Source organism: Ips typographus, linkage group LG3, assembly GCF_016097725.1.
Source record: "Ips typographus isolate SLU linkage group LG3, UJ_Ityp_2.0, whole genome shotgun sequence".
Taxonomy (NCBI): domain Eukaryota; kingdom Metazoa; phylum Arthropoda; class Insecta; order Coleoptera; family Curculionidae; genus Ips; species Ips typographus.
The window spans coordinates 7,171,572-7,403,860 of NC_138424.1; the positions used below are offsets into that span (position 1 = coordinate 7,171,572).

General features: G+C 33.3%; 10 protein-coding genes and 2 long non-coding RNA genes across 27 annotated transcripts; 5 read left to right on the forward strand and 7 right to left on the reverse strand.

Annotated features, from left to right (window-relative positions):
* Positions 1-7,124: 7,124 nt before the first annotated feature.
* Positions 7,125-7,744, reverse strand: LOC145727102 (uncharacterized). The gene is made up of 2 exons (XR_014177779.1): positions 7,503-7,744; positions 7,125-7,398 (listed from the first exon to the last, which is right to left on the reverse strand). It is a non-coding gene; the product is annotated as an uncharacterized LOC145727102 (long non-coding RNA).
* A 5,120-nt stretch (positions 7,745-12,864) lies between these two features.
* On the reverse strand, positions 12,865-25,734 carry MFS17 (Major Facilitator Superfamily Transporter 17). Of its 4 annotated transcripts, XM_081975499.1 has the most exons (11): positions 25,525-25,734; positions 24,957-25,024; positions 21,790-21,930; positions 20,453-20,634; positions 20,154-20,393; positions 19,473-19,557; positions 17,984-18,203; positions 17,771-17,921; positions 15,506-15,638; positions 15,113-15,450; positions 12,865-15,056 (listed from the first exon to the last, which is right to left on the reverse strand). In XM_081975499.1, the coding sequence occupies exons 3-11, from the start codon at positions 21,863-21,865 to the stop codon at positions 14,934-14,936; spliced, it is 1,548 nt and encodes a 515-aa protein (XP_081831625.1). In that variant the 5' UTR covers positions 21,866-21,930; positions 24,957-25,024; positions 25,525-25,734; the 3' UTR covers positions 12,865-14,933. The 4 variants fall into 4 exon arrangements, with proteins under 4 accessions (XP_081831625.1, XP_081831624.1, XP_081831626.1 ...); XM_081975498.1 differs by lacking the exon at positions 24,957-25,024; XM_081975500.1 differs by lacking the exons at positions 24,957-25,024; positions 25,525-25,734 and adding an exon at positions 23,032-23,179.
* Positions 25,735-26,020: 286 nt separating this feature from the next.
* Positions 26,021-28,575, reverse strand: LOC145726442 (testicular acid phosphatase homolog). Of its 3 annotated transcripts, none has more exons than XM_081975506.1 (8): positions 28,381-28,575; positions 27,552-27,686; positions 27,393-27,491; positions 27,102-27,338; positions 26,856-27,041; positions 26,641-26,764; positions 26,369-26,583; positions 26,021-26,307 (listed from the first exon to the last, which is right to left on the reverse strand). In XM_081975506.1, the coding sequence occupies exons 1-8, from the start codon at positions 28,438-28,440 to the stop codon at positions 26,131-26,133; spliced, it is 1,233 nt and encodes a 410-aa protein (XP_081831632.1). In that variant the 5' UTR covers positions 28,441-28,575; the 3' UTR covers positions 26,021-26,130. The 3 variants fall into 3 exon arrangements, with proteins under 3 accessions (XP_081831632.1, XP_081831633.1, XP_081831631.1); XM_081975507.1 differs by having other exon boundaries at positions 27,552-27,625; positions 28,381-28,535; XM_081975505.1 differs by lacking the exon at positions 28,381-28,575 and adding an exon at positions 27,734-28,242.
* An 839-nt stretch (positions 28,576-29,414) lies between these two features.
* fest (wurstfest) lies at positions 29,415-31,176 on the forward strand. Its single transcript, XM_081975508.1, has 5 exons — positions 29,415-29,567; positions 29,642-29,841; positions 29,896-30,155; positions 30,403-30,717; positions 30,782-31,176. The coding sequence occupies exons 1-5, from the start codon at positions 29,531-29,533 to the stop codon at positions 31,005-31,007; spliced, it is 1,038 nt and encodes a 345-aa protein (XP_081831634.1). The 5' UTR covers positions 29,415-29,530; the 3' UTR covers positions 31,008-31,176.
* A 433-nt stretch (positions 31,177-31,609) lies between these two features.
* LOC145726437 (FAST kinase domain-containing protein 5, mitochondrial) lies at positions 31,610-34,671 on the reverse strand. 2 transcript variants are annotated; one of them, XM_081975495.1, is made up of 7 exons: positions 34,528-34,671; positions 33,578-33,864; positions 33,370-33,524; positions 32,469-32,749; positions 32,142-32,411; positions 31,844-32,076; positions 31,610-31,782 (listed from the first exon to the last, which is right to left on the reverse strand). In XM_081975495.1, exons 2-7 carry the CDS (start codon positions 33,776-33,778, stop codon positions 31,711-31,713), a joined length of 1,212 nt encoding a protein of 403 aa, XP_081831621.1. In that variant the 5' UTR covers positions 33,779-33,864; positions 34,528-34,671; the 3' UTR covers positions 31,610-31,710. The 2 variants fall into 2 exon arrangements, with proteins under 2 accessions (XP_081831621.1, XP_081831620.1); XM_081975494.1 differs by having other exon boundaries at positions 33,578-34,662.
* A 1,563-nt stretch (positions 34,672-36,234) lies between these two features.
* On the forward strand, positions 36,235-38,730 carry Sgt1 (suppressor of G2 allele of skp1). Of its 2 annotated transcripts, none has more exons than XM_081975509.1 (5): positions 36,235-36,452; positions 37,798-38,019; positions 38,081-38,171; positions 38,230-38,426; positions 38,482-38,730. In XM_081975509.1, exons 1-5 carry the CDS (start codon positions 36,426-36,428, stop codon positions 38,587-38,589), a joined length of 645 nt encoding a protein of 214 aa, XP_081831635.1. In that variant the 5' UTR covers positions 36,235-36,425; the 3' UTR covers positions 38,590-38,730. The 2 variants fall into 2 exon arrangements, with proteins under 2 accessions (XP_081831635.1, XP_081831636.1); XM_081975510.1 differs by lacking the exon at positions 36,235-36,452 and adding an exon at positions 36,575-36,599.
* Positions 38,731-39,906: 1,176 nt separating this feature from the next.
* Positions 39,907-88,541, reverse strand: LOC145726436 (uncharacterized). Of its 3 annotated transcripts, XM_081975490.1 has the most exons (7): positions 87,952-88,541; positions 70,388-70,591; positions 62,783-62,941; positions 62,649-62,720; positions 58,592-58,686; positions 46,598-46,763; positions 39,907-44,156 (listed from the first exon to the last, which is right to left on the reverse strand). In XM_081975490.1, the coding sequence occupies exons 1-7, from the start codon at positions 87,998-88,000 to the stop codon at positions 41,407-41,409; spliced, it is 3,495 nt and encodes a 1,164-aa protein (XP_081831616.1). In that variant the 5' UTR covers positions 88,001-88,541; the 3' UTR covers positions 39,907-41,406. The 3 variants fall into 3 exon arrangements, with proteins under 3 accessions (XP_081831616.1, XP_081831617.1, XP_081831619.1); XM_081975491.1 differs by lacking the exons at positions 70,388-70,591; positions 87,952-88,541 and adding an exon at positions 66,031-66,052; XM_081975493.1 differs by lacking the exons at positions 58,592-58,686; positions 62,649-62,720; positions 62,783-62,941; positions 70,388-70,591; positions 87,952-88,541 and adding an exon at positions 46,895-47,044.
* Positions 88,542-89,966: 1,425 nt separating this feature from the next.
* Wwox (WW domain-containing oxidoreductase) lies at positions 89,967-94,601 on the forward strand. 2 transcript variants are annotated; one of them, XM_081975503.1, is made up of 8 exons: positions 89,967-90,079; positions 90,138-90,320; positions 91,279-91,397; positions 91,451-91,601; positions 91,658-91,889; positions 91,941-92,157; positions 93,963-94,127; positions 94,182-94,601. In XM_081975503.1, exons 2-8 carry the CDS (start codon positions 90,267-90,269, stop codon positions 94,561-94,563), a joined length of 1,320 nt encoding a protein of 439 aa, XP_081831629.1. In that variant the 5' UTR covers positions 89,967-90,079; positions 90,138-90,266; the 3' UTR covers positions 94,564-94,601. The 2 variants fall into 2 exon arrangements, with proteins under 2 accessions (XP_081831629.1, XP_081831630.1); XM_081975504.1 differs by having other exon boundaries at positions 90,035-90,320.
* A 7-nt stretch (positions 94,602-94,608) lies between these two features.
* Wee1 (Wee1 kinase) lies at positions 94,609-103,051 on the reverse strand. Its single transcript, XM_081975496.1, has 8 exons — positions 102,747-103,051; positions 102,375-102,616; positions 101,984-102,316; positions 100,287-100,528; positions 100,106-100,234; positions 99,830-100,047; positions 99,613-99,769; positions 94,609-95,794 (listed from the first exon to the last, which is right to left on the reverse strand). Exons 1-8 carry the CDS (start codon positions 102,902-102,904, stop codon positions 95,708-95,710), a joined length of 1,566 nt encoding a protein of 521 aa, XP_081831622.1. The 5' UTR covers positions 102,905-103,051; the 3' UTR covers positions 94,609-95,707.
* Positions 103,052-103,611: 560 nt separating this feature from the next.
* LOC145726445 (prenylated Rab acceptor protein 1) lies at positions 103,612-104,578 on the forward strand. Its single transcript, XM_081975512.1, has 4 exons — positions 103,612-103,838; positions 103,898-104,107; positions 104,163-104,362; positions 104,422-104,578. The coding sequence occupies exons 1-4, from the start codon at positions 103,762-103,764 to the stop codon at positions 104,520-104,522; spliced, it is 588 nt and encodes a 195-aa protein (XP_081831638.1). The 5' UTR covers positions 103,612-103,761; the 3' UTR covers positions 104,523-104,578.
* A 377-nt stretch (positions 104,579-104,955) lies between these two features.
* AdamTS-A (ADAM metallopeptidase with thrombospondin type 1 motif A) lies at positions 104,956-231,603 on the reverse strand. Of its 6 annotated transcripts, XM_081975484.1 has the most exons (36): positions 231,235-231,598; positions 211,973-212,147; positions 207,414-207,632; positions 146,002-146,112; positions 142,037-142,188; positions 141,846-141,974; positions 125,151-125,313; positions 119,318-119,577; positions 119,153-119,264; positions 119,018-119,096; positions 117,656-117,805; positions 117,452-117,598; positions 116,573-116,732; positions 114,688-114,785; positions 114,554-114,634; positions 114,338-114,499; positions 114,202-114,290; positions 113,870-114,058; positions 113,357-113,524; positions 112,973-113,222; positions 112,826-112,861; positions 110,742-110,975; positions 110,523-110,688; positions 110,302-110,466; positions 109,551-109,759; positions 109,374-109,479; positions 109,204-109,317; positions 108,935-109,154; positions 108,712-108,878; positions 108,221-108,394; positions 107,944-108,159; positions 107,748-107,889; positions 107,508-107,691; positions 107,207-107,343; positions 106,950-107,146; positions 104,956-106,893 (listed from the first exon to the last, which is right to left on the reverse strand). In XM_081975484.1, exons 3-36 carry the CDS (start codon positions 207,625-207,627, stop codon positions 106,804-106,806), a joined length of 5,271 nt encoding a protein of 1,756 aa, XP_081831610.1. In that variant the 5' UTR covers positions 207,628-207,632; positions 211,973-212,147; positions 231,235-231,598; the 3' UTR covers positions 104,956-106,803. The 6 variants fall into 6 exon arrangements, with proteins under 6 accessions (XP_081831610.1, XP_081831613.1, XP_081831612.1 ...); XM_081975487.1 differs by lacking the exon at positions 108,221-108,394 and having other exon boundaries at positions 231,235-231,603; XM_081975486.1 differs by lacking the exon at positions 112,826-112,861 and having other exon boundaries at positions 231,235-231,597.
* On the forward strand, positions 133,360-135,004 carry LOC145726832 (uncharacterized). Its single transcript, XR_014177694.1, has 3 exons — positions 133,360-134,176; positions 134,387-134,841; positions 134,905-135,004. It is a non-coding gene; the product is annotated as an uncharacterized LOC145726832 (long non-coding RNA).
* Positions 231,604-232,289: the final 686 nt, after the last annotated feature.

Below are 232,289 nucleotides of genomic sequence, written 5' to 3' on the forward strand. Positions count from 1 at the left end.
TAGTTCAATTGGAACCTTACCAGAATCTTACTTATGACAAGTACTTGTAGGCCCTTGACAAGTTTTTAGAGGCTTCTGGCACCTCTAAAAGCTTCTGGCGATTTTAGAAAGTGCTTGGAAGTTTTAACGCACCTATACAGATCTCTGGCATTTTTTGGAAAAGCTTCAGTAGTATTTAAAAATCTTGGGCAGTTCTAAAATGACTCTGACATTTTTGTAAAATTCATGAAAAGTTTGAAGCACTTGTAGAATTCTCTGTCACTTTTTAGAAGAGTTTCAGTATTTAAATTGGTATTTTCAAAATAATTCTAAGAAATGATAGCATTTTTAGATAAATCTTGGAAAGTTTAAGACACTTGTATAGTTTTCTGTCAGCTTTTGGAAGAGATTCAGTAGTATTTAAAAGTATTGGGCAGTCCTTTGGCATTTTTGGAAAATTCTTAGAAACTCATTTGATAATTTGAATATGTAGGTTTTTAGCTAAACGCATTTTTGTGATATACCTTGTGTTATTTAAAAATAAGTAAAATGATGGAAATTTGGCTAGAAATAAAAATGTCGTTTGTGATCATGAATAAGTAATAATAATGTATGAAACAAGTCGAAAAATACGTTGCTTAAACGATAAGTACCAAATTGTAAATCAAATTTTTGGTTACGATACAGGAAAAATATTTGAAATCGATAGGACCATTCAAAAATACCGAAGTGACCGAAAGATAAAAATATTTTAAAAATATAGCAAGCATGGAATTTGTCTTACTTCTAAAATTTTAAATTTCTATAAATATTTGATCCTGATACAATTTTAATGAACGATTTGGGTGGTAAACCCTGTATTCTATTATTGCTATACTGTGTTTGAAGAAACAACTTTTTCACTCACTCACTACATTACTACTTTACAAATTTCATCTAAAAAAAAAACATTGCATAACTGTTATGACTGTTATGTGAAAAGAATTGTGGAATTTAGAACCATAATCTGGACTTTCAATTTCAAGCTGAAATTAACAAAATAAGACCTTACACCCTAAAAAACAGCTTTAATAAAATTTTGAAACAATTTTGGAAACAAACTTGTAGTAGATCTCTCAGCTCCCACTGCTTGCATGCTGTTAAATGAGCAGAAAGAGAGTTAACTTGATTGTCCACTAGTCTTAACCTATCATACCCCCAGGAACTGTATATAATAGTAGTAAACGATAAGTACCAAAAAAAAAAAAATAAAAAAAATTAAATAATAACATAAATTGTTCCATTTACATTTCTCATATACATTTTGTATATAATAGTAGTTTTCCTATTCAGTGTGCAAAGTTATGTTTTCCCACACGCGAAAGCAGTTAGACGAACGACGCGAAGTAGGAGTTCGGATAAGCGTCAAGTGCGGGAAAACTACTTTGCACACGTGTTAGGAACAATATTTTTTCTACGAATGAAATATCTACACATTTTGTTTTTAATTTTTATTGATATTAAAAATAACAACTTATAACTATTTATTGTTATTAACAACATTAATGTTAAATGTACAGTTGGTCGCGTTTTTTAAATTGATCGCAGATTGAGCAACTGAAGGTAAAATACTGGTACTTGGAACTGCTTCACTTTCTTTAGGATTGAATGTCAGAATTTTGTTACTTAATCCTTTTTTATAACTTGTGGATTCATCAATGTATTCTTCAGCTACCGTAGTCGATTTCCAACCCCCCAAGCGTTTTATGTCAGTGATTCCTTCTCCAGAATCGGCCAGGAACGTTGCCGATGATCGACGATAACTGTGCCCTGTGTAGAGTTCTGGATTTGGCAACTTCAAAAAAATAGCTATTTCAGAAGGCATTTTTCCAAAACTGTTTACTCCAACACTTTGCGAAAAACATTTACCCTTTCTGTAAACTAGGAAAAAACGATTGTTTGACTTTTTTGGACGTAGGCCGGTGTATCTTCTGTACAGTTGCAGGTAGGTTCCGTTATGAACTTCTTCTGATATTATAAAGTTTCTTGCTGTATGATTTTTGGAATCCCTAATTTTAACAATTATGAGGTTTCCTTTGTCTTCAATATCTGTAGTGGTTAAATTGGCTAGCTCTTCCCTTCGACATGCACCAGCAAGTCCGAATATAGTGGCAACTTTAATTAACAGGTAAATTTCATCTGGTGCGGAGTTCATAAAACTGAATATTTCTTCTTTTGTAAAAATTTTCGCCTTTTTAGGTTTAAAACCAACATTCTGCCTTTTCAGAAATGCAGTGAGCTTATAAAATTCACCGATATCGATGTCTCTTTTTATTTTTATTACATTTTTGAGCATTGAATACTTTGACCACATTGTGTTAGGTTTGAATTCTTTGCTTAAAGTAACAAAATACGCTAAAAGTACCTCTTCCTTTAAGGTTTTTATCCCCTTTTGTTCGCACCATTGGGTAAACAACTCGTACTGTTTCTCGTATTTTTCTCGCGATTTGAGAGGCAGGAATTGCAAACTAGCCATGTTGGCGGCTTTTAGAACATCTTCCGGAAGTTCATCTTCAGTGATATCCATTATTAAAATAGTTTTTTTAACTTAAATAAGTAAGAATAAACACTGTTGTAGACTTTAAAAATTGCATATAAATGCGTTGTTTGACAATGAGCTTTGGTTTCTAAGGAAACAAGCCTCATTTTCAAAGACAGAGACAAGGTGGTTTATTTACCTAAACTGTACGGAAGAATAATGTGAAAAAAGTCGTGTTTTTTATATGAAACCCCTGAATATTATTACATTTTTGAATTCTACGCAAAATTCTAAGCAGATTTTATGTATAATAGTCAATATAAAACCACTGTTGCAAGGTATAATCAGCATTTTAAATAGTGTGCGGGAAAGTGCCACTTTGCACACACTTTTACGTATGCAAAGTAGCTTATTTGCAAACATTCGTAGAAAAAACGTATTATACCCTAAAATCAGCGTTCTGCAAAAGAAAAGCACATTTTCTTTAAAAATAATAAATGAACAATCACGTTCCAAACTTTCCTTTGATGGTGATTAATGTTTTTATGAAGGTGGATTTTATTTTCCGGCTGGTGCAGAAGGGCACATTACCGCCTACCCCTCTGGGGTAAATCGCAGCCCAAGTCAAGACCTTAATCTCATTGACGGCATTCTTTTCTAGGACATTAAACAAGTATTTCATTTGGACAGGGGTCCTTGTGACAAATGTAGCGACAAAAGCCGCCCGATTTAGGGTATGTACAGGTTTATGAACCAGGCCCTATGCGAGAGGTCGAGGGCTACGTAATTATATGCGTAAAGTACGCATTACGGTCATGTGCAAGATCGGAGGGTGAAAAAAGTGCAAAGTACGCCACTGGTCATTGTAAACAACAAAATTTCCATATGACCGTTCTCGCTATAATTGCGAAATCTCGACGGCGACACAGCGACGTGCGAGAAACCCCTAATTAACACTAAAGTGCATGTTTATTATCCTTCCTTCCGTTTCGTTCTTATTCCAGGGGCAGACTTGCCCCTTTTTGGTCCCTTGGCGGTGCATTCGGGCCCCCTCGGCTCCGATCGGCCCGCGCTATGCATTTAAATTGCCTCATTATCGGCCCTTTCGGCCACCTGTGATCTTCGGTGGCCGGGAACTGGGGACAAACTGGGAATTTTCCGGGACTTTTTTTGCCACAATTGCGTGTAGGATCAACGTTGGAGGACTTAATAAGAGAAAAAGTGGCAAACTATGAAATTTTATAAAAATTTTAAACCAATTATCCTGCGCAAACAATGCTCCATGAACGCGAGAGAGAGTGTAATAAAGTCCACCCAGGTGCGTATTCTTGAAACCAGGACATGTGACCGAAATCCGTATTTGTCAGCTTTTTCTATCACATTCTATTAACACTTGTCTTGAGAATTACCTTTTCCTGCTTTTAGGAATTAGGGCCCAGATAAGTAAATAATATAGAGTGTTTGTTATTGCAGATGATATAGCCGATAGCAAAGTGAGGTAAGTCAGCAGGATGCGAATTAAGAAGAAGGGAGTTATCAAGAGAAAAATCTGTAGAATGTAACACACATTATAACACCTCTATTGAGAATTCCGTTTCCTGCTTTCAAGAATTAGGCTCCAGGACGGTTATCTACTTTACCTACAAGCTTTTATACATTATTACGTTTATTTTTATTATAACTTATACTGTCCGAACCGTGCTACTCGATCTTTGTCTCTTTTCCTTTTTTTATGATATCCATTTCGTCACCTTAGTAATTCTCTGATCACTGATCTCTCTCTTCTTCTCTATGTGTCCATACCATGTCAGTTACCTTCTTTGAATCTCATCTATTACTCTTTATTGTAATTATTTTCTTTACTCTTCAGGTTCTCCGAAAAGTCATTAATTCTAGATGTCTATTCTCTAACTTTCGAAGATAAACCTTGTTGCACGCCTTTGTGAAGTCATCGAAAAAAAGTTAACATACCTATTTGTAGCAGTTGCACAGGATTAAACCGATCCTGCCTGTTCTTTTATTTCATTAGAATCCTGTTATACAGGTTGTTCCTAAATTGGTGTCACAAACTATAAGCAGAAAAAGTTCCTAGAGACATGCCCTCTGAAATACCCCTTCTTCGAGCTATACAGGGTGGTCCAGTTTTAAATGTCAATAATTCACCAATCCATAGCCAATTAAAAAATTTCATTATGTCATTTAAAAAATAAGACAGTCATTATGTCATTTTCCTGAAAAGTGCTTCCTAAGGAAAATACAGTCCTTCAAATTTCTGTTTAAAAAATCGTTTTTTTTTTTCTCATAACTGTCAGACCGTTGGAGCAATATTGATCAAATTTGGAACAAGCACTTTATTACACGTTATTACGGTCAAAGACCCAAAACTAACCTAACCCAACTTAAAAATTTTCTTGGAAACGGAAAATTCACTTCAGAAGTTTAAAAAATATTATTGTAGCCAGTTTTCATAGTTTCCAGACAAACTAAAAAACTTTAGTTTTTAAAATTGAATTAGAAAAGATAAAAATTTCAGAAGCTTAAAAGTTGTGTTTGTAACCAGTTTTCATGCAAATCGAGAGACTTTAATACTAAAAATTGACTTGTAGACATAAAAACTACCTTTTCAAGAATTTGTTACTACAAATTCATACATTTAAGCCTTAAAAATTGACTTGAACCCCAAAATGTGACTGAACTAATGAAAAGTGACATCAGAAGCACATATCAGAAGCTTAAAATTTGCATTTGAAGTAAGTTTTCATAATTTGAAGACAAATTTCAATATTTTAGTCTTAGATACAGGACATTGACATTAGATTCATGAAAATTGTCTTGAAAACGAACTTTGCGTGCTTTTTACTTTGCTTTTAATTTTCTTCGAATTCTGGACTATTTTTAGTGCTTCAAAACTGCTTTCAGCTTGGAAAATCGAGTTTCAAGACTATCTTCACCAAGTTATTGACATAGCAAACTTAAAAAACAATTTTTACCTTCTTCATAGACTTAAAATGGCATTCCAAGCTTTGTCACTATTAAATCGACTTCTAGACACCTCAGTGCTAAAAATTCGGGTATTTCTTAATAAACTAGACTGTTTTTAGTGTTTTAAGGCTGTTTTCAGTGCCTCAAATCGAGTTTCAAGACTATCTTTACAAAGTTTTTGATTTATCAGGCCTAAAAGCCAGTGTGTCCACTGACCATAGTCTTGAAAATGTTATTTGAAGCTTCTTCACTATTAAATTGACTTCTACACTCACTGTTTTTAATGCTTTTTAAGACTGAAAAATCGATCGATCTATTTCCAAAACTCAAGTTTCTTCAGTAATAAAAGTAAAAAATTTTGGTACCAAATGCTACAATAATAGTCTTGAGAACTAATTTTTAGAAATAAAATGTCCGAAAATTTAATTTACTTCTAGACTTGTTGTCCAGTCCAGAAAATTGAGTTGTACACCAATTAAAGTCTTGAAAATATACTTTTGGACTCTCTTTAGTCCTAGTAAAGTCAGTTCTAGCATTAAAAGTCAACTTTTATACTATTTTTAGTAGTAAAAAATGAGTTTCATGCACAATACAATCTTGGTCTTGATTTCCGGACTTTTTTTAGTTCTTGAATGCCAGTTTCAGACACTCAACCAGGATGGCAGTCTGAGAAAGCGAATCATAAGACCATTTCTAGTAGTAAAAAGCAAGTTTTTAGACTATTGAGTACAAATTTGTACTTTCACAAGTCTTGAATGTTCAGTTTTAAACTATAAAACGATTTTTTAAATGGAAGTTTGGAGGACTGTATCTTCCTTAGGAAACGTTTTTCAGAAAAATGGCACAATGCAAGTCAACTTATTTTTTGATCGGCTATCAAATGGTGAATTATTGACACTGAAAAACTGGACCACCCTGAGTGTCAAAGTAGAAAAAATAATATTATTTTTTTGTAAATATCTCCGGAATCGATAGTTGTTGTGCAACATATCTGGTGACATCTGTACTATCTCCAAATCTTGGAACAGCACCATTACTGTCACATCATTCGATAAACACCGATATGATTGGTTAAAAATGGAACTGTTCTCGAACTGATTTGGGCCATCTGTGAGTTTTTTTTTCTTACCTGTATCATAATAAAACTACTTTTTTTTAGAAAACAGGAAAAGATATACCAATTTGGGAACCAGAGGTATCAGTTTGTAATACATTTCTTTAAATCTTCCCCATTTAACAGACTCGGTATCTTTAAAAATAAAGAAAATCCCCATACATGCATCACCAATTTGACTCACTCTGTATAGCAGTTCTACCTTTTTAAATATAACCACCTTGATGGTACTGGAAAACGCTTTACTAATGTTTTGCTAAAAAAGGTTTAGTACGGATCTGCTGTACCTACTGCAGCATAAAGTAAAAAGGATTCTACTGGATCTGGGTTTTGATAAATTCCACTGTCGATGTCGCATAGATGAGTTTTTTTTAAGAATCATGTTTTGTAATGGTTCTTAGCCATGTTAATGGTAACATTGGCTACTGCCTTTATAGAAACCATCAACCGGAGTGAAATATACAAGTACTCGCGGCAGTACCGGAGGATAACAATCTCTCATTCGACGGGTAATTACGTGTCGAATAAATCTCGACTTCCGAACGAATTTTAATCATCACATCGCATATTTAGCCTCTAATGGAGAATATACGATTTCAAAACGGCTTAGGCCATCATCAGGCACAGTAGCGGGCAGGACCGTACCCGCTCCGAGGGCTGCCACCGCATAATAACAGTTTGCCGGGCGACGTAATTGCTTCGTGTTTTTGCACGCCCACTTCGTAATTATGTTTTCGAACACCCCGAGGAGATCTTTCTTCTTCTTCTTCTTCTACTCCATCGACTATAGAGCACGGGCGGAAGCCTGTAATTTAATAAGCGGTTGTTAACGCTTGCTCTAGGTTTCCTAATAGTCAAGCAATTTTGTTATTTTGCTTAGTCCCGATAATGCTGAAATGTCGTTTATACCTGCAGGAACAATGTTATTTCTTAATCGCCCAGTTCCAGTGGTCTGATCTCAAATAAGGGTTGATGGCGTGACTGAATCATTCCTGGTTTTAATTTAACCCCTCAATCAGGAAGAGAACGAACTTGTTTGAGTGACAGGTGTCAGCAGGTTCATGTTTAATGCAGAACGTGCGGTCTACAGTTGAACATGCAATAGCTCTAACTAGCGGTTGTCTAAAATAATTTTGCATTTTATCAATTGAAAGGAAGAACTGTCAATTTGTTTATCAATTCCAGGTTGTGAGTATTTTTTTAATTTATTTCAAACACTCTAATGTAAGGCTTATTTATGTTTTAAACTTCTTTCAGCTTTAAAACTGAAAAACTATAGCGCCTTAATGTGTTTCTTATTTACAGAAACCACCAAAATCGACTCCCATAAATTAACGCTATTTTTCTCTATAAAATACGGGCATTTTTAGATAGTATTCAATGTAATAAGCATTAAGAATAATTATGGCCGATAGATCTAAATAATTTGTAAATATAAGGAGATCGTTCAATGGAGTCAGACTCCACGCAAGTCAATCTCATCAATCAAGCTTGGCTTTTTGCCTCTTTGGCAAATTGCTAATGTTGATAAGGTTTATAAAAAGTAAAAAATAAATATATCACTCCAAGAAAAAAATTAGACTTCTTACCAAAAAACGAAAGATGTGACTCTTAAAGTTGGTCTTAAACCCAATAATGTTGTGGAAATGAGTATTAAACACTAACAGAAAAAATATTAATTATTTTTCGAAATATTCAACATTTTATAAAACTTGATATTTAAATAATCTGGAGTTGTTATTACGTGGTACTAGGTATCTGTTGGGTCTAATGGTAGTCCCTACCACTACTGTCATAATTTCATATTAATTAAATTCCAATGTGTTCAAATGACGGTCAATTTACAATTATTGTAATCGTCTTTTATAGTTTTCCATAATATCTAATAAAGTTTGTTTGAAAATTGTATTAAACCCAATCAAGGTGCGTCATATAATTTGATTTGATTATCTGCTATGATGTTTGCCTAATTCAAATTTCTAATTATGACTGACAGTAGTCGAAAAGACTATCATTGGACACATCAGATACCTAGTACCGGGTAATAGAAACTTCCTATTATTTAAATATCAAGTTTTGTAAAATGTTGAATACCATAGTCCGAAAAATTATATTAAAATATTGCAAATTTAATGTTCTTTTTAAATATGCAATAAAATATACAGTTAAAAAAACTTTATATTACGTGGTACCTCAATAATGAGTCACCCTGTATAACAGTTTGGTGTTGCAACATATAGAACATATGCACACCTAGAATAATTATTTAATTTTTTTTCAAATTCTTTTCTTGTTTAGGAAATAACAAAGGGGTGTCGCTTCCCAGACTCACCCTGTATATATTTTATAACAAGTGTTGTAAGAAGCATCTTACGCACGAATGGGTGAGTTATGCCGCAGTAAAGCTATATCTTGCTCATATTCATAACCAAAGTCCGGATATCTAGAAATTTTGCTTTTTTGTAAATAATAAAAGTAACCAAATTTTGACATCTAATATGAACGATTTAGGCAAAAACACGTTATTTGACAGATTTTCATGCTTTTTTTGCTTTTTTCTTCTTTTTGTGCATAATTTAGTTTCTGGTGCTTATTTGCTGCCATTTTTTTTGTATGCATGGTTTTATATTGTACCTATAGGTTAATTTACAATTGCAATAGCCATATTGAGATATTGAAGGCTTCTGAGAGACAAAAACATACCAATTATCTGTTGTAAAATGGGTATCAATTTACTTAAACTGACCAAATAATTTCCTTAATTTAAGTAGTCTAAAAAAATGTAAAAACATTTCAAAACACTATAGAAGCTCCAAAATGCCTTGCAAAAGCTTACAAAACAGCCTAGAAGCTTCCAAAAGCTTTTCAACATATCCATAGAAGCTCGCAAAAGATTTCAAGACGTTTCGAGTCTAAATGCTTCCGTATGCTTCTAGAGCAGTTTAACAGCTTCCAAAAGAAAATCGTCTACAAGGTTTCAAAAGCCTTAAAAGCAGTCTCTAGAATCTTCAATGCTTTTTAAACTCTCCAGAAACCTTCCAAATGCTTCTAAAGTAGTCAAAAAAAGATATCAAAATACTTCAGAAACTCCAAAATGCTACTAAAGCAGTCGAAAGCCTTCCAAAAGCTTTTAAAACAGTATAGAAGCTGTCAAAATATTTTAAGACGAGTCTAAATGTTTCAGTATGTTTTTGGAACCGTTTAAAAGCTTTCAAAAGTTTTTAGAACCGTCTACAAGGTTTCAAATGCCTTAAAAGCAATCCAAAACCTTCAATGCTCCTAAAGTAGTCTAAAAAGATTTCAAAACACTACAGGAACTCCAAAATGTTTCTAAAACAGTCGGCAACTTTTCAAAATCTAAAAGAGCTTTTAGAACAGCCTAAAAGATTCCAAATGGTTTTTAACTAGTCTAGAAGCTTCCAAAAAATTTTAGAATCGTCTAAGAATTTCCAAATGCCTCTAAAAACCAAAAACTGTTCAAAAACCTTCCAAATACACCTCAAGTAGTTTAAACGTTTAAAACTCTACGGGAACTCCAAAATGCTTCCCAATCAGTCGAAAGACTTCCAAAACGGTCTAAAAGATTCCAAATGCACTTCAACTAGCTCCCAAAAGGTATCAAAACAGTCTAGGAGCTTTAAAAGAATTCCAAAACTGTCTAAGAATTTCCAAATAGCTCTAAAGCATTCCAGAACCTTCAATATGCTCTTTAAACTGTCCAAAAACCGTCCAAATACACCTCAAGTAGTTTAAAAAGGTTTTAAAACACTACGGGAACTCCAAAATGCTTCCCAAGCAGTCGAAAGACTTCCAAAACGGTCTAAAAGATTCCAAATGCACTTCAACTAGCCCCAAAAAGGTATCAAAACAAAACCAAAAAATCCCAGAACTGTCTAAGAATTTCCAAATAGCTCTAAAGCATTCCAGAACCTTCAATATGCTCTTTAAACTGTCCAAAAACCGTCCAAATACACCTCAAGTAGTTTAAAAAGGTTTTAAAACACTTCGGGAACTCCAAAATGCTTCCCAAGCAGTCGAAAGACTTCCAAAACGATCTAAAAGTTTCCAAATGCACTTCAACTAGCTCCAAAGAGGTATCAAAACCAAACCAAAAAATTCCAGAACTGTCTAAGAATTTCCAAATGCCTCTAAAGCATTCCAGAACCTTTAATATGCTCTTTAAACTGTCCAAAAACCTTCCAAATGCTCCTCTCTTTCTTGACTCAAAAAAAGTAAAAAATTTGCATCTCTGAAAGAGTTTTGTTCTTTTTTTAAAGCTTTTTTACAGATATTAATGCTTTTTTGAGGAAAATAGTTTCGCTTCTTAGGCGCTTTTTTTCACGATTTTAGTGCTTTTTAATCCGAACTCTATTCATAGCTCTTAGTTAACTGCAAAACATGAAAATTTTTATAAAATATAGTTCAATGACTAAACAATCCAAGAGCATTTTTCCAGTAAAGTTAATACAAACAACAAAATTTCCGATTTGCGGGTAGATATAAAAATAATCCCGATGGGTCGAAGACCTACACGACCCCAACTAGCCACTGTATATTACGAAACATAAAAATGCAACCTCCATAAACCCTTAAACATCCGGGCGTCCCAGGGGATCGATCGGGATTCGCTATCGCTCAACGTCAGCAGCGGAGAACATTCGGTCAACTGGACCTTAGGGACCCCATATGGGGGCGTCGCGACGCCCCCCGGTATACAAGCTCGATGACGGGTTTTGCGCCCTCCTATGTTGATTTATGCCTTACTTTATGTTGTAAAACGTAAAGTTTGATTCAGCAGTTCTGATGTAGAACAAATCTCTGCTTTAGTTTTGTCAATAGTTATTTACTTAGTTTGTTTAATCTTTTTATGCAGAACTATTTTTTATTTTCGTTTTGTTACATTACTAAGCTAGAAAATACCTGTTATACTCAAAAGGTAATTAAGAAGTCAAGAAGTAATCTTAAATATCCGATAGCGGAATAACAGAAAAAAAAACAGAAATTGGTATTGATTGAACAAGTGATTCACTTGAAAATCATCAGTAAAAAATCAACTAAAAAATACACTATACACCTGAGGGAGTGAAAGACAGATTCACAAAATGTAGTACTTTACACATATTTGCTTTTTAAACTTCTCTTTTAGGGAGTAGAGCTTAAGACAACAGGTGATCAAAATTTGGGAATTTTATCTTCTATATCAAACATCAATAACATACATAAAGTATACAAGCTATACTTATATTACCAATTCACCAAACGAGTCACAATCAAGACAAAAAATAAATTACAATAAAAGCAACATACAATTTGAAAATGTTTATGTTTGCTTCAAATTGCTTGAACCATTATTAATAAAAGTGAAACTGGTATACATTTTTCAGTGTAGGCAAATTACTGTTTACTGTATAGAATGCTTAACTCTTCCTAAATACAAAAGTTACTTAGCTTTCACGGCAAAAATGTCGTAATTCAAAGAAAATTACTGACATTCTGTGAATGTTGCATAATACGATCAGTATGCAATTTGTACTTTTAAATCACTAAGAAGCAGATAAACTAGATTTTCTCTCTCATTTAAACTGGATTAATACCGAGTCTATAACATAATATGAAAGCCTAAAATTATCCACCTACGTGAATCCAATGACGATGACGTCGGCGTCGGTGCATTGACGCGTGAGCGTCCCTGTTACTGACGGGCGTCCTCTGGTTTGGACGTGCACGCGTGCTACCAAACGCGTATATGTGCCCTGTGCGAACTGGACCGTGCAAATCAGTTTTTGACGATCTATTTTAAAATAACCCTCCTTTGAAATCACCATATAATTTTTGTAGCAATATGCGGACAAAATTTCCGGAACGGGACACGTTCTCAACCGGGGAAGACGTGCGTGAAGAATCGTCCGCTACCAGGCGTAGAATCACTCTAGGTCCTGGGGCACCACTTGGAGTCGGTAGCCGTACCGTGTCATTAAGTCCGTGTACAGTGACCACGGAGAAGACGTGCAGGTATTCGTGTAATGACAGCTCTCGACGTGTTGGGCAATTGTGTTCCGCTGGAATTAGCGTAATAGTTCCTCCTGGCGAAATTGGTCCCATAATATGGTACCGGAGAGTATTGTATAGCGTTAAATTGTTAATATTTTTCCTGTTCCTTGTTTCACTTGCTTATTGGTACAATTAGTAAATTGAGCAGTATTTCCTCTATCATCCAGATAGAGAAAACCATTTCTGTTGTATTGAACATTTTAGGAAATAAAACGCACTATTTGCTAAATAAAAAAATAAATTTAATGGCTAATAGACTTGATATAGACTATATGTTATTTACATTGTACTCTTAGAAAACTTGAAATCAACGATAATAGAAGTAATAAACCGCCTACTTAGTCTACTATAAATCTTTAAGTAGATACAATATAAACTGTAACAAACGTCATACTTCTTAGTTGTTGTTTTTGAAAAAATTCGAGGACAACATTAAACTATTAATAATTAGAAATGCTCTCGCTCCTATTTGGCTCTAAGTACCTATTTTAATAAACTTACTATTTAATAAGTTAACGTAAACATTTATGTAAGGCTGTACCATAAACGTTTCGTGCGTTTCAATTAATTTTTCTTAACTAAAAAAAGTTGATAGAAAGTGTGCTTTGTTATTGTATTTTCTGGTGCTAAATATAAATAATTATCTTTTAAAGTAATTTGATTTAAGAATTTGTATTTGGGGTGATTGTCATTTCTGGCCAGAAAAAAATCTATTTTTTGACTCTTTTATACGAATTTACCCCACAGAGTTGCTCCTATTTATGTTATCACATTATGAATGAGGAATAGTGGACTGACTGGTCCTAAAAATACTATTACTATGTAAAGGAAATATCAAACCGTGGAACTGGTGTCAGTACTTAAAACTAAAAAAATTATAGTACTTATGCTCAGAAGTAAAATAACTGTACAAGGTGACTTTGAAGTATAAAAGTTGGGAAACTTTTTTACAATAACTCTAAAGGAATTTTAGGAATATTCACAAAAATATACTTGTTAAGACGTTTTGAATTGAATGTCCAAATTTGAATTCTTTTAAAAATTTTACTCCAACAAACCAAGTTTTTTTTACTGTAGAATGTTGATACTTATCTCTAGGACAACCCGTAATGCTAATTATCCAGGGGGTAAGTTACGAAGTTTATGTAAAAAAAAATAAAAAACACGGAACTTTATTAAAACGACGAGCTGAATAAGAAGGTAAGAAAAGGTGACAATCAAGAAAATATCTTAATTGCAATTGTGCTCTATACAAGATTGTATACAATTGGAATGAAAATTGCATCCATTAATTCTGCTGTTTTTTTTTACAGTTTGGAATGTGTCCTGGCCATGTGACAGACAAGAATGGAAACTTTAATTCAAGTTTGAAATTAAACTTAAATCACTAAATTATTGAATTCAATCAACTTCCTAGTTGTTCATTTTGATTGGGTTGACACAAGGTTTGTGTCCTGTTATGTTGTGTTACGTCAATCTGTACAGTTTTGGGATAAGAATTGAGTATTTTATCTTTCGCTACCGTAAAACCTAAAGCTTTTGTTCAATGTACCGTTTATATACACGAGACCAAATAAAGTAAATTATTAAATACACTAACTGAAACAGTGTGTAACAATGTACTAAAGTCAAACGATATTGTTGTTTACGAGGAAGTACTAAGAAGGAAAGATAAAATAATTTATTTACTTATATAATTTTTTCCATAATATTTGTTCTACGTTGTCCATATAAGTTTTATGTGTCTTTACAAATATTTACTTCTTACCGCAATAAATTGTATTAAAAACTCTGAGCTTGACACCTGACAATCTCAAGCAAGCAATTCTGTCCTATTCCAGTGCAAAAACTATTGAAACTGACCAAAAAATTTCAAAACTTTGGCTTGTAAATTACGAATATGTCTCACAAACATAAAATAACTTCTTTTGAAAAAATTAAGACATAATAGATTTTTGTACCTTGTAATTTTGTACCCATGTTTTTTTCAAAATTAACAAGTCCTCGTTACGGCAATCTTCAATAACTAGTGCAGTTTCAGAAAGTTAAAAAATAACACTATTTATATCGGAAATGTCTAATAATTATTACCAGCAAATCTCTGATTGGTTTCCCTAACTATAAACCATTCTGATGGTGTTTTCTTGTATATTCGGTACAACTAAAACATTTAATACAATCTCACAAGCACCTTTACAATAAATTGTAGCTGTAAATGTCCTACCTACCTGGAAATGTAAACAGTATAACCAAAATCAAAAAGAACGTATCTTAAAGTTTCCTAAAAAATTACGTTACAACAACATCATTCCCACCTACAATTTTCCCATTTTTGTCACGTTTATTCATCAGTTCTTCGCTTTCTTTGGGCTCTCCTTCCTCATCAGGAATAGGGTAGTTCCAGGGTTGGATCTGAAACTTCCCAAACTCGCAAAAACAAGTCGCTAATCCAAATCCAAAACACTTACGTCACCAGTGCCCCAAAACTGATACGCCACATATGTGACGCATGCTACAAAACAGCACACGTAAAAAACAGTCCGCCAAGCGGACATCAGATGTTCTTTCTCGTCCAACATGTGGAAATTAGCTAAAGGACTGAGAAAACTGGCTGTCATGTGAATGGTTTGAGCGAATGCTAATACTGGACCGGCAAAATTCGGAGCAATGTCCACAATGTTGGCCATAGCGCCCGCGTACGAAGCTGTTATAAGGGTAACGGCAATAAACCACACCACTAATACCAGCTCGATATCGCAGCCTAAATAACTGACTAGAGGCACCAGTAGTCCGGGAACTACTTGAGCTGGAACCAGTCGTTTGACATACCAATGATAGTTAGTGCGGTTATGGTTACTTACAGAGAGCAGTCATAACTTTCCTTAAGTTGGTTAGCGACAAGTAATTGCCTGTGAGCAGTTTATCGGCAATGAAACAGAAAAACACTGAAGCGACGTAACTACATATAAAAGGAGCTCCATTGAGAAGTCCATTCTGTAATAAAGAACACAACAGTTCAATTGTAATAGTATTTTCTCTATAAAGTATTTAGAGACATTCAACAACAATTACCAAGCATTATTTCAAAAATAAACTAAAATCAGCTTTGTCCAAAGTAAATAGCAGAGACATTGCTTCCTTGATAGTAAATATAAGATCGGTTATCTGTATTTTTTACAGTTTTTTACAGAGTCCTAATAAACTAATTATTGATTTTATTTTACTCTATACAGTGTGATTCATGCTGATGGTATATTAGAAGTATCTAGAGAACGACACAATATTTTTCTTTTTCTCTAAAATATTTTGAACTTATGATATTTTATTTTGAACCTTGCCAGATCAGTCGGAAAGAACACCAACTTTTGATTTTCAAATGGAACACCCTGTTTCTAATCTCATTTTTAAATTCCTCGCGGCTAGTAATTAACTTTAATACTTCTCTATACCTATCTTGCACCGTTTCTTAGATATTTCATAAAAATAGTGAATTTATCAGCAAAACGGTAGTCTAAACATTAATTAGATTGACAAGTTTTGAAAGGTTTGCTTATGTGACCTTTTGTTTTCAGTTAGACAATACCACATGGTTGAAAAGTTCAAAGACTGAAAATGAAAAAACCTACAGGGTGGGCAATATTTTCCTTTAAGTCGGATAGATAGAAAAACTGCCAGAAGTTTGTTTTTTTTAATGCAACCACCAATGTATTATGGTTTGTAATAAAAGAACATTAAATTTAGAACAATTCTATGTACTCTTCCTATACCTAACCGTTCCTAACTTATCAACAGTTTTTCTTTAAAGTGCGTATCAAATCGTACTCCATACTAATCTGAATTCTGACACCTGCTTGTAATAAGTTTGAACCAGTGTTGAATTCGACAAATATCTGTCACATGTAGTTATAGAATCGACTAGTCATTATGACCAAGCAGGTGTCCGTATTCAGATTAGTATGGAAAAACTGTTATAATAAGTCAGAAACGGTTGAAGTTAGGTATAGGAAATGTATACATGGATTTGTTCTAAATTTAATGTTATTTTATTACAAACCAGAAAACACTGATGGATCTATTTAAAATAACGGACTTTTTGCAGTTTTTTATCTGTCCGACTAAAAGGTAAATATTGACCAATCTGTAGGTTTTTTTCATTTTCTGTCTCTGGGCTTTTCAACTATGTAGTATTGTCTAACTGAAGACAAAAGGTCACATCACAGCAAACCTTTCAGGACTTGAGAATTGAATTAAAGTTTAGACCACCGTTTTGCTGACAAATTCACCATTTTTATAAAATATCTAAGAAACGGTGCAAGATAGGTATAGGGAAGTATTATATAAAATTAATTACTAGCCTTCTTGCGAGGGATTCAAAAATAAAATTAAAAAACAGGGTGTTCCATTTAAAAATCAAAAGTTGGTGTTCTTTCCGACTGATCTGACAACACCGTTAAGTCCAAAAGATTTTGGAAAGAGAGTTTGGACTCAATCTAGGCTACACTCCAAATTTCAGTGAAAATATTGAGTTGTTCTCTATATACCTCTAATATACCATCACCCTGTATAAATTTAGCTGGTTGACCAAAAATTATACTTTATTTAATCTATTCATATACCTATTTTAATCTATTTATTTAATCTATTATTATACTTCAACTAATTTATTTGTGTAAACCCGCCAACGTTTTGAATCGATGAGATAAACGAAACAAAAAATAGCATTGATTTTTTATAAAAACAATGTGAATATGACGTGACAAACAAATTACGACCCTGAAAAACCGAATTACCCATATTTGCACTAATTATCTTTATATTAGGAAAATTACCTTTTTCCTACTTCAACGGTTATTAAAATTGTTACAAATTTATGCATTTTACACTCGAAGTAAGAAATTACGATTTTGTACGTATAGATTAGAAAATACGTGACAACTGAAACACTCAATGATAAGTGAAATTCAACTTTCGCATAAAAATAGCATCATAATTTAAATTAAAGCAAGGCCGTCAGGTGTAGTCATTGAATTGGTACTTCAACACTTTAATGTATAATTAAAACACTCAAACGTCAGCAAAAATAATGAATATAATCGACTACGTCATAAATTTACACATTTACTCACCTTTTCAATGCTGAAACCCAAAATTCGCTTCATATATGTCGGTCCTGAGATAATAAAAGTATAGTGGACCCATATTCTACCAAACGTGGTAATCCCGATAGACCAGGCGGCTTTGGACGTTAAAATTGATCTCCAAGGCACCTGCTGCTGCCTGCAGAACCATCACAAATTATTACTTAAGCCAGTTTCAAATTTCAACGCCACAAATCCTACCTAGAGTTCTCATAAGTATTCACAGTGTTTTCTCTAATGTACTTTTGTTCCCGCAAACTAATTCGAGGATGAGTTTCTGGACTATCAAAGGCCAGCAAGTACCAAATTACGCACCAAGACACTCCAATAGACCCTGTGGTGTAAAATACTGAACGCCAACCCAAGTGCGCTATGAGAAATCCGCACAAAGGATAAGTAATCCCAATTCCAATGCTAAAACCTAAAGTGAAAGAGTTTTGGATAAGAAAATTAAAAACGAGAAAAAAAGAAGAATACGTAAAAGTAAAAAAGCGCTAATTTCAACGATTTGTTCACACAAAACATCAAAAATTCCATTTCGTTACTGACTTCCTATGAATCGTACTTAAGTTTCCTGGATTTGTACATTTTTTCCAGCGCTATCACAAAAACAAAAAGCTAAATACCAATTATTGTACACTAGGATAAACAACATATGGTTACACCCTAAAAAATAATAATTACATATTACTCAATTATCAAATGATAAGGTTCATATTGCTATCACTTTTTTGTTGATTTATCGCTTTCAAGATTTCTTGTTTAAATTATTTAGCCTTAGAAACCAATTTTAAATAATATCCTAAAACGACAATCAAATTTAACTAATCCAGTTGAAATTAAGATTCCTTACGTGATTAAACTTAATCCGTCTGCTCAAGAATCTGAGAAAACTGTAGTGAAAAACCAACATATTGTCCTGCCAATCAAATATGTACAAGTCACGTCACGTACGTAGCCAACAGCAATTTGTCAAAGTCAACACTTATTATAAAATAAATCATTATATCAAGAGATTTAAATTCACGTTAATCAATATTATCATTTTTCTCTTAACTTAAAAATCACACAAATAAATAGACAACTGGTTGAAATATACCAAAAATTAACTAAAAAGGAAACAAAACTGCATGTCTTAACTAAATTAAATATACAAAAACTCAACTCAAGAATTATATTGAAAATGCCAGGAACTTCTACAAGTGTCTTAAACCTTCCAAAAATTGTTTTAAACTGTCAGAAGTCTCTAGAACTACTGTGAAAGTGTTAGAGTTCACTAAGTACTATTGTAAACCTTGTTATAATTGCCACAGGCTTCTACAAGTGTCCTAAACCTTTCAAGAATTGTTCTAAACTGCCCATTACACTACCTCTAGAACTACTGTGAAAGTGGCCAAAGGTCTGTAAATACTACTGAAAACTTCCTATCAGATGACAGAAATTTCCACAAGTGTCCTAAACCTTCCAAGAATGATTGACCTAAAACGTATTCTGTTCTTAATGCAGTTGTATAGAGAAATGTTATTGAGCTAGATTCAAATGACTTACGAACTTTAATGCTTTACGATACCTACAATGGTTCTCTTAGATAGCGCTGGAAAACTGAACAAATTGTGTGTTCATTCAGGACTTTTGCTTAACTTTTCGGTAATAGACAACTGATTCAAAAGCTAGAAATGTGTTTCATTACCTTGAAAACTGGACATAAATCGGCTGCGTTCGGGCACCGGAATCCAGTGTCCCACCAAAGCGTACATAGCAGGCCATGTCAGACCCTAAAATAGGTACGTTAATTGATTACTACGCCCCAGTCGGCCGGGATCGGCCCATGTGTTCTTGCTTCAGCTCACTAAACGATGTTTAAACACTCAACTCTTCGTTTCTTTTTTTAATAACGTCTAACACTGACTACGCTTGTTCCTACCAAGGACACAATCGAGCACGGCAAAGAATAATGTTAGTTATTAAAAATATTAGTAAAAAAGTCTAAAAATGTGAAAAGAGAGTAAATGGAGTCGTTCAAGTGAAGTTCAATTCAACCCAACCAAATTAACCCTCTGCCTTAACCTGTTAAAGCAGAAATTGTCAGAATAACTCAGTTTCTTGATCTTTCATAAAAAAGTCTGACAACACAGCAATATTTTAGAAAATCACCCAAAACATCAAATAATCAATAGCAGTATTTTTTCCTTAAATCATTCAAATTGGTGCTGCTTATTTTACACTGAAGCTAGTTTAAAGACTCATGGCTTTTATGATATTCCAAGCAAGTCTTCAACTGTATATGAATTGGCTTGAAGCAACAACGTAGACAACCTTTCACAGTAACGCCATTTGGCAGGAACAAGTTCAAAAAAAAACAAAAACTTACCGAAGCAAAACCTTGAATAGATCTCAAGGCAATCACCAAACCATAATGAGTTTCTGCAGCTATTGGAATGCATAAACTGGACAAAGCGGTAGCTAGCTGAGCATAGCCGAACACTTTTTTGGTCCCTAATTTTTGGGTGGCTAACCCGCCCACCACTTGGGATACTATGTAAGCCCAGTAGAAGGAGGCCAGCACGTAGGATTGAATTGGTCCGGACCAGTCAAGTGTTCCTCCATAGTCCTGTCAATTGGAATTGAATTCTAAATTCTTCTTTTTGATAGCACATGCAAGAAACCTACCACAGGTGAAGAATTGTTATTCTCCTGGACTACAAAGCAGTACTCGGCGCTCGAATTGGCCGCGTGAGGAGGTTCGGTCACCATAGCCACTATGGCCAAATTGATGTCGTTCCTCATCATGAAAGACACTAAGAAGCCCGACCATGATAAGAGGTAGAGTACTAGTCTAGCTGGCACTTGACCTAGAAAAATACAGTAGAACTAGCTTAAAATGCAACAAAAATAAGTTTACTCTTTTTTCGCATTAAACAGAGAAAAGGAAGAGAAAAAATGTAAGTTTGCCGAGTTTTACAACAAAGTACTGCAATTTAAGGTGTGTGATGATGTTGATTACTCTCATGAATTATGATTACTCGGTTGGCCCTTACCTGTATCATACTCAATACCTATATTATAATAAGATATGACATATTATGTCAAAAGTATCATAAGAACAGTGACACATTTTGTCTTTATATTTAGTGTCCGTGTTTTATTCAGTAACTTAGTAAGTGATATTTCAATATTAAAAATTTTTTGAGAGTTCTGTTCAAAAATATTCCATTATAATTTGGCATCACTTTTTACTAGGCTACATGCAAAAGTATGTTCCTAAAATAAGCCTGTCTGTTCAAAATAGGTCACCATTTTTTTACTTTAGGAGATGTTCAGATATTTTGCTCTAATTTAAAAAAAATAAAAACACAAATTGCCAACAAAATAGCAATTATTACAAATCCTACTGTATAATTATCTATAAAGTTGTAAATTCTGAATCTGAATCATTCATTTAGTGTCACTATGTAGACAAATTTATCAATAACACGTGTGTTTCTAATAAGTTTATCTAGAGGATAGTCTAAACCTAAGTACTTAATTAATAATTAAATTGGAATCATTTATAAACTTTAAACTATACAAGATTGGAATTGAAATAAATTTTATATCTGAAGTTACAGGATTGACCTAAATAAGTGCAATTGCCTGGCTCTCTGATAAGTGTAGTCTAAGAATTAATAAACAATCGAGATGGTCAATAACCCCCACAAGAAATGTAATTGACACCATCTGTGTCTAATTACTTAGTCATAGAACCAATAGTTTTATCGGTTCATTACTCGAGTTCAATGTTTAGAAAAGTACTGCGATTTTACTATTGATACCATAAATAAATGTTCTAATTATGCTGACCTTAAAACCAGGCAGATTAAATCACTGACGTTAATAAAACAAATCGCTGTGAACAATGCTACTTGAAAAACGTGTCACCAGCCTAACTAATAAGCATTTTTGTTATTATTTTCTATTTGTATGTAAAAACAGTCTGGTGCGTAGATAAACTATTTCAATAGACTTACCAAATATTCTGTACAGTAGGCACTTTTTTGCTTCTTTAGGATAAGACAGGTCACTGCTATAAACTCGTTCCTCCATTCTCACAGGATTTTCTTGGACAACTTCATCAACACATATTTCTCCAAGCTGAGTGTCAGGTCACACTAAAATAGTTATTAATTAATTTTTTTAGACTTCCTTGGTTTGAATATTACAAAAACTACAGTAACCAATATTTATTATTTAATTACGCAAATGCAGTCCATGATAAGCTTTAACAGTATTTTAGGCAAGTTAATTTAGTTTGTTAACTTGGTAAAGTTCAATGTCAGGGTTCTTAAAAGGAAAAATAAAACCACATAAAAATAACAATTTTACCTTATGTTAACAAAATTACACTTCCAAACTTGTAGCACAGTAAACTAGATCACAATATATACCAACTGATAGTGTCACAACAAGTCAGGCAAAATTTAACCAATGTGACTCAGCATAAACTTTGCAAAGCTACTATTGGTTACCAACCAGACGGTACAGACACTTCCTCAATGTAGTACTGACTGTTGACGACTAAAGGTCGATCCTAACTATGTTAAGGTCTCAGTAGCCTTGTCAAATCTTGTACAGATAGCATCAAGTGATTTCAGAAAACTGGTTTACGACGATTGGTACTTACAAGCAGTTTAATCTAAGTTTTGGTATTATCGATTTGGCTTAGCACTGAGATAAATAATTATATAAAGTTTTCTACGTAGAAAGAATGAGTTGTATAATAAAAACCAAAATCACTCAAACGTTATAGTTTCAATTACATACACTTCAATAAATAATTAGGCTAAAAACTGATTTATCTACTATTATAAAAATACGAATATCAACTTAATGATGGTTGAATTGTCTGGTGACCCAAACAAATCATTTAAATTGCTTGTAATTAGTTTGAACACGCATGTGACCACTGCTGTTAATACACATCCAACAAAAATATAATTACTGGAGAGAGTGAATTTTTGAACATTATAACTTAGAGAGAGCTTAAAATTTTAAGTACAGATAATCCCCTAAAAATTATTATTAGTCTAGCTAAAAAAGATGTGAATTAAATTCGCTTAAAACTGCTAAATTTATTTAACAAAATTTTTATAAATAATGGCAATTTCTAAGATCAGTAAGTCAAAGATTATGTAAAAATATTACAAAAACTGTCAGAGAAGTGATTGTTATTCTTGAAACCAGGAAATTATTTAAATAATAATTGCTATTACCATGATTTGACCTAGTCACGAACAATAAGTAACAGGAAACACACCAGTAATTATTATTTACCAAACAAACTAACAAATATTCAACATGATAATTTCCAGAAATTTACATTTAGAGTATTCTTAGCAACATGGGAGTCCACTATGATTATTACTACCGCCACTGAAGGAATAACAATTATGCAGTCAAAATAGTGTTTTATATCACTCACATTTACAAAAATGTATTTATCTGCATATGGTGGGTGGTGGATAATTATTTATCAAGCAAACTATATTATTACAAAGTATTTTCCTCATCACAACTAACAAAACTGATTGGTATGCCAATTTGCTACTACGTACTGAGTATAATATGCAAATTTTCCACTGTGTAATATATCGTTGGTAATTATTAGATTAAGAAAAAACAATGAAAACCTACGAAATGTTTTTAAATACCTTATTTTGTTCTTAATTAGTTACTCTAATATTTGGTCGATTTGGTAGTAAAAACAGTACACAACGTAAAAACAAACAGTGTAAACTATTTTGATGTATTTTTAATATTACACTGGTATTAATTTATTAATCACACTTTTACTACTAAAACCACCCAAACTACAGAAAGCAGATAACAACTGTTAACTTTGATAAAAACATTCCTTGTTTTCCTGTAACTAACTAGTTAAATTGTGAACCTTTATCACCATAAAGGTTAGTTTTACTTAAAATCCAATTAGGTAGTGGGTAAAACAAAACAAAAAAAACATAATTAATCACCTGTGTACGTCATTTATCTTTTAATTTTCATATTATGCAAATTTTGTTGATAAAAAAGATTCACTTGAAATATGTAATATTCAAATAACCATCTCAATATAGAAATTGTCCAAGTGGTATTTTTATTCACCTAGTTACTGACATTTACATGAGACACTCTGTATGTGTGCATTAATTTATGGGTTTACAAGTAAGGAACTATATTAAATGAGAGCAAATATTTTCTAGGAAAATTTATAAATGCTCTATCAAAATAATAAACAGATATAAAACTAAGACAGACAATAGAATGTTGTGTGTCTTTAGTCTACTATAGAATTAAAAAATTTTCCCTAAATGTTATCACTTCATTAAAGTTAAGCTTCATTAATGTCAAAGAAAATAAAAAATTCTTCATTTTTAAAATAATCTACATGATGATTAAGCCAGGATAACTTTCATATTTAAGCGATGTTTATACTGTTTACCAAAATTGGGTATGAATAGGTACCTTGTTGTGAAATATTTAAAATAAACAAGTTTCAGCAACTGTATAATTTAGACAACTGCTTTGCACACAACTGGGATATTTGGCAAATATTTGTCACTTGTCAATACTTGCCCTGTGAGCAGTTTGCTTGTGCAATTATTTGTCACTGGTGCAGGTTGGCTTATTTACAAAAATTACAGGAGTCAAAAGTATGACAATTATTTAGGTACACTTAAAAAGAAAAAAACAAGGTCTAATAGCAACCTTCTGACCTTTATAAAAAATTAAAGCCAGCATATATTATTCAGCCCAGCAATAATACATATCCAAATTACATTTATTATGGTCATTCATTAGCAAATCTTATTCTTTGTTTAACGTTGCTGTGCAATAATTCAAAAATTGATTATATTCCAATAAATCTTCACTTATTTTAATAAATATAAAAATAATCTGTTTGAAACACTCATCATTGCCAAATCCTGACTGTTCTTTACATCTTGTCTTGTGCATTAAATAGGGTAATTTGAGAGATATATGGAAATTACAAGAAGAAGTACAACTACTTCCATTCTTCATGGTAAAGCAGGACCAGGAGAGGCTTTTTTATGTTTGGAACAAGGTTTGGAACTAAAGAGATTCAATTATAACAGTCATTACAGTGTTTTTGATATAATAATAATAATGAAATAATCACCTAGGAATTGTTCCTCCAAATAATCTCTGGAATTGTTTAGGAAAAGCTTCAGCGTAGATAGTAGAGTTCTAGAAAATTTCCAAAAAAAAATCTGTACTGCTTAAGGTCAAAAATTAAAGAACTATTCCTCCCTCCTAGCAATGTATGTATTAATAAAATATACTGGTAAGTAAAAAATATCAAATATGCATCAATCAGATCAGTATATGATCTTATACTTAATAGAGAAAATGTCAGATACACAACACAGTAAACAGTAAAGGCAAGAAAATAGTAGGTACTGGAAATGAAATGAATAAAGTGAATCAACCTTGTTTCTGTTGTTATCAGTCTAAATTAAATATTGGAAATATTTACTTTTCAGTAATAAAACAGAAAATGTAACATTTTTTTGCATTTCACTAGCAGCATACAATAAAACTGTAAAACATCACAATTTCAGTATAAACAAAACCCTAAAAAACCAACTAAAGCAACCTGTGACCCAGCTTAGATACACAATAAAGAAACTAAAAGTACATTGAATATTTAAAGGGCTTTTGTTCCCTTTTAAATTACTTCCACTAACCTCAAAACTAGAAGGAAGACGGCGGAATCGTTGTCAGCGTAATGTACAGCATCCCTGTGAAGCTGATCACTACAGATTCGAGTGGGCCGTCTTTGATACGAGCATTGGACCCATAATTAGGTGCTTCCGCCCTTCAACAGAGCCCTAAAAAGATCGATTTTCCGAGACTTTTAAACGGACTTCTATCATCTGACATTTTTCTTTTATTCAAAGATTGACGTATTGATTATTTAATTAATACTGTCAAATGTCACATGTCAAAATATGACAGAAGAATGTCTGCACGTCTGCCTTTCACGCAATGATATAGTGACATTTCATGGATAGCTCACGACAGTATAACGAAATCGAGTCCAAAAAGTTTTCGTTTTTTTCGAAAATAAAATATGTACATACTGATTTTCTTGAAATCTTATTTTACCCTTAGTAATTGTGATTTTATTTTAAAAAGTTATCACCTTATTATTTTATTTTGGCTCCATAGTTCACAAACACATTATTGTATATTTACAATATTTATTGCCAAAAAAATTGAGTATAAATACTGACCATGTAACATACTATGAAAACTTGTATAAATTGCTTCACCGAGATTTACTAAACTATTTAAGGTCCACCTGGTTCTGGAACATCATAACTGTCATCATCACCGCACTCTTCTTCCCAATCGTCCGGGACTACGTCTCTGGTTAATTCTACGAGTTGCGTTAAAGGACAAAAGCTTTCACAGCCAGGAACGGTCAATTTGTAGGGAGGAACCAGGGTGGAATTCCTCAAAAACACCTTAAAAATGTACTCTCTTGAGTCAATGTACCATAATAGTAAAAATCGTTGTAAAAAGCACCTCTACTCCATGAACACCAGTTATGTCCTCAGAAAACTCAAGTAGAATAGTTATTCCATAATCTGGGTATTGGCTGTCCCAAACTTTTAACGTCCTCATAAAGTTAACTATGGTGGAATCATGTCCAACGTAAGAAAAGGCTTTTTTAGACTGTTGGGCTAAAGTTCCGTTCAGTTTAGTTTCCCAGTCATTTATGATTTTCTTCAACAGTAAACCTATAAATATACAGTTAAAGGGTGAAATAAATACCACCAAATGTGTGGCAAGCATACCGCCTTTAAGACGATTCATTTTATCGTTCCACGCATTCAGAATGAAGCTAAATATCGTGGGTTCTAACATTTGGTCAGGATAGAACTCCTTAGTCCATTCTGGTAAAGTTAAGTTAAATTCTTCCTAAAAAACATCCACCAAATAATATTCTGCATTGCTGTTTACAAAATACCAGAGATGTTAAACATGATCTAAATAGAAATCTAGCACTTACTTCCGCTTTAAGAGTACTGAAAACGTCCTGCACGTCATCAAAGTCTTCCACGGTATTTCCTGTATATTCAGTCAAACTGTCAAACAGGGGTTGATAGTCACTAAGCAGTTGCTGAATCTCCTGAGAAGCTATCACTAAGTCCCTTTCTATGTGGTAGGCGGCGCAAGGCTTCCGTACGAGCAACAGCTACTGAAACTTCAAACTTCCAAGGCATCGTCCCGACCAAAGACCCCCCAAATCTCCCACCATATCCTGGTTCAAAGGCTCAGCGTACACCGGAATAGGCTGCCAATCCAAATTGCCCCACACTTGTATCGTTTTAGGGGGCCACAACCCAGCGTTTAACAGCAAAGAACTGGCTTTGGTTCGATCGACGTCGGTGCTCTGGGCGTAATACTCATCAGGGGAGTAATAGTCCCCTAAGAAATTCTGATAGCGATTTCGAAGAAACCTCCCAATTTCGTAGACTTCCATTTTTCCTTTCTGTTTTTACGTTAGAGATGTTGATTTATAAAGAAGATTAGAAAAAAAACTTACATTTGTCAGCTGTCCCCAACCCACTGGATAGAGTGAGTCATTAATATGCGGATCAGTAGGATAAGTATCAGCAGGAGTACGGCTACCATGTCTCAAAATCTTCCACAAAAAAAAACAAAAAAAAAATATAGTGGTAATCATACAAATTTTTCTACTTACAATATGCACCATTTTCAAAGTCTTTTCTTCATTATTGGAGGATGTATTCAGGCCCACCACAATGCCAATAGAAACTAGAACCACAACAACACCGAGTGCCATCAAAACGATTTTACTACTTCTTGACAGTCCTTTCTATAAGTAAATGTTGGAAATCGTGCTTCAAAATCCGTATGGTTTACCTGTTTTCTGCGGTTTCTTATTATATACTCTCCGTTACTCATTATTATACAATACCAGGTATCACATGCCCTTACATTCATTAACGAATCATAAATTTTAATTAGTTTCGGTTAAGGTAAACCAGAACAACCCTCATAATCTCATTTTTGGTAGGATTTTGAAACTTACATACCGCAAGCAAGTAGTTTTTTTGGTCGTACCACACCGTGTATGACTTGATCGATTGAAATCAATTAACTGCTATTTAGCATCGATATGAACGCTTACTAGGCAAATTATGGTATGAGTGGACGAGTAAATATAATCAGAGATATTGAAGCAATTAAATGCGGTTACAGGTAGTTTAGTAACGGCATTTACAACCTAAATTACATGGGTATCTGAAGTATTTTTAATTTGCAAGGCCAAGGATAGGCAATTATTGTGAATTACATATATGGAAAATGTATTTTTTTCTTATAGCATAACAAAAATTGGAAAAACAGATATTGTTAATAATAAATTAAAAATAACTATCAGTCAGTTTTCATTTACCCTTGAAAATCAAACACTCTACTAAGTTTAAATAATAATTATTATATAATTAAGCTGCTTTTGTTAATAACTAATAATTATTATAATGTAGTTAAAATAAGATTAAACTCACCATTTTATTGGCTCTTAGCAACGACCTTTTCTCGTTTTTCGATTTAATAAAAATAAACATTCCCCTTTTCTCTCCCTATTTTAGGTCAGTTAGTGATTTCATGTCTTTTTAGTTCAACTTAAACAATATAGATTTCCTTTACTTTGTTTCTGGTGCTGGTTTCGCGATCGACTGGTGGATGATATCTTTATCTTTGTTGTAAAAAATAATGACTATGTAAATTAGATAACCACAATTATTATTACTTTAATGCCATATAAATCTACGTTTGATGTAAACAAAAACGCACGATGCTAAGTTATATATTCAGATAAGAATTTCAGTGTAAACTGGAAAATGTTTACTTTTTCTATTACTATCATATTTCTGCACATTCATACTTAGTTTAGCAAATAATTTCGATTTTTTAATTTTCTAAAATTTTTATGTACAACTTTAATCAAATTCAGATAAGATGTTGAATTATTTTTATAATTTAAACAATGGCAATAAAACCTAAACCTAAAAATTCTATGTTGTGTCAATAATATTTTGTTATGCATCTAACAACTTATATTTTTACGGATCCCATAAATTTGCACAATTATAACAAAAAGTTTACTAGTGTTTTGTTTAATAAATGCAAAGAAAACCATCAAAATACTTTCTTAATTTGAAGACCAAATTTAAACAAAATATCCCAGAATAACAAGAAATTTTCTAGAAATATTTTTTGGTTTACGATTCTCAGTTGAATAGCTGGATGTATGATTTTTCTACAAGTTTATCTCCCTCTGTACATCTCTCGGGTAAATAAACTCTCAAATATACGTAGCTAATAGCAATAATTTATAACATTTAGAGCAAAGTTAAAAAAAAAATATGGCTAGAAATCGAGTTTCTGTATTTTTGAAATCCAATATGTTTCATTATTTTTCCTTTGTCACCCATTTTCCCATATGGAGGAACCTCAAGATACTATAAGAACCCTTCTCTTTGTTTAATCTTAACAACACTCAAACGCTTTAAAAAGCTAGAAAGTGTACACAACAATACAGCCACTGTTTGTAAAATACGCCAAGAGGGCTATTGTTTGACACCAGTCACATTAAACTTGTAAACCAAAATCATTTTAATTCGTATCATTTTTTCTTGTCAAAAATCTTTTAAAATGAATAAAAACCCTGATAAAGTGATTTCACGTAAAGGTGGGTGCAATTCCTAGTGGTTCCCCGAGTTTTTTCTCAGTTTGAGTCAAACATTTACTAACTGTTGATTCCAGATAGTAATTGCAGAATAAGTAAAAATGATCAGGGAAGAAAAGACGTCTCCCGACCTAGAAGTAGGAGTGTTTTTACCAGTTCCAACGTGGGAGATGAGGCGCCCGCGAAGGATTTAATGAAATTTGAGGGCCCCCCTAGCTGGCCTCCTTACGTACCTCAGCCTATCACTGTGAAAAATTACTTTACAGAGGACTTTAATGTGAGTACCACACTTTCAAACCCTACAGTTTTACTTTAGTACATTAAATGTTAGAATTACTACGACAATGATCCTTGTCAGTTAAGTGGTACTGTGATTTCACCCCATGGAGTGATCACTCTTCGTTTGAACGAACGAATTCGTGTGGATATATCACCAGAAAAGGCAGTTAGAGTAGCCAATGCTAAAAATGGAATAGTACTAGCTTTAAGTGCAAGCGGATCGTCTTCCGGGTTGATTCACCCCAATGGACGAGTGTACCAATACGGTTCCAGAGTGGAAATTATGGCCAATGATAGTCAAGGAAATCACAAGTAAGTTCAACTTTTGACTTGTCTTATAAAAGGTACTTTTTGCGATAATGTACCTACCGATTTAAAATTTTGAACTACTGCTTAATCATGACATGTTTATCTCAAATAAGCTGCTTAAAAGGTCTCATCCTGTATAATGCGCTAAGACCACAATTCTTATATTAGTCAACTGAATTTTATAAAGTATCAACCTCTTCTCTACAACATTCAACTCTTCTTGTGCTTAATTAGTATTATTTTTTCAAAGGTTTGCCAAAATGTGGTATAAAGGAGTAAGCTTCAGCAGTATGCAATGCGCTTTGGTGTACTTGGTGGATTCGGCCGGTACCAGAACTACCACGGACTCTTTCAATGATCTATCACTGCATGATTTCACCCTCAACATTTTCTACGAAGATTCGCCTCATTTGGATCAAAATCCATCTCCTACAACTACCACTCAGCTGGTCAATGATGCGGTCAGTGTTCTACAAGCTACCAATTACTGGTATACAGAAGATGGCACTGAAAATTGGATCATCAACAACGTTCGAATTTCGCAAACTGCTGATGGCCTAGTTAGGTAAGTGTCCTTTTGGTAGTAACCTTAAGTTAAAATCAATGTTCTTATGATTATCACAATTTAGAGTGGGAAGAAACGGTAACAAATTCTCTTTGCGTACTTCTCCGACCAACGGTTCAGCATCAATTTCGTCACCCTACATGCACTGTACCGGTTCGATGGGACAGACAAGACATTTGTTTGTGCGAAGAGGTGAAAGGCGCATGCACTATGACGGTTCCACGTTCATTGTGCGTAACGCGGGACATTCGGCCGGTTTCGACGATAAACATCAACTAAAAGTGTACTAAAAATGGCTCGGGCGGGTCAAAACGTCGTTATAGAGTGTATACATAACAGAACTTAACTAAAATGTATTTTCGTGCGATTTTGGTTTACATTGCGTGAATTGTTCCTTATTTGTGACCTGTTCCTCCTAGGGTGAGGTAAATATTAAAGGTCATTAAATTGTTTGTTTTTGATTGTCTTTTTATTTGTCAATAAAGCTTTTTTGCTTTTTAAACCACATTTATTGTAAACTGTCTTTATTTGTTTTTAAGACAACCTTCTGAAGAAGTATCACAAATAAGAATTGGCGTGATTCATCAAAAAAATCCGATTATTTGACATTTTACAGTTTCACGGGACTGTTTACTGAGTTTTGACAGCTCTCAATGTGGCTATATTTTGTTTGTCATTAAACGTCATAGCTAGATCATTTCGTCAAAGTAGTCCACGTTTTTCCAACTACACAAATTAAAAGCTTACTTCTTTTCGACGTTGCCAAAATGACTAATCAAGAGTTTTGGCTTTGGCAACGTTGAAGAGAAAAAATAAAGGTACATTCAAAATTCTGAGAACATTTGTAAAAAAAAAAATTCTCGATAATTACTAAACTTAACTTAGAAATAACTTTTGTTTTGTTAAATCAAATTTATTTACAAAAGTAAGACAACTTTGGCCTTACCACTGACATAAAAATACAACTTCTATCACTTTCAGATCCTTTGGAAACTACCTCAGCTTATCCAAAATGTTTTGTTGTTTTTCTTCAAGTGAGAGGGTTGCAAATTGATGCAAGATTATCTACAATTTAAACCGAAAGGTTACCAGAACCATACCAAAATCATTGGTATATTAAACTTACAGGAACTGGAACATATCCAATAGCTTCAAGTTGTCTAATTTTCATGGCAGTGTGTCCCAAATGAGCGTCCGTGCCGCGAACTACATTATTCCAAGTGAGAACCATAATTGAATACCATTTTTTATTTTCGTTATTTGACTTAACTTTCATCACATCCCCTAGTTGGTATTGGCTTAATTCGGGGGTAGGATTTACGAAAGTTTGAGTATTTAAGTCTTTGCAAACTACTATATCTGTAAAAATAGGCAAAAATCAAAGCAAAATGGGATTTACTACTATATGGGATAGATGTAAATACCTGCTGTAGAAAAGTGAGGCAATAGGTGTTGAACTGATGTACAGTCTTCAGGAAGGATTTTCTTCAACAATTCTATGATATCCAGAAAAAATAAGTCTTTTGTAGATAATTTTTTGTATTGGTCCAGTGAAGGTGGCCAAATCGTGAGCCATTTAACTGCTTTATACCTTACTAAGGGAGGTAATCGATTACCATTGTAATCCGGACATTCAACGTCTATACACGAGTCCAAAGAAAATATTTGTATTGGCAACGCCTTTATGCCTTTACCTTTATGAGAAAATAAATTTATGAATGTTACACACCTTAATGAAATGTAGAAATTACCGTAAGTACTAGTAATAAAGTCCATGTCCAATATCCGGTTCATAAGTTCATAAGAATATTTATTTCTTATACTGAAATAATGCAACGCTGCTGGAAGACATTTTGGATACTGGACCATTTCAGGTATCCTCTCACCTTTGTGAATTTCTTGAAATGCCACTTCAAAAATATCAGGTACGGTTTTTGGATCAAATGTAAACATTGTCAACACATTTAATGATCTTTCTATGTCTTTTAGGCGAAGATTGGGAAAGTTTGCTACCAAATTTTGAGAACATTTTCTAAAAGAACACCCAAAAGAAATTGCTATAATAGCTATAACATAAAAATATAGATTCTGTCTATCATAATAGTCTCTTGAATTTGTACTATTGTTTCTGAAACACCGTGTAGAAGATTGAAAATAGAAAATGAATGAAGTTGAGGGAACAAAGGGTTGCAATGATACTTTCAGCTTGGCCTGCTTACCATATTTAAATTATTTTATACAAAACAGCCTCAATTTATGTATTTTTTTTAATCAATATCCTAAATCATTAGGTAGCACCTGTTTGTTCATTGAGTTTTCCCTTTTATTGTCAAAACAATACTCCAAATGAAATACCTACAATATTTCATTATGTGTCAACATAAAAAAAAAAATAGGTATGCACTAACTTGCAATTATTAGATTTACAATTTTCACTATTTTCAGTGTATAGCTCCCCCTCCCAATTATAAAGTTACCTCAAAACCACCTTGTCTGTCTTAAGAAAATGTACTACTACTAAATGTACTCACTTTTGCCATATTCTAGCAAATACTTCAAATGAAATTTAAACGCTTTTGTAGATAAAAATTTAAGTTATTTCAACACTTGTCATTGGTTTATCTCAATAATGTCAATTTTTCAGTTATTCACCTTAAAACTGCAGGATGAAATGACTGTATACCTGTAGCAACTAAGGCTACATGTAAAATAGCCAACTCTGAAAATCTGTCTAGTTCTGGAAGCAAAGCATCCAACATTTCATTAACTTCATTGGCAAATTTTACTGGGCAAGTGAGACGTAATGCCTGAAAGCTGTAAAATGACTCTATTTCTTTTTTTTTGTTTAACTTATACAAACCTTCATTATAGCTCCTAAAGATATTTCATGAATACCCATAGCATTTGTGGTGACACCATCAATCATTGCTTTTATAATTGCAACTAATTTGATTGTTGAGGTAGTTTTAAAATAGCCCATAGCCACTACTGCTAACTCATCCACATTCATTTCCCAAACTTTATATTGCAATGCATGTTCAAACTCAAAAGGTACACTCATTCGCCTGCATACATTCAACAAAAAAAATACATGAACTAGTTGATCTTTGGTAAGTGTTTCAGCTTTTCTTGTAAGTCTGTCAAGTGCTGAAAAAATATAATCTGCGTTTTTTCCGAGTTGAAGCAGAAAAAAAACATTACTAAATGCTAAAATAGTGTCAATATTCCAATTATGCATTTTCCAGCAACATATATCATCTAGGCAGCTCCATATATCATGAAAGTTATTTGCTTTGAGTCCAAATGATTTTGGATATTCTGACAAGTCCTTTATTAAGTTATATAGCTGTCTGTCAGTCAGCTTCTCACAGTGGTCCATCAGACCATCAGTCAACTTATCAAATCTTTGATCAGAGAGAGCAATGTTGTTTTCAATACAAAACTGCTTTACAGTGGAAAATGTCTGAGAAATTTCAGTAGCACTGCTTTCCCTCCAATTTCTATCTAAGTAACTAGTAAATGAGCCTTCATCATTAATCTCTGTAGAAATAACCAGTTGATTTGTACTGTTAATGCCAATTTTAGACACAATTTGAAAAGCATACAAGTTTTCATGTTGCACAAACTGTCTGCTGTTATTATTTTTCTGAGGACTGATTAGGTGATCAGGTTGAGCCCCTAAAGTTGAATGGTTGGCCTGTATTGAACTGTACAGTTGTTTTCTAAGAAGTTGTGTTCGACTCACTACTGTACACTTACGAATCAATTGGCGCAAAAGCATTTTAACTTAGCTAATGTTATTGGACTTACTCTTGAATATAGAAGGTTTTAGTAACACAGAAGTTCAATTTGTTTATCATAGGTTTTCTTCTAAATGTTTTCAAATTTAAAAAACAACACATAATAAACTTTTTCAATGTGAAAATGTTTGGTTATGTTATGATAAACATCAAAACATCAAAAAAAGGTGCCGTTTTCGTTCGGATAGTGATTTCAGAACCAAACGCGTTATGATTCAAAAGTCACGTGACCTTAATGTGATTTTATAACTATGTTGTCATGTGATTTTGAGATCATAAAGCGTTTGGATCCAAAAAGAAGAGAGATACATTTTCCACAATTTTGACAGTGACAGTTGGTCAGCGTTGCCACAGCTCGCTCGATCGAGCGAGATCTCGCTCGTTTCACACGTAAAAAACTCTCACGCTCCTCTTTGTAAAATCTCGCTCGTTTTCATAATTCTTCCAAATTTTTTGTTTTTTCTACCTAGTTTTCTACTTTGAGCTATCAGGAAAAGAAAAATTCTATTAAAGTCTCAGTCAAAACAAAATTTGTGTTTTTGTCTAGCTCACCGTGTTTCAGACTAATCGACCGTATGACGAAAATTAAAAATTGAAGAAAAGAAGATCATAAAATTTGCTATTTATCTTAACCTCAAATCGAAAAAATTTTATTTTTTGTTTTATTTTATAACAGACTTTTAGTTAGGAAAAAACTACTTTTTGTTGAATTTGTACATTACATTACAATGTAGATGTATGATTCGTTGACATTTGATCTCTCTATCACTGTTTAGAGTATATTTTAATTTATGTTTTGTCTAATTAAAATCAAGTAAAGTAACTGATTTTTTGTTTAATGTTTGTTGTTTTTTATTTTTTGTAACATTTTAACTTACGAGCAGTCCAGCAACGAGCAAACTATTGGCGATATTGGCGTTTGAGGATAAGAAATACGCCCTCTGGTGGTCAAGTTTGAAAAAAATTTTGGGCATCCTAGATTTTTTTCAAAATTGACCATCAGATGGCGTATCGAAACGCCAATTTATCACTGCTGACGCTGACACGCTGTCAGAAGTGTCAGAACAGAACAAACAGACAGGGTTGCCAACCTAGGGTTTTAGACCCTAGATTTAGGGATAAATTTGGAGTCTAGGGGCAAATCTACGGTTCATCATGTTTTAGGGGTTTTTTTAGGGTCTTTTATTTTTGCTTTAATCTAAAATATACCATGGCATAAACATAAACCTTCTTAAAACGATTATAATCTGTGGACACTAATCATTCACCTCCGAAACCACATCAAAGCAATGCATTATTGAACACCCGTTAGCTTGACAAATTTACCTCACAGATCAGCCCGAGCACTACAAATGAGTCAAATAGCTACTGTCACTAACGTCACAATTTCCTATCTAGGGTTTTCTATGGTTATTTGAAAATATTTTAGGGTACTAGAATTTCTGGAGTTGGCAACCCTGCAAACAGAAGAACTGAAAACAGTGGGACAGTATTGTATGAATTAGTTGAATCATCAATTCATGATCTTATCCTTAAAATTTATTTAATTACAACTCTGATTACTGTATAAATATTTTTTAAATTGTTTCAACTTAAATTCGCTAAATTTGACCGATTTATTCTAAAAAAAAATCTCGCTCACTATTTTAAAATCTCGCTCGTTTTCAACAGGAAAACTCGCTCGAAAATATATCAGCTTGTGGCAACACTGCAGTTGGTTCTTTGTTTACGGGGTTTATTTCTATTTTGAGTTTTCTATTTCTGGTTCTGGCATTCTAGCATGGTCTAGCATTCTACCTGGATTTGTTTTTTACAAGGGAATAAGGTCGTTTTGCTCTGCACGCCTTTGGGTTTACTATTCCAAAGGAAAAGAGTGTACATTAGAATTCTTGAGTCTGGTGGAGAAACATGGCAGAAGAAAAGTCACAAACAAAGGTAAATAATAAATTGTGTACACTACAGGCTATTTTCAGTGGGTTTGGGTACTATTTATACCTGGTAATCGTACAGTAGGAACCTTTATTTTTTTGTTAAGCATTATAATAGAACACTTGGTGAAAGAGATACAGTTTCAGAATAATGGTAGGTATGGCAGAAACAAGGTAACTAATCTAGTGGTAGTACTGATGGGGCTACTTTTTGACAATAAAATTTTCTAGAAATGATTATTAAGGTTGCCACATGTTCAACCAAGAATTTACCACATGTTGCCTGGAAGCAGGAAGCATGCTACTTTGGTGTAAAATTATACTTAAACTGCATCTTATTTGCTAAAATGTTAAAGCAAGTCACTTTTATTTTGATAAAAGCATGTACTTGACTTGTAACTTGATCTTTTAGATTTCTGTTATTATTGGATAGTTTCATGAAATGTAGATCTTTAAAGTTGCCTCAGATTCAGATGATAAGGTGATAAGTTTCATTAAACAGTTTACTCTGCTATGTTCTTTGTTCTGAATTGTTCTCAACCATACTTCATACTATTTGATATCTTCCTGCTGTGTTTTTCTCAATTTTTTTTTTGGTTTGAGACACTAGTTTTACCTACTTGCAAGTAATTTTACTACCATAAGGGATGGGCTATAGTTCTGTTTATCTAAAGTGTTGCTAAGTACATCAAGAATTTACCCTTTATGTTCTAGTAATTCAAACAGTCCTTTTTCTTCAATTATAATTTAACCTTAATCTTCCTCATGTATTGGGGTCTGAATTAAAATAATATTAGATTTTTGTTTGTAAATTTTTGTTGTACTTAATATTCAGGGTAATGTGTGGAAAAATGTTGTTTGCTTAATGCTTGTTTTGAAAATGATTTTAAATTTCCACTCTATTGAGTTATTTCTTTGTGTTTGTGCTGAAAAAAACAGCGAAAGTTTTTGAATTTATTATGGATGTCGTTTTCATGCATAGACTGCCATGAGTTACTTTAATTTATAGTAAAACAAACTGTTTTGCAAGGCTATAGCTTTACATACTATTGGTAGAATCCACAATATGAACCAAAGATTGATGTGTGATAGTACTGAAATTATGATACAAACAACTTTATAGTCTACTGGACACTATATCTCAAATTTTTGTCAATGTATTTCCTTTTTCAATGAATTTGGTTATTGGAACAACATTTCTGTGCTTTATAAGCATTTTGGATGGCTTAGTTTTAATATTTAATATGAACAAAACCTAAACAGTTGAAGCATTTTGCTAGAAAGAACTACCAACATTTCCTGTGTCCTCTCTTTTGTTCCAAACTGTTTTGTCACTCATTCTACTATTTTAGCCAATTCTTCCTACAAAACATGACTGGTACCAAACAGACTCAGCTGTTGTAATTACAGTGCTGGTAAAAAACATTAAAGATGATCAGCTAAAAGTATCATTTGCTGAATCAGAAGTTAGTCTACAAATTAATGTGCCTGAGTATGAAGAATGCCATTTGGCTTTTAAACTGGCCCATAAAATTGTACCAGAGCAGTGTGGATACAAACTGTCCCCTACAAAGGTAAAAGCACTGAATTGACATTTATTGTACTTAGATGTACTAGGCTGATTGTGCATTCTAGATTGAAGTTAAATTGAAGAAGACTGAAGGTATTAGATGGGAAAAGTTGGAAGGTGCAGGCACTGAAGAGAAGATTAAAGTAATACCACAAAGTAAGTTTTCCTTTCCTGTTGTTAATGACATAATTGATGCTAATTAAATTGGTTTTAGCTGTTGACATGCCACTTGACCGTCCTCCTTCTTACCCCACCTCAAAGAAGGGGAAAGATTGGAATCAAGTGGAGAAGGAAATCAAAAAACAGGAAGAAGAAGAAAAACCTGAAGGTGAAGAAGCTTTAAACAAACTATTCCAAGATATTTATGGCAGGGGAAGTGATGAGGTCAGGAAAGCAATGAATAAAAGTTATGTAAGTAATAACATACATTTCTTCTAGAGAGTTACTGATTTATGAGGGTTTTTAGCTTGAAAGCGGCGGTACAGTTTTGAGTACCAACTGGAATGAGGTAGCCAAGAAGAAGGTTGATGTGAAACCTCCAGATGGCATGGAATTCAAAAAATGGGATAGTTAATAATGCTGTTTGTGAAGTGAGTGTATGATGATATTATTTGTATTTTATTATAAAAGATATTGTAGAAACTGTGTACATGAGTAGTAGTGTAATTTTATGAAGCCCAATACAAGTGCTGAATTTATAAAAAATTAAAATAAATGTGTTTTTAATATAATTCAAATTATAGCAGGCAGTAATACAATTTTACTGTTAGTGATGGGTCAAAGTAGGTGAATTACCAATTTTACTTCTGTATAGTAGTTGAATTACTCTAATCAATTTAACTACACACAAATCGATTAACTAGGTACTTCAAAATAAGTTAAATAATGTACTACATAATTAGTTATTGGCAATCTTGTCTTAGTTTTGAAAAATAACCATTCTGAAGCCGTCGAGGGCAAAATGTCCCTCTTTTCAGCGCAAAATGTTCCGGTTTTCGTAGAACATTAAATTCCCTACAATTTTTGCGCCCTAACATTTTTCTGAATTTTGCTATGTGGCCGAGTTACTGGGGTTTGAAGTTACGTAAGTAGACATTCGGAAACTCTGCGCTCACTAAACTTTCATAAGCAAATATCTCCCTTCTGATGCTCTTAAGGACAAAATGTCACTCTAAGCTTTTGGTAGAAAATTAAGCTACAATTGTTGCTGAATTCTGACAAGGCAAAAAAATACAGAAGGTTGAAATTGTTTTTCAGAGACTCGCAGATCTTGTTTCACTTTTCGGAAAATAACTCTTCTGACGTCCGTAAGGGCAAATGTCCCTCTTAGGTTTTCGTAGAACATTAAATTCCCTACAATTTTTGGCCCCTAACATTTTCCTGAATTTTGCCATGTTGCCGAGTTTTGGAGGTTTGAAGTTTTGTAAGTTAGACATTCAGATACTTTACGCTCACTAAACATTCCTAAGCAAATATCTCCTTTCTGAGGCTCTTAAGGACTAATTGTTTTTCTAAGGTTTTAGTAGAGAACTAAACTAGCTATAATTTTTCCCTATAGACTTTTTCTTAATTCTGTCAAGGCAAAAAAGGACAGTAGATTGAAACTGTTTTTTAGGGACTCACAGGTCTTGTTCCCTACAATTGATAGAAATATAATAAAAATAATTTAGAGCACAAGAAACTTAATTAGAGCAAAAACAAATCGTATTTCTTTCAGTTAAAACAAAGTAGTTCAATTAATCTGAGAGCAATTATTTAATTAATTACTTCAAATACTGAAAAAACTGTAACATCAATTACCAAGTGCAACTACTTTTGTTTAGTAATTGAAAAAACATTTACAATTATTGTTTTTGAAAAGTGGAAATGGACTAAAAAAAGTAACATCATGCAGATTTTTGCAATTTTTTATTTATTTTACAAATATTGCGAAGGCACAAATCTCAAAAAATAACAATATAACAATAGATTAATTAGGTGTACCAATGTTAAAAGGTATTAATTATACACGAAACAAAAGGGAAAAGCAGCCCTTACGTTCTTTACTTCAAAATCCCTTAAAGTAAAACATATAACATAAAATCAATTAAACCTAAGAGCGTTTTCAAAACGCATGCACACGTGACTTCATACAAACTTTTGATGGATAACAATTTATGACGTTAAACTGGTAATAATTAAAACACGAAAGCCTAGTTACGATATTGTCTTCATGTATGTGTTTTTTCTTTATTTTCAAGCAAATTGATATAATGCAGCAACTCTATATAGTAACTTTCTAAAGTCTAAAATTTACCCCTACACTTAATCAGTTCATACTGCTACAAAAAAAAATCAACAAAACTGTTGGTAGCAAATTTTAGCGGAGTAGTTCTAGTCAAAAGCTCTCTAATTCGAAATGCCCCCACAATTTTCATGAAATTTAATTTTTATAGTAAGCGGCCTCAATAAACGTAAGAATTTCTAAAAATCCCTAAAATTATGCATGCATTTTTCAACCGTTAAACTGATGAGCTTATATTACCACGCAAACGTGTATGTTTATATGGCTGAACGTTGTACCTAAGATAATAATAATAATAAGTAATAATAAAATTTTATAGTTTTTTGGTTTGATAATCGTTTTTCACTTTTCACCAGTCATAAAGTGATGGTTATGCTGGTTATATCCTGCATTAAAATACGAAGGCAGGTGGGTACTTCATTAAATAGAGTGTTTCAGTTTCCACTATTTCTGGTTAAGAAAAAACATCTTGCACTACATTCTGAAACACTCTGTATAAAGTGTAACAATTTTACGAGCAACTTAAGGAGTGACTGGAAATCAACAACATAAATTCCAAAACCTATTATTACATCTTAAAGTTAAGATTTAATTAATATAATGAAACCGTTTGCGCTGACATGGTAAAATCTTGCGCAACTTTAAATAGAAATTCAGTTACTTAAATATAAAGTGAATTTTGTAATTGTTACAATAATATGTTTTTATTAAGTGTGTTTATGGAGACTTTTATTGCGTTTACAAAGTCTTTTACTTGATGTGTGTATTTTTTCACTACGTAGAGCAGTTTTAGAGAAAATCACTAACATAGTGAAAGAGATATTGGCGCGTAGAAATTTTATTTTATCAACAATTTTATATACACTTTACCTGAGTATAAAGTGATATAAAATTAAAGTTTCATTGGAACACTATTCGGCAACAACGCAATCACAATCGTACGACCGTAGACGAGGTCGGTTTTAGTTTTTTTTTTTTGTTAATTATTTAGGCTTGCTACCTTAACACACTATTCAAAGGTGTAGGCGCTGACAATTGCACTATAAAGTAGTTATAACAGAAACTTCAACAATAAATATACATCAATAACCGCAACAATTATTATCATCACTGTAAGCTGCAGCAAACAGCTCTGTGAGGCAGACGAGGACCTTCGTTCTTTTTTTCGTTGTCCTGCATACGCAAAAAGTTCTCACTCTGCCCATACTTACTCTCATACACTTCAATTTCTTCGTCGCCTTGTTTTATGCTATCAGTCCTACATTTATCACAACATTTACCGTCAGCGCATACTTTATCGCCGTAACCATTAATGTCTTTCGATAAATCACAGTCTTTTGAGACAACGATTGACACGTCATTGTCCCAATACTCCAGCAGATCCTCCTCGACCTCGTTCAGAGTCTCGTCCGAAGCGAACAGAGTCACTTCTTCGTCCTCATCATCGGAGCAGTCGATTGGATAAAACTCCTTCTGGATGTCCGAAGGACTTTTGAGAATATCCACATCCGGAGTGGTTTCCCTAGTCCGGCACATCCATTCTTTGACCGCCTCGGTGATTGGATATAGTGTCTTATCGGCCTGAGGAGGAGCGTCGTCGTCTGCTGGAGTTTCGGGACCAAATGCAACAACATTTTCTAGAACATGTCCAGAGGACGGATCGGCAGCGTCTGCGGCAGAAGAACATGTTTTAATATTGTTATCGGCGACCCCCATATCTGTACTATGCTGATGTTCTACACTTACCATGTTCGGTTTGAGAAACTGCCTCGTGCTCTGGAATATTCGGTTAAAGTCGGGCGCCTTCATCACCGGAGCTGGTTTTGCCCCTACCCCCATCGTCTTAAAGAACGCGTCCATGTCCGGCTCCACGTTTATGGTTTTGATTTTCTCCTGGAGCGAGCTGTACATCCCCTTCTGGATTAGCTGGTCCAGTTCCAGGGAAATTTCGTCGTTTGTTTTTTCGAGCGTTAATTCTTCATTTATAAGTAGGTATGAGGTGTCTTCTTTGGTTGTTTGATCGCTGCTGGAGTTGGTTTTGCTGCTTTTACTTTTATTCTTCTTTCTTTTAGGTTTTTTGTCTTGTGGTTCTGATTCAGGCTCGGGTGTAACCTCTTTCTCGACTGTAACTTTAGTATTTTCGATAGGAGCAGCGACGGTTTTCTTTGTGGGGGCTTCAATGACAGGCGTTTCCGGTTCCTTAAATATGTCAGTTATGATCACTTTTTTGAGCAATGGTTTTTGAGTTCCTTTTTTAGATTTTTTGATTTGTGGAGTTTTAGTGTTAACGATTTGCGGTTCTTTTGTTTCGGTTGGTTCCACCTCCTCCACCACCTTATCGAGCAAGGTTCTTTCAATTTCACGCACTTCGGGTATGACAATGTCTAAAGGTTTGGAAACTTCTGCTTGAGGTGCCATACTAATTAAAATTTCTTCTATCGTTTTGTCATCCTCTTTTAAGGGTGGTACCACATCAACTAGCTGATTAACATCGTAAGTTTCAAAAAGGTCACTAGACTCATCACATGTAGGTGCCTCGTGGTCGTCATTGTCAATTTCACCATCCATACTTTTGTTTTTCTTTTTCTTTCTACTAGACACTGAAATCCACTGACTGTTTGGTTTTAGTTTGGTAGTTTCAGTTTTAGGTTGCTCGACCACCGGAACAGGTTTGCTTTCTTCAGGTTTCTTATTTTGTCCATTGAGTAGAAAAGATTTGCGGAAAGGTTGGACATTGTTTCTTACTGGAGTGGGAGTTTTTTCAGGTGATCTTTGGTACATGGGGTTGTTATATCTTTTGATCGGGCTTTCGTGGTTTTTCCAACTCCTCACCTTTTGCTGTCGTTCTGTGATGTTCTGTTCAGGCTTTACCTGATGAGATGAGTTTGTAGTTTCAACGTTCTGGACACTGCGAGCTGGAGATAGTCGAAAATGCTGAGGACTACCAGCGTCCCCAGGAGTTGCATCTCCGCTTCTTACAGGAGAGTTGCGGAACTTGTTGTTGTTATAGTAGTGCTTCTTAAAGGTAGGTGGTTTGCTCCCCAATCTGGGAGCGTTTCTGAAAGGTTTGCTTTCGTTAATAACCGCCTTGGTTGCATCTCCGTGTCTTTCTAGTTTAACAGCTTCCAGTTTAGAGACGACCGTGGCTATGTCGATGGTTTTGCTGTGAACTTGTAGAGTTTTACCGTCATCTACTGTAGGAGTGTGTGAGGGCGTTGCCGTGCTTTCTCTTTCAGTATCTTGTGGCGCTACTTCGTTCAAACTTTCGGTGGCTTGCTCGGGAACTACCGGAGGTGGATAAGGGACAAAGTTGGGAGTGGGAGGGAACATTTTCTGTCCCATTGGTTGCGGAATGAAATTAATGGGGAAGCCTGGGGGAATAAATGCGGCTGGGTGAGGCGCTCCTAGTGGAACTAAAGGTATCGGCATAAAGTTTGGAGGGAGTATTTTAAGGTTAGGAGGTGGTGCTAAAGGTTGGAAACCGCGTGGGATAAATTCTTCGGCGTCCGCTTTTAGGGTGGATGATGTTTTAAGATCTTGAGCTTGGTCGTCAGTCTTTTGGGCATGGTCGTTATGGTTTACGATGATACTATTAGAATTCTCGTTTACAGTCTTTAGAGGTACATCGCTGACGCGCTCAACGTCGTTTGGTTGAGTTGGCACCGAGCGTTCCGCACAATTCTCTTTTTGTTTGATGTCCTGTGGGACGTTCAATAACGTTTCGGTTCGTTCGTTGTCCGAGTTTTCGTCCGTGTACTCAGACGAATCACCCGGAATAGTTTTCGAAGATTTCCTTTCCTTCCGTTTCCTCAGCTTTTTTACCGGCTCGCCTGTGTAGTGATGCCCGTTCGCGTTATCTGAAATCACAGAAAATTCAAATTAAGATTGTTTAAATGCGGTTTATTATTAGAACATACACATAAAATAGGTTGCTATGCTATATGCTATACACGGTAATGTAGCGTGAAAGAAAACATTCCGCCGGTTTATTTATACAGTGAAGTGACAAAGGAAGGAGGAGGCCCGAAACGTGGCACACTAGTACATAGATCCCAAAAAAAAATTGCTAATAATAGTGATCTAAAGGTGTCGCTATTTACTTAGCGACGATTAGCGGTCTAGTCACGTGCACGGGAAAACTCTGAATGTTTCCATAGCCGAACAGTTGGCCAACTTTCAAAATACCTCTCGAGCCGGGTCCATTACACCTTTTTTCAACAGGAAACGGGGACGGGTATAACGTAAACTAGACGAAATTATCACACTCCAGAACATTTTTATTATTATTCTTAGAACATATTTGTGGTTTTTCGAGTAAAACTATCAATTTGGCTAGAACCTTGAAAATATTGTACATTTCAAAATAAATCTTAACAAACCAATAAGAAGAGAGAACAAATCAATGGGATAGACGAACATGGACGAGACTTTGCAAGTGACACTTTACTGATGTGGATTTGATTTAATTCGACACTAGGTCACAAAATATCATTCAAATTTTCTAATGAGTCAGGTGACCAACTGTTAAGTGACGTCAAATCTAACAAAGTTTCTCCTTCTTTGTCTTGTCCACTCTGAATGATTCTCTCGTCTTATCATCGATTCTCTATGGATTGTTTTGAAATTTCCATATCTAGTCCTACTGAGCATCATATAACATTGAAACAGCATTTATACATATCACCAGAACTACAAAATGATTAGTTTGAGATTGGCTACTGCTACGTTATTTGTTACAAGGAGTTGTGGATTACATGAATGAACAAAAATTAAATTTGATATTTGAAGGGGAAGTATAGCTCATCACTATCACTTGACATTTTGTGAAAACGTATCGATTGGACACAATCACATTACTTTTCCCATGCAACCAGTGGCCACTGGTTGGTAATTCCAGTTGCTCACCAGTTCTAGGTTTCTTGGAGTAGCTACGTAAGGGGAAGTCTTAAATATGCCTCCTAACAACTTGAACTTCTATATTGTCGACCATCCTGGCTATGATGACCTTGTTGACTGCTGCTTTAAACAGTTCTGTGGTTGTTTTTGAATACCATGTCCTTAGGTTCTTGAGCCATAATATCCTTCTTCTTCCGGGCCCTCTCTTTCCAAACACTTTTGCTGGATGGATTTTAAGAGTTTGTATTTGTTGTCATTTCTCATTATATGTCCGAGATATTCCAGTTTCCTTCTCTTAACCGTTTTCATCACCTTTTTTCCTTCCCCATTATTTCCAGTATTATTTCGTTGGTCACTCTATCTACCCATGATATTCTAAAGATCCTTCAGTAGTTTTGTGTAGCTTCGGTCAATGTCCAGGATTCCTTGCCATAGTACAATATGGAGAACACATAGCAGCGCAGGAGTTTTACTTTGATATCTAATTTGAGGTTATGGCTTTTGAAGAGCTTAGACATTTTGATGAAGGCATCTCTTGCTTTTTCTATTCTACATCTGACCTCTTGTGAGTGGTCCAACTGTTCGTTTATTAAGGTCCCAGGTGTTCATTAGCTGTTGTAGACCTTCTATACTATCTGCAAATATGACGGTATCATCTGCATATCGGATATTATTCACTGAGCAGTTCACCGTTTACAAGAATTCCATTATCATCGTTTTCCAGAGCCTCTCTAAATACAGATTGAATATCAGAGAGGAGATGATACACCCTTGTCGTACGCCCCGCAAAATGTTAACTGCCTCTGTTGTTTCATCTCCAGCGTTGATTTTTATGGTGGCTGTCTGGTTCCAGTACAGGTTTTGTATAATTCTGAGGTCTTTATCATCCATTCCGGTGCCTTTCAGCAGTATCATCTTCTGGTGTTGGACTTGTCAAACGCCTTTTGGTGGTCCACAAAGCAGGTATAAATGACGCAATTTGCAGTCGCAAATTTGAACTAGAGGCTGAAATTCTTAATAGTGTAAGAGAGTTGGAAACATGGTTAACTTGAAAGTTTCATTGAAAACCCTCAAAACAATGACCTCTCCGCTACCTAAAAATGATTTTCGATAAATTTAGAATTTGAGCTGGCAGGGGTTATTCAACCTAGAAAAATATCCAATACGTTACAATTTTAGATACGATTTTCTGTAGTATGTACTATTTATACAAAAAAATACACTTTAATAGGAAAAAGTCACCGGGAAGAGGTCCTCACAGAACCGTATAATGATTTAGCTTCTTTCAACATGATGGGATGGTAAAGGTGTGTTTTGAGTTTTTAAACTATAATTCAATTTTAATTGTCTGAATCACTAATGGAGGAAGTGTAGGAAATAGAACAAACATTTTTGTACTCACCGGTGGGCGGGCAGACATCGTTCACATAATACCCGGTGTAAACCATATTGAAAACAGGTGGAGCCCCGTTATTGTAGTCGGATACTCCACCGTTAGAGGCTTCGCCCCCACTTTGGCTATAATCCTGGCTGGTGACTTCTTCGTTATTGGGGCTCATAGATTCGCTCTGCAAACAAAATTACAATCATCAAAATGAAGGATGGAAATTTGCTGTCTACATTGAATCTATCACCATTAATCTAAAACCCACGGTGCAACATTGTAACGTTATGAAAAAAATTAAAATAATTGGCTTACAAAGTATCAAGGGATGTTTGCCAAAAATTGAAATATCAACCTAAAATAATGTGTCTTGACGGTTTCTTTAACTGGGTGATTAGTCAGTAATACCCCTGGAGCAGAAAATAGAATGACATTAAAACTGCAGTGGTGTTTATTAATAATTAAATTTCTAGAGTTAGTTTCCAAATTATGACACAATGAAGATATCACCGTTCTTGCTTAAGGGTCATGATGTGTTAGATCGTTTCTACTGTTTGATTAAAGCTCAACACTATACTAGATAGCGTGTATATAAACACACTATCAAAATCTCAAATAAAATAATAATATGTAATAATTCAAATGAGATAGCATTCTGTTTGTGTTCTAAAAGATTTAATACACAATTGAGATAGTCATCAACATGGTTCCTGTACAAATTTTTGTTTGACCTTTATGATACTCTACGAGTTGTAGTTAAAATAACGTAACATTCGAGAAGGAAACACTAATTACCACACACGCGTCCCCTGAACTTTTTTGTTATTTTTAAACTTACGTTTCCAGACTGGCATCCATTTAGACATATCTTAATTACAAAGTTGTAACACACACTACTAAAAATATAACACTTCGAGGCTTTAGAGAACTGAAAGACCAACACTAAACTAAATCCTGAAAACTTCTGTACAACTAATAATACGGATTGTCGCCAAAAAAATCACATGACGTCAAACTAAGAGTAATTGAACTCCACCAAATTCCAAGCAATCATGTTTTTTCAGTTTATGTAATACGAGTTGTAGAAAAATGTGGAACATTTTTGCGCTCACCGATCTTAGTGTAAATAACACCAAACTGATGAGGTTATATCTTCAATTGGATTCCGCGAAATAAAAAGAAATTCCTTCGACCTTTGCTCGTGATGCAATAATGTGTAAATTAATGATAATTTTAAGTTTTATCTAAAAATTAAACGCGGGGTAATCTTAAAACACGCGAATGACTACAAACAATCCATCCTGATTAATTACTATAGCCTTCCTAGAGTTCCTAGTCTAATTCTACAGGGTGATGATCATTAAATTAACGTACTAAACCTGAAATAAAAAGTTCAGGAAATACCTGCTTGTGTCTCTCTCTGTCTTCATTTATTAGTATTTTAAAATTGCTTTAGTTATTCAATATTGTTTTTGACTGTAACTTGTTTTGTTACAGGTAGAGTGTTAAAAATATCAAAGCCAAAATATTAGTTTTATCATGGAGCTTGGTAGTTTAGCAAAAATTACAAAAAGTCCTGTCCTGAACACTTCAACTCTAGAAGTGTCCAGGACAGGACATTTTTAGGGTCAAGCTGATTGCCTTACAAGCTATTTTATAAGAATTTATATAAAAATTCTTAATTCATCATTTTTCAGTGCCACATAGGTGCGTTTTAAATGGAGATTAGAAATTTTGAAAAAAGATGCTTGTTGAGGTGCGAGAGAAGTGGCAACACCGCGGACCGACAGAGCATCTACAAGTCTTATAAGGTGGACACGAGCCTCCCCTTTGCTCCGTATATTTCAGTTGAAATAAAGTGTAAATCAAAGAAATAAATACAGTCCATTATTATCAACGTTAACATTGGTCCATCGACCGGATTTTGGTGAAGTTTGGAGAAGAATAAACCAAAAACAGTGCCCATATTAGTGAAACTAAAGGCCACATCGACGAAGTTATTAACGCGGTGCAGTCGTGCACTTGACGCCACTTGAAGGAAAACGCAATTTCAAGAAATTTGCGCCACGGGTCAGACGGCAAGTAGAGTTTATTTATTATTTTGTAAAATATACCTTCGACTGTGTCATAAATGGCTAACATTACGGAATTGAAAGCCAAAAGGGGTGCTGTAAAATCCAAGCTAACTCGTTTGAGAACTTATTTACAGGAAAATGTTATAGGAAAAATTAATGTTCCTGATAGTGTATACAATCAGTTACAAGTTAGGTTGGAAAAAACAGAACCTCTTTTCGAAGAGTTTGAAACACTACAGTCAGATATAGAGTTGCTAGATGATTCCGACGCAGGCGAAAATGAAAGAACTTTGTTTGAAAATATATATTTTGAGTTGATTGGCGAGGTTAAGGCTATTTTAAAGGTTCGCTTTGAGAGTTTAATTGCAGTGGATCGGTTGAGTGCGGTTCATGCTGAATCAGTGGTTGGTTCAACGTCTAACGATCAGGTTCGCTCTATGGTAAAATTACCTCCAATATCAATACCAACCTTTGATGGTGATTACAATCATTGGTTAGAGTTTAAGGACATTTTTACAGCACTGGTTCATGATAATGAAACACTCACAAATATACAGAAGTTTTATTACCTTAGAGCTTCTTTAGTGAAGGAGGCTGCTCAAAGTATTAAGTCGTTGCAAGTATCCTCTGATAATTATGCTGTTGCCTGGCAAAGTTTGTCAGATCGTTTTGAAAACAAAAATATGATTATTCACAGTCACATTCGAGATATTTTTGAACATCCTAAGATTGTTAAAGAGTCACACGTTGAGTTAAGAAATTTATTTGACACATACACAAAACATTTGCGGGCTCTTAAAGCATTAGGAGAAGAAACTGAATCTTGGGATCGTTTAATTATATACATTATGTGTAATAAATTTGATGCAGTTACTAGACGCGATTGGGAAAGTTTTAAAATTACAGGCGACTTACCAACGATGAATGATATAAATACATTTTTAAAACAAAAATGCGATATTCTGGAAAAGTTGGAAAGCTGCAAACTTAATAAACCCTCAGGTGAAAGTCAAGTTAGCAAGAAAACTCGAGGCTACGGGTTTTCGGCTATTGAAAAAATGAAATGTTACTTCTGTCATGAAGAACATAGTGTATTTAATTGCAGTAAATTTTTGGGTTTGTCGGTAGCTGGGCGCATTTCCGAAGTAAAGAGATTAAAATTGTGCTCTATTTGCCTTAGAGACACACATCCATTTTGGAAATGCAAAATGAGAAAATGTTTCAAATGTCATAAGGCACACAACACAGTTTTACATTTTGACCGAGAAATTCCTAACAATCAACCAAATGTGCCAACCGCTGGCGCTCAAGAAAACGTTATAGAATCACCCGAGAATTCGACCGCCGCCATTGCACGCGTTGGGACCGGGGCCGATCGAAATATAATCGAATCGCAATGCGACGTTGCGCGATTGGGCGGACCGTCCCAAGTTTTGTTATCGACTGCGATGGTTTTACTAATGGGAGATAATGGTAAAATAATAAAGGCACGCGCTTTACTGGACGGGGGTTCACAATCAAATTTTTTATCTGAAAGGTTATGCGACAGTTTAGGATTAATATCGACTCCAATTGAGCATATAGTAAAAGGCATTGGTCAAACAGTTACAAATGTAAATAAATTAGCAAGTTTAACTATTCAATCGTGTAATGGTGATTTTCAGCAAAAAATAAAATGTCTTGTTTTACCTAATATAATATGCAAATTACCAACTGTCAGTTTTAATAAACAGATAATTAAAATTCCAACTTGGATGAAATTGGCAGATCCTACATTTAACGAGGTAAGTGACATAGATTTACTGTTGGGTTCTGATATTGTTTGGAGAATTTTAATTCCTGGCTACGAGACATTAGGAAAACATTTGCCTGTATTAAAAAATACATTATTTGGTTGGGTGATTGCAGGAGAAGTAGGAATGTCTGGCAGTTCACAAATTTCACAAGTTAATTATTGCAATTTGGTGATAAATTCAGACGCACTAACAGATAATATTATTGTTAAGTTTTGGGAATTGGAAGAATTAAGTAAGACTAAAATATTATCTGAGAGTGAGAAAATTTGTGAAGATTATTTTACAAAGACTGTCAAAAGAGATGAGTCAGGAAGGTTTGTTGTTAAAATACCGTTTAAGCCCAATCTAAAAATGTTAGGGAGTTCCCAAGAAATTGCCAAGCGAAGATTTGAGCTGCTTGAACGAAAATTAATTAAAAACTCAGAACTTAGAGTAGAGTATAACGATTTTATGAGAGAATATTGCGAACTTAAACATATGTCAGAATGTGATGAAGAAAGTAGTGAAGGTTTTTTCCTACCACATCATGCGGTCTTGAAAACGACTAGTCTAACTACTAAGTGCAGGGTAGTCTTCGATTCTTCTTGCAAAACTGACACAGGATTATCCCTCAATGATGTCCAGTATGTAGGGCCGACCTTACAACAAGATATTTTTTCTATATTGACTAGATTTCGAACTCATTTATATGTCATGACAGCCGACATTTCAAAAATGTATCGGCAAATACTGGTGGATACAGATGAGCGAAAATATCAAAGGATATTTTGGCGTTTTTCAGAAACCGATGAACTTAAGATTTATGCTCTGAATACCGTGACTTACGGCAATGCTTCATCGCCTTATCTAGCAGTAAAATGTTTATTTTACTTGGCTGAAGAAGTAGAAAGCGAGCATCCATATACTAGTAAAATAATAAAAAGGGATTTTTATATGGATGATCTGCTTACAGGATCGAACAGTCAAGAAGAAATATTAGAACTCCAAAAAAGCGTAACTTCAGTTCTCAGATCAGCCGGGTTTTCGCTACGGAAATGGTTATGTAATGATGATGACATCTTGAAAAGGTTTGAGCTGGATGAAAGTTTAGATGTCAGCATGATACACATTGGCCAAGGAGAACAAAATAAAACTCTTGGAATATACTGGGATTCCAACAATGATTTAATCTGTTATAAAATCAATGTTCCTAATATGTTAAATGTTGAGTGTCTTAGTAAAAGAGCAATATTATCAATAATTTGTCAGATATTTGATCCTTTAGGGCTTTTAGGTCCTCTGATAATCAGGGCAAAGATAGTCATTCAAGATTTATGGAAACACAAGGTAGGTTGGGATGAGCAAATACCACAGCAAGTACTGGAGTCCTGGAGTGAGTTTCATCGAGATCTGGACAATATTGGTAGCATTAGGATCCCAAGACATGCCATGATAAATGGGTATGTTGCTTTTGAGATACATGGATTTTGCGACGCGTCAAACAAAGCTTATGGAGCTTGCGTGTATCTTCGTTGCCAGTTGCCCTCGATGGAGTGGGTTGCAAATTTATTATGTGGAAAGTCTAGGGTAGCTCCGTTGAAACAAATAAATATACCACGGCTAGAGTTATGCGGAGCTGTTCTGTTGAGTAATTTAGTAAAAAAGGTAGCCGAGTCGTTGGAAATAAAGCCCAGTAAGCAGTACCTTTGGACGGATTCAACAATTGTACTAGCGTGGATCAGAGGTACCCCAACCAGATGGAAAACTTTCGTAGCAAACAGGGTAAGTGAGATACAAACGTTGTCCAACGCCAATGACTGGGGACATGTGAATTCAGGCGACATTCCCGCTGACTTATTGTCAAGAGGTGCTTTAGCAACAGATTTAAGTCAGAGTAAGTTGTGGTGGTTTGGACCCAAATGGCTCAAGCTCAATTTTTCTGAATGGAATTTACCAACGGAAGTTTTGCCAGAAATTATACCAGAACAGTGCAATTCCCTGACTTGCACGTTATTAACAAAAGAAAACGATGTTATAACAGAGTTAACAAATAGATTTTCGTCTCTACCGAAAATTGTAAGAATCCTTGCGTACGTTTTAAGGTTTACTAAAAATATTAAAGAAAATCAGAGACAATTAGGAGCACTTTTACCTTTAGAAATTGACAAAGCTTTAAAATGTTTAATTATTGCCGTTCAAAAACAATGTTTTTCACTCGAATACGACCTTCTTTCTCGAAATAAACCCATTAATAAAAAAAGTAAATTGTTAACCTTATATCCATTCATTGATGATGGCTTAATTCGGGTAGGAGGAAGATTAAGGAACGCGAGTCAATCGTTTGACAAAAAACACCCGATAATTCTCCCTAGTAAACATCGGTTAACTAAATTAATAATAACGCAAGAACATGAACGACTATTACATTGCGGTGTCCAGACGCTTCTTTGCTCAATCAGAGAGCGTTTTTGGCCGATATCGGGACGAGGTGTTTGCAAAAATATTGTTCGCAATTGCGTGGTGTGCTTTAAGGCGAACCCAAAACCGTTAGAGTATTTGATGGGGGATTTACCTGCCTGTCGAGTAAACAGTTCACCACCGTTTGCAAATGTTGGTACTGATTACGGAGGTCCTTTCTATATCAAGGATAGAAAAACTCGGGGAGCAAAGATTACAAAGGCTTATATGTGCTTATTTGTCTGTATGTCCGTCAAGGCAGTTCATATAGAGCTCGTCACTGAACTAACCACTGAGGCTTTCATGGCTGCATTTAGACGATTTATTAGTCGCCGAGGTAGACCAGTAAATATTTATTCCGATAACGGGACCAACTATGTAGGCGCGAATAATGAAATTAAAGCTGTTTATGAATTTTTAAAACAAAAGTCTGAAATTATTGCCAATCAACTCTCAAACGAACTAATTCAATGGCATTTCATCCCAGCAAAATCGCCTAGCTTCGGAGGCATTTGGGAAGCCGGTATTAAAAGTTCAAAATCGCATATTAAACGTGTAATTGGTAATAAGACTTTAACGTTCGAGGAACTTGCGACCATTTTGACACAAATCGAGGGTATATTAAATTCGCGTCCATTATGTCCGATGACGTCTGACCCTGAAGATTGTTCAGCTTTAACTCCTGCGCATTTCCTGATTGGCAAATCCTTAACAGCTCTTCCAGAAAGAGATTTAACTCAAGTGCCAGAAAACCGTTTAAAACACTGGCAGAATCTCCAAGTAATGGGTCAACACTATTGGTCTAGGTGGCATAAAGAATATTTATGTGAACTACAGACCAGAGTCAAGTGGAAACAGAAGTTTTCAGATTTGCTCCAAATTGGATCGCTAGTGATTTTGAAAGAGGATCATGCACCACCCTGCAACTGGCCGCTAGGACGAGTAACCGAACTAATGCCTGGAGCGGACGGTGTGGTACGTGTTGTGAAAGTGCGCGTAAGAAATAACAACGTAACGAGAGGTGTAAACAAGCTTTGTGTTTTGCCAAATGATGATTGGACTCAGAAGACCGATCATAATTAAGATATTAAGGATATGTAAAAGGCCTGTTGGCTTGTTTTTTCGCTACTGTTAGGTTTATTTAAATGACAATAATGTAAGTTTTAAGGAAACAGTAGTACATAATATTAGATTAAGTTAGTTATAAGCAAGTTGTTCAAGTTTCTTGTAGCATTGGACTTAAAGCGTAAATTTATATATTAGTTGTTAGTTAAATAGTTTCGAAAGTACCGGAGTACTTCCAAGGCGGGCGGAATGTTGAGGTGCGAGAGAAGTGGCAACACCGCGGACCGACAGAGCATCTACAAGTCTTATAAGGTGGACACGAGCCTCCCCTTTGCTCCGTATATTTCAGTTGAAATAAAGTGTAAATCAAAGAAATAAATACAGTCCATTATTATCAACGTTAACAATGCTATTCAGAGTTGTTAAATTGGAAAAAAACACCCTTTTTTGGAAACTAGCTGGATTAGCTCTTTTACTATGTCTTTCCTAAAGTTTACAAGATGTTTCAAAAATATCCCGACAAATTACCAGGATTGCAAGAAAACTCCAACCAGATTTTGTCTCTGACTCTCCTTTAAAACTGTGCTCCTTGAAACTTTAACATCACTTTTCTCCCTGACCGTACTCGATTTTGTTGTATTTTTTAGTTATTAGATAGGAAATTTAATGAGGATTCCAAAAATATACTTAAAACAGTCATTTTCTCACTCCAATTAGGTATTACAAGCGATTTTGTCATTGACTGTCCTTTAAAACTGTGTTCCTGGCAGTTAATATTTTGACACCATTTTTCTCCCTGACTTTACCCGATTTGTAATGTTTTTTTCAGGTTATTGAATAGGAAATTTAATAAGGATTCCAAAATTGTGCTTAAAACTGAATTTTTCTCAATCCAAGTGGTATTTACTGGTGATTTTGTCACTGACTGTCCTTTAAAACTGTGTTCCTTGAAACTAGCACCATTTTTCTCCCTGACTGTACTCGATTTTGTTGTATTTTTTTAAGTTATTAGACAGAAAATTTCATAAGGATTCCAAAAATATACTTAAAACTGTCATTTTCTCACTCCAACTAGGATTACAAGCGATTTTGTCATTGACTGTCCTTTACAACTGTATTCCTAGCAGTTAAAATTTTGACATTATTTTTCTCCCTGACTTTACCCGATTTGTAATGTTTTTTCAGGTTATTGAATAGGAAATTTAATAAGGATTCCAAAATTGTGCTTAAAACTGTAATTTTCTCAATCCAAGTGGAATTTACTGGTGATTTTGTCACTGATTGTCCTTTAAAACTTTGTTCCTTGAAGCTTTAACACCATTTTTCTCCCTGACCGTACTCGATTTTGTTGTATTTTTTAAAGTTATTAGATAGGAAATTTAATGAGGATTCCAAAAATATACTTAAAACTGTCATTTTCTCACTCCAACTAGGTATTACAAGCGATTTTGTCATTGACTGTCCTTTAAAACTGTGTTCATGGCAGTTAAAATTTTGACACCATTTTTCTCCCTGACTTTACCCGATTTGTAATGTTTTTTTCAGGTTATTGAATAGGAAATTTAATAAGAATTCCAAAATTGTGCTTAAAACTGAAATTTTCTCAATCCAAGTGGTATTTACTGGTGATTTTGTCACTGACTGTCCTTTAAAACTGTGTTCCTTGAAACTAACAACATTTTTCTCCCTGACTGTACTCAATTTTGTTGTATTTTTTTAAGTTATTAGATAGGAAATTTAATGAGGATTCCAAAAATATACTTAAAACAGTCATTTTCTCACTCCAATTAGGTATTACAAGCGATTTTGTCATTGACTGTCCTTTAAAACTGTGTTCCTGGCAGTTAATATTTTGACACCATTTTTCTCCCTGACTTTACCCGATTTGTAATGTTTTTTTCAGGTTATTGAATAGGAAATTTAATAAGAATTCCAAAATTGTGCTTGAAACTGAAATTTTCTCAATCCAAGTGGTATTTACTGGTGATTTTGTCACTGACTGTCCTTTAAAACTGTGTTCCTTGAAACTAACACCATTTTTCTCCCTGACTGTACTCGATTTTGTTGTATTTTTTTAAGTTATTAGACAGAAAATTTCATAAGGATTCCAAAAATATACTTAAAACTGTCATTTTCTCACTCCAACTAGGTATTACAAGCGATTTTGTCATTGACTGTCCTTTACAACTGTATTCCTAGCAGTTAAAATTTTGACATTATTTTTCTCCCTGACTTTAACCGATTTGTAATGTTTTTTCAGGTTATTGAATAGGAAATTTAATAAGGATTCCAAAATTGTGCTTAAAACTGTAATTTTCTCAATCCAAGTGGAATTTACTGGTGATTTTGTCACTGACTGTCCTTTAAAACTTTGTTCCTTGAAGCTTTAACACCATTTTTCTCCCTGACCGTACTCGATTTTGTTGTATTTTTTAAAGTTATTAGATAGGAAATTTAATGAGGATTCCAAAAATATACTTAAAGCTGTCATTTTGTCACTCCAACTAGGTATTACAAGCGATTTTGTCATTGACTGTCCTTTACAACTGTATTCCTGGCAGTTAAAATTTTGACATTATTTTTCTCCCTGACTTTACCCGATTTGTAATGTTTTTTTTCATGTTATTGAATAGGAAATTTAATAAGAATTCCAAAATTGAGCTTAAAACTGTAATTTTCTCAATCCAAGTGGTATTTATTGGTGATTTTGTCACTGACTGTCCTTTAAAACTGTGTTCCTTGGAACTTTAACACCATTTATCTCCCTGACCGTACTCGGTTTTGTTGTTTTTTAAAGCTATTAGATAGGAAATTTAATGAGGATTCCAAAAATATACTTAAAACTGTCATTTTCCCACTCCAACTAGGTATTACAAGCGATTTTGTCATTGACTGCCTTTTACAACTGTATTCCTAGCAGTTAAAATTTTGAAATTATTTTTCTCCCTGACTTTACCAGATTTGTAATGTTTTTTGAGGTTATTGAATAGGAAATTTAATAAGGATTCCAAAATTGTGCTTAAAACTGTCATTTTCTCACTCCAAGTGGGATTTACTGGTGATTTTGTCACTGACTGTCCTTTAAAACTGTGTTCCTGGTTGAAATTTTGACACCACCTTTCTCCCTGACTGTACCAGTTTTGGAGTGTTTTTTCATGTTATTGAATAGGAAATTTAGTGAAGATTCCCAAAATGTGCTTAAAACTGTCATTTTCTCATTCCAATTAGGTTTTACAAGCGATTTTGTCCTGACTGTTCCCGAATTGTGGTGTTTTTTTTCGGATTTTCGAATAGGCTTTATACCCATTTGTCCTCAGGAGTTTATTTTTTGAGTTACAGAGTGTTAAAGTGATTCAGTGGGTTTTATCAAAATTTCGTTTTTTCCATGTATTGGAGATATTTTCTGGATATATTACAGTGCTTGCAGAATATTCTAGGAAGACTATTCCTGTTGTTAACAGCAAAGATACCTAAAACACCTGATGTTCTTCTGGTAGTTTTTCTATGAATACTTTAGGAATGTTTGATTAATCGTTTGATTGAGTAAATTTTAGTTCAGAACCTAAGCAATCTCTTATTAAAGCTATCTGCTTTAAGAGCATAGATGCCATTTTAGTTATTTCAGAAAAAAAGATAAGGTTTTTAAATACACATATCACTTTTATGCTAAGCAACATTGTAATTATAAGGTTTTCAACTAATTCCTTACTTTGTCACGAATTTTCTATTGTGTGTAAGGATTACTATCGTCATCCATCAATTTTCGATAATTTTATATGTACGCGAACCGTGCTATTTACACGACGTCAATCTTCAAACATAAATTGCATAACAGCATTAGCTGTTTGCTAATTCTAATGTGCACCGAACCGGCTTGGTTTGCCAATATTGGGTAATAAATCGAAACGTATTTTATTTGGGATGATTAGAACCGAATTTAAACGGTTCGACGGTTTGTTTACTATTCTTCTTTTTCTATATTCAGTGCATAATAACGCCAAAAGAATAACAGGATATCGGGTGCTCTTTGGAATAGATATTTTGTGGTCCTAGTCAAAGGTTTCTAGATTGTCTTATCGTCCCATAGGTTTTTACTATGATAGATTGTTTAATGAAAATCATTTTTATCTAACTACCTAAATATCTGACAGAAAGTTCTAGTTTGAGACTCTTGTGTCATTACATTTACATTAAGTCCTTTTTTCCTCATACATACAAAAACAAAAACTCAAATTATCCGAAAAATCTATTGCTGTTATAATAAAATAACATTGGAATACCATAAGATTAAATAGTATTATTTGAGTTCAACGGTAAGTAAAAAAATTCGACTGATAGTACTCTCGATGTCTGATCGTTTTCAGGTCGTCTTAATCCGATCCTGTGACACTGTGACGACATGATACACCTACCATATTTAACATGGATAAACTAGTCCATAAATAAGTCACCTCAGAGTAGCACAATAACGAATTTATAGCATTTTGCTCTCTTACAGTTTGATAAGACGTATGGAAACGAGATAAAATAAGTGTATGGGCTCGACCAAACGTGTACAGGAAAATTACATCATAAATGTGTAATTTTTGATGATTCTCATTGTGGTTTTTTTACGGTTAAAACCACAAAATGCTACTTACCAAAGATCCAGTGCTGTATCTCTTGCTTTTGCTATTCGTAAACTCTTGATAATATGTTGGGGGATTGAACAACATCAAAGGATATGGCTCGTAACCTGGAAATTAAGAAAGCAATAGTTTCATAATAAATTAATAAAACAAAAATAATTTCAAATTAATTTGAGAACATGTGACAGACTTTAAAAAAATACCTTTCAACTTGTCTAGTGTTTGCGATTATTGCAAACTGTTCCTAGATTAAACAGGAATAAAAACAAACAAATCACTTGAACTGATGATTAGTTAAAATAGTTTGAGTTGACAAGTTTTCGGGTTGGTTAACTCGTTTAAATTAGAATTTATTAGCAGTTCCTGGTTGGAAACTTGCCAATATTCCACACCTCATGCTAAAAGTCTACATGTGCAGCATTATTGTAATTGGTCAAAAAAAGGTGTTTTTTTTTTGACTAAACAATGCTGAATGAAAAATATAGTTATAGATTTTAGGGGCTTGAACTGTAGATAAGGCCATATATTTATCTTAATCTGTGTAACGTTTCTCTAAGCCAAAAATCAATGAGATTAAGTAATATCTTTAAAACCTGTTTAACAGTGATTGTATCACTGAATTTAAACCGGCTTAAGTGATCAGCAAACACGTGTGTTAAATACTGCCACACTTTGGTAAAACTCTCTTAATTCCATTGAACGAATTCATTAAAGAATACTTCTGTATTGACCTACATACGCGTAATTAGATCCCATAAAATGCTAAAGGCTACCACTCGGGGTATTCCAAGTATCAATGTCAATGTCGTGTTGAATTCCTTCAAGTGCATTTGCGTATCCCAACAAGGATGAACTTGCACTTTCAATGAGGAAGAATTTATTTATTACGTCAAGGAGGCTAAATTTACATTAAGGAAATGTACGAGTACACTTTCTTTACATAGTTACAAACCTATTCTTATACGGGAATTTGTTTTTCAATGTGCGAACTCTAAAAACATAATAATAGGATTTATAATAATTGTGACTGAAATAGCTATTTTTGTTATATTTTTAGACTCTAGGTTGGTAAGTAATGAACTGTCCTTGTTAATTACTTGTCAGTAAAAAGGCAGTTTTAGATCAGAAAAAAAGTGTCATGGTTCCTTGTTAAGACAGTCAAACTATCAAATTTTAGCAACAGAAATAGCAACTTTTGCTTGTGATCATTGGTTGCTAGCATAAAACAATGACAGTTTTGACATTTGACAAGTAAAATTACAAATTAAAACTGTCAAAATTATTTGACATTTTCGAGAATAAAATTGTGTCCATTTAAAAACAATAAAAGGCATTTCTTACAGTGAAGGCATTTTAGCACTAAATTTAAAAACTTCATAATTTAACTAAAACATTTAAAAAAGACAATAATTGATTATTTATACTCTGTTCAATGACTGTTGTTATGAGAATATGTGTCTTATAACATGACAATACCAGTTGTTCTCAGTTTGACGTTTAAAAATTAATGTCAAGTTATTTTGACGGTTTTATCTGTTTCGTAAATAAGAAAAATTTGTGTCCAAATGCCTTTCTTTCATATGAAAAGGAACAAATTCTCTAATTTGAAGGTGCCAAAGACCTCTAAATGATACTGAGAACTTTCTGAAATTCTTCAAAGCCTTCTACTACTGTCTTAAACATTCCCAGAACAGTTTTAAATTGTCTGAGGCCTCTAGGACCATTTTGAAAGTGCCATAGATCTTTAAATGTTATTGAGAACCTTATCAAAAGCCCTCTACTACTGTCTTAAACTTTCCCAGAACTATTTTCAATTGCCAAAGACCTCTAGAAACATTTTTAAAATTTCATAGACCTCTAAATGCTATTGAGAAGCTTTTAAAAAGTACCAGAGGCCTCTACAAGAGTGTTAAACTTTCCCAGAACTGTTTAAAATTGTCTGAGGCCTCTAGGATTATTTTGAAAGTGCCATAGATCTTTAAATGGCATTGAGAACCTTATCAAAAGTGTCAGAGCCCTCTACTACTGTCTTAAACTTTGCCAGAACTGTTTTCAACTGTCAGAGGCCTCTAGAAACATTTTGAAAGTTTCATAGACCTCTAAATGCTATTGAAAACCTTTTAAAAAGAGCCAGAGGTCTCTACAAGAGTTTTAAACTTTGCCAGAACTGTTTTCAATTTGCCAAAGGCCTGTAAAAACATTTTGAAAGTTTCATAGACCTCTAAATGCTATTGAGAAGCTTTTAAAAAGTGCCAGAGGCCTCTACAAGAGTGTTAAACTTTCCCAGAACTGTTTAAAATTGTCTGAGGCCTCTAGGATCATTTTGAAAGTGCCATAGATCTTTAAATGGCATTGAGAACCTTATCAAAAGTGTCAGAGCCCTCTACTACTGTCTTAAACTTTCCCATAACTATTTTCAATTGGCAAAGACCTCTAGAAATATTTTTAAAATTTCATAGACCTCTAAATGCTATTGAGAAGCTTTTAAAAAGTGCCAGAGGCCTCTACAAGAGTGTTAAACTTTTCCAGAACTGTTTTAAATTGTCTGAGGCCTCTAGGATCATTTTGAAAGTGCCATAAATCTTTAAATGGCATTGAGAACCTTATCAAAAGTGTCAGAGCCCTCTACTACTGTCTTAAACTTTGCCAGAACTGTTTTCAACTGTCAGAGGCCTCTAGAAACATTTTGAAAGTTTCATAGACCTCTAAATGCTATTGAGAACCTTTTAAAAAGAGCCAGAGGCCTCTACAAGAGTTTTAAACTTTGCCAGAACTGTTTTTAATTGCCAGAGGCCTGTAGAAACATTTTGAAAGTTTCATAGACCTCTAAATGCTATTGAGAACCTTTTAAAAAGCACCAGAGGCCTCTACAAAAGTCTTAAACTTTCCCAGAACTGTTTTAACTTGTCTGAGGCCTCTAGGATCATTTTGAAAGTTTTATAGATCTTTAAATGCTATTGAGAACCTTTTAAAAAGAGCCAGAATCCTCTACAAGAGTCTTAAACTTTGCAAGAACTGTTTTCAATTGCAGAAACATTTTGAAAGTTTCATAGACCTCTAAATGCTATTGAGAACCTTTTAAAAAGAGCCAGAGGCCTCTACAAGAGTCTTAAACTTTCCCAGAACTGTTTTAAATTGTCTGAGGTCTCTAGGATCATTTTGAAAGTTCTATAGATCTTTAAATGGTATTGAGAACTTTACCAAAAGTGTCAGAGCCCTCTACAAGTGTCTTAAACCTTTCCAGAATTGTTTTAAATTCCAGAAGCCTCTAGAATCGATTGGAGTGTCAAACCCCTCTAAATGCTACTGGGAACCGTCTAAAAACTGCCAGAGGCTTCTAAATACGCCTGTAGGAGTTTTTAAAATTTTAAAACAAATCCTTGCAAAGAAAAAGCATCAAACATTAGTTCACTTTGACATAACAATTAGTTTTAATTATGCTTGCAATGCAGTCATTTCCTAAACATTTATACCTGATTTCACCATAAACAATTAATTTGAAATGTTACTGAAAGTGAAAAATGATCAATTACTTTTTGACTACAATGACTTTAACCACATGATTAATTGTCAAAAAATTCAAATAGATTGTCATCGACTGCTTAAATTCACTTAATGCATGTTTATTCATGATCTCCTTAAGGTCATTCGCTTTGGGTTAATAAATAAAACGTTCCACCACCTACAGGATTTTTAAAATATATTTCAATGAAACAAATGTCAAACGCCTACTTTTTAGTTTTTTTTTTAAATTACGAGAGAATCCTTAGTTAATTAATTGTGTTTTGAAAATTCTGATTTACATCCAGATTTGAGAGGTCAAAGGCTACTAAAAATAGAGTTTAAAATCTAGGTCAAATGTAAAATTTAAGATATTAAACGTTAATCAATTCCAGGTTTACAAAAAAAGTATTATAGGGATTTACAGGGTAGTCCCATATCAAAGATGATTTTACGGTTAGTAGCATCAAACTCTAACAATTTTCATTACATTAAGGCAAAATACATTAATTTAGACTACACTTTTAATCACACTGTATATTTGGTTTTTAAAAATCATAATACTTACTGTTAACGTAGTAGATTCCGTTTTGGTCGACAAAACCATTGGGAAACACAAATTGAGATTCGTATTCTAAATCTGAAACAATAATATCAACTTTGTTGAGTTTTCAAAGTTTTTCGGATATCATCAGGACTTACCAGCTGACTGATGATCGGGCGTGCCATTTTCCGTTGAGTTTCCCGTCGAAATAGTCGAGTTTCCCGTGGAAGTTTGATTGTGATAGGTTTTCGGTTTATTTAAGTAGCCCTTTTTAAATAGAACGTCCTGTCTCGGTGTAGTTATCCTTGTATATTCATCTGAAAACAAACAATTTTTAATTACATTCATCTAGGCTAAACAGAGGTATAGAATTTTTATATGTGACGGGAAAATTGAGGATTGTCAAGGCTGACTTTCGTCAAGCAGTTTTTCTTTTGACGAGCAACGTTTATACCTACTTTTAAGCAAGTTTGATAGTAATTACTCGGTTATTTGAAATGTGCTATTATCTATTGGTTTTTGTTATGGGAAACGTTAATTAACTGGATTTAAATTACCGTTTTTTAGTCTCAATGCAACTTTTTTTCCAATAGCGTGAGTAAAATTTAATTTGACCAACTAATGCATTTTAAATGCATAGGCATGATAATAATCACTGACTGTAAAAAGGAGAAAAACTGCAAATATAAAATATAGTACAAATATTTGTAGAGTGCAAAATAATTTAAAATCACTATTACAAAACACTATGCTCTAAGACAAATTTGCTCTAAAAGCAAAGAAAAACCCTTTTAATCAACTGTTTCTCGTAAAACCCCATTTTTGTCTGTTTGACTAAAGCTTTCTTCGTTTTTTAAATTAGAAAACCAGGCTGTATATATAAATCTTCAAATTTGTACAATGGACGATAAATATTGTTCTCAGTTACAAAAATATTCAACAAAAAGTTATTATTCTCTAGAACCAGCTAAAGAGGCTCTATACCCTATAAGAGGGAGAGACAAAATTCCCCATTCTAGGTTAAACTCAAATTTAAGTAAATCTGGCGCTGTTCACTATTGGAAGGAGAGTATTAGATGTTCAGTAAATCTAATAAATATGCGAATAATGCCCACTAGTTTCTTGTAATGCCCAGTAATCCCCAATAACGATACTTACTAATTTTCTCAAAAACTTTTTTTAATAAAATAACTGCTGCTTTTTCTAAATGGGACACCTTGAATATTTTTTGTATTTTCGGATTCTACGTCAAATTCTAGACATATTTTGTGTATGAATATATTCGTTACTGATATTTACCATTTTATGTAAAATTTGATATTTTCAATCTCTAAAACAGTTTTAATTTACACGAATCAGATTTCTTGTTTTTTGTTGTGTTAAATAAGGTTTGTTCTAAGAGTGGTGCAAGAAAGACGTCAAAATTTATGATACAGGGTGGTCAAAATATCGGCTCAAAAATAAGTTCTAAAAAAGAACAGAAAGTCTAGTTTTTCAAATGGAACACTCTTTATTTTGTCTGATTCTCTGTTCAAAATTAAGGTAAGTTTGTATTAGGTCATTTATTGAAAAAGTTTATTCTTTTAATTGAATCCACAATGTAACTTGTTAAAATAACCGAGTTATTAGTAGCTGTCAAAACTGTCTTTATCGTTAAAAAACTCCCTGTAAAGTGTAAATAACTCGCTTATCTGCAACACTTTGTATAGACTTTTATATGTCAATGGATAGAAGATAAAATGGGTTTTTCAAAAATATGGCAGGAGATGTCAGAAAGCTTCAAAGCTGACTAAAAATTTATTTGGAAGATTTTTTTTTTAAATCGGACATGTACGGCCATGATATTTGGCACAAATCTAGTTAAAAACAGGGCCGTAGCAAAACTGTACAAACCAAATAATTAAGGTCGATTTTCGCTTGCATTAAGTGGTCAACCTAACGGAAAACCTATTAGGATAGTTCTGGTGTTTCAGGCAAATTTGACCCTTACGAAAATTATCATTTGCAAAAATAGTTTTTCAAGAAATTTGCATCGAAGTAGGTCACGTGACCGTGTTTTCTTATAATTTTCCAGGGTTAAATTAGTCTCAAACCAGTCAAAAAGTGTTTCTCGTCCACCCTGTCAGTAAACCGTAAATAACACATTTATTTGCAACGTTTTGTATAAACTTTTATAGGTCAATGGATAGCCAATGGAATGAGCTTTCCATTGACGTATAAAAGTCGATTGGTTAGTGGGACCGTTTAGCCGCTAGAGGGCATTTTTTAGTTGTATCCTTTTTTTGTTTAATCTCCAAAAACTCGCTTAATTGCACTATTTTTGCTAAAGTTTTATATGCCAACGAAATCCCACTTTGGGTTAATAGGTTGGACGGTTTTGCCGCTAGAGGGCGTCAAAGTTTATCAATTCTGTAATGCTGCCAATTCCTAAGTAATGCCCACTAATTCCTACAGTTGGTACACCATACCATACTGCCCAAATCATTCAATACAAAATTCATGTAAAATAACTTGTATATAATATTTATTTCGTCCATTGTAAAAATCTGAATTAACTTTAGCCTGCTAATTACAAAGTGGCTTGATATTAGACTGTAAATATGACAGGAGTTGTTTTGAGTTTCTAGGTTAGGTTAGATTAGGTTATATGAACCATTCTTTTTATTGGAATATTTCCAAAAGTGTTCCAAATATTCCTGCAAAAGTAACCAGACAAACAACAAATTTGAAGAAAAGCCGTAGTTTTAAATTTCATAATTCAAACTTAATGGAATAGAGCCTCTGTCGTTGCTCTAACACAATAAGTCCAATTTTATTGAACAACTTCAGTGTATTTCACTAAATTTCCTGGTTTTCAGGCATTATCAGTTACGGGTAATAATTTCCCACTAATATACAGTTGTAATTACAATGGTTATTACAAAAGTCCTAATTTCAATTTAAACAGTTTAATTATCATATTTTACAATATTACAATAAGCTTTCATTGTTATTAGCAAATTTGTTAATGTTAATCGTCATAAACTGTAGTAATGTCGTATTTGTTGCCTAATTATAAGTTCAAACAACAAATTTGTTGGATAAAATTTTATATTAATTTTCATATTACTAAAACAATTTAAAAAAAAATTAACAACAATCATTATCATTAAAACCATTTCTTTAAAAATATCAGCTAGTCGAAATATGTATTTTTGACCTATAAAGATAACGAATTAAAACTTTTCCAAAAATATCATCGCCCAGGCTTGTTGTGATTTTAGAAATTAGTTCAGCTTCTTAAACACGACCGCAATCTATAATTATTATTATTACCACTTCAGTTGGTAATTTAATGCAATTTAACAAGATATTTGTTATTTATATTACAACTTAAGCTTGAAACTGAATCAACAATAAAACTCACCGGGCATAACTTTGACATACTCACGTCCACTACAGATCTAATATTATACTGGCCCAATTATATTTAAACTAGCCTTGACATTAACCAAACCGATTATTTTCCGACTCTAAATTTACTTTTTGGGACTCCGCGCTGACCAATATTTGGTTTGGTGATTTTAACGCAGGTTGTAATATTGACATTGAACCCAGGTACCTCTATTTTCAGTGTTAGTTCAAATCTACCAGAGTGTTTGCTAATCCAATTTAAGAAAACACTGTGTGCTTGGTATATTAAGGTGAAACAGTTGCACAGTCGTTTTGATTTGACTATCCTGCACTAGTTAGTACTATACTCTGTATATTCTCTGCTATATTCTGATCAAAACGAATGGCAGTACTATCCGGTATTACTCTAGATTTTCTGGAATTTACCGGCGCCGGCCTTGCTTCGAGTAAAAACTGGAACACTCACGTGTCTGGTTCGACGCGTGTTAACGACGCCATTATCTATGTCTATCTAAATTTATTTTATTCGAACAATTTGGGCTACTGGAGAGCTGCGGATGCCGTTTTATTTCAAAACTAAATTATGCGGCTTCTTCATCATTTATAAGCTTTATAAGAGGTCGAGCTGCAGACCTGGAAACGTTTTTACTCAACGTTGCGAAATTAGCTTAATGGATAGATAAGGTGAGATTAGGTGTTCTAAAATTAAATTGGCGGGGTTTTGTGCGTGTTTCTCAGGTCTACGATTCCAATTTTACGCATGAACCTATCTTTCTTTGGTCATATGCGAGTAATTCAGGTAATAGCAGCTTTGGAACAACCACTGAAAGCTTTTCTGTTGAGTTTACCACGCCAAATGTTTGTTGACTGTTTCAATCAGAATTGGTCAGTTGGCATTATTATGAACCAAATTGGTACAACTAACTTACAAAGTATTAATTAAAATTTCATGTAGATTCCAGAAATCAAATGAAAAGTATGGTTTTGCAACAATTCAGGTAATGGAATTTTGGACGAGTGAACTTTGAGCGTTTTAAACTCACACTCACTCAGAAACAGAAAAAATGACAGTTTTTCAGACTCTAAACACCTTTCCCACGTGGAAAAACTTACAAATTACATCATGTCATGTCATTTTGATGGAAAAGCTCATAAAGTTTTTAATTCGTGCGATTAGAAAACTGTCGACCACTTTGACGAACTGAACTAGCTATGACGTTTAATGATGTTTAATGAATGGCTTATATAGTCACCTGACAGCTGACAAAACTCATTAAATAGGACCGTGAAACTATAAAATGTCAAATAGTAGCGTCTCTTTTTTGATTTTGATATGAACAACGCCTAAAATTATTATTCGTAATTCTGTGGAGTTAAATTTGGTAGTTTTGACGTTAAACGACAGTTTAAGACGTTAAATTTGACAGTTATGATTAGAGTCCGGATTTCTAGAAATTTTGCTTTTTGTAAATAATAAAAGCAACCAACCTTTGACATCTAATGTGAACGATTTATGCAAAAACGCGTCATTTGACAAGTTTTTGCTTTTCTCTTCGCTTTGTTTCTTTTTTCTTCGTTTTGTGCTTATTTTAGTTTTTTGTGCTTATTTACTGCTATTTTTGTATGGTTTAAATAGTTTTTTAGAAAACAAGCTTTTGAAGTTTTTAAAAATAAACTAAACTAATAACTGCTTTGACAAAAAGTTGCTATATTGAGATATTGAAGGCTTCTGAACTACAAAAACATGTTGCAAAATGTATAAGTATCAATTTACAAATTTAAACGGACCAAAAAATTTCCAAATACTCCTGAAATAGTCTAAAAAAATGTAAAACATTCCAAAACACTATAAAACCTCTAAAATGCCTTGCAAATCTTACAAAGCAGCCTAGAAGCTTCTCTTTAGAACAGTCTAAAAGCTTCCAAATGCTTTTCAATTTATCTAGAAACTCTCAAAAGCTTCCGTATGCTAAAGCAGTTTAACAGCTTCCAAAATTTTCTAAAGCCGTCTAAAAGGTTTCAAATGTCTTAAAGGCAGTCCAGAACCTTAAAGGATCTTTAAACTGCCCCAACACCTTCCAAATGCTCCTAAAGTAATCTAAAAAGCTTTTAAAACACTACAGAAACTCCAAAATATGTCGAAAGCCTTCCAAAACAGTCTAGAAGCTTCCAAAAGCTTTTAAAACACGCTAAAGACTTCCAAATAATCTTCAACTAGTCTAGAAGCTCTCAAAAAATTTCAAGGCAGTCTAAAAGATTCCGTATGCGTCTAAGGCAGTTTAAAAACTTCCAAAAGTTCAAATTCACATGTCTTAAAAGCAGTTCAGACCCTTCAATGCCCCTAAAGTAGGCAGAATTCTTGCAAAACAGCCTAGAAGCTTCCAAAAGCTTTTAAAACAGCTTCCAAAACTTCAAATTCACATCTCAATAGCAGTTCAGACCCTTCAATGCCCCTAAAGTAGACTAAAAAGATTTCAAAACACTATAGAAACACCAAAATGCTTCTAGAACAGTCGAAAGCCTTGCAAAACAGCCTAGAAGCTTCCAAAAGCTTTTAAAACACGCTAAAGGCTTCCAAATAATCTTCAAATAGTCTAGAAGCTCTCAAAAAATTTCAAGGCAGTATAAAAGCTTCCGTATGCTTCTAAAGCAGTTTAAAAGCTTCCAAAAGTTCAAATTCACATGTCTTAATAGTAGTTCAGACCCTTCAATGCTCCTAAAGTAGTCTAAAAAGATATCAAAACACTACAGAAACTCCAAAATGCTTCCAAAGCAGTCGGAAGTCTTTCAAAACAGTCTAGAAGCTTTCAAAATCATTTAGAACAGTCTAAAAGATTCCAAAAGCTTTTCAACTAGTCTAGAAGCTTCCAGAAAATATTAAAGCAGTTTAGAAGCTTCCAAAAAATTTTGTGAACCATGTAAGAGATTCCAAATGCCTCTGAAGCATTCCAGAACCTTCAATATGCTGTTTAAACAGTCCAAAAATCTTCCAAATGCTCTCAAGTAGTTCAAAAAACTTTTGAATGTTTTCAAAACTGTCTAAAATCTTCCGTATGCTTCTAAAGCAATTTGAAATTTTCAAAAAATTTCTAGAAGTTGAACTCAAAAAAATGTTGCATCTCTGAAAGAGTTTTGTGCTTTTTTAAAGCTCTTTTAGAGATTTTTATGCTTTTTTAACTATTAAAACTCATTCAGCGGTTACATAGAACTGGAATACGCAAATTAGTTGTATTTCTTTGATAAATCGCATTGCAAGTTGTATCTATAGAGTGATGGATAAATCACACTGTACATTATATTGATAGTTCTATGGAGCAAAATATGACAGTTGTGACGTAAGCATCAAAGTTTCTTAACGTCAGAATTGACAAATTTGACTCCATGGAGCTGTAAACACTACTCACAGTGCAATTTTTCAAATTCACACATCTATTTGACAACAACACTTTTAGGTCACTGGTAAGTGAGTTTTGACAATCATGACAGTTCTCACGTGACGCAAGCAAAGTATTGAATTGTTCATTAACGTCCTAACTGTCAAATTTGGCTCCGTGGAGCTTTAAATACAACTTCCAGTGTAATTCCTTAAATTCAACTATTTCTAATGTGCAGTTGTTAGCCTTTTCTTCATCATTTTCTCGAATTTTCCTAAACTTCCTTAAACTCTCTTGACATTTTCTCCAAAAATAAATATATTTATTATAAATCTAATAAATGCCAAAGAAACATTCAAAAGCGTTCCTTATTATCTTCAGACTACAAGCCATGTTGAACAATGAGACCAAAAAAGTTCCCAAACTTCGAAAAAGTTTCTGTTAGCATTTGAATCAAAATTACACCGAATTATCAACTGAAACGTTACTTAGAAACACAGCTAAAAGTGGAGGCTATAATGTGTTCTCTAGGACACCACAAAAAAGGTAAGTGGGATAACAAAGTAAGATCATTACAAAACGTGAAGACAATTACAGTTTTATGATACAGTCCGACAGAATGAGATATACATTAAAATTCAATAAACCTTATCTATCTATAACTGATGCAAAATTAGAAGGGAATATTACTCCAGTTCAGTTCTTTTTAGAAACATTTCTTGTAAATGCAAACGAACGGAACAAATCAACCACCAGTCTAATTAGCATCTCACCGGACACATTTTTTAAAATAGGTTTAATGGATTCAAGCCGAAACCGGTTAAAATAAAATCATAATGGATCATCTCTCTAGAACGCTTCACGTCAATAATGACATAATTAAACACCTTGACTCTCGTATGGTTTTTAAAGGTCAGCAATTGTTTGTCCTTATGCACTTTCAGCTAACAATAGGATTACCATAGGTTTAGTAATATTATGCTGATTTTTCTTTACCTTCGTTAAAAGTGATTTTTGTTTCGCTGGTTGTACTGCTCGACCTGGTGCTCTTTGTGCTGCCGTCGTACTGGTTGTACCTTCTTCTCGCTGGCGTCGACTGGCTCGAATTAGAAAATTTAGAGTAGTACCCGTTACTTCTGGAATATCTGCTGGAAACTGCCGAGGAATTTGTGTTGGATTCTTCACTGTCGCTGTGCTCATCTGCAAGCAATTAGAATATTTTACTAACAACCAATAATAGTCCTACAGTGTATAAACAACTTTTGGATCAGTTAGGCCTAAATTGCTGAGAAAATCAATACGACCCTCAAAAGGGGGTTCCGAGTGATGCAGCAACTATAATTTATAAAACTTGACGTCCCTAAAGGGCAACGCCATTTGCGAGACGTATATAATCTAGGGAGAAGGTTTCGATTTGGTAGGATTTCCGACTGATTTTGTGTGTTTATTTTAACCAATATTACCACTTGGTGCATTAGGCAAAAACGTGATAACAGCCATAAAAAAACTTTCCGCAAATTGAAATAGACATTGATCGGTCGGACTTAACTCGAGAGATCACTAAATTGCAAAAATCAAGTTGCAAAATATCAAATTTAATTATTGATAAACTTGATTTATTACACTCATTGATTTATCCAAGGCATATAAAACAGCATCTAAGAGTAAAACACAAAACATGTTATTAGAGGTCAATTATTGCTTATTACTGAATAACCAAAGTTCAAAATATATTCATTTTTAGAAGTGTAAGATCAAATAGGGTCGTAAATTAGAATATTTGATAGTTGATACAAAAAATAAACAGAACTTAAAATATTAACGGTAGGAGTTCCAGTTTATCGAAAATGTTTATTTAAGCTTCCGAATTATTGCAGCTAATTTACGACTTTGTAGCATGTTATGTCATATAAAAGTATGTATGGTTTTTTTAAGCTACAATGTTGCTACTTAGGATGCTTGACAAAATATAGTCAAGGATTTATGGCAGGAAGTTTTTATTTGCTTCTTATAGTTTTTGTGGATAAAGATTACTAAACAACTGAAAGTCTTAGGTAAAAACCAAAACATAATACAACTAAGATATTGGATAACCTATTAAACTTTTGCTCAAACAAAGTTATTGTTTTTTTGATATTATTATCAACATAACTATTATCCTACTATAAACGTCTTAATTATTGTTGTCTTAATTACAATTACAGTAAAGTTGGTCAAGTTTTACTTTATAAGCTGGTTCAGTAAATTATACAACAAATTCACGCTTATAATGTGACAGACTGTAAATTAGAAATCTTTCGTACCAACTTTAAAAATGTAATAATAATTAAAATCATTAAAACCAATGAAGCTAATTGCTAGCTAAACTGCTCAACTAGCTAATAAACATTAGCTTAAAGATACAAGCTGTACGGAATACGTATTGGGGATGGAAAATGTAGACATAAGGACATTTTATGGTCATTTACATGCTCTATACAGTGTGTCCCAAATTGGTTCTACACGTATTGGGATCTCGGTAACCGTAAGAGCTACAGAGTCGGTTAAATAGGGAAAGTTTTAGAGAATTTTATGTGAAACTTATTTCCGGTTTCCAAATTAAATTATCTTTCTCCGTTTTCCGGAAAATTGTTAAAGGCTGCATTTTAAACAATTACTTACAGCTCTTTAACAAAGCCAAAGAGAGTTTTGAAACTAGGACATTATTAAGGCACTTTTTTACGTAGAACACGATGACGTAATTAGAAAAAATCTATCGTCATTGGTTTCCGAGATATGGATGATAACTTTGTTAATTACTCTAGCAGCCATTTTGAATTTTTGCATTTTTGGAAAGCGCTTACAAAATCCTTTATTTACTTGATGATGATGGTATTATTTAGCTTCTAAAGACCAGTAAAACGTTTTTTAAAATTTTTGTCAACCTCTGATGTTTTTCCCAATTTTGTATAAAACACACTGTATAAAATAGTAATACGTATTCAATAACACCCTATGTGTATTTTGAGATAGATAAATTTAAGAAATACACTACCATGATAGAACAAATCAGTAATAAAACCTGTGAGAAACTAAATATTGATGATAAAATAAGCTTTGAACTTGTCCCAAATACTTCTGGTTTACCCAAAAGACAAAACAAAGAAATACACTGCATTTCTTCAGGAAATTATTTAGTTATTTTAATTATTTAGTATAAGTATCTGATAAAGTCTAAATATTGCCTAGAAAAGGATTCTATTACAAAATCAACACTTTTGAAGCTTAAACGGATAGACTCAAAACAGGTTCCAATTGGAGAAAAGCATACAAAAACATATTCAGAAAACAGAAAATAAATAAATTTAAAAAAATACTACTCCAGGAAAAAAACAAATAAATTAGGCAATAAAATGTCATAAAATTGAAAGTTTATCAGGCCCCAACCGTGGATATACCGGATGTCTTAAGTACCTATCTTTATAACCTTGGGTAGGACTCTTATTGGAAGGTTTCTAGTTTCTGTTAATTTCTTCTGTTAGTCTTTCCTCTGGCGCTGTTAGGTTTTAAACAGGTCTTTTAATGTGTTTAAAAAGATAATTCAAAATTTGTCATTTGGCAAGTAAATTGTGTTTTTTGATGACCAAATCATTTTGCAGAAAGATCTTTAAAGACCTGTGTTAAAACGTAAAATAGATACTGCTTGTACTGCGACTAAGATAGTTGTTTGCTTCTAAAGCAAACTGTTTATTTAGACTGATTTATAACTATATTTTCTTGAATAAAGTTCAGTGCCTTATTTAGAAGAAAATTAATGAATTCCTGTTGAAACGAGATTATACTAAATTAATTTAAGTTGATCAAAAGGCTTCAATGCCTTTGTCATCAACGTAGCTTTACAAACCTATCATTTGCAAAACACATAGTAAATTTACTACCTAACCCAACTTAATGCAAAAAACCAAGTATTTACAGAAAAGTTTGTGACTAAACTTTACAGGGCCGTAGGCACAAAAATTGAGGAATACAGCCCTGTTATTTGAATAGGCCCCATAGAACCACACATTTTAAGAATTTTTCCGTAAGTAGCCAAAAGTGAAACACCAAAGATTTTTCATAAAGCTTCCGCACATATTTCAGAAACAAAAAAATTATGATAAGTTCATCTTAAATGACAGATTGAACAAAAGTAGAAAATGTTAACTTTTTGAGATAATACCAATTGGACTGCTCTTGCAAGCAAATGATGGTGTAATCAAAATAAGTAACTAATAGACAAAGAAGAAATACAGTTTTTTACTGAATCTGTCAACGCTTCTCGTGTCTGAAAAGCCAAACTTTTAGTTTATTCAACTGGTAGGTTCAAATTTTTTTGGAAAATTCTGTAAAAAATGTTTTGAAATCTATCCAGTTTTTTATTGTCTTATATCTAATGGATTGTGCTACTTAATAATAGCGTCTCCCTGAAAATAGCCTATTGATCCGCCAACTAAAGTAGCTGGATTGGGAAATCGTTCGTGGATAATAACACATAAACGAGCAAACTCACGCGACGAATTTTTCATGTTTCTTCCCCTTACAGGGATTTCCATCCACAATACAAAAATTGCGTTTTCCAACATTTTATTAGACTGGCGCTTATCTGTTTAGCTTTGAATTACATAATTCAATTAGCGGTGCCTTTTAATCAGTGATCTGTTTTCAGGCTTTCGACTCCTTTTAACGCTCTCTAGGTACTTGAATATTGTATTTTCGGTGCTCCTAAACATCCCCGTATCTAAAAATACAACATGACACACGTCCGCCTAGGATCCATCTTGCAAACAAAACAATTTCCGTTCCAAAAGGGCATAGAGCCAACAGAAACCTATGTAAAAGTCAATATTTGCGCCTCTGGTTTTTGTTTCAACCTGGCTGGTTATCAAAGCTGTGACTTTCTTCGCTTTTATGGGGGTTTTAGAGCAATACTAGGTTAACCTGCTTTGGACAAAAGAACTTTAAATTTTTAACGACAGTTCAGTTGCTTCAAGTCAATCAAGGAAAGTTAATGATTATTTAATGCGTTTTTGAGGTCTACTCGGTTGTCGTTTTCATTAATTAGGCGAAACTAACTTGTCCCATGTGTTTTCAGAAACGTGTGAGATCTAGTTCTTGCATTACTTTAAAGATCCAGAACCGGATCACAAAATTTTAATAGTAAAACCCATTTAACAACCACAAACCAAAACTACTTTGTCATTTTGTGCTTTAAAGTTTGACGCAATTATTATCGGAAAAGTTTTGCTTGATCATCCAATTATGATAAGGCAAAAATGCGTGTTCATGGACATATAAATGCATGGTTTTAGTACTTCACTGGATTTCTGACAGGCTTTTCAACCATAAGTAATTTGATACTTTTGTCTATGCATGGGTATTTAGAAAATCTGTCATATTAGATTAATTTCCTTAGTTACTCATGTTTCAACCATACTGGAATCACTGAAGTACTAAAAACACTTGCTGTATCTACATTTGATTTATTAGACATTCCCTTTTGTGTTCATTTGTTAGATTTGACACTTATAAAAATAAGTGTTTTTATCCCAGTATTTTGAGCAGAGTCACCGAATTTTGTATTGTTTTTTTAATTTTGTGTTTAAGTCGTACTGAGACCAGAAAAAAATAATTAAAAACACAATAAATAATTTAATTTTTTCAGGTAGAATATAACGTGTAAATGCATGAACCTTTAAACATATCCATATCTATCAGATAGTTTGCCAATAAAATGCTGGAAAAAATTTGAATTTCTAATTTTCTAAAATACAATAGATTTGAGAATTAGTCTATTAATAGTCAACAACAATTTTTCAAACAAAATTGGTCAATTTACTTTGAATATTTGCGTAACACTAATTAAATTCTTTTAAATTACTTGTAGAGGGTATTTTATGCACTTTTCTGTCTTTTTTCACAGTTTTTGTAACATTTTCATGAAAAATTATTCCAATCACATTGTTTGATAGTGATTAATTTTGATTGCATTTAAAAACAAGTGGAGGATTTTCACTTTTCGTACCTTTTTTGCAGCTTCTTTCCAATTATCTTCGTCAGACACTTTGAGACAAAATTATCTGTTTTTTGTCTCTTCTAAACCAATTAAGGTATTATTTTTAGTTTTAATAACATTTTCAGGTTAGCAATTAATCTAACCACGTTAATAAAAAGCAATAAAGATATTGTTTTGATATTGTAAAATTAAACATCTTGGCTATTGGTCAATCTGTTTTATGCATTTTTCAACTTTTTAAATGACAAGTTTATGAAGATTTAAGTCCTATATCGATTTGGCAAACAATGAACGTTATTAATTTGAGTTGTTCAATTTACGAGGAATTAAAAAAAAAACAAAAAGTTCCAAAATACAAAAACCTTTGCGATTTTGAAAAAAAAAACATTGCATGCAAATGCATTTTGAGAATAGTTGTTATGAATTCTACATCAAACAGAGGTTTTACTTTAATTAATTCATAAACCTATAAAATGGACGTAAATGATTTAGAACTGTATTGCAGTTCATGCTCTGCAGAACATGCTCTTTTTTACTTTTAGAGCTTCATACAGTGCAGTATTTTGGCATAATGAACTAGCTCTAAAGAAAATTAATTTAGAGCAAATAATTAGTAATTTGGCAGATGAACTAGCTTTAGAAACAGCTTTACGTCATATCCATCAAAAATGGACTTCTAAAAAACGTTTAATGTGAATTTTAACAGATATTGTACAAGTTTTAAAAAAGTTTTATGATTTTATAGCTCCATGGAAAAGATTCTATCTAAAATATGCTCAAAATAAACAGATACACATCACGACTATCAAGTTTTTGCTTATGGACGTATAACTATAACAGTTCTTTTAAGGAGGTTTTGTAGTTTTATAGCTTTATGGAGTGGTATTTGACAGTTACCACCATTGTGACAAATTTAAATATGTCAAAACTGGGCGTGTTACCTATCAAAATTAAACTTAATAGCTACAAAGTACATTTAACGCAATTTAGAGCTTTTAAGTTACGAAAGAGATTATTTCTAGTTAGTTACCGAAAAGTAAACATGTCTTGTGATCATTAATAACTTTGTATACAGGGTTTTATTATAAATTACCCACCCTGTATCACTTTTACCGCAATTATTCCCTTTTTTTGACTTTTTTACACCTGCATATTATAAATATATTGTAGTTCAGTAACTGGCAGTTTACAGGATAAAACAAAAAAACATTTTTTTAACGTAACAATCAGTTATTAACCATCAGTTAATTATTAACATTGTCAAATTGATGTGCCATAAAAATACAACTAATTGTACTACAGCTTGTTATTATAGAGATTAAAGTAATATTAATATTAAGTCAATAAATGAGTGGCAATGGATTAAAAATAGATAACACAAATTGTAATCGGAGAAAATTTAAAACTAATATTTAGATATCTTTGAAAGTATTCGGGTCAAAACTTTTTCCAGAATAATTGATATAATATTGCGAAACTTTTCCACAATTCAAATTAGTTCGCATATTTCATAATCTACAATATTTTGATACTTTTCTAATTAAGTTAACTCTGATCATTACAAATAATTTCAAAAGTAAGTGCATGCCTGTAACATGTAACACAGCCAGATTCACCACCAAACGGAATTTAAAGTTATAAATTATATGAACGTCAAATTAGCATTGTTTTATATGTAATTCAGTGAAAATTAAGTTGGGAAAGGTTCCAAAACTTTTCCACGCTCGTCGATTTCCTCTGTGTTATCATGTGGTCAATTTATAATAAGCACAATGACGTTACTTGTCGGTAGTTACAGCGTAAAATAATGTCAAAAAATGCGTTTTCATTACAAATTACTGTGAAATCCTCGATTTCATTGCAGGCGCCTTAATTCAAACATCCTGACGAGTTATATGAGTAGAAACTATCACAATCAAAAAAATTATGTTTTAACAAATCTTCGGTTATTTTTAACTGAAAGATACTTATTTAAAAGGCGGAATCACATGAATATTTGACGTCTATCTCGGCGTCTCATGATCTCCGACTTGGAGGTTATTTTGGGAGTGACTCTGTAGAAACGGAATTGAATTCGAAAATAGCTTACATAGTTAGGAGATTTGAGTGTGAAAAAAACGTTTCTTATTCACTGCCAGCACGTGATTAGTGCTCTTACCTCACTCACGTTTTTTTTCCTGATTGTATAAACCAGAAATATTTCAAACGATTAGTATCGTTTATACACGGATTATTTTAAGACGTCCCCCAGGAGTCTATACAATATTAGTTGAATAAACAAATTTAAGCGTCTATGAGTATATTTAAAACATGAAAAGGTTCCTCCTTTCCAGCACCACCACAGTAATTAACCCACTTTAGTTGGAGGATTTGTTTGACAAGCCAATGAGTGATTATAAAAATGGTTTATAATGGATTAGGATTTACGCAAAGTGCAAATATTTACTGACAATTCACCTGACGTTCTACAAATTGTTGCGTAATATTGAATAGAAACCTTGAGAAATTCCAATCTTAATTTGCTGTGGTCAAATGAAAAAATCGTAATAACATCTATTCATATTGCATGCAAATTAGAAATTCTGTGCTTTAAAACTGTAAGAATTTTTGGTGTAAACCTTTTATTTTTTCCTTTGTTTTCTAACCACCACTTTACTTACTAATATTAGAAAATCAGAAAAGTGATAAAAAAAAAATAAATTGATCCGCTATTTGATTGGACCTAAATTCTCAAATTCCTCCATATATTCAGTAATTCTATTCTTCCAACAACTCAAAAAACGTAAAATTTTTTTATTGCTTTATTTATGTCCAACCAAATCATTATTCTGTTTTTACTGCTTAGTTACCAAATCCATAAACAGCCAGTTTACTACCCACAAACCAGGATTTTTAAGAACTTTGAAGAGCTCATGATAAATTATTACTGACTTGTTTTTGCAATTTTTAGGTAAGGTTACAATAATTCAAAAAAACATTACATGAAACCAACCTTTTAAAACTTAATTGATTTTTCATTATGGTGATATACAAGCCTGATAAGTATTTCAAAAAATTACTTTTTAGACTCACTCATAAATCTAAATTACATAGTTTCCACTTCAACACCACATCTTGGTTATTTTAACAGTTACAGGGTGGTTAAATAATTCAAATTACACCCTGAAATCCTTTTTTAACCACTTTGTTAATGTCTATAGTAAAAATCCCAAATAACCAAGTTTTTTATTAATAAATTAGATTGGGCTAGATTGAAGACTGAATTTGACAGTTTGCATTGCAACAGCCTATAACACGGTTATTTTTAAAGAGTTACAATGTGGTTCAATATATTAATTTGTAGCCCTTGTAATCCTTTTCTAATACCTCATTTTTAACTTTGTATTTTAACTTTATACTAATTAGTTGTTATTTTGAATAGGTTTTAGGCTAGGAAAACGTAACTGTTTCTAAAATAGAGGATATTCTTAAATAAACAATAACACTCACAAAGTGTGTTTTTTGCAGGAAATGAAATATTATAACCTTCTGAATAAACTTTCAAAAACTTTCAAACGTCAGTTCTGATGGAAAAATCCATTAAGAATTTGTTTTGCTGTAATTAAAGCTTTTTGGGATCTGGAGGACATTAAAATTTAAATCTTCTAAATATGACTTTGACATCAATCTGCAGATGTGTAAAAAAACGTAAAATTTTCTTTAAAAAATGCCTAGTTTCTTAATTTTTTTAGCAATTTTGGTACATTTTAGCTTCCAACTATGCTCAGTTCTTATAGCAAAACCTATTAAGATAATGGCTTATTTCAAGCAAATTTGAACTATAATGATATTTGTGGTTTTTCTAGTAATTGAAATTTTTTGGGATCTGGAGGAAATTAAATATTCAAATCTTCTAAATATGACTTTGACATCAATCTGCAGATGTGTAAAAAAACGTCAAATTTTCTTTAAAAAATGCCTAGTTTCTTAATTTTTTTAGCAATTTTGGTACATTTTAGCTTCCAACAGTTCTTATAGCAAAACCCATTAAGATAATGGCTTATTTCAAGCCTATTTGAACTATAATGATATTTGTGGTTTTTCTAGTAATTGAAATTTTTTGGGATCTGGAGGAAATTAAATATTCAAATCTTCTAAATATGACTTTGACATCAATCTGCAGATGTGTAAAAAAACGTAAAATTTTCTTTCAAAATTGCCTAGTTTCTTAATTTTTTTAGCAATTTTGGTACATTTTAGCTTCCAATTATTCTCAGTTTTGAAAAATAGTGGGATATTTCAAGAAAATTTGACCCATCAACATATTTGTTGTTTTTGCTGCAATTTTACTTTCACAAAATTGGTTCTTGAAGCTGCTTTATGAATAAATTGATCAATTTCTTTGACATCAAACTTTGGTGTAAAACCTGCTTTACTAAACTTGGATCCAATTTCCAAACCGAAAACCTTCAATATTTTTATGAAGAACCGAATATTTAACAGTCCTGTTTTTTATGCAAATAATTAATAATATTAGTAATGTCATTAAAAAACCGTACGATCAATATACATATTAACAAAAATTGAGTTCCCAGCTAGCTAAACACTGTGTTCGTTTTATCATCAGGAGGAAATAGAGTACCACCTATTTTTGTTGTGATTTATGTGATAGTTTTGGCATTGGTATGGAAATAACTCTCTACTAAACTTTCCAGGACATTGAAATACTTGAAGTTTAGAGGTTTTTAAAAATTAATGACGACATAAAATGTCAGTTAATTAACAGTATTATTACACTTCCTCTGTTTGTAATTTCCTGGTATTTTAGCAGCCATTATAAACTAAAAACTATTTAATATTTTTTTTCACTTTCTTCTGTTTTTAAGGTTTCATACCTAAAAATGATGCCATAAAAAGTTACACGATGATTGACCAATATGACGACCAGGTGCCATGGTTGCCAAACTTTCATTAGTTAGAAAGGTTACAACGAAATTTTGGCTTTAGATGTTTTATAACCTTTATGCGTTGAGCAATGCGATAATTTCGTTTTAATTTTTGGCACCAGTCGTAGGTTCCATTCTGTTATCACAACTGCACTTTTTTTGATGTAATCTGTTTTCAAAATTTTAATGTAAATAACTTGAAGTTTGGCGCTTTTCAAGTGTACAGGGCACGTGAAGGGTATCTTACACTTGTGTCTACTTCAAAGGCATGAGAAAAAAATGTTTATCGGTAATTAAATAGTTTTCAATCGTGTAATCGCAGAAGATGTTGTGAAACGTAAAGGATATTCACCTTTAATTTCAACCTGAAAAAATTACAACTAAGGTGTGTCCAACAAGGTCAAAATCAATGCGATATCGATCTAGTTTGTTTACTAATAAATTAAAACACTGAACTTGAATTATTAGTAGCTCAGTTTTGTATGTTGCTTTTTTGATTTGAAAGGTAAAATTTCATTAGTATTCTCAATAAAATGGGTTTTTAAGTTGACAAATATTTGAACCACTTAGTAACAATATAACATTGTCCTTGTTCAAGTTCGAATAAAAGTGTGCGCCAACTTGACAGGTTAACACATTTTCAGATCAAACTTTTTTTTATTGTTATCAGACAATAATCGAAATGTGGAACATACCCAAAGTTAATCAATTTGTCATTGGGTTTTTATCTAAATGCATTTTATTGACGTTTTAAAAGCACTTTTGAGATAATTTTGTATGTAGTTGTTGAAACCTCTTCAAGTTGGATTATTTACTTAAAAGAAAGTTTAGAGCGAATCCATTAGTAACAACATGGCATCTAGGTTAGGTTAGATTAGGTTAGGTTGCAGGGAGTCCCTAGATTGTGCGGAAAAATACTACCACAAATTCTTTCCTAACCTAACTTAACCTAACCTAACCTAACCCAATTTATACCTTAGTCCAAAAGTGGATAATTCCGTAGAAAAGACAGGGTGAGTCAACGATAAGTTATAAGTTCATTATCTCATTTGTTTCGAAAAATACAAAAAAAATGTTAAATATCAAATTTACAGTATACAGAGTGGTTCATAAAAATTAAATATTAGTTTTTGTAATTTTTTTTTCTTTGAATCCTAAAGATGACGTGACTGTTTTAAATAACGAAATCGTATTTGACAGGTCACGTGACCGTTTATAAGTATAAACTGATATTTTTCAAAGTCACGTGACTCTTTTTAAGGTAAAAATGATCATGTGACCATCAATATTTTATTTTTAAAAGTCTAGTGACTCTTTTTCAAAGTGAGCACGGAATTCTAACGATCACGTGACTGTTTTAAATAACGAAATCGTATTTGACAGGTCACGTAACGGTTTTTAAGTTTAAACATATTTTTAGAGTCACGTGACTCTTTTTAAGGTAAAAATGATCATGTGACATTTTGAATCATCAAATTTAATTATAAAGGTCACGTCTTAACATAGAATTCATAACGTCACGTGATTCTTTTTACAGTCACGTGACAAATTTGAATCATTACAATTTTTAAAGGTCTAGTGACTCTTTTTTAAAGTGAGCACGGAATGCTAAAGATCACGTGACTGTTTTAAATGGCAAAATCGTATTTAACATGTTACGTGTCCGTTTTTGATAAAACTGATATGTTTTAAAGTCACGTGACTCTTTTTAAGATAAAAATGATCATGTGACATTTTCAATCATCAAATTTAATTATAAAGGTCACGTCTTTAACATAGAATTCATAACGTCACGTGATTCTTTTTACAGTCACGTGACAAATTTTAATCATCAATATTTTTAAATGTCTAGTGACTTTTTTTTAAAGTGAGCACGGAATCCTAACGATCACGTGACTGTTTTAAATAACGAAATCGTATTTGACAGGACACGTAACGGTTTTTAAGTTTAAACTGATATTTTTAGAGTCACGTGACTCTTTTTAAGGTAAAAATGATCATGTGACATTTTGAATCATCAAATTTAATTATAAAGGTCACGTCTTAACATAGAATTTATAACGTCACGTGATTATTTTTACAGTCACGTGACGAATTTCAATTATCAATATTTTTAAAGGTCTAGTGACTTTTTTTAAAGTGAGCACGGAATGCTAAAGATCACGTGACTCTTTTTATCACCAAAACAGAATCCTGAAGGTCTCATGACCGTTTCCTAGTTTTACGTTGATACACTGAATCACGTGACTATTTTGAATGTTAAAATATCATCCTTAACGTCACCTGACAATTTTTAGGTTGAAGCTGAAAGAGTCACGTGACCTTTTTTAAGGAGCAAACGGCATTTCCCGAAACAAATGAGATAATACACTTTATCGTCGACTCACCCTGTATAATTTAGTTACATTTTTAGTAAATGTTTTTTTAAAAATTAGCGAATTGTTTCAAAACTATGCTAGGAGAGATTTTGTGGGGTGAATAATTAAAAACTATTTTTATTTAAATAAAATTTGTTACTTTTTTGTGTCATTCTATATTTAACTCTAAATTAAAAATTATTATTGTATTTTTGTATTATTATTAAGTACTTATTGTAGTACTCGTGCTGTTCTGTTAGGTTAGTTTACATGTGTTCTTACGATAATGTCTGCATGCTATTATACTTTAAATAATATGACAAACATGTCATTTAACTTGACAGATTTTGAGGTTAGGTTGTTATGAATCACTTTTAATTTTGACTTTGGAATAATTATGTTATGTTTTTAAAAATCTATTTTGTAATAATGATTTTAATAACACTATTGAGCTTACGAGTGGGATTTTATTATATCTTACCTACCTTATTGATTTGAGCAGAGATTTTTGAGATATTTGGACTTAAAATGACCTCCATTCGTGTTAAATGCGTTTTTTTTTTAATAAAGTTTTTATTACTAAAAGCTGATATAAAGTTACTATTTTAGTTTTTAGTAATAGACTTAAATTAACTTTTAACCTGACCATAAAAATATCAAAATTATTACGAAAAACTAAATTGCACTCCACTTTTGAACTAGGGTTAGGTTAGATTAGCGTTTTTTTGGAACACACTGTAGAATTGTCTGTCACAGTTAATACAAACTGCTTTAACAGATAACTTTCCTAAAAATAAACTTAGAAAAAACTTTTATTGTGTATTTCATGTAAATTGCAGGGCTCGTCCTGTAACTGGCTTTCACAAGTTGCTATTGTTTCCTATTTTGAACGTATTTGTAATACAAATTTTGATTAAAATTTAAACGTTTATTTACGACTCCATTCAAGTTAAACCGTAAAAGTGAAAACTATGACAATAAAGGTTATTAATCTTATACACTAAAACAATTGAGTATAAATTTTTGCATGCCATTGTGTGAGATTTTGATTGAGACAACTAAATAATTACAAGAGTATTATAGCGTTTTTAAGGTCACACTTTATTACTTTACGGTCAAAACAATAATGCAAACGAATCAAAATTGGTTTATAAAACGTTTCAGACTTAAACCAAAAAACCTTCCACCTTTGATCACTTATCTGCAAAGGGCCTTATACCATGTTGTGGTAAATATTGAACTTATCCTAATCAAATATTGGCAAACGATTTGTACGTCGTGTATCAGTCTTATTTTTGGTCAGTTTTCAAACCTTTTCAGCTTATCAAATAACCGACAGTTTGTATTGTGAAACCACAAAACGCCATCAGAAAAAGTGTGTCGCATTTCATTGTCTGAACGGTCACACTCGAGCAGCCATAATTACGCTAACTATCAGAGTAACAACATTTTTTACATAGTAATTTAGTTGGTTTATTCATTCACAAGTTTCTATTTGTTCTATAACAGGAACAGTCACGCGACCAAAGTCATTCGTGAGAATTAAGTAACTGGGATGCTGCAATAAAACAGGTTTTTGGTCAATTGGAAGTGTTTTGTTATTTTCGGATTTGTTTCCCTGATGACAATAAAACAGTTTTCTATAATTTACTATAATAAGTTCCGTAACTAGTCACTTAATAAACGGACGAACTAACACGAGTATCTCTATAATCTTATTTACGGGTCGTAAAACCAATTTATCGCCCTCATAAATCTCTAAATTGTGTGTGTTAAGTTGGTAAACGTATGCTAATCAACTGAATCTTATAATGTTGTATTATCAACCTGAAATTTGAACAAATTTTCTAAATTTGCTGGTTTTATTCACCTCAACTGCCAAAGCCAAGATTTTCCTGGTTCAGCTTTTAATAGATAACTTATAAACATAGCATTTACTTTCATCCGGATGCTTATATGTTCCTAGTGTTATTTTTGAAAACATTTAGAGCAATGCAGTACCATTATCTCTCCACTAAATCCTTACAAAGGATTATCCTGTTTGAGTTTTGTGTAGGAACCAAGTGGAAATTTGGCCTTCTTGACTCTAATATTGACATTGAGATAACGCTTTACTCTACAGGGTCTCATATATCTTTTTTATCATCGTAATTTCGGATTTTTGGAGTCGTTGACATAAACTTAGACTGATAATTTCGTGGGAAACAGTTGTGAAAAGAATGTATTGTTACCCAAAAAAGCGTCAGTTGCATTTTGCCTAAAATTTGGGACTTACTTGGATTATTGAATAAATACAAGACATGGTAAAGGGAAAAGTGTCTCATAAATATGCACCCCCTATTTTCGATATTGATCCAACGAAAACAACTTTCCAAGTTAAATTGCTAGTTATTTTGTATTATTAAGGAAGTTGTATTTGATATAGGTTAGACATTAAATGCATCCAAACTCCCATGAACAAATTAGCCTAATTCGAGTTTTTTTATGTCTTTTACTGTATATTTGTTGAAAAATATTCAATTTGTTATTCCTTAAAAGTCACGTTAGACTTCCCCAAATAACTTTATGTTCAGTTCGGTTATGATCTGGTATTAATTATTTTTATTAACATTTAATGTAAACGAATAGTTGAAAAGTGACAGTTTTGCAGTAAACATAGTAGTAAAATGACTTAGTAGTTAATTAACTTTAATTGATTGTAATTCAACAAACAAACCAACATTACTTTAATAATCTAGCACCAATCTTATTTTTCGATGATTTATTACCTATTTAATTTTGGCAACGTATTCCAAATACACTCTGTCTACTAGATACTTTATAAACCTCTGACAACGCCGTATTAGTGCCAGATGCCTCTATGCTTCTAAAACCATTATAAAGCTGCTAGAGAGCCCTAAAACCTTTTTCAAAATGCCAGAAGCCTCTAAATACTCGGTCAACGCTTCCAGAATCTATTGTAAATGCCTGAAACCTCTAGAATTATTTTAAAATTGCCAGAAGTCTCTAGAATCTTTATCAAGTTGTCACGGATCCTTTTCAAAATAGCAGAAGGCTCGAAATACTTTGTAAACTCCTGAAAAAGCTATTATAAATGCCTCTAAAACCATTATAAAGCTACCAGACGGCTTTAAAACTTTTTTCAAAATCCCAGAAGCCTCTAGAATCTTTATCAAGTTGTCACAAATCATTTTCAAAATGGCAGAATGCTCTAAATAGTTTGTAAACCCCTGAAAAAGATATTATAAATGCCTCTAAAACCACAATAAAGCTGCCAGAAGGCTCTAAAACTTTTTTCAAAATGCCAGAAGCCTCTAGAACCTTTATCAAGTTGTCACAGATTCTTTTCAAAATGGCAGAAGGCTCTAAATAGTGTGTAAACCCCTGAAAAAGATATTATAATTGCCATATGCCTCTAAAACCATTATAATACTGCCAGATTTCCCTAAAACCTTTTTCAAAATCCCAGAAGCCTCTCAATATTCGGTCAAGGCTCTAAATACTTTGTAAACCCCTGAAAAAGCTATTATAAATGCCTCTAAAATCATAGCTGCCAGAGGGCTCTAAAACCTTTTTAAAAACGTCAGAAGCCTCTATTTAGAGTGTCAATCCTTCAAAAACTTATAAAAAATGTCAAAAACCTCTAGAATCATTTTAAAATTGACAGAAGCCTTTAGAACATAGATTCTTTTCAAAATGGCAGAAAGCCTCTCTAATAATATGCAAAATGTGCTAAATAATGAATAAAATATTGCAGTATTCTCAGTAATTTTATTCTAATCTGAGAATATAAAAATCCTAATAACACAGAATATTCGAAAAATCTACATACCTTAGCGTCTACCGTTAAAAACGCTTTTACTCTGTTAAAAACTTTATACACTTTTATTACAGTTCTCAAACGTACAAATACGCTTCAAAAACGGCTTCAGTCGTTTTGTACCTGGTACGTATCAGAGTTTTAGGTAAACGTTGAAAAAACGTTTTTGAAATGTTTCTGTATTATTAGAAAAAATATCAACCTACATAATATATCTTGTTTTAAATGGACAAATTATGGGGCAACTTTTTTTAAGTTAGTCAAGATTTCATCTTTTAACTGAAAAGTACACGATTACATTGAAAACTAGTTTCTTAACTTAAATTTAAAATTTTTCCTAAATTTTAAAGATTCATTGATTTTTCGAAACAACAACAACAAACGACAAAGCCGCATTATTTAGATTGTAGAGTAAGCATCCCGACTGGCTTTGCAAATGCCACCAATTTTACAGCAGAAATCAAGTCAAAATAAGTCTATTATAATTTTTGATTCAAAAAACGGTTCGCGTCCAAGTTGTCAGTTGTCAAGAAATGCCAAAATTTAAGTGTAAGTTTGGTGTTGATTGGTGACTACTTACCTTTCGGAAAGCCAAAAAAATGCCAAACTTTGATTTTCTCAAATAAATACGAAAACGTCAAACCAAACAATATCTGCTATTTTATAGAATATCGTCTTAGCAATTTTTTTTTAATTATGTTTTGTAAGTTTGTCTTTACAACTTATTTCAAAATCACAACTAACAGTATTTCAGCACATTTATTACACAACAAGTAATGTAAAAAGCAAAATATTGTCCTTATTGGCTTTAAAACTCTTAAAATATAAAATTTAATTTCGAATTGCATTTGGCAATTTTGAAATAACTGACTCTTTTACCGGCAACTTTTCCGCAACAAAAATATTTTACATTTTGTTGTGTATCACCCTGTCTAACTGCTTTATAATATAAAAATTGTACAATTTAGTTTTATACGAAATATTCTTCTAGTAAACTAGGTCCCTTCTATATTAATACTTTAATAACTCCTACTATTAAGTTAATAGTTGTTATTGTAAAATGTCGTGTACCTACAGGGTGAGCATGATTTCAAAAAGACGAAATTAAACGAAGGACTTTAATTATTGCATAAATATGCATTTAAAATATGGAACTAAAAGACTTTTATAAGTTTCCAATCAAAAAGGGGTAGAAAATGCGTTTTTACGCCTTACCACTGAAACATTTTAAAGGGTGCCGTTAACTATTACCATTGTATAATACAGCTTAAAGTGAAAGGGGGATGACCTGCAGAAATATCCCTCATTTTTGGTTATTAAAGATTTTTCAACCAGAGGGTTGAAAGTGAAAGTTCAAGGCACGTGATTAGCTTACAAACACACCTTTCACACTTACAAAGAAATATAAAAAATAAAATGGAACATACCGGCAATGTCCAATGCTCGCCATCTAGTCTTCCTCGCCCTTTTTCCCATTTTCTCTCAAAACACCCCCGAGTTTCCCGACGCCGATTTTCCGCTTTTCATCAGCCACCTTCAGAGACTTTGATTTTTATTTCGGTTTGTGTCTAGAACAGCATAATTTGGCAGTACTAAGTTGAAAAAATGTGAGACCGGCTAGTTTAGGAGAGAAGCTTATTTTTTTTGCGTTTTTCTTTGAGTTTAGGATTTATTTTACAAAAAGGCAATATTATTGTTTAACAATTTTTTGTGGAAAAAAAATTCAATCTTTTCGGTAAATTAAAAAATTGTCCTCGTCCTATTACAAGTTTGTTTTACAAGAAAAACGTCCGTCTCTATATACCCGCGTGTCAAAAAAACTAGCGATTGCACAATACGAATCACATATCACCGGAGCAGTACTTTACGTTGCGACGATAGCCAACCGAATAGGGAAGCGATGACATAACATTACGTAATTGGTTTTCAGTACTTTGAGATGTTGCGCCGAGCCGTTAGCAGCATAGTATCGACTGAGCTAGACGAATAAACTGGCGGACATACTAACCTATCTGTAGCTATAACGTTGCCTCCCGAAGAGGAGATATTCCGGACATTCGTCCTGAATCGGGAACATTCGGGACATGTGATCCTGCCGTAGTCCTGAGGGCACGCGACGAAGACGAAACGTACGTTTCGTTCCCTTTATTGGATTTGTCCTGGTGCCCTTTAACCAGAATTGCGTAATGTTGGGCATTTGAGTGGAAAATTATCCCAGTCAGTTTGTTTTGCCAAGAAATTTTTTTTTGGAAAAATTGGATAGAAAAATGGTTTTTAACTTTATTATTTTATTTTAAGAGCAATTTATGAGTTAATAGTGAAAAGTACGGCTTTTTTGCTTCTGAGAGTGAGGCTCCAGCAGTACTGCATGGTCTAGGTAAACCAAATCACATTTGGATCAAATCACATATGGATATGGACATTTGGAAAACTTGCTTAAAAGCACTGCTATAGTTAATACAGTTGTAAATCATGATAAATGCTAGTTTATAGATCGATGAGTAGAAATAAGACTTTCTGACGATCTGTTTATTTTGAGGAAACTATCAAAATCTTCTCCATGAAGCTCTATAAAATGACAAAACTTTCTTAAAACTAGTACAATCAGTTAAAACTCACATTAAATTAGAGTCTCATGAGCAGGTCAAAGTTAAAAAACTGCTTAAAGACAGTTTTAAATAATTTTTTAAGTAAATTTTATAGGTTTTTGAGTTGAATTTTTCCGGACTTATTCTAAAAATATTTCAAGAAATTTTGAGATCAGCGATTTAAGTTGACGAAGGATTTGTAAAGTATAAGAAAGTAGAGGATTAAAGCAAAACTTACTTTATTTATTACTTAAACTTACGTTTTTCTAAAACGCTTTTGGAGAAATTTAATCATTTAAGGGTTGGTAACATTGGGTTTCATTTAATAAAATGGCTTAATAACATACTTTTGTGGCATATGTTTGCTGATGAAACCCTACTCCATTATGGCATATTTCCTATTCAGACATTCATAGATATTATGAAAGTTCATAAACATGCTTTGCCAACATTTTTTTTAAATCACATAGTCAATTCTTATGTAAATTTATTAAACATAGTTGGCATTTATAGTATCACATAGTATAGTCATTTACTGTAGTGTAAAATTGCTTTTCTAGTACTTGTTCTACAAGTAAAAGTTTTATTTTGGGGAGGAAGCTAAAAGCAACTAAAAGGTAGATCGTCTATTCCAAACGACTACATAGTTTCAGCATTTTATGTCTTTATCTGGTATTTGCACGTTTTTATTAATTTTTCAACAGTTATGGGACAATTAATAATATTTTCAGTACTATTTTACTTCAAATCTCTATTTTATTCTTTATTGATTATAAAATTGGGCCAACTCATGACGTAGTACGTAGTAATAGACATTAAAAACTGAAATTTTCTAAAATAATTGCGATTGTCAAACGTCAAATTTGTCAAATAATGACACTTGCTAAGTTTCTAACCTCAAAATCAAGGTTTGTTTACTAAACAAATTGGTTATCAAATTTGTATAATTATTTTATATTGTTATTTTGTAAGCTCTTTTTATTACCAAAGATTCTTATCATATTTATCATAAGTTAATTTTTAAGGTAGACATATTCTAGTATCACACGGATTGCTATAAAACATTGTCATTACTGCTTTTGAATTCAAAAAGTGTAGTGAATATTTAGAATAGTTGATAAACTGGAAGGAAGGTTTTATTCTTGCTTTTGTTAATGCATTTTGAGGAGGATAGTGAAGATGAATTACCACCAGGTTGGGAAGAAAGGGTAAGACAGACATTTTTATGAAAGAAGTTTTGACAAAGTAGACAGAATGAAAGCTGCCTAAACAGGACTGGTAAATAATTAGTTATGAACTAATTATATTTAATAATTAAGTAAAGGCAATACTGAGGATAATGCTTAGGATAAACGATAAAACAAGATATTACTAGAATAAAGCAAAGAAGATGATCTTTTCTTAGTTTTAACAAAGAAAAATTAGATGCTAGTGAGAGAAAGAACAGAATAAGCAAGAGAAATCACCAAAAAAAGGTATTATTTCAGCTATCCAGTTATTATCACAACTCATTTAATAAGATTATGTTGCTGTCAGCATCAATAATTGTATATCCTGCAATTTTCAGTTCTTGATCTCTCTGTATGTGTTTTCTAGCCTTGAATAGAACCAAAAATGTGGTTAAAACTTGAAATATTGACTTTTTGAAAATGAGTTTCTGTTTTACCTGTTCCAAATTCTATTAACTGAATGATTTTGGGACTTTAGCATTCTTGAACAAATCAGGGATGCTGCAGTTGAATATAAAATAATAAGAATTATCTGTTAATTACTGAATGTCTAAGATTAACACAAGCCTCTACAGTTTTTTTTCTTTTTGTTTTTCAAAAACCTGTGAGATAAAAATTGCTTGGGGACATATAGTAATCTTCTTTTATATTTATATGCAAATCCTTCTTTGTGTAATTGTAATTGGTATTTGATTCAGATATTAGCCAGATTCTAACCATCTACATTAAGGGAGGAGACCAGAAAATCGCAGGTTAGCAAGTGAAAGTTGCTGTCAAAAAGTCATTATTTTTTAAAGTATGTAAATCCTTGTTGCTTAAAGCCTAACAGAAAATACTAACATTTTAAAATACCTTTTTGGAGTACCTTAATATTGCTTCTATAATTTTTTTTTGAGACTAAAAGTCAGTAGACAAAGACATGCGTTGTGAATTGTAGGTTACTGTAGATGGTTCAGTTTTCTATGCCAATCACTTGACAAAAAACACCCAGTGGAGACATCCTCGAACAGGAAAAAGAAAAAAGGTAGCAGGAAGACTCCCCTTTGGATGGGAAAGGTGAATCATGCATTTTCACCATTCTTCCATTGAGTTACTTTTAACTTTCATAGGGTTGTTTCACCTGAGGGAAAGATAGTGTTTGTCAATCACGACGACGGTACTACAACTTATACTGATCCGCGCCTTGCTTTTGCCTTAGAGGAAAAAGATCACGTGAACGATTTCAGGCAAAGATTTGACTCATTTAGTACTGCTTTAGCTGTAAGGCTGTATTTGAACATATTTCTCACCTATGGCACTAATAATACATGTTGCAGGTTTTATTAGGACAAGACCTATCAGGAATGCTGGCCATTGTGACTGGAGCCAATTCGGGCATCGGATTCGAAACCGCCCGTTCCCTAGCAAAACACGGTTGTACTGTTATATTTGCTTGCAGAAATTTAGACTCGGCTGATCAAGCGATAGCGGAAATTCGAAAAACCGAACGTTTGAACGTAGCGGACAATTGTGTGGCGTTACACTTAGATTTGTGTTCACTAGCTTCAGGTATTTCAAAGACTAACTTTCTGTTAACTTAGTTGGTATGATGTTAATCAGTGCTGCAGTTCGTAAACGTAATCAAAAGTCGTTACCAGCAAGTGGATATTCTGATATTAAATGCCGGCGTTTTTGGATTGCCTTTCACCAAAACTGGGGATGGTCTTGAAACGACTTTTCAAGTGAATCACTTATCACAATTCTGTTTAACATTGTTGTTGGATCCGTTGTTGGTGCGTGGGTCTAGAGTAGTGGTCGTGTCGTCAGAGTCGCACAGGTAAGTTTTGCTTTAAAGGTGTTGTTAAACGTTTTGGAAGAGTTTTGATAACTTTTAACTTGATACGTAACAGTTTTATGGCTGTAAGGATCAGTACTTTCATTTCAGAGTAATTTGATTCCCAAAATTTCTATTATATCTGAAACTGTGAAATCAGACTCCACTTTTGGTTAATCCTGTCATTTCTTTGGAAATTATTCTAAGAATAAATTTAAGTACTGGAGTTTTAAATATGGTTCTACTTTACATTTGAATTTGAAAGTCATTTTCAATTACCTAGCTGATTTGACGAAGCCATCTCCACTCGTAGATCCTTGACTAAATAAAACTTTGAAATAACTATTTTACTAATGAGAGTAATTCCTAAAGGCCGTTTTACACTTCGCAAGTTTTTGTGCAATTTTGTTGCTGCAAATTTCTTGCAAAAATAAACTTTTCGGCAAGTTTATTGATGGTTTGCTGGTGTTGCCAGGTCCAAAACATTTAGTTCCCTAGAAGTTATGTGAACAAATCCCTAGAATTTCCCTAGACATGCTAATATCATAATAATGTAAAGTTTTATTATTAAAAATTATCATGGTTATAGAAAACACATTTTCCTGTACTTATTCCTGTTTTTCTGTTCCTAAATTATCAGAAATAATAGAATTGTCATAAATTGAAATAACGTTTTATTGAATTTAACATAAACTTAATAACAAATAATAAAACATTTAAATAAAAACTTAAAGCAAAATATGAAAATAATTAAATGAAATACAGAGTTTAGAATTGTCATAAATATATTGAATTGTTCAGTTTAGCCACCAATTCCTTGTCAATTTTAAAAGAAAAACATGTGGAGTTTTTTACCAAGTTTTTACTGTGTAATATACCAGTCAACGTTTTCCTGCCAAGACGATTACGAGTTTTTGTTTTGTTCAAATTGATTTGCGAAAAAATTCGTTCAACAGTTGCACTGGAATGTGGCAAGAACAGTAAACTGAAAATAAATTCGCATACGTTTTTGTATAAAAATTCATCATTACCGGCTTTAATTTGATAGATTTTTTGCCAGAATTCCAAAACAGCACATTTTTCATAATTGCTCAGATCTAAGCTATGTATCTCTCTCCATTTCCGATCCAGATCACTTAAGCTATTCTGTTTTACATATTATAACAGTGAAACTGAAGCAGAGGGCGCCTAATTGTAATTTACCGTTTTATCTGAGTGAGTTTATAAAAAGAAGTATTTCACTAAAACATTAACCAACTTAAACGTTTTTAACAAAATTTCTTCAAATGTCGCTGCTTTAAAAATTTCTCTAAAATACATAAAAAATCCCTTTTTCCCTGAAGTGTCTTTTTTCCCCTAGATCTAGGAAAATTTCCCTACCACTGGCAACACTCGGTTTGCATTACAGTAAGAAAGTTAATTGTCATTTCAGAAAGTAACTTTTAGTTACCAACCTCCAGAAAAAAAATAACCCCTTTCCTTCCTCCTGAAATTCCTGACCGTCAATACTGTCATCAATGTCAGTTGTTATAAATTTTCTTGTTTATTTGTGGAAGTCTGCTGAAGCCCAATAAAAATTAAAACCTACTAGTGGATTTTGTGCCAAGATGGTAACTCAAAAATCACTAGAAAAGTTACCAAACTTTCCGGCAAGTTGCAAGAAAAATCGAGCAGAACCGATCTCCCGGCAAGCGCAAGAAACTTGCCGAAATCGATCAGCATTGGCAAGTTTTTTGCCGCTTTTCGCAAGAACTTGCCAAGTATAAAACGGCCTTAACAACTTTAGAAGCTTTTTTCAATCCATTTAGATTTTCCAACTTGACATTAGACAACCTAACACCTCTAACACTATCACCGGACACTGCCAGCCATTACTGGGACATGACAGCGTATAACAACTCGAAATTATGTAACGTATTATTCGCGCGACAGTTGGCTAAGAATTTGCAAGACAGAGGAATTTCCGTGTTCAGGTTCTTAAGCAAACTGAGTTTTTAAGGATTGTTGAGTTGGACGTGAACTTTTAGTCTGCATCCAGGCAATATGGTGTCCACTAACCTAAGTAAAAACTGGTGGCTGTACAGATTCCTATTTTTTCTGGTGCGACCTTTCACCAAAAGCCTTCAACAGGCCGCTTGCACGTCAGTTTACTGTGCCACAGCTCCGGAACTGACAGGAGTAACCGGAGTTTACTTTAACAACTGTTTTCCCTGTCAGGAGAGTGAACAAGCACGTAATGACGATTTGGCCAAGCTTTTATGGAATGTAAGTATTGATATGATTCTTGGAGTTTTGGGACCAAACACTCCAGACTTGGCCAAGTATAAAATACAGATTGACACTGCTTTTGGAAGTAAGGAGGAGTTTACGTTAACTTTGGAGAGTGATAAACCTCCACAAAAACTGTAATTATTGTTTATAATAAAATAATTTCAACTGAAATAAAACCCTGAAACTTTTATTAGTAGTATATTCGTAAATATTTGGCGTGAAAACAAAGATAATAGTTAACGTAAAACATTAAAAATGTAGTTATTAAAAGTAGATAGTAAAAGACAAATACGTAAATGGTTAAATAGGGAATGTAAAATAGGCTTAGTTCATAAAAACTACGTCTGTTAACGAAACTTGAAACGCTAATAATAATTATAAAGAGAAGAACTAATGTACTAGTCCCTAATAAAATAATATTTATCACATTATTTTTCAAAAAAAAATCAGTAACAAGTAAGTCCGCGAGGAGATTGAGAAAAAAGGAGACACTAATTGTTTTCAAAACACCTCTCCTGTTAACTACGCTAATCATTAAAAGTAGCATAAAAACTCATTATTATAATAAACAAAAGCTTATAAACTGCCTAAAAACTATTAAATACTAAATTAGGAAGGTCCTACAGCCATCATTTGGAACGTTAACCTAAAAATACGTCTCTATAGCCTACGTTCACCTTGTTAATATCACAAACTGCGTTATACGGAAAATTTGCTGCAAAGAGTATTCATTTAAGTATTAGAGGGGCGCAAGCCGTCTCACATGAGATTTGTCTTTAAAATCCTACATTAATTTCGTTTTATATAAAATATATATTTTTTGTTCAAATAAGTATACATGTTATTGCAGTAAAAGTTTAAAAAAATTCCGTTAAGAGCACTTCTTTTTTTGACAATAAAATGATTTTAATAATTGGAATTCGCTCCGTTTAATAAATAGAGCAGGAGTAGAGTATTCAAGTTATCCTAAAAACTAAACCTAAACAGCGTATAAAAAAGCTTTGGTACATTTTAAAAATCACTTCAAAACGTACAAGGCACCTGATAGGGCTGTTTGTTTGTTTTTAATGCCAACTGGCCTAGTAAATAAAAGTAAACGCCAGATGATAAACATGTTGTAAAATTTAAAAAATCCAACCCTTTAAAAATAGGCAAAAACTGTCTTTGTAAACTTATCAGTTGCCAAACATAGAACATATAAATATTGAAATAGATAAGACTTGGTAAAACAAACTTAACACTTGAATTCTATACTTACTACCCTACTACAGCTTTAAAACGGTTAAAACGTGGTGGTGCTGACGCTCCTGTTCACTTTTTTACCGATTAGGCGTGAGTTCTGGATGGATTTTATGCAGAGAGCCGCTTCCTGAAACCAAACAAAATACAATCAGCTAATTAAGGCTTAATTTGCAATTTCAATAAAAATGCAGATTTTTTTACTTTTGCGTATAAAGCCCCTACAAATTTTGTTGTGTAAAAATCTACTTTTTTACATGTGAATCTCATATACAAGACATGGAATTTTTTTGAAAATTTATCTACCCATCGCTTTTTTAGTACTGTCTGGCGTTGGATAGTACTGTTTCAATATTTTTTAGGTGGCTTAAAAAGATGTCTACACCATTTACACATGTAGAAGTCAGTTGAATTTTAGAAACCATAAGATGGATTTGAAAAATATCACTTGTATTTCAGAAAAGGTACTTTCAATTTTAGAATAATAACTTTGATTTTTTGTATTTCAGATTAGTCACTTGCAGTATAGAAAAGAGCAGTTGGATTTTAGACATGGTCATTTGTAATTTGGAAAATTAAAATGGAGCAAAAAAAGTAAATAAAAAAAAAGTACATTGTGGTTTAAGAAGTTCAATGAAAAATCGATTTATGTCGAAAACCGTTTATTTTATCGAAATAAAAGAAGAGCACAATTTTTCGATAAAAATGTTAAGAGTATTAATGGCGTTTGCAGCTGAAAATAATGACAGCTGTCAAAGTTTAAGCAAATTGTGTCTTAGGTCCAGTTAGTTCCGGCCTTTCGAAAACGAGATACCTGGTTTTCATGTCAAATAGAAGGTCTCTTTCGATAAAACATTAAACCCAATAATCATTACAATATACAAAGTGTTTCAAAAGTTACGACCAAAAACGTTAATTGGAAGGCAGTTCTTTGGGGCTCGATATTTCCCTTAGGAGTGACTTTAAAAAAAATTAATTATATGAACAAATCGTATTATTTTGACCTCCCCTGTATGCCCCGGAGAGATTGTCATATAGTTATGGGACACCCTGTATATTTTATATAAATTAATACTCCCAATGGGCGGGTTTTTTTGCTTAAAGTGATATTAAAAAAAAAAACAATGAACTAATAACCACATAGAAACACAAAAAAATCTGAAATTAAACTAACGCGTGCTAAAATACAAGTGACGAATCTGAAATACAACTTACGTTTTCTAAAACCAAATTTACGAGAATGAAATACAAGTTATAGATTCTGAAATCCAACTTATATTTTTAAAATCCAAGTGATATTTTCTAAACTACATGTGTAAATGGTGTAGACATTTGCAGGTACTTTTCAACATGGTTTACACCTTTGACAACAATCTTAACCAGCGTTGTCAAAGCTACCCCGATCGGGGCAGATCCACCTCATTTCCATTAACTTCCTCCCATGAAAGTCTACCCCGTTATTAAATGGAATAATCAAGAAACAAAAAAAAAAACAAATAATATTGCCTTTTCGCATTCTTTAAAAATGCGCCGATAAATACCAGGTGTCCAAGAGCACCCTGGACATAGGAGATTAACATGGGAAAAGGGTTTTGATTTTTTTGCGCCTGTACGGTTCATTTGATTGAAAAATCGTATTAATGAAAGTTGTAGTACCTAGCACGGACTAGTTTTCTGAATTTTTTTCAGATCTCTAACTTGAGCCCTTTTGTCGTAAAACACAAACAAAAATTAGAAAATTTAAACTGTTAGCCTGCACTGTATAAGCGGTTGTCGAGCACCGGATAAACAGGTCATTGTTGCGGATACGGTTGCTCGACAAACGCTTATACGTTAATCTCCTATGTCCAGGGTGTTCTTGGACACCTGGTATAGTATGATAAACCACACTCCGACCAATAACCAATGTTGCCAGGTCTACCGTTAAAACGTTATATCTACCGTTTTTGTAGTTCTTCTACCGTTCTCCTGTTTTTTGTATATAATCTACCGTTTTTAATTACGTTATTGCCATTATGTTGGTCGTGAAACTTTTTATATACTTTTTCAATTTATTGAATAGGAAATTTAATAAGGATTCTAAAAATGCGCTTAAAACAGTCATTTTCTTACTCTAAAATCACGTGACAATTGTCAGAATTGTCAAAATTTTACTAGAATTTGCAAGAATTTCATTTTAACACAGTTTTCGAAACAAGACGATTTTCTGAGATTTAAAAGTTTTTTTGACAATTGTCACTTCATAGCCTGGTTAAATGGTCACTAAAAATCACGTGACAACTCTCACTGACGTCAAAACCGTCAAACTATGCTCTAAAATTGCAAAAATCAGAGTTTAGAAACGTTTTCTTGTAGTATTTGATATAAAACGTGTTTTTGAGATTTTTGACCGTCATTTCGACAATTGTCACGTGGTCGTCTAGCTAAATAGTGTTCTACAATCAAGTGACAACTGTTATTAACGTCAAAACTGTCAAATTATGCTCTAAAGTTGCAAAAATCAGGGTTTAGAAACGTTTTCTTTTGGTATTCAATATAAAGTGTTTCGTGCCCTTAAGCAATTTTTTAGACCTTTTTGTGCAGTGCTCACTTTAATGACGAGTAGAAGAAATCCGGGGGTTGGGGAGTGCCAAGCTCGTCTATCCTGACCCCCCTCAAATCGTGCTGGCAAATTGCTGAGAGCAGAGCCAATTGACAGACAAAACAAGATTTATGATTTTGAAATGGTCACGTGACTGTTTAGCAAAATTATCCTTTAAAACCATGTGATCTAACGATTATTATTAAAAAAAAAAAAAAAAATTGAAAAAAAAAAAAAAAAATTTGAATTTTAAGTTTTAAGTTGTAATTACAATTTTATAATTTGTTAATTCAGTGGTTAAGATTCAACTTAACCACTGAATTTTCCTTGACTTATGGTCTAAACCATGACATCAAACTTAACCAGACAACCTAACCTGCCTTGGAGGATGGTTTGCCCGCATAATTAGGATTGTTAGGTTAAATTCGTGTCAACAGGAGCTGTTAAAAGTGAAGAAGTTGTTTGTTTTGATTAGTATTATTAATAATTTAAATTCATAATGGAGTGTTCAGTTTTCGTAAATGGCGAAGTTTTTACAATACATATGAAGCAGCTGAAATAGCTTAAAAGTTAAAAACATGTATGAACCCTTCACCTAATTAAAATTAAGATTTTATTGATTACCTATTTGTGTAATCTTTTTCTTTTGTAGATGAGTTTAATTTTTGAGAAATACCCCAGCCTAGAGTTTTATTTTTTTGTTATTTTGTGACCTGCTGATTTTTTTTGCAAAATTGTAATTTACTACAAAGTATAAAAACTTTTCTGTTAATAGATGTTGCTGTTCTGTTAGTAAACAAATCAAATTTCAAATAATTCAAACCACTTTTTATTGATGTTTCATGTTCACAGATGACAGAGTTAACTATGTCGTCACGACAAACTTAACCACTCCAAAAAGTTTGATCGAGGAAATTGGTCTAATGATTTATAATTTTGACAAGTTCTGCCAATTTTTTGTTGTTTAGGCCCAGTTCAACTTTTAACCAACTGTTTTGACAATTTTAAACATTCTTTAAACACTTTCCAACATAATTTAGATTTTTGACAACATGCTCAACCAAAATAAACTGCTGAATTGTGATTGTATTGACAAATGTCAAAAACTATACTATAAAACTATAAAGCCGCAAAATTCTAGCAAAATTATCACAAATAATTATATTTCATATGTCTATGGTTAGGATTCTGACAGTTTTCACGTTTTGTTGTTTCAGCTTGCCAGTCTAATCTGGCAATACACTGAAAACTGTCCAAATACAGCCCAAAAAGAACAATAAAACTATAAAACACAGTTGAATGAATGAAGAAAAACAACAAAAGGTTTATAAAATTTGAGAATATCTGTAAATAGAAAAAAAACTCACCTTTAGCTGCTTCACGAGCATCTCATTTCTCAACTTCTCCGCCTTAAGTTCCCTGGTCAAATCGGCCTTCGACTTGCTGCAGTCAGGATTGAGAGCGCGGTGTTGCAAAATCTGCGCTGTGCTGGGCCTCTGTGTGGGATCTGAATGGATCATTGACCTGCAAACAAACCCAAAACCCGTTAACTCAATAACAAACAGTGAAAACAAGTTATCATACTTGATAAGCTCCAACAGGTCCTTAGTTAGTTTCTGTGGAAGTGGTGGAATGTGTCCCTCCCTTATGGAGTGCCATTGCGGGCCATTTTTGGGCAGGGGGCTGGCGCCAGCGCACTCCAACGCTGTTAACCCCATTGCAAACACATCTGCTTTGGTCAGATGACTGTATTCCTCATGGAGAATTTCGTTTGATAAGTAACGGCAGTCGCCTTCCTCTACCTGAAGTGAATAATTTGCAATTAAAATTTAATTTGCTGCTTAACGTTTTAAAACACACCTGTGGATTGCTGATGCTGGTAACATGACCCAAATCTCCTATTTTGTAAGTTAAAGCTTCGTCGTACATGTGGTTATCTTCCAAGTCTTCAAATCCATCATCAGTTGTGTCATGACTGGTCAAATTATTCTACAAACTTACTGGTAAGACGAGAAAATCTATGTAAAGAAGAAAAACGCACCTTTCTTTCTATAGAGATGAAAATATTGCCAGGTTTCAAATCCATGTGGACTAAACCTTGTGAGTGGATGTAACGTAGGCCTTCGGTTACATGAAGGAGCATTCTTCTGAGTTCTGCAGCACTGAGAGGTTCTTTAGCAATTTTGTCAGCCAAAGAACCACCGTTACAGTATTCATTTTGGATGATCATGTGATTGTCTTCAGCCCAGGCGGAGTAATATCTCACTACATGCTGATGCTTGCCTATGGAGAAAAGATTGTTTTCACCACACTGACCAAATAAAAAATTTGGTTTAGTTTAGTTGCTAGGTATTAAACTTTCAAATGTTTGAGTTTCATAAGCAGGACGAGCTGTTAAACATTGAAATTGCATTCCTTTTCAGGCTCTATAAGGCGAGCAAAGCAAATGTGACGTTACCGTAATTTGGCAAAACCGTATATTGGAGTGTAAAAACAAATGCTGCAGGAAAGGTTTGACTTGCCAAATTTAAAAAGAGATCTCTCTTTCATAATCAATGTACCAGGTTGGTCCCCATATTTAGACAGCTTGTGGATACTTTATTTTTGCTAATATGAAAAAAATGTTAATACAAAAGTTATAGGGTTTCTCCTAAATCACCAAAAAGTGTTAATGAACAAAATAATAGACCATGGTGAAAAAAAATACAAAGTTAATAAGTTTTTATTGGAACACCCTGTAAATTTTCTGATGTCTTGATAGATATTTTTCATCTGATTCCAAAAGTATAGTTGACGTTTTGTTTAGCCATTTTCGAATTATTGGTATTTAAAGATTGTGATTTTATTGTGTTTCAAAATCACAGTTGCCATGAATAGAATATATATTTGACAGTTGGTCAATATATTGGTTTGTTAAATTACGTCAACGTGACGTCACACTTGCTCTACACACTGAATGGACCATCAACTCAAATACTAATGACATTTATGGCGGATTGCACCGGCGTTTTTAAGAGCACCTTAAGTGTTCCCTAAGCTAAGTTGTGATTTGACTGTGACAGTTTGTACATGGCCTGTCACAGCCAAATCACAATTTAGCTTAAAACAATAAAATCCTGATTTTTAAATGCCAATATTCAAAAATGGCAAAACCAAGTGGTAACTTATTATACCATTTTTGAGTCAGAATATCTATCAACTTTGTATTTTTTCAGTTTTGAATTTATAAAAAATAAAGTCACCACAAGCTGTCCAACCCTGTACATAGAGTGTTGCCAATCCTCAACTGCCAAAAATGTCAAATATATGTTCAATTTCTTTTCAAGTGTTGAATATGAGACAAATACAATGAAATACTTTTTTACAAGCTAATGGCAAATTACTCAACTGGTCAAAAAATGGCCTAGGCAGTGTCTGAAATCATATTTGTGCAACCAAAAGTTAATTTACAGGATAAGTTAAATTTGATATTTTATACTAAACAATTTCAATTAATTGCAGTGTTTAGTACCTCAAATTTTGAAAATAAACTAAACCAGTTAAGGTCTCTTAAAGCTATTACTAACAATATGAACAACAAAAACTTGATACAATAAACAAGAAATATTTTATAGTACTCTAGAAACAAATATGTCAATATACTTCTAATAAAATACTCCATAAAAAATGAGGTAAAGTTTGAGGATAGAAAAATACACATTGACAATTTATTTCTAAGGTTTAAACAACAAAACTTACCAAGCACTGCATGAGCATACACTTCATTTAAAGCTGTCTTCTCAAAGGAACTACCTGCCACTGGTTTGGTGGACTTTTTGATGGCATAAACACACCCATCCAAACGGTTGAGGCACTTGAACACTGAGCCAAACTCACCCTCCCCAATCAAGTCTAGCTCCACAAATTCTTTGTGATATCGAAGAATGTTACTTTCTTGCAAAGCTACTCTCTTAGTTGGCTGTTCAATTTCCTCCTCTTCATCAGAATCATTCAAATTCAGGATTGGTGGTTTGAATTTGGGTGAATCCAATGATCTGACTGAACGTGAGCGTTTCTTTGATAATAACTGACCTGTTGGATTGACATCAGGTGGGTTAATAAGCTTAACTGTTTTTAAAATTAAATCTACCATCTGGAGTAAAAGGATTAACATTGGCAGCCGGTTTTTCCCTTTCAGCATAAGCACTTGGAACTCCCTTTGGTTTGTCACCAAACAATCTGCTTCTTGGCAGTGGTGTAGAGGCATTGGTGGATTTTTGAATTATGGTTTTTGGTGTTAAGGGACTGTCAAACAACCTTAAAGCCCTCACTCTCTTGTAAGGTGGACTGAAGGAGAGTTTACTAGGGGCTGGTGTCCTTATATGGTCATTTCTGTTATTAATATATTTAACAGTTAATTTCAGAAAAAAAAAACAATGCTTGAGAAAGTAAGCTGAAATTTGCATACACCAAACTCTAACAACCTAAATAATCATAATATGAGGAGATAACTGAGACATACCTGGAAAAGTTTAGTTTTCTTGTGTGTTGCGGGCTCATACTCAAATCTTCCGCGGTATCCCCGGACATTTCGAAAGACATGTCTCCACAGCCCGATGAATTAAAATCGTCGTTTTCCATGTTATTGGAGTCGTCCGGACTGTAACTGCAAACGGACATCACAGGCTGGCACCTTTACGGTCCTGAATCCGTAGACCCGATGAATATCCCGCTTAAATTTCCACAGAAAAAAGCACTTTTGGTAACACAAAAAATATACACAACACAACCTAGCCAATCTCACTTTCACATTGAAAACGGTTAATTGTGACGACTGACGCATCTGCATTTGATTCGACCAATCAGCGGGAGCGTTGGGAAAGCAGCATGGCGTCGACGATTCAATTGGATGAACAGACCGTTTCCGGTATTTTTCAGCGGGAAGTATAAATTTTAAATATGTTTATTGTGCATTTCGGTTTTTTGATTTTGATGAATTTATTATACTATTCCAACTAATATGCGTATATAAGTTAAACAATTTACCCGATTGATATTTTTGGTTGTTGGTGTATGTTTTCTCAATTTATTCCGCAACAATTTTAAACTACGAAGCAAGTCCGCCACTTCGTCATTTCCGGTATTCTGATTTGTGATTTGTCTATCTTTGTTTTTACCACAGTTAAACAGAGACAGTGAATAGTTGTAAGGTTTATTTTTCAGTTTAAAGGCATTTAGCACAACACAATAATAATACTCTGATAATGCTACTCAACAAAATGTTAGTTCTGCTCTGGGGTGAGAAAACTAACACCACCATTGAATTCCTAGTAATTTGACAGTTACCACTTGACAACCACTCACCCTGACATGTTAAGGTTAAATGTCACTTGTCACTATGACTAAAATAAAATGTCAGGGAATATAATATAAACAAACAAGTTTTTTATGTTTACGTGTAACGTTTCAAAAATCTTAATTTAAAATAAGTATTCAGCACCAAATAAATTAAGATAATTATATTATACTAAAGAAAAATGGCTGACGTAGCCGTGGACGTGTCAGGGGAAATGGATGCTCCCCTTACCCAGCCCCCACCAAACAACATTGCCAGGTGACCTACTAAAGTCTTTTTTTGTTAATTAACCACTCTGTACGACCCTTGTTAACCAGGTTTCTGAAATTTCCCACTGAAATACCGGATCCCAAGGAATGGATACAGCAACAACGGCAAAACGTCCGACCCTGGCTTGTTTTTGTGCAAACCTCAAATTTCAAACCGCCCCCTTCTATACCTCGCCTAAGCAAGCGAATTATGAGAAACATCGAATATTTCCAGGCTAATTACTTATTTGTTTTTCTGGGGTTGATTGTGTATTGTTTGTAAGTTTAAAGGTAATAAACCTGGTTGGGCATAAATGGGGTTGGTGTATTGTAGAGTCACCTCCCCATTGATATTGTTAGCTATTGCTGGGACATTTTATGCAGGGTACAAGCTTAATCAAAGACACCTACAAAAAAAGTTAGTATTATTTGGGAAAGAATTGACTTTAGCACAACAGTATGGTCTTGTAACTTTATGTTCAATGCCAGTGTATTATATGGTTGGAGCTCATGGGGCAATGTTTTGGGTTTTGGGTAAGTAAGCTAAGCTGATGGATGGTATTTTTGATAATTCTGGGTGTTTGTACATGCAGGTGCTTCTATGATTATTATTACTCTACATGCTGCTTTTTACAATATTGAAGCTTTAGCACCAAGGAGGGATGATGAGTTTCCTCTGATGGAAGAAGTTTAGGTAATTTGGTTTTTTCTTTTCTTTTTTTGTACATAAATATATTTTTACTATTTGTATTTTTATTACTTGCTATTAAATACCTTGACACTTATAAATATGGGAGTTTGTAAATACAAGAGTACCTAAACAAATATGGAACATCTGTAATATGGAGATTATTAAACCAGCAGAGACTAGCTAGTAGGTTTTTAATTATTTTTTTGCTCTTGCCTGTGTGAAGGTAAGCAAAGCCTCAGGACAAACTAATTCCATAACTTCTAATTATTCAATGTTCATTATCACTTTCAAAATATCCATACTTGCATAAAAATTTTGTGTGTGCATACACCCTCTTATTGGAGCAGTTACTAGATCCATCAGGGCAATGCAGTTTTTAGTTTACAGAAAAGTGTTTCACTAAAGTAAAATGCCACTGACGAAATTAAACAACCGATAATTTAAACAATATATTAGTATTTTGATATTAGTTTAACAGTCTTTGTAAAATGCATAATCCTCGGCTGCCGCCGTTTAGGCTGAGTATGTAGGTGAGTTTTACCACAAATAAATACAACAATCAATAAGTCTTAACTCTAAAACATTCGAGAACATTTGTCATGGCAGAAAGTTGCTTTTTAATACAATAGATACAACTAATAAAGTATTTGTAGTTTGAAAACTGTGTAGTGCTAAACCGTTTGAATCATTCCTACAAATTGGCTAAATAAATTACACTATAAACGAGTACACTTAAATCTAGTAAAATTATTAACAGCATCTCAATGTGAGATGCTAATTAAGTATTTTGTACATTAGTTGTTTTGGCAGTTTGAAAACAATAGTAGTAATACCGTGAAGGTATAAAAATACGCATTTTTTGGTCAAACCTTTTGACCGAACGTTCTTAAAAATAAATCAACTTAAATTAACAAATCACAGAACGAAATTAAATAGACACATCTTTTAATATTGTTAAAAAAAGGTTAAAAAGTAATACTAAGACGTCAAAATAATTGAAGCTATATTCAGTTAATAAATTGACTGGGTTTTGTTTAAAAGTCTTGTATGCCCACAGCACAAAATGAATATATTTTACATTTAATATGCAAAAATGTATATTAAATTTCCATTTTTCTATGTGTATATAAAAGATATGTGATTTGTGGCCTAAAGTTATTCTGTTGAATAGCCTAGTGCAAAAATAAATATTCTATACAGTATACAGGGTGGTCCACCACAAACCGTCGCAACTAACAAAATTTGGTAGTGTATCAAAGTCAAGAATATGACAACAATTGTATTTTTCGCATATCAGAGAACGTTTTTTTCTTGGTTTTTGTATTTTGTCGTGTTACAAGGTTTAAGAGAGAGATTTCGAAAAGTATCAATTTTCCAAATAAGTAATACATGAACATCTTCAAGTAATACAGTATGAACAACTTCAAGTAATACTAGAAGGAAAATTTGAAGGTAAACAAGGCATAGGGAGAAACAAAAAGTCCTGGCTAAGAAACATAAGAGACTGGACAAACATGGATGGTAATACCCTGATTCATGAGGGCACCTGAGAGGAGAATATCAGACAAACTCTAATTTTGGAAAGGGCATAAGTTAAAGTTATAAAAATGGGGGTGTTCCATTTGAAAAACTTGACTTTCAGCCCTTTTTAGAACTGACTTTTTGAGGCCATTTTTTAACCACCGTTTATAATTATTTTCGACGTTTTTCTTCACCCACTCACAAAACTATCCTTGTTTAATACGACAAAAACCAAGAAGGAAACGTTTTCTGATATGCGAAAATTACAATTGTTTTAGGTATTGCAATTGTAAAATTTTACATAAAATGTCAAATCTCAGAAACGGTTACATTTAGGTATATAACATTTGTCGTAGAATCCAAAAAAGACACATTTTATAGAGTGTTTCATGAAAAATATTGGTATCTTCTAAACCATTTGAAAATATTTTAGACGACTACCCCCATTTTTTTGGGTTAAAATTACCAAATTTTCAGATCTATGGCGGCAGTGTTCAGGGTGGATCACCCTGTATTATATAAATACACCTATGCTTTGTGGGTTATTTTACCTGTTTAACAGTCGACTGAAAGATTTAGGGACAAAACACAACATAAAACATTTAGTACTACAACAGGGCAGTTTTCGCACGATAATGAGGTACATCGAGGCAGTTTCATTTTCGGTTTGGCAATCCTCTTGCCCTCTTATTGCTTCCATTTTTACTTTCATCGCGAAAGGATGATTGTTTTAAAATCAATTCTCGTTTGATGTAAAAGTAGTCTAAGTAATTTCCACTTTTAGACCTCCATAATCTGGATCGGGCTCACATCCTCCGCAGTATCCTCCGCATTTTCCCCGTACTAACGTGTCCTAAAATAAATTCTGTTTAACTATACTTCCTTAAGTAAAACAATAAAAATTAGTACGTTTCTGAATATACGTGCCGATGAATATCGTCCAGTTTTTCTCCATTCAACGTAATTGGCCAACTTGAACGAAGTGTTTGTGAGATCTACTGAAAATCGACCCTGGGGGCAGGCGCTTGTACTACTGTAACAATCTCCAGAGGTGCCATAAGGTATTTTCGTACCTTTTACTTGCTTTGAGAAGGTAAAATCATCACCTGAACAGTTGTAAAGCATTATTAACGTGTTGAATTTTCTATAACTCTAATTGTGTTTACTTATAATTTGCATGGATGTAATGTTTAACCGGACTTTCCAAAATTTGGTCATCCCAGAACGATCGGGGCCGATTTGGTCGCATTGACAGTTATCCAGACGATTACCACCGTAAGGGCATGAATTCAGGTTTAGAAGTCTGGAATCATAAAAGAATGGTGTTAGTCATTCATCTATTCAAATTACTTTATCTTTTCCTCTAGAAGAGGAAGCAAGTTAAAATTAAGGTTTTCTTCAAATGTGATTCGAATTCCCCAGACATTGCAACAATGCTGATGCAGAACATCTACGTACAATACTTACCTTCGATCGTATATTTCCGCATAATTGTGCTTATCCGGATGAAGACTGATGTACTCTTGAGGTTCTGGAGTGTCCATTTTGTAGCAGTAAACATTCACGGTCTGTCCATGTAGCAAAATGACATAATCTTTGTTTTCCCGCGTTTTAGTGTAGCGTTTAATATCCGAGCAACTCTTGTATAAACCTAAGTTAGTAAATTTAATTATATAAACAATTTTATTACACAACTATTGAACTTACATCGCCATTGGTTGCATTTTCTTTTCCTAATGGGACGCAGACTTTTCGGACAAAAATTCTGCGGTACCCCCGTTCTCAATCTTGCGTTAATACAAGACAACTCCCTGAATTGACGACCTTTCTTCCCGCAAGTTTTGGAGCACTAAACCGGTTTTTTTTTAAGAAAAACATCCCAGATATATTGGGGGAGACTTACTTGTTGCCATTCTCCTGTCTGCCAGATATATTCATCTCCACAATTACTTAACAAACATTTACCAGTCATGCTCGGTTTGGACTTTTGGTCGCAGTAATTTTTGTGCATTACACGATTGTAACTTTCCGGCAGTGGACTAGGATCCACTATTCCTTGATGCACTTTGTGGCACGTGACATTGCGTGTTTGAGTTCCATAACCACACGTTGCTGAGCACTAAAATGATCACAAAAAATTGATTTACATGAAACAGGTTGGTTAGTTAGTTGGTTATTACAGAGCTCCAGTGGCCTTGCACCCAGGTATATTTGCACTTGTATCGTTCACAACCTTTTGAAGCTTTTGGTCTGGTTTTATGTTTGCATAGAGAGTCTACCACAATAATGTCGTTAAGAGAATCTTCACATTCAACCACTCGTCTTCGTACTCCGTTTCCACATTTTGTTGAACACTAGAGACAAACAAGGGTGGTGACTTTAGTATGTATTACATATCATTGAAAGCTTTTTTTTTAATTGAAAGTGTTATGATTTAAAAAAACAAGGTAGACATTCAACTATCCAGGCTAATCAATAATTGATGGTGGATGCTCTAGAACAGCTACTAAAATTTTGATAATAAACCAACCGACTTCCAAGTGAGGTATACATTCCTAATAACTAATTTTCAACTAATTTAAACCTTCCGAAATCCATAAAAACTGTATCTTGTAACTCTTCAGCTTCTCTCTAGTTGTTGATTTGAAAACTTGTAAATATGTGGTCTTACCTCTTTCCACGCTCCAACCTTCCATCTATACCTCTTTATTTGGTCACCCTTGGAGAAGTAGGTACTGGATAAATTATTAGTGGCGTGGGGACACTCCACCAACCGACATTTAACCGTGTCCTCCGGCCTATTCTGTTGGTCACACTGTCTGTCATCGAACGTCTCCACTGCAACAATTTCCTCATTAACATCATAGAATATAAAGACACTGAAAGACACTTACTTTTTTCGTTCATACATCTGACCTGCCGATGTCGTTCGCACATCGAATCACACACAGGACTCCAATCTCCCACTTTCCATATGGGACACGGCTGATCGTTGCATCTAATGATGTTGTGGGGCTTTTTGTGAGGATCGCACATTAGAATGTCTTCATCACCCATTTCGTTTCGACATGTGAATGATTGCATGCTGGTGCCTCCGTCACAACTTTGCGAACACTGATGATGTCCCGTTAGATAATGGTAACTTAAGGTGGAATAATTTTACCTGGCTCCATTCTCCCGGTATCCACTGGAATGTTCTGTACCGTCCCATGATATTGGGTCGACGATTCTGGTTGGTTTCGATGTCGTTAAGACGAGGTGTGTTGGAAGGTGTTTCCTGTTAAATTTTAATAAATCAAACATATGTTTTACTGTGAATAGTTTAATAATTACAGCGCATTTCTTAAAACATTTTCTGGTTTCCTCTCTTGGTGCTCTAAGCGAACGGCAATATTCCTGGTCTAACTCTTCATCAGTGTCAAACTTTTTACAGACGTACCTAAAACACATTATATACACAATTTAATAACAATTACAGATATTTTTGCGTTATGTAAAGAGAAATCGTACCGTCTTGTTTCAACCCCTTCTCCACAGCTAACAGAACAAGGATAGAAAGTGACGCTGGCTGCCCAACGGGCACAGGAGTGTTCGTTGCATGGTATTGTTGTACTGGTCGGTTTGCTTCTTAAATCACAGTAGATTTGATCTAATACCCTATTTCCAAAAGCGCAGTAGTACGTAACGTTCTGGTGACCACCACCGCAAGGCACTGAACACTGAAAATATAAGAAAAAGTTAACAAATATTAAAACAGAGGAACAGAAATTCAATGAAGATTGTAAGTACAGCACTGTTTGTAGTTTGTGAAGTATGGTATTTTAAGTGTGTTACAGTTGGACTTCCTGCCATCATGAGTCAAGTTATCATCTTTTGAAAATGCCGAGTTCTGCGACTTGTCGAAGGCATTTGACTGCGTAAATCACGAGATTCTTCCATTAAAGTTGGAACGTAGTGGTTTTTGAAGAAAAAATTCTCTCCCATGGTTTGGATCATATCTCAGGAGCAAAAATGCAGAGAGTGTTTAGGAATACTATAGCATTACAATAACTAGGTGTGTTAGGAATACCTTTTAATGACCTAGGGATGTTACAAGGAAGGATCGGTATTTAAGCCAGGGCTTTTTCTAAATTTATTAATAACTTTTGTGAACATAAAGGAAATTGTTATCGCATCTGAATTTTGATCAAGACAATCAGACACAATTTTTTTACACTAATTTTCTACACCTGTAAGTGTAACATTTATGTTATAAACTTACCGGAGAAGTATATTTCAACCAATTGAGACACTTTTGAGGGTTGCAACCTTCTTCCACAACTTTCGGGAAGTCGTTACAGTGCGAATCGTCAATAGGGATATCATCCTTATCAACACACTTTAGAGCCGTCCTCCATCTGGTTCCTCCACCACAGTTTCTGGAACACTGTTTATATCCACCCAAATTTAATATCTGCCTTCATACTTAAGTCACTAACTTACTTCGGACCAATCAGAATACGTCCAGCGAGGGCTGTTGCATAAAGTGTAACAAGTTTCGGTGCTCGGCGGTTTCGGCAGGGTGTTGCAATGCTGGTCGTCAACAATTTCAGCGTTATACTGTTTCTTTTTAAGGAGTTTCATGCATTGGTAGTACACTTGATGGTAACTGTAATAAAAATGTTGATGCCAATTTGTGGTTAATAAAGACAATGTGTTTACCCTTTTCCGCAAGGTGGAGAACAAGCACTCTTGGAAACAGTGTGCCACGTGAGGGTACAATGACTGTTGCATTCTCTTTTTTGTGTCGCGCTCTCTTTGTCGTCCAGATTGCAAAAACTGGAGTGAACCACCTGGTTGCTCAGCAGATCAACGCAAACAGGTCTTTTGTATTGAAATCCTTCGCAAACCGAGCTGCATTTGGTCCAGCCTTTTTGGTAAAGGGTCCACCCGTAACTGGAATAAGGCAACGCACTGTGGTCGTGTGCCAAAGGAGCCATGTTAGTTTTGTTAGGATCATGCAATTCTGTTTTTTTTTTGTAATTAATTGTTTTAATGTTGTTAAACTTGTTAACGTAAACCGATTTTGTGGGGCAGTAGACGTCAGCTCCATGATTTTTGTTATAGTTACGTTTCAAAAAATAGGTATATGGTATTTCCAAAAATAGTTTGGTAAAAAAAATATTTTAAAAAATGCGACAGTGATGGTACAGCTATGGATGGATCAGAGATATTTTACTCAATTGACATTTTTTAGTTTTAAAGTTGCACATTTTTTCTAAATCGTTTGAAGCTGATGGCAAAAATGGCGTACATATCTTTCCAATTTTTGTATTGATAATATTGTATCGACGTGTTTTTCTGGTTTTAAATATGTATATAATCTATAGTGAAGTTGTTTTTTTTTGTAGTTTGTATTATATCAATCGAAAGTAATAAAAATAGAAAATACCAGCTGCTTAACAAATGCTTATTGACTAGCACTAACGGTTGGGAAATATAAAATTTAGCATTTTGCTGCATATTTGACTAAATATTACATCATATATCAAATGGAAAGCAAAACTATATTCTATGACATCCAAGTTCAGGTTTTAACCCCTTTGACATGTTTATTGGGGTATTTGGAAAATTGGAAACTAAATAGGATAAAACTTCAGTGCAATATAATTGATATATCCAGAAGACTTGACATTTCGTTGTTTTGTTAGATATGGTAATGGTATCTCCAAACAGTTTCCCAAATCTTCGACAATTTTTTTAAAGACTTTTCACAATTTTAATTGCGCTTCTGAAGGCTTACATTTCTAGAAATTTACTACACTTACAAGTAGCTGTATAGTTTGTAGCATTCAGAAGGCTTTACACGAATTTCTAGTATGTATGTAGAGTATATGTTTCAAAATCAAACCATTTTCATAAGATGTTATCTATTTTTACGAGTTTTATCATATTTCAGTATTTTTTTAAGTCTACAAGGTTTTACATGTTTCAAGTGCCCCACGTCTCCAAAATCCTACTAAAAGTGTTTGCTTAAAAGTGATGATCTTCAAAATGTTTTATATATTTTTAATTAAGTCTTTTATGGCACAAGATGTCTTTTAGATAGTGCACTAACACGAAGATATAAATATTTGTTTTCTTAGAAAATCCAAGTTTTTAAAGAAAAATAAACACAGAAACGTGTTTAACAATGAATGTCACTATTCTAAGACAAAGAAGAAGATAACAATTAAAATATTAACACCCAACTAGAAATATGGATAATCGAAATCTTTGAGAACCACAGTAGTGTAGAGCATCAAACCAATTGAATTAGGGAGACCACCAAATGTCATTTTTAGTATCAGATTATAACCTTTCTAGAAAAAATGCTATATTTTTTCTAACTTAAATTGGACAAACTGAATTAACTGAGTTAGCAATTGAGTAATATACGTATAGCTGGGCATCCTGTACAAAAAAATATTGTCACTTTGAAAAAGCTTATGTAAATTCAATGATCAAAGGCCTAATGAATTATCCATGTAAATTGATAAGTTTGGTTGCACTGAACACAAATTAAATTGTCCAGATATAATATCATACAGAGTTTCCCTTTAAAGTGTTTATAAAACCTTCGACACACTACATTTAAGTTGAATATGTACTTTTTGGCTTTAATAATTGTTTTAAGTTATGAAAAGACGATTATTACTTATGAAAGATCACGAAACTTTTTAGTAACGCATTTTCAACGTGACATTTAAAAAAATAAATTACAGTTTTTTTAATAAATACACCTAAAGCGGATACGCTGAAAATACCTGTTCTGGTGCAGATGGAAGAATTGGTTACTGGACCTAATTTATGAAGAATACGCAAATTCAATACAAAGTTAAACCCAATCTTGTAACACACAGATCAATTTCGTGATAAAATAATTGTTGAATATTAGGAAAATGTTTACTTACTTGGGGGCAGCGTCGTTACTAATCATATATCGATACGTTATGTTCGGTGGAGACAAATTCTTGATAGAGAGCACTTCAACGACCAAATCCTTCCGCAACCTCTGAGTGTTTGTGGTAGTGATCCATTCGATTTGTTCTTGACTGCCGCTATACTTCACCACCACGTGCCCGTATTCTACTTCCATTTCTTGAGTCATCAGCATTTGGTTACCGTTTAGAATAAACTCTCCGGTTTCTCCGTCTTTCAAAGCTAAATAAAATGCAGGAGATAGAGTAGTAACATTCTCGTTTAGTGTTGGTTTAACAAAAGTTCCTTCTGATGGAGAAGTGTGAGATATTTTGTGGAATGCGAAATTTTTATTTGGTTTACTATGTTTGTCTTACCTAAAAAGTTCTCGTCTATTCCAGCACTGTACTGAACAATTCTGATGTTAGAGCTACCTCTTGGAATGCGTACCACCCTTTTGTAGGCAACTTGATCGGCGGTTGTGTTATAGGTTCCCTCCATAACATGACACTGACTGTTATTACCACCACAAACTCCACATTCATCTGGAAACAAAATCGTTTCTGCATTACTATTCACACACCATTTGTTTGTTTATTAATGGGTTTAATTAATGGGGTACAAATTCATTTGGATGTCAATGGATTATTTTCTTATCTTCGTGCTGGTTAACATATCTTGCCCTTAGCTATACCTAACATGACTCGCATGACATGATGTCTAATGTTAATAGCCTTCACCCTTATACTCACGTTCTTTCTTGTTAAATTAGTCATAGTTATTAAGAGGTGTTTTGTCAATTTTAAGTTTTTTAAGTAGTATTATCATTGCCTTTGCTTTAAAAACCATCATTTTGTTAGTATATGTACGTGGTAAGTTAAAAAACTTACCAAACTGTTTATTCGAATCCAAAATGTTATCGCAACCACCACGCCTGCACATTCCATTTACGCAAATGTGAAAACCAAACTTTCCACATTTGGTACCGTCAATTACCTTATCTTTCAAGCTATAGTAGGCTTGAGAACGTTTTGGTTTGCAGTACAATCTGCAAAGGTCTTCGCTACGTTCTGACAAACCTGTATGGAAAGACAAATCCTGTTAAAATTTAGTTGTGTTTGTTTCTTGAAACAAAATTCTTCCAACTACTGATATTCTATAAGTTCTTTCTTCGTTTAGGTTAGTGTGATTCCTTTGTGAAAAAAAAAAAAAACATACAAACCTACGCCATATTTAGGAACCCACTGAACATCCTGCGACAAATTCGGCACTCCTTTCGTAATTCCGTTGAATTGGGAGCACTGGATCTCTCTAAAAATCATTGAATTATCATATATACTTGATGGTAAACAACTCACCTAAAGTCCATAGCGTCATCATTACAATTCTGGTAATTACAAGAAACGTATTTAACACTTTCCCCGGTGCAGTAGTTACCTCCATTGGCTGGAACTGGAGAATTGCAGAGTCGCACCGATTTTTTGATTCCTCCTCCGCATGTACGACTGCAAGGGCCCCAGCTGCCATAAAGCTACATGAAATACTTTCAATAACACCTAAAATGAAAAACGTACGGTTGCCAGTCGCTCCAACCACCGTCAACTGGAACGATATTACTACGATTTTGGGGAACGCATTCTCGTTTATAGCACCAGCTGTAAAAAAATCAGTATTATTGATTGATTAATCGAGTTGAGAAAATTACAACCTGTCTCTTCCGCATTTGGTACCTTCGGCCCATGGAGTATAGTTGGTGATGCAACCCCCGTCATGGACGTTTTTACACCACATGTGAACACAAGGAGGCTGAAAATGTTTGAGATTTAGAACGTTGGTTGAAAATTTGAAATCGATATGATCCAGTATTTTTGGTTCACCCTGTGCACAGGATGTCTCAAATTCGATGATTTTACGGGGTATCTTCAAAAGTAGCAAAGAGAGAGCTTACACAGCTGCCCCTAGTGAGCTACAAGGTGATTTTGAAAATATGACAATTTGAACTTTCCTCGTATTTTTTACTTTATTATTAGAGACGCAGAAGATCTATAAATAGTTTCCCATAGAAAATTTTACGTAGAATCTAAATACGTGATTAGTTTTTTTTATTATTTGGTTGATATATTGTTTTTTTTTGCAGCTCAGAAACACAAACATGTCACCAGTGTCTTTCAAACTACCTCCTGAGTCTTGAAAGTATTGCAAGAGGTTCTCAAACGACTCAAACGATTTATGCAGGTCAGAAACATCAAAATGGCAAAAGAGCATTAGTGGATTTTGATGCTTTAAAATGTCAGCAGAAGTTTAAAAAGTGTTTTCAGTTGCTTTTCAATGTTAAGAGAAAAATTGGTTAAGTTTGAAGCCCTCTAGCGGCCAAACGGTTTAACCTACCAACCAGTGTTGTCATATTTTTATAAAACCCATTTCATTGGCTATCTATTGACGTACAAAAGTTTATATAGTGTGGACCAAACAAACGAGTTATTTACGATTGAATGAAACTCTGCACTAAAAAAAGTGAAAAATAAGTTCATCAACTTAAACGCCCTCTAGAGCCCAAGAAAGTGACGCCCTCTAGCGGCCAAACCGTTAAACCAATTAACCAAAGTTGTAATATTTTTACAAAGCTCATTTTATTGGCTATCCATCGACATATTAAAGTCATTATCATGTCGGTCAAACAAGAAAGTTATTTAGGTTCAGCAAAGTAGTTATATCATTGGATCATTGGAAGCCAATTTCATTGGGTATTTATCGAAATATAAAAGTCCATCCATTATGTGTCAAATAAGATAGTTAATAACGAAGAAAGCACGTGGAAAAAATGGTTGGGTATTGATGAAAAGAGTCACGTGATGATTTTAAATAAAAAAAAAAGTCAAAATAGGCGCGAAAAAAACTGTGAAATTGTGAGTGCATGTGTCACGTGACGTTGGCAGAACAGAAAAGTAAAAAAAATAGAAAAAGACGGAAATGTCACGTGATCTTAAAAAACTAGTTAAAAATCAGAACCATTGTCAAAACCAGGTTTAACATAAAATACCATTTATTTGGTAATTCTTAAAAAATATGAAATATTGGACAACTTTCAAGTTCAGCTAAGCGTAACTCGATTATTTGAAAAAATATAAAAAAGTGTAAAAAAGAGAAGTTGTGGGAAATTTCATCCTTTATCAGATTTTTAGCTCAGGAATTTTAGCTCTAAAGGGCCTTTTCAGGGAGATATTTCCGATAAACTGTGTTAACGCACGAACAGTGCTTTAAAAGACTCTAAGCAAGTAAATTCACCACAAGCCCTGAACATTGTAAATATTTTTTGATAATTCAAAATAAATCTTTTAGAGAGGGTTTCAAATCATTAAAATCATTGAGTTGAAATAGTAGTCATATTCTATTTGAGTACAAATAGTTACTAGCGTTATTGAGTGATAGCAGACAAACTAATTTTTGTTGCAAGTTGCAAGTCAAGGAACACTGCAAAGTAATATTGAAACTTTTGAAAATACAAATTGGGAAGTAGAACTGCGTTAAATTCTTTGTCACAGTTATCCAAATTTTGCTTTGAAATTGATTTGTTTTTTGTTTGCTTCACTTACATTATTAATATGAGGCATCGTACATCTAGTTTGGCCACGACCAAATTCCAGTTCGCATTGTGGATCCAATTCAAAATTATGTCCTGGCAACATTTGAGAGTAATTGGAAAAGATCACGTTGTGGAAAGGCCGATTGAGTAGACATGTCGACTTTGGAGAGCTGAAAATAGTGAGAGATACCACAGTAAAACAGTGTATCCATTATAAACAATAAAGTTCTAGTTTCTTTGCTCTACTTTTAACAAACTAAAAATGTTTGTAAGTAAGTCAATACTTGGTGCGATGCACTTAAGTGTATATTTTTATTACAGGACTGACAAATTGAGTAAATTCGTAAATGCAGTTCAGCACTAATATATACAGTCAGTGTTGACCGATTTAATAAATCAGTTAATACTTAAATCAAAGAAACCACACACTTCAGTTATGTAAATAAATTAGACCGTCCTAGCCCAGAACTACTGACCTAGTTTTCCAATTTTTTCCCGCTCGTAATTAACAACATTAAGGTGACATACCGTAACATTACCTCAAAGAAAATGCCCAAGATAAGAAGAGAGAAATTTTTTCAATGGTCGCAATTCTAATCAAAACCGGTGTGAAGGTGAGAAGTCTCTTTTATACCATAATTAAAGCGACTAATAAAGACTGAATGGTATTTTTACAATTGCGACATAAAAATTTACGATTATAGTGTGCACAAGCAAAAAGTGGTTTTTAGCATCGAGATGTTGTTTATTTTCAAAGATGGAAAAAAAATTGGGTCGACATTAATTAGTTAAGAACACTAATCATATATTTAACGCAATGGGTTGGTCTAGTTTTTTGTTAAATATTATGCATTAAAACTATTATCAACAACTGTGATATGATACTCACTCTAAAAAATCGGTGACAAACTGTCTGGAACAAGGCGACCACATAAAAGGTTTGGAGTCGTTGGAGGTACTTCTGCTCATAATATTGTTGGTGTGAAAAGTGCCAAAATTATGGCTCATACACTTATTGTCTTCATCGTGGAGCATGCTGTAACATGTCAGTAAACACTCGTTAAGCTACAACAACATAAATAATTTAAATTACCTAAGCGCATGTCCAAACTCGTGCGCAATAGTGTAGGACGTTGACAGGCCTTTGTCTCTTACCACTGTGCAACTGTTGTCCTCGCACATTGAACTGACTTGCGCAACACCCAAAGTTGAGCATGAATCCGGTGATTTGCAAATTTCTTGTCTAAAATTACGTAAATTGTTTACTTGTTTAGAAGCTTTTTGTAATTTTTTAATATCAGCTAAACATTTCAAGGTATTTGCAAAGATATAGTCCATAAAAATTGGTGTAGAACCATCTTTAGTCAACCACAAGTTTAACCGAAGAGTGTAAAACTGACTTTTAAACGCCCTTAAGTCGGAAATAACATTAGTTATTCATTCAGTTACCGGTTTGTTTCAAGCAAATATCAACTTTATGGCAATGAATTCTAAATCATGTGTGTATTAAAACTGTCGCTTTGAATCTTTTAAAAAAAAGGGTTTTTCTTTGAAAATTGATTTTTTAAAACATAGGCAGAAAGACCAAGTGGTCGATAGCCTTTTTTCTATTGAAAATAAAGATTGTTTATATATATATATATATTGATTTTTTAGAATTCTTAAAGTTATCTAAGGTCAATTTGCAATCTTTTATTTTATTAGTGACATTTTAGCCCCGTTTTTGAGTTTCCAAAATTGATTCTTTACGATTTCCAGAGTTGTAAGCTCAATTTTTAATTTTATAGTTTTAATTTTAACCCTGATTTAGAGTTTTCAAATATGTATTTTTAAAAATCTAAATAGTGTATTTTATTGTGTGTTATGGAAATTGCTTCTATGCAATTTCTAGAGCTATCTAAGATCAATTTGTAATTTTATAGTTGTCATTTTCTATTTTCTTTCTATTTTTGAGTTTCCAAAAGTATGTCTGTAACACTATTAAAACGAGAATTACATTATAAATCCATTTATTTTTATTTTTAAGAGCAAATCTCATGTTGGTTCCTTCAGGAACGTTTGTACTTTATATTGACATGATTTTTAAGTCAAATTTTATAGACATAATGACATAAAAACCCACAAGTTTTTTTTACATTTAGTTACATATTTAACGCATTTTAGATGATTTTCACACATAACAACAAAAAGAAAGATAATTTACCAATTGTCCTGCTAACTAAAATATTATGAGAATAAAAAAGAGAGTCAGACAAGCGTTTGAGAATGAGTGAGTGAGAATTGGAAAAAAACTGGAGAACAATGAGAGAAAAAAGAAAGCAGAAAAGTTAGATAAAAATTGGAAAGGTTTTAGGTGCTCTTCTTTTTTACATTATGGTTCCAATAGTGCTTTTTAAGAAAGCTTGATGTTACTTGATGAAGAAAATGTTACTGATAGAATATTACATCAATATACCTTGTTAATAGTAGAGCAATGTTATGGCTATCACCTCCAATATTATGGCGCTGCCAATCACAGAATCTTTGTAAAATATCTAAAAAAAAAAAAAACTTTCCAAACTAATCACGACAAAATAAGTCGTTTCATCACCTGTCGACTTTGAAGTGGAAAAATGATCAACACGATGGTTTAAAATTCTGATATGAACCAAGGAAACATTGATGGCATTCCCTATGGATGGTTCCTTAAACAACAGCGCCACCTATAACACTCAAACCTTTTAATATCAGTTTTATCCAAAATGTACGTGCTTACGTAAGCCATCAGTATCATAATGTACTTGGTGAGTTCTGCAGCAGTTTTGTGATGATCCAGCATGGTATTGTCAGCAACGATCAGTACTTTAACGAAATACTCTTTGCTCTGTTTGATGTAGCCTTTGTTGGGTTCCAGTAAATTGTTTTGTTGATAGTCGTAAAGGGTATCATCGGCAAAAGTAGCGTATCGTTTTTTGATGCTGTGGTGAGATTCCAGAATATCTTCGGGGAAGTCGTCTTCGATGATTGAATGCGAAACTACAAATATGTCATACAATTAGAATTGATTTTTATAATTATTTCAGTTTAATAAGAAATCAATTATAGTCAAAAATCATATCAAGAAATACTGGAAGGATACTAGACATAGCAAATAGAGTTACTATGATTACCATACGATTTAAAGTGAATTTTATTATTATTTATAATTAAAACTAATAACAATTAGGGTCCGTCCACAAAATCAGTGATATTTCTTCAGTGCTGTTTCAATTCTTATGAATGTGGTTGTTAAAGAACGTCCAAAACTGTAAAATGAAATTGAATATAGAACTATTTTACTTTTCAGCAATATTATACCTTTGGAACCCAGTAATTATTAAAATTGAACCAAATTCATAGCACTCACTCACCTAATTTAAGAAAGAATATTTGATTTACCTGAAATTAACAAGAAGACTAATTAAATTGATAGAGATAGTAATTTACAGAAGCATTTTTCGTCTACCACATGAACCAAATGTAAAATTCGTCTGATGATTATCTTAAAAATATAAATTTGAGTACCAGTGTTGAGTACCACGCAAAAAAACCATTACAGATTGTCATAAACAATTGTTTGCAACAAACTAAACGGACATGCCCACTTGTCGACAGCCCAAAAAACGGTTACCGATCGTAAGTTGAATCTTAATGATCTGTTAACATGCCAGTCCGGTAAATTTGCGGGGCGATTGTTTCGTTTTAATCTTTACGCGGTATTCTTTGGTACCGGTCCGCGTAATTGTTGTTTATTGCTGTTCGGTACCAAGTCGGTGTTTGGGGGAGGGAGACCGGATCAACCGCAGTTTAACGAGTCTTAATTCCGAAATAGACTGCGCGAATCCTTCAGAAGTGGTACTGATCTATGGTACCAGGTGTTCCGCCTGGAGCGTGCAGATAACAAGCTAAACTATTTTCAACCACAAAAAATGCCATCGTACATGATTAGAATACATTGGGACTTGAGGTCGTTTCTTGCTCACCTTGTGACCACCCAACAATTTTATATTTTTATGAGTAGGTAAATATTTTCAAAAGTCAAATTATATAATATCATATGGTGTTGCAAAAATGTCTGTAGTGTGAAAATATTCATTTTATGACAAGTGGCAACTCAAATTCGCAATAGCAACGCCCTCTAGTACTAATATCTGCTATAGCGTTTCTAATCTAAGATTTTGATTTTTTTTGTACTAATACTTTCGGTTGTTAATAGATTTTTTTTCGTGTTTCATTTTCCAATTTTCATTGTTAGTCCTTTTAATACCAGTTAATCAAAGGTCGAAATTTAGCATTTTTGACTGACATTTCTTTCAATTTTTCGACAAATTTACTTAAAAAAAATGTTTATGTCAGATTACTCAGAAGGTTAAGAAGAATCGATTAGATTGATACAAAAATTTAAACTCTATTGAATTTTTTTCCAACATTTTGTTTTTTTTGTCAAAAATCGGTTTAACCAATTTTTTAAAGTAGATCGCATTTTTGGTTACTCAATTATTTTTGAAAATTTGTCAATTTTGCATTTTTTTCGAAAAAATTTCAGAAATTGCCTTTCCTTACTACACAGGCAGCTTCTACGGATACGATGTATACAGGGTGTATTATGCTGTAATGGGTTGGATTTAGGTATAGGCAAGTAAATTGAAACGTATAGTAATTTTTAATGCTCAAAATGATTCCGTCATAAAAAATGTGGGTTTCTATTTAAAAAACTTGAGATTTTTCATTTTTTTTAGTGGCAAGTTTATGATTTTTTTTTGACAACCCTGTATACAAATGCGTCATTACGCACCCTCAGTTTAATAAAACGATCCTTTATTAACAATAACCCAAAGTTTCATTGCAAAATGAAATACGGTTTTGACATAGTACAAAAATATGTTGAGCGTTGCAACTGTCACTTTTTTGGAAAAACATCAAATATTTCGAAAACGGCTAGAGATAGGCATAGGGCATTCTATACAAAAGTTGGTCAGAATTTTGTGAGGAATCCAAATATGTAATAATATATAGGGTGTTCTATTTAAAATAAGAAAGTTGTGATCGACTTCCGGTATAAGCGGAAGTGCAACCATCTTGAAAATATTTTAGTTGGATTGGGCATGCCCACATCAGTATCCTACCAAATTTTCAAAACTCTCCTATTTATACTTTTTCCAATATCAATCGAGGTCTTTCGTCGTGGGACACCCTGTATAGGGCATGCCCACATCAGTATCCTGCCAAATTTTCAAAACTCTCCTATTTATATTTCCAATATCAATCGATGTCTTTCGTCGTGGGACACCCTGTATAGAATGCGCAAAAAAAACGCTCTAATTTGACAGTCCGTAACTCTGTCATTTTGACAGTTACGAAATGACCAAATTGAAGTTGCCATTATCATCAAACAGTTATGACGAAATTCTACTAATTACAATGAAACATCCTGTAAAATTTGACATTTATTGGGTATTCAGTTTTGTATTTTTTAATTCCACTTTATTTGAAATATTGACCTCTGTCAAAGTGACTCTAGTTGTCTTGTTATACTAAACCTATTTTGTCAAGAAGAAAATACATGTTATGACAAGTTATGACAATTGCAGCGTCGACAAGACTAATAATTCCATAATTTTCCAAATTTCTTGTTTCTTTCAGCTGGACAGTAAAATAAATTTATTTTCTTAGAATAAAATTCTAGTACAAAAAAATGGATCAACTGTGACAATTTCGACAGCTGTCAAATGTAATTTTTTTCATTCAGCTTGACTGTTCAAAGAAACTGACCTTACGCAGCTCTTTTGGAAAAAAATTCAGAAATTGCCTGTTCTTACATTTTTTTTTGTAATGGTACAGGGTCTTTCACTGGGGACTGACCTACCCCCTTTTTCTGACTTCCCTGTATCTAATTAAAAAAACTGAAATAGCCATTTAATGTAGTTTAAAAAGTTGAATCCAAAAATAAGCACAAAATTTAAAAAAAAATTTTTTTTCTTTTATTTCTTAATATTTTATTGTAGTTTGTTGTAAAATTGTAAAACATGTCTTATATTCTACCCTCATTTGTTTATGGCTATGATTCCAGAGTTATAAATAATGAATGGTCCTCTCTATAATTTTTTTTTATCAATATACAAGGTTAGTCAAAAAACAATTTTTTTTTGTAAAAATATTTGCAGAAACATACGCTTGTTATTGGATTTAGAAGTGTCGTCTTCGTTGTCTCTTATTTTTGACAATTATAGGATTTCTTCTTCTGTTATCGTAAACATTTCTTCCAATCCTTGTTTTCTCTCATTTTCCTTTTTCGTTATTTCACCTTTTTTGTACTTTTTTACCTATTTAATGCTGTAGTTTCTGTTACGAATGCTTACTTAGTGCTTTTTTTATATCTCTGTTCAGTTGTTCTTGCTTATCTTTATGTTACAGATGTTTTCTTAGTCATTTCCTTCTTTGTTTTATCAAATGTTGTTACCTTTATTTTTTGTTCGCTTTAAGCAGTTTTTTTTCTCTAGAAGGCTCCAAATTACTCTCTAGATTTCAATGAAAAGTACTACATTGCTTATACTATCAAAACTTGTATTGGCTTTGTTATTATTAATTTATTTTTGTGCACATAAAATTTTGGAATTTTCTTTTAAACACAATTTTTGTATCTTTAATGTTTTTAAGTTTATTAGCAAACTGAAACCAGCAGGAGAATTAAAAAAATTAATGGCATGAATAATGCGTAAATGCGGGGTTTCTTAACCTTTCTCTAAAAATATCAATGCTATGTTAGCGTCGGTGACGTAATTTGTAATAATTTCAAATCCAGTTTAATTTTTGGTCTGCAAACATTGCCAATAATGTAAGCAAAGACTGATGTGGTACCACCCTGAAACAACGGTTCCATTGATCAAATACACAGGTGTTCGTGACCGGTCAATTCAGCAGAGGTGCGATGATAATAAATTCACCGGCACGAATCTTTAAAACCACATAATGTTGAAACCGACATGTGAAATGAAGAAGACGTCCAAGTTGCGCCATTAAAGCAGTTTAAGAAAGTCTATTCCTTAATACACAACGTTTACGGTATTTTTACGGCATGGCCGTTACCTTGACTTGGTGGTACCGGCACCAAACGCCTAGACAGCGCGGCGACGGCGGCTGAATATGCAGAGAACCAACTGTGCAGTTTTCCGCACTAGATCAAAACTTTTGATTATACGATAACAATTTTCTAAGAATTTTTTATTGTTTTTAAAGTAAAATTTAATAATTTTTTTAAGAGATTTTCTGGAAACGCATCTGCATAATGATAAAATTGAACAGTTACAAAAACGCTTTAACTACTAAATTACTCGACTACATTAACTAACGAAATATAATGACTTATAAACACTTTATAGATTTCAATTCTGTAGCTGAGTCCCATTTACTTACTTGTAAATATGGCAAAATGTTTAAACAATTTTAAATTCTGAAATGAATTCATTTAATTTTATCAATTTTTTATTTGTGTTGTGGTTAGTTGCAATTTTTTTAAGGGTAAATTACTAGAACTAATTTTCTTTTTATTTTTGGACTCTGTAGGAAATTTGAAGTATGGAAGAATAATGAAGGGCCACAGACGTTATTTTTCTTAAATTTTTACTTCAAACTCAGAAATTCCGACTTCAAACTCGGAATTTAGTTGCAATGTTGTCAAACTGACTAATTCTACAATTTTGGTTTGAAGAGTGTTTCCAATCTGTCCAGACTGACAAGTTCAACTAATTTCTTTGAAGTGTGTTTGCTTGCAATGTTGCCAAATTAACAAACTCTCCTAATTTAGATCGAAGACTGTTTGAAATGTTGCCTAACTGACAAAATTTGGTAATTTGGTTCAAAAGTATCCTTGCAATGTTATCAAACTAACAAATTCTACAATTTTGGTTCGAAGACTGTTTGTAATGTAACCAAACTGACAAGTCCGATTAATTTCTTTGAAGTGTGTTAGCAATGTTGCCAAAGTTAACAAATTTTACTAATTTGCTTCGAAGAATGTTTGCAATGTTGCCAAACTGAAAATTTTTGTCTAATTTGGTTTGAAGAGCTTTTGCAATGTGACAATGTAAATTCTGAGTTCGAAGTCGGAATTTAACTAAATTCCGAGTTCAAAGTCAGAATTTAGTTAATTTCCGAGTTTGAAGTCAAAATGTAACTAATTTCCGAGTTTAAAGTCGGAATTTGGTTAATTTCTGAGTTCGAAGTCGGAATTTAGTTAATTTCCGAGTTTGAAGTCAAAATTTAAGAAAAATAACGTCTGTGGCCTTTTTACGCCTTCGTACTAACCTAACCTAATCTAAACGATTACTTGTCAAGACTCCCAAATTAAATACCTTAAAAATGGTAAAATTAAGTAACCACAAAAAATTACTATTAAGAATGTAATATGATTTTGATAAATGGGCTGTAATAAAGTTATTTCTATTTTAAAACATTTGTAAAAAATTCAACTAAAGGTGATATTTTGTAGAAAGTGAAAACAAATTGAAAATTTATTTAAACGTTTTAAATCTTTTCCAATCAAAATTGACAAAATAATGTTTGTACTTTACCATTTTCACTGTAATTCCTACTAGATTTAGCAATATCATTGCTCTCAGCTGTCACATGTGGTACAATTTTGATACGATGCAAGATGGTATCCAAAGAACCGCTGGTAAAGTTTTCGGCCGGTTCGATGTAGTAATTGGCCCAGGACGATCTGATATATCCAGTCTGAAACAAGAATTTTGTCTGTCTTTAAAATGTACTTTCCAATTTCTGCGGGGCTGTTTCAGGGTAGTACTTAAATCCAAAATTTATGTGACATTTCGGACCGATATCCATCTTCCGAAAGAGTTGGCAAGGCGGTTTCGTGTTGCCCTTCAGGCTCTATTTACCGTTACTTTTAAAAATTACCAACACCCCAAACACATCCTGCTTTATTCGCTGGTGTTAATAGTAATCAAAAGTACCATAAAACAATAAGCAAATAATATGTTAAACTCTCTTAATCTGTACCACTATAAACACAATTTATTTATTTTCTATACAATAAACCAAATAACTTTTAAATAAACAAAGTGTGTAACATGTGTATGCTGGAGTAAATTAAATGTAAAAGACGCGTTCAATGAACTAAATCATTAAATTAATTTATAAAACGAACCAGTTTTATAAATCAAATTAGTTGTTCTTCAATACTGTTTTAGTATTATTGTTTCTAAAATTACACTTAAATTAAATATTTATCGGTGTGAATCAGCATTTGCAAGGTATTTCCCAATCGTTTTTAGAAAGAAATTGTTAGTGGATACACTCTCAGTTCCAGCAGGGGTTTTAAAGGTAAATGTTATCAGAGAAACCGTCTGAACGTCGTCATCTGCAATAATTCTGTCCACCAAAGTCTGGTGCATAAGAAATTCGGGAAATTGTGGATTTGTGGAAAAGGCACGTTTAAACTTGAGTTACATTACTTGGAACTGTTGGGTTATTAAGCTTTGGCAACAGTGTAATGTCAAAAGGCAAAAAACGCCAAGAAGTCATGTGTCATAAAATTTAGGGTTAAGTTAGTTATGTTAAAATATATGGTTTTTGGTTGTTTTAAAGAAAACATTGTAAAACGTTGGTGGAGACGGGATAGCAATAAAATCCAATCCGATGCCATCATCTTCATTTTGATATGTTTTCTTTTATTGGTAAATTAACAAACCTGGTTGGAGAACAATTACATTCCTAAGGAGATCAACTGCGGGATAAAAAGGCCCCATCATATGGTCCTTCGAAGTCGGATTCAAACACAATTGGATTGCAGTTTTCAAGTAAAACTTATGGTTTTTGGATTAATAATTAGTCGAGGATAGTGTATAGAACGTAGAAGTAGCAGTTTTAGTACACATTTGCTGTATATTATTGGAATTACTGGCAAAACTCGACTCAAACTTTACAATCCCAAACTTGGTTGGGAAATTTGGATCTTGGAAGTGGTACTTTCTTTGGAAAAGAATCCTGGAGCATTCTCATTTGGGAGGGTGTCTAAATTACATGTCATGTAACCATTGGAACACTCAAAGAAACTGATGGTTCCTCAATTGATTGGTTGAAGTGGTGAACATAACTGAGCCTACTGTGGACTGGTGGTTTAGTATTAATTAGATATTATTGTTTAAGCTTATCTAGTAAGGGTTTATTTCTAATTTGTATTTTTTTTGGGTTTGGTTTAAATAAGCAAGGTAGTAAAATGGCAGAAGACGAAACTAAGTTAAAGACTGGAGTTCAAAAAAATCAATTCTACTTTATAAAGTCAGTTAATTGAGTTACCAAGCAAAATATTAATTCTTGTTGAACTTGAAAATTCTACAAAAACCAATTTTCCAAAGACATACTTTCCTACATTTTCTAAAAATATATACTGATCATAAATCAATTTTATATCCAAATAGACGCGTGTCCGTATATTGCGTATGTTCCTAAAAGTGAATCACTGTCGAAACATGGACGAGGTTAATGATAGACGAAGAATTGCCATTGAACCATCTAAACACAGCTGGCAATTTATGGCTGATTAATAAAGCTTTGATTTGGTTTTTAGGTCGTATAAACTAACCTGGATTTTGCGATAATCGGCTTAAACGATTAATACGCGCATTTGTGGGCGCTGGTTTTGTAAATATGTTTTAAGTGACTGAAAGGAAAACAGTGAAAACTTTCGTTTTGTTTTTGTAATTGGGGTCATCCGTCAACTCAAATCTCTTTCTCCAAAATGGGAATTCGTTGAAATTCCTTCGGTTATTGTGCAAATGCGGCAAGAAAAAAGCAGTCCGCCTCACCCATTTTGTTGCTTTCTCAAGTCGATTTTCTTTGATTACACAATAAAAACCGACGAGACTAAAAATAGCCGAAATGTCGGGAGCGCCAAGTAACCGACCTATAAAAAAATTCGCAATGATAGGCAACAAGGATCATAATCAAGGCCGTCATAAAAAAAATCGCCATCTGGACGTCTGCACGTCCAGCTGGTTTTCAATTTACGTTTTCGTTAAAGTAAACTGTCAGATTTGAGCTGCTGTTCCCAGTTTGGTCATCATCTTAAGTAGATTTAATCATTTACACGTCACAACTTGTCATACAATACTAAACAGAGACTAAAACTGTAAACTGAAATATTTCTCAAACCAAACAGTGCACTTTATAGCTTAAACTCTCTCTTACAGGGTAATTCAAGCTCACCATTGGGATCTCGGAAACTATAAGAGATACGAAGAAGTTTAAATTGGGTCACGTTGCGCAATTTAAAACTGAACCAAATACGGTTTTAAAAATTATGATTTTCTAAGTAGATTTCCGAAAAAAACTGAAATTTTGATTTTTTCTTTTTATTTATTTCTAACCTTTTGCAGAGATATCCCAAAACCGAAAAAACATTTTTACTGCCACTTTTTATCAGCTTTATGATGACGGTTTCGTCTGTCGGTAGTCATCATCAACTATCTTTTTTGTTATGGACGCCATATTGGATTGGTACAAGATCAAATACAGCATTTTATTCTGAATTCAGTGATGTATGACAACTTATGATTTGCCTTAATTTTAAAGTCAATGACACACTGGCGGCAGTTACAGCAAAACGACCACCAGAAAACCCTTCATTTGAAGAAAATGTCGGTGCTTTTTTCCAAAAATGAATTGATTAGTTGAAACTTTCCGTAGACATATCATATGATCGTAGGTAGCTAATGAATGGAGCTTTCACGTGACGTTGGGCGTACACTATTAAATTGCCCCGTTCGGCCGCTAGAGCCGCGTCAAATTTGATTAGCTTTTTACGGATATTTTGCTAAATCTCTCGAAAACGGTTTGAGTGAGCAGTGTGAAATTTTTACTATGTATGACCTCAAAGAGACGCTTTTTTTATTGAATAAAACATTTTTCCGTACAACTCACCGGTTGACCTTAAAAAATAAAAAAAACTGATTTTTTGACGTTTTTATAGGCGGTACCCCATAATTTTTTTGGAAAATATTTGAATTTTAAAAATTATTTTTAACTGTCTTATTAGTTTAGGATAATGGTAGATATGTGAGGTAAAGTGTCATTTGTCAAAATGTCATATTTTTATAAATACTCGTAGGAAAATTTTGTACCTAACACATGCGGAAAGCGTCTTTTCCGCCCTTTAACTGCTTGCCCGAACGACGCAAAGCGGTCTGCAGTCTCGTGCGGGAAAGTACTACTTTCCTCACTTGTTAGGTAAATAACTATTTCGGTTTTGGGATATCTTTTCAAATAGGGATAGAAATAAATAAAGACAAAAAATCAAAATTTCAGTTTTTTTGGGATATTTTATTTGGTTTAACTTTAAATAGAGCAACTGTGCCCCAATTTATACTTTCTCGTATCTCTTATACTTTCCGAGATCCCAATGGTGAGGGTCGGATTTGAATTACCCTGTCTAGATAATACATTAATTAAGATTAAAGTATTTTACCTACCTATGCTAAGAAGATCAACAGCAGTGACTTGGAATCCATTTAGTTATGCATAAAGACAATCTGCTATCAATACTTTTTGCCTTGGAACATATATTTTACATTTACCTATTTTTATTTAAATGGCATGCATGGAAAACCTGTTGTGGGTACAGATAAAAGTTATTCATTTGCAAACTATCTACCTGGTTGCCCAAATGGATGCACCTCAATAAATAGTATGTATTGCATACCATTCCACTGCTTTCCATACTTTCGAAAACAGCCCTAACCTAATTCTGTAGAAATTCGCAACAAATCTTTCACCCACCATATCTGATCCATTTATTTACTAAAAGAAAAGAAATTGTTGGAACCTGTTAAACTGATCTAGAATCATATGGAGGATTTTAGACTGAAGTGAAATCTTTTGAAAGCTTCGAGACTAGTTGAAGAGCATTTGGAAGCTTTCAAACTGTTCCAAAGGCCTTTGGAAGCTTCTATATGCTGCTTCAGGAGCATATAACACTGTTTTGAAAGCTTTTAAACTGCTCTAGAATCATACGGAGTATTTTAGAATGTTTTACTAGTTGAAGAGCATTTGGAAGCTTTTTGGATAGTTGAAAGAACATATTGAAGGTTATGGACTGCTTTAGAGGCTATTGGAAATCTTAGTCGGTTCTAGAAATCACTAGAAGCTTTTAGAATGCTCTAAAATCATACTGAAGCTTTGAGACTGTTTTTAAATATTTTCAAAGCTTTTGAAGAGATGAGGAACAATTGAAAGCTTTCAGACTATTTCAGAGACTTTTGGAAATTTCAAACATCAGGAGCATTTGGGAGCTTCTAGACACTGTTTTGAAAGCTTTTGGAGTTTCTATAGTGTTTTGGAAACTTTCAAAATTTTTATAGATTACTTCAAGAGCATCTGGAAGGTTTTTAGTCAGTTTAAAGAGCATATTAAAGGTTCTGGACTGCTTTAGAGGCAATTGAAAGACTTAGTTGGTTCTAGAAATTATTGAAAGCTTTTTAACTGCTCTAGAATCATACGGAAGGAAGCTTTAAAACTGTGTTGAAATCTTTTCAAAGCTTCTAGACTAGTTGAAAAGCATTTCGGAAGCTTTCAAACTGTTCCAGAGGCTTTTGGAAGCTTCTATGCTGCTTTAGGAGCATCTAGAAATAAGCTTCTGAAAACTAGCATTTTCAGAAGCTTATTTCCTTTTCTACTCTTTTTCTATAACCGTTTCTAATTCCTCTCAATCGTACTTTTCGCTCCTAATTTTCCGACTCAACCTTCTTGATTAGATCTATTTCTATTCCATTCCTAGAAGAACTTGTTGAAGAGCTAGAAGGGAATTTATTAAAACATTTTGATCAGATTCTTTGTGACGTGAATGTAGAATAATACTAAATTTACATGTGCACCTTTTGCGTAAGCGAGTAAATTGTAATTGGCCAAAACAACCAGCTTTCAGCTTGCTGCTTCTTGACCAATCACAAGATACCCACTGTGAACAATAATTGACCATCGAATAAGTTAGAAACAACATGTATTTGGATTCGTTCACTGATATCATTTGTTCGTTCGAATCGATTAATAAAATTTATTGGAATCAATAAAAAAACAATATAAAAGAATGATATTCCTACTAAACATTTTTTTCTTGGCCGCATCTGCTGAAACATTGAACTGTGCAAAATTGACGCATTTTTGCCAAAAAAAAGCAATTTTCGGGGCGCCGTTGGTTATTTTTTTTAGGCCTGTATTACGCAAGCGGCGTTACTCTAAATATTTACGTTCGTTTACGTTAAATAGGTAAAAGTATCCACATTGTGGCGATAGACGCTTTGATTAAGGCTCATAATCCCGCCAGACGATGGCCGATTACTTTTTTTACAAGTAGCTGTCAATTTTTCCAGGCCGTTTTACGAGCAGGTCAGTTGTTTAGGTTAGAGCACTTTCGTTTTCAACTCTGAATCATCGGTGCTTTTAATTTCATTACCAGCGTAGTAAAATTCAATTTGCCGATATTATGCGTCTGGATTTTAAATCGATGAAAAGAATCTGCTTGTATTTAACATATTTTTTCTGTCATATACAAAAGTTGATTATATACCAAGGATCTTGCAGGTTACACCTGGAAAAATTACATTAAGTTGCTGAAATGCAAAAGGTTATCATTTGCTTATTTTAAATTTAATTAATTAAGAAAACAAATCATACTAAATAGGCGTTAAAGATAATAATTGACAACATTTTTATATTACTGCATGGATTTGAATCCATTCCGTTTTCCTGTGGAAAGTAACTTCAAAATATTTGAAAACGTGTGACAATTATCAGAAGTTTAATTAATGAAATTCTTCTTAACCTTAACCTAGTTTTGCTCACTTTCGTATAACTCGGTGCTTACATTATGTGGCCACTAAAAGTAAACCTTGATATCCTTTATTTTTTAGAAGAGGAAGCAGGAAGACTCCAAATAAACAGAAAACAGGGAATAACTGGGATTCTGTGTCTTTCTTTATTCTATTTTTTATTTTTCTTTCGTCTATATTTCTGACGCGTTGCGTCGTTGATCTTTATTGCTTTTTATTGAAAACTGACAGAATATAATTTTTTCTCTGCCTCAGAATATACTATTTTAAGCTGTAAACACTCTAAACCGTCTCTTCTCCTATCAACTCTTCTTTTTTCCACTATATTTTTAATTATTCTTCCTTTCTTCTCTCCTTTACACTTATCTACTTTTTTGTTAATTTTTTAATTGAGGAGAATACTATTTGCTTTTTTTTTGTAATTTTTCTTCCTTTAAAATCTTGTAGAAAACTACTTTTGACGCCAAAATAATATCCACTAATTTAGAGGCCTGTCTTTTTTCTTTATTTCTTCCTTCCCTTCAATGAAAAATTACTGGAAAATTACTTCATATTTAAATGAAAATTTTCCATGATAGGGAAAACAACTGTCAAACTTGTCATTGTTATTGTCAAACTTATCATGCATTCTAATAAGAAAATTTAAGGCATCTATCCGCCATTTGCACCGTCGTACTTTAAGCATGGCTTAAGTTAAGTGTAGTTTAGAGTGTGACTTTTTTCACCTGTACTGTCACAGTCTGACCCACACTTATGTTAAGCTCGGCTTACAAAACGACGGTGCAAACGAGGGTAAATGATTAAAAATACATTAAACTTTATTTGAGGTAATATTAAATTCTTGTACAATTATTATTAAAAAAATTTTTGAATTTTCAGACTTTTCAATTTTTTCCGGAAAATTACTGGAAACATGTTGTATACCTAACCTCAATACTTTTCAAAATAATATGAATTTTTAAAAAAATATTATTAATTTATGCAAGGGTATAGTAATATGATTTAATTGAACAGATGTTCTATATGTTCCCCCTTCTGGGCTGTCACAGTAAAAACTGTCAAACAACTCAGTTTTAACAGTAAATAACTCAGTTATTTGACGTTTTCGGTAAAAACGTTATACAGGGTGGTCAAAAGAGAATTTCAAGGGCTACAAATTGGTATATTGAACCATCCGATAATTGTCAAAATAACCGAGTTATTGACAATACAATGGAGTAGTTGACAAGGCGATTCATTGAATTTTTAACATCCTTGTAACTTGGGTGTCCCAAATTTTAAGCAACCAACCAAACTTATAATTTTTTATTCGATTTTTGGAATCTACGTCAAATTCTAGACTAACTTCATGTAAAATGTTTGTATCGATATTGAATTGTTTTTGCTCCTACAGCCTTACTTTGACCACTCTCCTCGAAAGCAGAAATTCCCAATTTGAGCGAAATTTTGGTGCACTTTTTCAAAAAATCATCCATAACTCGCTTATTTGAAACACCCTGTATAAAACCACCCTGTTTTTACCACAAATCTAAGCTTAGAATTAATTTAAGCTGGAATTTTACTGAAAAACTTAACAAAACCCCTTAGTTACAAGAAATACTTGACTTGCACCTCAACAAGGAAACGATCGAAGCGACCTGTCAAAGCAGATCGATGACGTGCATCTGCACTAATTAACGCCGTCCAATTAGTGTTGTGAATATCGCATATTAATCCCATCGGGTAACTCAATCTAGCTGATATTAAGTGCAAAAAAGTACGTACACGGCCTTAAATGGAAGTTTTCAGATTCAGTTGAAACCTTGAAGTGTCGTTTTTCTTTTGCGGCCGGTCATACTTGGGTGGTATCAAGTTTTTCTCCCTTGCACTTCTTTTATTTTGCAGTCGGGTTGATTATTTATGCTTGTAAGCGTTTAGTCGGTAATCAAACGCGATTAATAACCCAACAGGGAAGTGAATAGCTTCGGAGATCGATCCGCAAAAATCCGCCTATAGTACTATAGTAAAACAGATTAGTAACAGTGTTTGTTATCTCGCTATGTGGATCTACGATGACAAATTTAAATTAAATTAAACACCGAAAGGTACCGAACCTGCTGAGTGCTGGGAGGTACTCGATAATGGCACGCTCGATGGATTATTATAATACGTACCATTATGTTCCGGATCGGATCGAGAGGAGGTACCGTTCGGTATTAATCGAAAACTGATTTTTGAATAATAAATTGTTTCAACAACGATATAAAGATATGGGCATACCACCTCAAACTTGAGCTGATACGAGAGATTTACAGAATCAGATTTTGATCAGAAACGGTGAATGCGGATTATGTAAATGAACATCATAATAAGAAATTGTTAACATTTTTGTGTAAATAGTAGTCGCTTTAAATATTTATATAACATACCTGTATTAGTGCATTTTTGACATTTGTCTTTCTGTTTTTTACCTTAAGCCTATTTTTAAATTTGACAGAAAAAACGTTACTGAAAATAACAGACAGAAAATAATCTTAAAATCCAGTAAAAATAGTATAAACAATACCAAACGCATATTATTGCTTTATAAGTGGAATTTTGACAGTTATGACATTTGGCCGCCAGTTACAGCTTTGTCCTAAACCTGGAAACTGTGAAGTACAATTCCATGGAGGTACAAAACATGCTTGAAAAGTAATCAAATCAGTGTAGCTCAAAATACAATGTGTCCCACGACGAAAAATACCGATCGATATAAGAAGAACTACCGATATGTAAGTTTTAAAATTTCCATAAGCCATTCTTGACAAAAAGTAAACAAAGAGACATTTTTTATTTTTGATGTAAATTGTACAATATTTTAAGGAGTATTTTGATTTAACTTGTTTTTAACTGCGATACTACGTGTGAGACTAGATAATGTGTGTGTTTCGGTAGTCAGTTTTGAAAATTCCACCTTCTTAATACACTTTACAACTCTCAAGGGGCCCAGTGAAACATTCTGAAGGAACTAGAGTTTGTGGAACAGAAAAGGATGCCTTTTCTAATAGAAAACTCTGTCACAATGAAACAACCCATATATTTACTTACTCCCAAGAAGAATTTTTACAAGAACACTACAAAAACCAAGTTTATTCAAGCCAGTGGTTCTCGAAGAAACATGGATATAGAGTAAAGGTGTATTTAGCAGAAGCTGACAAAAGGACTCTGGTAGAGGTATTAATGAGCTGCTAATACTAAATAGCTTATGTTTCAGGTACCTTTATTTGCCTAATCTGGAGTTTGCTTATCATGCTTTGAAAGGGTCCAAATTTAAAAAGTCCCATTATCAATTGCTCTAAAAGACTCTAAACAAAAGGTGTTTGAAGCTACGGTTATAATGGTGTTGTCAAAATCCATATGCAGAGCGTTGAAAAAAAAAATTTCTAATAAGTTTCAGGTAATATTAGAAAGTTACAAGTTACTTAATACATAAATTTGATCAAATGCCATTATTTTGCAGAATTGGCCCTTATACATTTTGCCGTACCTTCTCTGACTATAAGGCTAGAAACAGATGGTGCTACTGTTAAATACTTTTACATCAGATAGTAGGATAAATTACTATTTTAATTGTATTATTTACACATTATGAAATATACAAATAAAATCTTTAAAAAGTACACTCTACACTAAGTTTATTTTTTATCTAAGAAGTCTAGTTTTCTTCATAAACAATCATAAAATTAGATTTCTTTAACTGAGGTACCTACCTGCTCTTACAACAAATTGAACTGAAATTGAAAAAACATGTTAAATAAATCACACAACAAAACCAAATTGATATGTATTTAAAGCTGAGTAAATTTACAAAACGAAATAAATAAGCAATCTATATCACAAAACCAAGAAGTAAGTTCTTAAAACACCAACAATTCTGTTATAAGTTAAAACACTGCTTTAGGATTTAATAGTCCCCAGGATACACACATTGCCTTTCCTTTCTTGCAAATTTTATGGAATAATTCTGGAAACGTTGGTATTGGGCTGTTAATGACTCGTTTGAATGCACCTATCTGTGATGTTCTTTCCAGATAATTTAAATTGAATGTGGTTGTTGTTCCCAAGCCAAAGTTTGATTGGAACTTTCGGCCTTTGTTTACCACCAAATGTTGCAAGTTTTCGAGTTTGGTGAAGAAAAATCTTAAATTCTACAAAGGTCTCGCAATAACAACACTAATTAATAAACTTAAACAACCCTAAATTAAGTTTTTATTTCTTCTGTTTGTAGTTTTTGGTGTTTTTCAACTTTTTAAAATTCCTAACCTCAAAATGTTGTTTAGAATGTTTAGCCGACTGTCAGTTGGGACTGTGCCCTATGTTACCACATCTTACACGAGCAGATGTGAACCTGGTGTATTGTTTGTTGCAGTAAGAAACGGACCGATAAATTATACAGATTTCGAAAAAAAAGAAGCTTTTATTGCATACAAAATATGTGAGATTCTTAGAATGTTTTTTTTTCAAAACAATATAGTTTTCTCATTTTCATTTATAATTGCTTAATGAAAGATACATATTGTGAGGTTTAAAGAAGGAATTTGTCAATACGGCAACGTCCAAACAGGTGATTAAAAAGGTGGATAGCCTAGCTTGTAATAAACGACGTGCGTAAATTTCAATATGGCGGAGCACTTGATGACGTAACCGCCACGGGAAAAAAATGAACCATAGCTCCAGTTTCACCGTAAGTAGGTACCAACTTGATTATTATAAATGGAACACCCTGTATATTTTTAATTACTCCTATCGATTTCAAATTTTTATTTCATGTATCAAAACTTGTATTTATTTGCAACGGTTTTCGAAATATCCACGTTAAAAAAAATAAATTTTTAGATTTTGGAGTGTCATAGCTCCTGATCTGATAAGGGTTTAGTTTGATTTTTAAATTTTTTTACTGTTATAAAAATGACAGATCTCAAATAGTTAAGATAAGAACGTCCAAGCCGTTTTGCTCTATCTAATTTATTAAATTTATTAATTCTGGTTAGGAGCTATGACAAATTCAAAATCTAAAAATGCCATTTTTCAAACGTCAATTTACCAGACAGCTTTGTCAATGAAGATGTCATCTAAATTACACGTAAAAACTAATTTTTTTTATCTGAAAAGGATGGTAGGAGGTTGTTCTAGTCTAATTTTGTTCTACCAACAGCTGGCGATGACAGTTTCTTACAGATATTGTATATGACAATGCATCAGGAAAAACTCTTTTGATTCAACGATTTTGTAGTTTTGCTTACAAAAAAGTTGTATGTTATTCTGTATTTTGTGTAGTTTTGGAGCTAATTGAGGAGCTACTGAGTCTTATAACTCTTATAACTAAACCTTTTAACAGACAAACCACCAAACACACTGATTAATTCCAAAATAAAGCTTCTAGAAGCAAAACTGCGTTTGTAAATGTTTGAACTTTTATAATTTATAGTTTATAGTACAATCCAAAACTGAACATTAGTAGCTCAAAGCAATTTTCTCTCGGATCGACTTAAAAGAGACAAAACGGCTTAATTACCCTCGAGGTTCCTTCAAAGATAAATCGGTTCCTGGTTTGGCCGATTTACAACCACTTTAATTAGCTAATTTATTATCTCGGTAATACACTAACTGCATAAAATTCTTGGCTCTCGTTTAGTAAAAAATACATAGTAGTAGGTAGGCATGCGGAATTAGTATTTTCGGACCAACCTGCCAGTTGCATTTTCAGTAGTTCATGTCTCGCCATGTTAGTTACGCTATCAATGTCGGTTTAGATTAAAAAGCAATTTGGAAAATTATGCACCACAAATTGAGCTAGCTGATTTAAGGAAGAAAATATTTATGAACGGTTTCTTCATCACCATTTGGGTTCCGTAACTAAAGAGATTAAAAAAACAGCTAATTACTGGTTTAACGTGGGAACTCCACACCTCTGGTTCTTGATCGGAACGATTAGTTTGACAAAACACACACATCTTTAGGCTAATCCCCTTAAATTGTCGCTACCGCTTTGCAAACCACATAAAAAACATTGAAACACGCCAAGGTAACCCGATCTCCTGCATTAATCCATCATCATTAGGTGGTATACACATCTAGCATCTAACCCACGCCATTACACCTTTTATAATTCTTTTCTTGTGTGATAAATAATGATCGATGCAATCGGTGGCAGGAACTAATTGCCTTCAGACCCCGTCTTCGAAAATTGCTTGTGTTTTTGGTAGGGAACGTGGGAAGCTCCAAATACCCTGATTTTCATAAATATTTTAGTAATAATTGTCTTGCTTAGGTTTTAATTAATTAGGTAGTGTAAACCTACGTGGTTTTGATTGATTTGATGGGCTTACCATACAACTAAACCACTACAGTCATTTATCATCACAAAGAAACTGTAAGTTTTGTAAAAATCAATTTGCAAGAGCCTGAAACTGATCATACTGTCATGATTATTATTATCCTGAAGATGAGATTTACTCAAATCTCCCTCACCTCCTAGTTGCATGATAATATCGTCATAATTGGCATTAGATTCACCCTGACCATTCATTCTAATATTCTAGTAAATAAAGAAAATTTAAATAAACAAGCTTGAATAAAAATTCTATTACAGGGATGCCAAGTTATTTTTAAGGTAAATAACTAAACCTATCTAACTTACTTTCTACCTAAAAATCCTGCTTCTAAATATATCATTGAAACTACAAATATCTTTAATACAAAAAATTACAAACTACTTACAACTAATACTCTTCGTCAAAGAGTCCAAATTGTCCAAAATAAACCGTCAGTTGACCAATCTTCTTCTTTTCCGTTGAGGTGGATTTTTAACTGCAAAGGCTGTATCTCGGTAACAGCCGGGAGACCTCCTCGGTTATCGATTTAACCAATTCTGGAATAGGTCCTCTATCACAATCTGCTCCATGTCATAACGTGGACTAGACGGTACAATTGCTGGTAGCACTCGGTATTACACTCAGTAACTTCCGTTCCGGAAGGAAACAACTTTCTAAGATCTCCTGATCTTCAATAGTCTGATTTTTGCCCGAATTTTTTAGAAAACTGACTTTCGAGCTCTCAAAAAAGTCTCTCTTGACAATCAACAACCAAAAACAAAAAAACCTTTTTTCCCACCTTCTACCTCCACGTACCACCTTTTTCACCTCCTTTGAAGTTCATCAAGTAATACTGTTAATTTTCTTAATAACTACATACAATCCTACTAAAACTAACTATAATGGTAAAAACTTGACATCCCTACAAAAATGTACCTTTTCTATAAATTAAATAAATAAATTTTCTTTATTTTCTTGCAAAAATAGCTACTTATGTAACCAGTTACGAAAAGATCGATTTTGTGTAACGAATTGGATGAGTTTCACAATAAGACATTTTCGAAACGTGTTGCATACATAATTTTTTCTAATTTTGACCAAAAAGCGGTAAAAACCATCTTTTAAAGTGATTTAACACAAATATTCACTTTCATAGCACCTAGTATAAACTGTGACAACGACATGTTATGATGGATGTCGCCCATATGTTTCTACGGAAATGCATAAAAACAGGGAGTGATGAAATGAACTTTTCATAACTAGTTACATAAACTGATACTTTATGTAACTAGTTACATAAAGTAAAACGTTTTGTCACTCTAATCAGGTTTGAAAAGTGTCACTTTATATGCCAAAATTAGAAAAAATCCTTATTTTCAAGACAAAACCAATAATGGGACTTTAATTACCATTTACAAAGTAATTTTTTGTTACTGAACAACCGATTTCAGCTCTCAAATGAATATTTGCAGCTTCTTTAGTTATTCAGTCAACTAGTTGCTGATATTTTCAACATTTTAATAACTTAATCCGCTTAAACTAAATTACATTCGCTTGTAATGGCCAACCAATTAGTACAATCTTTTCAATTTATGAGAAATCATTAATATTTTATTAAAAATGGTGACAATTAATTAGTTGAAGTAATTATTATTAATAATCAATTAGTATTTGGTAAGCTGATGAAAGAGATGTATGTTTATTTTTAGTTAATATTATAATGAAAATAATTAGGTTTATATTTATAAAGGTAAACAGGAGTGTTATTAATTTCTGTCTGAATATTTTTGTTTTGTCTATAAACAGTAATGTTTTTACATCTTTTATTGTATGAAAGATCCATACCAAACTAGACATTTATTAAAAATTAACCAAAAAAGTAGTAAATTAGATTAAATTACAAATTAGTTAATTAATTCAATTAGGCGACTGTGAATAAAATGTGATTCCAAATGATTGGTGGTGCTCTGTCATATCATCATGTCGTAAGTGCTTGATAATTCTCTAAATTGCTGAGTTCTACTGAATGGCCACTACAATCAACGTATCTATGTTCGATTTTTTTCTAGCAAGGATTCAAATGAGAGGAAAACATTGAAAATTCATTTTTCAGTGTGAATCATTTTCTTCATTTATTATATTGAATCAAATTAGGTAATGATAACTAAGGGTCTGAAATTTAACCCTTAGCATTATATAAACAAACGTATGTCGGTGATTAAAAATGTGATATGGATTGATGTCATGTAAAAATGATTATAATTTTAAGATACCATTTAAGGCAGGAGCTACCTGTCATAGTCAAATTAAAACCTAGGTTAGGGTGCCCTTAAATATGTCGGTGTGATCGGCCCTTTGTGCACTTTTCGTGTTAATGTTCAACAAAATCGCTTTTAATCCAATTTGCAGGACCTGTTTTAAGTGGCTTTATCAGCGTTTAAAACCTGACATTGGGATTAAATCTTTAATTTTTCGGTATTACGCGAATTAAAATTTAATTGACAGTTAACTGACGCTTCAACCAAACAGAGTGACAGGATCAATAGGTTGGATAAACTCTTGGTTTTAAAAGCCTAAATATTTTGAAGTGATAATCACAATTTTGACTTTGTAGCTACATTAGGCTTTTACTTTTATTTAGAATCATGAATAGTCATTAGATTTAATTACAGTAGTAGTACTAATGTTTTAGAATAATAAAGAAATTAAACAGTTTTTAAGATATTGTCTTTAACAGCAGTTATCTCAAAAAGTCATTAGTTTTATTTATGAATGAGGAGGCATTGGAAGCACAATAATATGTAAATTCGTAAATGGTTGCAAAAAGTTTTACTGCTAAAAAAAGCAACCAGAAATTTCTAACATTATTTTCTTATAATTATCAATAAATCCCATTATTATTTAATATCTTTAGCCACATATAGCGACGAACATAAACCTTACTGTTGTCAATATGCGAAACTGAAATAGACCATTTGAAGTGGCCAAAATTAAATTCACAAATCCGTTAAAAGTTTATGTGACCAACTTAATTTACGACAATAAAAAATTAAAGTGACAAACATTTAAACAACAAGGCAATGAAAAAGCAATAAACGACAGTGAAATGAAGATATCAATTTCAAATTTAAGTTGGTATCTTTGGCTAGTATCCAAAAAAATTAATAAAAAAAATTAAAAAATTCATTATTGCACATGCAAAATTATTTAAAAAAATAAATGTTTATACCTAAGTATGTGCCAAGGGTGTTACGAAAAATATAATAGCTTAAATGTAGGTTGTATGTTAGTAGCTTAAGCCCAAGTTTAACAAAGCTAAGCTTTATACAAAACTCAGCTACTTGTAAAAACCGTGAAAGTTGCTATTATTAAGTTGGAGAGTGTAAAATCGAGATTGTTCGTTTACTAAACTACTTTAATTAAAATAATAATAATAAATAATAAAGTGTTTTATTGTCGTGCAATTTGTTTTATAACTGTAGTTATGCGGTTAACATTTTGCCAGAAATCGAAAGTGAGAATTGAAATTCCTCGACTCAGGGCCAAATCTACAACAAATTAAAAACTATTATTATGATACAATCATTAATTAATTGAATATTTAAACCAGTTATATTATTGGCATGTTGTTGCTGGTAGGTGTTAAATGTTCTTCACAAGAATTTCTGCTAATCTAATTTGTTTTAAAGAATTTGTGGGGGTTGGCACGGAATGTTATTTACTGTGTTAGATGGCCAAGTATTAGTCTATGTCAAATGTTTCATAAACTGTTGAATAAATGTCCGGTATTTTCATTTATGTAACGCCAAGTTTAAAAACAGAATTGTTGTTTGATTTAATGTATGTTTCCAAAAATTATACAAAAACCTTTCAATTTCACGTACCTAGACAATTCAAGAATACCGGACCAGAACATCACCTGATATTGTCGGCCTTGCCACGGTCGACTTCAAATCAGCAAAATCAGCTGTTGCACTTTCAATTTTAGCTGACCGAAGCTAACATTTGACCTGGCACAAAAGTTTCGGGGAATCGGCCCGACAAATTGCGAAACAAGTTCCGTTTATTACTGAAAATCTCAACTTACCATTCCGTGACAAAGATTGACTGCCACCGCTGAATTTGAGTCGTTCTGAATCTTCCCCGTGTAGAAACAACCCGATATTTTGGGGTCATGAGGCCGTAAATGTGCGAAATCCTTGCCGTGGGTCACGATCTGGTTCAAAAAAATACAATTAGTAATACAGCGATTGTATTTCATTCGTGCAAATGGCTTACGTGTAGTTCAGGCGCTAGAAATTGATTGTTTTGCTCCAGCTGAAGAAGAAGCTTACGATTAAAAGCGTCAATTTCGTATTTTGGATGTGGATCCCAAATTTCGGCCGATTGATGCCTGAAATGACCACTGTCATGACGTTCTATAGGTACATCTGAAATCCAATAAAAAAAAATTTCAGAGCGCTCTCAGTAAGTTACAGATGTTTTAGAAAATTAGAAACATACGTATAATTCAAAATTCATACGTCTTTTATTGGATTTGGTATATTTAAATGATCTTGATTTTACAATATCAAAATACGAATAACATCCAATTTTTTACCGAGAAAACCTTATTTAAACCTTTTGTCAGTAGGCAGATGATACATATGTTATTGTGTCATTTGTACTGCGACGCGTATCCTGGATTTTAGGTGTTATCAATCAGTTTTATTAAATATATCACTTTTTGGGATTTATCAACCACATTTAAAGTCTTTAAAGCTTAAAAGAGAATTGTTCGATGTACGATTTGTCAAAAAAGTTATTAACGCCTTTTGAATTTGGTGCCTGTAAGCCTTATCAAGAGCTTTTGATTATAAAACAAAATTTGAAATTTTTTCCAATCTGTTTTATTTTTCAGCTGTCAAAATCGTTTTCCGGGGGCATTTTACTGTCTCAAATTCGTCAAATTGCAGTCAAAATGCTTCTTAGTTGCTTTGAATTGTCAAAAATGCTGCATCAAAGCTTGTTTACTGTCTGTAGATTGTCAAATACAGCCAAAAAGTATTTCACTGTTTTAGAATTGTCATAATTGCTGTACAGAAGCCTTTCTAGAGAGTCTGGGTTGTCAAATGAAATCAGGAAGCCTTTTACTGTTTCAAAATTGTCATAATTGCTGTCCAGAAGCCTTGCTAAAGATTCCTGGTTGTCAAATACAAGCAGGAAGCATTTTACTGTTTCAAATTGAAGCCAGAATTCTTCCTAGTTGCTTTGAATTGTCAAAAATACTGCATCAAAGCTTGTTTACTGTCTGTAGATTGTCAAATACAGTAAAAAAGTATTCCACTGTCTTAGAATTGTCATAATTGCTATCTAGAAACCTTCCTTGAGAGTCTAGGTTGTCAAATAAAACCAGGAAGTTTTTTACTGTTTCAAAATTGTCATAACTGCTATCCAGAAGTCTTGCTAAAGATTCTTGGTTGTCAAACACAAGCAGGAAACATTTTATTGTCTCAAATTCATCAAATTGAAGCCAGAATGCTTCCTAGTTGCTTTGAATTGTCAAGAATGCTGCATCAGAGCTTGCTTACTCTCTATAGATTGTCAAATACAGCCAAAAAGTATTTAACTGTCTTAGAATTGTCATAATTGCTATCTCGAAGCCTTCGCTGAGAGTCTAGGTTGTCAAATAAAACCAGGAAGTTTTTTACTGTTTCAAAATTGTCATAACTGCTATCCAGAAGCCTTGCTAAAGATTCTTGGTTGTCAAACACAAGCAGGAAACATTTTATTGTCTCAAATTCATCAAATTGAAGCCAGAATGCTTCCTAGTTGCTTTGAATTTTCAAGAATGCTGCATCAGAGCTTGCTTACTCTCTGTAGATTGTCAAATACAGCCAAAAAGTATTTAACTGTCTTAGAATTGTCATAATTGCTATCTCGAAGCCTTCCTTAAGAATCTAGGTTGTCAAATAAAATTAGAATGCCTTTTACTGTTTCAAATTCGTCAAATTGAAACCATAATGCTTCTTAGTTGCTTTGAGTTCTCAAAAATGCATAAAAGTTTGTTTACTCTCTGTGGATTGTCAAATACAGCCAAAAAGTATTTCACTGTCTTAGAATTGTCATAATTGCTGTCCAGAAGCCTTGCTAAAGATTCTTGGTTGTCAAATACAAGCAGGAACCATTTTACTGTTTAAAATTGAAGAAATGAATTCTTCCTAGTTACTTTGAATTGTCAAAAATACTGCATCAAAGCTTGTTTACTGTCTGTAGATTGTCAAATACAGTAAAAAAGTATTCCACTGTCTTAGAATTGTCATAATTGCTATCTAGAAGCCTTCCTTGAGAGTCTAGGTTGTCAAATAAAACCAGGAAGTTTTTTACTGTTTCAAAATTGTCATAACTGCTGTCCAGAAGCCTTGCTAAAGATTCTTGGTTGTCAAACACAAGCAGGAAACATTTTATTGTCTCAAATTCATCAAATTGAAGCCAGAATGCTTCCTAGTTGCTTTGAATTGTCAAGAATGCTGCATCAGAGCTTGCTTACTCTCTGTAGATTGTCAAATACAGCCAAAAAGTATTTAACTGTCTTAGAATTGTCATAATTGCTATCTCGAAGCCTTCGCTGAGAGTCTAGGTTGTCAAATAAAACCAGAAAGCCTTTTACTGTTTTAAAATTATTATAATCGCTATCCAGAATCTTTTCTAAAGATTCTTAGTTGTCAAATACAAGCAGGAAGCATTTTACTGTCTGAAATTCGTCAAATTGAAGCCAGAATGCATCCTAGTTGCTTTGAATTTTCAAAAACGCTGCATCAAAGCTTGCTTACTCTCTGTGGAATGTCAAATACAGCCAAAAAGTATTCCACTATCTAAGAATTGTCATAATTGCTGTATAAAAGCCTTTCTACAGAATCTGGGTTGTCAAATAAAATCTGGAAGCTTTTTACTGTCGTCTAGTTGTCAAAATCGTTTTACGGAAGCATTTTACCCTCTTGGAATTGTCAAATATAGTGCAGAAAGCATTTTTGTTGTGTCTAAAGTGTTAGAATACTTTACGCTGTCTTTGAATAGTCCAAACGATTTTTGACACGGTTTTACTACCCGAAAGCTTTGCAATGTTTTTTTCAGTTGTCAAAGTGATGCTGGGCAGCATTTACTGTAATCAGGAAGCTTCTTACTGTCTTTAAGTTGTCAAATTACAGTCAGAAGGCATCTTCCTGTCTGTAAATAGTAAGAATTGTTGCCTGGAAGCTTTCCTAAAAACTTTTGGTTGTGAAATCAATATTGAAAGTCAAATGAAAAAGCTGAAGAGCGTTTAATTTAAGAAACAAATTTCTTTAATGTCTTTAGATAGCCAAATTAGCGCCAAAAGGTTTCTGGATGTCGCGGGAAACAACGCTTCTTACTGTCTTTGAGTTGTCAAATTATTGTCATACAAAGTTGGAAAGCTTTTTACTGTCTCCAGATAGTCAAGTTTCTATAATTTTTATGTTTAGCGAAAAATTCACTAATCTTGAGAAACCCTGTATAATGAGCAACAAATTTTCTCACTCACTCTATCTCATACTTACATTTTCTACTAATCCCAGAAGCCTAGTAATAAAAATTTGATTGGAGCTATGTTTCAAGGAAAAAATATAATTAGTGCCCTTTTAAACCTTGCAAACCATTAGAATTATACAAAAAATAGTTAAAATTAAATAGCGGACCGAATGATACAATATAATAATATACAGAGTGTCTCATTTAGAATATCAAACTTGATATCACTTTTTAATGTAGTATTACCTCAATTTCTATTCACAATCGACCTAGTACTCCTAAATAAAGTTTTGGAGGTTAACGTTCAAACTATTTATTGCAGGTCAGTAGCAAGGTTTTCTAGACCTTGAGACAACTTTACATAGAAAACTAAAAAAAGAAAATTTCCAATTAATTTGTTTGGGTCGAACTTTAAAAATGCCGTAATTCGACGCTAAAAAAACTGCCAAAACAAATAAACCAACCTTAACTAATCAGTGATCAATCTAGATATCGAAACGATTCCCCTTTACTGCTTATAATGAGAGGAATTCCAGTTGTTACAGGTCGTCTAAACAAATTAGTAATTGATGCGTTGCTCCTATCTGATCGCTGAATGATGGGTCTGAGAGGCAAAATTGAGTAAACAAATCGTATCATAATTGGTCCAAGGCTATCTGGACTTTTGCCAATCACTGCGGCTAGTATCTTCTTTATTAATAATTTACTGAACTTACCTAATGGGCCAATTGGTTGATGTTCATCATCAGGGTTGATCTTTAACGGTTTAACAAGCACGGCCTCCTGGCTACCCAGACCTTCGTCCAAGTGGCTGTTTTCAAGCAACTCTGCAAAAGAAACAAACCATAATGATATTTCTGTATTGTATTTATTTGTAAATTATGTAGATGACGTTGAAAAACCAATGCAAGTTATTGGTACGACTTCGCATTAACTTGCAATAAAAACCAATAACAAAAGCGTGCGTATTGCACACTAGTACCATAATTAATCTTGTAACTACCCATTGTAGTACCGGTCAGCGGACAAATTACCATCGACAACATAATTATAAAGGCATTTTTAATGCTGGTTCTTCTGATGATGGGTCATCACGCTCAAGAATCAAGGCTAGGCGATGAGCGTAAAGAGAAACAAACGATCAAGTAGGTACCGGTAAAAAAAACTATGTCTTTATTAAACAATAACTGTTAAATTAATGTTACAATATAGCGATTTTTAAGCAATATGTTATATTTTTTTCTCTTGTATTTTGATGTTCTGCAATATCTCTCCGACTAATCTGTTATTGGAGATCACCACGGGAATTTCAGGTCTAACTGACAGATTAAATAAACAGCTCAGCATGAGTGGTATTTAATAATAATATATGTAATTTTCATGCAATTGATTACGTTAGTTGTATGATTATTATTGGATATATGAGGTGAATTGTCGAAACTATGCCAGATGTCAGATATATGGGCTTTCTCAAAGATACTTCTCTTTTATGTGTCTGTCTATAATATAAAACATCTTTTATGATTTTTCAGCTAAATATTATTTGTTTGACGAACTGAAAAATTATTATAAATATTATTTATACATACAAAGGATAATTTCTTAAAGTAAACTTTCTTTAAATAAAAGTGACATAAATCTTGTGACTAATTTGTTTTCATTTGAAAAACACTTTTATTGTCTTTGTATGACAAATTTTCAATTTCCATACTTGATCGAAATCAGTTTCTTAAATAAACAGAGTGGTTATATAAAATTCATATAAAGCAGTTCTGTGTCCAAAATACTGAGTGCCAGAAGCTTTTACAAGTGTCTTAAACCGTCCAAGAGTTGTTTTAAATTGCCAGAAGCCTCTAGGTCTATTTTGAAAGTTCCATAGACTCTAAATGCTATTGAGAACCTTCTAAAAAGTACCAGAGGCCTTTACAAGTGTCTTGAACCTTCCCAGAGTGGTTCTAAATTTTTATCAGAGGCTTCTAAGACCTCATCATGCTACTAGAAATTTATAAAGAGTTCCAGAGCTCTCTACCACTGTCTTAGATTTGTTCAGAACTGTTTTACATTGCCAGACGCCTATAGCACCATTTTGAAAGTTCCATACAGCTCTAAATGCGATTGAGAACCTTCTAAAAAGTGCTAGAGGGTTCTACTAGGGTGTCTTAAACCCTCTAAGAGTGGTTTTAAATTGACAGAGGCCTCTAGAACCATTCTGAATCTGCCACAGACCTCTGCTACTGACAACCTTCTAAACGCCACTGCTGAAATTAAAAAAACTCAGTTATGTGGCAACATTGCTTTAGTTTAAAATTATTCAAACACTTTGTCAGCTGTCAATGTGAATTGACTTCTGCAATTTCCACCTTCAAGAACGAAAATCGGTTAAAAATACTATAGTTGTGGTCACATGACTATATGGCAACATTGTGTTAGTTCAAAATTATCCAATAAACATTTTGATGGCTGTCAAAGTGAGTTGACGTTGCCGTTTCTTGCAAAATCTGTCTACATTTTTTAAAGCAAGAAAAATCGTCAGAAACTTGAATTTTCAGTCAAAGTACTCATGTGGTAACACTGTTTTAGTTGGTTTTAAGTTTTTTAAATTATTCCATAAACACTTTGACTGTTGTCAAAGTGAGTTGACGTTGCTATTTCTTGCAAATTCTGTCTACATTTTTTAAATCAAGAAAAATCGTGTTTAAAAGAGAAAAATTTAAGATTTCTAAAAATATGATTGCATGAGGCAGTATCTTAGTCCGTTTAGCCGCTAGAGGGCGTCAAATACACGCTTCCCAAACTGAAACAGTGTCTTTGACACGTTTTGCTTTAAACGTCAAAATATTACTAGGTAAGGTAAAAGATCAGAGGTATAAAGATTATGGGCGTCAAAGTCAAGCAAAACAGTGATTTCTGTACCACTCTAATAAATACTCTTTGCATAAGGAAAAAAAAACAGAATACCACCTTCTTCTTGATTTTGGCGCTCTCTAGCGGCCAAACTCTCTTTAACCTTAGTTGGCATTTATCGTGGAACACCCTGTATATGCAGATACATGAATGATTAGCAAGAGCGTCGCCAGCCTATGACCTAGAGGGGGGCATGTTGATATGGAATGGAAGATGGGAAAATGGTATTTTACTTAAAATTGCAAGAAACTTGTTCAGTGAGACCTATTTCCTGATTATATCAATTGAAACATAATCTCCTTCGGTTTTTCGTAAATGTGTGGACTATTTTATTATGAAAATCCTGTACATTTTCATTGATTACTTTTTTTGAATTTCTAAGGGGGGGGGGGCAGCTGCCCCTACCTGCTCCCCCTTGCCGACGCCCTTGATGATTAGAGTGGTACCTTACCACCTTACCTTATTTGCTATGGGAAACTTTGAAAAGCACAAATACAGAAAATGTCGAGCAGTTGTATAACAAATGCTCAAAATAAGTTTAATTCTCTATCAATATTGAGTATAACCGGATTTCTTTCCAATGAAAATTAGAAACTTGCACTATTCAAAAAAATCACAGTCTTTTATTAAATACTGAAAACATAATTACAAAAAATTTTATGATTTGTTTTGCAAACCATTATTAAATCCTGACATTGGCCAAAAATTAGTATTTCTTGATAGTTTAAATAAAACTAAAAGTCATTTGCAATCATAATGGTGCCAAACCTGAAGAAAATACAACTAGAAATTCTACGCATCTGCCACCAACATGAACAATACACATTAACATTTATTCAAAACAATTTTCGTTGTAATGAGCACTCATTAGCTTTCTCTATTTAACATTTATCAGTTCCGTCAAGTGAAAAAGACAAAAAATGCACTACTCAGCTTTCACATTGACATATAAAGCGGGCGTGTCATTGTTGTAAACACGTATACTAACAAAAGCACTGGAAAAAAAATCCAAATATCCGACGGAATTAATTACAGACTCAGCTGAATCCTAAAATGGATTGCAAAATAACAACAGCGTATAATAATAAATTAAGCGTGGGTTTTGTTTAACAAATGTTAATCACCCGTATGTAACACCTTAAGACTCGTGTATTATTATTACTTAACAAAAGGTCTCTTGCATTTAAAGCAGTATCGGATGAATAATTATAATTAGAATTACGATCGACGGTATTAATTTGTAAATTAATCGTGTGAACCTGTCTGCGAGACGATTTGTAATGGGAAAGTTTGTCCAAGTGCCTGGACAACCATTTAGCGGTCGTTTCCTTGCCAAGAAAAATGGAGTCACGTTTTACTATTATAGCGTGTTATAGTAAGTGGCTGGCTCTGGCTCAAAAATACTGCAATTTGACCAGACTACTATATATATTGCCAAAAATAAACTGAACTGATTAAAATTTTATGCCGTTAACCGATGTTGAGGTCAAATCTAATATTGCAATTTTAGTTACTCAGTAAATTTACGAGAAACTTCGGCTAAAATTTAGTCAAATACCTGCTCCTGCTTAGAAGTGACTTGTTGGCAGCAAATAGGGCACCTTCTAGGAATATTTTCTTCAGAAACGTGTCGGCGATGCTAATCCTTCTAGAAAGCTGACGCAAAGGAATGCGATGCAAATTCAGAATGCACTCGACCCGCAGCAAACTTTCTGACACATTTGAAATCTAAACGAAATATTATGCAAATTTGACATTTTTCATTTCGTTAGAATCGACTGAAAATGACGTCGGTTGGCATCTCTGAATATTCATAGAGTTAAAAAAATAAACCCCAAGTAACATTCGCGGAAATTGATGCATCAACAAGTTATGAGGAATATTGTATAATTCTCCCAAGCTATAATATGTAAAAATATAATTCAGTATAAATTACCATGTATATTTATAAAACTGTTAAGTCTGAGAGATTCTACTGTGCTGGTGAAGTACCAATTTGTTTGAAAAACCCACTCTAAAAGAGTCCTATCCAAGTCTAGATAATTAGTTCTGTTTAATTCGTATGCACCTTATTGATCATCGTTCAGTTGATTTTTTTCATGCATTTTGTTAACATTTTATCACCATTCCCATGTGTTGTTTTGTTGTCTTTTTGTATACCTGTTTAATAAAGGACGTAATGTTTTTTCGTCTATTTCTGAAATCATGTTTAGTTTTAATACAAGGAATTCTAAAAGGTGTGGCTTTTAAAAATAACCTGTTTTGTCCAAAATTTAAAACTTGAACAATTTTTTATTTATTCCAACTTCCCTACCCTACCCATCCAATCAAGCAATCTGCCTGTCTTTTCCAATCTATCCTCTTTCCTCTTTATCATTCATTAATCACACCTCGCATTCACTCTTCCTCCCAATCTTAAAAGACATCTCCAGCCTCACTTTTTTTCTCTCCATTGCATTCTATTTTTACGTGTTCCATTTTCCTTTTTCTATATCACACTATCTTTTGTCACGTCATCTTAAACCTCACATCTCCTCTCTTCATCACCACCTCAAATTATACCACCCCATTCTACAACACTTGCATCCACCACAACCTTCTTCTTCTTCTCTGTGTTCATCTAGAGCATTATCCTATAACTTCCATTCCGGGATCATATGATCTCACATTTAGTTCCTTTCTCTTTCACACTCACGTTGTTTTTTAAATCAACCAATCAAAGTACTACAAGACTACAAAGTGTTTCAAAAAGGATGATTGTCATAATTTACGTTGAATTACAACCTACAAGAAAAAGCATAAGGTCAGTAGATCTGAACAGGATAGTAAATGTGCTCTTTTCTATGTTTTACAATGTTCCTGTATTAATGGTCAACTAATACTACTTGTAGGTCTCTGAGAGTCATTCTGAATTAAACCTTCAGCTGAAATGTCTTGGAAAGTCCAGTTCGGAAACCAAGCAAAAGCATTTTTTCTATGCATCCATTTCTGGGTGCGTATTCTTGAAATAAGGGAAGGGAGTTATCAAGAGAAAGCTCTGTAGAATGTGACAGGAATCCGCCATTGTCAGCTTCTTCTGTCACATTCTATCAACGCTTCTCTTGAGAATTCCGTTTGCTGCTTTCAAGAATTAGGTTACTGGTCTGTATACCTACTAGCTTTACATAATCATACCTACTTCAAGAAGATAACGATCAGTCCCTGGAACATCCGTGTTTCGTGTAAAATATTGCTAAAAATGGAGAAATCAATAGAAATTTTGACATTTTCCAATTTGCCTTTCTGAACTCGTGTGGCTCAAGACATAAGATTGTAGAATTTTTTTTAATTAAAAATATTGTAAAATGGCAAATTGTCATTCTAGCAGTTCTACAGAACAAAGATATGTTCTCTTTTCAAAAATCAAAGTACTACAAGACTACAAAGTGTTTCAAAAAGGATGATTATCATAATTTACGTTGAATTACAACCTACAAAAAAAAGCATAAGGTCAGTAGATCTGAACAGTGTAGTAAATGTGCTCTTTTCTATGTTTTACAATATTCCTGTATTAATGGTCAACTAATACTACTTGTAGGTCTCTGAGAGTCATTCTGGATTAAACCTTCAGCTGAAATGTCTTGGAAAGTCCAGTTCGGAAACCAAGAAAAAGAATTCTTCCTATGCATCCATCTCTGGGTGCGTATTCTTGAAATGAGGGCAGGGAGTTATCAAGAGAAAGCTCTGTAGAATGTGACAGGAATGCGCCATTGTCAACTTCTTCTGTCACATTCTATCAACACTTCTCTTAAGAATTCCGTTTGCTGCTTTCAAGAATTATGTTACTGGTCTGTATACCTACTAGCTTTACATAATCATACCTACTTCAAGAAGATAACGATCAGTCCCTGGAACATCCGTGTTTCGTGTAAAATATTGCTAAAAATGGAGAAATCAATAGAAATTTTGACATTTTTCAATTTGCCTTTCTGAACTCCATCGTGTAGACATAAGATTCTAGGATTTTTTTTTAATTAAAAATATTGTAAAATGGCAAATTGTCATTCTAGCAGTTCTATAGAACAAAGAATATGTTCTCTTTTCAAAAATATAACATCAAATTTATAAATGACTCCCTACTTAAAAGACTTCCTTATAGTTAAGCAACATTTCTCACTAAACTGCTCAACTCATAAAACTGACCAATTTAGCCCAACTTGTACTGAAAATAACTGAAGTGTATTACGCTTAGATGCACATACGTTGTCCATTGACCAACTTTAAATCTATTTTTGTGCGAACATCCTCCCGAGTGTATCAGTTTAGTGAAAACCAACCCAAAATGAATCATTCGGTCGCATTTTTACGAAAACACATTTTGGACTGGCTGTGGGGTTATTGCAGTTTGTTGGACGTTTGCAACAATATTTTGCATTCGGGAAATGATTTGGCGCCGATCCAGAAGGAAATCCAATCCGCCGACGTCAAACTGAAAACACTTTATTGTTATTATGTAAGGAAACTCCAGCATTAAACTTGAAATTTTTTGTGCCCGGAAAATTTATTATTATAGCCTTGCAAAGTGTTGTGTGTCGAGAAAAGCTTGTACAGGGTGGACAACTTTGTGGAACAAAAAACAGTTTCTTAACAGTCTCTGAAGACTGCTTGTTTGAGGTTACACTTAAAAGTTTCACTCTCTTGGTCCACCCTATATTTTTTGTTTTATAGTAGATCGGTATGATACAAGAAAGTTGTAGTTGTGTTCGGTTATTCCTCGGTAGACCAAGCTAGATTTAAGTTTGATAATTGTCACATGACCATCCATTGTGTACGATTGGGGTAGTCACGTGAACTTAGTTTATGAGACCTAAATCAGAATTGGAACGATTGTGGGGTGGTGAAGATTTTGGTGCCTACGTTTCGTATTAACAGGCCGGAATTTTTTTCGGTTTGCAAGGTCGCACCTGACCTGTTCCCGTTTAAACAGGTGTTCGACCCCGATCAAAAGCAAACAATGCACCGCACCCCATTAATAACGCGAAGTCAAAGCGTCTGCTTGGCCTGGGATTTTTCTCTTCGGTTTCCAATACCAGGGCCGTAAAACCGCGCTTTCTGCCTACGCAAAACGGAGGCACGCAACACGGCATTCTTGAGCTAGTCGCCTGTAATGTCTTTCTTTATGTCGTCGTTCCGATCGTATTTTACGTTTCGCACGTAGATCTCGCCAAATGATAGGCCAGCTGCCATTAGGGTCGGGTTATGTCAAAAAAGTTAACTCACGGTTAGCTACCAATGTCTCAAAAACAGCTAGAACTGTCATTAAAACTTCAAAGGAAGATAAAACGTATTGGAGACCATTTTCTGTTAAGTTTTCAGATTTGTTTTGAACTTTCTGGCAACCAAGTTGTGTGAAGTCACGTGTATTGCCTAATAAAAACATTGAGAATCGGTCCCGTGACAGTTGAACTGTCTTTATAGCAAGACAAAATTTTGTTTTGTTTGGGATCAACACTCTGGTTGATATCAATGAACAAATGGAAGATGGGAATGGAAGGAAGGGAATGACATTGAGATTGTGGCAGAGGAAGATGTGACCACAATATTGTTCCTTTTCCCTCATCTACAACTATAGTGTATTGACGACATACCATCTTTTCAAAACCAGTTAACCACCTAGAAGTACTATTCGCATACCTAGTTTCTAAGATAGGTATTAGATACCATATTTTACTTTTACAAATAACATTTTTCGACTTTAATAAACCTAAATAAACACAGGAACTAGGAGAGACACCTTTTTTGGTCTATTGTATAATCTGCCATTTATCAATTATGTTGGAGAAAACTATAGGCAGATTATTATTGCTGAAGCAAAATTGATTGTCTTTGATTTGAACAGCTTTAAATAAGATTTTTAAAAGTCAGTCTTATTTTGGTAGCTAGACTTAGAAGAGGACAGCACCTGCAGATTCTGCGGAGAAGACACCCCACCACATCCTGCTAAAGTATTACGCTGTACACTACAAAAGATTGAACACACTGGGATCATACCAGCTGACTGTAGAAGAAATACCTCGAATAGACCCCCTCAAGATCCTGAAATTCCTAAACGAACTGAATCATCAGGTACATATGTCTACATCATTCTATTTTGGTTGGTATTGTTGTGGCTAAATCTTTTTTCTTCTCTTTTGTCACAAATTGAGAGGCTACAACACTATGTTCGTAAGAATTAACTGAAAAATTAGCTTCTGGTGATAAGAATGGGGAATCTGGTCATAATGAATCATGGAGATACAAAATGAGTGAGAGGCAGATAGGGTTTAGTAAACATAATTTGAGGTTTGTTTGCTTGCATTACTTAGTAGAGAGAGATAAAAGTGAGATTTTAGTGCAAGAGGGTTACGTTATACAATTGCAGAAAATAAGGTTGGTAAGATAGCAAAACACATTTTAATAGAATGGAACGTAACAGAGTGGAATAGGGAAATGCTCTATGGAGAAATATATGGAGTAGGAAAAAATTCAAATCGTCGGGAGTTTTCGTCGGGGGGGTTCTCCTAAGAAGTGCTTACTGTGCATAGGAGGCTCATTTTCTTAAAATATTTGTTTTTTAAAATAATGGAGGAGTATAAACGTGGCAAGAATGACGAAACCTTAGGAGGAGAAGAGTAAGAAAAATGTCTTGAAGACGAAGAAGTGAGTGTCAGAATAGAGGTAAGAGAAAACGAAGTGGATTGTGTTTTAATTGTAATTTTCTCATGCTTTGCACAACCGCAGTTTCATACTCCACTGCTAATCCATTCTCATAATAACCAATATTTGGATAGTTGAATTCAAAACAGTCACTCTAACAATTATTTTTCTACGTCCACACGCGTGCCGTAAACTAACTTTTCCTTCCACGAGTGGACTGCACGTGTGCTTGTAAAAGGCACAAATAAACAAACACTACGTAAAGTTGTTTAATGCTTTTACGATAAAAAAACAGTAAGGATAGTAGCAAAATGCATTCACAGGCAAAACAGTTTGATTCTGAAACGTGAGGAAAACGGATTTTTTGTAATGACCAAATTGCAATTAGTTGTTGAGGTCCAAGTGCTGGAAAGTATCACATTACTTGATAAGAACCTAATTACTACGATTTTTTTGCTTAATTTGATAATACATAACACCATGTTACTAACGTTTCGTTGAAATTACATTAAATTATCTGCTGACAAGAAAAAATGAAAACCAATTCCAACAATCGTGACACAAAGAAAATTACATAAAATTTTTGCTTTTTAATCGAATATTGGCCTTGTACGATGGTGCAAACGTACAAGTATGTGAACTTTACCGGATTAGTCAGAAACCCTAATGACTCTAAAATTATTTTAAATATAATTTTCAGAGAATCTGCAAATCAAATTTGAAAAAATACAACAGGTTGGAGGTTATCAAAGATAACATTTTTAATCAAATAATATCGAGTTTCTTTGTTTTTGCTTACGCATAAAACCAATTTGTTTCTAACAGATGTTTTGCTGGAATCAATCAATATTACAATCAATTTTTCTTACAAAAGTGCGCTAAGAAAGTGACCGATATACAGGGTGTCCCACGATGAAAGACATCGATTGATATTAGAAAAAGTATAAATAGGAGAGTTTTGAAAATTTGGCAGGATACTGATGTGGGCATGCCCAATCTAACTAAAATATTTTCAAGATGGTTGCACTTCTCTTTATATCGGAAGTCTATCACAACTTTCTTATTTTAAATAGAACACCCTATATATTATTACATATTTGGATTCCACACAAAATTCTGACCAACTTTTGTGTACAATGCCGTATGCCTATCTCTAGCCGTTTTTGAAATATATGATGTTTTTCCAAAAAAGTGACAGTTGTAACGCTCTACATATATTTGTACTCTGTCAAAACCGTATTTCATTTTGCAATGAAACTTTGGGTTATTGTAAATAAAGGATTGTTTTATTAAACTGGGGGTGCGTAATGACCCATTTGTATACAGGGTCGTCAAAAAAAAATCATAAACTTGCCACTAAAAAAAATGAAAAATTTCTAGTTTTTTAAATAGAATCCCACATTTTTTATGACGGAATCATTTGAGAATTAAAAATTACTATACGTTTCAATTTACTTGCCTATACCTAAATCCAACCCATTTCGTTTTATTTGAGAATAAACATTTTTTTATTAGGCTGCATGGTTGGGATTAGCTGGTACTCTAGTTAACCAAAGTCATCACCAAGAGCTGTCAAGCAAATAATTGAAAATTTTAAGAATACGGGATCTGTGAAGGAAATAGCTATTAAAACAAAATCAATCCTTAATAATACAAATGTAGAAATTGCAATTTTGGGCTATTTTGTTGCATCCAACTTCATCATAAGAGAAGCTTCCGTAGAATCAGGCATATCCAAAAGCTCAATTCAGAGTATCCTGAAGAAACATAAATTTCACCCTTTTTCATTTAAATTAGTGCAACACTCTGAATTGAGCTTTTGGATATGCCTGATTCTACGGAAACTTGTCTTATGATGAAGTTGGATTTGCAACAAAATAGCTCAAAATTGCAATTTCTACATTTGTATTATTGTTGTAAAAATTTAAATTTTTAATTTTTTCTAGTGGCAAGTTTATGATTTTTTTTGACGACCCTGTATACAAATGAGTTATTACGCACCCTCAGTTTAATAAAACGATCCTTTATTTACAATAACCCAAAGTTTCATTGCAAACTGAAATACGGTTTTGACAGTAGTACAAAAATATGTTGAGCGTTGCAACTGTCACTTTTTTGGAAAAACATCAAATATTTCGAAAACGGCTAGAGATAGGCATAGGGCATTATACACAAAAGTTGGTCAGAATTTTGTGAGGAATCCAAATATGTAATAATATATAGGGTGTTCTATTTAAAATAAGAAAGTTGTGATCGACTTCCGGTATAAACGGAAGTGCAACCATCTTGAAAATATTTTAGTTAGATTGGGCATGCCCACATCAGTATCCTGCCAGATTTTCAAAATTTTTCTATTTATACTATTTCCAATATCAATCGATGTCTTTCGTCGTGGAACACCCTGTATAGCATGTAATTTAAGTTTTAACCATATACAGGGTGTTCCTGAAAATACTACATTTTGAATCCCCTCTGTTGAGATAAGACACTGAAAAAGTAAAAACGAAATGTTAAGTAGGTGCCTTAATTATTTTTCACAAATAAGCTATTATCCTTTTTTTGAGATATTTGAAACTACCTGCTTTTATTACTTGGACCTGTGTATACAGGGTGAAGAGTGAGGTTTTTTGTAACAGGATATACAGGGTAGTACTAGTAAAATACCTTTGACGCATAAGACGAAGTTATATAAGTCTAGTAAGGTGACTAATATGGCACTTAAAAGTGTCAAACTGACATTCACGTGACTGACACACACTCACTGGGTTATTACGTCAAAATGTCACCTAACTGAAGTTGTAGTTCTGAATGACTTTTTTAATTTGTCAAGAAGACATGTCTGTAGTAAAAGTGCCTAGTAACTAAGGTATTCTAACCGAAAGCCCCAGTAACTCGGTTCATGTGACAGATACGTCAACATGTCACGTGACCGAATTGACATTTACGTCAAACCAGGTATGATGCTACTAAATTTACGATAAAATGGCATTGATGTCTCCCTGCAAGTTTTAGAGCATATTTTTGAAATCTTTTGTCTTCAGTGCTCTTTTGACGTAGATTGTCAATAAGCAAATTATTGACATTATTGAGGGATGAAAACAATGGGTGTCATGTAAATTGTTATTTTGGAACTAATCAAAAAAAAATGCCAAACTTTTATTTCTTTCAGTTGAAAGCCAAAATGGAAGCCAAACTTTTTTCCGATGCTTCGTAATTGACATGGCAATTTGAAACCAGACACTTAACGGAAAAACTGTTGAACCTACCTAAGGTCCATTAATCAGTTTATTGTTTAATCGAGCATCCAGGACACTTTCACCTTGACTAGCGGATACATCTAAAGTTACTTCAAGTGACGTAATCGCTTAAGGCGGTTAATGGGTTGGAAAACAAAACTCGTCAGGAAGAAATAGAGATAATTGATGGTAATTTGATACTTTCTGGTTTAGGGCCTAATTAAAAAGTTTCGCAGCTGTCGTGTTCCAACCTAGCCTAATATCGACTGATTAAACCTGAAAAACAATCAAATCAGACAGAAGACATTGATCAATTGTGACTATTAATCAATTATTGATACCGCAATCGTACAAGTTCAAGATCAGTCTGGGGCAAAAATAGCTAGAGAGTAATTTGAGACATTTTACTACTCAAATTGTTTTGTCTCCTTCCGTATCAGCTGGTTTGTTGACCTTAATAGATGTGCATGTGACATAAACAGTAAAGGTAGGCAATGAGAAAACCTAGTCTAGCAGAGCCATCATGGCAATTATTATTATTGTTGAACAATTTATACAACAGCTGTTCTACGGTCGATTAGACTGTGCAACGTAATTTTGATGATTTATAGTCGGGCGTACATCGTATGAGGCCATTCAATTAGGAAAAACGTTATGTGTAATTGTTAAAAAAACTTTTTAAGTGGGTTGTACCGTTCTGTTAGTGATTTTCAAAGACCCACAAAGAATCCGGTTGCTCATTAAATTTTTATCCGATAATACACTAATTATTATTTGATGCTATTTTATGAGACTCGGGCTTTGTTAAGCATACAAAGAAGTGCCAGTTTGGTAACTGTTCAGTCTGCTAACGTAAACACTGAAAGTGTTAGAAGCCGCGATCGTAACATTGAAAAAGTAATAAAATTCAATAATATGAAATCATAAAAAGCCATGAAAGTTTGTTTGTTTCAGATTTAAAAGCAGTCAAGTGGTATATCAATGTTTAATTTTTTTAATGGGTAAAACGTGTATTGAACTGACAATTTTAAAATTGAGTTGATTTGTTTTTCGGTTCAAGCTAAAGTGGAAACTTTTACCAAAAAAACTGCTTTTTTTTCGATTATTTTATACCTTCATATCTTACAGGGAAAGACTGTGATTTCCAAAAATGACAGAAACAATAACTGTAATCTTCTTCTTTCAGCCCTTAATAGCAGCCCTTAGCATTGTCACATTGCAAACACTATTCGAACCAAAATAGTTGTCAGTTTGACAACATTGCAAACACACTTCAAACCAAATATGAAGAATTTGTTAGTTTGGTAACATTTCAAACACTATTCGAACCAAAATAGTATAATTTGCCAGTTTGACAACAGTGCAAACACACTTCAAACCAAATAAATAGGATTTGTTAGTTTGGTAACATTTCAAACACTGTTCGAACCAAATTAGTGGAATTTGACTGTTTGGCAACATTGCAGACACTCTTCAAACCAAATTAGTAAAACTTCTCAGTTTGGCAACATGGCAAAGACACTTTGAAACTTTAAACTAGAGTAGCACGCAAAAACTTTAAGTTTCCGGGTAGGGAAGAAACGTGTTCAGGAAAGTTTCGGGAAGAAATAGAAAAGAGGAAAAGAAGACTGAATTTAATCAACACATAACCTCAAAATTCACGTTTTATAATAATATAGCTTGACTATGATATTGTTCGTTGATTTCCGTATGATTAACTCAAAACTCTAAAATATTGATAATAACAATAATAAAATTAGTAACTAAATATGTGGGAGTGAGCCAAGTCAACAAAGAACGAAGACAACATAACATTGAGTATTATATTTGTTACGACGCGAAAGTGATAGACAAAAAGTCACAGTGGCAACCCCGCGATCCCGACTGAGAAGAGAGAGACGGGACGTGTGTGTGTGTGTGCCGCAAGAACAGAAGCGATACGACTTTCGACAAAAGCAACAATCACGCGTTTACTATTTTTCACGTTCTTATTTCGTTAAATAAACCAAAGTTTGTAGTTAACAAAGATCATTTTTTTTTTGTACACATCCACGAATCATAGTGGTCCTTCGTCAGCCAGATTCCAAATTGAAGTTTGGAGAATCAAGCAAATTGCATCGAAACAGAAACAGAACCAAGAAAAGCAGCCATTTTGTACGTCGATCGCCAAACCACAATCAACAAGAAACAAAAGGTGAGCGCCTGTATCCTTTTAATCATTCCTACCGTACTTATTTTGATAATCGTTAGAAAAACGTTTACATCGTTCGCCACAGTTTACGTTATTTTTTATGGATTTACACGTTTCGACCTGAAAATAATAGCAAAGTGTACAGTAATTATCGCGAATTTACACGTCCATTCTCGTATTTTAATTACGTCACGAATCTCGATTAAGTTTAGGATTTATTCACGTTGCAAGAAAAGGGAAATTTGCAAATTTCACACCCAGGCAGTACTCGTATATACATTTGTTTCGAATATTCTCGTTTTGTTTAAAATATCTCGTCTCGAATCATCACGTGTTTTATTTTTGTGCTAAATAAGAATGCCAAAAGCAAAAAAGCAAACAATGCAGAGTTCTAATTCAACAGAGTCGGTCGACACAGACATTTTGGAATTAAGGCATGCTCGTAAAGTAATATGTCAAAGATTAAATCGATTTAATGATTATTTATCGAATGCTATTGATCGGTTTCAAACGGAAACTCGGCTTAAGAGCGTGGAAGAAGATTTTTCAGAATTCGATAAAATTCAAACCCGTTTAGAATTTTTGTCGAATGAGGAACAAATTAATAGACTTGACACGGAAACTGCTTTTTATGCGGCTATTTCATATGCAAAAAAATATATTGCAGATGCAGACAAAGTTTGCAACCTCTCGGTAAACAACTCTTCTTCCTCTCCTACCACGTCATTATCGTCACAGTCGGCGCAGGCGCACATTTCGCTGCCACAGGCGGGCGCTGTTGCCAAACTCCCAGACTTAGGGTTACCATCTTTTTACGGAAACTATGAAACATGGTTTAGTTTCAAAGACATTTTTGACTCTTTAGTGGACAATAGAACCGACTTAAGTGAAGTAAATAAGTTTTTGTACCTAAAGGTATGCTGTAAGGGAGACGCGCTAAAGTTAGTAGAGTCTTTAGATGTAACCGCCTCAAATTATTCTATTGCCATTGCGTTATTAAAAAAACGATACGAAAATAAACGAGCTATTATTAATTTTCATGTTAATAACATTCTTTTTAATTTACCAATTGTCCATAGGGATTCGCCCTTGCAATTAAGAAAATTAATAGACATGGTAAATCAGCATATCTGTGCGCTACAAAAATTATCTTTACCAGTTGAACAATGGGACACGTTGTTAATTCCACTAATTTTGCATAAGTTAGACAGTAGCAGTATTCGAGAATGGGAAAGCAAACAAACTAATGATTCACTACCAACACTAAGTGAATTTATTGAATTTTTGACAAAAAAGTGTTGTACCCTTGAAGCAATAAATCATGAATTTTCAAAATTAAACGTAAATCAAAGCAAATCACGAGATCAAGTACATACAAAACTTCCATTTAAAGGTACCAGAAACTATTCGAATAACAATTCTCACGCCAATTTAAATCAGCAATGTGCATATGGACTTACTGACAGGAGTGATAAGTCACAGTCTGTAAAATGTAATTACTGTAACGAGAATCATTTTATTTATCACTGTCCCAAGTTTTATAATTTAAACCCTTCAGAAAGGTTTAATGAAGTGAAAAAGCTTAAACTTTGCAGTAATTGCTTAAGAACAGGACATTCAAAGTATGATTGTAGATCTGGTGGATGTAGAACCTGTAATCAAAAACATAATACATTACTACATATTGACAGAGGTTTTTCGCAAAATTCAAGCAGTCAGAATAATGTCAATAGGACACAGACAAATAATTCAGGGGAAATCACGGATGGAAACACACGACAACTTCGAGAATATGTAGCTTCTTCTGAAGCTGGGCAACATGCAATGCTTGCTACTAATCCTAACGATATAAACCAAGTTTATGACAGTTCGATTCTGACAAATACCAATCAAGTTTCAAATTGGAAAATAAACGAAATTTCAGGCGAGTTGTCGTATGTTGCGTCTCACACTAATCAAGTATTATTATCAACAGCTGTCATATTGATAGCGGATAATAAAGGACATTGGCACGAGTGTAAAGCATTACTGGACTCAGGTAGTCAATCAAATCTGATTACTAAATCACTTTGTAGCAAATTAAATTTGCAACTCGAAAACATTAACTTACCACTTTCAGGTATTAGTCAAAGTCTAACTCGAATAACGCACCGTGCAAAATCTTTCATAAAGTCTCGCTTTAATCAATTTCAAGCAAACTTGTCATTTCTTGTATTGCCAGTCATTACTGAAAAACTACCACTTACTAGATTTGATGCTTCAGCAATCATTTTTCCAAAAAATATTAGATTAGCAGATAGTACTTTCAATGAACCACAGGATGTTGATTTACTTTTAGGAGCAGGAATATTTTACGATTTGTTAATGACAGGAAGAATTAAACTCGGAGACAAAATGCTAGGATTACAAGAAACTCGTTTAGGTTGGATTTTGACCGGTACTTTAAACTTTTTGGATTTTCAAAAAACAGTCTGTAATTTTTCCGCACGAACAACCAATAAAACATTACAAGAAACTTTGAGTAAATTTTGGCAGCTAGAGGAGTTACCTAACGAAACGCATCTTTCAAAAGATCAACAATACTGCGAAGACTATTTTAAAGAAACGACAACACGGCATTCGAACGGTACTTTTATTGTAAAATATCCATTTAACCAAAATCAAAATTCTCAACTTGGCAATTCAAAAACGACGGCTCTAAAACGTTTCTATTATTTAGAGAGAAAGCTTGGTCAAAACGCGGAATTGAAGACGGCTTATTTAGATTTTATGCGAGAATATGAGTCATTAGGACATATGAAGTTAAAAGGCGAACTAGATTCGATAAACATTAATGATTGTAACTCATATTTTCTACCCCATTCAGCTGTTTTGAGGAACTCTTCTACTACAAAATGTCGTGTAGTATTTGACGCCAGTGCAAAAACTAGTTCAGGTATTTCCTTTAATGACTTGATATTAGTTGGCCCGACTGTACAACCAGACTTGTTCTCGATTTTATTAAGAATGCGCTTACGTAAATATGTATTAAGTGCTGACATCAAAATGATGTATCGTTGTATTCTAATCGATGAAACTGAACATCGTTTCCAACAAATATTGTGGAGATGGAATCCGGAAGAAAAAATTAAAGTTTATAATTTACAAACTGTCACATACGGTACTTCAAGCGCACCTTTTCAAGCCACACGCTGTTTACAAGAGCTAGCATTACAAAACAGAGCTAATTATCCAAGAACATCAAATTTAATTGATCAAGCATTTTACATGGATGACTTTTTAGCGAGTTTTGATAATGAAACTGAATGTACAGAAGTGTATCAAGAACTTTCAGAAATTTTGGCTCAAGCAAACTTTAAACTACGAAAATGGTCATCGAACAATCAGTCGTTCTTAAACAACATTTTGCAGTTAAACGGAAATAAAAATGAAGACCATTTAGTTTTGTTTCGTGATAAAAAACAACTAAAAACGTTGGGCATTTTGTGGGATCCTGTCGATGATACTTTGAATTATATAGTTGACGTAAAATTTAGCTTAAATAAATTTACCAAACGAACGATTCTCTCAGCTATCTCTCAAATTTTCGACCCGCTTGGTCTTATAGGCCCTGCCACGATTAAAGCAAAGCTATTAATACAAAGTCTTTGGAAGCTAGATCTGGATTGGGATGACAATATTCCACCAGACCTGGTTGACAATTGGCTTGAATTTTCATCTCAGATTCAACACTTGAATAATGTAAAGGTACCAAGACACGTGACGTTACCGAACTCGACTATAGAGCTATACGGGTTTAGTGATAGCTCTGAGAAAGCATATGGCGCATGTATCTATATTAGTTCGACCACTCAAACCGGTGAGAAAACCATTACCCTTTTAACGGCTAAATCCAAAGTAGCTCCTGTGAAAAAACAGACACTTCCACGATTAGAACTTTTAGCAGCTCACTTATTGTCTAAACTCATGAACCAAATCAAAAATATTATTGACTTACCGATTTGTCGAACAACTTATTTCACCGATTCGACCATAGTACTAGCATGGCTAAAAATAGAACCTCAAAATTTAAAAACTTTTGTAGCTAATCGGGTTGCAAAAATAACCGAACTTAGCGACGTCACAAATTGGAGACATGTAAAGAGTAAGGAAAACCCGGCAGATATCATATCACGAGGGCTAAATCCCAAAGAGTTAGTGGATAACCACATGTGGTTTTACGGACCTGACTTTTTACAGATCGACCGTCTTGACGTTGAGCTCGAAGATAACTTAACAACCATAACTGATAATCTTCCAGAGTTAAAGTCAAACGTACAATTTACGAACAATAGATGTGCAGCTGTAAATTTAAGTACTGAGTTACCAATCAATCCAAGTTTCAACGACTATCTGTTCAACAAATTTTCTAGTTTAACAAAACTAACTAGAGTAGTTGCTTACATTCTCAGGTTTAAAAATCGATCCTTGTTGAAGAAAACCTATGAATACAACACTCTTACTGTAGACGAACTTGACAAGTCTTTATTGGTTTTGATAAAATTAGTTCAACATAGCGTGTTTAAGCAAGAGTTAGTAGATCTCAAACGCAAAGGAATGACAAGCAATACCAGCAAAATATTAAATTTAAGTCCATTTCTTGATTCAGAATGTATAATTAGAGTAGGAGGTAGACTAACAAATTCAGAATTAAAATACGAACAAAAGCACCCTATTATACTGCCATATAAGCACAGATTAACCGATTTAATAATACGAGAAGCACATTTAAAAAATTTGCACGCTGGTATTCAAAATCTTTTATCTATCATACGTCTGAAGTTCTGGCCTATTAATGGAAAAAATGCCGTAAAACGTATAATCGGATCATGTCAAGTATGTTATCGAGTCAACCCTAAACCGACAAATTTCTTAATGGGTTCTCTTCCTCGCTCAAGAGTAGTACCGAGTAGACCATTTTCCAAATGTGGGGTGGATTATGCCGGACCTATTTATGTAAAGGACGGAACTCTAAGAACAACCAAGCTAATTAAAACGTATATCTGCATATTTGTTTGTTTTGCTACTCGAGCTATGCATCTCGAGCTGGTAAAAGATTTGTCAACTTCTAGTTTTCTGAATGCATTAAAGAGATTTTATTCACGACGAGGTAAACCTCACGACATCTACTCGGACAACGGCTCGAATTTTGTAGGCGCAAACAACTATTTTTTAGAGTTGTATGACCTAATCAACAAAAAAGATCACAATGAAAGCGTGACAAAATTCTTAGCTGACAGCCAAATTCGTTGGCACTTCATACCCGCGAAATCACCCCATCTAGGTGGGCTTTGGGAAGCTGCTGTGCGGTCTTGTAAATTTCACCTTCGGCGCGTATTAGGCAATTCATCTCTAAGCTATGAGGAGATGTACACTCTGCTTGTGCAGGTTGAAGCGTGTCTAAACTCGCGTCCCTTGGTACCAATTTCTAACGATGTCAATGACTTTTTACCTTTGTCCCCCGCCCATTTCCTAATAGGCGACTCACTGTTAAGTCCACCGGAAGAAGATTTAAAGGATATGCATATTTCACGGTTATCCAGATACCAAAAATTACAACAGTTGTTTCAACATTTCTGGAATCGTTGGTCCCGAGAGTACCTTGCATTTCTCCAGGTCAGAAACAAGTGGAACACCAAAAACGACCTCAGAAGTCAGCTGCCAGTTGGAAGTTTAGTAATTCTCGTTGAGGACAACCTTCCCCCTTTAAGATGGCCTCTAGCAAGAGTGACGGAGCTACATCCCGGTTACGATAATGTCATTCGAGTGGTCTCAGTAAGGCTGCCCAATGGAACCATTACCAGACGATCCTTAAAGAAGGTGTGCATTCTCCCTATGCAGGACGAGCTGGTTCAATGCGAAGAAAACGCTCAGTAAGGAACAATCGATTTCGACAGTTCAGTGCGTGTTTTTTTTTGAAAAACTTTAATTTTTCAACGCGGGCGGCATGTTACGACGCGAAAGTGATAGACAAAAAGTCACAGTGGCAACCCCGCGATCCCGACTGAGAAGAGAGAGACGGGACGTGTGTGTGTGTGTGCCGCAAGAACAGAAGCGATACGACTTTCGACAAAAGCAACAATCACGCGTTTACTATTTTTCACGTTCTTATTTCGTTAAATAAACCAAAGTTTGTAGTTAACAAAGATCATTTTTTTTTTGTACACATCCACGAATCAATATTAAATGACAATATTGACAGTTTGACAAGACACCAAATGTCAATATTGTCAATTAACCACAAACGAATATTTCTAATTCAAAAATTTCGGAAAAAATCTGAAACTTTTCAAAATTGCCCAACTCTATTTTAAAACCAAATTAGTAGAATTTGTCAATTTAGCCGCACTGCAAACACATTTCGACCAAATTGGAAGAATTTTTTAGTTTGACAACATTGCAAACCCTCTTCGACCTAAATTAGTAGCATATGTTAATTTGCCAACATTGCAAACATACTTTGAACGAAATTAGTAGAATTTGACAGTTTGACAACATTGCAAGTCGGAATTTAGTTAATTTCCAAATTTGAAGTAGAAAATTAACTAATCTCCGAGTTTGAAGTCAGAATTTAAGAAAAATAATGTCTGTGGTTCTGCTAAGCCTTCGTAGAATTTGGCTCCTAGTTTCTTCAATTTGGGTTTATTTGTCTTCAGTTTAAGAAGTTTTGAACAATGTTTTTTGTATGTTTGCACAAGATGGACAGCAACAGCAAAGTAATAAAGTAATTTAACTGAAACACCCTCCTATGATGAAGCTTCATATTTCCAGTCAAGTTTTGGACATTTTTCTTTAGTATGTTTGAAGTTATGTTAAAAAATTAAAGATATGTAATTCCAACGTCTTTCGTATGTTACGGGTACAACATTGACGAAAATTGCTAGTGTATGGACTGAATTTTTACTAGGATTTTATTCAAGGAGAAATTCAATGAGAATTCAAAATTATTTATAAAAAAAATATAAGAACTTACTTATGAAGATTCTCTTGCATCTTTGTCGATTGCCTTGATTTCTAACAGTTTCTCTCATTTTTCAGTTGATTTTGTAAGGATAATTTTGACTGTTCCATACGTGCATGTAAGCTTTAAAATAGTCAAGTTCAGTAATTTGTAGCTTTAATTTTTTTCTAATATTATTACCTTATCTTCTTGATAAATTGACTTTCCAAGAAGTTTAAACTTCCATCAAATTTAGTTATCCTGTGTCAACATACAAGTTGAAATACCAAAATCAGGAATCACGTTAAAAACACCTATTTTTATATCTTCACAAGTTTGAATGAAATTCATCAAATAGAACCTCTTAAAACTAGTTCACAAAACAACGGTATTCATTGTTTGAAGTTGAGGACATATTGCAGTGCTAATTGAATTCCTAACTGTTTCACCCAACACCAAATATTGGAAAGACGGAAGAAAACACAGATGTGAAAATGGAACTAGCGGAAAACTACTAATAAATCATTCAGATGCAAATCACCTCAATCTCACAAAAAACCGAAACAATGGTAAAGAACATAGATTGGAATAGACTTTTTAAAGCATCTTATTGTTCTCGGGCCATATGGATACCAATTAGAATGTACTAATTTCACCAGATTAACTAATATTCGTGGTCTTAGTCTAATCTCGTAAGTTCTCGAAATTTCTTTGTTTCTCACCTTTTAAGCACCCACTTGCCAGTCCATTATTTCACAACTTAGTATTCTTTGAAGGTACACCCACGTATTACCTTCGAGTACATTAATGCCAGCTAACATCAAAGGACGTCCTTAATATGTGTAAATTATTTTCGTGTTTATCATCAGTTTTGAGTAGGTAACACTGTAATTAATATGATAAAATGCCTCCATTTTAAGTTTGTTAAAATGTACTGTACTTAATGTAATTTGATGGAGTTAAAAGAGTGACAAACAAAAAAACTAAAGCACTTAATACTTTTTTGAAAATTCAGCATAATATTTTCAACTTTAGAGTGTCAGTTTTAACATAATCACAACAACATAAATGACAAGACAGTAAGCCTAAACTGAATTAATAAAGCGACTAAAAACCTCAGTAAATCCAAATCCATTTGAGTGCATTCATCATTGATACGATCATGATATGAACTAACGATTTAAGTGTTAACCAAGACACGAGAACTTGTTTTTGGGTATCTGCGTTTACATCGCAAGAACTGCAAAACATTATTAAAGTTAGAACACGTGAAATATACAAGACTTTGAAAGAAATATAAGTGTTGGCGACTGTTAATGAGATTCAAACCGTTATCTAAATGGCCAAACATGAAATGGTGTTTTTCTTGGGAGACAGTAAATATTGTTATGCAGTATTTTATACAAGTATTTAATAGAGTTCAATACACGTCTGAAGGAAAGCGAGTGGAGTACGTTAAATTTATTCAGAATCACGTATTTTATACACTTTACATGTTTCAGAATGTATATACTAAAACAACGCAGAGACTGTGTAATTGATGAATCTGGAGTGAAGAACAAAAGTGAATTATTATAAAATATTCAATTTCAGTTGAATATTCAACTGTCAGACAAAAGAAAACAAAAAATAATTGAATAGTAATAACAATCGAGGATGAAAAAGAATAGAAACGAATAGCGCAGAGAAATTAGTACACAAAGCAAAAAAAGGATACAAGAAATTAAAGGAGACTAAAAGGAAATACAATCATCTGATAAGGAATGTAAGAAAATAGATCAATAAAGGAGGAAAAAGAAATCCAAAGACAATTTAGTAGACAAACAAGCGTGACAAAGGACAGTGGTTCTCAAGAAGTACTGTTTGAAAAGAAGAAGATATTTTAACAATTTTCAGCAAATCAAAAATAATTTAGTTGATTTTATACATTCATTGTTATGATATTGGACCAACTGTAAGAAAAAATAAAAAAAGAATCCAATTTTTTAAACAGTAGCTAAATTTGGCTAAGAAACTGAGATAATGGGGACTATTTTACACCAAAAGTACGTATCTTTTACCATTCTCGAGATATTTACAATTATGTTTTTGTCATGTTGTTAAGTCAATATCCCAGAAATTTTGAGCTATTTCAACTTGAAAAAAAAAATTCTGCATTGACTTCTTGTATATTGAAAATGAGCAAGATTTCTGTAATACGCTTAATCGCATTAGTTTCTTGATGCTCTATGGCTCTATACTAGTTTACACCATTGTTTTTGCGACCTTCTGTATAATATCCAAAGAACAGTAACCTAAAAAAGTCAAATAATATTGCTAAATAAGTCAGTAAAAGAAATATGAAAGAAGCCAGAAGAAGAATTTCATAGGAGGTCGAGAATATGCAAATAAACTGAGAATGGAAGAGAGAAAAATAAAGTAAAGAAGAAGAGAAGCAAGCAAAACGAAAGCGCCAAATGCATAATCAAAAAAAAGAGCACAACAAATAAGAAGAAGAGCAGATTAGGAAGATAATACAGAAGGGAGAAAAAGGTTTACAAAAATAAGAGTCAGTAACAGGAAAAGGGAAACTGAAAATAGAGCAGATAATGACAAAGAACCTAACTAAGAGAAGAACAAAGAGTTTAAGAGAGAATACAAATGGAGAAGGAAGAATGAATTAAAATATTAGAGCAGACAATATAGGAACTTCTTTATTATGTAATTATTTGATATTATGATGACTTAAATCTTCTTCTTCTTCTGCTTCGTGTCCATATTGATGTTTGCGACCACATTTGTCCACTCTTCCTTATTACGTATGGTATGCATTAGTTCTGGCATTGTCCTTAGTTCTGTCCACTGACATGACATCTTTTTCTTGCCGATTCCTCTCTTTCCCTCAATATTTCCCTCAATTATCAATTGCAGGAATTGGTACCTCTCGTTGCGTATTACGTGGCCCAGGTTATGCTGTTTTTCGACGTTTAAAGGTGTCTAACAGTTCGCGGTCTTTATTGATAATTCTCAAGACCTCATCGTTGGTTCTTTTTGCACTCCATGGAATCCGCAGTACTCGCCTATAGACCCACATCTCGAATGCTTCCAGCTTGTTCATAGTGCTTATATTCAGTGTCCATCCCTCAATGCCATAAAGCAACACTGTCCAGACAGACAAATTTCATTCTCAAGCCAAGTTCAATATCAGTATTGGTGAGCACTTTTTTGAATTTCATTTCAATCCGGCATCTGATTTCTGTATCAGTTTTCACACAGCCACGTTCCTAGATGTTTAAATTTATTTACTCGCTCTATTGGTTGATTCTCATATGTTAGGTATGAGTTTCGAAATTCTTGTGGCCTTCGAGTAATATCATGAATTTAGTCTTCTTGGTGTTGATATTGAGGCCCATGTTCTTACTGCATTCCTCCATGTTATCTGCAATTAGAACCATGTCGTCCGCATAATGAATATTGTTGACCCATACACCATTCACCTTAACGCCCACGTTGCGTTCTTCTAGGGCTTCCTGAAAGATGGCTTTCCAGAATATAAATTGAATAGAACTGGGGAGAGAACACACCCTTGTCTGACCCCTCTACAAATTGGTCTTGCTTCTGTGAGGTCATTACCAACTCTGACTTCGGCCATTTGGTTCCAGTATAGGCTTTGAATGCAGCGGATGTCTTTTTGGTCTATGTCCAATCTATTTAGGAATTGGATCAGTTTATGATGTTGGACTCTGTCGAACGCCTTTTCATAATCAATGAAACACAGCACTATGTCCTTTCTCTGACAGTACTTGAGTCGCAACTAATGCTTCTCTCGTGCCTACACCTCGTCTGAATCCAAATTGTGTAGATCCGATGTTTCTTTAGCACTTTATTGATATTCTTTAGTGGATATAATCTTAAGGAATATCATCAGTGTGTGACTCATGAGGCTGATTAGTCTGTGGTCCTCACATTTTGTTGCATTGTTCTTTTTCAGCAGGGGACAAAATTCGATGTTAACGATTTGGCGGGATTTGACTTAAATATTTTGATATTATTCTGAGTCATTTGGTATAATTTGTTGACACCAGCAAACTGGTTTATTAAACAGAAACCGTCTATAAATGATGATATTAACTACAAAACGTGTTTTAACATTCAATCAACGAAAAAATGACCTTTTTCGCTGCCGTAAATATTATAACATTTACATGTACGGTGTGCAATATCCATTTTGTAGGTAGACGAGCGTTATTAGCATTCGAAACGGTGAATGAAATGGACTTAGCACCTCGACCATCCCACTCAATTAAACATCGTATCGTCGTGATCTTTACTACTACGATTTCCTTATTTCCAGTTGCGTAACGGATGTTGTAGCTTCGCATTTCATTACGCAGCTGTAAGGTAAAAATTGCTAATTGGTCTTAACGGGCCTGTAATAAAACACTTACACATCCTATGCTAATAGTTTCTATGAGGTTTCATTGTTCTTTAAAAATTGCTACAATCGTAGGACCTCACACCAAGTCGTAGTATACCATTTCCTTTGCCAATCATTCTGGTCGTTGACTTATGCTAAAGCTTTAAATACGCTTTAAAAAAATACTGGTTAAAACGACCTTAAAAGTGCAGTTTACACATTTTCAGTACTATCTTAATTAGCGTGGTAACTACACCGTTTAATTTAATTTGTTTTCTTCGTGATTAAGCTGCACTACCAAATTTGGATGAAAACCAACCGCAAAGTTGAACCTGTTTGTTTTTAATTTTTAAATTAACTACGAATCTTTATATCAGCATCATGTTTCGTCTTCTGTGCTTCCATCTGCTTTTGTCTTCTGTCACTGATCTGTGACTGAATTCTATTTTGTGGTAAAGTTAAATTTATTTTGGTCGTCCTGTAATTTAGAAACGATAAATAATTACAAAATTTAAATTTCTATAAGTATTTGATCCTAATAAACGAATTTGGTGGCTAACTCCGTATATTAATTAATTCAGCTATACAGGGTGGTCCAGTTTTAAATGTCAATAATTCACCAATCTATAGCCAATTAAAAAATAAGTTGATATTCATTACGTCATTTTCCTGAAAAGTGCTTCCTAAGGAAAATACAGTCCTTCAAATTTCGGTTTAAAAAATCGTTTTTTTTTTTTGTCATAACTGTCAGACCGTTGGAGCAATATTAATCAAATTTGGAACAAGCACTTTATTACACGTTATTACGGTCAAAGACCCAAAACTAACCCAACCCAACTTAAAAATTGTCTTGGAAACGGAAAATTCACTTAAGAAGTTTAAAAAATATTATTGTAGCCAGTTTTCATAGTTTCCAGACAAACTAAAAGACTTTAGTTTTGAAAATTGAATTAGAAAAGATACAAATTTCAGAAGCTTAAAAATTGTGTTTGTAACCAGTTTTCATGCAAATCGAGAGACTTTAATACTAAAAATTGACTTGTAGACATAAAAACTACTTTTTCAAGAATTTGTTACTACAAATTCATACATTTAAACCTTAAAAATTGACTTGAACCCCAAAATGTGACTGAACTAATGAAAAGTGACATCAGAAGCTTAAAATTTGCATTTGAAGTAAGTTTTCATAATTTTAAGACAAATTTCAATATTTTAGTCTTGAAAATAGTCTTAGATGCAGGACATTAAAATTAGATTCATGAAAATTGTCTTGAAAACGAACTTTTCGTGCTTTTTACTTTGCTTTTCATTTTTTTCGAATTCTGGACTATTTTAGTGCTTCAAAACTGCTTTCAGCTTGGAAAATCGAGTTTCAAGACTATCTTCACCAAGTTATTGACATAGCAAACTTAAAAAACAATTTTTACATTCTTCATAGACTTAAAATGGCATTCCAAGCTTTGTCACTATTAAATCGACTTCTAGACACCTCAGTGCTAAAAATTCGGATATTTCTTAATAAACTAGACTGTTTTTAGTGTTTTAAGGCTGTTTTCAGTGCCTCAAATCGAGTTTCAAGACTATCTTTACAAAGTTTTTGACTTATCAGGCCTAAAAGCCAGTTTGTCCACTGACCATAATCTTGAAAATGTTATTTCAAGCTTCTTCACTATTAAATTAACTTCTATACTCATAGGTCCAATAAATTGTAGCATCTCTAAGAAATTCAGACTGTTTTTAGTGCTTTTTAAGACTGAAAAATCGAGTTTAAGACTATTTCCAAAAGTCAAGTTTCTTCAGTAATAAAAGTAAAAAATGTTGGTACCAAATGCTACAGTAATAGTCTTGAGAACTAATTTTTAGAAATAAAATAGTCCGAAAATTTAATTTACTTCTAGACTTGTTGTCCAGTCCAGAAAATTGAGTTGTACACCAATTAAAGTCTTGAAAATATACTTTTGGACTCTCTTTAGTCCTAGTAAGGTCCGTTCTAGCATTAAAAGTCAACTTTTATACTATTTTTAGTAGTAAAAAATGAGTTTCATGCACAATACAATCTTGATTTCCGGAATTTTTTTAGTTCTTGAATGCCAGTTTCAGACACTCAACCAGGATGGCAGTCTGAGAAAGCGAATCATAAGACCATTCCTAGTAGTAAAAAGCAAGTTTTTAGACTATTCAGTACAAATTTGGACTTTCACAAGTCTTGAATGTTCAGTTTCAAACTATAAAACGATTTTTTAAATTGAAATTTGGAAGACTGTATCTTCCTTAGGAAACGTTTTTCAGAAAAATGACACAATGCAAGTCAACTTATTTTTTGATTAGCTATCAAATGGTGAATTATTGACACTTAAAACTGTACCACCCTGTATTTGATAAGAAACTGAATTAAAGTTGACAGTTTTTAATTAACTGTACTTCTTTGACAGTTAAAGGGTATAGTTTATTATATCAATTCGTAGTTCCTAAATTTATACTTTGATCACTCTGTACAGTTGTATAACAAAAATGTTAAATAGCTGAGAGTCTGGGTTCAAAAGTTCGGAATTTCTCAATCGATGCAATTGTATCAATTTCTAGCACATCCTGTAGTTTATATACAGTAAATATGTCAAACAATTCAGCTACTTGCTAAGAAACGTTTATTAAACTCTCCTAAGATTTGACATTTTTTGATTCAATAAATCCATAACTGCGTTGTTTTGACAGTTCCAGAATATGTCAGTTTGTAGTCCTTAAATTTCTTCTTTGGTCACCCTGTACAGTTGTAGCAAAAATGTCAAATAGTTAAGTTGTTTATTAATAAATTCAGATTGCATTGAAGTCTCCCATGAATTTGGGACTTTTCGATTTATCTTTCGATAATTTGATCATTTTGACTGTTACAGGGTGATGCAATGTACCAATTTGTGGCTCTTAAATTAGCATTCTTTTTTGGTTACCCTGTAATTGGTATTTAATAACTATGCCAAATATTTCAGCTACTGGAGCAGAAATGTATGTTTGAACTCTACTAAGGTTTGGTAGTTATCAATTTGTTTGGCTTTTTGGTTAGGTTTTTTTTATTATGACTGAGAATTTAAGAGATATGCATTAAAATGACCAAAACTGCAGCAGTGCTTTACTGGTAACTGATTTTCACAAACAACTTTCCAATTTTATTAATGTCAAACATTAATACAATTGACTTAAATGAACTTTTATAATCCCAGACATTGCAATGACTAACGCTTCATTTAAATAAATTGAAAATTGCAATTAACAGCGTCCTTATAAAACTATTACTTCTATTAGCCTGAGACTAAAATTGGCACGACAATGCCATTTGAAACGCCACTAATCTGTGGAAATCACATTTATTGTTAGTCTAGCCTTAATCTTGTTGGAACGGGTGCTTGAAATTGAAGAACCCAAATCCGGTCGAGTGCTTTAGGATCAAAGAAGCAATCCAGTGAGCGTTTCGAAACGTTCAAAAATCGGGTCGATAACTCAAGAACATAATGAGTTTCTGTTCTGCAAGCATTCGGCACAACAGATGTTTTCGGCGTTAGTTTTCGAGCGAATTTAGGGTAATCTTTTGACTAGTGGCGGCTTACTTAAGCCAGAAGAAGTCGAACATGCACGGAAGTTTATCGTATCGATTAAGGTCACTTTCAAACCAAATTTTTCAATCAAACACCAATAACCTGTGCAAGTTTTAACCAATTGATAAGTTGGTTGTCTGAAACTTAAATATTAGAGAAAATGTTTCATTGAAATATCACCTGTCACTCTAAACAAGTGAAAACATAATACTAGGTCCCTGTTTGTCTGGTAGACTTTTCCAAAACTACTTAATCATCATTTGGTATTGTTTTGATTTTCTGGCTGTTCGGAACACCAAAACGCTAACGAATTTAGAAGGAAAACCCATTAAAACGATTGAGAAAGCGCCAGTTTAAAGTGTTTTCCGTTGTTTGCGTTACCCAAGTCGGTTAATTTCAAACACGAGAAAAATCGGCCATTTTTCAAATCGTTCGACACGCTCTGTGAATTTTCCGTTTCGAAATCGGAAAAATTAACAATTGGTCCGTAAACAAGACGTCCGAGTTGTGTACGTTTCGTGCCTACGATAGACTCTAATTCCGAGATTTGTGGCTTTTTATTGGTTCTTTGTACTTTAAATTTATTAGCCAAACAAAAGCGGAAAGACTGCTTGCAGTTGCACTGCTGTACGAGTACTGTTGTAAGAAAACTGTTAATAGATTTTTTTTCGTTTTAGAAAAAATCAGACATTGTCAATTTGAATCTTACGTTGGGTGCCAAAATTTTAATAATTTTATGAAAAAATACATACGTTTGGCGCCAAAATGGGCAAGAAAATTTAAATGATTTTGAAGAAAGCTACGTTAGATATTTTTTGTGCTTTTTTAGTACTTATTTCATCTAATTTAAGGTTCTTTGGTGTAAATATGCCCTTTGCTGTGCATTGGAACCCTCCTGGAGCAAAATTAAAAATTGTTAAAATTGCACTTTTTGCAAAAATGCATTTTTTCCAATTTTTGAATGATTGTAACTTTTTTATTTGAACACTTATGCCAGGGTGGTCCAAATTGATTGTAACATACTTAAAGAGCGGAAAGTACATAAAAAATGAACTCGAAAGTGTCATATAAACTAAGGTCGAAAAGCGCCCCCTAGCAGAGTTAGCAAACCCTAAAATATGTGCCCCAAAAAACAGGTTTTTTTATTTGAATTCCTAATCAATAAAAACTCAAATAAAATTTGGCAAATTTGTCACCATTTTGAAGTAACAATTTGGAATTATTTTTTTTTTTTCAAAATTTCGAACAGAAGCGCATTTTTTTATTTACGCACAAGTGTATAAAAATGATTGTATCTGAAAAACTATGCAAAATGAAAAGATATGTCAAGACAAACTTTTCTTGGGAAAAAGTATGGGCTATCACATGTGCCACATCAGAATGTCCTAAAATTATAGCTTATAGAAATTTGAAGCGGTCAAACTTTTTGAGCGGCTTCCGTAGCTGATGTTCGGATTATTTTCAAAATTTGAAAAAAATTCCAAATAAACACTTTAACATAGCAAACATGCATTCCAAATTTCGTTTGAGTAACTTTTTTCGTTTAGAAATTAAAATTTAAAAAATTGTATTGGTGCCTCACCTTTACAGTTCGCTAGCTCCGCTAGAGGGAACTTTTCGGCTATAGTTTATATGACACTTTGGAGTTTATTTTTTATGTACTTTCCACTCTTGAATTATCCTACAATTAATTTGGACCACCCTGTCGATTTCACTAAGGATAAAAAATACTACAAAATGAGCCAAAACTGGCCTTTCTAGCTCTCCATGTTACCGATATATTGAATTTCAAAAAGTAGTTAAAAAAGACCCTTAATACCCCCCATTCTTTAACTTTTTTTGAAAATGAAAAGTTTTTAAGTGCTTTTTTTGTACTTATTTCACCTAATTTAAAAAACTTTGGTATAAATATGCCCTTTGCTGTGCATAGGAACCCTCTTGGAGTAAAATAAAAAATTGCCAAAATTGCACTTTGCAAAAATGCATTTTTTTCAATTTTTGAATGATTGTAACTTTTTTATTTGAACTCTTATAGATTTCACTAAAACGCCAGTAGAAAGAGGATAAAAAAATACTACAAAATGAGCCGAAACTGACCAGTCTAGCTTTTCATGTTACCGAGATATTGAATTTCAAAAAGTAGTTAATAAATACCCTTAATACCCCCCCATTCTTTCACTTTTTGAAAAATGAAAAAATTTAAACTGAAAAAGGAATTTATTAAGCCTAATTTAAAGTCCTTTGGTATAAATATACACTTTGCTGTGCATTGGAACCCTCCTGGAGCAAAATTAAAAATTGACAAAATTGCACTTTTTGCAAAAATGGCATTTTTTCAATTTTTGAATGATTGTAACTTTTTTATTTGAACTATTATAGATTTCACTAAAACGCCATTAGAAAGAGGAAAAAAAACTACAAATTGAGCCGGAACTGGCCTTTCTAGCTCTCCATGTTACCGAGATATTGAATTTCCACAAGTAGTTAAAAAATACCCTTCTTAATACCCCCCCATTCTTTCACTTTTATTGAAAAATGAAAAAATGTAAACTGCTTTTTTTGTATTTATTTCACCTAATTTAAGGTCCTTTGGTATAAATATGACCTTTGCTGTGCATAGGAACTTAGGAACCCTCCTGGAGCAAAATTAAAAATTGCCAAAATTGCACTTTTTGCAAAAATGGCATTTTTACAATTTTTGAATGATTGTAACTTTTTTATTTGAACTCTTATAGATTTTACTAAAACGCCATTAGAACGAGGATAAAAAATACTACAAAATGAGCCAAAACTGGCCTCTCTAGCTCTTCATGTTACCGAGATATTGAATTTCAAAAAGTAGTTAAATAAGATTCCTAGTAATTTTTTTGAAAAATGAAAAATTTAGAAGTGCTTTTTTTGTACTTATTTAACCTAATTTAAAGTTCTTTGGTATAAATATGCCCTTTGCTGCGCATAGAAACCCTCCTGGAGCAAAATTAAAAATTGCCAAAATTGCGCTTTTTGGAAAAATGGCATTTTTACAATTTTTGAATGATTGTCACTTTTTTATTTGAACTTTTATAGATTTCACTAAAACGCCATTAGAAAGAGGAAAAAAAACTACAAATTGAGCCGGAACTGGCCTTTCTAGCTCTCCATGTTACCGAGATATTGAATTTCCACAAGTAGTTAAAAAATACCCTTCTTAATACCCCCCCATTCTTTCACTTTTATTGAAAAATGAAAAAATGTAAACTGCTTTTTTTGTATTTATTTCACCTAATTTAAGGTCCTTTGGTATAAATATGACCTTTGCTGTGCATAGGAACTTAGGAACCCTCCTGGAGCAAAATTAAAAATTGCCAAAATTGCACTTTTTGCAAAAATGGCATTTTTACAATTTTTGAATGATTGTAACTTTTTTATTTGAACTCTTATAGATTTTACTAAAACGCCATTAGAACGAGGATAAAAAATACTACAAAATGAGCCAAAACTGGCCTCTCTAGCTCTTCATGTTACCGAGATATTGAATTTCAAAAAGTAGTTAAATAAGATTCCTAGTAATTTTTTTGAAAAATGAAAAATTTAGAAGTGCTTTTTTTGTACTTATTTAACCTAATTTAAAGTTCTTTGGTATAAATATGCCCTTTGCTGCGCATAGAAACCCTCCTGGAGCAAAATTAAAAATTGCCAAAATTGCGCTTTTTGGAAAAATGGCATTTTTACAATTTTTGAATGATTGTCACTTTTTTATTTGAACTTTTATAGATTTCACTAAAACGCCATTAGAAAGAGGATAAAAAATACTACAAAATGAGCCAAAACTGGCCTCTCTAGCTCTTCATGTTACCGAAATATTGAATTTCAAAAAGTAGTTAAAAAAGACCCCTAATACCCTCAACTTTTTTGAAAAATAACTAATAATCCACTAATTATATCAAATTAAAATAGCCTTAAGGAGATAATGAGAGTTAAAGGTATTGTCAACACCACAACAAATAATCTTCCAGCAAAATGATTGTCTATAGTTTTGGTACTTTACGAAATCAATTAATTTTACTAACTTTCCATTGCATATTCATGAAAATTGAGTTATAAATATTTAATCTGTGTCTGGAAAACCTATCAGGAATCTTAATTAATCTGCTCAGAAATTACTCACACACACTAACTAGCTCCCTGACGTTTAGTACCGCGAACACTCATCATAAGAGTGGGTAAATATTTTGTTGGGGAGGCACGAGCTGGTGGCACGTGCGATCTAATCTCAACAAACCGTGTGGTCAAAATAATTTTCTATTAAAGTTGCTTCCGAGCTAGCGTAGTAGCCGAAAGTGAATTTGCCGATTTCCTTATACCGTCTACGACCTTGGGTTCGAACCCATACCGTGCCAAAAATAAAATCCAACGATTGCGAATCCGGCGAATCAGCCGACTGTCTGTAGTATCGAGACATGCTGAGTCAATTGAACTCTGGGTTTTTGGTCTGTAATGCGTCGATATAATTCGCATCGTTTCAAAAACTAATACCACAAGCAGATAATACAATGAACATTTTTCACACACACACACAAAAATATGTTAATTTAAACGACATAAATGTTGAACATTTTATTTAAGACGTCCTTGTGGTCACGCATCTAAAATTAGCGATCCCGACACTAGTTGAACCTTACCAATGAATTCAATAATGGTTATTTTGATTTTGTTTTGGTTGGCTAAATCCGGTAGTGATTTTGTTCTTTATTTGTCCGACTGAGGACATTTTAGTCCTTAGAGTAAATGTCAAATCAAACCTTGTATAACTATAACAATTTATTTAAATTATATTTTCTTGATATTTCAGAAAGTGTTAAATAACCATATAACATATCTTCATTTCTAATCTACTTAATTGCTAGTTAAGTATTATTAATTACATGTTTTATGTCTGAATTATTAATTAACTCCGTGCATATAATAAAACTGGGTTCATTGGCAATTATCATCAACTTTTTAGGAATAAAACGACGTACACTTTTAGATGGAATTGCATGCAACACGAATAACTACTTTAAAAGTCCACAATTAACAACCGTAAATAGACGACAAACCGTTATTTTTCAAAAACAATTACTTGCTAGACTGATGCTAATAACAACAATTACCAACTAACTGTAAGGTTAAACGGTACGAAGACATAAAATTCTTAGTTTTCGATAACAATAATTATTGTTTTCACAATAATGTTGATTCACTATAAACGTTTTAAACAAAAACTTGACTAATTTTATTAATAAAGTTAGGAGTACTCATGTACAGAGTACCACGAGAGAGATCGAAGATCACACAAATCAATAACTGTCATATTGGGTCCTATTGGGTCCAAAAACTGTAATGATGATTAGTAATGAGCGATAATACTGCAAAATGGTGTTGATTTGACTGACAGATTTTTTTAAATCGAAATTTGTACCCGGCTCTAAACAAGAGTTTTCAACGTCAAAGTGTGTTTTTAATTATTTTCCTTCAAACTTTTTGTTAAGTTTGGGCTTTTGTGCGGTGTTTTCTTCAGAAAAACATTATTTTTCCTTCAAGAACTTTTGCTCATTGATTTTGTTAAGGATTTTATTTCAAAAGGATGAGAAATTTATACTAGAAATTTAAATATAATTTGTCATATTTTCTTCTTCTTGAGACGAGAGAAGAACGGTATCAAGAGAAATGTATGTAGAATGTGACAGAAAACAGCTCAGTGACAGTCATTGTCAGCTATTTCTGTTGCATTCTAACAACATTTTTCTTGAGAATCAATCTTTCAAGCACAAGCTGCTTGGACAACTTTTATGGAAAATTTTTTGCAAGTGTCATGAAATTGAGGGTTATGGTTCTGAAATTTGCTTTGCAGACAGTAAATTCAACCTGAAATCCAGGGGCGTACTGCCTATTTCCCACAAACAACCCCTATTTTAGTCAGATTGTACTAAAAGTCAGTTAAAGTGCAAGAAAACACAATTTCAGTCAGTATTTCTTAAATTTGAGAGTTAAGACTCTATTGCACTAAAAGTTATTGAAAATACAGAAAAGTCAGTTAAAATGCAACAAAATACAATTTTAGACAGTATTTCTGAAATTTTAGAATTAAGACCCTGAAATTTGCTCTACAGACAGAAAACTATTAATGTCTTTGGAAAACTCAACCTAGAATCCAGAGGCGTACTACCTATTTTCCACAAACAACTCTTATTCCAATCAGATTGAACTAAAAGTCAGTTAAAGTGCAAGAAAACACAATTTTAGTCAATATTTCTGAAATTTAATAGTTACGACCCTGAAATTTGCTTTGCAGACAGTAAACTCAACCTAAAATTCATGGACGTACCGCATATTTTCCACAAACAAACCTTATTTCAGTCAGATTATACTAAAAGTTATTGAAAATACAGAAAAGTCAATTAAAAAGCAAGAAAACACAATTTTAGACAGTATTTCTGAAATTTAATAGTTACGACCCTGAAATTTGCTCTACAGACAAAAAAACTATTAATGTCTTTGGAAAACTCAACCTAGAATCCAGGGGCGTACTACCTATTTTCCACAAACAACCCTTATTCCAATCAGATTGACCTAAAAGTCAGTTAAAGTGCAAGAAAACACAATTTCAGTCAGTATTTCTGAAATTTGAAAGTTAAGACCCTGAAATTTACTTTGCAGACAATAAACTCAACCTGAAATCCAGGGCTTACTGCATATTTTCCACAAACAAACCTTATTTCAGTCCGATTATACTAAAAGGTATTGAAAATACAGAAAAGTCAGTTAAACTGCAAGAAAACACAATTTTAGTCAATATTTCTGAAATTTAATAGTTACGACCCTGAAATTAGCTTTGCAGACAGTAAACTCAACCTAAAATTCATGGGCGTACTGCATATTATTCACAAACAAGCCTTATTCCTATCAGATTGTACTTAAAGTCAGTTAAAGTGCAAGAAAACCAAATTTCAGTCAATTTTTCTGAAATTTGAGGGTTAAGACCCTGAAATTTGCTTTGCAGACAGTCAAATCAACCTAAAATCCAGGGGCGTACTGCATATTTTCCACAAACAACCCCTATTTTAGTCAGATTGTACTAAAAGTCAGTTAAAGTTCAAGAAAACACAATTGCAGTCAATATTTCTTAAATTTGAGAGTTAAGACTCTATTGCACTAAAAGTTATTGCACTAAAATACGGAAAAGTCAGTTAAAATGCAACAAAACACAATTTTAGACAGTATTTCTGAAATTTTAGAATTAAGACCCTGAAATTTGCTTTGCAAACTCAACCTAAAATCCAGGGGCGTACTACCTGTTTTCCACAAACAACCCTTATTCCAATCAGATTGAACTAAAAGTCAGTTAAAGTGCAAGAAAACACAATTTCAGTCAGTATTTCTAAAATTTGAAAGTTAAGACCCTGAAATTTACTTTGCTGACAGTAAACTCAACCTGAAATCCAGGGGTTTACTGCATATTTTCCACAAACAAACCTTATTTCAGTCAGATTATACTAAAAGTTATTGAAAATACAGAAAAGTCAGTTAAACTGCAAGAAAACACAATTTTAGTCAATATTTCTGAAATTTAATAGTTACGACCCTGAAATTTGCTTTGCAGACAGTAAACTTAACCTAAAATTCATGGGCGTACTGCATATTATTCACAAACAAGCCTTATTCCTATCAGATTGTACTTAAAGTCAGTTAAAGTGCAAGAAAACCAAATTTCAGTCAATTTTTCTGAAATTTGAGGGTTAAGACCCTGAAATTTGCTTTGCAGACAGTAAAATGAACCTAAAATCCAGGGGCGTACTGCATATTTTCCACAAACAACCCCTATTTTAGTCAGATTGTACTAAAAGTCAGTTAAAGTTCAAGAAAACACAATTGCAGTCAATATTTCTTAAATTTGAGAGTTAAGACTCTATTGCACTAAAAGTTATTGCACTAAAATACGGAAAAGTCAGTTAAAATGCAACAAAACACAATTTTAGACAGTATTTCTGAAATTTTAGAATTAAGACCCTGAAATTTGCTTTGCAAACTCAACCTAAAATCCAGGGGCGTACTACCTGTTTTCCACAAACAACCCTTATTCCAATCAGATTGAACTAAAAGTCAGTTAAAGTGCAAGAAAACACAATTTCAGTCAGTATTTCTAAAATTTGAAAGTTAAGACCCTGAAATTTACTTTGCTGACAGTAAACTCAACCTGAAATCCAGGGGCTTACTGCATATTTTCCACAAACAAACCTTATTTCCGTCAGATTATACTAAAAGTTATTGAAAATACAGAAAAGTCAGTTAAAATGCAAGAAAACACAATTTTAGACAGTATTTTTGAAATTTAATAGTTACGACCCTGAAATTTGCTCTACAGACAGAAAACTATTAATGTCTTTGGAAAACTCAACCTAGAATCCAGAGGCGTACTACTTATTTTCCACAAACAACCCTTACTCCAATCAGATTGAACTAAAAGTCAGTTAAAGTGCAAGAAAACACAATTTCAGTCAGTATTTCTGAAATTTGAAAGTCAAGACCCTGAAATTGGCTTTGCAGACAGTAAACTCAACCTGAAATCCAGGGGTTTACTGCATATTTTCCACAAACAAACCTTATTTCAGTCAGATTATACTAAAAGATTGAAAATACAGAAAAGTCAGTTAAACTGCAAGAAAACACAATTTTAGTCAATATTTCTGAAATTTAATAGTTACGACCCTGAAATTTGCTTTGCAGACAGTAAACTTAACCTAAAATTCATGGGCGTACTGCATATTATTCACAAACAAGCCTTATTCCTATCAGATTGTACTTAAAGTCAGTTAAAGTGCAAGAAAACCAAATTTCAGTCAATTTTTCTGAAATTTGAGGGTTAAGACCCTGAAATTTGCTTTGCAGACAGTAAAATGAACCTAAAATCCAGGGGCGTACTGCATATTTTCCACAAACAACTCCTATTTTAGTCAGATTGTGCTAAAAGTCAGTTAAAGTGCAAGAAAACAAAATGTCAGTCAGTATTTCTGAAATTTGAGTAAGTAAACTCAACCTGAAATCCAGGCGCGTACTGCATATTTTCCATAAACAACCCCATTTTAAAATGTGTAAATCTCACTGACCTCAAAAGTGTATTAACCTAACTGCAAAGTCGATTTCCTCAGTTTGTTAGTCGAAAAAACAAACTTCAAACCAACATGTTATCTTTTTCTGACCGGACTAAAACACGTTGTACGCCAAAAACAAGCATTACCAGATGTGCTGTTATAGAAAACGAGTTTAAATGTTTTGTGAATTAAGTAGGTACACATCAATATGTGCCATCAATGAATAAAACTAATAGACCTGTCTATGAAAACGGTTATCGTCATTGACAGTCACCAAACCCATATATTGGTTGGAGCTGTAGAAATTCTTGTTCTAGATGCAAGCTCTAAATCTGCCAACTCTGGAAAACTGCTTGTAATGTTGAAAGTTTTGATTGAAAATTATGAATTCAGAGATGTTTGTAATTATTCACACAACTTTGAATTATCTAAACATGAATTGTATCTAGTGTCGACATCGAAAAATTAAACAGACACTAAATAACTTTTTATTTAGAACGGATAGGCCTTTTTACCACCTTATTTGAAATATTTATCGTGCGCCCAAATACAAGTGCCACCTGATGTTTATGTTAAATGTCGGAAGAAGAAAAAGTATGGAAAATTGACTTTTCACACTCTGGATATAAGAGCTTCCTGGTTATAATAACGGCCGTATAAATTAATTATTATGGGAGAGTTTAAACACAGTTGAGGCCAATCTCTGAAGGAAATACATTTTTGTCCAAAAAACGTGTTAAAAAACATAAAAAAATCTTTAGTTAAATACTTGTAACATCAGAGGAAACGGCATTGTTTACCTTTCTGTCATCGCATACAATAAAGCAAAGTCTGTAGATAATTTAGTGTCAATATTATCAATTCTGAGTTTGATCTGAAGAGTAATAATGTTTAGTTACTGTCAATTTGAACAAATTTTCAAAACCTTTTTCTATACATTAATATGCTTATTAATCACTAGTTTCGTATAGAGAATAATACTCATCAACTACTTGTGACCAATAAATCTTACTCACGGATTGAGTTAACTTACGAATACGTTGACAGCTGATGTTATTTTAATTTGTGTGTGTCGTGTACATTTTAAAAATAAGCTATCTAAAAAGAAAGTTTTAGGAACAGTAGAGTATTCTTATTCTACTCGCATGTAATGGCCATTACTCATGGGGAGCATTGCGACGCTTCACCTTCGTGAGTAATATAGCTATGATTACCTGTTTGTTGTATAATATACAATAACTAAACAGGGAATATATTGGAAAAAGCTTATGAAGGTGTTCGACTAAATTGATCGAGGATGTCAGTCGAAGGTTTAGTTTATCCAAACATACCTGCACTAGTGCGGTACTAATTGATTTTACCGCACTAACATGGAGAGCACAGCAAAAGTACTGTAAAACCCTCTACTGGTAAGTTAAAAGATAGCAATAAATAAAATAAAATCAATAAATTGTGAAAATGCATCAGCTGGAGAGAGGGGTAAACCGCTGGGGCATTATGGTGTACAAACTTTAGGAATTAATGGGCATTAATGGAGGTACATTGGTATTTTGAAAACTATCAATAAAATTGGGAATATCTAAATTATATTATAAAAAAAATTCATAGAATAATTTTTTCTATACATCTACCATTCAAATTTAAACATAAATAAACTTTGGTAATTTCAATGAATTCCGTTGGAATACAATAAAAAATTATGAATTTTGTAATTTTACTTTTAAAAATTTTGACGTTCTTTAGCGACAAAACTGTACCACTAACCCATCAACTTTTATACGTCAATAGAAAGCTTATTTCATTGGCTATCCATTGGCATATAAAAGTTTATACAAAGTGTAGCAAATAAGCTAGTTATTGACGATTGACCGAAAGAATGCACCAAAAAAGTAATGAAAAAATAAGTCAATTTTGACACCCTTTCGGGGCCGGACTGTCTAACTTATCCATTCAAATTGGCAGACTGTTAGAAAGCTCATTGCATTGGCTATCCATTGACGTATAAAACCCTACTAAAAATGTGCAAATAAACGAGTTATTGAAGATTGAACAAAAGGATGCACTAAAAAAATTGGTCAAAGTTGACGCCCTCTAGTGGCTAAATGGTAACATTAACCAACCGACTTTTCTACGTCAATGGAAAACTCATTTCATTGGCAGTCCATCGACATATAAAAGTATATACAAAGTGTTACAAATACGCGTGTTATTTACGGTTTACAGACAGTGGGCCCCAGAAACACCCTTTGACTGGTTAGGGCGAATTTGACCCTGGAAAATTAGGAAAACACGGTTACGTGAGGTACTAGGTCTACTACAATGTAAAGAAATTTCTATTTCTTGAAAAACCGATTTTGCAAATGACCATTTTCGTAAGGGTCAAATTTGCCTGAAAAGCCACCACTATTCCAATGGATTTTGCGTTATGTTGGCCACTTAGTGCAAGCGAAAATCGACTTTAATAAGTTTTGCTACGGCTCTAAATATGGCACTCACTTTGCTAGGTTTGTGCCAAAGATCAGGGCCGTACCTGACCGATTTAAAAAAAAAAACCTCAAAGAAGTTAGAGTAGTAGAGTAAACGTTTAGTTAATTTTGGAGCCCTCTGGCGGCCAAACGAAACACCTTATCAACACTAACGGTCATATTTTTGGAAAGCCCATTATATTTTCTATCCATTAACATATAAAAGTATGTATAAAGTGTTGCAAATAAACGAGTTGTTTGAAAATAAGTTTTGACTGAATTTGACAGCTACTACTTTAACCTTCAATAACTCGATTATTTTGACAGTTACAGGGTGGTTCAATCCATCAATTTAAAGAATAAATATTTCAAATAAGTGACCTAATACAAACTTACCTTAATTAGACAAAACACAAAAACCAAGAAGAAAACTTTTCCTGATATGCATAAATTATTGTTTTGGAGACTGAAAATATTAAATTTCAAATAGAACGGTAAATATCTCAGAAACGGATACAGATAAGTGTATGATATTAATAGACGAAATATGTCTAGAATTTGACATAGAATCCAAAAATGCAATAATATACAAGGTGTCTCATTTAAACTAAGCAGCAGTTGATATCTACTTCCAGTTAAATCGTTGCACGCATATTTTCTTATTTTTATTTTTTTTTTTATTAAAAAAGGTTTTTTAAGACTCTCCAGTCGTGGTAATTCAGAAAATTAGTGAGTATTGTTAGGTTAGGTTAGTTATTGGGATTTATTAGGAATTACTGGGCATTACAAGGAATTGGTGTAGAAAATTCTACTCATCAGCGGTTTTCCCCTCGGCTGGAGTCAACTAGACGTTAAACAAAGTGTGTAAATAATTATTTGATTGGTATTTGTCTTACAATCAAGCAGCAAAATGAATAGGAATGGTTCGATTAATTTTAACGACAGTCGTTTACATTTTGATAAACCTACTTAGATCCTATGCCATGCTGAATCATATCATTTACAACAATTGCGACACTCTTTTTAGTATGAGAATTTCTAGGGGAATTGTTATACCTTTAATACCATTTTAGCAGCTGTAAAGTTGTTGTTTCAACAGTTTTTTTTCTGTAAGATGATATTTTTTCAGACATCGGACTATTATTGGAAATCAATCAAAAACCACAATACTATGTCCTAGTTGATGAGCAGTTTATTTACTATTCCAAAGCATATTTTAATTACGTATACTACTATTTATCAGAAATAAGCTGAAAACCTATCTAACGGCATAAAAAAAGATAATATCGTCATGATTCTCACATTAATTTCCAATGATCGCGCTATATTATAGAACTCCTGACAGGTAAATAAATAGTATCTAAAGACCTTGATGAAGCTGGCTTTCACTGCTATCAGTTTTACTTCTTAGGCATGTATTTATTCGATTCTTAATCTTGCATTATTTAAAACAAATTGCCTTAAGTGTCGTGTCTACTTAAGTTAATGCAACCCGCGGTGCAGAGATAAAATCGAGATAAACACGAAATAGTTGCCGCGCGTTTTCTTCGAATTTTTCAAACTTTCAATTTGTTGTGAAAAATGCGTGTGCAATGTAAGTTGTCAAAATGTCACCAGTTTAAAACCTGCACCTAATACAGCCTGTGCAACTAGCACACAAGCAACATCAATGAAGATTTATTGTTGTGTATGGGCTTGATAACTATTTATCTTTTACTACCGACGTGCGCTGATCTTTTACAACTAAATAAATCAAACTCAGTTGCAAAACTAAAGATTTATTTCTAGCCGCACCATTGATAAAGCTTGTTGGCATGCAAATACTTTGAATTGTTATTAATTTGCCATAGAATGGGTTCGGCTATTAAGAATGATATCTTCGGGCTTGTAGTACTACAAAACTTACTGGTGTTATGTAATTTTATTTTGAAATCTAAAAGCTATTAAAGGTGCATTAACAAGTACCAGAAACCGCTGTGTTTGATTTGAATGCACCTCATATTTTCATTATCAGTTCTGTTAAACATATTGCTTTTGAAACAGCAGAAAAACAGCCAGCTGTTTTGACCTAAAATTATTTATTTCATTACCGTCAATAACATTGTAATAGATATAATTTGATTGCTACAATGCATTGCCTACTTAATAAATTAATTTTAGTTAATTGCATTTTTGTAGTTTTGTCTAAAGTCATTTTATATGTTTAATTCCCGGTTTCCAAACCAATCTTTTACATAATAAACCGCAACCATCGAAAAACTTAATATTGAATCACTGACAGATGATGGCACGAGAAGCCTGAAATTTACTGAAAGGACTTAATACGCTGGAGTGTGATGTGGAGAGCTGTTGGAGTAAAATCAAATCATGTATCGTAGAGGCAGCCGAAAAATCCATTGGTAAAAGAAAAGTCAACGTAAATGGGACCAAAAATAGCAAAAAACCCTGGTTCTGTCACAAAGTTAAAGAACTTTCACAACAGAAAATGAAATCCTACCTCATATACAGGAGCTCACCAACGCCAGAAAAACCCTCCGAATATACAGAAGTGAGAAACAGAATCGAAGCCATAAAACGGGATTACTGGGAAAAATGTACAAGGGATATGAATCATGACCTATATGGAGCACAGAAGAAAGTCTGGCAGATGCTCAAGAAGAGGAAAAAGCCAATAAATGAGATGGTGCAAACAAAAAGAGTCTTCTTCATCTACAGTAACTGTGGTTTTTCAGTTTTTTCTTCTTTATCCCCTTCTTTGATAGTTTTAGTTCGAAAAACCCCTTCTTCAATAACTGTACTCTCAAACCATTGCTCTAGAACTTCTTCAATTTGAATTTCAGGTTTTTCAACGTATTCTTTTCTCGCCTTTTCTCAGGAGTTTCTTCTGGATCTCGAATTCGATAGGAGATTCTTCTTGTACTGCAACTGTTCTTATTGAAGAAGAAACAGAACAAACTACAGTATTAAAAGATGACGCACCAAAACATCTATTCGTGACTACGAAGAAGAAATAATATGGTAAAGAAGAAAAGAGGGAAACTGTTACTGTAGCAGATAAACCAGAGGATATTATTGAAGAACTGTCTGAGCAAGTTTACGAAAATTATACCTTCATTATCTATTAATTTTCTAAGCTGAAGCTGAAAAAGCTCAAAAAATGTGTTTCCAGTTATTCCTCTAAGAAACAACTGAGTGTATCATCAATTTCTATTACCCGATCTATTAGTAAACATAAATTAGTACTACATTCTTCAATTAAGTAATTTCAAATAACAGTAATAAGATATTCAAATAGAGTCACTTTCGACGAGTTAATGACACCCAGATAGATGAAGACATCAACGCAATCAACTTTCGTGCCAAGTGCTAAAAAATAGTTCTGTATTTCATCAGGAGGATGTCACCTATATTTTTAGTTTATTTTAGGCTGGTCAATTGAATTTTCATTGAGAGAGTTAATAACCTTCTGGGATGCGTCACACTGATAATTGGCGTCATCCGCATATGTTAGGCCGAAAGCCCAAAAACAATCAAATCCGATAGGAAAGAAACGAGATCCATTTCGTGACTGGAAAATATTACAATTATCACGTGGCTCATCAAGAGTCACGTACAAGGTAGCTAGAAGGCACCTTCACAAGACCATTGCACTGATGATTGGATATCCGAAACGTTGTTTTAATCGGTTAATTTACAGTCCAGACGCTTCGGCTTGATCAGCACTAACACATGTGTGCTAATGTTAATGAGTAATTTTTTCTGTCTTCAATAAAAATATATTTGTTTTATATCAGCGGCGAATTAAGGGATTCATCAAACATTAGGGACTAGTACCAAGAAAATTATACTTACTAATACGTTCATTTTATTGGTTGGATTAAGCTCCTTATTTGAAAGATTAACTTAAGAACTAGAATCCGAATCAAACGTTAATAAGTTACAATCTTGTTGTTAAGTATAGAATCTTGTAATTATGTTACAAAATTCCAAAAACCACAAAAATATTTCCAAATGTTTATCGTAATTAATTAATGGTAGCTATTAAAATTGGCGCCACCGTAAAATTGAAGAATGATAAAAACCTAATATCTCCAGATAATTTTATTGATTTGTCCAAAAACGTAAGGAAATTTTAATTACTTATTTAATACTTGTTTTTGTCTTTAAATGACCTGTGGGGTAGATTGTACACAAGTCAAGCGTTTTGCACCAAAACCTAAAATCACTGAAAAGTGTTGATGTTGGGTTTTTTTATTTTTGATTTCGACATCACAAGTCTGTCATGGCTGTCATTGAATTGAAAACTCATAAATCTGAATCACTGCATTTTTCATGCACCCCCTGTATAGTAGCGGCACTGACGGAATGTGAAAGTACCAGGGAGAAGTTTAGCAGTTCTCTACGAACATTATAGCTCTCTTTCAACTTTTTCGTAACGTTCACCGTTTTCGAGATATTTAACAAAAACTGGTTTGATGCAACAATTTTTCAAATCAGTTTAAATTGTGGTTGTGGTAATACGCTGTAACTCAGTTATTTTTGGGAGTTCAGGGTGGTTTAACCACTCAAATTAATCGTCTTGAGCTCCTATTCCCAGTGGTGTAGAGTAAAAAATTCTATCTTAAAAATTGCGTACAGGGTGACAAAAACAGTGAACCATCATACTTTTCTTGTACACCTTGTATACTAGAAGCAAAAACGCTCCAGCAAACTTACGGTGTTGGGTTAAGGAGTTGATTAGGAAAATTTTTGGTCTCTTGCAATTTTTTTGTAACTTTTACCGTTTTCGAGTTATTTAAGAAAAACTGGTTTGGTGCAAGAAATATTTAAGAAAATGATTATTTTAACCACATTTTAGGAATCCTCATTAAAGTTCCTATTCAATAATCTAAAAAAAACACTAAAAATTCAGTACAGTCAGGGAGAAAAACGGTGTTAAAATTTGAATTGTCAAAAATACAGTAATTGTAATTTACTGGTAATTTACCGGTCAAATTTTCTGGGTAAAGTAAAATATTTACTTTACCGATAATTCACCCATCACTACAAAAATACAACCATTCTGAGGACCCCTCGTTCATGTGATCTAACATCTTGTGATTCATTTATTTAGCCTTATATGCAAAACAGGCTTAATTATTCACACCTGTAGGTAATCTTGATGGTAATGTAAATGAGAAATGTTTTGACAGTTAGTAGTTCTCATACTGTTGGATAAAATGGGAGTAATGAAAATTTTTACAGAAAACCAATAAATGATTAATGGATGTTAATGTAATCTACATTATTCAATTAGGTGCTTTGTTATGAACAGGTTTACTTACTATCTTACCAGTACAAAGTCGTTTTGTCTTATCACAATTTTAGTTGGTAAAAAAAATAATTTCAAAATTGCCATGCCGACAGAAAGTTCAGTAAACTTAAAGCATGTGGCAGAAAAAAAAATAGGAACGTTATAAATGATTTCATTGAGCTAAAAATTTAAAAATTTTAAGTAATATTGAAATCCTGACAGAGCAGGTTTAGAGAAAAATTTACCATTTGGAGGGTTAGTTTGAAGCATTTGGTTACTTTAAGTTTGATGTTCTGTGTGTTATTTGATGTTCCTGCTAAATTGGGTAGCAATAAAACAACGGTGTTAATTAGTTTAGATAAAAAATTAGCAAATTAAAAATAGCCTGTGGCTTATATTTTTTTAGAATAAAGTCGGTACAAATACACGGTTATTTCCGATTCCAAAAATATGCAATGGGTACAATGTTATCACCCACGCCTCGCAAAAATAGAAGAAAGTGTAAACGACCGTGTGTAAACTGCCAAAAATAAATTAGAAAAAAAAGGTAATTTCTAGTAGTCATAATGTTCGATCAGCTTTTTGTACTGAAAACTTGTTGTTATTCTGTTGAAACAATTTGAATTTTTTTTAATTTTATCAGACTTATTTTATATTATTTGTCAAGCATAATCTCATCTTATAAACACGAAAACGTATGATCGACTCGTTGTGCAACAATATTGCCTTGTTAATATTTAATAACAATAATAACATATTTCACCTCATGTAATAATAATTAACAAGTTACCTGTGAGGTTAAAATATTATGATTACCACTACTTTCTACTAATAGAAAACGGTTTTCACAACGGTGGCATTTTTATACCTAGGAGAATAGTGTACTTATTGAATTATACAAAAATTTTTATTGTATTAAATTAAACGAGACAGTAACATTTTTACTGTATAGTAAGATCGTTATTTTAAATCGAAAAAACAAACTTTCTTCCTTCTCAGAGGTTCAGGAGCTGTAAAGAAAAGAAAAATACGCTTGATAAAGAAATTTATTTTTAAATTAAACGTCAAAAATAAGCATTCTATTTATTTTATTTCAACTTACTGAGATTCAATATCTCAAGACATTTTTAAGCGTTTTTATAACTCCTAACCAGAATGAGATAGAGCTAAACGGTTATTCAGTCTGAAGTCTGAAAAAATGCAATTACTTTTGTGCAAAAATAATGTCTTCTTCTTTTCTTCTCTTTTTTTTATTCGTCTCCTTTTAATCTGGTAGATTAAAATTTTTGTAAAATTATGTCCTCAAATTTTGGCGCTTTTTTTTCTACTTTTTTCTCTCTGTGTCAATTCCTTTCTTTTTCTAATCTAGTGGCATGTTCTTCTACTTTTCTTCCCGTTCAATTGTTTACTCACTCACTTTTTTTATTTTAATCTGGTAAACTTTTCTTCTTTCTTATCAATTCTTCTTGTTTTAATCTGACAGAAATATCGAATTCATGAATTTTTGACTCGAGAAACCTGTAATAGCCAAAGGCAAAGGACATAAAACTGTAATGACTTAAAGTGTAATTTTTAAAGCTAAAATTCAAGAAATTATAGTCACAGACCTGAAATTTGACTTAGTTTAAGTGCAAGTATTCAACGTTAAAAAATAAATTTCAAAGCTTTTAGGTAAATTTTTAAGTTAAAAATGTAAAAATCCAAGCCAAAGCATATAAAATATGACTTAAGTGTAATTTTCAAGACTAGAAGCAAATAACTGATAGTCACAACGTTTAAAAATCACTTTCAAAGTTTGCGATCAATTTTCAAGTTGAAAATGTAAAAATCTAAGCTAACGCACATAAAATATGACTTCACGTGTATTTTTTTTAAAACTAGAAGCAAAGAAATGATAGCCACAAACATGAAAACTGACTTGATAGTCCAATTGCAAGTATCTGAGTCAATATTGAACACTTAAAAGTCAATTTCAAAGTTTTCAGGTCAATTTTCAAGCTGCAAATTTGTAAATTTAAGCCAAGACCCTTGAAATATAACTTCAAGTATAATTTTAACGGCTAGAAGCAAAAAATGATAGTCAGAAACCTGAAAACTGACTTGGTAGTCTAATTGCAAGCATCTGAGTCAATTTCAACGTTTTTGGTCAATTTTCAAGCTGCAAATTTGTAAATTTAAGTCAATATCCTTGAAATATAACTTAAAGTCTAATTTTAACGGCTAGAAGCAAAAAATGATAGTCAGAAACCTGAAAACTGACTTGATAGTCTAATTGCAAATCTCTGAGCCAATATTCAACGTTTAAAACTCAATTTTAAAGTTTGCAGGTCACTTTTAAGCTAGAAATGTGAAAATTTAAGACAAGACCCTTGAAATATAACTTAAAGTCTAATTTTAAAGACTAGAAGCAAAAAATGATAGTTAGAAACCTGAAAAATGACTTGATAGTCCAATTGCAAGTATCTGAGTCAATATCCAACGCTTAAAAGTAAATTTCAAAGTGTTTAGGTCACTTTTGAAGCTAGAAATGTGAAAATTTAAGCCAAAACTCTTGAAATATAACGTAAAGTCTAATTTTAAAGGCTAGAAGCAAAAAATGGTAGTCACAACCCTGAAAACTGACTTGATATTTAAATTGCAAGTCTCTGAGCCAATCATCAACGTTTAAAATTTAATTTCAAAGTTTTTAAATCAATTTTTTTTTACTTAAAGGGTAATTTTCAAAGTGAAATTAATATTTCTGCCAAAATTTTAAAACTTTGTTACATTTTTGGCTACTAAGACATACCATACTTACCTTCTCAAACAGTAAAATGCTACCAAAGAGGTTTTTCATGATTTTTTCGTCCATTCTTTGTAATGAAGTTATCAGAATACAGTGTTTTACCTGTTTACAGAACACTTTTAATAAAAATTAACATAAAATTCATCATGATCCTGTTTAACAAAACCTAAGTCATTATCCTTTTGATTTTCGATTTCGTGCTTTAACATTACAATTCTGATTACTGACGGAAAATTGACTTGATTTACCATATAATTTGTGAATGTAATTTTCTGGGACACGCCACTGTTATTAAGCTCATAATACAACTGCATCTGCATTCAGAAGAGAAAAGGCGCTTATAATTTAATACGTGTTTACGGCTATTGTCAAGATCACTTTATGCAAATATGCAAAAGATTTCATGTTCTTTAATGGACAATCAAGATAATTATCGAGGCGTACGGTATTCGAATGAAAAGGCTCATTATGAGGCTGATTAATTTTGCGCGGATTTACAGTTTTTCCTCTTCCATCTATCCGTGTTAGGAAAAAAGTCCATTATGTCCTAAATTATGTGGAATGACGCACTGTCGTCATATACGGTTAGCGCCATTTCTCTAAATGGTCAGAATGCATTTACATTAGCAAAATTTAGTAGGAGGACTTTTTTGAACTAAATCTAGTGATTATAATAGAGCCATCATGGGACATTCCAGATGGTTCTAATTGGTTGAAAAGTAAATTAATTGATGATTCAGAGACATTTTAATAAATTTATTAGCGTCGATCGGATTTATTAGCGGGGAGACAATCTATGGCTGGGAAACATAAAACTGCTCCGGGTTCATGTGACGCCCCCAGCCTATTTCTGACATCGATAATAGTAATAATTGGGAGAGCAATAACTGAGTCTAGTTTACGACTATATTAATATCGAGTTTAATAGTTTTTTCTCTCATGCTCCACGTGTCAGCTTCAATAATTTAAAATACAATTTCAAGACGTTAAAAAGTAATAAAATTGTAGTTTATCATTTATAATACAAAGTAAGACCAAATCAAATGTTTCACTTTGAAGTAAGTAACTAATATTTACATTATATTTCGCTTTTACCAAATTCAATAACACTTTAATTTTTTATCATAAAGGGTGGATGATTATTAATTATGCTCATTATGCCATAAGTGTGTAAGTGGAAGCTACTCATCAAAAATATTTGCAAGATTTCGGTATTCTGCATCGAATCCTAGACATATTTATGCCATATCCTTAATTGTTATAGCCAGTTCTAAAATATTCAATATACTATGCCAAAATTGACAGTTACAGTCCCGAAAACCATTTTCGTTTTAAAGAAAATCTAACAAAATTGTCTTATATAAAGTAACAAATTTAATTCTTCGATTACTTTCCTCTAGTGAGTACTAAAGTAATCAAAAACAAATTTTTGTATTTATAGAAATTATAGTAATTTTTAATACATTATACAGTTGGAACCGTGACAAATTGCTCATTACTGCATTAACCCTGAAAAGCTTTTTGAACTGATATTGGCGAATAGTCAGATAACAAAATTGATTCATTACCTCAGGTTGGCATAAGTACTATGCAGAAATAGTTTTGCACAAATCACGCTTGTCACTGTATAAATCATGAGGTTGTCGGCAATTATACCTGTAGTGATTTTATTTTATTTTTTTATTAATTTAATTTAGTGTAATTTACTTTATCTCTTTCTTTCTTTGAGTTTTTGGAATTCTGCACATTTTTGGAATCCTAATTAAATTTCCTATCCAATAACCTAAAGAAACACTAAAAATTTCGTTACTGTCAAGGAGAAAAGCGCTGTCAAAGTTTGAACTTCAAAAAAACACAGTTTTAAGAACAATCTGCGAGAAAATTGCCCGTAAAACCTACGTGGGCTGAAAAAATTACATTTTTAAGCACATTTTTGGAATCCTCATTAAATTTCCTATCCAATACCCTAAAAGAACATTAAAAAATTCGGTACAGTCAGGGAGAAAAGCGCTATCAAAGTTTGAACTTCAAAAAACACATTTTTAAGAACAATCTGCAAATCTGCGAGAAAATTGGTGAGAAAATTACATTTTTAAGCACATTTTTGGAATCCTCATTAAATTTCCTATCCAATACCCTAAAAGAACATTAAAAAATTCGGTACAGTCAGGGAGAAAAGCGCTATCAAAGTTTGAACTTCAAAAAACACATTTTTAAGAACAATCTGCAAATCTGCGAGAAAATTGGTGAGAAAATTACATTTTTAAGCACATTTTTGGAATCCTCATTAAATTTCCTATCCAATAACCTAAAAGAACATTAAAAAATTCGGTACAGTCAGGCAGAAACGCGCTGTCAAAGTTTGAACTTCAAAAAAACACAGTTTTAAGAACAATCTGCAAATCTGCGAGAAAATTGGTGAGAAAATTACATTTTTAAGCACATTTTTGGAATCCTCATTAAATTTCCTATCCAATACCCTAAAAGAACATTAAAAAATTCGGTACAGTCAGGGAGAAAAGCGCTATCAAAGTTTGAACTTCAAAAAACACATTTTTAAGAACAATCTGCAAATCTGCGAGAAAATTGGTGAGAAAATTACATTTTTAAGCACATTTTTGGAATCCTCATTAAATTTCCTATCCAATAACCTAAAAGAACATTAAAAAATTCGTTACAGTCAGGCAGAAAAGCGCTGTCAAAGTTTGAACTTCAAAAAAACACAGTTTTAAGAACAATCTGCGAGAAAATTGCCCGTAAAACCTACTTGTGGTGAGAAAATTACATTTTTAAGCACATTTTTGGAATCCTGATTAAATTTTCTATCCAATAACCTAAAGAACACTAACAAAATTCGGTACAGTCAGGTAGAAAAGCACTGTCAAAATTTAAAGTGCAAAAAGCAATGTTTAAAGGACAGTCTGCGACAACATCGCCTGTAAAACTCACTTGGAGTGACAGAATGACATTTTTAAGCAGATTTTTGGAATTCTCATTAAACTTTCTATTCATTAACCTGAAAAAAAAACAAGTCAGTCTGGGAGAAAAGCGCTGTCAAATTTGAACTGCAAAAAACAATGCCTAAAGGACAGTCTGCGACAAAATTACCCGTAAAACCCACTTTCTGTGATAAAATGACATATTTAAGCACATTTTTGGAATCCCCATTAAATTTCCTATCCAGTAACCTAAAAGAACACTAAAAAATTCGGTACAGGCAGGGAGAAAAACGCTGTCAAAATTTAAACTGCAAAAAACAATGTTTAAAGGACAGTCTGCAAAAAAATAAACGTAAAACCCACTCAGAGTGACAAAATGACATTTTTAAGAACATTTTTGGAATTCTCATTAAATTGCCTATCCAATAACCTAAAAAACACAAAACAATTAGGTACAGTCAGGGAAAAAAGCGCTGTCAAAATTTGAACTTCAAAAAAACACAGTTTTAAGAACAATCTGCGAGAAAATTGCCCGTAAAACCTACTTCGGGTGAGAAAATTGCATTTTTAAGTACATTTTTGAAATCCTCATTAAATTTCCTATCCGATAACCTAAAAAAAACACTAAAAAAATCGGTACAGTCAGGGAGAAAACTGCTGTCAAAGTTTAAACTGCAAAAAACAATGTTTAAAGGACAGTCTGCGATAAAATCGCCTATGAAACCCACTTAGAGTGACAAAATGACATTTTTAACAAAAATCAGTCAAAAAATCAGTCAAAAATAAGTTTAAGTGACGTCAAAAATATGATTGACACTATACAACATTCTGTTTAGTTTATTTATGCAAAAGTCTGATTTAATTCGTGTCCTTTTTTTAAATCCTTTATCTATTATTTACAGAAACCATTACTAACCCATAACTTACTTTTTTTTCTAAACTAATTCTATTCATCATTTTCAATTTTCTATATTATTTTAGAACACTATAATATGCTCTTTAGCCAGAAATTTTTACGTAATTTTTACATATTTCACTGTTTTCAGAAATATGCATAATCAGCAGTTTTTTAACACTTTGGGTTTTACCTGTGAAAAAACATAAAAATAAATTTTAAAAACACTTTTAGTATAACTTAGCGTCATTATGAGTATGCAACACTATTTTATTATGGACATTAAATTATTCACCTGTATTAATTATGGTTGAAACGGTTTTTTGAAGCTCGTCTAGACTGATGACGCCCACAAAAACCATGGGACTAATATCCAAAAATAACCCTTTTTTGCTGACGTCATTGCAGGGATATTTTAAACACAAAAACGCGACGCTCGTATAAGTTGATATTAATATACATACAATAAAGAAGGGTGTACTAGTTTTTGAATTGAAATTTCACATTTTAAAAACCAATGAAATCAAAGTATAACTGGTAAAATGTTATTAGTTTTATTTTTCAATTGTTTTTTCAGTCAAATTATGAAAATAACAGTGAACACAAAAATATGTTATGTTACGTTATGTTATGTTAAAATATGTTACTTTAAACCAAGCTTAAGTTAAACTTGTGTTTGATCCATCGTGGTTTTTCTGACATTCCTCACTGTCGATAAAACTTAAGTAAAGGTGAAAACAGAAAAACGTATGTTTGTGGTTATGTTCACTTTAGAGTAATTTAAAGCGGTTCAAGGTAAAGCACTTCAAAAATATAAAATCTGATAGTCTGATAGGTCAGCACTACCAATCAAGAAGATTTCCTCCTTCTCAAGTAACTCTCAGCAAATTTTGTTTCAAAATTCTAATTTGACTCAGCCAACTGCTTCTGCTCCAGAGGGCTTCAGTGATGCTTACAACCTTATAAAATGCAAAGAAGAATAATAAAATGTAAAAAGGGAGAAGAAAAGGAGTGGAAAGAGATATAATGAAATAGAGGAAAATAGGACAAAGTAAAGGAGAGGATAACATAACTGAGTAAAGTAGAAGAGAGATTTTGACTAGCATTTCAAACAGAAAGTAAAATACAGATCAAGTGACAAAGTATTTAAGAGTAGAAGGGAGGAAAGCATAGTTTAATAAGACAAAATAAAACAGAGGGTAAGAAAAGGAGGAGAAAAGGGGCAAGTGAAGAAAATAGAGAGAAAATCAGCATATAGGAGTGGGAAGCAAAGTATAGAAAAACCGTATCAGTAAAAGAAAAAGTAGGGAAAAGTGAGAGTATATTGTGATTTCGTTAGAAGATATCGTTTGGGTGTTTCTCTTTGAGACAGTTTAGACAAAACTATTTACTTTTTTACTGTGGAAAGCACATGATTTGAACATCCAGGGTTAATAAATTATTAATAAGTTACACTAACACATTATGAACCATTATGTAAACATAGCCAGCAAACTGCACATGAACAACTGTAACTTTTCTATAATCAGATTATTTTCCAAAAATCCACTGATTACGAGGCTGTAATTCATTATAACGGCATCATTCCTAGAACCAGCAGCATATTAACATCGAAAATGTTTTAAAGAAGCTAGCATTTCATGGATGTCCACTATTTTTCTTTGGTGGTCAACGGTTTTAGTTACACATGTTATACGGAACACCCACAAACGAGGAATATATTTGAGCTGTCTAGCTACTGAATGACACTTATCTTTGGTGTTTATTAATTATTTGAAATATAATATCTTCCCAGAAACTTGGAAATGGCGTGTAGTTGAACAAAAGTCAGTCAACTTCTTGTTTAGTGACTTTCTGGTGGTCTGCATCTTGAGTTTGACACTTCCGCTAAATCAACCGTGCAATCCTAGCACAATCTTCAATCACACGACATGCAACAGAAATGGAAATGACATGTCAACTTATTGGTATCAATCCCTTTTAGAACTTAATAGAAATGCACGGTTTTCCAGGTAAGGAGATTGACCTTGCATATTAAGCACTAAGCTTCCCAAATGGTCATGGACATCAGGACATCTACTGGTGTATTTATCTCTCCCATTAGATTTACAAGAGAAACCATCGACCTGGTGGTCGTAAAGCACACACCCTTATATGGCATTAAGATCACTTTTGGTTTCACCTCCAACGAAGCACGTAGAAACAAGACCTAGTTTCTCGACCTGCCTTATCAAAAGTGGACTGACCTGATACATTATAAAGACGTTCTTACCATTTACAAAACCGTCTCGACACGTCTACAATGCAAATCTCAGCAGACACTAAAAAGGCAAATCATTTATCCAACGAGAAGAGAGATAGGAAATGGTCCACCAGCAAGCAAAAAACTGACGTTTTTAAGTCGTTTTATAATAAAGTTAAACGGATTATCTCGGACTTAGTGCCACCCGGGACCACCTTCTGGCCGAATAAAAAGCATGAATTATTCTCGTGTGTTACACGCGAGATTACCAGCCGTTTTTTTTTTTGCCTCTGCATGACCCAATTTGGACGAACATCTGGTACTGAATGATGCGATTAATTCGACTGTCCGCGACTTTTAAAAGTTAAATCAATCTTCCGCTTTTTCTTCAGAAAAACTGGAAGATTTATTCGAGTTAAGAGCCAGAAGAGCTTAAATGCCAATCTGGTTCCATTTCTAATTGCGAGACTTGGCAAAACACACCCGTTCTAAATTTAAATTTTCGGGTTTCGTCACCGGCGAATTTGCATCGAAAGACAACTCGAAACCCACTTGTTTCGTATTTTCTATCAAAACAAATCAATGACTTGTGAGTATTCGATTACGACATGTTGGCTTGACGAACAGGAAATCGTGCTGCCAAGTGTAGGCTATTGTTGCCTAACATATTCCATGACAAATGAGCAGCATAACTGAAATTGTAACAGGAATCTTGTTTTATTGATGCTGGCCATTTAAAAAATTCTTATTTTATCCATTTGCTGGGAAATAGTTGTCAAACTTCTAAGGTTTAAAACTTGCTACAAAAAGAATGTCAATGGCATCAGAATACTATCAAATTTTGACAGAACAAACTTTTGAAAAATCTTAGATGCCTATGAAAGAATAGATTTTTCCAGAGATGTAAAAGCGGTAATTTTCGGGTTACTTCATGCTTAAATGAAAATTTTTCTTGATAGGTAAAACAACTGTAAAACTTGTCATGCATTCTAATATTTCTAATGAGATAATTTGACATCTAACCGCCATTTGCACCGTCGGACTTTAAGCATAGCTTAAGTTAACTTTGGTTTAGACTGTGACTTTTTTTACATGTACTGTCATAGTCTGACCCACGCTTAAATTAAGCTCGGCTTACAAAACGACGGTGCAAAGGGGGGTAAATGATTAAAAGTACATTAAACTTTATTTGAATTGATATTGGATTGTTGTACAATTAATTAAAAAACAAATTATTTTTGAATTTTTAGATTTTCCAATTTTTTCCGGAAAGTTATCGGAAACTTTCTGAAAAATGTTGTAACCTAACCTCAACACTTTTCAAAATAATATCAATTTTAAAAAAAATATTATTTATAAATTTATCCCTTCTGGACAACACATTCCCGGTATAAAAGCATTAATCTTTCGGTAGCATGACATTTCTACTATCAGTGGGTATACAGGGTGATCAAAAGACAATTTCAAGGGCTACAAATTGGTATATTGAGCCACCCTGTCAAAATAACAGAGTTATGGGCTGTCACAATAAAAACTGTCAAAATCAAACAACTCAGTTTTAACAGTAAATAACTCACTTACTCGACGTTTTAGGTAAAAACGCTATACAGGGTGGTCAAAAGAGAATTTCAAGGGCTACAAGTTGGTACATTGAATCACCCTATAATTGTCAAAATAACCGAGTTATTGACAATACAATGGAGTAGTTTACAGGGTGATTCAATAAATTTTTAACATCCTTGTAACTTTTGTTTAATTTTCATTTTATAAAAAAAATACCAAATATGAATCTTGTAGATAATTGCATATGCTTTATTCCTTGAAATTTTTTTATTTTTTAAATTAACCTCAACTGCCCAAATACCTTCAAGTTAATAGGGCAAAAATGTAAAAAACTAATTATTTTTGAATTTTCAGATTTTCAGAATTTTTCCGGAAAATTACTGAAAACTTTCAGGAAAAATTTCCATAAATTTAATTTTCCCGAAATTTTACATCACTGGATTTTTCACATATAAACATTGAGAACCTTTACGTTCAAGCGAATAATCGGATACAATACAATTATAGGCTTTTTGTAAAATTGCTTAGCAAAAACTACTTACACCAGTCCATTTTTAACAGTACTGAAGTAAATTACTTAAAGTAGCCAAAGTATTGACACTTTACTTGAAGTACAATTTTGTACTAAAGCTCTGATTAAAACTGTTCTAGAAAATAACTATGGCCAACAACTGTCAAAAATCCGTTTTATAAAGCTGTAAAAAGTTACACAACCCAAGGTACTTTAAGCTGTGACGTATTGTCCAAAAAGTCAAGATGAAATTTGACAGCGGTCATGCGCAACTGTCAAAAATCCGGCTTATGGAGCTCTAAAATGTACTTAGATAAAGAAGTAGACACAGATCACTCTGTCTTTATAGCTCTAAAATGTTTTGATGCAACTTCTTGAAGACTTGATTTTTATGTTTATGTTGTGAAAAACGTAATAATAAACTTAAACATAAATCATTTAATGAAAAACTTATACTGCAATGTGTACGGAATCTATTAACGAATACAAGAGAAAAGAGCAATCCCCATGTATACCATCCAACACAAAAAGCGAGCCGAAAACAATTAAAAAAACACCTTAAAACTAAGGCGAGGCTCTAATGGGCAAACAAATCGGAGAGGCACGTCGGTCTTCCTGATTTAGCTCTCGTTGACCCAGTGCCGGCGGTAATGACCCAGACATCGCCTGCAGAAAGAACGCAACTAATGTCGCTTGACTTTTTTTTACGTCTTTGTTTAAATTCTCAATGAAACGTTGTTTTGCTTTTCGCATCCTTCGAGCCACTTGTCACTTTGTCGTGAGAACCGTTTATTTTTACGCCGCTCTTTTCGGGTCTTCACGTGTTTGAGGTTGACGACACCGAAATGGAATGAAGGTACTGATTAAGTGACGTAATAATGAATACGTATCATATGTCACAAGTGAGCTTGCCCATGCTGGCGTACCATCTTGTTTGTAAAAGTTTCGATGGTAATTACGAGAGTAAACACTATCATGAATGAATTGGGTAAGATGTCTGTGATGGGAATGGTTGTTACAAAGATTATGCATGTATTGAAATTACATGTAAACATTAAGTAGTATTGAATAATCATGTATCAATCCATGAATTTACTATACAAGGTTGAAGAGTTTCTTTTGATTTGGATATTTTTGAATATCAAATTATTGCAGCTAGAAAAATTTTAGAAGAATGACCATGATTATGTTGTATTATATGATAATGATGCATGTCCAAGCAAATGGATACTAGATTTTCGGGATTGTTACTATGCAGAAAATGTTAAAACTTATAAAAGCTTTGTCAAATAGATAATGAAAGAAGCCAAAAATTCTAAAAGGATGTGTTTCAATTCCTACAGTAAATTTAAATAACGGTTATACCCTTATTAATGGAGTAAAGTTTCAAAGTCATAACCCTAGGACCTTCTGTACAAAATATTCCTAACCAAAACTGCTCTTTGTTTAAGTTTCCATGCATTTGACAAAAATGATAGAAATTTGATTGAAAGATGGTAGGAAAATTAATGGTTTTAATGTTAAAACTGGAGGGTTTCTGCGTTAATTACATTGAATTGTAGAAGACTATATAATGGACATCCCTCGAGGTTAGTCTCTAATAAATCAGTCATTCTGCTACCTACACATACCTATCTAAATTAAGTCACTAGGTGCCCTATTTTATAAGCATTTTACTGTAGTTGAACGAAAGAACTTGCCAAATTAATGTGATTGACAAAAACTTGACTTGACCTGAGAACTTTTATGTTTTTTTTCTACTCGGGGCGGTAAAGTGCACTTTTCCGCACTCATTTGAGTGGGAAAAAGAGTACTTTTCCACACTAGTACGGTAAAGGTACTTTGCCGCATTGCAAGATTAATTTGCAATAAATGAATAATAAACCTGCAATTTTGAAGTTTATATGTGTAGAGCGAAAATACCCATTTTTACCAACCTTTTTATGAGATGTTTAAGCAAAGGAAAAATGAGTGCGAAAAAGAAATTTTCCGCACTCATTTTATTTAAAAAAAAACATTTAAATCAAAAACCATCACTGTATATTTGATTTCTCAATTAAGAATACACTTTTAATCATCTTTGCAAACAGAGGCTTTTATTTTAGTAATTTTACTGTACATTTTCGTTCAATTTAATGCAAAATGATACTCGTAGGAAAAATGTTGTACCTCACACATGCGGAAAGCGTCTTACCCGCCCTTTAACTGCTTGGCTCGTGCGGGAAAGTACCGCTTTCCGCACTTGTTAGGTAAATAACTATATTTTTCTCGATGGTGTCTGGTATTACTTTAGTTTTATGTTATCTAATACCTCTACAGATTTTGCTCTTTCTTTCCTTTTTTTCCAACTCTTCGTTTTGTCATTTGCATGGTGGTTGTGCCACCTTAATACCACCACCATTAAATGGTTTTTTAGTTTTTGAGCAGAACTTCTTAGCTGGTATTTTTATAGATGTTATAAATTTTGCATTAACTTGATTTACATCCATATTATTTTCAAGAGCTTCATCCGATGGGTCTTGCTAGTTCTATTTGGAATTCCTTTTGTCTCGCTTCCAGTTCTTCTCTTGTTAGAAATCTAGGTTGTTTGATTAACTTATTGTTCTGTGGTTATGTAATGTAAAAAAAAAATCTCATTTTTTCAGTTCAATGCTTGTGCTTGTGTCAATCTGTAAATCCACTTTAATCTTAGGATGATTATTGTCACACAAGACTCTCGTGCAAAAAGATGATAAGAATAAATAAAATAAAAATACAGATCCAACAAAAAAAACTTACTGATTTATACTAATCGTAAAACTAAAAAAATTATATATTACATCATTGATTTTTTCGAAATACATCTGACCAATCACCAACTAATGTAGGGGCGATTGAACAAAAATATGTAGAACTTTAGTGCTCATAAAAAATTTTTAGGAATTGACGTGTTCGAATAGATAAAACCATGAAATGTCATAAAAGAAATTAAAATAGCAATTAGCGAGTCATTAGGGAAGAATAGTATATTCTATATTAAGAGCGGAAAGTACATATTTGCCGCTTGCATATGAAAATTGTAGCTTGAGGTGAAGCCGAACGCTGCAATCATGTAAAAGCGGCAAAAGTACTTTCGGCTCGAAATATGGACGATATTTTTTCGACAACTGCTGTGGGGTGGAGTAGAAGGACAACCGAAAAAGTTGGTGAGTAGATTGTTAGTAGAAAGCGAAAACGCTCTAGAGCAGAAAATGATTCACTTTCTACGCACGAGCGGCGAATAACCACTTTCTGCTTTTAAATGGAAACGTACATGAGGAACTTTCAGAAGTCAGTCTTCAAAAAAAAAAATGATCATCAGTCATTTTCTCGTGGCTATCATGTAAGTTGTTGATCCAGTTTTTCAAAACATAGACAAGTTCTTGATGTCCATAGAAAAATAGGTAAATAGTCCCGCACAGGTTTCTTGGAATACTGATCTTCAGTTGAGATTTCTCATATCTTCCAAACACTTCTCCTGTCTGTACTTTATTTTTAAATTCAACTACAGAAATATGTGGGAATATAAAGAATCTAATCTTTCCACAAAAGCTCAAAATTATATCTTGTTTTCAACATATCATGATATAGTTGTGTGCCCAAAACGAAAACTCTAATAAACTTCATGCAAAGCACCACATAATTGTAAATAAATTATTACTTATTTCCTGATAATAATTTTACTAAAGGCTACATACTACAGCCTACACAGTTATGCAACTTTCAGTTATTACTACATTCGTATAGATCCGGTGGTAATGCACCCATCCATTCTTTTATTAGCAAAATGTATCTTTTAGTGTTTCAATTTGAATAACCGGTTTTTTCACCAGTGCAGTTTACATTTTACGATTCTTTTTCAACCAGGCTTGAATCATCTTTATTCATTAATTGAATCCAGCTCGTATGGCCTTAAACAGCCTGTCTTGTTGACGTAGGAGACTTGACTTCCCGCTTAGCAATTTTTTTATACCAAAAAGATTACCTACAAGTCACATTCTTAACGATCATCTCGTGCAAAACGGCAACTTTATAAACTGACGACCTTGACGGATCTTTTTTTTTTTTTTGGTCATCGTTCTACCAACGCAAACATGCAAATAAGCCGGCAATTTACCATTTTTAAAAATATGATTTACGATCGTCCGGAACCAGACCGATCCGCAACTCGACCTCTACGAACTGAAATTGGCAAAGGCGATCGAGCAATTTGTCGACAATAACATCGAAACGATCGCTTTAGACGAAATGAACAATGTTAACGAACCCATTAAGTTGTACGTAATTACTTTGCGTACTATTACGTTCTAAACCAACAAATGAAAAAAGTGTGACTCACCCTTATGTGCGCCAAGACCAAGCTTGCTCTCATTTTTTACAACCGTTGACATGGTAGTGTGTGACAAAAAGATTACGTGGTCCTTTGCAGTGTGACTTGATCGGCGTCTGTCAAATGCACCTTGACTGAATTGAACCCAAACCGTCACCACTAATGCGCACAAAAACACTATGGCACCCAGCGCGATTGCTGAAGTGCACTTCCTCCTTGACATCTCGTCTGCAAACAACATACAAGAAAAGTGTTAAAAATGGTTATTTAGGCAATAAGTGATAATTTTTTGCACCCAGTAAAGAATTTGTAAGTATCCACAAAGAAGCAGTGGTTCACACTATTTTCAGTTTATTCCTCTAATCACTAGATTGTGTGTGTTGTTTTGTTTTGGACCTGCTGCTTCTAATCATTAAGTATTTTAAACTCAAATAAGTAGAATTCATGTTTTGCAAAAGAATATGAATGTGTAAATCACGCTATTTTCAACTTAAGATTCTTCAAGAAGAAAAATCTTCCAAAAGAAAACATACACCTTGCACATATTTAATGGTAAACGTTATCGCAATTTTGGGAATGTACCAAGAAATGACATAAACAAAACTCTTAATCAGACAAGTCTTCTGTTGGAATAATAACTTTTTTCTAAGTTACTATTAAATCCTTTTAATTTACGAGAGCTGGAACTTCACATCTAACACAGATTTAAACGTTATCCTACTAGATTATTGACAGCGATGAAGGAAAAGACTAAATCTTACAAGACATTCAAAGACTTCATTTGATGAGATTTCTGTAAAAGAGTCTGGGAAAGAAATCGGAATCAGCTAAACCAAAAGAAGAACTTTTCGACCTTATTTGCAGTAACGTTTAATTCACAAGGTGTAGAAACTATCTTTATTTGATAAACCAGATTCATCTACTGTGACTAGTCAAATTCAATTGATAGCAACCAAAGTTTATCTTTAACTTTTAGATGTATATTAGATCTTTATCGATTTTTTTAACCATTTGTTTAGTGTGTATTTCTAGTATCCAATAAATTATTTATCTTCCTATTGGGACACAAAGTGATGTTATAGAGAAGATCTTGCTTCCAGCAGACGATGATGTGTGATTATGATGTGATGATCAGAAAAGGATGCTCCAACATCCAAAAGTCAACAGATTTATAAACGACGTTTGTCTAGTCATAAAGTTGAATTTACCCACTGTTCTTTCATCAACAAATGGCAGGAATGGCAATGTCAATGCGAATCAAAGCAGAAATTTCTATAAAAACACAGCAAAACGTTTTTCAGCGACTGTATCATCAACCTTATTGTAACTAAAACCAATATCTATTCTACTCGTGCCGTGCGTTTTCTTCTTAGAGCAATCATTTGACCCTAATCCAATCTAGTAGATGGTTGCATGACAATCAAGTACAACAAGTGACATCATATAAATATTTAGACCTCTCTCAGACCTTTGAAATCTTTAGAAGAATAGGTTTGACATGGGCAGCATTTGGCAACCTCAGAGAATCATTCTGAACCTCCCATATGTTTCAAGCGCAAACTTTTTAACCAATGAACTAACAACTTGATTAATAAAATAAGAACAACACAAGTAGAAATTGAAAGATCGATGTTGGGGGTATCACTTAGAGAAATAATACAAAGTAACCTCTCTAAAATGGAATCCTCCCGTTGCAGGGAGACGTCTGGTTTACAGATGGATCCAAAACTGTGACGGGGGTAGGAGCAGGTGTGTATGGTGCGACTTCGGGGACGAGGCTTAGCTTTCCTCTAGACTGCCACTGTGCTCTCTTCAAAGCTGAGATCTTCGCGATCATCCGATGCGGAGGTTTCATTTTAAACTCACCGCTACGCCGGAAGGATATATTTATCTGTATGGACAGCAAGGTGATTCAAACCACGTCTGCGCTGGTGCTGGAGTGTAAGAAGACACTCCTGTCGCTCGCGTGGATGGCCCAGGTACGTCTAACTTGGGTTCCAGGGCACTCCGGTGTTAGGGGAAACGAGGAGGCGGACAGGTTGGCCCTTCGTGGATCCAAAGAGAGACCCGTAGGACCCGAACCTATTGTAGGACCAGCCGGCGCGTCGGATCCGCCATTGTGGACCGTATCTTCTGGCAAAGATCCGATATTGCTTGGGAGGAGGCCGGAGGCATGCGGCAGTCGCGATGTCTCATGGGTTTCTTTCCAAGAAACCAGTCGAAGTCCCTGATGAAATTATCCAGAAAAGACCTCAGATATGAGAGTGACAGGACGGGTCACTGTCAGATGAGAAGACACATGCACATTCTGGGTCGAATCCAGAATGTCGCTTGTATCTGGAAGACGAGGAAACTCAATTACACGTTCCGGCACTTGCGACGATCAGAAAACAGCTTTGGGGTAAGAGTGTAATCAACCCCTTAGATAATCAAGGTACCCGGCCAAGGAGGCTTTGCGGCTTTGTCAGGGCCACCGAACTGGAGGGGTGCTGAGCTTGTGATGGGTCACAATAGGCCCGGCTAGCAGCCTAAGTGTCTTCTCCGAAGGGAGCCCATCTAACAATATCATCATGGAACTGGAAAAGAACTAGCGACGATTGATGGACTAAAAAAAATATCGAATGGAGACCACGATATGAGGCCTATCGAAGTAGAGGACGACCCTCGACGAGATAGACGGATGACATAAAGAAAATCCAAACGAACTGGATGCAGATCACACAGAACAGGCATGAGTGGCAGAGTTTGCTTATGTTCAGCAGTGGACGTTATAGTGGGCATTAATAATGGTGATAATTATGAATCATTTTATCCACAATGAAGATATGAATGCAGATTGATAGATCTTCTTGGGGTATCCGTATAGATAGGCTAAGGCCTGTTTTGTTCTCTTATGCCTCTTCGGACGTTGATGTCCAGCACTCTTTCCAGCGTTTTGGAGGTCTGCCTTGGGTTCGTTTTTCGACAGGATTGTTTGTTTTTGCGATTTTTACAAGTATTCCATTCTGTTTACGTGTTTATTCCAGTATTTTCTTCTCTGTCTTACCCACCTTCCTATGTCATCTATCTGGCTCTGTTGTCTAATGCCATATTATCTCCTAATTGAAGCGGATTTGAATTGGTTAATGGTTCATGGAGAACACATTTTAAGATATGGAACTTCTGGAGTTGTCTTGATCATTTTCCAATACTTGAAAAGTAAGAAAAGTGTGAGGTGCGAAAAAAAATTTACCGGTCATTCAACCATGAAGTGGTTTTTTTGGTGGTCTTGAGACACCAAAGTCAAACATAAAATACTACAAAAGAACAATAGGGCATTAAGAAGGATAATACGGGTAATATTTCGATTGCGACTCGAAGACAACGGCCCCACTGTCTTTTTTACAGCAGGAATATGTAAATGAGGGGCAGCAGGGTCCTGAATATCATTCGTTGGGTTTTGTTTCGGTAACTGCTTCTAAACGTTAAATTGTAAACGTGCCAATGTTGTCCTAGAACTATGTTAATGATTTGTAATAGAAATGTCATGTCAGATATTTATTTATGAGATGTTTCTTTATATTTACAAAAAGTGATCGTGATGACTCGGTCAACATAGTAATTGAATAATACAGAAAACAACTTTGCAATTTTTACGTTTGAATTAAATTAATAATAAAACTGATTAATTTAATTCCATATTTTTGTGTGACTCTCTGTATCTAATAATATCTGTAATGAGTTTATAGATAAACCTGTTGATTTTTGCAAGTACAAGATTTTTTTACGCCTTAGCACGTTTCTGGATGTTTAGAGTTTTTCTTCTTAGGTACACACAAGGAGAGACGCAATGACAAAAGAATAATATGAGGACGACGAAAGAAAAAAAGGTGAAAAATTGACAAAATATGATAAAAGTAATGAATGAAATGATAGCAAGAAAAAGCCAGAATGGGGAGAAAAACAAAACTGAAAAAGTAATATGAGTATAACAGATAGGAGTAAAATAGCAGCAGCAAAAAGTCGGTAAAATAGTGTAACAGCTATTTTCTGATAAAATTACTGATTAGTGAAGAAAAGAAGAAAAAGTAACAGTAACACAAAGGGTTGTAGCCTTAATAATGAATTGTTTTTTTTTGTGAGACAGGCTATTGTGGAATTAGAATAGTTCTGTCAATGTAAGACAAAAAACGAAAATAGTTGCTCTGTTTCTTCTGATCATCTCAAAATAGATCAATAGGAAGTGTGTCTGCGGCTTAGTTACTGGATTAAGTTCGTTGAAGAAAACGCTATCTTCTGTAAGTCTGTTAGTTTTTAAACTTTTTCTGCTAAATATCATTATTTGGGACAAAAACGTTGTACGTATCATCTTCTCTTCTTTGGTTAGTTTCTCTAATGATTCTAAGCATCAGCTTCAACAGAAAAAATATATTGTACACCAAACCTTAACCTAATTTTACATTCAACAAATAGTGTTATGATTATCGGTTCATTAAGAGCGTAAACAGTACCACCAATTTTATTTATACATCGTTATCGCTTATAAGGCGATTAATAATAACAATTTAATAAAACTCATCTACACGTACCAATTAGTTGCTGGTTGCGGCTACGTGTTTAACACACCGGACAAGTTACAAAATAGTTTCACTGTCCTTTTTGCAGCCTCTTTAGGACGACCAGTACGTGTTTCAGTACTTCCGAAGGGCATCATTCGGTTTGGTTGGGCGTAGTTCTGAAGGTACTACTACAGCATTTGGAGTCCTGGAACAAAAAACAGAAATTTCCTGTTAATTACTTCTAAAATTAATGTCACCTAGATTATTTTTTAAGTGGGAATCAGATGACGAATAATAATTGCCAAATCAAAACTAAGCACCCGTTGTTAACTAATGTCAATAAATTTGCCACGTCATAAATCTCACCTAATTTTATTATTATTATTAAACTTCAAACGTCTGGGCTTACGTATAATCTATTTGAACCTAGAGATTGTTAAATAAGGTTGATTTATTGTTAAAAAAGTCATTTAGGTTAGGCGCCGATTTATGTATTTGGTACTGTTTATACCAGTTTATACCTCAGGAAGCCTGACGTGTAATTTAAGCCAATAGTTTAATCAATCATTCAGAAAAAAAGTGGGAAGCTTTAAGTTGGTACTTCCATAAAGCCCAGCTTATCAAAATGTTGGTAAATTTCACAATAATATTTCACAATAATATGGTACAATAGTTTTATCTTTAGCTTTTTTATTCCTTTCCTTATTGCCATCAGTGTAGCAAAATTATCATGAATAGTTTTCCTAATTTCTTCTAAAACAGACCTAGTCTAGTCTGCATACTGGAGTAATTTGTCATGTAATCATTATTAATTTAATTTAATAATTATAATTAATATTAATAAGCTTATTAAAATGTCAGCCCACTGTACTGGAAAGCGGACAACATTCAAGAACTAAAATTCAGCTTTTCAGCGTCGTTTTAAAGCAATCGCCATTTTCTTAAAATGTCTGCCCAATCAACATTAACACTACTTGTAAATTGTCGAATCTTGGAAAACCAAAACTAAAACATGTTGTTTGTTTTAAAGCTTTAAGAATAAATATTATTCTTAAATGTGCTACCAGTAAGATTAAATTGTTTCGTTGTTTTTTATTCCCAATTAAATTAATTTGTTACTTCTGGACTAACATTTTTTACATATTAAAAACCAAATCCAACAAAGGAATGTGAGATGAAAAGACGAAACTTTTATTTTTGCTTTAATATTAGACATTTTTAAATACGGTAAAGCTATTTTAAGTTAGTCTGTTTTCCTAATTGGAGTTGTTGCCTACAATTCGTTCAGATTTCCAAAATATTTTGGCTTAAGCTTTCAAAATAAGCTCCATCTATAAATTGTACTTTATACCGAGCTTGTATTATGTTTTTCTTACACTTTGCCGTATTCTGTTAATTTATAAATGTACCTGTACTGTAAAATAAATCCATAAATCTGGCAATTCTTTACTTTTGCTATTAAATGATTTCCAAAGATTTGGGTTACAGGAGTTATTCCAATAAGTGATTTTGGCATATTTCAAAAATATTTCATATAGTAAAATTACATTGGAAACATTACACTCAGATCAGTTGAAAAGTAATTAAACTGAAACAATCTGTATACCTGAGACCAAAATACAGGGTGTCCCATACCGACAAACTTTCAGGAATGCTAGAAGACATGTGTGATGGTATTATGACATCTGGTAAATATGATAAAGAGTCCTAAAACAACACCAAAATTTGTGAAAACTGAAACAAAGTTATGTAAATTAACTTACTCTTCTTCTGGCTGTCTTTTTCATTAGTCTTGAAACTGACTACAGAAAAATGAAACCACCATACCTAAATTGAAATTCAATACTTAAATGTAATAATGTAAACCTCAGTAGAATTAGACCTTTCATTTGATTTGACTTTTAAAACTTGAAAATGTTATTTAAAAATTAAAAGTCTTTACTTAAAAAAATTCTGATCTGATCTAAACAGGTAATAGTAATCTGCTTCTTTTGGATCCTTTTTTCCTGGATAATAAGATGCAGCAACTGGTATTTATCTCCACTCATAACATATCCCAAGTATTGAAGTTTGCGTTTCTTAATAGTCAATTATTTCTCTTTCTGCATCCACATTTATCACACTCTCAGTATTCTACAGTACATCTACATTTCAAGTGCTTCTATCCTCTTGGTTTCGATCGTTTTCAGTGTTCACGCTTCCATTCCATAGAAAAAAACTTAGATCTGGTCCGTAGAACACCTTCTTCATTTTAGTAAATGTGGTTCTAGCTTTTTCAACTTTGATCCTGATTTCTTCAGATTTATCATTATTTTCGTTGATAACCGTGTTGATAAACGTTCCAGGGTAATTATATTTTCTCACAAGTTCAATTTTTAAGTCAGGAAAGTTTTGTGGTGTAAGTAACAATTTGCTACTATTCTGTTGATTAGTATCTGAATTTTTTCTGGAGTTTCTGTTATTACATTTTTTTACACTAACAACCGTGTCATCGGCATATCTTATGTTGTTTATTGGGATACCATTTACTTTAATATCTGTATTTTGTTCTGAAAGTGCTCTGTATATGATGTCTTCTGAGTATAGATTGAAAAGATTGGTAAGAGTATACATCCCTGTCTTACGTCGTTCTTCATTTCGATTTCATCCGTTGTCTCTTGTTTTATTCGAATATTTGCTTTTTGATTATAGTAATTCTTGGAAATGTCCCTTATATCCAAGCTTTTTTCTCTCTTAGTATTATAGACAGTTTACAGACTTTTCTTGGACCTCTAAAGTCTCTAAAAATGGATGGTCAGGTCAACAAACAAATATCCGTAATAACACACATAATCATTGATTTGATCTTCTTGTAAACTCATACACAAAGATCGAAAGTATTTTTGATGCATTGGTGTCATCAAATAGTAATAATGTGAGTGCAAAATTGACATTAACTAAATCAACAGACAAAATACAGTTGCAAATGAGTAGTTTCAAAAATGTGTGAATATATTAGCATCTACTTTACGTTGTTTGCGAAAGCAACTACAATACTTCCCTGCACTTAAGATGATAATTTGTATTTGAACTTACTTAATAAAAGTACTATAAATAATCACGTAAAACATGTGACATTGTGATTGATTAAGGAAAAGTTTATACATTTTATAAGGGCTTTCCCATGGTGTTAAAATAATGATAACGGTCAAAATACTCATTTAATCAGGGAAAAGTGCGCAAATCGTTATGTTATAAATAATTTATTGTTTTTTTAAAAAATCGTAATCGCACAGTATAATTGCTCAATGGATAGTTGCGGTTCAGCGAAACGAGTCATTTATAAATACAGGATAACACTTCTTGTAATGTTGACAGTGACCTTTAAATGATTTTAATAACAAACAAAAATTTCTTACACTGATTGTTGAACAAATTTTCTATTGACTGGTAGTGTTAGCTTATAAGTCAAATGGTTTTTTCCTCAAGTTCTTCCTATTGCTGCAATCGTCCCACACACCTCTGATTAATACGTCAAACGCAATTGGCTAGGACTCTACTTTATCGTCGTCATATTTCACCCGGGGTTCGGAAAAATCCAATTCAGTAAACGGGTTGGGTCTCATATTGTTGCTCCGTCATTTTTCCATGTCGCCTTTGTGCTGCAAGCTCGAATGTGGTCCATAACCGTCGTTAAATTTTATTGGTATGTAAATGGCCAGTCTGCCGATTGTTCACGTCGAATTGTCTCCAGATAAGTTGTGTTTGAGGTTTTCGTTTTGTTTAGTACTAAAAGACTTTATGGAATATTATTCTTTCAACTAATATGAAGTATGTGAAGGTGATTGGACAAAGGAGCGGATTTAGATCTGAACTAAAGTTGGTTTACAACAGTTTGAGTCGAATTTTTGTTGAAGATTCTTATGAGCATGTGACAGATCTAGTTGAGAATGGTAGGTTTCTGTTACATTCCTGATTCTAAGATGGAGAGACTGGTGCTCTACAGATCTGGGGGGCGAACCAACAAGCCACATACTTTCTTGTTCTATTTTAGCTTTTGTACCAGGCCACCCAATGTGTTCCAATGATGTTCCTCGGCCATATCTCGGGAACCGTACGTCGTATGACTTTGGAGTTACAAAAATTACTGGGTAAATTGGCCATGAAGAATCGCTGGAAAATATTTTCGTGCCCACTGTCATCTTAAATTTTAAAATTGCATTTTCTATAAATTTTGCATAACAAACTACAAAGTTTTTGTTCACATTTTTAAAGAGCACCAGTTTATCAAGCATTTTGGTAAAACAAAAATTTCAGTTATTTTAAAAACATGGTGTTTGTTTTTGTAATAACTCGCTTTAACTTAAGGTTTGACTAATTTTAACAAATTTGGTGTCGTTGAAAAGAGCATTCCTTGGGCAATAAGAATCAACCATAATATAGTTGAATCTTACTCCGCCAGGGGGCTAGTTTTGATAACATGAGCTAAATTCCAAATTAATCAAGAAAAATCAAACGGAATGATATGACTTTTTCTTTATGAAACAGGACCCAAGTAACATCCAAATAGGCTAGTGAAAACCGTTTTCTAAAATCTCGTTCCTAACCTCGAATATTGGGAAAATCAGATTAATGGATTAATGGGGGAATATCCTAAAATTAATGATAAAGAAGGAATTGTGAGTCTAAATAGACTTCATTTAAACTTTATTTAAAAGAAATATATATCGTCAGGACATTCATGTTGCTCGAAAGGGACGAAACGCATGATAAACTTATCACTTTAATGTCACTCTCAAAATTCCTAATTTAATTCTAACTTGTAATATAAAAAGTAAGCCTAAAACCCAAATAGGTATATTATATTCAAATTCCACATATTTCGGAACCATTGGCACAAAATTTGATGCCTCAATTCTAGCATTTCGAGTGTTTCTTTATTTTTTGCAATATGGTTGAAAAAATAGTGCATATAGTATACTTATTTCGGTTTTTAGGGTTACTTTTTAAATTAAAGGTAAGAATAATATTAAAGTGACTTAATACTATATAAAGTACAGGATGCGTTTAGTTCTTTTTTGAAGCAACATGAATGTTGTGATAATACATATTTTTTTATAATGCCTAAATGAATCCTATTTAGACTCACAAGTAGCTTAACATCTTATTCATCTTGTAGCTAAATTGATTTTTAGTTTTAGAAAACTTACCGCGCGATGATTGGCTTAAAAATTCAATTCATTTAATTTTCCCAATATTTTAGTTTAGAAATAAGATTTTGAAAAACGGTTTCTATTGGCCTATTTGGAAGTTATTTGTCTACTTTTTCATACAGAAAAAGTCATATCATTCTATTTGATTTTTTTGGAATTTGTGTCATGGTGTCAAAACTAACCCACTGGCGGCAAAGGATTCAACCAAATGAACTATATTTTGGTTGATTGCCCAAAGAATGCTACTTTCAACGTTACCAAATTTGTTAAACCCCCACCATCTTTCTTTTTAAAATAACTGAATTTTTTGTTTTACGAAAATGCTAGAAAAGTTCTCTTTAAAAATGTGAGCAAAAACTTATTACACATACACACATACATTAAATGCAAAATTTAAAGAAAATGCAATTTTTAAATTTAAGATGGCAGTTGGCACCTCTGGTAGTCATTTTAAGAACTTGAAAATATTTTCCAGCGATTCTTCATGGCCAATTTACCTAGTCATTTTTGTAACCCCAAAGTCATACGACGTACGGTTTCTGAGATATGGTCGTGGAACAGTTTTATTGGGTCACCCGGTACATAAAATTTCTGATATTATGTCTTGAAAACCTGCAGCCGGCACAAACATTTTCCAGGGTTTCTGTATAACATGGAATAATCTTGAAAGAGTATTTATGGAATTTGGCAACACTGTTTAATAGTGAAATAACAACTAGTAGGTCACAACGTTGAAAAATTGCATGCAATTAGACTTTTTCCGTGTATTTTCAAGAAGGATGTCAAAAACAGACACGCAACTGACAGGTGCTCTGGATTAATGACATTTTGGATTGGCATGTTTAGTGCAAAACTAGTGAATCACCATACTATTTCAATTTTTTTTTGACAGAGCAGCATATAAATACATTAGTTTTGCAATAAATTGGATTCATTAGTTTCATTGTTACTTTCCACTAATTTCTCAAAAAGTTAAGATAGCAGCATGCAAGCCGTTTTGTTCTATTTTATTTTGGTTAAACGCTATGACACTCCGAAATCCAAAAATGTCATTTTCCAGCTTCATATATCTCGAATTTCATTGCAGATAGACATAGGGTTTGATAAATGAAGAATATTTGAAATCAGTTGTCATATTTGACAAATTTAGAGAAAACAATTTCTATTTATTGAAAAATCAACATTATCAAGCTTTCTTTGTGACTAGTACAACTACCTTGACTATTCTCATTACAAATTTTTTTCCTACCTACTCAATTGTTTTTAAATATGGCTGTTAATATAGCGTACAATAAAACTTTTGGAAACATGATAAAGACCTTGATCTAGAAAAAATTGTTTTATAGTCCCCTAAGTTAAATTAGAGTGCACCTACGCAAAAGTAAAAAGCAAGTAATAAAAGTCTAGCCTTTTATATTGTTGATAAAACGTAAACAAAAAAAAATTCGCGGAAAATATAGGTCAACACCCGAAATTAGCAAACAGATGTTCTCTGGCATATTAAAAAAAAAACCAGCTCGACTTTCCCCAACAGTAAAAAAAATCATAAATTCGTATCTAAAACTGACAGATTTACGCTAGCGCAATAAAAAATTATGATTTCAGTTTGTCCTAAATCAGCCACAAACTAATTGGTTTTTAGTTTTTATTAAGGCCGTTTCACACTAACGACAGTTGCTTATGGAATCTGATGGCGTTTAAATGTGCGTTAGAAAATCGTAATTATGATCGATTTATGTAATGGCGAATAATGCACCACACTCCATTTATGGAAGAATCCATTTTGCGAGCCGGCTAATGTTTACAGCAATTTCTTCTCTCTAAAGACTAAATTGCCTTTTAAACGATTTAAAGCGCAATCGTGTCGTTTGAATTTATCGATAATCGAAAACCTAAATCACAATGAGTATATTAATAATAGAATCATGCAGAAGGATTCAGTGGTAGTAAAAGTTTATTATTTGCTTTATCTATCGACTTTATTGAGCACATCCGGTATATGATTGCAAGAAGTAAGTACATATCTATAGATTTATTAAAATTTGTATCTTAGAAACGATTTAAAATAACCAATATTACAGTTGATGTAGTAATATTAATTACCAGGAACGTTACCAAAAATATACAAGGTGTTTCCACTTGTCTTGGTAGCTCTTCAAAGGTAAAAAATAATATTCTGCTTACTAGAGAAAAAGAAGTAAATTTCAAGCTTCTCAAGGAATGAAACGCTGATTTTCTTTTAATGATCCACATTGTATATATTGGACATTAATACAGGGTGGGCTGAATTGCATGTATCGGAATTTGGTTTATCTGTAAACGACATCTACAAATTCATACCCGGTTGCCAAATTGGGTTATTTACGTTTTCCAAGAAATTTAAAAAATATGCATTTTAAGGATTGTTTTGCAGTGTTCATAAAAAGGCAAAGGCTGCTTTCAAGACAACCAAATTTAGTGACGTATTTAGAAAAATTTATTGTTTCTTCTTACCACGCTATAGTATCCTAGAATTCTACATTTTTGGAAATAAACTAAAAGTACCTCTCTCTTTTCAATAGAAAATTATTATCTGTCACTTTCAAAAATGCAAATATTCAATTAAAATTACAAGTTAGAGTTAAAAAATTACTAATTTCGGTGTTGATCCCTCAATCAAATCAAAATCACTCAAGCTCCTTATTTCATATATTTGTCTGTCTTTTTTCAAAATTTCTGGGCAATTAGCCAGCTCAATCATTTGAACAGATTCTTCTGCTCTTCTTTTCTGACGTTGATAAAATTGAATCCTTCGTTAGGATATGCTTGTGTTTAATACCAACCAAAGCAGGAGGAAAGATTACAATCTCGAAAAACTAGTAAGTAGAGGAAACACGACCTAGAGTACCTTCTCCAAAACGATGGCTGGACCAGGTGAAGCAATTTACAGGAAAATCTATCCAGGATAGCATTAGAAGTACGTCAGATAGAGGGGAATGGAGGGAAACTGCTAAAAACCCAACATGAGACAAACATAAGATCACGACGCTTCAAACATGAAGCAACCAATCATCCAGTCTTCTTTCAAAATTTCTGGGCATGGAAATTGATTCTTTGGAATTTTTATAGTAATATGACTGACTTTGGGGAGATTCTAGAGGCTTCTGGCAATTTTCAAAAACTCCTTGAAAGTTTAAAACAGTTCTAGAAGCATCTGGCAATTTTCTATGATTGTTTGAAAGTTTAGGAAAGTTGTATAGAGGTTTCTGGCAACGTTTTGTGTTTGAGAGGCTTCTGCAATTTTCAAAAACTGCTTGAAAGCAAATGTGTAGGGAAATGTAGAGGCTTCTGGCAACAATTGAGAGGTTCTTGGGGTTTTTAATAACACTTTTAGGAGGTTCTAGACGCTTTTGACAACTTTTGGGAAGTTTTAAATGCATCTGGCAACTATTGAGAGGTTCTAGAAGCGTCTGGCAATTTTTTAAAATGATTTGATAGTTCAGGACAGTTGCATAGAGGCTTCTGGCAACGTTTGGGAGGTTTGAGAGGCTTCTGCAATTTTCAAAAACTGCTTGAAAGCTTAGGGAAAATGTAGAGGCTTCTGACAACAATTGAGAGGTTCTTGAGGCTTTTAATAAAACTTTTAGGAGGTTCTAGCCGCTTTTGACAACTTTTGGGAAGTTTTAAAGGCATCTGGCAACTATTGAGAGGTTTTAGAGGCTTCCGGCAATATTCTAAAATGGTTTGAAAGCTTAAGACAGAAAACATTTGAATAGAAGCTTCTGACAAATTTCAAATTCCCCCATTGTTACAATTTTTTAAAAAAATGAAAAATTTTAAAGTGACTTCTTTGTACTTATTTTACCTAATTTAATGTCTTTTGTTATAAATATGCCCTTTGCTGTGCATTGAAACCCTCCTGGAGTAAAAAAAAAAATTGTCAAAATTGCACTTTTTGCAAAAATGGCATTTTTTCAATTTTTTAATGATTGTAACTTTTTTATTTGAATTCTAAAATATTTCACTAAACCGCCATTATAAAAAGGATAAAAAATATTACAAAATGAGCAAAAACTGGCCTCTCTAGCTCTTCATGTTACCAAGATATTGAATTTCAAAAAGTAGTAAAAAAAAACCCCTAATTCTTTCAATTTTTTAAAAAAATAAAAAATTTTAAAGTACTCTTTTTGCACTTATTTTACCTAATTTAATGTCGTTTGGTATAAATATGCTTCTTGCTGTGCATTGGATCACTCCTGGAGTAAAATAAAAAATTGCCAAAATTGCACTTTTTCCAAAAATGGCTAGTTCAAATGCAGTAGGTATGGCAGTTTACAGAAACGTATACAAATCAGAATAAAATACCTGTTTTAGTGCAAAACAGCAAATATTACTAGTAAACTAATTGTCCTGCTGTTATACAATCATGCAAAATATGTTTTTTCTTGCTCTCTCTCATAACTTTCTCTGTAATATTGTGCTGTTAACTAGTAAAATTAGAAAAACTTAAAATCATCCTTCCATCTTCATAAAAAAAAGTTTTGGTGTGTTCACGCCTCCGTCAATAATTATTGACAATTACATAACCACAGACAATGAACAAAAAAAAAGCAACAAAGTTTCGATATGAAATTCGCCTGTTATTAAACTGAACTTAAAGCGTACAAGTTCACGATCAATTGGGTGAACGAACTGTCAGAATTCAGCATTCAGTTACGAATTACAGGTCCGGTCATTGTGTAATAAAGTTCTTATTATCTTCGCGAATAAAGTTTTTGAATCGTAAATTTATTATTTCTTTTCGTCGAAACCGCTCTTAAAACAATTACGAGAGAAAATCCAAATAAATTAAACGCGATTTTGGTTTGTTGAACTGGAAGTCCAGTTTCTACATGTAATAAACTGGCGGGCTATTGTTTCGATAATGGTTTCCGTATTTCTGAAATTTAACCCAGTTTCGAGCCTAAAAGAGGAAACGAACCATCTGGATTGTCGGGCTTTTTTTGGTCATCTCTGAATGTCAACCGCCCCATTTCGGTGCAGGCGAGACCAGAATGAAGTCATAAAGTTAGATTTACGTCGGTTATTATTTATCACTGTTTAATTGGGCTGCTACAAATTAAGGCATAAGTGTGGGACCAGCTTTATTATATGACTAACTAGCAAAGCTTTAGGAGACTTATTAGTTGGTACCATTTACACCCACTATCCGGCAAATCAGTACCAGAAGTGAGCGTTAGTACTGCTTGACTTGTTACACTGTTATAATGAGTTTATTTGATATTTGATTTATTCGATTAGTCAAAATTAATAAAGTTAAAGTTTTTCCCTATATTGATCAATTTTCAAAAAATATATTTGGCAAATAAAAAAAAATATTTTTTCAAACCCAGCTTAAGTTAAGCGTGGTCCAGACTGTAACTTTTTTAACTGTATTCTACACAGTCTGAACCACACTTAAGCTTGGCTTAAAGCACGACAGTGCAAACAGGGGTTAATGATAAAAAATAGTCGTTTTGGCTTTTTAAATTGCCAGTTTTGCGTTCAGTCAAAACATCAGTTTTTATTTTTTAAATTTAACGTTTTGACGTTCTCAACCATATTTTCACTGTAATTCTGACAACTTTTGACAGTTTTAGGGTAAGAATGCAACTTTGGACAAAACGGAATGACAGATTTAAACATTTTTTTTATTGTCGAAGCAGCGATGCAAAACGTTGCGACGTTAACGCGTCTAGTCGTTTAAACTATAATTTCATATACTCACCCTGTATATATGATTATTTTTCCGTTAGTAGGTACAAACTGCTAGTATTACATTACTAGAAACGTGCTTTTCTCGTTGGTGCGTGACAGATTTCCATGTGAGTCAAAACAATACTTTTTATTTTCAGACTGTGAAAACGTAGACAAAAAACTAAATGAACGACGAATAGTTATAGCATATTATGTAACTAGTACTGTAAGAAGCATTTTACGCACGATATGGAAAAAGTTATACCACTAGTGCGTAAAATGCCTTAGAGCACGTGTGACTTACTATACTTTACCTACGACCAAGTCTAAAGTTTTTGATAAAATGAATGTTTGTAGGGCGAGCGCAGCGAGGTCCTACAATTTGAATGAGTTACACAATAAGACATTTTCGAAACGTGTTGCATACATAATTTTTTCTAATTTTGACCAAAAAGCGGTAAAAACCATCTTTTAAAGTGATTTAACACAAATATTCACTTTTATAGCACCTTGTATAAACAGTGACAACGACATGTTATGATGGATGTCGCCCATATGTTTCTACGGAAATGCGTAAAAACAGGGAGTGATGAAATGAACTTTTCATAACTAGTTACATAAAGTAAAACGTTTTGTCACTCTAATCAGTTTTGAAAAGTGTCACTTTATATGCCATAATTAGAAAAATATATTTTCAACATATTAACATCATATTTATACTAATCATAGGAATTATGCTACTAAAAGAAAAATAATAATGTAATAGAAAAATTTATTAGTTATCTAATTGTTAGTGTTGTTCTTGAATTATTATTACAAAAGGAGAGTAGCAAGATTAAGAGAAATAGAGGAGGTAACTGAAAATAATAGCTGGGACAAGGTTTGGAAAATTGTGGGAAAATGGGGCGTAACGAGGGGGGAAAGCAGATACAAAACGAGAGATGGAAGGGAACTGTGGGAAGGGGACGAGAACGCAAAAAGAGAGGTATGGGGAGTACAGAGCTGGCGGTGTCGTGAGTGAAAGGTTTGATATGGTTTTTAGAGAGGAAGAGGTGGAAAGGGTAATTGGGAACTTGGAGAAGAAGAAGGCGGAGGCGATAGGGATTCAATGAGTGCATGAAATATGTACAGGAGGAGGGTTTGTTAAATTTGTATGGGAAGTGTTGGTGTTTGAGTAAGTTTCCTAAGGTGTGGAAGAGAGCGAAGCTAAGATGGCTCCAGAAACCAAGCGGTGGGTCCTATCAACCTGCTGCCCACGCTGGGGCAGGTTTTAGAGGCTTTGAAGGAGGTGATAAAAAGAGTGGAAGAGTATAATAGGGGAGGAAGGCATGTTTTGATGGGCACGCTGGACCTGAAGAATGCCTTCAATATGGCGTGGCCAACGTACTTGGACGAGAGAATAGGGAGTGATGGAGTCCCAGGGCGTCTGAGAGAGATGGCTTGAGATTTCATGGGTGATAGAGAGGTAGTGGGAGAGTGAGCAGAAGTTGAAAGAGGGTGTCCGCAGTGCTCGAGTCTAGGACAAACCCTGTGGCTGGTGTGCATGAATGAGTGGTTGGAGAGAACTGGAAGGGGAGATCCTAGAGAAGGGGTGTACGGGCAGACCTTCGCCGACGACCAAGTCATTTTGGGGACCGGTACGTCGGTGTAGGAAATAGAGAGAAAGTGGATGGATACATGGGAGATTTGTAAGGAGTAGTAAAGAAGAGCTAAAATGGTTTACAATAAAGCTAAGACAAAAGTCATGTTCATATAGTTAGGGGGTAGAATTCGACTTTCGGTCCGGTTCTGTGTGAGGAGTGGGTAGATTTATTGGGAGTGAGATTGGATAGGAAACGGTTGTTTGTGGAGCACGCGAAGAGAGTGAGAGCGAGAGTGAGTGAGACGGCCAACAAACACATGTTTTTCCGAAATAAGGTAGGATAGACAAAGAGAAGGTTAGAATGATGATGGAGTGCGTGGCGACACCATCGGCAATGTACGGGAGAGAAGAGAACGGGGCAAAGGAGAGAGAGAAGCCGTATCCAGGGTGGAGAGTTTGAGGAAGGGAGAGTGAAGTTAATAGATTTTGGGTGGATGCGAGTGTGGCAGAGAATCTCTGCCATAGCGGTGGTGAGGTATGAGATCCTGACGGACAGCCGGACAGCCTGGGGGATGTTGCAGGACAGTAGTCTGCATAGAGTGGTTGAGAAGGTGAGCGGGAGAGTAGCTGGGTTAAATAATGTAAATATGAGAGGATGGCATAAAATGGGTGGAGAGGAGTAACGAGGGGATTAAGGAGGCGGACCGTTTGGCTGGGAGGGCGAAGCAAGTGGGAACGAGAGAGGATCTCGGGTCCGACAATTTGTGGGACCGAAGGAAAACCAGAAGGAGTGGATTATGACGGAGTGGCAGAAGGAGTGGGAGCAGTCTGAGAAAGGTAGAAGAGTGTATGAGGTGTGTAAAGAAGTTGGACGGGATAGGTTGCCGCTGATCTTTAGGGGGGCGCAACTCCTCACGGGTCACGGCAACCTAAGAGGGTATTTGAGTAAACTTAGGTTGAAAGTGGAAGGGGGTTAGTGTGGAAAGGGAGAGGAATCAGGTAGAGCTCCGCCCAGCTTAGAAGGGGGAATAAATGTGTTTGGAGTGGGTAAAAATAATTAATGATTGGGTGGGTGAGGTTATAAGCGACGAAGCTCAGAAAGGAATTTGGGGGGGTATGGAGGAGTCTTGATTTTGAAGTGGAGGTGTTATTTTGCTGGGTAGTGGGTTTTCGGACAGGTTTAAGCTCAAAATTGGGTCAGGTAGCCTTTGGGTAGTTAACCTTCTTCGATATGCAGTCATCATGGATATTTACTAGAGAAGTGGAAAATAACACTGACGTGAAAAATCATGTGTGTACACAATGTGTAGCGTAATAAAACGAAAAAAAAATCAAGTAATAAATTTGCTGGTCTACCGACCGTCAGAAATAAAAAAAGCATGTTTTCAAGTCTAGAGATTATAAACTTTTTCACTTTGCTGTTGGTTTCAGCCAAGGAACCATCGAAACTAAAAAAGTATAAATATTAATTTATGGTAAATAGTCGTAATACTACGACCATATTTTAATAGTGTACGTAGTCAATCAATAGATACCGATAAACTGACGTCAGGTAGTATTTTGAAAAAATGCATTATGTAACACAATATTGCTTTGCAGTTCAAAAAACTGCCCACCTTAGCAAATTTTGTTATTTTTATTGGCCTTGTCCACACTGGGATTATATGACCTGGTCACTGCGGATGATTTTTCTGTAAATGTTTGGTTTATCGTAGTCATCGAATATTAGAACAGAAACGCGTGTTAGTATCGCAAAAAGTATTAAATAACCACGCGACCGATGACGATAAAAATTGAAGCGAACGTGCCTGATTTACGTTATCCATTTATCTAAGCGTTGGTAATGTTTCAAATCCACTTTAATCTTAGATTAAAGAAAGTGCCTCCAATAAAAAGTTTTATTCCGCCACTTTGATTTACCATTAAAAAATAGCTCCGGAGGAGACTGTGACGCGATTACAAGGCCGTCCAAGGCCATTTTCTAATTTTTATCAAGGCTGATGAGAGAATGATTCAATTTTCGCATCCACGTGCGTAATCATTAGCAGATAAAGTCTGGTTAATTTCCTAAAATTAATTTGCCCAAAACTTTTCTAGGTTATTTTGTGGGAATCTTGGATAGATCCACATTATGCTGAATGACAATTTCTAATGCTAAATAAGTAAAGAAAACTTTTTATAATGCAGACTGTTGTTTGCAGCAGAATAGCAATGCTAACAATTTTCCATACGTAAACACTTTCTGATATTGTTTGGTGTTGACTTCTTGCAGTTTAGAAAACATATTGCATTTATTTACGCCAAAAAAAAAGAAAATTTAATTAGATTGTAAATACAGTGTAAATTATTGCAGTTTTTTGGATCTAAACAAAACAATTTTTCAATATCTCAAGCTAACGTTTTGATGCTTAATCTTCATGACGAAAAACTCAAAATCTATGCGGAAAAACACTTTCCGCAGGAGTTCAACCGTTTACACAAGAAGATGTTTAGTAACCTACATAAAATGTGATAATTTTTTTTAGGAATTTACAGAAGAAAAATCTTAGAACTTACAACTTGCAAAGCCTATTTAATATTTCAGTTTTTAAAAAGAATAACTAATAATATTTCTAAGCTTAAAACAAACTGGTCATCTTGAACTTAACACCTTTTTGATATGAAGGGTCAAAAGCAAGACCTCGTATTCAATTTATTAAACATTTTTAGTTAAATCAACTTTGTAATCTAAATTTGTTTACATCCTTGTAGTAACAATGTTGGAAACTCGAGTATTTTTTTAAATAATGCAATTTGAGGCAAAATCTAAATTTTATATTTTTAGTATTGCAAATTCTTGTGTTTGGTCCTTTTGTGTCCTATTACTCAATATTTCCCTTTTAGTGTTTTTTTCGTTCCAGTCAGCAAACAAGTGCAATTGAGTATAAAGAAAATCATCTGTAAAGAGACTGTAGTGTTAATATGTACCTTGTAAACCACGAAAGATTCTATGTGTCATAAACTTCTTAAAAATCTATTATAAATGACAAATGTTTCTGTAGAAAGCTGCTCTAAAATTATGATATTGAAAGAACCTTCTAAAACTCTTTGAACCATCCAAAAATCTTATCTATCCATCAATCACTTTCCAAATATCACAGGTTTTGTTATGTTGCCAAAAAATTTTGAAAAGTCCATCAGAGACCTTTAAAGTAATATCTTGTAGACCTCTCAATAATTCCATTATGAATGTTTTTAAAGATGTTTCTAAATCCTTTTTAAAATTGCCAATTTTTCAAAAATACAAGCATTTATCCCACTCTCCTGCAAATCAACTCTTTAAATATTGCCTCTTTCTCCTTTACCCCTCTCTATAGAAGCTTCTATAACTCTTTTAAATTTTAAGATTGTCAGATTCTTCTAGAATCATTTTCTCTAAACTCTAAACTTTTCCAACCCACCATGATTTTTTTAATATTGCCAGATGCTTTTCTATAATCACTTGCCTCGCTCATTGCTCAGTTGTTTAAAGCCTCAGAGACAACTTAAAAATTGACCATGACAACAGCGATACCAACATAACTAAACGTCAAATCAACGTGATTGATACGGAATATTTTGACATGAACTTTTTGACATCAACCTAATTTACTTTGAGTTTTCGTATAGTTTTCTCTTTTTCCCTGCTCACTCAAATTGTTTTGATCTCTTCTTGGTGTGGCGAATGTATTTGGGTGTACACACTCGAGGTAATTCGGGGGATTATGAGGCACTTTGCCTGTATTACGAAGCATTTTAAGGCATTACAAGGTATGACGAGGCATTTTGAGGTATTTTTAAGGTATTTATAAGGCATATTTCAGAGTATTTTGAGGTATTGTCTGTATATTTCAAAATGTTTTGCGATATTTTTATTGGAATTTTGAGCGAAATAAAGCCAAAATAAAGGAAATTTTGCGATATTTTAAGGAATACATTGTAGTAGACCATGCAGTAGACAATATAGTGTATCAATATAAGAAAATTGACCGCTCATGTAATTATTATGGTAAAATCTTTGTTTCATGATATTAAGTTGAAACAATATTCATTGCAAATTATTATAAAAATTTACCAATTTTTCCACATTTAAACTTAATTTTTAAGGTCACGTGACTGTTTTTGACAGGTGTCTACTGAACTTTACAGTGTTGCAAGCTCTAAAACAAGCATAATCAAAATCACGTGATGTGTCTCTTACAATTTCAGCTTTTACAACTGTCTAAAATAGTCTAAATTTAATTTACCAAGTTTTTAGCGCATTTTAACAGTCACGTGATTAATTTTGACAGATATCAACTGGCCTTTACAGTGGTGCAAGCTCTGCATTATCAACGTCAAGTGACGTGTACTTTGAAATTTAAGTTTTTACAACTATCCAAATTTTATTTATCAATTTTCCAAAATTTGAACTGCATTTTGAAGGTCTCGTGACAGTACAGTACAGTGTTGCAAGTTTAAAAATTGAATTATACAAGTCACGTAACGTGTATTTTGCAATTTAAATTTTTTCAACTGTCTAATTTTTACTTATCATTTTTTTAAAGTTTAAACTGCGTTTTGAATGTCAGGTCACTGTTTTTGATAATGTCAGCTGGTCTTTACAGTGTTGCAAGCTCAAAAATTTAATTATCAAAGTCACGTAACGTAGTTTTTACAATTTTACCATTGTCAGTAAATTTAAAATACTATATTAATTTTTCAACTGTTTCATTTAAATTATAGAGGTGTCTTTATTTGACACGTGCTAACCTGGTTACTATGACAGTTAGAAGATTCGTTTAAACGTCAAAATATAACCCGTAATTTCAGACAACCGTACAAAAAATATTTTCGTTTGTTAGAATTTGAAAAACAGTTACTTGACCTCAGAAAACCAATTTTAAGCTTTCGGCACAAGGTCAAATCAAGTGTCAAAAATATGGGAAAACCTTTACGTTGTCATCTGACATAACCTAAAAACTGTCACGTGACTTAAAAAAAATGAATTTTAAGCTTTTGGGTCTTCAAAGTTTGGAAAAGCAATCAGGTAACCTGAGGAAGTAATTTTTTTTTTAATCATTATGAGATTTTGACTATACCAAAACTCAAAGTAAATTAGGTTGATGTCAAAAAGTTCATGTCAAAATATTCCGTATCAATCACGTTTTTTTTTGACAAGAGTCAAAATTTCATGTACAAATTGTAAAAGCAGACATGCTACTTAATTTTTCAAATTTCAAGGGTGTATTTCATCAATATTTATTATTGTCCCAATACCATGGGCCTTATAACTAAATTTAAGAATGCCACAAATGTGTACTTCGAGGTATTTCAAGTTAATATGAGGCATTTTTGGCAGTTTTAAGGCATTATTACTATGAGGCATTTTTGGCAGTTTTAAGGCATTATTACTATGAAGCATTGTGAGGTATTTTAAAGGCATTTCAAGGTATTTTGCACATGGTCAATATTTCAAATATGGAGAAAAAAGTGTACCACAAAGTGATAATTTTTATACTTTTGTATATTTTGCATTGACCGAAAATTATCTTACTTCATCGACTATTTTTATTAAATGGGTCACTATACTATGTGCTAAATAATTTAAAGAAAAATTAGCAATTTAAATGAATATCAAGTATTAATAGTAGATGATTTGACAGAGTAAATTGGTTAAATATTTATCAGGTCCCCATTTAAATAACAAAATGCCAAGAGTAATTAGTGGTTTTAATTTTAAATCTAAATTTTACTTTAAAACATTTTTTAGTAATTTGTTAGTATACAGAGTGGGTTTCTTAGTGATCCATAGCCAAACTTTCCCACAAGCTTTGATACTTGCTGATAAAATTGTATCACAATATTGACACCCTGTATTTAGGAAACAAAGCTTTTCTCGTTCTATGTTTATTTGAAGTTGTTAGTGTTCTTCAATTTACGAACTATGATTATTTCACCTATTATTATACAGGATGTTTCATGTTTCATCATCAGAAGTTCAGGATGGTTAAAAAAAACAAATTTTAAAGTGGATTAGTCTTTATAATCATGTTCGCAAACAAAAAAAATAAAAATACAATTTTTATGTATTTCACAAGAATAAATAATACTGACTAATTGTTGAATGTGTGTTATTAGTTATTATGAAGTTCACAAATGGCGGAGATGATGGGTATTAAGTATTAATAAATCGAGAAAAAAAATATTCATCCGATAAAACAAGAACGAGATTTTTTTTGTTTTATTGTAATAATAAAGAATATATGAAGAATACGAAGTAATTTGGAGAATATTTGTAAGTTTGCAAATAAAAAAATAACAATAAATTTTTTTATTTTAAACTTTATTACCCTGTCGTATATCAGAAACGATGGATACATTTGCGGACATATGAGTCTACTATTGACTATTAACCATAAACAATGTATTGGTACTTTTCGTTATGTTTTTAATTTAAGATTGAGTTAGATAGTGTCACAATAAAATTTTAACAAGGTTAAAATTAAGTATTAGCGGTTACTGAACCACCCTGTAAAATTAAGAATACAAATAAAAAGGTCTAATACCGATTTTATAATTTTTCGTATTTTTTTATTAAAATATTGAAAAATGTTAGTTGGATGAGCAATTTGATTTATTAAAAAAATCTACTCTAGTACCACAATTTTTTTGTGTGATTTTAGCATGAACATTTGATTTTTCAAATTTATAACTCAAAGTAAGACTTTTTTCTTGTAATTTTAACGGAAATTAAAAGGTGAAAGAAAATTTTCTGTCAGAAAAAAAAATTGTCAAAAACTTACCGGTATTTTTTTAAACTACAAAAACCTTACACGTTCACTAAACCAAGTTTTTCGCGGTAGTCAAATGATCGTTTCCGAAATAAAATTTTGAAAATTAACCAAAAAACCGGCCGGCAAATGTTCAAAGTTTTTCGCGCCAAACTTGGACCGCAATCGCGTAAAACTACGACCACAACCGACCGTCACTTTCCTGCTCCAAGCTCTGGCGGCTTGATAATGCTAACTGGTTAACTTGGTGTATCACCTAAATACATCCAACGCAAGAAGACAGAGGATTAGATTGGCGATGGTTTTTTTTTTCTCTATACAATCGCAAACTCATCGCAATGAATTAAAACCAAAAATGTTACTTTTCTTAGTCCTTGCTATTGAAATTTGAAAAAAAAAATGTTTGTTTAATATATCCGATACATTCCATCTGCTGATATAAAAATTCAGCAATAAAAGTTTTATTATAAGGTTCAGTGTTCGGAGGATCAACAATAAAGTCAGAAGTTATAAATGGATTTTCTGTATTAACTTCGGTAGGTTTTCAAATAATTTTTTTTTGGTTTTGAAAAAAAGTTAGTTTAACAATTTTTTATCTTACTGTATGTACAAAAATATGGAAGAATCAGGTTTTAGGAAGGTAGCAAAAACAAGCAAACATTCCTTATTTACAACTGGATAATTAGACAATTGCAGCTAGCTGGGAGGATATGATATTCCAAATGAGCCGTGCGATATGAAATGCATAAATTACCGTAAGAAATTGTCGTTTGAACTAATACACATAAAAACATGGCAATTGGGATGATCACACTTAATAATACTTATTGCTATGAAAAATGGGTTTCCTTGGATATAAGACCATATCCGCGATTTTATTATTTAAAGAAGCTTAACCCCAATATATCCTTAACCTTTATCAATCATTCATCAATACATTTTGATTGCAGAATGCAGATACGTACAGCAATAAAATACCCCATTCGTTTTAAATTAATTTTAAAACAACCTATAATCATCAATTTAAGTGTAAATTGGATAGTGTCATTTACCCTAAGGTCGTTTAT

What these genes read in the sequence shown, in the direction of transcription:
- MFS17 (XM_081975498.1), bottom strand. Translation starts at nt 21,865, where the DNA reads ATGGAGGAACGAGTTTATAGCAGTGACCTGTCTTATCCTAAAGAAGCA. An exon ending in ATAACAATTCTTCACCTGTG is followed by an intron (nt 20,394 to 20,452) that starts GTAGGTTTCTTG and finishes TCCAATTGACAG; the next exon opens with GACTATGGAGGAACACTTGA. An exon ending in AATACTTATGAGAACTCTAG is followed by an intron (nt 17,922 to 17,983) that starts GTAGGATTTGTG and finishes ATGGTTCTGCAG; the next exon opens with GCAGCAGCAGGTGCCTTGGA.
- LOC145726442 (XM_081975505.1), bottom strand. Translation starts at nt 27,814, where the DNA reads ATGAATGTAAGGGCATGTGATACCTGGTATTGTATAATAATGAGTAAC. An exon ending in TAAGAAACCGCAGAAAACAG is followed by an intron (nt 27,687 to 27,733) that starts GTAAACCATACG and finishes ATTTACTTATAG; the next exon opens with AAAGGACTGTCAAGAAGTAG. An exon ending in CTGGTGTTCATGGAGTAGAG is followed by an intron (nt 26,308 to 26,368) that starts GTGCTTTTTACA and finishes TACATTTTTAAG; the next exon opens with GTGTTTTTGAGGAATTCCAC.
- fest (XM_081975508.1), top strand. Translation starts at nt 29,531, where the DNA reads ATGAATAAAAACCCTGATAAAGTGATTTCACGTAAAG. An exon ending in TAAAGTGATTTCACGTAAAG is followed by an intron (nt 29,568 to 29,641) that starts GTGGGTGCAATT and finishes TGTTGATTCCAG; the next exon opens with ATAGTAATTGCAGAATAAGT. An exon ending in ACTTTACAGAGGACTTTAAT is followed by an intron (nt 29,842 to 29,895) that starts GTGAGTACCACA and finishes ATTAAATGTTAG; the next exon opens with AATTACTACGACAATGATCC.
- LOC145726437 (XM_081975494.1), bottom strand. Translation starts at nt 34,498, where the DNA reads ATGCTTTTGCGCCAATTGATTCGTAAGTGTACAGTAGTGAGTCGAACA. An exon ending in CTTTATTACTAGTACTTACG is followed by an intron (nt 32,412 to 32,468) that starts GTAATTTCTACA and finishes TTTCTCATAAAG; the next exon opens with GTAAAGGCATAAAGGCGTTG. An exon ending in TTGGATATGTTCCAGTTCCT is followed by an intron (nt 31,783 to 31,843) that starts GTAAGTTTAATA and finishes TTTAAATTGTAG; the next exon opens with ATAATCTTGCATCAATTTGC.
- Sgt1 (XM_081975509.1), top strand. Translation starts at nt 36,426, where the DNA reads ATGGCAGAAGAAAAGTCACAAACAAAG. An exon ending in GATTAAAGTAATACCACAAA is followed by an intron (nt 38,172 to 38,229) that starts GTAAGTTTTCCT and finishes AATTGGTTTTAG; the next exon opens with CTGTTGACATGCCACTTGAC. An exon ending in AAGCAATGAATAAAAGTTAT is followed by an intron (nt 38,427 to 38,481) that starts GTAAGTAATAAC and finishes GAGGGTTTTTAG; the next exon opens with CTTGAAAGCGGCGGTACAGT.
- LOC145726436 (XM_081975490.1), bottom strand. Translation starts at nt 88,000, where the DNA reads ATGGGAAAAAGGGCGAGGAAGACTAGATGGCGAGCATTGGACATTGCC. An exon ending in GCGAGCATTGGACATTGCCG is followed by an intron (nt 70,592 to 87,951) that starts GTATGTTCCATT and finishes AATTGCTTGCAG; the next exon opens with ATGAGCACAGCGACAGTGAA. An exon ending in CGGAATCTACTACGTTAACA is followed by an intron (nt 58,687 to 62,648) that starts GTAAGTATTATG and finishes CTTAATTTCCAG; the next exon opens with GTTACGAGCCATATCCTTTG.
- Wwox (XM_081975503.1), top strand. Translation starts at nt 90,267, where the DNA reads ATGCATTTTGAGGAGGATAGTGAAGATGAATTACCACCAGGTTGGGAA. An exon ending in CTCCCCTTTGGATGGGAAAG is followed by an intron (nt 91,398 to 91,450) that starts GTGAATCATGCA and finishes TAACTTTCATAG; the next exon opens with GGTTGTTTCACCTGAGGGAA. An exon ending in GTGTCGTCAGAGTCGCACAG is followed by an intron (nt 92,158 to 93,962) that starts GTAAGTTTTGCT and finishes CAATCCATTTAG; the next exon opens with ATTTTCCAACTTGACATTAG.
- Wee1 (XM_081975496.1), bottom strand. Translation starts at nt 102,904, where the DNA reads ATGTCCGTTTGCAGTTACAGTCCGGACGACTCCAATAACATGGAAAAC. An exon ending in TAATCCTTTTACTCCAGATG is followed by an intron (nt 102,317 to 102,374) that starts GTAGATTTAATT and finishes TCAATCCAACAG; the next exon opens with GTCAGTTATTATCAAAGAAA. An exon ending in GACCTGTTGGAGCTTATCAA is followed by an intron (nt 99,770 to 99,829) that starts GTATGATAACTT and finishes GTTTGTTTGCAG; the next exon opens with GTCAATGATCCATTCAGATC.
- LOC145726445 (XM_081975512.1), top strand. Translation starts at nt 103,762, where the DNA reads ATGGCTGACGTAGCCGTGGACGTGTCAGGGGAAATGGATGCTCCCCTT. An exon ending in GGGTTGATTGTGTATTGTTT is followed by an intron (nt 104,108 to 104,162) that starts GTAAGTTTAAAG and finishes GGTGTATTGTAG; the next exon opens with AGTCACCTCCCCATTGATAT. An exon ending in GGCAATGTTTTGGGTTTTGG is followed by an intron (nt 104,363 to 104,421) that starts GTAAGTAAGCTA and finishes TTGTACATGCAG; the next exon opens with GTGCTTCTATGATTATTATT.
- AdamTS-A (XM_081975484.1), bottom strand. Translation starts at nt 207,627, where the DNA reads ATGTCAAGGAGGAAGTGCACTTCAGCAATCGCGCTGGGTGCCATAGTG. An exon ending in TAGGAATTACAGTGAAAATG is followed by an intron (nt 119,578 to 125,150) that starts GTAAAGTACAAA and finishes ACATATTTGTAG; the next exon opens with TTTCGCATTCAATCATCGAA. An exon ending in GGTTCCTAAATATGGCGTAG is followed by an intron (nt 114,059 to 114,201) that starts GTTTGTATGTTT and finishes CTTTCCATACAG; the next exon opens with GTTTGTCAGAACGTAGCGAA.